The sequence below is a fragment of the Saimiri boliviensis genome, chromosome 2, assembly GCF_048565385.1.
Source record: "Saimiri boliviensis isolate mSaiBol1 chromosome 2, mSaiBol1.pri, whole genome shotgun sequence".
In the NCBI taxonomy this organism is placed as follows: domain Eukaryota; kingdom Metazoa; phylum Chordata; class Mammalia; order Primates; family Cebidae; genus Saimiri; species Saimiri boliviensis.
Genome location: NC_133450.1, coordinates 3,228,707 through 3,513,194, shown reverse-complemented (window position 1 = coordinate 3,513,194; position 284,488 = coordinate 3,228,707). Strand labels below are relative to the sequence as shown.

General features: G+C 46.9%; 6 protein-coding genes, 2 long non-coding RNA genes, 1 other non-coding gene and 4 pseudogenes across 18 annotated transcripts; 7 read left to right on the top strand and 6 right to left on the bottom strand.

The window, feature by feature from the left end:
• Positions 1 to 5,746: 5,746 nt before the first annotated feature.
• Positions 5,747 to 6,927, bottom strand: LOC141583809 (uncharacterized; annotated as a pseudogene).
• A 316-nt stretch (positions 6,928 to 7,243) lies between these two features.
• Positions 7,244 to 10,588, top strand: LOC141582544 (golgin subfamily A member 2-like). Its single transcript, XM_074390820.1, has 8 exons — positions 7,244 to 7,325; positions 7,715 to 7,854; positions 8,181 to 8,258; positions 9,411 to 9,629; positions 9,713 to 9,815; positions 9,895 to 9,998; positions 10,096 to 10,222; positions 10,309 to 10,588. Exons 1-8 carry the CDS (start codon positions 7,253 to 7,255, stop codon positions 10,497 to 10,499), a joined length of 1,035 nt encoding a protein of 344 aa, XP_074246921.1. The 5' UTR covers positions 7,244 to 7,252; the 3' UTR covers positions 10,500 to 10,588.
• Positions 10,589 to 31,285: 20,697 nt separating this feature from the next.
• Positions 31,286 to 48,875, top strand: COMMD4 (COMM domain containing 4). 2 transcript variants are annotated; one of them, XM_003943005.4, is made up of 8 exons: positions 31,286 to 31,403; positions 44,880 to 44,951; positions 45,175 to 45,240; positions 45,466 to 45,505; positions 45,817 to 45,936; positions 46,119 to 46,199; positions 46,553 to 46,729; positions 46,802 to 48,875. In XM_003943005.4, the coding sequence occupies exons 1-8, from the start codon at positions 31,401 to 31,403 to the stop codon at positions 46,840 to 46,842; spliced, it is 600 nt and encodes a 199-aa protein (XP_003943054.1). In that variant the 5' UTR covers positions 31,286 to 31,400; the 3' UTR covers positions 46,843 to 48,875. The 2 variants fall into 2 exon arrangements, with proteins under 2 accessions (XP_003943054.1, XP_074248755.1); XM_074392654.1 differs by lacking the exon at positions 31,286 to 31,403 and adding an exon at positions 31,412 to 31,609.
• Positions 48,876 to 50,897: 2,022 nt separating this feature from the next.
• Positions 50,898 to 60,504, top strand: NEIL1 (nei like DNA glycosylase 1). Of its 5 annotated transcripts, XM_074392650.1 has the most exons (11): positions 50,903 to 52,963; positions 53,367 to 53,503; positions 54,288 to 54,743; positions 57,447 to 57,566; positions 57,658 to 57,721; positions 57,931 to 58,030; positions 59,021 to 59,148; positions 59,506 to 59,533; positions 59,689 to 59,750; positions 59,901 to 60,066; positions 60,211 to 60,504. In XM_074392650.1, exons 3-11 carry the CDS (start codon positions 54,310 to 54,312, stop codon positions 60,279 to 60,281), a joined length of 1,173 nt encoding a protein of 390 aa, XP_074248751.1. In that variant the 5' UTR covers positions 50,903 to 52,963; positions 53,367 to 53,503; positions 54,288 to 54,309; the 3' UTR covers positions 60,282 to 60,504. The 5 variants fall into 5 exon arrangements, with proteins under 5 accessions (XP_074248753.1, XP_074248752.1, XP_074248751.1 ...); XM_003942997.4 differs by having other exon boundaries at positions 50,903 to 53,503; XM_074392653.1 differs by lacking the exons at positions 50,903 to 52,963; positions 53,367 to 53,503 and adding an exon at positions 56,986 to 57,089 and having other exon boundaries at positions 54,560 to 54,743.
• A 513-nt stretch (positions 60,505 to 61,017) lies between these two features.
• On the bottom strand, positions 61,018 to 75,638 carry MAN2C1 (mannosidase alpha class 2C member 1). Of its 2 annotated transcripts, none has more exons than XM_074392649.1 (26): positions 73,295 to 75,638; positions 72,890 to 73,015; positions 72,366 to 72,489; positions 71,412 to 71,482; positions 69,364 to 69,541; positions 68,872 to 69,061; positions 67,481 to 67,587; positions 67,182 to 67,292; positions 66,777 to 66,869; positions 66,527 to 66,643; positions 66,207 to 66,302; positions 65,967 to 66,112; positions 65,485 to 65,608; positions 64,999 to 65,120; positions 64,812 to 64,897; positions 64,527 to 64,682; positions 64,228 to 64,338; positions 63,968 to 64,100; positions 63,614 to 63,718; positions 63,374 to 63,530; positions 63,126 to 63,269; positions 62,015 to 62,124; positions 61,828 to 61,907; positions 61,524 to 61,672; positions 61,334 to 61,443; positions 61,018 to 61,255 (listed from the first exon to the last, which is right to left on the bottom strand). In XM_074392649.1, the coding sequence occupies exons 1-26, from the start codon at positions 73,393 to 73,395 to the stop codon at positions 61,129 to 61,131; spliced, it is 3,174 nt and encodes a 1,057-aa protein (XP_074248750.1). In that variant the 5' UTR covers positions 73,396 to 75,638; the 3' UTR covers positions 61,018 to 61,128. The 2 variants fall into 2 exon arrangements, with proteins under 2 accessions (XP_074248750.1, XP_003943041.2); XM_003942992.4 differs by having other exon boundaries at positions 63,968 to 64,062; positions 64,228 to 64,325.
• A 99-nt stretch (positions 75,639 to 75,737) lies between these two features.
• Positions 75,738 to 165,014, bottom strand: SIN3A (SIN3 transcription regulator family member A). 3 transcript variants are annotated; one of them, XM_074392648.1, is made up of 22 exons: positions 160,591 to 160,870; positions 146,216 to 146,334; positions 137,931 to 138,152; positions 129,102 to 129,278; positions 121,812 to 121,918; positions 120,101 to 120,383; positions 118,826 to 119,077; positions 117,450 to 117,602; positions 117,152 to 117,307; positions 115,043 to 115,132; positions 109,212 to 109,330; positions 108,415 to 108,625; positions 107,709 to 107,825; positions 103,966 to 104,204; positions 102,418 to 102,601; positions 99,392 to 99,965; positions 96,628 to 96,797; positions 90,668 to 90,841; positions 86,706 to 86,798; positions 85,344 to 85,438; positions 80,078 to 80,285; positions 75,738 to 76,813 (listed from the first exon to the last, which is right to left on the bottom strand). In XM_074392648.1, the coding sequence occupies exons 3-22, from the start codon at positions 138,117 to 138,119 to the stop codon at positions 76,583 to 76,585; spliced, it is 3,822 nt and encodes a 1,273-aa protein (XP_074248749.1). In that variant the 5' UTR covers positions 138,120 to 138,152; positions 146,216 to 146,334; positions 160,591 to 160,870; the 3' UTR covers positions 75,738 to 76,582. The 3 variants fall into 3 exon arrangements, with proteins under 3 accessions (XP_074248749.1, XP_010329152.1, XP_003943051.1); XM_010330850.3 differs by lacking the exons at positions 146,216 to 146,334; positions 160,591 to 160,870 and adding an exon at positions 164,972 to 165,014; XM_003943002.4 differs by lacking the exon at positions 146,216 to 146,334.
• On the top strand, positions 94,503 to 95,496 carry LOC104650081 (large ribosomal subunit protein eL13 pseudogene; annotated as a pseudogene).
• On the top strand, positions 161,099 to 177,585 carry LOC104650079 (uncharacterized). 2 transcript variants are annotated; one of them, XR_743801.3, is made up of 3 exons: positions 161,099 to 161,275; positions 163,387 to 163,495; positions 164,597 to 177,585. It is a non-coding gene; the product is annotated as an uncharacterized LOC104650079 (long non-coding RNA). The 2 variants fall into 2 exon arrangements; XR_012516074.1 differs by having other exon boundaries at positions 161,487 to 163,495.
• Positions 177,586 to 177,650: 65 nt separating this feature from the next.
• PTPN9 (protein tyrosine phosphatase non-receptor type 9) lies at positions 177,651 to 276,207 on the bottom strand. The gene is made up of 13 exons (XM_039468926.2): positions 275,457 to 276,207; positions 229,408 to 229,551; positions 226,844 to 226,933; positions 225,997 to 226,121; positions 219,355 to 219,460; positions 210,915 to 211,025; positions 207,838 to 208,166; positions 194,782 to 194,875; positions 191,649 to 191,715; positions 184,906 to 184,984; positions 181,281 to 181,431; positions 180,271 to 180,478; positions 177,651 to 179,502 (listed from the first exon to the last, which is right to left on the bottom strand). The coding sequence occupies exons 1-13, from the start codon at positions 275,517 to 275,519 to the stop codon at positions 179,288 to 179,290; spliced, it is 1,782 nt and encodes a 593-aa protein (XP_039324860.1). The 5' UTR covers positions 275,520 to 276,207; the 3' UTR covers positions 177,651 to 179,287.
• On the top strand, positions 181,374 to 210,920 carry LOC141583463 (uncharacterized). Its single transcript, XR_012516077.1, has 3 exons — positions 181,374 to 181,451; positions 184,244 to 184,359; positions 209,250 to 210,920. It is a non-coding gene; the product is annotated as an uncharacterized LOC141583463 (long non-coding RNA).
• On the bottom strand, positions 184,991 to 191,640 carry LOC101032179 (10 kDa heat shock protein, mitochondrial pseudogene; annotated as a pseudogene).
• Positions 215,777 to 216,147, bottom strand: LOC104650080 (small nuclear ribonucleoprotein F-like; annotated as a pseudogene).
• On the top strand, positions 253,600 to 253,737 carry LOC120364050 (U4 spliceosomal RNA). Its single transcript, XR_005579408.1, has one exon. It is a non-coding gene; the product is annotated as a U4 spliceosomal RNA (small nuclear RNA).
• Positions 276,208 to 284,488: the final 8,281 nt, after the last annotated feature.

Sequence of the window (284,488 nt, the reverse complement as noted above, 5' to 3'; positions counted from 1 at the left end):
CTGAGGCAGAGCCGGGGAACAACTCTGCTGTAGTGCGGATGTTAATGGCAGAGTCAAGAGCAGCCCTTCCGCGAATGGTCAGGTCCAGTGGACACCAAGTGTGGAGGCTGTATCAGTCCGTTTTGCATTGCTCCAGAGGAATACCTGAGACTAGGTCATTTATTTATTTATTTCAAGGGGTTGGCAGGGCCACTAGGCTGAGGGTTGGAGCCCCGTCTCCTAGTCCCAGCCTGGGTCTCCATCACTGGCTAGCCAGCTCTGCTGGCTGGGTTCTCTCTCCACCTGCCTCCTGCAGCCCAGGGGTCAGTCTGAGTGCCAGCCTGGGAAAGGTCCAGGAGCAGATCCTGCCCCCAGCTCATGCCTCCTGTGCACCAAGGCTGCCAAAATGCAGCAGCAGAGCCAGGAGCGCTGGCTTGTCCCTCTATCCCAGTGTCTTGGGAGGCTGAGGTGGAAAGATCACTTGAGACCAGGCTGCACAACATATCCAAGACCCTGTCTCTACAAAAAATAAAATTAGGCATGGTGGCATGCGCCTGTAGTCCCAGCTACTCAGGAGGCTGAGGTGGGAGGACCACATGAACCCAGGAGGTCAAGGCTGCAGTGAGCTGATTGCACCACTGCATTCCAGGCCGGGCAACAGAGCAAGACCCTGTCTCTAAAACAAGAAACGAAGTGCACCCGTGTGTGGAATCCAGCTTCTGGCGTGTGGACCTGACCTTACTTGGTCCCATCAGTGAGTGGGAGGCTGTCTGCCGTCTTCCAAAACATTCCAACTACTACACCTGTGTCTCTCCTGTGTTCACTGGTGGGCTTTGTGAGGGGGCCTGTCACCTACCCCTCTGGCTTCCCTAAGGCCCAGCTCAAACCTTCCCTGCCACTGAGAACCTTTTCCTGAAGAGTCTTTCCCTCACTCGCAGGTCCCCTCCTCTCAGAGCTTTTGCTGGGAGTACAAGAATCAAGTCACTGCTACCAGCTGGGAGGAATTGTCCCTAGGGTTGGGTCTCTGGATGGCATGTGAGGATCTAGACCAGGACCCAGATGCCTGTAACCTGAAGGGCAAGGGCCTCGGCTGCCCGGGCTTCACACTGTGAACTCTGGTTTCCCTGGCTGACTACTTTGACTCCAAAGGTAACAATGCCGACATCCCCCGTGAGACAGAGTGACAGACCGAGACTATCGTAGGGTTGCCTGGCTCAGAGTCACCATACCCAGGTAGAGCTCAGGTCCTGGCCCTGTTCAAGGCTTTCCCAAAGCCCTTCTAGCTCTGGTACCTGGGTGCTTCCTCACCCAGCTGCGGCTCCTCTGCCCCTTCTACCAGGTGATGGAGAACCTGGCCAGCTGTGACCCATAGAAAACTTCACTTTCCTTCTGGTGAGGCATGAGAACCAGCTTAGGGCAGGAGGGAAGATTGGTCTGGAGGCCCTCCCAGCCCTGCCCCTGGCATTTGAAGGATGGTGACTGGGCAGCAGCATGGTTTAGGCTAGACAAGGTGGCCCCTGGGTTTATAGCCTGGCCTCAGGCAGCTGCTGCCATGTCACCTTCTCTTCTGCACGTGCTGACCTGGCATCCCATCTAGTTAAAGGTCTTCAGGCCTCCTGCCCCTGGGCATTTCCCCCACTCCCTGCCCAGGCACAGCTGTCCTTGTCCTGGACTCATCTTCAGAGATTCTTGTCCAGCACACAGCTTTGCTGGACGTCGCAGGCTGGGCCGGGTCCCCTGCCCTGCACTGACATCTCTTTGTGAGTCTCAACTAGACTGAGCTGCAGCTTCAGGGTCAGGACAGCTCTGACTTAATTGATATGACCCAGGACAATCGGGTTTCTTGATGGTGTCATGTCTGCTTAAGTTCTTGGCCTGTATGGTCTCTTTGGGGCACAATGCCCTTCTGTCCCATGCTTAGGTGCCCACATGTGGCCACAGGTGCCTTTCCTTCCACCATCCCTCCTTTAGGCTGATGTCCAGGCACCTGTGGCTCCAGGCAGAAGCGTGAGTGCGGAACCAGGCCTGGGCGGATGTTCCGCAGGTGCTGCAGGAGCTGACAGCCTTGACCACGCAGCCCATGGCCATCCGTTCCCCTTCACTGTGGCTTCCCCTAGTCCACCACCCTTCCAGGGCCAGGCCTGGAACCAAACTGACTTTTGTCTGCCCCTGGTTTCCCTCGTGCCTGCCAGGTTCTTGGCTGAGCATGATGGTCTTGCCCATTTCCTTGATTATCCACAGTAAGGTTTATAGAGCCACTTGGGAACATCACATCCCTCTGCCAGGTTCTCACCGGAGACATGACTGCCTTGGGCCAGGCCTGTTGGGATCCAGATTCAGTGGCTTCAATCTAGGCAATGGGCTGATGGGCAGCTGTCACTTCTTCTCTGCTTGGGGGAGGCAGGAGAGGAAGGCCAGGCAGGAGATCTGCTTGGTGCCCACCTGTGCCTGTCTCACCTGGCTGCAGGTGCATTGGAGGCTGAACCCCTTTCCTGATCTCCTGCAGGTGTTGATTTCAGGTTTCCAGTGGGTGTCAGAGTGCGCTCCAGTGCTCTCCTGGCCCTAGGGAACCCTGGGCTCCATGAGGCCTCGGCCTAGGCAGGATTGTTTCCGACACTGTCATCTCCCCATAAGGTCACCTCTTCAAACATAGGGCTGCATGCTTTGGTACATTTAAAGATTGAAAAGCAAAAGCCGGCACCTCCCCTCTCCCGGAGTGGGTGGCCCCTCCCCTCTCCGAGTGGGCGGGGACAGGAGTTACAGGGGACACTTTCCTTGGGATGCCACAGGTCCCTCCGGAGCTGCCTGGCCACGCCTCCTTTCCCTTTCATCTTTCTCACTGACCAATGGGCTTGGAGCATGCAGGCCACGCCCCCATTCCACATTCTAGTGTGGCCCTGGTTACGCCTCCTCTGGCTCAGTCAACACAGCTGCCTGGTAGGAGAGTGAAGCTGCTCACCAGTGCTCCCTTGAATTGTGTTGATGTGGCCCCAACCCGACCCCCCTCCCCAACCCCCGCTCCCTCCCCAACCCTCCCTCCCTCCCCAACCGCTCCTCCCTGCCCTCCCCACCATGGCGATGTCAGAAGAAATTCGCAAGATGAAATTAGCCTCGGCTAGGAAGAAGGTGACATGCACACAGATGCCCTCTGACGGCAAGACCACTGCCAGAGTCCATAACACTTCTGAGACACGCCAGGCTGGGCGGGCCCCCAACCCCGGTGCCTCTGGGCTCCCCTACCAACGTCTTGTCAGTCAGCCCTCCCCTTCAGCAAGGAGCCCAGCCCCTGCGCTCGCCAGTCACCCCAGGGTGCCTTTGGATGTGTAACCCCTGAGGCTCCCCGCTCCCTACTTGGGCCTCACCTTTTCCTGCCCCAAGCCAGACCTCCCTGGGCTCTGTGGGCTTCTCTCTAAGGACCTGGGTCTCCCAGTCCCCACCCTCATCAGTCATTTCTGGGTGACTTTGGGCTGCTGACTCCTGGGGCTCCTGCTGCAGACTCTGCCCTCCCCTCCTGCTCCCCAGTGCGACCTCCCTGTGCTCTTTGGACTGGCGTCTCCAAGGACCTGGGTCCCAGCCCTGCATCCCCCTCCCCCATCATGGAGCAGTGACCGAGGCATGTCCTTGATGTGGTCCCCTCCCACAGGAGGAGTGGAATGTAGTGATGTCACCGTTCCCCTAGGAACCCTCAGTACTGCTACAAGACCAGCCTTCGATCTTAGGACCCAGTCCACTACGCATTCTCATCCCATTTCTGGCTCCTCTGGTCCCAGCACAAATTTTCAGCTGGAAGGGGAATGGGGACTGTGGGACCTAGGAGCAAGAGGTTTCAGGCTGCCTCACTCCCTTAACATAGACATTGACAGTGTGGAAAGCCTGCACTTCCCCGTGAGCTCTAAACGTTGACAGTGTCTCTGGGTGGCAGTGGGAGAATGGGTTTGGTTTGGTTTTCTCTCAGGCTTCTACTCTCCAGAGAGCCTTTCACGTTTCTTTCTGAGTTCTCCACCTCATCTTCAAGTTCTCCATGGTTCTGGGACCAGACTGCCCTTCAGTCAGTGGCCTCTGGAGTGAGATCTGCTCATCTTCTATGGAACAGATCTTGGGAAATTGAAACTGACAGCTTGAATCTTCCTCATATCATCTCAACCTGGGCTACTTTGAAGGCCACGGGATAAACATGGGACATCTTTCTGAAGCATCAGTTTCCCTTGAGTCTCTTGAGACAGCAAAAACATTAATGTTCTTAGGGTTGACAGTCACATAGGTTTCTAAGAGTATACCAGACTTCTCTCTGAAATGAGACTCGGGTTGTCCTCTTTCTGATAAATTCCCAGATTTAACAGAAAGGCTGCCTTCTGCCATGGGGACACATTGATATAAAAGTGTGAGAGGTGCCGGTGCTCTTCTTAACACTAACAGACGTGTGAGGCCGTATGACTCTAAACCACATGGCGTACAGTTCTCGCCTACTTAATGGTGACTTTTCTACCTCTGCCTGTGGTTTTGGTCTCTGGCAGTTGCTGATTCGTGGCAAAACCCCAGAGCTTGGAGTCAGAGGAATGAGTTTAAGATCTAGTACTGCTTTTTCTTTCTCTTTTCTTTTTTTTTTTAATTTTTTAAAAATTTCGCCATGATATGAATCCCTCCCAGTCACTAAGTGATTGTGACAACACCTTATAGAGTTGTCGGTGGCATTAAATCACATGGTGTGTAACAGTATTTTGTAAAAACTGTAAAGTAGGCTGTGACCGTAGGGGTCTGTAGTTCTCATGAGTATTACTGCTCTTTTTCCCACAGTTAAAAGAATTTCAACAAAGAAACAGCCCTGCTGTTCCAACACGAGTGAGAAGACGAAAGACAAGAAACAACAATTGCCCTGAGACAGCCGCTTCTGATGGTGGCCGGTCACCATGCCATGTGAGTCTTGGCTGGCCAGGCTTCTGGGGAAAAGGGGCCAGAGGGGCAGTAGAGGGTAATTGTTAAGATTGTGGAAGAACTTCTGGGTACTGGTTAGGAATTCTGGGTTTGAATCCTGCCTCTCCATCTGCTAGGGATATGACTTAGGGCAAGTTCCTTGAGCTTTTTGGGCCTCTCTTTTCACATCTGTAAAATAGAGGTGGTGTTGTCTGACTTCCATTAGTGAAGGTGAAATGAGATTCGTTATTGCTGTTGTTTTTTTGTTAATCCCTAGTACATGGCCCGCTGTAAACACCCAGGACACCCAGGAAATGGTCCTTGCTGTTTGGTTTTCCTCATCCCCAATATCAAGGGGAAGCCAGCCCAATGAGCACAGCCATTTGCTGTCAGGCTGTCCCTTTAAGAGTCACTGAAGGGGCCCCAGGGTGGGATGGTGGGAGATAAGAACCATGAGCGGAGCTGGCACAAGGGAGTTATGGGACAAAGGGTCCGAGAGGCAGAACAGAAAATGCTGCCAGCTGATGGGGAGGACAGGAAGTCAGAGGCTTGGACACGGAGGGGACAGAACGTCTCCATGTGCACTCTCGTCTCTTGTAGTCAGCCGCAGGTGGTCACAAGGAGGGCCCTGCGCCATGTGCCTCCATGAAAGATCCAGAGGTAAGAGGCCCTGAGCTGCGGTACAGTGACCCGGCAGGCCAGCCCTCCACCCCCCTCCCACAGTGGCAGCTGGGTGCCCCTCTGCCAGCCGAGACAGCCCCCACACACCCCAACCCTAATGATTGTTCTCTCTGCCTCTCCCCCGATCCTCCTCCAACTCCTCCTCTCTGCATGTGCCTCAGAGCGCGCACCAACCTCAAATAGCCCTGGACTCGAGCTCTGTCACAACCAGTGAACTGAATAACACCGTCAACGTATTGGTAAGAGTCCGGTGGGGTCCCCTGATTCCATGCAGCCAGTCCTGGGCTCCAGTTTCCCCTTGGGGCTGCTGTGGGTGAGTTGAAGGTCACTATGGGGAGCCAGCACTGGATGCAGAGCTCAGAGGCCAAATGCCTGCCCTGCCCTTACCTGGCTGTGGCCTTGGCCAAGTCCTAGGTGGGACTGGGAACGTGGACAGTGAAGGTACAGAAGAGTAGCTTTGGGATGTTACGATTTGTGTAAAAAGAGAAAATGTGTGTGTGTGTGTGTGTGTGTGTGTGTGTGTACATACTATGATAATATACATAAAACATGTCTGCAAGGATTTTTTAAAAACTCAGGAGAGAGCACAGGTGGCTGGGAGATACTTCCCTTCTGTATCTTCTGAGTTTTGGACTATGCGAATGTATCATCCTTTCAAAAAGTGAGCAGAAGATTAATTTCCCCCTTCCTGTCTGTGCCCCCACACCCAGCAGGAAAAAAATTGGACTTAGAGGATCAGATGGACCTGGGTGTTCAAATCCCAGCTCTGTCTAATGATCTTAGGCAACCACCTAACCTCTAATGCTCCGTGTTTTCCATCTACACAGTAGAGGTCATCGTAGTAACTGCCTCACATGGTGGTTGTGAGGTTAAATGGGATTGTTAGCACGCTACCTGGTGACGCACTCAGTAAAGGTTCCAACAGCGGTAGTAATAACAGGAATAACAATAGAATCGATCTGATCTCTCTGGGCCTCTGTGAGCCAGCTGTAAATTTGATCTCTTTGCCTGTCCCTTCCAACTTTACTGAGTTCTTTTAAAATCTAGGCCATTGGCCTTGATCTTTACTGACCAAGTTGTGTATTAAGCTCAGCCCTAGCCCTTTTAAGGGGCACCATGTGGAATAGCCCAGGCTCTCCAGATTGAAGCTTCTCCCTCTCCACCCTCCAGCCCTCGAGCCGCTGTGAAGCAGTCCTTGAGCAGCAGTTACAGCAGTTTCTACAGGAGCGGGAACTGCTCAAAGCACAGGTGGTGGAGGTGAGACTTTACAGAGGGAGGGATGTGGAAGGAAGATGACCCCAGGTGGCCAGGAGCAGGTGAGGACCCGTGACAGCCCTTCCTAACTTCTGGGTCCATTCCTGCAGGTGACGGAGTGTCTTAAGAAAGCTCAGCTAGAAAGAGATGCATACGCTCAACAACTCAAAACAGAGAAGGCGCGGTGGCAACAGCAATTGCTGAAAATGGCAGGAGAAGTGAGAGCTGACCCTTCAGCCCCGCTCCTTAGATAGCTCACTGGATCTTCCTGGGCATCTGTAAAATGAGAATAGTCCAGCCAGGGGTGGTCACGGGACTGGGCTTTGTGGAGCTGGGGGCGGAGAGGGCGATGGTAGCCTGTCCAGCCACCAGCCCCTCTCTCCAGGGCCCTTTCCCCCTGTGCTTTGGGCAGATGGAAATTTTCAAAATGGAGAAAAGCCAGGATGCAATTAAAATCGACGAGCTGAAGAGGAGCCTTGCCCACCTACAAAACCATCTGGGTAAGATGGGGCTGGCATGACCTGGGAGCAGGACTGGCATCAGAGGGCTGTGGGGGTGGCTTAGAGTGCCCCAGGGAGGTGGGTGTCTGGAAGGGCTTTGAGGCAGAGGGAAAGAGGTCTGTGCCAGGAGGCGGCAAGTCTCGTAATGGCCATGAGCCTCAGTGTCCCCATCAGAAAGAGGGAGGGGTTCCCGTCGTCAGCCACCCACGGTGCTCTCGATCTGAAAGTGGCTTGGAAGACTGGCTGCCATTTGGGTGCGAGGAATCATGAGCAGTGAGGGCAGGTCTGGGGAGCCTGAGAGGAGCTGTGCACCCAGAAGAGTTTTTTGTTTTGTTTTGTTTTGTTTTTTTGAGAATCCAGAGGCCCTTATCGTCTGCTTCCTTTCTCAGCTGAACCCCCAATCCTGAAGCCCCCAGCAGGACACTCTGACTTGGAGAAAAACCTAAAAACTGAAACCAAGTACCTGAGAGACGAGTTGCGGGAACAGGAGAGGCTGCAGGAGGCGAAAATGAGGCTCCGGGAGCAGGAGGTGAGGCTGAGAGAACAGGAGGAGAGGCTTCTTGAGCAGGAGGGGCTCCAGGGGCAGGAGGAGGAGCTGGTGTGTTGCCCACCTGGGGAGCCTGCCCTCCTCCCCAGCCCTCCAGGCCTTTATTTTCCCACCTGTAAAATGGGGGAGTATATGAAATGGGGCTCCTAAAGCCACCTGTGAGCCAGAGCCCTGCTCTGATGGCTGTGGGAGAAAGGAGACAATTTTTCTAACCTGCCTCCACCCTTCCCGGTGCCACGGGAGGCAGTCACAAAGTTCTGGGGTCTCCAGCTGCAGTGGGTGGCCACTGATTGCTTCTGTCTGTCCAGAAGAACGAGAACAGGAGCGCACTGCATTTGGAGCAGGAAGGAAAGGAGCTGCAGGAGAAGGTCGATGAACAGGAGACGGTAATCTGCGTCCCATCCGGGAGGCCTGGGAGGCAGGCACCGGCCTCTGGGGAGGGGAGGTGCAAGGCCACAGGCAGCTCCACCCTGGGGGCAGGTGACCCCACACCCTCCAGGGCAGTCCTGTGACCGTTTCTGGCTTCCTACCCTCTGACTTTTAGAGGCGGGTAGCCCTGGGCTCCTCCCAGGTCTGGACATCATCATCCCAGCTCGAGGCATGGAGCCCCCCAGTCATAGGGCAAGAGACAGTGGTGTGAGAGGCTCTTTGTGCTGGGTGCGGTGGCTCACCCCTGTCATCCCAGCACTTTGGGAGGCTGAGGCAGGAGAATCACTTAAGATCAGGAGTTTGAGATCAGCCTGGTCAACATGGCGAAACCTCATCTCTACTAAAATTACAACCACCACCACCACAACAAAGCTGGGCGTGGTGATGCACACCAGTAATCCCAGCTTCTCCGGGGACTGAGGCATGAGCATCGCTTGAGCCCGGGAGCTGGAGGTTGCGGTGAGCTGAGTTTGCACCATGAATCTCCAGCCTGGGCCACAGAGTGACACTCTGTCTCAAAACAAAACAAATCAAATCAAAGCAAAGCAAAACGAAAGCCTCCTTAGATCCAAACTGGATTCCAGCCTTGATTCCACTGGTCACCATTTGACGACTTTGCATCTCTAGTCTCTTTTTCTTTAACTTCCAAAGGAAGTTAACATTTTCCTCGCGTGGGTGCTGACGATTAAATGAGATGATGCGTGGAAAGCATTAGGCACATAGCACACTTGGCAGATGGTGGTTGGCTCCCTCTACTTTTCCACCAGTCTGTGGCCTACAGTTTAAATGGTGGAAGGACGTGAGATTTGAGGCTGGGGAAGGAGGCATGGGGTTCTAGGCAAGGGAGGCAGTCTCTTAGGCTGGAGCCAGGGGCCAGGCGCCTGGGCAGGCCACCTTCCTCTGTGGTCCCTCCCAGACCCCCTTATGCTCTTGGTTTCTCCACCTTCTGATTCCTCTGGACCCTCACCCCTTCCAGGAGCTGGTGGTCAGACACCTTTGTGACTGACAGGTGCACTCTCTGAGGCCCCAAGGGAAGGGGCTGCGCTCCACCTCCCTGTCCCGTCTGTCCTGTGTATGCCCCTACAAGAACGGTCATCTCTTGCCTTCAGGTGCCATTTCTGAACGCTGCTGGAGCCGGTGCCCAGGAGGAGCAGGCACGGCTCTGTGAGCAGCTCCAGCAACAACAGGTGTGCTGCCAGCAGCAGGCTCACCCGGTGGCCTCGGCCCTGAGGGAGCCAGAGTCAGTGGCCGTGGCCACAGGGACTAGGAGCGAGTGTGGGTGTGGGGAGACCCAGCGGGCCCTGCAGGAAGCCATCAACAAGCTGCAGGTGAGTGAGTCCTGGCAGGGGCCATGAAGGGTGGGGTTGGGGCAGGTCGCTGCCGAGATGTGACCCCATTATTTTGGCTCCAGAGAGACTTCATGGCCATCATGAAGGAGAATGAGGACCTCAAGGAGCGGGTGGAAAAACTGGAACTCGGACTGATCCAGCTCTCCGGAGAGAGAGACATGATAAGTGAGCAGGAGGCCAGGGCAGGGCAGGGGAGCTGCAGGGTGGTGGAGGGGCCCCAGCCTCTGAGCCTGTCCTTCCGCAGGAAAGTCCGTCAAACCAAATGACCGTGAGAGGGCAGTGGCCAAGACCCAGCACCAGAAGAAGAAGGATGTTAGCATGCTGTCCCAGGCCGAGGAGGGGATGAAGGTAAGGTGTACAGCCTCTCTGCGGGGGTGAGGGGATGGGGGTGGGCGTGAGCGTGGGTGCCGGCACCGGCATGGAAGCTGAGCACCCCTATCTCCAGGTGGAGCTGCTGGAGCTGCAGGGGCCAGTGATGCCGCTTATGATCGACCACGACGTCCAGCACCCTGCTCATGAGTCCACTCCAGGGGCCACAGCCCCCCAGGGGCTCGGTGCTGCTGACAAGGATGGTGAGCAGAGCCCTCAGGCAGGGTGGGCAGGCAGGAGCAGGGGAGGCTGGCACTGTGCTCAGATCCCCACCTCCCTCTCTCCAAAGAATTTTGTGAGGTGAGCCTGGATGACGACAGCGACAGCCTGGAGCCTGCAGGAGGGAGAGTGCAGCACAACCCCACTGCACAGGAGATGGCACCTGGCTTTGTGAGCTGCGTGACAGCCAGCAACACCGGCCCTTGGGCAGCAGTCCCTCTATGTCACGCTTTCACCGGGCTGCGGCGAAGGAGGAAGTAGACATCACCGTCAGCTAAGAGGTGGCCAAGAAATTTACAAAGGACCGAAGTTATAGGGTTAGTCTTCTACACGTTTACTTTATTTGAATGTTAGGGCCACTCATGATGATTTGTGTTTCTAATTTATAGTTTAAAAAGTTAAAGGAGAGTGGGTCTTCGTGTGTCTTTCACTCTGGCATCCTTTAGCATTTTTCCTTTTTAATTTGATAAAATCATAGATCATTAGCATGCCTATCAAGTTTGCCCTTACGTGGTGGGAGTTCAAACACACAAAGACCCACTATTGGCACAAAACTATTCTCGCTAGTTTGGAATAGGCTGCCATGGTTTTTTAATGTTATTGCAGCATGTATAGTCATTATGGAATTCAGATACAATTTGCTTATGTTCTGCTATGGTATTTGATGGAATCCTGATCACAGTGACCTCTTAATTAGCTCAATATGTGCTTTGCCCTCACGTGCACACTGTTTATTACCCTGTAAGATGCCACTATGAGTACTGAGATTTAGAGCTGTTGAAAGGCCAAGAACTGGAAACAGCCTTTCTTCCATGTTCTGTGCATTGCAAATGGGAGTAATAACATTTTCGGGAGCTTTTAAAATCTCACAGAAGAGGGAAGTGGCCTGCTCTGGCAGGTATGTGCAGAATAGAATATTCCATTCATTCCCATGATGAGAACGAGCGCTGCGCTATGGCAGTTCTTTTAGGGTATTTCTGTGCTGTGGGCTCATGAAGATAGTGCATCATGAGCTGCGGCAGCTGTACTCTTTTTTGGTGACCTAAAAAAGGATGATTTCTGAGGAATAAAAGGCTCCCATCTTTGACTGTGGATGTAAAAAACCTTTCAGAGCTTGGAGCATTTATATCTATAATACATTGTAAAGTCAGAGTTTCTGTTACCTGTTTTGACACATGACTCTAAGTCTCAGTACACAAAAGGGCACTGGTTGGCATTCTTCTTAATGTATTTAGTAAAGATCATAAGAAATCCTTTAAGATAAAGTGTTATATATATATATATATATATATGAATGGAAATTTGTATCTTAGAATGAATAGGCACTAAATATTGATGACTGAACAGTTAACGTTTTAGGACACTTTGTATAGTGCCTTGCGCACAGAAAGAGACCATGGATGAGATTATCCTTTAGCATCATTTCATAGTTTTAAAAATTGCTATTGATTACAGTTCACATAGCAAGTTGCCAATAAAATGTCCATTTTTATAAAACATCTCCAAGAAAAAAGAAATCCTTCAAGAGTTTAAATGTCCAGAAAAAAACAGAAAATTTAAAAAAAAAATTTCTTTTACCTTTAAATGTCCCTAGAACAGGCATACAGGTTCTAGTCAAGAACGAATTAGAGTGCAGGAAAGCCGTGTGACACCTGGCATCCCTCTGTGTTCATGGAGCTTCTTTGAGGCAACAAGACTGATTGACCGTCCAGACTTCTCTGGCTAATACCTGTTCTTCAACCACCTTGGTTACTCTGACATAGGAATCGCCTTCATTTTCTTCAATAAAAAGGACTTTAAACAATAATCACAAACAAAAAATAATAATCACAAACATTATTATAAAGTAATATATGTGAGAGTACTTGGCTGAAACAAAAAGGAGTTTCAGTAGAGAGAACTGAACTGTATTTGAAAATCAAGTTGATGCAACTTAAAATGTTTATAGACTGCATGCCATCTACTGTTTGTGAATGTCAAGGTATTATCAGGAAAAGTGTCTGTACAATCACAGAGTTTTATTTCCTCACCAAGTTCTTTACCAAGAGTGAAATATGTTTTTATACCTTTCGGTTTCATTTAGAGGCATATTTTGTGCAAGATTTATGTTAATGTGCCTCTACATTATGAATGAATTCTTTCAGTCAGACATTGCCTAAGTCACAACTTTGTGATGCTTGGGAAAGAATCAACAGTTGAAACTTCATAAAGTTCTAATGTCTGTGTGCCAAAATACATCCCATTGTTAGGCTGGAGAGAGATATGTATGTGTGCTCCCTGAAGTGGAGATTCCTAGTTACTGACCGTGTCCATGTTTAGCATTTGGCATCCTCATACTTTCATAAATATGACATTAATAGGAGAGCACTAATACGATTTACAGATGGAATAACACATTTCCTGCATTCCCTAAAAGAGTGCAAATATTGGGTCCTGGTGACTTGAACTGACTCTTCCAAATTGTAGAAATTAATCAATGTATTAGATAAATGCAGTTTCAGAATGATCAAGGAAAACTGTTCGACCAAATAATATGGCTGATCGACAGTGGTACGATTTCTAGCCCGGGGGTTTAAAATGGACTTAAAGTTCTGTTTTGTGTTTTATTTCTGAACGTGCCACTTTTGCATTCTTTGAGTTCAGTTTAAAGACAGTTACTCTAAGTCCATTTTCAGCCCTCGGGCTAGAAACCATACCTCTGAAAATGGACTTAGAGTAACTGTCTTTAAACTGAACTCAAAGAATGCAAAAGTGGCACGTTCAGAAATAAAACACAAAACAGAACTTTAAGTCCATTTTAAACCCCCGGGCTAGAAATCGTACCACTGTCGATCAGCCATATTATTTGGTCGAACAGTTTTCCTTGATCATTCTGAAACTGCATTTATCTAATACATTGATAAATTATTTCAAAGGGATTTTGATAGTTCAAATCATTTCACCTTTCCCTAAGAAATATAAATGACTAGCAATGACCTTGACATAGTGTTTAGCATCTGTACCCAATCTGACAAGAATGTGTTCATCAGGTACCTATGGAGTAAATCACATACAGGCGTATTTAAGCTGAATGTCAGTCTGGAAAATACATTTACTATATTAACCGAAATATCACTCTGTGTAGGCATTTTGTCATCTATTTAAGAAAAATCTAACAAGAATGGAAATCATATGACAGTAATTTAAGTCTTTCTTCATTCAGCCAAGTATTTGTTCTCTGCCTCATTCAGTAGAAGGCAGCTTTCAATTTGCTTAGAAGGCAACATCAGAAGGTTAGCATTCATCAAAAACATAGAAATTTTATTTTATTTTCATATTTGTGTATGTTTATTTTAGATAACTAAAACTTCACAGAATTTAACAACAAATAAAGTTTAAAAATTTAATTCTGTACATTAGCTCTGACTATCTCTATTTTATAATCTATAAGGCTCATGCCATAGTTCAGCACCAAAAAGATCCACACAAAACTGTTAAAGCAATCTTCTTATCCATTCTGTGTGATAGTTTTTGTTTGTTGTTGTTTGTAAGGTAAAAGTCCTACTTTCAGACCTTGAAGTGCAATCCCTCTAGTCAGAGTACAAAACTTGGGTTGTACCTTCTTATTTTCATTGAACAGATACAAAAAAAAAAAAAAAAAAAAAAAAAAAAAGGAAAAAAACTGTGTTCCACCATTGATTTAGGCCATCAGTCTATATGTTGAATTTATAACACTGATGCATCAGAAGTAACATAACAATGCCCTGCCCCTATTCTTCCCCTCCCTTTTAAATTCTTAAAAAAGCAACCAGAAAAATGTTTCATTTATTCTTTAAAATAAGGAGCAAAGAAGGATTACAATAACAAATGTCCTCATCCACACCTCCAATAACATCTCACTGTTTAGCATAATCTACCATGAACAGATTCAGGGGCTCATCTAGAGCTATATTCACAGCTTCTGAATGGACCATGTTTGCTATACCAGAGGCCTGCTCAATGGCAGCGTCTCTCTGTTCATTGGTCATTACCAAAAAATAGAGTTTTAAAATGTGGGTTCAACTGAATAAATTTGAATTTCTGTAGGAAGAATCAAAATACCTATTTAAAGACTGCAATATATGATGATCATTTTTAAAGGATTTTATTAATCCTGATAGATTTTCCAGAAATGAATAAAAATCTGTTCTGAAACCAAAGCTGATTTTAAGAAAATTTGAAAACATATATCAGTCCTATCCTATCCATAATATAGCTTCTCCAAAACTTTATCTTAAAGAGTCATTTTCAAAATAACTATTAAAACATGCAACTGCTATCTTAATGTTTTGAAATTACTTAAAACATTTTAAAATATGAATGTCATAGTTTAAAAGACACCAGGGGAAGGAAAAGTAGGGAAAGAAATGCCAATTCCAGCCCAAAGCGTTAGTGGCCAAGTTTTCTAAGAATGACTTTTACCAATGTATGAACTCTTATGAACAGAATGTAAGATGGAAATCCTGAGCCTTTTGTCTAAAGCGGCATTATTGACTGCTGCTGTGACGCTCCTGTAATGTAATAAATTATTCAATTGCTGCAAAGCGCTGTTTTTGCCTTAAAATTTTGTGTGTCTTGACAACTATAGTATTAAAGATATTGAGACTCTGCCAATGCTGGGCACACTTGGCATGAGATACTGTGTTTTTATTTTTACGAAATTGTAATACAGCTATGCAAGTGTGTTTATTAAAAGAACACAAACTAATAAAAGTTATAGGATAAAAAAGTTATGGGATAAAAAATGTGGAAAAGTGGCAAAAAACGTTGTGGATAAAAAGTAAAAAAATTTTATGAAAAGTATAAAATTTATGAAAAGGAAGTTAAGAGATTTTTTAAAAATATCATGGGGAAAAATATAAAAATAAATAAAAGCAGGCCCGTGTCAGCAAGGCCTGGAGAAGGGGGGCTGGAGTCTCCGCCCCCACCATGTCCCTCCCACCCCTTCCCAGTCACGCCTTTATTACTAGCGTAGCAAGACAAGACCCCTGTCTAATGGGGGGAGACAAACAGACCCTTTGCCACCTTGACCAGGGCTGAGTCCTCAAATCTCTGGATGATGATGGTTGTTATTGAAGAGCCAGAGGCTGCTGGAGTTGGTTGGTTTGGAGGAGGCCTCATGACCTCCTTCCTCTCACCAAAGCAACTTTTCCCTCAGGGGGCTCCCATCTTCTTACTCAGAGAGGCAGCTGAGGCAGGACAGTGGCACTAACTGTGGACCAGGTGAGGGCACGGGCTGCTGGGGTGACCCCCCTTCCCCAGTGTACATATTGTATCCGTGTAACGTTTTGTTTATTTTAGGGGTTTGGGGTGCCCTGTGTATCGTACCTGGCAGAGGTTGGAGCTGGCACATGGGGAGGAGGTTTTAATAATCATTTATGGCTGGGAAACTTATTTATTGATAGCAGAGGACAGAGGAAGGAGGCGGGATGGGTCGCGGCTCCCTGGTGATGCAACTCCTGTTTATTTTGCTTTTTATTTTGGAATAAATGGATTTAGCCGCACTGCTCGGCCTGCTGTAGTCCCGCTTCCCTCACTGGGTCCTGGAGTTTGTGCCCCTGAACGAGGAGCCCCAGAGTGTCTGAGCGTGTCCAGCCGGGCTGTTGGGGACCTTCCAGGCCTGTTACCTGTGTGCTGCCTGGTGACACCAGGGGGACTTCCCGGGGACTGCGGTGGCACGTCCGGCCCTGACAGCCAGCAGGCTCAGAAGCCTGATCCAGCGGTGGCCGGGAAGGCAGGTACCGGCACCCAAGGGCGCTGACTCCCGCCCACCCCAGGCGTCTGTCTCCCACCCCCCGCCTCCCTCTCCTGCCTGCGCCTGGTGGCCTGCGCTGTCTGTCCCTCCAGAGCGCCGGCTGCCCCGCGGGCTCCCTCCAGGCTGAGTGCGTGGCCCTCCTGCCCCCTAGTGGCCAGAGCCGGCTGCACGGGACGAGACCAGCTGCGCTCCAGGGGCTTTCCGGGAACAGTGGCCCTTGGAAAGGGTGGGGCCTTTTTACCGCGCCCGATAGCATCGCAGAAACGGCTGGGTCTTTCCCCTCCCCTGAGCTCCACAGAGAACATAGTCCACATAGGACATATCCCTTGTCATCCAGAAATGGGTTTGACTCTCAGCCACGGGACAGCACGACGGGTAGAGACTGTCAGGCCACAGGGCTGCCTGCACGGCAACCCCATGCTTGGCGGTGGTGGGAGGGATGGCGGGGCCTGGGTGACAGGGAGGCTCACTGGAGGTGGCGCACTTTGGAAGGGCAGTGTCAGGGCACAGCTTTCTCTTGTTGGGCCACAATACTCCACAGGGACAGCACAGTGACTGATTCCCAGTGCCAGAGGTGAGGCGGTCGGCCACGTGGAGGTGTGTATATATATATGTGAGTATTTATAGATATTTCTAGAACAGAGCAGGGGCGTGCCACAGAGCGGACGGTCACACCTGGATGTGTCACCTCACCGCTACCACAGACTAAGTCACAGATGAAGGGGGCTGGCTTTGGGGCTGGGGAGTCTCAGAACAGCCGCCCAGGCAGGCTTGGAAAGGGAGGTCTCCGACAGGAGGGGGGGTCTGTGTAGAGGTCAAGGGGGGCCTGGGGCTCTCAGGATGGGATGGACTTCCCTGACCCGATCGGCTGGCAGTTGCAGAGAAAACAGAGAGGAAACGGGAGAGGGAAAGGCGAGGAGAGAGCTGGTGAGGCCAGCGCAGAGCAGGGGGAGCTGCAGCAGCTGGGGGAGGGCTGGGCAGGGGAGGGCGCAGTGCAGGTGCGGCAAGGTTCCTGGAACAGGGGCTGGAGGGGAAAGGGGAGGAAGAAGGAGGAAGGAGCCGGAGCTGCACAGTTAGTGCCGGGGGCTGCGGCGGCCTCCCCACCCGAAACCCGCTGGCCTCTCCCACGGCACACAGGCAGTGCACCCACAGCTCAGACCCACGCTCACCGCCCTCGGGCTGCCCTCCTTTCTGAACACCCTGTCTTCCAACCCACTGGCTCAGGGCCACTGCCAGCCTTGGGGAGCCCCATGCGACAGCCACCAGGCCTGACAAAGAAGGAACATTGCCTGAACCAGGAGGGTGAAGCTAAAAGCTCTGGATGGCTGGAGGGAGCGCCCGAGGCCCCTCTGGGTGGTCAGAAAGCCCAGGACCCTCTGAAGGGAGCCTGGGGGAGGTGGGGAGGGCAGGCAGCCGGATGCCAGTGGCGTTAGACTTATAAGTCTAAGTGGGGACTTTCAGCTTTTTTGGCGGGGACTGCAGGTCGCCTAGGTGAGGCTGGGCTCTTCCTTAGGGGAAAAGCAGAAGAGGGAGAGTCCGTGGTGGGGGAGGCAGGGAGCTCTCCGGGCAGAGCTCAGCCGGGCCAGCAGCCACTGTGGTCCCTTGGCTGAATAGCGGGTAATAGCAACAGGCCAAGCTGCATGAGCCTGCTGGCTGGCCGTAGTGCTTCAGAGGGTCAGAGGGGGCCAGGGACCCTGCCTTCAGTCACATGACAGCATCTATGAGGTACCTGGGAGGGAGTGGAGGGGGCTGGGTGTCCTGCCTGTCCTGTGAGGCGTGTGGTGGGATGACTGTGTGTATGGGACTCTCGAGCTTTTACCTCAGATCACCACTGGATTGCCGACAGACAGAGGTGAGACCCTGACTATCACCCCTGCTCCGCAGTGCATTTGGCTCTCGGCACTCCCAGGCTGGGAGCTGGATGTCCTGGCTGGTGGCATGACTCAGACTGCAGGACAGGCATGGCGGGCCCAGGATGAAGTTCCTAGGCCTCTGGCTGCCTCAGAGTCCAGCCCCACACACAATGTGCTCCAAGCTCCCAGCCCTACACCATAAAGCACCCATGTGTGCCAGCTTGGGCATGGAGCCTATTCCTAGAGCCCCAGGCTCAGCCATAGAGGCCTTGGGCAGTGGCACTGAGTCCCGAGGCTCACAGGGAAGGGAGGTGACAGAGCCAGCGGCAGGAGGACAGAAAGAGAAAAGAGCAAGTCTGTAGCTCCAGAAGGGAGGGGAGCCTGGCTCTGAGGCCCCAGGTGTGCCCCGTGTGGAGCTGGTGCAGCGGGGCGGGCACACCGTTCATGCAGCAGGCGGTGAGGCATGTACCTACCATGGCTGATGCTCCCCAGTGTCACTGATAGTGACTTGGAAAGACAGCATGACACAACATGGCTGCTCACACGCATGGCTGGGGCAGGCCTGAGTGTGGGGGACACACACGCACATGGCCGTGTGTGCACACAGTAACACACATGCCCACGAACAACACGTACACACCTCCTTCCCCACCACCTGCCAGTGTTTAGCACCCTCACTGTCCGGCACGTGCCACACGGGTCTGGGGTGTGCAGCCACTCGGCACACTGAAGCACACACATGGGCAGAGTCACACACAGACGCTCCCGCACACAGAGGCACCAGCTCCCGGCACACTTGTGCCTGGCGGGCTCAGAGGACCACCCGTGCTGCTCATGGAGACAGGACTTGCTCGCTAATGTCCAGCTGTCATTTCTCCACCTAAGAGCCTTCCATGGCTCCCTACTGCCCACAGCACTGAGCCCCAACAAGTCGAACTCTTCAGACTATGAAGGTTCTCCACCCTATACCCACCCTCCCACAGAGCTCTTCCTCATTCTGTCTCTGTTCCCTGCTTTGGCCAGTGGCTGTCCTCGGTGCCCACACTACAGCACTTTACCCAGATACCCTCCAATTCCTCGCCAGGTAAGTCTCAGTCATGCCCAGGACTACAGTGAAGTCAGGCACTCTTGAAGAAGCTCTCCCAGACTGCTCTTTTCCCCAAGGCAGGGCCATGAATTGCCAAATGTCTCCTGGGTGTCAGTGAGACTGGAGTCGGAGCAGGCATCAAACCTTACCTCGTATATGTCACATCTCACTATAGACCTGGGCACCAAATATCCTGAAGAGTCTGACTCACATTGGCAGTTAGCACAGTGCCCCTACGGCTGCATCAGCAGTTAACACAGCATCCCTGTGGCCACCGTCTCCCTTGATCCCCACAACCGCCCCGGGAGAAAGGCAGAACGTCATCATTTGATAGAAGGGATGCTGAGGCTCTGGGAGGGAAAGGGACTTGCCTGGAGGCCCAGGGTAGGCAGCATCTCTGGACTCCCAGTGCAGTGCTCCTGCCCAATACCGTGCTGCTTGCCGCTACCCGTCTACACTGGTCATCGGCAGGTCATAGGGCAAGCCCCAATCCCTGCCTCATTTTGGTTTATGGGCTCTGGACCCCCAGCCCTACCCTCCAGTCATCTGGAGACAGAAACAGATGCTCTTGTTCTTCCTTAGAGAATGTGGCCAGTGGAAACAGGGCACACTGGGAATCGGAGGCAACATCCTTGAAGGAGGGCCACGGGTCAGCAAGGGCAAGCCAAAGGATGCAGTAGAACGCTTTTCCAGAGAAATCTTTGGGAGTGAAGCAGGCTTCAGCCACTCCCATCCCTGCCCCTGCAGCCACCCCTACCACCTGGGTGTAGACCTGGTATGTCAGGGCGGGGCGGGGACCGGGTTGGGGTGGAGGAAAAACTCAGCTTGCCTATGACCCTCAGGCTCCTTCTCCAGCTGCTTCTGTCCTGGCCCAGGCCCGGGAGTCATTCTCACACTCTCCCGCTCCTGTGCACGCCCACACACACATCACACACCTTGATGGTCACACAGTCACAGCCTGGCCTCTGCTTCTGTGGGCCAGTGGCCGGACATGCCCCGGGACGGCTCAAAGGGGTCAGGACTTGGAAGTGGGGACATCAGGGTAGCTGAAGGAAATCCACATACCCAGAGCAGATCGGGGTTCAGACTCTCTGACCTGAGGTAGGCTCCCCAGGGGCTGGGAGGGGAGTCGGACTGAATGGAGGATGGAAGAAAGCAAGAAGAAAGAGGAGGAGGGTAACGTGTGGGCAGCCGCCGAGTGAAAATAGAGGGAATCGCCATCAAGTGCTGGACAGAAGGGGCAGGTGGGACGAGCCCACGGCCCCCTCCGCACAAACGACCCCCTCCGGACTCAGTGCTCCTGGGGGGCAGGCTCCGCCAGCCCTCGGCCACATGTGGATCCAGTACCCACGGTCCCAGTGCCTGGGATGGAGACGGCCAGTTCTGGCGGCCGGGTCCGATGCTCTAGAATCCAGCACCATTTCCCTCCTGGCCATGCCTGTCCACCAGCCTCTCCCACACATTCAGCCCTCACGCACCTGGGGACCCCAGGCAGGGTGCCAGGGCGCCTGTGGAGAGAGGGCCAAAGGGGTCAGGGGAAGCCTCGGCCTGGAGGGTACAGGGGCGCTTCCCCCAAGGCAGACCCAGCAGGCAGAGGCCCAGGAGCAGGGACCCAGGCTGGGCTGGGGACACTGCGAGGGCTTGGCACTGCGTCCTCGGGCTGAACTTGGGAGACCTGCGGGCCAGTCTTTTACTCCCACATTCCACTGAACTAGTTTTTTTGTTTGTTTGTTTTTTTTTTTTTAGGTGGAGTTTCACTCTATTGCCCAGGTAGGAGTGGTACGATCTTGGCTCACTGCAACCTCTGCCTCCCAGGTTCAAGTGATTCTCCTGCCTCAGCCTCACCACTAGCTGGGATTACAGGCACCCATCATGCCTGGCTGTTTTTATTTATTTTATTTATTTATTTATTTATTTATTTATTTATTTATTTTGAGATGGAGTTTCGCTCTTGTTACCCAGGCTGGAGTGCAATGGCGTGATCTCGGCTCACCGCAACCTCCGCCTCCTGGGTTCAGGCAATTCTCCTATACCTCAGCCTCCTGAGTAGCTGGGATTACAGGCACATGCCACCATGCCCAGCTAATTTTTAGTATTTTTAGTAGAGACGGGGTTTCACCATGTTGACCAGGATGGTCTCGATCTCTTGACCTCGTGATCCACCTGCCTCGGCCTCCCAAAGTGCTGGGATTACAGGCTTGAGCCACCGTGCCCGGCCTTGTTTTTATTTTTAGTAGAGATGGGGTTTCATCATGTTGGTCAGGCTGGCCTCAAACTCCTGATCTTGTGATCCACCATCTCTGCTTCCCAAAGTGCTGAAACTACAAGCGTGAGCCATCGCACCTGGCCCACGGAACTATTCTTGTCAAGGTCATCAGTAGCCTCGGTGCTGCTGGACCCTATGGTTATTCTCAGTCCTTCTCTTAGTTAGTCTCTCGGCAGCATTTGACCTGGTTGATCACTCCTTCCTCCTGGATACACTTTCTTCATTTGCACTGGAGAGAATGTACTCTCCTGGTGTCCCTTCTACAGCATGGGTTCATCCTCTTCTCTCCAATTATTCTTTTTTTTTTTGAGGCGGAGTTTCGCTCTTGTTACCCAGGCTGGAGTGCAATGGCGCGATCTCGGCTCACCGCAACCTCCGCCTCCTGGGTTCAGGCAATTCTCCTGCCTCAGCCTCCTGAGTAGCTGGGATTACAGGCACGCGCCACCATGCCCAGCTAATTTTTTGTATTTTTAGTAGAGACGGGGTTTCACCGTGTCGACCAGGATGGTCTCGATCTCTCGACCTTGTGATCCACCCACCTCGGCCTCCCAAAGTGCTGGGATTACAGGCTTGAGCCACCGCGCCCGGCTCCAATTATTCTTAACATCGGAGTGACCACAGTGGAGTGGTCATGTCTTTTGTATCTATAATCACTCCTCTGATGGTCTCATCCAGACAAATAACTTCCAATACCACTCATGCTAGTAATGCCCGATTTTTAAAATCTCCAACCCTTTTAAAAACACTCGTAACTTGGCCGGGTGTGGTAGCTCACGCCTGTAATCCCAGCACTATTGGAGGCCAAGGTGGGCGGATCACAAAGTCAAGAGATGAGAACTGGCCAACATGATGAAACTCTGTCTCTAGTAAAAAAAAATACAAAAATTAGCTGGATGTGGTGGTGCACACCTGTAGTCCCAGCTACTTGAGAAGGTGAGGCAGGAGAATTGCTTGAACTCACGAGGTGGAGGTTGCAATGAGCCGAGATCACACCACCACACTTCAGCCTGGCAACAGAGCAATACTCCATCTCAGTAAGTAAATAAATAAAATAAAAATAAAAAATAAAAATTAGCTGGGCATGGCAGCATGTGCCTGTAGTCCCAGCTACTCAAAGGATCCCTTGGGGCTGGGAGGTTAAGGCTGCAGTGAGCCCCAGTCATTCTGCTGTGCTCCAGCCTGGGCAACAGGGTGAGAGCCTATCCCAGAAACGAAAACAAACAAAAACCAAGTAACAGTCCTTTGCTTAAAACCCCGAAGTATCCCCCTCAACATAAAAGCCAGTCTTTTCAAGGGGCTACAAGCTCTTTAATCTCTCCCTCTCCTCCTTGCCCACTCTGCTCCAGCCGAGACAGCTTTCTGACTCTTCTGACATGCCAGGCACGTTCCCATCTTAAGGCTTTTCCACTGAGTCCCCTTCCTGAAATGTTCTTTCCTGGATATCCACATGTGGCTTAACCCCTGTAAAACAGAACCTTCTCTGTAAGACCACTCTGCCATACACTACTTTAAAATTATTCCCCATCCTCACCCCGAGCTCTGCTTATTTTCTATAACCTGCTCAGTTTTGTTTCAGAACACATCACCGGCTAACATACACACTTTGCTTGTTCTTGATGTTTATGGTCTGGGAAGAAGGAAATTATCCAAGAGTCCTGTTGCAGACACATTGAGTAAGGGCTGATAATGGAAGACAGTGGGGCTGAGGGAAAATGAAGGGTAGGGATGAAGTAGAAACTAGAAGAGTATTGCACATATATAATGAGTTATGAGTTAATATCCAGAATATGCAAAGAATACCTTCAGGCTGACTCTGAGTGCCCTGCCCAGGAGTTATCCCTGCTCCACAAGGAGAAGAAGAAAAAAAAAACTGCAAATCTATTAGATTAGGCTGGGCATGGTGGCTCACACCTATAATCCCAGCACTTTGAGAGGCCGAGGCAGGTGGATTGCCTGAGGTCAGGAGTTTGAGACCAGCCTGACCAACATGGTGAAATCTCATCTCTATTAAAAATACAAAAATTGGCCAGGTGTGGTGGTGTGGGCCTGTAGTCCCTTCTACTGGGAGGCTGAGGCAGGAGAATCACTTCAACCCAGGAGGTGGAGGTTGCAGTGAGCCAAGATCGCACCACTGCTCTCCAGCCTGGGCAACCAAGTGAGACTCCATCTCAAAAAAAAAAAAAAAAAAAAAAAGACCGGACACAGTGGCTCATGCCTGTAATCCCAGCACTTTGGTGGGAGGCTGATGCTGGCGAATTACAAGGTCAGGAGTTCGAGAGCACCCTGGCCAATACGTGAAACCCCTTCTCTACTAAAAATACAAAAATTCGCTGGGCATGGTAGCAGGCACCTGTAATCCCAGCTACTCAGGAGGCTGAGGCAGGAGAATAGCTTGAACCCAGGAGGCAGAGGTTGCAGTGAGCTGAGATTGCTCTGTTGCACTCCAGCCTGGGTGACACAGCAAGACTCCATCTCCAAAAAGAGCAAAAAAGAAAAAAAGAAAAAAAATCATTTAGAGTTTTAAAAGTAAATGATCTGTAATAGTTTTCTGTTTGTTTTAGAGACAGGATCTTGTTCTGTTGTCCAAGCTGGAGTGCAGTGGTGTGATCATGGCTCACCGCAGCTTAAACTCCTGGCCTCAAGGGGTCCTCCTCGCTCTTACCCCCTAGTTCCCACCAGTAGCTGAGACTACGGGTGTTGCCACCATACCTGGCTTCTTTTTTTTTTTTTTTTTTTTTTTGGTAGGGACTGAGTCTCACTATGTTGCCCAGGCTGGTCTTGAACTCCCAGACTCCAGTGATCCTCTCACTTTGGCCTCCCTAAGTGCTGGATTACAGGCATCAGCCACCATGCCCAGCCTGGTGATGTAGTTCATGAGTATTTATTATATTATATTATATTTTATTTTATTTTTATTTTTATTTTTTTGAGACGGAGTTTCGCTCTTGTTACCCAGGCTGGAGTGCAATGGCGCGATCTTGGCTCACCGCAACCTCCGCCTCCTGGGCTCAGGCAATTCTCCTGCCTCAGCCTCCTAAGTAGCTGGGATTACAGGCATGCACCACCATGCCCAGCTAACTTTTTGTATTTTTAGTAGAGACGGGGTTTCACCTTGTTGACCAGGATGGTCTCGATCTCTCGACCTTGTGATCCACCCGCCTCAGCCTCCCAAAGTGCTGGGATTACAGGCGTGAGCCACCGCGCCCGGCCAGAGTATTTATTATATTTTATAATTTACATGCTATGTATATTATTTTCCAGCTATCGAACCATATATATATATATATATATATACACATATGTATGCATGTATGTATGTATGTATCTTTTTTTTTTGAGACAGGGTCTGGCTCTGTTGTGCAAGCTGGAGTGCAGTGGCACGATCATAGCTCACTGCAGCCTATAAATCCTGGATTCAAGTGATCCTCCTCCCTCAGCCTCCCAGGTAGTCAGAACTACAGGAATGCACTACCATGCCTGCCTATTTCTTTAAGATTTTTTTTTTTTTTTTTTTTTTTTTTTTTTTTACAGAGGTGGGATCTCATTTCTTTCTTTCTTTCTTTCTTTTTTTTTTTTTTTTTGAAACGGAATTTCGCTCTTGTTACCCAGGCTGGAGTGCAATGGCGCGATCTCAGCTCACCGCAACCTCCGCCTCCTGGGCTCAGGCAATTCTCCTGCCTCAGCCTCCTGAGTAGCTGGGATTACAGGCACACGCCACCACGCCCAGCTAGTTTTTTGTATTTTTAGTAGAGACGGGGTTTCACCATGTTGACCAGGATGGCCCGCCCGCCTCGGCCTCCCAAAGTGCTGGGATTACAGGCTTGAGCCACCGCGCCCAGCCTCTTTTTTTTTTTTTTTGGCCTAGTCTGGTCTTGAACTCCTGGCCTCAAATGATCCTCCCAATATGACCTCACAATGCACTGGGGTTACAGGCATGAGGCACCATGCAGCCCCTGCAAAATCTAACTGCTCTCCAGGTGCTTCTTTTGGACCTCCTAGCTAGACTGTCATTGGCAAATACTAGTTTATTATTTTCCAGCATTTATGTTAATGGATTTCCCATGTTTTACTTGCCTAGGCTATGGTTTCTCAACAGCAGCACTATTGACGTTTTGGGCTGGAGAATTTTTTGTTATGGGGCTGTCTGTGCCTCACAGGGTATTCAGCAGCATCCCCAGCCTCTGCCTGCCACACGCCAGTAGCACTCCTCAGCTGTGACAGCCAAAATGATCTCAGATATTGCCAAATGTCCCCAGGGAGACAAAGTCACCTCTAGTTGAGAACTGTTGACCTCTGGAACAGTGTTAGATGTCGTGGACCGTCCGGGACGGGTAGGCACGTCTGCCCGGGGTCTCTCGACCTGCAAGAGGGTCCCAATACCTGGAAGAGGGAGTGCGCCTGGAAAATTAATAAAGACAGAGAGAGAGAAAGCGAGGCATCTGGAGGGCTGATAGGCTGTGCCTAAACAGCAAATTTTATTTTTCAAAGGCCAGGAATAAATACACTTTCTTGGCTCTGGTTTACGTCATAGCAAGAAGAATGCAAATGTATGCCCCACTTGGCCTATAAAATAGAGAAGTCAGATATGCAATCAGTGGTTGTAAAAAGTAACAGAATTTCCTGTAATCACAAAGCTTGTTTAACATCCAAACATTATTCCTCCTGGCTGCAGGTATCTCTGGTTTGACCTTGTTTTAGAACTGAGATGTGAAAAGGTTTTCTGGTTTTGCTCATCAGAATATCTTTTAATCGGATTCTCCTTTGTCTACTCCTGACTCAACTTAACTTCCCCATTCAGGAGTCTCTGAGTCAGAAATCAAAGCCATCCCTTATGGTGGCATTTGCTTTGCAAATATCGACAGTTAAACCATTATCTAGGGTACAAGGCAGTCGGGTAAGTAAGGTTTAAGGCTTATTCTTAAAGAGTCATAAAAAGGTTAAAAGCAGGAACCGGTTGCCGGCAGGGGGTCACTTGGTCTAGCAGCACCGCATAGTTTTAGGCCCAAACGATATTGTGGTTGATATTAGAAACTGATCATTCTGCCGGGCGCCGTGGCTCAAGCCTGTAATCCCAGCACTTTGGGAGGCCGAGGTGGGTGGATCACAAGGTCAAGAGATCGAGACCATCCTGGTCAACATGGTGAAACCCCGTCTCTACTAAAAATACAAAAAATTAGCTGGGCATGGTGGCGCGTGCCTGTAATCCCAGCTACTCAGGAGGCTGAGGCAGGAGAATTGCCTGAACCCAGGAGGCGGAGGTTGCGGTGAGCTGAGATCGCGCCATTGCACTCCAGCCTGGGTAACAAGAGCGGAACTCCGTCTCAAAAAAAAAAAAAAGATGGCCGGGCGCGGTGGCTCACGCCTGTAATCTCAGCACTTTGGGAGGCCGAGGCGGGTGGATCATGAGGTCAAGAGATCGAGACCATCCTGGTCAACATGGTGAAACCCTGTCTCTACTAAAAATACAAAAAATTAGCTGGGCGTGGTGGCGCGTGCCTGTAATCCCAGCTACTCAGGAGGCTGAGGCAGGAGAATTGCCTGAACCCAGGAGGCGGAGGTTGCGGTGAGCCGAGATCGCGCCATTGCACTCCAGCCTGGGTAACAAGAGCGAAACTCCGCCTCAAAAAAAAAAAAAAAAAAAAAAAGAAACTGATCATTCATCTTTAAGTTCCTATTTTTCTGGATAGCTCGGCTGCCTCCAGTAGGAAACTGTGTTTGGGATCAAACTCACCGTATAGTGAGACTCAAGCCTTTTGGGGGTCTCACACGGGAATGTTCCCCACAGTTAGATCATGGGGATGATAGCACACACTGCTCCTGACCTCACTGGGAATACCTCTAGTATCAAAGTATAGTGGTACCTGCATACTACGGTCTGGGCTGCTATATTACTATACTGTATTAGTCCATTCTCACGCTGCTCTGAAGAAATACCCACCACTGGGTAATTTATAAAGAAAAGAGGTTTAACTGACTCACAGTTCTGCAGGGCTGGGAAGGCCTCAGGAAACTCACAATTATGGCAGAAAACACCTCTCCATGAAGCAGCAGGAGAGAGAAAGAGAACCAAACAAATAAACGCCCGTTATAAAACCATCAGATCTCGCAAGAACTCACGATCATGAGAACAGCTTGGGAGAAACTGCCCCCAGGATTCAATTACCCCCACACGTGGGGATTATTACAGTTCAAGGTGAGATCTGGGTGGGGATACAGCCAAACCGAATCATATCCTTCACATTGGCATACTGTATCAAAGTATATAATTTTCTTTTTCTTTGAGACAAGAGTCTTGCTCTGGCTGGAGTGCAGTGGCACAATAGTTTACTGTAACCTGTGCCTTCCGAGTTCAAGCAATTCTTGTGCTTCAGCCTCCCAAGTAGCTGGAACTTCAGGTGTGAGCCACCTGAGCCATGCCTGGCTAATTTGGATTTTTTTTTTTTTTTTTTTTTTTGGTAGAGATGGGGTTTCACCATGTTGACCAGGCTGGTGTCAAACTCCTGGCCTCAGGTGGTCTGGCCACTTCAGCCACCAAACCTGAAGTATAATGTTCACAATGTGAAAGGCATGACTTTCATACAAATAATGAAGAAATATGTAAAAGACATTTTCTTTAATTCGTAAGGGAGTCAGCAATCAGTGAAGCTACTTCAAGGAGCCAGTGAACTGACAGTGTCTGTAGTGCTCCAGGAAGGGCATTCTGAAACGCATTCTGACACAGAGACAAAACTTGCTACTATCCTAGGGAGACGGGACACGGTGGCTCACACCTGTAATCCCAGCACTTTGGGATGCTGAGGTGGGCAGATCACCTGAGATCAGAAGTTCAAGACCAGCCTGGCCAACGTGGTGAAATCCTGTCTGTACTAAAAACACAAAAATTAGCCAGGCGTGGTGTCAGGCACCTATAGTCCCAGCTACTCGGGAGGCTGAGGCAGGAGAATTGCTTGAACCTGGGAGGCATAGGCTGCAGTGAGTCGAGATCATGCTACTGCAGTCCAGCCTGGGCAACAGAGCAAGATTCTGTCTCAAAAAAAAAAAAAAAAAAAAAAATCCTATAGAGAAATAAAACTGCCATCTTTGGGAGTTTTCTACTGGACAGAAATCTGTAAGTTAACATATACATATTCTCAAGTGTATTCATAACATATTGTCAAGTATATTTTCCTACATTAGTGGTTTTCAAAGCATGGTCTCAAATTGGAAGCATCAGCGCCACCTGGGAACATAGAAATGTAATGCTCAGACCCCACCTGGGTCCTGCTGAATTAGAAACTCTGGTGTGGGGCCAGGCTTTCCACAAGCCCTGCAGTGACTATCATGCACGTAATGTTTGACAACCACTGCTTTAAATAGTCAAATAATCTGTAAGACAAATATCTATGAAACAATGCTTTAAAAAAAGTACACACCACAAAACTTTTAAATTTTATTTCTGAATTTAAATATTTTGTCTGAGGTTAAATTTGCTGTTTTGTTTTTCAACTTAAGGAAGTTTTCATCTGTTCCTAATTTTCTCTTTTTAAGTAAAAATGGTTTTCCAAATCTATCCATTTCTCTCTCTCTCTCTCTCTCTTTTTTTTTTTTTTTTTTTTTTTTTGAGACAGAGTCTTCCTCTGTCGCCAGGATGGAGTACAGTGGCACAATCTCGGCTCACTGCAACCTCCGCCTCCTGGGTTCAAGTGATTCTTCCACCTCAGCCTCCCGAGTAGCTGGGACTACAGGCTTATGCCAAACGCCCGACTAATTTTTATATTTTTAGTAGAGACAGGGTTTCACCATGTTGGCCAGGATGGTCTTGACCTCTTGACCTCGTGATCCACATGCCTCGGCCTCCCAAAGTGCTGGGATTACAGGCGTGAGCCACTGCACCTGGCCCATTTCTCTCTTCTTTAGCCTACTGATAGGACAAAATGAAAGTTGAGCCATTCTTACGGGTTTTTGTTTGTTTGTTTTGTTTTTTGAGATGAAGTCTCCCTCTGTCACCCATGCTGCAATGCAGTAGTGCGATCTCAGCTGAGTGCAACTTCCACCTCCCAGGTTCAAGCGATTCTGGTGTCTCAGCCTCCTGAGTAGTTGGGATTATAGGCACCTGCCAATATGCCCTGCGAATTTTTTTTTTTTTTTTTAGTAGAGACAAGGTTTTGCCATGTTGGCCAGGCTGGTCTTGAACTTCTGACCTCAGCTGATCTGCCTGCCTGGGCCGCCCAAAGTGCTAGGATTACAGGCGTGAGCTACCGCACCCAGACCCTTTTTTTTTTCTTTTCTTTTTTTTTTTTTGAAATCGTCTCATTATGTCACCCAGGTTGGATGGAGTACAGTGGCGCCATCATGGGTCACTGCAGTCTCCACCTCCCATACTCAAGAGATCCTCTCACCTCAGCCTCTTAGGTAGCTGGGACGACGGGTATGCACCAGCACAGGTGGCTGATGTTTTGTAGACAGGGAGGTCTCCCTGTGTTGCCCAAGCTGGTCTTGGCCTCCCAAAGTGCTATGATTACAGGTCTTATGTTCTTAAAATTTTTCTTTGACATGATATAGTAACTTAACATACTGTTGTTTTCAACAGGCTAGTGTTTTTGATTTGTAAAAGAACGCTTCAGAAATGAGCTCATATTTCTTTGTATTTTATAGAGCAGTTTAATTGTCATGGGCTCTACCTTTTGAAAGCTTGAAAGCCTGAAACAATAAAGCCAGCTGCACCTGGTGCATGGGATAGCCATGGAATTGAGGAGTGAGCGCAAACTGCAGTCAGCCTTCTGGATCCTCGAGTTCTGGATCCTTGGATTTAACCAACTGTGCATCAGAAATATTCGGAAAAAGTAAAACAAACAAAAAATTTCAAAATACTTTATAACAGCTATTTACAAATCGTGTACGTTGTATTAGGCTTTATCGCAATCTGGAGATGATTTAAAGTATACAGAACGATGTGCATATTGTATCAGGGACTTGAGCATCTGTGAATTTTGCTATCTCTGGGGTCCTGGAACCAATATCCTGAGGTTTTTAAGCGACGACAGCACTTAATTTCTTCTTTGGTTATTAGTCTAGTCTCTAATATATTTTTGTTGTCGTTTTGTCTTTTTGTTTTTGCCTCTTCAAGTCAATGTCGGAAACTTAACTTTTTGTAGACTACTCATCTGCTCGGTCACCCGTAAGCAGACTACCACTGCCATCTAAGCAACCGATTTTTTTCCCCCATCCCATGGGCAAACGTTAAGATAAGCATCTATTGATGTTGAAGTTGTAGGGAGTTTTCCTGAGCATGTAAATGATGACAGCCTTTTTTTGCTAGGCACTTAGACGATTCATCAAAATGAAATAAAATACCCACGCACTTGAAGAAGATATCTGGTTATTTCCTAATCTGGGTGCTGCTTATGTGAGATCTACAGCTTATGAAAACGTATAAAGCTTTACATTTATAATATATACAGTTTTCTGTATGTGTATATCTCAAGTTTTTAAAATACGTCTTTTTGCCACAGCCCGCAGCTGTGCATAATGGCATTTGCTTAATAGTGGAAAACAGCCGGGCGCGGTGGCTCACGCCTGTAATCCTAGCACTTTGGGAGGCCGAGGCGGGTGGATCATGAATCAAGAGATCGAGACCATCCTGGTCAACATGGTGAAACGCTGTCTCTGCTAAAAATTAAAAATAAAAATAAAAATTAGCTGGGCATGGTGGCATGTGCCTGTAATCCCAACTACTCAGGAGGCTGAGGCAGGAGAATTGCTTGAACCCAGGAGGCGGAGGTTGCGGTGAGCCGAGATCGCGCCATTGCACTCCAGCCTGGGTAACAAGAGTGAAACTCCGTCTCAAAAAAAAAAAAAAAAAAAAAGTGGTAAACATGTCAATGACCTGGAACCCTAGCTCCCGGGATCCTACCCGCTTAAGTTAAACAAATGAAATAACTTCCGCTGTCTTTCCTAATGCCCTCCCTCGGACCTCTGTTAAACGGCCGGTTGGCGCCGGTGTTTCCCCGGGAAGGGGTCTGGGAGACGGAGGAGACGCCGGCATTTCGCCCTCGCCGCCTCCAGGGGGCGGCGGTCCGCTCCCAGCCGCGCTCGAGCAGGCCCCGCCCACCCAGAGGACGCGACTCCAAGTCACGTGACCGTGGAATCAGCTGACCCGGCGCGAGCGAAAAAAGGAATTCCCGGGCGCAGGCTTCCTGGCGCGATGGTGAGGCACCCGGGTGAAGCGAGGCCGGGGCTGCTGGAGCGGGAATGAGGGGGCGTCGAGGGCTCCGGAAACGGGGCGGGGCGGGGAGGTTGTCTCCACTGGCCTCTACGCAAACAGTGTATGTGGGTGTGGGGACTGCGAGTCTGGGAGAGGAAAGTCCGTGGCCAGCCGGTTCCCAAGACGGGGGCGGGCAGCAGCTGGCGGCTGTGAGTCCCTGTGCCTCCCTGGGGGACGGAAGGGCCCCGCCTCCGGGGCCGGGAACTGGGGCTTGTCTGAAGCTGGAGTCCTCTCAGGTCTTCCGCAGCCCCGGGAGGACCTCCCACGGACGCCCACGTCCCCAGCCCTGCTGTGGGACTCGGACAGGAGTGTGCTTAGAATCGGGCTCACTCTTCCACACTGTCGGGAAGCCGCTCTGCTCCTTCCAGAGCCAGCTAGTAGTTTTTGCGTTGAGACTCCTCCATCCACCCCCCCACCCGTGTGTTCTGAGCGTCGCGTCTATACCATGCAGTGTGCTGCGCATTGGGAGTGTAAGGTTTATTCTCTGCGAGGCCTGTTGCCGAGTTTAAAATGAGGAAACTGAGGCCTGCATGAGAACAATTAGACGCCAGTTATTTCAGCTCCCGGGCGAGGTTCCGTGGTCCCGGGGAAAGAGGCCAGAGAAGTCACACCTGAGGCGTGGGGTTATATGGCGCTCTGATTGGCTGTGGAGAACAGGATGTGGGTGAGAACAGGATGTGGATGTGGCGAGCTGCTCTAGGGAGGCAGGCAGGATTTCCGGTGAGCGGGCTGGGCGGGGCAATACGTTATTGGGCAGGTTTTGGCAGGGCTGCTTTTAAATTTTGGTGGGGTTTTCCAACGGCGGGCTAGGTGCCGAGTGCAGAGTTTAGTGTCGAGTGCAGATCCTGGTACTGAGTGCAGAGGGGATTGCCAATGGCGGGCTAGGTGCCGAGTGCAGAGTTTAGTGTCGAGTGCAGATCCTGGTACTGAGTGCAGAGGGGATTGCCAATGGCGGGCTAGGTGCCGAGTGCAGAGTTTAGTGTCGAGTGCAGATCCTGGTACTGAGTGCAGAGGGGATTGCCAATGGCGGGCTAAGTGCAGAGTTTAGTGTCGAGTGCAGATCCTGGTACTGAGTGCAGAGGGGATTGCCAATGGCGGGCTAGGTGCCGAGTGCAGAGTTTAGTGTTGCGTGCAGAGGTGGGCGTGGCGAAGCTGGACGCTGAGTGCAGATTCTGGTGATGTAATTTCCGGCGCAGCGACGGATGGGCGTGTCTGAGCTCCCAGCGAGGCAACTGGCCTTACATTCCGACCCTTTTGATGATATAGGACGCCGCTTCTTTCTGGCAACTTCCTGCTGAGTAGGGGTGGAGTGAGGTGGAGGGGTCAGTTGGCTGGTGCGATTGGGAGTTGGCTACAGGGGAGAAGTATCATCTGGTTTACGGCCACCCTGGAAATTTCTCTCATGCGGGCCTGTGAAAACTTGAGAAACAAAGGGGCTAGTATTAGAAGACACAACGATAACAGGGGTGACAATGGGAGCTAGCCAGGTGGGCACGGGGGATTGCCAGCAGTTGCGAGACGAGGCTGGTGCGCTCTGCTTTCTGTGGAGGTTCTCTTGGAGGCGATAGAGAGTGTTGACATTTTCTGCCACAAGGCCTGTTTCGTTGATGTAGTAGCAGCACTGCGCCTGGAGAAACAGACAGGTGCCTCCTTTTTCTGCCGTTAGGAAGTCTAGGGCCCCTCAGTTCTGGAGCATCACCTGAGCTAATGACGTGATTTACCGCCGGAGGGCGGCTAAAGAGGCGGCTGGTGCCTCAATAGCCACACGGAGCTTGTCTTCTAGTCGAGCGGCTGAAGTGACGCTGGAGCCCATGGCACCACTCCCTACTCCAGCTGCTGCTAGAGAGGCTGCGAAAGAGAGGCCAACTACTGTTGGGAGGAAGACTGCGCGTTTGTTCCAGTGATTAGGGGACGGTGTGATGAGGGCTAGTGTGACGGGCACACAAGGAAAAGGGAGGGTTGTATCAGTAACTTTGGTTAGGGTTTCATGACACCAAAAGTATCCTCCTGGAGAAGCAAAGGGAAGATTTTGCTTTTACTGTAGCATTGTAGCTGGAGCTCTTGGCTATTCTGTAGCAGGGAAAGCGATTTTGAAAGTGCGCCTTGAACAGCGGGATACCCGTTAAGGTGGTATTAGGCTGCGCTCGCTCTCGCTCTCTTTCTCTCTCTCTCCCCTTCTCTACTTTATCTCCTTGTCTCTCTTTTTCTCTCTCTCCTCTCTCTTTTCTCTCTCTCTCCTTCTCTCTCCTCTCTCTTGTCTCTCTCTCTCTGTACCTGCTTAATCGTTTGTTGCAGATTTGGTGAGAGAAAAGGGCTGCACAAAGTGGTATAACACTTTAGGCCCTATATGTAATGACTGGTGGATTTTAGTAATAATTTTTGGGGCTTGTTCCTGTGGAAGGACGATCTTGTTTAAGAAGATCCACCCTGATTAGACTCGGTTCCTCCCCTTAATACAAGGGCCTTTTTCTCTGATGGCGAGTAAACCGGCGGCTTGGCCGTGGTGAGGAACAGGACGGAACGGGGGCTAGCTTGGTACTGGTCAAGGATTTTACTGCTGCATCTGCCCTTGCATTGCCCCGGGAAACTATCCTGCTGGGCCTGGTGCCCTCGGCAGTGGATGACAGCGACTTCTTTTTTTTTTTTTTTTTTTTTTTTTGAGACGGAGTTTTGCTCTTGTTACCCAGGCTGGAGTGCAATGGCGCGATCTCAGCTCACCGCAACCTCCGCCTCCTGGGTTCAGGCAATTCTCCTGCCTCAGCCTCCTGAGTAGCTGGGATTACAGGCACGTGCCACCATGCCCAGCTAATGTTTTGTATTTTTAGTAGAGACGGGGTTTCACCATGTTGACCAGGATGGTCTCGATCTCTCGACCTCGTGATCCACCCGCCTCGGCCTCCCAAAGTGCTGGGATTACAGGCTTGAGCCACCGCGCCCGGCCCGACAGCGACTTCTTTAGGCAGTGATAGGGCCTGTCGGAGATTAGAGATTTGGGTAGCGTTAGTTATGGGGGACACTTTTGTAGTAAGAAATCCCCGCTCTTTCCAGAGAGCAGAGTGGCAGTGGGTAATAAGAAAAGCATGCTTTGAGTCAGTATAGATATTTGCTCGATTTCCCTGTGCTAACGTGAGAGCTTGGGTTAAGGCAATGAGCTCCGCCTTTTGTGATATGGTTCCAACACGGAGGGACGTGCTTGAGGGTGGCTGAATCTGTAACTACTGCATAGGCTGCTTTTCTCCGCCCCTCAGCTGTCACTATTAAGCTCCCATCTACATAAAAGGTAAGGTCGGGGTAAGGTAGGGGGAGGTCAGACAAGCCCTCTCGAGGTTTAGTAAGTGCCTCTATTAGTTCAGGACAGGAATGGGCTGGGGAGGGGAATGGGATGGAAGGGGAAGCAGGGTAGCCGGGTTGAGTGGAGAAGTGGGATGAAGGCTGACTGTAGGATTTTCAATAAAGAGTAGATGAAATTCCTGTAGGCGAGAGGGTCCTAGGTGAGCGAGAGATTTGTGAGAGAGAAGGTCTGTTAGTCGATGAGGAGAGAACACTGAGATAGGCTGGCCTAAGATAAGTTTTAGGGATTCCTTGGTGAGTTCTGTTGCCACCCCCAGGGCTTGCAGGCAAGGCTGCCATCCCCTGACCGTGGAGTTGAGTTGTTTCGATAAATAGGCTACTGGACGATACATAGGGCCTAGGGGTTGGTTTAGGACTCCAACTGCAATCCCTTGTTTCTCATCAGTAAATAAGTGGAAGGGATGGTTAAGGTTGGGCAGTTGAAGTGGGGGTGCCGTGGACAGAGCAGTTTGTAGGGTTTTGAAAGCTTGTTTTACAACTCCAGGATGAGAGAGGGGTCCCGTGGGTGTGTCCTTAGCCGCCACATACAGAGGTTTGGCTAGAGCGGCAAAGTTAGGTACCCAATGACGGAAGAATCCTACAGATCCTAAGAAGAGAATCTGGTCTGCAGTCTCCGGAGGCTGCAGCGAAAGAAGTGCCTGCTGGCGGTCAATTGTTAGGCTTTTAGTTTTGGGGGTGAGGCGAATGCCTAAGTAGATTACTGAGGTGACTGGCAACAGTGCTTTAGCGGGGGATACTCGGTACCCCCGGGATCCAAGAAAGTTAAGGAGAGTGGCAGTGTGCTGTTGAGATAGAGAAAGGGAGGGCTACAAAGTAATAGGTCATCCACAGACTGGAGAAGGAGCCTGGGCTGGAGGGAGCAGGAGCTGAAGTCAGCTGCTAAGGCTTGTCCGAAAATATGGGGCTGTCTCTAAATCCCTGGGGCAGGACCGTCCAGGTGAGCTACTGTGACAGGTTGGTGTCAGGATCGGTCCAGGTGAAGGCAAAAAGGAAGTAAGACTCTGGGTGAAGGGGAATAGTAAAGAAGGCATCCTTGAGGTCAAGAGCTGTAAAATGAGAGGTAGTGGAGGGAATGTTGGATAATAGGGTGTATGGACTAGGGACCACCGGGTGGAGGGGCACCACCGCCTCGTTGATAAGGCATAGGTCCTGAACTAGGTGGTAGTCGCCGGACGGCTTCTGGACTGGCAAGATAGGAGTATTACAAGGGGAACTGGTGGGGATAAGGAGTCCCTGGGCCAGAAACCAGGTGGTGATAGGCTTTAGGCCCTGGCGGTGGGCTTTTTGAGATGGGAAACTGAGGACGTGAGGAGAAGTGGGTAGAGTTTTTGAGAAGGATTTTAACTGGCGTGTGATGTCTGGCCACGGCGGGCTTGGAGGTGTCCCATACTGAGGGACTGACTTCCTCAGGAGGAATAAGAGATTTAGACGAAGGGTTAAGACAGGGCACGATACCGGTTAGCAGTAGCAGTAGAAGGTGGGCAGAGGATGGGCTTGAATGTGGGTGCCCAGTGAATTGGAGGGTGGCCCCTACAGTCTGGAGAATATCTCGTCCTAAAAGGGGGACTGGGCATGAGGGTATGATTAGAAAGGAGTGGGAGAAGGGATGTCCCTCAAGGACACAGGCTAAGGGACGAATTTGGTTAGGAGAGGAAGGCTTTCCATTAATTCCCATGACTGAAACCTGGGAAGGTATGCTAGGTCCTGAGTAGGAAGGCAATACAGAATAGGTAGCCTCTGCATTCACTAAGAAGGAAGTGGACTTACCCGCTACTTGCAGCGTTACTCCGGGCTCGGCGAGGGTGATGGGGGTCCTTGAGTCCGGGCTCCGTCAGTTCACAAGGCCGAGAAATTCAAGTGAAGGGACCATTTCCTGTGGACTGGCCTGCCCTCCACATAGAGGTGTGTGTGGAGGGGGTGAACCTGCAGCCCGGGACGGGCAGTCAACCTTCCAGTGTCCAGTCTGTTTGCAGCTTGGGCAAGGTCCGGGAGGAGGACGAGGACAGGGGCACTGCTGTGCCCAGTGTCCCTCCTGGCCACATTTAAAACAGGGCCCAGGCGGGACCCTAAAGGAATTTTGGAAGGGTTTTGATGGACCCCCTCCACCGGGTGCTCGGTGGACTGCCGGCCTCAGGGCTGCTGCAGGAGCCTGGGTTTGGAGGCTTACTTTCTGCTGCAGCCGGGCCTGATGGGCGGCCTCAGCTTTTTCCTCTCGGCCATTAAAAACTTTAAGTGCCAGGTTTACCAGGTCCCATATGGGAGTTTGGGGGCCCTCCTCAGCTTTTTTAAGTTTCCTCTTTTTTTTTTTTACAAGAAAAAAACAACCTCATGAAAAAATGGGTGAAGGATATGAACAGTTACCTTTCAAAAGGAGACATTTATGCGGCCAACAAATATGGTGTGTTTCTTTTTTTAAAAAAAAAAGAAAAATAATAAAATACAAAGAATAAAGGAGAGGAAGAAAGGGAGAGAGAACGGGAGTGTTGCTTTATTGCCTGGGCTAGAATGCAGTCTAAAAATGGGTATGCCTATAATTGTGCTTAATAATGGAGACATGAAAAAAATGAGGGAAGAAAATAACAAGCAGCCAACCAATAGTTTATTTAAACCTGTAAGTAGCTATTATGTGATACTGATAAGAGTGTATATTTTGTGTATTTAAAGTGGAGAGTTCTATAAATGTTAATTAAGTTTACTTGTTCCAGATCTGAGTTCAAGTCCTGGATATTGTTAATTTTCTGTCTCATTGATCTGTCTAATATTAATGTTGAAGTCTCCCACTATTATTGTGTGGGAGTCTAAGTCTCTTTATAAAGTCTTATATATCTGGGTATTTTTGTATTGAGTGTGTATATATTTAGGATCTTTAGCTCTTGTTGCATCGATCCTTTTATCATTATGTAGTGTCCTTTGCTTCTTTTGATCTTTGTTGCTTTTAAAGAGTATTTTAGGCCGGGCGCGGTGGCTCAAGCCTGTAATCCCAGCACTTTGGGAGGCCGAGGCGGGTGGATCACGAGGTCGAGAGATCGAGACCAACCATGGTCAACATGGTGAAACCCCGTCTCTACTAAAAATACAAAAAATTAGCTGGGCATGGTGGTGCGTGCCTATAATCCCAGCTACTCAGGAGGCTGAGGCAGGAGAATTGCCTGAACCCAGGAGGCGGAGGTTGCGGTGAGCCGAGATCGCGCCATTGCACTCCAGCCTGGGTAACAAGAGCGAAACTCCGTCTCAAAAAAAAAAAAAAAAAAAAAGTATTTTATCAGAGACAAAAATTGCAACTCCTGCTTTTTATTTATTTATGTTTGCTCTCCATTTGGTTGGTAAGTCTTTCTCCATCCCTTTGTTTTAAGTCTTTGTGTATCCTTGCATTTGAGATGGATCTGGATGCAGCATACCGATGGGTTTTGGCTTTTTATTCAATTTGCCTGTCTTGTGTCTTTGGATTGGGGGATTTAGTCGATTTAAATTTAGAATTAATAATAATATATGTGAGTTTAATACTGCCATTTAATGTTAGCTGGCTGTTTTGCCCATTAGTTGATGTAAATTCTTCATTATGTTGATGCTCTTTACTTTTTGGTATTTTTTAGAAAGGCTGATACTGGTTGTTCCTTTCTATGTGTAGTGGTTCTTTCAGAAGCTCTTGTAAAGCAGGCCTGGTGGTGATAAAATCTGAGTGTTTGCTTGTTCACAAAAAACTTTATTTTTCCTTCACTTATGAAGCTTAGTTTGGCTGGATGTGAAATTCTGCGTTGAAAGTTCTTTTCTTTAAGGATGTTGAATATTGACCCCCACTGTCTTCTGGCTTGTAGGGTTTCTGCTGAGAGATCTGCTGTGGGTCTGATAGGCTTCCCCTTGTGTGTAACCTGACCTTTCTCTCTGGCTGCCCTTAGTATTTTCTCCTTCATTTCAACCCTGGTGAATCTGACAATTATATGCCTTGAGGTTGCTCTTCTTGAGGAATATCTTTATGGTGTTCTCTGTATTACCTGGAGTTGAATATTGTCCTGCCTTCCTAGGTTGGGAAAATTTTCCTGAATAATATCCTGAAGTGTATTTTCCAGCTTGGATTCATTCTCTTCGTCACATTCAGCTACACCTATCAAATGTAGATTAGGTCTTTTCACATAGTCCCATATTTCTTGGAGACTTTGCTCGTTCCTTTTTATCCTTTTTTCTCTAATCTTGTCTTCTCATTTTATTTCATTGAGTTGGTCTTCGACCTCTGATATCCTTTCTTCTGCTTGATCAATTCGGCTGTTAAAACTTGTGCATACTTCATGAAGTTCTCGTGTTTTTCAGCTCCATCAATTCACTTATATTCCTCTCTAAATTGTGTATTCTCGTTAACATTTCATCAAACCTTTTTTCAAAGTTCTTAGTTTCTTTGCATGGGGTTAGAACAAGTTCTTTTAACTCACAGGAGTTTCTTATCATCCACCTTTTAAAGCCTGCTTCTGTTAATAAAACACATTCGGCCGGGCGCGGTGGCTCAAGCCTGTAATCCCAGCACTTTGGGAGGCCGAGGCGGGTGGATCACGAGGTCAAGAGATCGAGACCATCCTGGTCAACATGGTGAAACCCCGTCTCTACTAAAAATACACAAAATTAGCTGGGCATGGTGGTGCGTGCCTGTAATCCCAGCTACTCAGGAGGCTGAGGCAGGAGAATTGCCTGAACCCAGGAGGCGGAGGTTGCGGTGAGCCGAGATCGTGCCATTGCAGTCCAGCCTGGGTAACAAGAGTGAAACTCCATCTCAAAAAAAAAAAAACATTCATTCTCCATCAGGCCTTGTTCCATTACTGATGAGGAACTGTGATCCCCTGTATAGGGAGAGGCGTTCTGATTTTGAGTATTCTCAGCCTTTTTAGGCTGGTTTCTTCCCATCCTTATGGATGTATCCATCTGTGGTCTTTATAATTACCATCTTTGTAATTGGGTTTCTGAGTGGATGTCCAACTTATTGATTCACAGCGCCGGAATGTGAGCAACCCACTGCTCTGGCTAAAACAGCGGCGTTAAGATTGATGGTGCTTTAAGCCTGTAATCCCAGCACTTTGGGAGGCCGAGGCGGGTGGATCATAAGATCAAGAGATCGAGACCATCCTGGTCAACATGGTGAAACCCTGTCTCTACTAAAAATACAAAACATTAGCTGGGCATGGTGGTGCATGCCTGTAATCCCAGCTACTCAGGAGGTTGAGGCAGGAGAATTGCCTGAACCCAGGAGGCAGAGGTTGCAGTGAGCCGAGATGGTGCCATTGCACTCCAGCCTGGGTAACAAGAGTGAAACTCCGTCTCAAAAAAAAAAAAAAAAAAAAGATTCATGGTGCTTTTCTGACTCTGCACCAAGAACTGCCGCTCCTGAGGTGCCAGCAAAACTGCCTCGCCAGCCAGAAGAGTCACCTGGCGACCTGTGGGGCTCCTCCACTGGGAATCTCCTGGTGCATGAGCAACAAGAATTCATCTGAAAGTGTGGTGTCTTCTCGTTCTCTGTGCTTTCACTGGGATCTACAATCCTGAGCTGCTAGCGATCAGCCATCTTGTATCTCTTAAATATGTCGTTTCCTCCTTATATCAGCCGTTGACTGGGAGATGAAGTGGGTGGCTAGGGTTGTAGCCCCCGCTAGGGAGGCCAGAACCAGCCAGGTATGGAGGATCATAGCGTTAGTTACTCGGTTAAGGAAGGCAGCTGGGTTTTCATCAGGACCCTGAGTTATTTCCCTTAACTTGTCATAATTAACTACTTTCTGAGCTGCGCTTTGCATGCCTGCTAAGAGGCACTGTAGCATTTGGTCTTGGTGGTGGTGGCCATCTTGACCGGTTTGATAGTCCCAATCAGGGTCTGCCTTGGTGACCACCGCTGCGCCTACTGGCATTTGATTGTTTATCAGATGTACCTGATCAGCGTGAGCTCAGGCCACTGTAAGAATGTGGTCACGCTCATTGGGAGTAAGAGTGGAGGACAGGATCACATAGGCATCATGCCAGGTTAGGTCGTATGCCTGGGTGAGGTAACGAAATTCTTTGGTATAAGCCGTAGGATTGGTAAAGAATGACCCTAGGTGTTTTTCAATGGCTGATAGATCAGAGAGGGAGAAGGGAATGTGCACTCGGACAACACCTGCTCTGGCTACTTCGGGGAAGTCTCGTCGAGAGTACAGTGTGAGCGGGTGTGAGCACTAACAGGAGAGACTAAGTTGGGATCAGGAAGAGGAGGAGCAGGAGGGGGTTGAGGTTTCGCATAAGGTGGGGGGTCGGTAGGTCGGGCAAATGGAAAGGGTTGGAAAGGGAGGGTCGAGGTTGGAAAGGGAGGAAGAGGAGGGCAGAGGAGCAGCGGGTGACGAGGAAGTTCCCTTGGCCAGTAGGACCTGGGCGGTGGTGCGGGAGGAGCGGCGGGCGGCGCGGGGGCGGAGGTGCCAGAAAGCCTGCAGGTAGGGGACCTCAGACCGTCTAAGGCTGTCGGGACATTGAAGTCGAGTGTGCCCTCTGGAGGCCACTTAGACTGGTTGTCTAGGGAATACTGTGGCCAAGCCATGGTAGAGAGGAAAATCAGCCTCTTCTTTTTAATGGAAAGACCCAGTTTGGGTAGATTTTGGACTAGGCACCCTGATGGTGACTTAGGGTCTGGGCGGGACTTCTGATTGCCCATGGTTCACCTTCTTGTGGGGTTGTTAGGGGTAAGAAAAGAATACGGAAAGGTATTGTACACAACACAGGCACAAGTACTCCTTTCCCGAGGGAGAATACTCCTTTCCTGGGGGAGGGTGGCTAGAGAACTTACAGGCAGCAACGATTATGACAAGAAAAAAAAAGACGGGCTAGATCTATCTGAGACAGAACCACATACAGGATTGACGGACAAAGGGTGGGTGCCCCCCAGATGGGAGACCAGTCTGATGCCTTCCTGGCCACGTCCCTGAAGGGATGTTTCAGGGCGTCTTGACTAAGGTGTACTCGTATAACCCCCCAGGCCTGGTCACCTTCAGTTTCCTGAGGTGAATCACCGTTATGCCTTATGATGTCCCCGTGGAACCGCAGGTTGAGGCTCACAGAAGCCCCGTAGCCGTCAGGCCGTGGGACTACACATAAACTCACTCCCGGGATTAGGAAGAGAAACCGAAAGTATGGTTACTTAATTAATGGGAGCATATGTGCCAAAAGGCTGATTTGAGATAAACGTTTTAGTGCCGTAAGCCAGGGGATTTGGTCCTACTGTTAGGCAGGTCCCGGGTCTGCAAACGGGGCTTCTGAATACCCAAACCTCGGCCACTACTGCGGAGATGTTCAGAAGGCGTCCCCGACTGCACTTTCGAACACTGGAGAATACGAGAAGGTTCAGGAAGGTGGGGATGTCTCCCTCAGAATCCTGACCCTGAGAAACCCCTCACAGAGAGAGGACAAGAGTGTAGGGATGTCTCCTCTACGCTCAGGTCCTCGGGACGAGGCCGGGGCCCCGGGCCCACAGCGAGAAACAAGGAGTCCCTGACGCGGCTGCGATTACGAGCAGGGAGTCCATGAGGCAGGCAGCAGGAGAGGCTGTGGGCAACAGAAGTCTTACCTTGTGGTGGAGCGGTTTCCTGGTCTGGCTTCGGATGAAGGAGTCAGTTTCCCCCAGGAGGGGTCTTACAGCTCCTCCTGGGTTTCGGCACCACTTGCAAGGTTTATTCTCTGTGAAGTCTATTGCGGAGTTTAAAATGAGGAAACTGAGGGCTGCATGAGAACAATTAGACATCAATTTATTCGGCTCCCGGGCGAGGTTCCATGGTCCCAGGGAAAGAGGCCAGAGAAGTCACACCAGGACGTGGATGTGGCAAGCTGCTCTAGGTAGGTAGGCAGGATTCCCAGTGAGCGGGCTGGACGGGGCAATACGCTATTGGGCAGGTTTTGGTGGGGCTTCTTTTAAATTTTGGCAGGGTTTTCCAACAGCTGGCTAGGTGCTGAGTGCAGAGTTTAGTGTTGAGTGCAGAGGTGGGCGTGGCAAAGCTAGATGCTGAGTGCAGATTCTGGTGATGTAATTTCAGGTGTGGAGAGGGATGGGCATGTCCGAGCTCCCTGCAAGGCAACCGGCCTTACAGGGAGGACCTTAGCTGCCAAGGGAAGGGGAATCGAAGGCTTGAATTGGCAGTCGTAGTTAAGGCACCAGGGACAGAGACCTAACTGCACCTTGTGTGTAGGTAGGGTTAAGGGGGCTTCCTGAGGATGACTTCAACCTGAAAGGGGGACGGCAGGAGCTGGCTGGCTGAAGTACAGTTTCTGTACCAGGGGTTGGGAGGCAAGGGTGTGAGGCATGTGTCTTCAGACAGGGGACAGCATGTGCAGAGACTTAGGTGAGAGAGAGCATGGCTCCCCAGGAACGAATGCATGTCAATAGCTGGGAGAGTATCATCTGGAGGTTAGTGAAAGATGAGGCTGGCCAAGTAAAGACCAAATCTTCCTGGCTCTTGGGTCACCACAATCAAGATAATGAACATCGACTGGCCCCCGAAATTTCCTTGTGTGAGGGGCTATTTTAGGAAGTATGATCAAGAAGGGCCAGTCTTCCCAGGTGTGGTGGCTCACACCTGTCATCCCAGCACTTTGGGAGGCTGAGGAGGGTGGATCACCTCAGGTCAGGAGTTTGAGACCAGGATGGCCAATGTGGTGAAACCCTGTCTCTACTAAAAATATAAAATTATAGCCAGGTGTGGTGGCGCATGCCTGTAATCTCAGCTATTTGGGAGGCTGAGTCAGGAGAATCACTTGAACCTGGGAGGTAGAGGTTGCAGTGAACTGAGATAGTGCCATTGCACTCCAGCCTGGGCAAGAGCGAAACTCCATATCAAAAAAAAAAAAAAATTAGCCAGGGGTGGTGGCACATGCTGGTAGTCCCAGTTACTCCGGAGGCTGAGGCAGGAGAATCGCTTGAATCTGGGAGGCGGAAGTTGCCGGAAGCCAAGATTATGCCATTGCTCTCCATCCTGGGCAACAGAGTGAGAGAGACTCTGTCTTCTTCTTTTTTTTTTTTTTTTTTTTTCTTTTTTTCTTTTTTTTTTTTTTTTCTTTTGTACTTTGAGACTCTGTCTTCTTTTCTTTTCTTTTTTTTTTTTTTCTGAATTGGAGTTTCACTCTTGTTGCCCAGACTGGAGTGCAGTGGCTGATCTCAGCTCACTGCAACCTCCATCTCCCAGGTTCAAGCGATTCTCCTGCCTCAGCCCCCTGAGTAGCTGGGATCACAGGCATGCGTCACTATGCCTGGCTAATTTTTAAAAAATTTTTTTCTTTCTTTTGAGACAGAGTCTCGCTTTGTTGCCCAGGCTGGAACGCAGTGGCAGGATCTCGGCTCACTGCAACTCCACTTCCCGGGTTCAAGCAATCCTGCCTCATTCCCTTAGTAGCTGGGATCACAGGCACGCACCACCATACCTGGCTAATCTTTGTATTTTTAGTAGAGACAGGGTTTCGCCATGTTGGCCAGGCCATTCTTGAACTCTTGACCTCGGGTGATCCACCTGCCTTAGTCTCCCAAAGTGCTGGGATTACAGCCATGAGCATGTTTTTTTTTTTTTTTTTTTTTTTTAAAGAAAGGCTTGCCTGATGATGTGTCACTTGAGCAGAGGGTGGGATGAAAAAAGGACAGCAAGCCACTCAGAGTGCAGCAGGCCTGGAGGCAGAGCAAGGCTGGTGTCCCTGAGCAGCAGTAGGGAAGCTGCAGTGGCTGGAGTGGTGTGGGTCTGGGGAAGAGGAGAGAGAGGTCCCTCGTGTCTGTGAGGCCCAGGACTCCGTTTTATCCCCTGCTGTACCCCAAGCACTTAGAGTGAGAGCTAGCACAGAGAAGGCGCTCAAATGATGTTTGCTGAGCAGATAAATGCCTGGAATAGACCTCAGCAGGGTTTGGTGGCAAAGTGGGTCAGGGAGAGAGTTTACTGAACAGCCTGGTGATAGGAGAGAACAAGTGGCCAGAGGGTATTCATCTGTGACAGGGACCAGGGGCCCGTGCTGGGCAGCAGTGTGGGAGATACACACGGATCCTGGCCCCACCTCAGCCCTCCCTCCAGTCTGATGACCTGCCTCCCTCCCTTGCAGAAGTTCCGGTTTTGTGGTGATCTGGACTGTCCTGACTGGGTCCTGGCAGAGATCAGCACGCTGGCCAAGATGGTTGAGTGCACAGGGTCTACTCTGGGTGGAGGAGGGGGTGTTGGGGCTGGGGATTGTGGGTGTAGAGGATGGTGAGGTTTCTCTGGGGTTAGGACCTCAGTGCTCTCAGCCTGTCCTACCATGCTTTGTGATACTGATCACTGGCTGGCCTGCTCTGAGCCAGTCCCTAGGAAGGCGGGGTGAGGTATTGCCAGCCTGGCTGATACAAGGACTTCCCTTCCAGTCCTCTGTGAAGTTGCGGCTGCTCTGCAGCCAGGTACTAAAGGAGCTGCTGGGACAGGGGATTGATGTGAGTATAAGACCCAGCACCCTATTGTCTCATGACCTTATGATCCCCACTGCCCTGAAACTCTTCACTAGGCCAGGGGAGACGGGTGACCCAGCCTCTCAGTCTCTCCGGGCATCTTCCATCCTTCTTTCCAGCCTGTCTGTTCCTTACAATATCAGATAGGTTGGGGGTGAGGGGCTGGTGAGCAGGGGCCTGGCACCCCCTGAAGGTCTCCTTTCCCCATAGTATGAGAAGATTCTGAAGCTCATGGCTGACACCAAGTTTGGTGAGTACCCTGCTAAGTCCACAGGTCCTCAGCAACCTTGGGAACTCGGCATGGTGCCTGGTACAGAGGGGCCCACCCATCTCTCCCAGCAGCGCCCTTAACCTACCTTCCCTAGTGGAAGAGCATGAGGCAGAGAAAGACATTGACAATCCCAACCCGAACCCCCACACTCCTCACCACCAGCTCCTGGTGGGGCAGTAGCAGTGCCTGTGGCTCAGGAGGCCGGGGGGCTTTGAACTGAAGATAATAGGGCAATAGCGGGGTGGCTGGGGCCACAGTGACACCCCCTGGCCCTCCCACGGGTCCCTCAGAGTCAGGCGATGTGAAGGCCACAGTGGCAGTGCTGAGTTTCATCCTCTCCAGTGCGGCCAAGCACAGTGTTGATGGCGAATCCTTGTCCAGTGAACTGCAGCAGCTGGGGCTGCCCAAAGGTACGGGTTGTGGGTGGGCAGCTGGGCAGCCTGTGGGCCAAGGGCTGCTAGAGAGCTGGCCAGGCCCTGTGACCCTGAGGTGGACCCTGCCCTTTCTGGGCCAGGAGCCTGAGACCTGCCTCTGAGCAGCCCCAGCCCAGCTCCCACCTGCTACCTCCAGAGCTCCTCCATTCTACCTGCAGAGCACGCGGCCAGCCTGTGCCGCTGTTACGAGGAGAAGCAAATTCCCTTGCAGAAGCACCTGCGGGTCTGCAGCCTACGCAGTAAGTATGAGGCCAGCCAGGGTGGGCTCCAGGCTCATTCTCGAAGGAGCATGCAGCATGCAAAGTGCTAGCTCCAGGGAGACGACTTAACCAAGGTGACATACCGAGCAGCCGCAGAGCTGGGGCCTGGCCCTGGTTCTCCTGACTCCAGCCGAGGTTTCTTGCCATTGAGGTCTGCTGTACGTGATCCAGACTCCTGACTGTTGGGCACCTGCCCTGTTCTGAACCTGGGTCAGGGAGATGGGAGCTTCTTAGAGGCCACACAGCCTTGCAGGGTTGAGGGCTGAGCCAGCGTGTGGGCTGAGGGCCACTGGCTTTCCTGCCTTTGATCCTGAGCACGCCCCATCTCCCAGCGAATAGGTTGGCAGGTGTGGGCTGGCGGGTAGACTACACCCTGAGCTCCAGCCTGCTGCAGTCCGTGGAGGAGCCTATGGTACACCTGCGGCTGGAAGTGGCAGCTGCCCCAGGTGCGCCAGCCCAGCCTGTTGCCATGTCCCTCTCAGCGGACAAGTTCCAGGTCCTCCTGGCAGGTAAGGCTCAGCCATTCCTGGAGGGTTAAGGGTCCCTCCCAGATCCTGCCTGACTGCCTCTTCCCTCTGCAGAGCTGAAGCAGGCCCAGACCCTGATGAGCTCCCTGGGCTGAGGAGAAGGGAGTTACAGGCCTGTGTGGAGCCGCCTTACCTGTATGGAGTCATGCCCTCTGCACTGCTCTTCAGGAGGCGCCCCGCTTCTAGGAAGCTGGGGCCCTAGCTGGGCTCTGGCCTCCCAGATCCCCAGCTGCCTCACTTCTCTCTTGAGAGCTTGGCTTGGGGCTCGTGAGGACCTTTCCCAGCAATACCTTCCCTTCCCTTGAAAGGCAGCTGTTGGCTGTTTTCATAAGCAGGAAAAATAAACAGAAGCATAAAGGAATGTGTGCAGGGGTTTCTGTTTGGGTTCAGATCAAGGGTTTTTGTCAGAGAAACAAAAGTGACGTACGGGCCTCTTTGGTCCATCACTCATTTTCTTTTGTCAGTTGCTGATTGAGGCAGCCACAGGTGAGGCAGACTGAGCACCAAAATGCATCTGCTTGTCTGTTGAGAGGAAAATCAGGGTTCTGGCTCCCAGATCTTGGATGTTCTTGGCTCTGCTGCCTTTGCCCTCTGGCCCTGTTCTCAGGCTGGCACCACATTGGTGTCCCTAAAGCCAAATACCCCTTGTAGAGAAAGGAGATTGCCCTTCTTTCACTGCCATCTTTTTTTTTTTTTTTTTTTTTTTTTTTTGAGATGGAGTCTCGCCCTGTCGCCAGACTGGAGTGCAGTAGCATGATCTTTGCTCGCTGCAACCTCCGCCTCCCGATTTCAAGCAATTCTGCCTCAGCCTCCCAAGTAGCTGGGACTACAGGCACACAGTACCATGTCTGGCTAATTTTTGTAGTTTTAATAGAGACAGGGTTTGACCATGTTGGCAAGGATGATCTCAATCTCTTGACTTTGTGATCCGCCCACCTTAGCCTACTGCCATTTTTAGGAAGAGAGAGGTGACCATGTCTGAACCACTCATAGGCAAGAGGATCGGTGTTACGGACTGAATGTTCGTGTTCCTCCAGACTTCGTATGCTGAAGCCTCTGTTCACATGCGTGTACCAGGTAAGGGCCATGTGAGCACACAGCGAGAAGATCGTTGTCTACAAGGCCAGGAAGAGGGTTGTCCACGGGAACTGAGTCTGCTGGCACCTTGATCTTGAACTGCCCAGCCTCCAGAACTGCGAGAAAGAAAGCTGTGCTGTAAGCCACCATTCTGCGGTATTGTTACAGCAGCTAGAGAAGACTAAGGCAGATGGGATCCCAGGAGTGGCCCAGGCCAGCCAGGCCTCCTTGTAGAAAAGGCCAATGCCAGGGTTGGCACACAGGGTATAAGAAGGACTTGCCTGTGGTATCTTGTGTAAGGAACCTATCAGAATAATGGTTTGCTCCCCTGGCCAAAGATGGGACAGTTTTGAAAGAGGTAAGTACTGACTCCATTCCTGACTTCTGCTTCTGGGAAAATGAAGTAGGTCTTTTCCCTATTCCTCTCCCTAAGTACAGCTAACAAACCTGGATGTTACATGTAAAACAAACAAAGACTGAGCAATGGAGAACAAGACAGCCTAGCCTGGCTGGGATCTTCAGGACGTGAGACTCCACACAACAGAGAAATTTCTGAAATATGGACCCCACGGCCCAGTCAAGGTGACACAAAACTGATCACCACAGATCTGTAGGATATACAAAAGATTAACACTCATGATTTCAGAGTCCCAGCAGGTAAGAGGGAAGAGAGTAGAATGAAAGAAATATTCAAAGAAATAATAACTAAAGGCCAGGTGCAGTAGTTCATGCCTGTAATCCCAGCACTTTGAGAGGCTGAGGTGGGAAGACTGCTTTAGACTTTGCAGCCAGCCTGAGCCACATAGGGAGACTCGGTCTTTACAAAAAATAAAAATAAAATATTAGCTAGGCATGGTGGTGCGTGCCTGTAGTCTCGGCACTCAGGAGGCTGAGGCAGGAGGACCAATCGAGCCCAGGAGTTTGAGGCTGCAGTGAGCTGTAATCATGTCTCTGCACTCCAGCCTGGGTAACAGAGCTGAGACCATGTCTCAAAAAAAAAAAAAAAAAAAAAGTATATATACACAGTGGAATACTATTCAGCCTTTAAAAAGCAGAAGGTTCTGTCATTTGTGACATGGATGAACCTAGATGACACGATGCTGAGTGAAATAAGCCAGGCACAGAGAGAGAAATACCACATCACCTCACTTACGCCTGGAATTGAAAAAAAAAAAAAGGCCTGGGGCAGTGGCTCATACCTGTAATCTCAGCACTTTGGGAAGCCAAGGTGGGAAGATTAGTTGAGCCCAGGAGTTCAAGACCAGGCTGGTCAACATGGTGAACCTGTCTCTACCAAAAATTTAAAAAATTAGCCAGGTATGGTGGCATATGCCAGTAGTTCCAGCTACTTGGGAGGCTGAGGTGGGAGGGTTGCTTGAGCCAGGGAGGTAAAGGCTGCAGTGAACTATGATAGTGCCATCGTACTCCAACCTGGGTGACAGAATGAGACCCTGTCCCCCTGCAAAAAAGTTGAATTCATAGAAGTCGCTAGTAGAATGGTGGTTAGCAAAGGCTGTAGGAGAAAGGAGTTGGAGACCATTCTTGGCAACATGACAAAACCCCATCTCTACTGAAAACAAAAAATTAGGCATGGTGGCCCCCACGTGTAATCCCAGCTACTGGGAAGTCAAGGCTGCAGTGAGCCGAGATTGCGCCACTGCACTTCAACCTGAGCAACAGAGTAAAACCTGTCTCAACAACAACAACAAAAACCTAAAACTTTATTTTCTTTTGAGACAGGATCTCAAAGCTAATTTTTGTATTCTTAGTAAAGACTGGGTTTTACCATTGTTGGCCAGGCTGGTCTTGAACTCCTGGCCTCAGGTGATTCACCTGCCTCGGCCTCCTGAAGTGCTGGGATTATAAGCGTGAGCCACTGTGCCCGGCCAAAAACCCAAAACTTTATATTCGTTGAATAGCAACTACCCATTTCCTCCTCCTTCCCAGTTCCTGGCAACCACCATTCTACTTGTTGCTTCTATGTGTTTGACTATTTAGATACCTCATAAAAGTGGAACAATGAAGTATTTATCCTTCTGTGACCAACTTATTTAATGCATTGTCTTTGAGGTTACCCATGTTGTTGCATGTGGCAGTATTTCCTTTTTTTTTTTTTTTTTTTTTTGGTTGAGATAGAGTCTTGCTCTGTCGCCCAGACTGGAGGGCAGTGGTACGATCTCAGGTCACTACAACCTATGCCTCCCAGGTTGAAGTGATTCTCCTGCCTCAGCCTCCCTAGTAGCTGGGATTACAGGCACACACCATGAAGCCCAGCTAATTTTTGTATTTTTAGTAGAGACAGAGTTTCACCACATTGGTCAGGACGGTCTTGAACACCTGACCTCATGATCCTCCTGCCTCCCAAAGTGCTGGGATTACAGGTGTGAGCCATGATGCCCAGCCAGTATTTCTTTTTTTAAGGCTGGATAATATTCCATTGTATACCACATTTTGGGGTTAGGGGTGGGCAGGGATGGGGATGAGGTCTCACTCTGTCATCTAGATAGAGTGCAGTGGCATGATCACAGCTCACTGTCACCTCCTACTCCCAGGCTCAGGAGATCCTCCAGCCACAGCCTCTGGAGTAGCTGGAACTACAGATGCATTCCACTATGCTCATTCTTTTTTTATATAGACATGGAGTGTCCCTATGTTGCCCAGGCTGGTCTTGAACTCGTAGGCTCAAGCAATCCTCCCTTGTTGGCCTCCCAAAGTGCTAGATTACATGCATGAGCCACCATGCCTGCCCTGTATAAAATAGGCACATTAAAAACATCTATTTACCTGTTGATGGACATTGAGGTTGTTTCCACATCTTGGGAACAATGCTGCAATGTGCGTTACATCTTGATTGTGGCGGCAGTTACACGACTTATGTATTTGTCAAATATTGCAGTCAGAAAGGGGTAAATTTTACTGTATGTAAATTATACCTTGATTTAAACAAGAGAACAACAAAGAAATTGCTCCATAGATTATTTGGTGGTCACAAGGCATGAAGCATACATTTTCTTTTTTTTTTTTTTCTTTTTTTTTTTTCTTTTTTTTTTTTTTTTTTTTTTTTGAGACGGAGTTTCGCTCTTGTTACCCAGGCTGGAGTGCAATGGCGCCATCTGGGCTCACCGCAACCTCCGCCTCCTGGGTTCAGGCAATTCTCCTGCCTCAGCCTCCTGAGTGGCTGGGATTACAGGCACACGCCACCATGCCCAGCTAATTTTTAGTATTTTTAGTAGAGACGGGGTTTCACCATGTTGACCAGTATGGTCTCGATCTCTTGACCTTGTGATCCACCCGCCTCGGCCTCCCAAAGTGCTGGGATTACAGGCTTGAGCCACCGCGCCCGGCCGAAGCATACATTTTCTAATGCGGAGGTCCAGCTGCCACAGCCCCAGTCTTACCAATTTCAGCCCCCACTAAAGTGGGACAACGGGAAATTGGGTGCCTCCTGATACGAAGCACTTGAAAGTTCGAAGCAGTGGCCAGGCACAGTGGCTCACCTCTGTAATCCCAGCACTTTGGGAGGCCAAGGCAGGTGGATCACCTGAGGTCAGGAGTTGGAGACCAGTCTGGACAACATGGAGAAACCCTGTCTCTACTAAAAATACAAAGATTAGCTGGGAGTGGTGGTGCATGTCTGTCATCCCAGCTACTTGGGAGGCTGAGGTAGGAGAATCGCTTAAACCTAGGAGACAGAGGTTGCAGTGAGCCGAGATTGCACCATTACACTCTGGTCTGAGTGACGGAGCGAGACTCTTATCTCAAAAAACAAAACAAAACAGTATGGAGCAGCACTTAGGAAGTATCCCTGAATTCATATATAATTAGGCCTTTAGATCTAATTCCCAGCATGCAGGATGAACCACAGAGGTTCAATCTGTGACAGTAGCAGTGACGCCCTGAGGATACAGATAAATTCAGAATGTGATGCAGCATCTATGTCAAAGGACAACTGGCCGAGACTCCTCGGAAACGTATCATGAAGACGAAAAAAAAGGTAGGATGAAGTGGGTGGGAGAGGGGAAGGTAGTTCCATCTAGATTTAAAATTACTAAAAAGACATACTCCACTTGAGGTCAGGAGTCCAAGACTGGCCTGACTAATGTGGCAAAACCATCTCTACTAAAAATACAAAAATTAGCTGGCGTGGTGGCACATGCCTGTAATCCCAGCTACTCAGGAGGCTGAGGCAGGAGAATCATTTGAACCCAGGAAGTGGAGGTTGCTTGCAGTGAGCCAAGATTGTGCCACTGCACTCCAGCCTGGGTGACATAGTGAGACAAAAAAGAAGTTACTGTTGACTAATATCTACTATCTTAGGTATTGTCAACTAATACCAAGTTGTTAACTCCATTTATTTTGGCAGAAGTATTTTCAAGTAAATTAGACAAGTCATGACATGTCTAACATGTACTAACGTGCATCTCTAAAAACCAATTTCTTACAAAGCCACATAATTTTTAGTATGCCTAATAAGGAGATGAAGGCAAGCAGGGAAGTGTGAAGGAGGGGAAATTGTGGCGATGGGCCAGGCACACACTTAGAATGAAGTGCAGACTCCACAGAGAGGCCCTCCCGAGGCCCAGCCGGACCTGATTGGGGCCCTGTTTGCTTCTCTGTCTCCACCTCCTGGCACTGCCCACAGTACTCCAGCCACATACGACTTGGAGTTCTTTCAGTGGCCAATGTCTTTCTCCCCTCAGGACCTTTGCACTGGCTGTTCCTTCCACCCGAGTCTCTCTCGTGTTTCCTCCTCTTTGCGGACTGGCACCTCTTGATTTCAGACTCTCCCCATCTACCTCCCCGCCTTTTTTGTTGTTGCTTGGCTGCCCTTCCGACCCGGCAGGCAGTGACGATGTTTGTTTATGAGTTGGGTCTAACTGTGCGTTGGTGCTTAGGGTCTCCAAGGGGTCCCTAGGGCCTGCGCGTACCGCGCACCTGTGCACACCCTGCGCGCAGCTGCAGGCGACTCCGTTCTGGCTCCTCTGCTGCTGTTTCCTGCTGGGGGTGCCGACCCTGTCCCAGGCTAGCAGGGTGACTTCCCCCAACCGCAGACAGGGACGACCGGGGCCTCAGACCTGCTCCCGCATCTGCTGGCGCCGGGCAGTGGGAAGCCAGGTTTCTCCGCCACCTCCCAGCCAGGTAACTGCCCCGAAGCCTGCCCCACAGCCTTCAGCCCCCAAGCTCGGGAAACACCTCCAAGAGCTGCTACCGCCTCCCTGAGGGACTACACTTCCCAGCGTTCCCAGCGCACTCCCGGGCGCCTCCTCTCCTGCCGTTAACCCTTTAGTGGCTGCGGTGGCGGGAGCAGAACTGAGTGCCGTTCCGGGGGTGGGGGCGTGCAGGGTCGAGGTGCGGGGGTGCGCTGTTGGGCAAAGGAGAGGATGGACTTTGGAGGTCCCTGAGGAGAAGAGGAGCCAGGATTAACCGAGGACAGGGTCTCAGCGGGAGCCTGGGGAGGGCGGGCCCTAGAGCGCGGCTCCTCCCCAACACTAGGAATCTGGAGCCTTAGGTTCTCCCTCAAAACAAGCCCTGCGGTCCCCAGGCCCGCGTCGGCGCCCAGGTGCGGAGACAGCGAGGTACAGGCGTTTCCCGTCGCTAAGTGCCCCCTTCCACTCGAGGTACACCTTCGTGTCCCATCTGGAACCGCCCGGCGACAGAGGCAAAGCGGGGAGGGCGAAGGTGAGGAGTGGGTACCCCCACCCCAGGCACCAGGCGCTGCCGCGGGCCCTTAACCTCCCCCGGGCCCGGGGCCCGGGGCCAGAGCTCGGGGAGCCCTTCCTGGTGCCCGCTCTCCTCCTGCGGAGCCGTGGGGGCGGCTCCAGCGCACGGTGGCAGCCCCGCTTTGTCCTGGTCCCTGCACTGGCCCGGGGGTGGCCGTGGGGGTGTCTGGCCCATGGGGCAGGCCCGGGGCTCGCTGCGGCGGAGCCTCGGATCCCGCGGCTCCCCCGCACCAGGCCGGGCTGCTCTCTTTCCCTCTGTCGTGCGCCGACAGATCGGGCGCGTACTTGGTGGGATGGGGGCCCAGGGAGAGGCGGCCACGCGACCCTAAGACCCTAAGACCCTTTCAGAGGGTGGGAGGGCCTGGAGAAAGCGACAGCATGTGCGGAGGGGAGGCTCCCTTAAGTGTCCGGGACAGAGAGACAGTAGGGGCCAAGGCGGAGAGAAGAGCCAGTGAGTGAGGGGAGCCGGGAGGCAGAGGGGCGGGAGCCGCGGCCACGCACGTGTTCGAACTTTCCTCTAAACGCGGTGAAAGCTCACGGAAGGAAGCGGTTAGTGGCCCAGCTCCAGGCCCCTGGGCTTTCCAGGCTCTTGTCCCGGGAGGGGACTGGGGGCGGTGGCCAGGCCCGCACTTCCCCGCCAGCTGCGTGCCCCTCCGACCCTCCGAGTTCTCTAAAAATGGGGCTGACAGCCGCTACCTTACAAGGTCCACCCGGGCTCATCCTGCTGCCTTCCTCCCCGACAGGGCTCCGCCACCCTCGCTCAGGATGCCCGAGGGCCCGGAGGTGCACCTGGCCAGCCAGTTTGTGAACGAGGCCTGCAGGGTGCTGGTGTTCGGAGGCTGCGTGGAGAAGTCCTCCGTCAGCCGCAACCCTGAGGTGCCCTTTGAGAGCAGCGCCTACCGCATCTCGGCTTCTGCCCGCGGCAAGGAGCTGCGCCTGACTCTCAGCCCGCTGCCTGGGGCCCAGCCCCCCCAGGAGCCGCTGGCCCTGGTCTTCCGCTTCGGCATGTCCGGCTCCTTCCAGCTGGTTCCCCGGGAGGAGCTGCCACGCCACGCCCACCTGCGCTTTTACACGGCTCCGCCCGGCCTCCAGCTCGCCCTATGTTTCGTGGACATCCGCCGGTTCGGTCACTGGGATCTTGGAGGCAACTGGCAGCCGGGCCGCGGGCCCTGCGTCTTGCAGGAGTACGAGCAGTTCAGGTAGGGCCAGCACCAGGTGTGATGAGCGTAGTCACGGGCTCCACACCTGGCTCTGTTAGTGCCTTGTTGGCCAACGAAGGCCGAGTGTCTGCCGCTTCTGGGCCTCAGTCCCCTTATCTGCAGATCAAGACAGTGTCCCTGTCCTGGGTCAGCTCCCTGAGCCAGTGGATAAGGAAACAAAACTAACTGGGGACTAGGTGTGGCGGCTCACATCTGTAATCCCAGCACTTTGGGAGGCTAAGGCGGGTGGATCACTTAAGATCAGAAGGTCGAGACCAGCCTGGGCAACATGGTTGAAACCCTGTGTCTACTAAAACACAAAAATTAGCCAGGCATGGCGGCATTTGCCTGTAATCCCAGCTGCTTAGGAGGCTGAGGCAGGAGAATCGCTTGAGCCAGGGAGGTGGAGGTTGCAGTGAGCTGGGATAGCACCTCTGTACTCCAACAACTGTCTCAAAAAAAAAACTGATGGGGGAAGAGAGAGGAAAGCCAAGAGGAGGATGGGTTGGCACTGCCCCGAGGACAGTTGGCCAGTTAGTGTCATAGAAACTGGGGCTCCCACCCTCAATGCCACACTACCTCTTAGGGCTCCCAGGAGGCTGAGAAGGTGGAGGGGCTTTAACGTAAGAGGCTGAGCAGATTGTTTCAAGGGGGTGGGGAGGGGACTGCCTCAGGACGTGTTTCCACCTTGGGTTTGTGGTCTCCCACATCCTGCCTGCCCACTGGTCTGTGTCCTGTGGTCTCCTCTGCGCCTCTTCCCTGCCTGCAGGAGGGTGTCACAGCCCCAGCTGGGATGCAATGCAGGTCACCTCAGATGGCGCAGTGTTGACAGCTGCTTTCCTCTGAAGAGGAAACATGCATGAATCTTTGCTTCGTGACAGACCTTGTTCTAGGGGCTCGGGATACAGCAGTGAACAAGATGAATGTGGTCCCTGCTCCCACAGAACTGACGTTCGGATAGAGTAGGGGAATGAGGAACGGGCAGATGCGTGCCTGAGGAAAACCCAACAGGTGGAGGATGACTCGGGCGAGGGTGGGGGTGTACTGGCAGTGGCCACTCTAGGGAGGTGAGCTGAGGCCTGGCTGATGAGAATGAGCCGGCCCAAGGAAAGCATTCGAACTGGCAAGAGATGCAGAGGCCCCGAGTGGACTTCTCCCTTTCTGGGGGAGGCTGTGCCGTCAGTCGGCCCTTGGGAGGCATGGATGCCTGTGGGATGGTTCGGGGATGTCTCCTACGCCTTAGAAGGCAGCTGACTCCTGGCCTCCCCAGACCCTACGCACATCCCCAGGGAAACGTCAGTCTTTGGTCCTGGATCCCTCCCACCTCTGCCTTCCTGGGGAGTCATGCCACAACTTAACTCTGCCAGCTGGCTCTGATGTTTCTCTCAAACAGTGAGCATTTGCGCTGTTTCCTTAGTGCTTCCGCTGGGGTGTGTGGTGACTGGCTTCCCTCAGGGATCAGGGCACCTCCCAGGCGACCCTTGTACCTTCACCCCAGGACTCTGTGTTCTGGCCAACCCCTCACACCCATCAGTCAGTCTGTCTTGCCATGACCCTTTCTCGCAAAGAAAAAGATACGCACCCTCTTCACGGTGGGGAGGAGACCCACGGCCCTTGGAGGTGGGGCGGGGGCTCTAGGGCCCTCACTGGTACCTCACTTATCTGCTGCACAGAGCCAGAGAACATCCAGCATCCTGAGAAGAGTGGACCCTACCAATGGTGAACCCACATATAGTCTCACCCACCACCAGCCCTCACATGTCTGAGCTCCAGACTGCAGACAGGTGAGGTCCCCTGGACAGTTCTCATGTCCTGAGGAGTCTGCAGTGATAAACACACAACCTCATATACGACCGCGTGTTGCTTTTTTTTTTTTTTTTTTTTTTTTTTTTTTTTTTTTTTGAGACAGGGTCTCGCTCTGTTGCCCAGGCTGGAGTGCAGTGGCGCCATCACAGATTACTGGGTTATTAACCTCCAGGGCTCAGGTGATTCTCCCACCTCAACCTCCTAAGTAGCTGGGACCACCAGGGCACACCACTCAGCCCATGGCTACTTTGTTAAATTTTTGGAAGAGACGTGGCCTTCCCTGTGGCCTAGGCTGGTCCCCTGGACTCCAAGGATCCTCCTGCTTCAGCTTCCCAAAGTGCTGGAATTACAGGTGTGAGCCACCACACCAGCCTCACGTTATTTTTGATCAGTATTTTTCACCTTTCACACTTTATTTTTGTTTTTATTTTTTGAGATGGGAGTCTCACTGTTGCCCAGGCTGGAGTGCAATGGCGCAATCTTGGCTCACTGCAACCTCCGCCTCCCCGGTTCCAGCGATCTCCTGACTCAGCCTCCCAAGTAGGTGGGATTACAGGCAGCTCCCACCATGCCCAGCTAATTTTGTATTTTTAGTTAGAGACAGGGTTTCCCCACGTTGGCCAGGCTGCTCTCCTGACCTCAAGTGATCTGCCAGCCTCGGACTCCCAAAGTGTTGGGATTACAGGCGTGAGCCACCTCACCCAGCCGTCCTTTCACAGTTAATTTTAATCCCATATGTTCCCATTTAACAGATAGGAAAACCGAGGCAGGGAGCAGAGGAAACTCTAGAACTCCCAGCTTCCTTCCCCTTGCACCCAGAAACAGGTTCTCTGAGCCCCTCTCTCCATCCATGGAGGGTGGGGATGAGTCTTATGCACCCAGACTGTGTCCCTCCAGGGAGAATGTGCTACGAAACCTATCGGACAAGGCCTTCGACCGGCCCATCTGCGAGGCCCTCCTGGACCAGAGGTTCTTCAATGGCATTGGCAACTATCTGCGGGCAGAGATCCTGTACCGGTGAGCAAGCAGGCATGGGCATGGGGACGGGTGGGCCAGGTGTGTCCACGTCCCCCACTGTCTAGCATGACTTCCCCCGCCCCCACTCCAGGCTGAAGATCCCGCCCTTTGAGAAGGCCCGCTCGGTCCTGGAGGCCCTGCAGCAGCGAAGGCCGGTGAGCCCGAGGGATGGAGCACGTGTACTGTCACATGCTGGTGTCCACGCGGCCTGCCGAGCGGATGAGTGGGGCCAGGTGTCCCCAGCTTAGCTCAACAACGGGGCTGGGGTGGGTGGTGAACGGCCCAAGGTCCCGCCAAGCTCAGAGGGAAGGTCAGCTGCTTTACATGGCCCCACTGACAGGTCCTGCCCCTGCCCCTTCCTCAGAGCCCGGAGCTGACACTGAGCCAGAAGATCAAGGCCAAGCTGCAGAACCCCGACCTGCTGGAGCTGTGCCACTCAGTGCCCAAGGAAGTGGTCCGGCTGGGTGAGGCCACAGATGGAATGACCTCTGCTGGAGCAAGTCACTGTGTAACCCTGGGGCAGGTGTCCCTCTTTGGGCCCGATTCACTGGCTTGGAAGTTCGTAGCCCTAGCTGTCACTCAGTGGACTAGGCCTCACTTGTCAATAGTGTTTCCTGGCTGGGCGCAGTGGCTCATGCCTGTAATCCCAGCACTTTCGGAGGCTGAGGTGGGTGGGATCATCTGTGGTCAGGAGTTCAAGACCAGCCTGGCCAACATGGTAAAACCCTTTCTCTACTAAAAATGCAAAAACTTAGCCGGGCATAGTGGTGGATGCATGAAATCACAGCTACTTGGGAGGCTGAGGCAGAATTGCTTGTACCCGGGAGGCAGAGGTTGCAGTGAGCTGAGATCGGGCCATTGCACTCCAGCCTGGGCAACAAGAGTGAAAACTCCGTCTGAGAAAAAAAAAAAAAGTGTTTCCTCAACCCATGAGACAGACAGGACAAGGATTCTTTTATATATTCACACACACACGTATTTTTGGTAGAGATAGGATCTCACCATGTTGCCTGGACTGGCCTCAAACTGGGCTCAAGTGATCCTCCCACCTCTGCCCCTAAGTGGCTCAGCCTGCAGGCCCACACCACCACATCAGGCTAATTAAAAAAAAAAAAAAAATTGTAGAGACACAGTCTCCTATGTTGCCCAGGCTGGTATTGAACTCCTGGCCTCAAGGGATCCTCCCACCTCAGCTTCCCAAAGCGTTGGGATTAAAGGTGTGAGTTACTGCACAGGGCCAGGACAAGGATCCTTAACCCGCCTCCAGGACGGGAAGGCTGTGGCTGAGTGGGAAGATGCCAGCTGAGGTCGCATCACCAGAGGAGGGGGGAGTTTGGCCCCTGACTCAGTCCGTCAGCTTGTGTAGCTGAGGTCTGGGCCAGGTCTAACCAGCCTCCCCGCTCCTCCCAACCCAAGTCTGCCCTCTGATCTCTGCCTGTTCCTTTGTCCCACAGGGGGCAAAGGCTACGGGTCAGAGAGCGGGGAGGAGGACTTTGCCGCCTTTCGCGCCTGGCTGCGGTGCTATGGCATGCCGGGCATGAGCTCCCTGCAGGACCGGCATGGCCGCACCATCTGGTTCCAGGTTGGGCCCTGTTCACATGGGCAAAGAGATCCCATGAGGCTGATGGGTGGAAATGAAAGCTGGGGTCACAAGAACTGGGGTGGAGATGCTCGGGGCCTGTCTAGACCCTCTGAGGACCACACTGCTCCCGAGGGTCATGCCCCTCTCCTCCCTTGCGTCCCAGGGTCGCAGCGGGTGAAAGTAGCCTAAGGGCAGGGCAGCTTTGCTGATGTGGACTCTGACATGGGGGAGGCTTCCTAGGGCAGAAGCTACACTGGCCTGGAAGGGTGTGTGTCAGTCCTGCCTCTCCCAGGAATACTGAATACTGCCCCTGCGCCAATGCAGGCCGACTCCTGAGTTATCCCCATCCCACTTTAGGGGGATCCTGGACCCTTGGCACCCAAAGGTAAGCTACTCCTAACGTAATAGGATGGGGGAGCAGAAAGGACGTCTCAGCTGCAAGGGTCACAGCACCTTTCTCCACCCTATCGCCTGCAACCCTGGGAGTCCCCGCCCCGGGGCAGGACAGGACCCTCCAACTCCAACATCAGTGTCCTGCAGGGCGGAAGTCCCGTAAAAAGAAATCCAAGGCCAGGCAGCCGAGTCCTGAGGACAGAGTGGAGGTATGGCTGCCCGCTCCACTGCCGCCTCCCTTGTATCCTGCCCTGGCTTCGCCCCCCAGGCGGCTGCCTTACCCTAAGAGGGTGCAGGGAGTGGCGAGTCCTAACCAACCTCTGCAGAGCCCCTTAGGGACCCGTGCCTCCTCCATCCAGGACCCTCCACCTCCAAGCAAGGCCCCTTCCAGGACACGAAGTGCACAGAGACACCTTCCTGAGAGAACTGTGACCCAGCGGCCTGCGGCGACCAGCTTCCGGCAGGACCCAGCAGCTCCCAAAATCCCCAAGAAGGGGAGGAGGAAGGGACGACAGGCAGCCTCTGGTAGGCTTTCCTCCGCATTCTCGGAAACCAGCTCTACAGGAGAGGATGGGATGGCGGCCTAGGAGCCTGTGAACGAAGCTGGCAGAGAGGCTGTCAGGGCAACCCAGGAGTCTGAGCTGACCATCTCACCTCTTCTTCCCCCAGGCCCGCGCAGACCCCGGAAGGCCAAGGCTGACACCCCATCCTTGGAACTGGAGGGGCCCTCAGCCTCTTAGCAGGAGGGTCTCCGTGTTTGTACCCACCCTTCTTGTTGCCTTGCCCCGTATCTGGGGGTCTGTCTGAATTCTCAGGAGTGGGCAGTATCTGAATTCTCAGAAGGCACAAATGCCCGATGGCTGCTCCCGGCACAACTGTGATGTTTTTAACGGCACCCCACCTTCCACATCCTTCAAGCTCATGTGAAAAATGCTGTATTTTTAATAAACTGATAAATGTGAACTTTTTGGCACCTCTTGGCCTGAGCTGGCCAGGTAGGAAGGCCTGCTGTCTGGGCCTGGGAACAAAAGACCTACCCTCCGCACAAGGCAAACAGCCTGCATGCTGGTCCTCAAGGCTCTGGCTGTCAGAGGACAGCTTGCCTCTGCAGAGACAGCCCCTCAGCCCCTCAGAGGTGGTGTCTGGCCCCAGGCAGCCCGGGAGCCACAGCTCCTCCACTCCAGATTCTCCAGGGTCCAGGGCTGCTCCCCCGTCCTGGCAGGAGCCAGGCAGAACCCGCCATCTGGCAGCTCCCCAGCCCTAGGCCCTCTGCCTGCAGGCACGGGGGAGGAGCTTCTCCACGCATGGTCGCTTCATTGGCTTTTGGTCACTCAGGGTCCCTAATGTCTCTTGTGGGGGCTGCAACCCAGACCCTGCACAAATAGGTACCTTAGGACCTTGCCCCTACCCACCGAAAACATCCCAGCCCAAGCCTGAGGATGGCCCTAAGAGGAGTGGGCAGCGGTTACCAGCAGGTTCCTCATCCAGGAATTTATTCGGCAAGAGACTGATCCCTGTTTTAGGCTGGGAAAGCAGAAATTAGGAGTCCCCAAAGCCTCCCACAAACAAAACCCCAGCCCCAGGGACTCAGTGTGGCGGAGGCTGGAGCACGAGCAACAGGGACAGCACTTGGAAGGGAGAAAAGGTGAGCTTCAGGCGGTTGTCGCGAAGGGGCAAGTGGCCAGCAGGGTCTGGTCGCTCCAAGAGGTCGCAGCTGGAGAACAGGAGGGGCCATGAGGGCTCTGCCAGGGCAGGACCTACCCCCGCCAGCACCCCTCGCAGCGCCACTTACAGGACGGCCTCCTGAACCGGCAGCGACAGGTGCAACCAGCAGTCCACGTGGCTACCGTGGGATTCGTACAACCTCAGGACCAGTGAGCGGCTCTGCGGACTGCTCTCGGCCTGCAAAGGGACGCGGCTGTTGGGCGAGGCTGAGGGGCGCCCAGTCCAGGACCTCGCCCCCCACACATCCCACCCCTTGCCTGCTTGACCGTCTCCAATACGACAGCGGGTGAAGACAGGGAAAAGGCACTCCAGGAGGTGGCGGGAGCTGGGCCCGGGGCCGGCAGAGCCAACAGGGGGAAGCTGAGGCTGTAGGCAGCCTGAATAACGCCAGCATCCTGGAAAGAGCCTGGGATACAACCAGAAAGCGATGCTGGTGGAGCATCGGGGTTTCCCTCCCACATCCCTAGGAGGGCAGGGAGCCAGGCTGCTGGGGTTTGTGTGCAGAGAAGGGCAGAGAGGTGTCTCGGGCTGCAGGGAGGCCCCGCCGTCCCCAGCACTCACCCTTGTGCGGCATCAGCGCGTAGGTGAACTCGTGGCGCCCCATGTCAGCGGTAGCGTCTGGGGCTTTAGGTGCCCGCAAGCTGGGGTGAGGAGGGCGGGCAGGGGTCAGGCTGAAGCCGGTGGAATTTCGGCCGGGAAGACCCATGTCCCCCTGCCAGCTCCCAGGCCTGGTAGGTACCCCACTCACAGGGAGAGGCTGAGGGTGCTGCCTCGCACGGAGGCACCGTACTTGCAGTCGTTGAGCAGGGCCAGCCCGAAGCCGTGCTCTGACAGATCCATCCAGCGGTGGGCCCACACCTGAGGGCAGACCCGACACACGTGCTGGCCCTGTGTCCAGACTCCCAGAGCTCCCGTCACTTGGGGCGCACGCTCTAGAACCACACAACCCAACTCCAGCTCCCACTCTAGGGGGCCCTGGGCATGTCACCCTACCTGCCTAAGCCTCAGTTTCCTTATCTGAGAAACAGGAATAAATAATAGTACTCACTCCACCAAATGATTGTATCAAATGAAATGTTAAGTTTTTTAGGATTTTTTTTTTTTTTTTTTTTTTTTTTTTGAGACAGTCTCAAGTCTGTTGCCCAGGCTGGAGTGCAGTGGTATGATCTCTGCTCACTGCAACCTCTGCCTCCCGGGTTCAAGTGATTCTCCTGCCTCAGCCTCCCAAGTAGCTGGGATAACAGGCATGTGCCACCATACCCGGCTAATTTTTGTGTTTTGTGTTTTGTTTTTGTTTTTTTTGTTTTTGAGACAGAGTTTCGCTCTTGTTACCCAGGCTGGAGTGCAATGGCGCGATCTCGGCTCACCGCAACCTCCGCCTCCTGGGTTCAGGCAATTCTCCTGCCTCAGCCTCCCGAGTAGCTGGGACTACAGGCACGCACCACCATGCCCAGCTAGTTTTTTGTATTTTTAGTAGAGACGGGGTTTCACCATGTTGACCAGGATGGTCTCGATCTCTTGACCTCGTGATCCACCCGCCTCGGCCTCCCAAAGTGCTGGGATTACAGGCTTGAGCCACCGCGCCCAGCCTAATTTTTGTGTTTTTAATAGGGACAGGGTTTCTCCATGTTGGCTAGGCTGGTCTTGAACTCCCGACCTCAGGTGATCTGCCTGCCGTGGCCTCCCTTGGCATTACAGGCATGAGCTACTGCGCCCGGCCAATGTCAAGTGTTTAGTACAATGCACATGTTCGGAAGCAGCAAATGTTGATTATCCTCTTCCTTCTCAGCCCGTACAAAACGACCAGTCTCCCCAGCCAGGGAGGAGTCCAAGGCCACCCCCACCCTGCCACGTCAGACCTCAAATCGAGCCCAGTCCCAAGAGGTGTTGTAGTGGGTGGGCCGCTGCAGGTGCCCGAACTGGATCTCATAGGTGGCCTGGGAACTCCGCACACGAGCCGGGAACTCCACCTTCAGAAACTTGTGGGCCTCATGCCAGTGCACCTTGGAGCGGGATGGAGCGGGGGGAGTAAGGCCCTGGCCTGGGGCTGCCCCCTCCTTACCAAGCATGCTTGGGGAAAACAGCCACCCCCTGACCCCCTTGCTACCTCAGTGTGGAAACGGACATAGGGGCAGCCAACGTCCAGCACGACCTCCTGGCTAAGCCGACTATTGGGGCTGATCTGCAGCAAGAACCAGGCGCTGCCCCGCAGGCCGCCCTCGGTGCCCACTGCCAGGGTCCCCGGCTGGCCCAGCACAGGCTTCCTATGGGAGGAGTGGACACACTGAGCCAGAGCAGCCTGTGTTTCCACCACCTCCACCCTCCCCACGTGCTGCCCGGCCCGTACCGTGTCTCCAGGTGGTAGTCCATGACGTCCCACGCATCCCAGTACAAGGGGACATCATCGAACAGCACGAACTGGTTCCCCGCGGCACCCTCAGCAATGGCCTCCCTGGAAGAACATGGGATTGGTGCCTACAACCATCTGACTTCGTTCCCTCCAGCTGCGTTTGGTGGGGAAGGGTGGAGTGAGCAGTCCCAGCTGACAGGGGACTACCGCCCAGCCTGCCCTGCCCCAGGTGTGGGCTCCAGCCCGGACCCACTGGTGGGTTGCTGTGGGCAGTGCTGTGGCCATGGGAGAGAGGAAGCAGGCTGGGATCTATTTGCCGGGCACTGGGAAAGGGCAGTGAGGAGTTGGCACCTGCCAGAGGCCACCAGGACCAAGGACGTCAGGCGGCCAGTCGGATCCAGCTTCACTCGGATGATGCCATTGTCCAGAGTCACGGAGCCATCAGTCTTTGTGGGAGGAGGCCTTGAGGCTGAGTTTGCAGGGGCTTCCCACGCCAAAGTCCTCCCAGCCCAGCCCCAGCCCCGCCTCACCCCTTGCTCCAGGCAGAGGAAGTCAGGACCCGGGTTGGGTTAGAAAGCACCGCTCCTACCCCCAGGGCAGGCAGGACTCACCTCCTGCACTACGAACACAGGCTGCTGGGGCAGCAGGGGCTGCAGCGAAGTGGGGACGGGAACAGGAGCATAGCCCATGCTGGGCACTGTCACCAGAGCTAGGGGTGAGGCCTGGGCATCAGTGCAGCCTCCCTGACCTTCCAGGAAGCTTGCATAGGCAGGGGTGGGGTGGTGGGGGATGTGCTGCTACTCCCCAATCTGGGGCACCCAGGGCACAGACCCCCAGGGCTATCCCAGGCCTGACCCGTCTGGCCTCCACCCTCCCTGCCGCAGCAGCACCCCTTCCCCCCAGCTCGTACCTAGGCTGTGGGCTCCACCCGGCTTGGGCAGGGCCATTACTTCGGTGCGCGTCCAGGGCAGGGTGTTGGCGATGAGGAGGCCCTCGGGACCTGGCTCCCCGGCACACAGGGCTGCGGCCGCGTTGCTGAGCAGCGTATTGCCATGGGAACGGATGTCTGAGGAGAGGCTGGCTGGTCATGGGTGGGCAACAGGTCTGGAATGGGCCCATGAGTATCCCACAGGCGAGACCCTCCAGGCTCAGCCCTACGGTTGGAGAGAGCGGGCGGGACTATTGTGAACCCAACCTTCATAGTGGCGCAGGGCATCCTCTGCCACCATCTGGATGCAGCTTCCGGTCACCACATCGTGGAACTGGTTCAGAAGCAGGAGCCTGTAGGGGCCAAGGGCAGGGATGGAAAGGGTGGGAGGGGCAGCCACAGAGGTGTCCGCAATGAGCCGTCAGGCGGGCGGCAGGGGCAGACCCGGGCTGACCTCCAGAGGTGCTGCAGCTGGGCTGCTGGGTATAGGAACTGGGCACTGCGGGCCAGGGCCAGGCTGCTGAGCAGCTCCACGTCGTGCAGGATCCGCTCACATTCCCGGTTCCCCTTCTTGATCTGAGTCCGGGATGGGAGGATCAGTCTGGAGCCTGCGTAAGTGTCCCAGGACACCTTCCAAAGCCCTCCCGTGCTCAGCATCCCTGAGGGCTCCCCGGGGCCTCGTGAAGAGGCCTCTGGCGGGTGACCGGCCTCAAATGCTTTCCCTCTTTTCCCTGAAGCCCAAACCCCTCTTGCTTTAGAGGCACTGCCTCCTCCACGCTTTCGTGGCCAACCCAGGTCTTGGACTCCTCTCCTCCAAACTTCCTGGAACGTGACCCTCTTCTCCGAGGCCTGGCCTGGGCTGTGTCCCCCTCTGCCTTCTCTGACCCTCTGCAGATCAAGGCCACACCCTCCCTGCATGGCCCGGCAGCCAGTCCCTGACCTGCGCGTGGGTGGTGTAGGTGCCATTGTGCAGCTCCAGGAAGAGCTCCCCAACCCACGTGCACAGCTGCCCGGAGCCGCTCTCCAGCGCTGAGAAGAGCTTCCTTGGAGAAGACAGCTGCACCCTGAGGAGACCACAAGCCTGGCTGTCCCAGCCCTGGAGACCACATGGCTACCCCTTCTTCCACACCAGAGCAGAAAAAGGATCCAGCCCCTACTACAGACAGGAGCCACTCTAGAAAGCTCCCCGTCCACACAACGCCAGCCCTGGACGCCATAGGAGAGCTGTTCTCGCTGGTGGGCTGGAGCCCTTACCACCTTCAGCTTCCCCCCAACCTCAGGGTGGAAGTTTGGAGGAGCCCATGGTCTAGGATTGGAACAGGACAAGGTCCAGAGGAGGGGTGGGCCCCATGTCTGAGGGAAGGCAGGGCTCCCGGCAAGGGCCCGGGATGGGGCTGAAGGAGAGCCGAGGCCTGGCCTGACCTGGGCAGCCCGTCCGTATTGCTCAGGCGCCTCAGGCGGTCCAGCATGGTCTGAGTAGGGCCGCCACCCCCATCCCCAAAGCCGAAGAGAAAGGCACTGTGGTTGGCCCGCCCCTTGTCCCGGTTGTTGGCCACGGTCTTCAGCACCTGGACAGGTGAGGGCAGGTCGGCGTGGGTCAGCCTGGAACAAGCCCGCCCTCCCCAGCCTGCCCCCGCCCCGGCACACGAGGCGACCCCTCACCTCCTCCACGCTGCCCTGCATCCCATACGAGTCGCCAGGTGGGAAGTGGACCAGGACACGGGAGCCATCCAGCCCCTCCCAGAAAAAGGTATGGTGCTACCGGCAGGGAAACAGAGGCAGGGTGGAGTGGCCAGAGTCAGGGCTGAGGCAGAGGCGGAACCTCCAGACTTCGTCCTGCCCCTACCTGCTGTGTGACCCGCTGTCTGTGGGGGAGGGTTCGGTGGTCTCTTTGGGACCCCTCAAAAAGGGGGAGAGGCAAATGGGCCAGCTGGCACTGAGGCCCACTCTGACCCTGACCCCCCAGGGGCCTGCCTGCTCACCGGGAAGGAGTTCACCAAATTCCAGCTCAATTTCTGGGTGAGAAAACGCCTGATGCCACAGCCACGCATGATCTGGGGGAGCTGTGCTGAGTAGCCGAAGGTGTCCGGCAGCCAGAACTGCAGGGGAGAGGGTCCGGGAGTGCAGGAACCGGGGCTCCCAGCGGCCTCCCCTCGACCTCAGCCCCTCAGCACTCTGCAGCGCAGGCCAGCCCCACCTGCCCACAGCCTGCTGCCGTGGCTCTCGGCCTACCTCGGAGCACATCTTCCCAAATTCCTGCAGAAAGAAGTTCTGGCCCTGCATAAACTGCCTCACCATGGCCTCTCCACTGGGCAGGTTCCCGTCCTGGAGTGAAGGGAGTGGGAGGCAGATGGGGAGCAGCAGGCGCTCAGGCCAGCCCCACCCTGCAGGAGAAGCCCGGGCTGCTCCGACACGGGCGCTCCAGCCGGACCTCAGGAAGTGCCCGTCGTCCTTCAGGCCTGACTGGCCATCTGCCTCGGGCGGCGCCTGGGGTATCCCAGGGACTGATGAGCCAGCCTTGCCCCAGAGGGGAACCGAGTGGCCTGCAGAGTCACCAACAAAGCAGGAGGGCTGGGGCCACCTGAGGGAAGGCCGTCATCACAGGGTTCAAGGCTGAGGGGCTCCCAGTGCACTTACCATCTCCACCCAGGTGCCCCCCACGGGCACAAACTGCCCACGGGAGGCAAACTCCTGGAGGCGGGAGTACAGGCCGGGGTAGTGGCTCTTCACCCACTCCAGCTGCTGCGCCTGTGGGCAGGTTGAGGGGAGCTGGGCCCAGAGTGACGAGGGCCCCACCCAGGGCCAAGCATCTGGGACCCAGTGAGTGGCTGAGGGTGAGGAGCAGCCCTGGCCCCAGGCCCGGGAAGCCCTCAGGGCCTGTGGAGCTCCAGGGAGGGGCACGTGCCTCCCCTGCCCCCTGCAGCTGTCCCTCTGACCTGGGAGCAGGCGAAGATGAACTCAGGGTTCCGCTCCATGAGCTTCAGGGCGGTCACCCAGCTCCGGGCACATTTCCTCACGGTCTCCTTGAAGGGCCAAAGCCAGGCTAGATGGGGACGGGGTGGAGGGCGGAGGGAGCGTCAAGGCCGAGCAGGCCCAGGCTGGGAAGCCAGAGGGTCACCTAGCCCCACTCCCATCCCAGGCCCTTCATCCTGGAGGGCCCCCTGGTGTCCTTCCTGAAAGGTCACTTCACTCCAGCGAGGTGGGAGGAGGGGCTGGGGACAGGAGGCTGGCAGTGCTGTAAGACCAACGATACAGCTCAGGAAATGGAGGCTCCAGGTCCCGGAATAGCCTCAGTCCACTTGGGTTATTAGATACCCCCAAGAGGATCCTATGAGAGGCAGCAGGCACTACCCTGCTCCGGCACACACTTGGCGGAGACCTGGGAACAGGGGCATGGCCCCCAGAATGGAGCCAGCTGGCCTGACAGAGGTGCTATAGGCTCTCCTGACCCCCAGGCCACAGTTCCTTCCTGACCAGCCCCAAACCTCTCACACCCTACATCTCGGCACAGCAGAGAAAGCCCTTGTTCTGTGATCCCAAAACTTCAGCTGCATCAGAATCAATACCTTCAGGAGCTTGTTAAAAACGTGGATTCCCCATCAAACTCAGACACTGCAAGCTTGTCCAGGAAGCCTCTAGAATCCCCGCACCCAGCTGGTGTAAGTACCTCGTCTGTGCTCTCCAGTGCTCCAGACTCCCCACCAACATCACACCGACTCTGCCTGCTGATTCTGTGATCATCCGCCTCTGTAATCCTACCCCCAATATCTAGCACGGGCCCCATGAGGCAACAGACTTTGTTGAAAGAATAAATGAGGCCGGGCATGGTGGCTCATGCCTGTAATCTCAGCCAAGGATGGGAGGCCAAGGCAGGCGGATCACCCGAGGTCCAGAGTTCAAGGCCAGCCTGGCCAACATGGTGAAACCCCATCTCTACTAAAAATACAAAAATTAGCCAGGTGTGGTAACATGCACTTAGAGTCCCAGCTACCCAACGGGGCTGAAGCAAGAAAATCGCTTGAACTCGAGGTGGAGGTTGCAGTGAGCCGAGATCACGCCACTGCACTCCAGCCTGGGTGACAAGAGTGAGACTCCATCACAAAAAAAAAAAAAAAAAAAAAAAAAAAGGAAAGAAAGAAAGAAAAAATGAATCCACAGCAAGCAGAGCCCACAGTCCAGCTTCCTCTGCCCCATTTTACAGATGGGGAATACTGAGGTTCAAGAGGGGCAAGAACTTGCTGAGCATCACACAAGTGCTTCTAGGGCACATCCAGGTCTTCAAGGGCACTCCCGCCTCCCCAGCCAGCCCAACCAGCTGCTGTCCTACCTGTATCAATGTGGCAGTGCCCTGTGGCATGAATGGTGTGCTGGCTTTCACCTCCGCGTTGGCCAAAGAACCTGGAGGCCAGGGCCTGGGCCACCGGGAAGGTCTCGGGCTGGGCAGGGTCACACATGTTCACCATCTGGTTGGCCGTGTACAGGGCCTGGAAGCTGCGCTGGTTGCCCTCCCCGAGGCCCTGCAGGAGGGTCCCGCCCTGAATCCCCTTCTCAAGCATGGCTTCCAGACCATCAGTCCCACTGACCTCCTCAGGGCTCTCGGCAGAGGTCCCCTGACCTCTAACCCTTCTTCCCTGCTGGTCCCCCTGCTCAGCACCATCTTCCCTTCTCCCCTTCAAATAGGAAAACTCTCTCAACCCTCAAGCAGGTGGAAACCCTCTTCCTACTCTGGATTCCCAGAGTCCCACTTACCTGACCCAAGAAACAGCCTTCTTGGAGCAGGGCTCTAGAGGTACCAGAGGGTCCAGGGGGTGTCAATTACCTTGGCTATGCCCAGAAGCAGCTCCAGATCTACCAAGAGATTGTGGACATCCCGGTGGAACACGGCCAGCTCAGCCCGGCTCAGCTGGAACATCTTCTCAGGGTCAGGCGCTGCAATCATGCTTCCCTTCCCGGCCCCCAGGAGCCCATTGCAGGCCACTTCCACATAGAGGGTGAGGCTATAAACATGGGGAGGCAGCCTCAGGCCGAGACCGTGGCACAGGACTCTGGGGGGCACTTGGGGAGGGGGCACCCAGAAGGCATCCCGCTGAGCCCAACCTGTCTGCCTCCAGGATCCACCACCCAGAGGATCCCCCAGTACATTAAGAGTGCATGTGGGAGGGCTGTGCCAGAAACACCAGATGGATCCCATGGCCTGCTGTCAGGGAGGATAAGTAGCAAAGTTTGTAATCATCTAAATGATACTGTTTAGTCTTAGATATTTCCGAAGTTGTCTTTGCAAAGCACTGCCTTGGCCTTGGAAGCCTCTTTGCATATTAAAAGCATGTTTGGATCTCTCAGGCTCGAACTTTCAGACCGAAGATCTAAAACCAGCATGGCCAACATGGGCAGGCCATTCACTGGAGAACAGGCTGGGCTGGGTGCTGCCATACTCAGTCTTCAGAGAGCAAACATGACTTCCTCAGGGAGTGCTTCCTGACCTCACTTCCCCGCTAAGTCTAGAGCAGAGTCCTCAATGGAGCACCCCAGATTTCCTTCCAGAGCCCTCAGCGCTGTCCTATGTGAGTATATCTGTCTCCCTTTGTTGTCAAGGACTATTTTATTCACCCCCATACTTCCAGTATCTGGAAGCATTTGAAATGTTCAATCAATATAAAACACAATCATAATGTCTAAGAAGTCTTTCTTTTGTTTTTTTTGGTTTTTTTTTTGAGACGGAGTTTCGCTCTTGTTACCCAGGCTGGAGTGCAATGGCGCGATCTCGGCTCACCGCAACCTCCGCCTCCTGGGTTCAGGCAATTCTCCTGCCTCAGCCTCCTGAGTAGCTGGGATTACAGGCACGCGCCACCATGCCCAGCTAATTTTTTTTTTTTTTTTTTTTTTGATTTTTAGTAGAGACGGGGTTTCATCATGTTGACCGGGATGGTCTCGATCTTTTGACCTCGTGATCCACCCGCCTTGGCCTCCCAAAGTGCTGGGATTACAGGCTTGAGCCACCGCGCCTGGCCTCTAAGAAGTGTTTTTAATGGTGTCATCCAACGTCCACGTTATGATGTGGAACGTAAGAACTCAGGATACAATAGGAAACAGAATCTGAACGAATAAAAACTATGCCGAAAAGATACACCAAGAACATGAATACTGGGCCAGGTGTGGTGGCTCACACATGTAATTCCAGCACTTTGGGAAGTTGAGGCGGGCAGATTACCTGAGGTCAAGAGTTTGAGACCAGCCTGGCCAACACGGTGAAACCTCGTCTCTAATAAAAATTCAAAAACTAGCTGGGCGTGGTGGCACACACCTGTAATCCCAGCTACTCAGGAGACTGAGGCATGAGAATCGCTTGAACCTGGGAGGCAGAAGTTGCAGTGAGCCAATATTGAACCACTGCACTCCAGCCTCGGTGACAGAGGGAGGCTTCGTTTCTAAAAAGAAGAACATGGATGCTGAGATGTTAGTAATGGCCATCTCTATCCTAGGGAGTGGAGTAACGGTAGCAGTTTGCTTCTGTGTGGTTTCCTGTATTTACCACAAGAAGGCAAACATTATTATTATTTTTGAGACAAGGTCTCACTCTGTCACCCAGGCTGTAGTGCAGTGGTGTGATCATGGTTCACTGTAGCCCTGACCTCCTGGGCTCAGGTGACCCTCCCACCTCAGCCTCCCAGGTAGTGTGGGTCACTGCACCCAGCCCATTATTTTTATGGTTAGGAAAAAATCATGCTTTCTAAAAGCAAGTGATGAGATGTAAGGATGACTGTGCTGGAGCAGAGGGGTACTTCTGAGATCACTCCGGGCCTCAGCTACTCCTCACTCACTGGTACTCCCTCCCTGACAGCACTGGTTAACCAGAGCACAGGGACTCACCTTCGGGGGTCTCCTTCCCCCAGCCGGTCAGTCACGACATAGCTGGTCTTCTCACCCTCTTTGGTTAAACCCTAGTAGGAAGGGGAGTGAAAGAGATAAGGCTTGAAGCCTTTGGACAGCTCAGGTAAAGTGTTCTGGTCCCCACTGGTCCCCAGCTCTGGTTCCTTCCTGTCAAGCAGGGTCAAGATTGGCAGATCAGGGACCCCTGGCAGATGCCCCAACTCCCACGGCAGCTGGCACCATGACCACCAAATAGCCCCTGTTTCCTAGTGGCAAAGCCCATGGTCTTAGGGGAAGGGTACTGAGAAAGGGTTAGGTGGCCTGAGTGTGGTTTCTGGTGGCCTCTGCACCCCTAAATAAATATCTGAAAAGAAACTCTATGAAGCCAGGAGCAGGTTTGCCGCATTCCCTTCTATACCCTAGAGCTTAAGGGTCTGGCCCAGAATGGACACCAGGGGATATTTGCTGAGCCAGTAAAGGGAGGGAGAAAAGGAGAAACAGTCTTGACCCCAGACTGAGAGTCAATCCGATTTGAAATGGAAGCTGTGTGAACCTGAGTGAGTGAACTAACCTCTACACATCTCAGTATCTTAATCTGTAAATGAGTATAAAGACCTACCACATAGGAGTATAAGGACTAAACCTGATGAGGCTGGAGAATGAACAAGACACTTAACATTGGTTATAGCTGGGGAATGGGATGGGTGATGGGGGACGATCCATTACTTTATCTAGAACTGTTTGAAGTGTTTGCCTATAAGTTTGTATTACATATAACAAAGACTAAGGCCCAATTACACAGATGCCAAAATGGCAATTTCCCTAGTCCTGAAACTGTGATTCCACCCTGTGATGCCACTTAGCTGTGGCTTCTCCAGCGTCTACAGGAGAAGGGCTGTGGTCATTTCAGGGCTGAAATATGGCCATACCTGGCCGTACGGTAGGGCTCCTCACCTGGACAGGCTCCCCATCACGCCACACCAGACCTTCTCCATCGCTTTCCCAGCGAAGGTGAACTTCCTGGCCCACCCATGCCTCTGGGATGGTCAGCTCCACCCGGAACCAGCAGGTCCACCATCTGCAAGAGAGCTGTTGCGGTCGGCCTAGAGGTAGAAGCCCTCTCCTGACATCCAACACCTTGGATAAAGCGTTGGCAGGGGCCTCAGGCTCTCCAAGCATCTGCAGCGTCACAAGGTACTCAGCTTTGAGCCACGAGAAAGGAGCAACAAGGTGAGCAGCAAGATAAAGGAAAGAGGCAGAGGTTATCAGAGGTCCGTTAGGGTGCTCAGAAGCGGCTACGCGGGGATGACACCCTCCCCTGAAGGCTGAGGAACCAGGGAGCTGTTCCCAGCAAAGGGTGCTGCTCAGTCCCACGTAGTTGTCTAGGGCAGAGGGCGGACAACGAAGGCGTGGCCAGGAGCTGGGCTGGGACGTGCCTCGGGCCCACCGGCCCCGCCCACCCACTGGGTGTCACCTACGTGGGTCCGAAGCTGTCGCCGACCTGCGCCGGGCGGAAGGCCTGCTGGACTGCCTCCTGGTAGGGAAGTCTCTCCGCTGTCAGGAAGCTTGAAAGGGCGGCCACGGGGCAGCTGGCCCCAAAAAGCCTGCGTGGGACCGACCGGTGGGCGCATGCCGGAGGCCGCTCCGTTTCCGACAGGGGCCAGCTGGCCGGTGGGGCCGCGCTTTCCCTGGATCCTCCACCAGGAGGGCTGCCTGGCCGGACCACGGCACACTCCACGCCCTACCCCTCCTCCCTGGCCCGTCTTGTCTGCAGCGGGCACTTCGTCCCCCGGCCCGGGTGGCTGCAGTTTGGGTTTCCCCCCGGAAATAAAGGCTGAGGCGCACGGATGCGGCCGGCCCGCGGCCGGGACCCGGGACCACACCTGCCGCGGAGGTTACAGTCGGTGAAGTAGAGCGGCGACACGAACTTCTCCACCCGCTCCAGCGTGGCGCGCCAGTGCTTCAGAGCCGGCGCCGCTGCCATCGCCGTCGCCGAGCTCTCGCTCCTCTTTCCGGAAGGCCTCTGGTGCTGCCGTTTCGCTCCACGGCAGGAAGCCTAAGGTTCCGGCGTCCGGAGGGCGCCTTCCAGTCCCGGGCAGCTTTTCGTGGAACACCAGTGATCTCGGAAGCCCGGGTGCCGCCGTCTGAACCTTGAACCGAGTTGGAAGCTATAAACTGCGTTTTCGAGGCTCTCCTATGCCGCCCGAGCTAGTGGGCTGCAGGGCAAATCTCAAAATAAAATGGGAAATCTGATTATTAGAACTCTCAAAGGTGTCGGGACAGAACTGAGGCCCTTCGGCAGCCTCAGAAGCAGCAACCGGGAGACCTCTGCCTCTGGCTGTCGGTTAACACGGAAACTGGTGTTGGCTTCACGTGGAGAGCCAGACTGCCTAGAATGGGTGTTTTCATACCGGACGGAGGTCAGGGTGTTAGCAGGAAGGTAGAGCTTTACGCCCAAGTGACCACGACTTCTAGGATTACATGCTTTACTCAATGTCTATCAGTATACATTGCACATCACCAGAAACTCGGAAACGAGTTTAAGATGTCAAAACAGTCATGGTATTGCTGATCACAACAGAAAAATGTATTTCACCATACAGGACTGTAGAGTCCGGGAAGCCGTAACAGCAGAAACAGACCTCCAGTTTCATTCTCATCCCTAGTACTCTACTGCAGCTTTATTTTTTTTTTTTCCTACGGGGGTTGCCGAGTCTTTGTCTATAAAATCATTAGGAAGAAAAAAAAAATACACAAGATTAGCCCTGATATTTTAATGGAAATACTGACCAAATTTACAACATTTCAAATGCAAATCACACGGAAAGGTGACTTAAGTACAGAATATCAAACGTAATTTAAAATAAAGATAACCTTCTGCTGCATATAATACAGATTGGGTTTAGAGCTTGGAGCTCAGATGTCAGACAGCAGGAGGAATAAAAATGCTGCTTCTGAAAACTCAGGCTGTACTAAGTAAAACTTCCTCTTCTGTTGGCTGCACTGGTGGTTTGGGACTTTCTCTTGAACTGGCCTTGAATTCCTATCCTGACCTGCAGACAGGTGTCACTGCCCCAGCACCCTACACTTTGGCTCACAGTCTCCGCTCCTCAATACAAAAAAGCCTAAAATCAGGTTAGGTCTGGTGGTTCACGCCTGTAATCCCAGACCTTTGGGAGGCTGAGGTGGCAGGATGGCTTGAGGCCAGGAGTTTGAGACCAGCCTGGGCAGCATAGCAAGACCTTGTCTCTACGTAAAGCTAAAAAATTGGCCGGGCATGGTGGCATGCAGCTACTCAAGGGGCTGAGGTGGGAGGATCTGCTTGAGCCTGGGAGGTCAAGCCTGCAGTGAGCTATGATTGTGCCACTGCATTCCAGTATGAGTGATAAAGTAAGACTTTGTCTTTAAACAATAATAAAAGCCTAAAATCAGAGCGGTCTCCCATGCGTTTTGAAAATTCAGGAGCCAAAAAAAAGTGTTTTTCTTTCTGGTGGCGGTGTTGGAGATTTTTAACTAAAAAGCAAACATAAAACACCCGAAACACTGCTGGTTACAACTGAGACTTGCATAATGGTTGCTGAAGAAAAATTGACCAGAGTACTGGGAGGGGCTTAGTTGGTCTTTGTTCACAAAGTCCAGTTTAACCACATAGAAAAATCCTAATCATTCATGTTTAAATGTCTGCTAGTTTAAATTTATGTCATTAAAAAAATAGGTATCCCATTTCAAATTCTCTCCCCCCCAACCCCATTTATAAGGTATACCACATGCTTTATACACTTTTCCAAATACTGGTTTGGTATTTAAGTTGCTCACCCCCATCCATCACCAATGTTAAGAAAAAATATATAGAAATACAAACTACACAGCTTGACAACTTACCCAAATATAAAATATTTTCAGATAGTTGAACAAGGGGAAAAAAATACACTAAAAGACTGAAATATTCTAAGATTTTGGAATATTTTGATTTGGGAATGAGTGCAAGTAACAAGTATTTAAAGCAAATCCTGTTTGTACCCTGGATAAGGAACTGAAGCCAAAATCCCTGCTTCACAATATTCTCTGGTGAGGACAAGGGACATGGGTTGAGAGTTTATTCCTTAAAGTAAGAACCAAGCTTTATTTATTTACAAAAAAAAAAAAAAAAAAAAAAAAAAAAAGTCGGGGGCAAAGGGGAAGACAAGTTTTACACAAAAGTACTACAATGGTAACTCCCTTTGGTAAAAAGTGTAATAAATGTCTTGTACATCTGTTCATAGGTACTAAATCTGAAGCCACATAGTACTATGGTACACAAGAAGCTAGAGCAGTTATGCTAGCACATCAAAGCATATTTCTTTTAATAAAAAATTGACAGTATGTACATTATGTACAAAAAACAAGTTAAAATCGTGTGTGTGCGTGTGTGTGTCACAGAGTGGAGCTGGCGGATGCACTGGGGCAGACTAGTAAAGAGGCAGATACAAAACAGTTCCACGGGAGCTAAAAAGGAAGACGGATCTGAACTTGTTGAGGCTGAGAACCAGAGGAGAGAAAAAGGGAGGCAGCAAGGGACTCGTCAGGAATAAAATCCACAAGATGATCTATCCCAAAGCCAAACTGCAGGTCCCAGATAAAACCTAATGGGTGATCTTAGATGTGCTCAAGTGACCAGAAAAAAAAAAAAAAAAAAAAAAAAAATCCAGTTTTTTTTTTCCTTTTGTGGGGAGGGGAGAGGAGGAGCAGTGACCATCGTAGTTCCAATCCATCGGAGTATTAAATCGTTCCCCAGCTTGTTTTGTAAATGCATCTCCAAGCAGTCAAAGTGTGAACAGCATCCGGTTCCCTCATTGAAAGTTAGGCCACAGGAGACTCCAGTCTTAGCTCTGCTGGTGTGTGCAAGCAAACGGCATGTTCTTGCTTGCATGAACTTCCTTCCCCTCCAAGGCAGGCTATACCAAAAACCCTTTGGGAAAAGTTCCAGCTTCAGCTTTATAAGGTATTCATGTTCCTAAAGTAGCCCACTTGGCGCCAGGCTGCACCAGCCACACACAGGTCACGTGGCCATGTCCCAGAGAGGCCCAGTGAGGCTTGAAAGGCATCTTCCTTGTTTCTTCAGTGTGTGAGTGCATAGGCAGGCCCACACACACACACACACACCCCCCAAGTTATCTGCTCCGGCTTTGCAGTTAAGGGGCTTTGAATACTGTGCCGTATTTAACACGATACTTGTTAATGCTCACAAAATGCAGGGTCTCTGTATCACAGGTGGTGGTACAGGGCACCAGGCCCTCCAGCCCCTCACCCATGAGCCACTTGCTGGTTTCTGCTGCCATTTCACGGGGCACATGCTCCTTGGTCCATTTATCTACCCAGGCCTGGAATCTCTGATGTAGACGCTTGCTTACACGCTCATGGGACTGCAAAACCGAAAAAAAAAAAAAAAAAAAAATTTTTTTGTTTTAATTAAATGAAGCAGAACCAAAAAAGATCCCTTCAAATACAAAGCCCAATTTTCTTCTAAAGGAGCAGAGGAAAGGTGTGGGCTTCAGTCTTAGATATTACTGTTTTTTCTTTTTTTAAAAAAAAGATTCTCAGCCGGGTGTGGTGGCTCACGCCTGTAATCCCAGCACTTTGGGAGGCAGAGGTGGGCAGATCACCTGAAGTCAGGAGTTTAAGACCACCCTGGCCAACATGGTGAAACCTTCTCTCTACCAAAACCACAAAAATTAGCTAGGTGTGGTGGCAGGCACCTGTAATCCCAGTTACTCAGGAGCCTGAGGCAGGAGAATTGCTTGAACCCAGGAGGGCGGAGGTAGCATTAAGTCAAGATCGCACCACTACACTCCAGCCTGGGTGACAAAAGTAAAACTCTGTCTCCAAGGAAAAAAACAATTCTCTGTTTAAAGAAAAGTTAAAGGGGTTAAGAACGTAAAACATAAAGCCAGCTCTTGTTACCCAGGCTGGAGTGCAATGGCGCGATCTCGGCTCACCGCAACCTCCGCCTCCTGGGTTCAGGCAATTCTCCTGCCTCAGCCTCCTGAGTAGCTGGGATTACAGGCACGCGCCACCATGCCCAGCTAAATTTTTTTTTTTTTTGGATTTTTAGTGAAAATCCATAAAGCCAGCAAAGAAATGCGAACACAGTTTTTGGGCTGAGAAAGCTCACTGTTCTCAATTTTAGCATGCATTAGAATAAGCTAGGGAACATGTTAAAAATACACATTTCTGACCAGGCACAGTGATTCATGCCCGTAATCCTAGTACTCTGGGAGGCCAAGGCAGGCAGTTCATTTGAGTTCGAGACCAGCCTGAGCAATATGGCAAAACCCCATCTCCATAAAAATACAAAATTTAACTGGGCATGGTGGCACACACCTGTAGTCCCAGCTACTAGGGAGGATGAAGTAGGAGGATCGCTTGAGCCGGGAAGTGGAGGGTGCAGTCAGCCAAGATCGCACCACTGCACTCCAGCCTGGATGACAGAGCCAAACCCTGTCTCAAAAAAGACAAAAAACAAAAAACCCCCACATTTCCTTGGTTTTACCAATCTGCATTTTAAACCAGCAACCAGCTGATTCTAATGTATCCTGAGTGGGACCCAGTGAGTCGCTGATCTCTTCTATCAACATAGAGATCCACTTCTAAGCCAGACAGTGCAAAGCAAAGGGCTTAAAACCCACTCTCCCTCCACTATGCTACCCTGCCTTGGCAAGCAGAGTCCACGGCAGATCTTCTGTTGGGGGGGGGTTCTGTTCCCACCAATGCACCCAGTAAAAATTTACTGGTGCCCACATGCAAGGATATTAGAAGAGATACAAAGACAAAACTGGTGTTGCCCAGTGTCCCAAATCATTTCAGAGATAGGTAGACGCACAACACACAGTAAAGAAAATTAGCCAGGTGTGGTGGTGCATGTGTGCCAGGTACTTGGGAGACTGAGGCAGGAGAATCCCTTGAACTACTGTGGCAGAGGATGCAGTGAGCTGAGATCACATCACTACACTCCAGCCCAGGCGACAAGAGTGAAACTCTGTCTCAAAAATAAGTAAATAAACAAAACTGCCGGACGCGGTGGCTCACGCCTGTAATCCCAGCACTTTGGGAGGCCGAGGCGGGTGGATCACGAGGTCAAGAGATCGAGACCATCCTGGTCAACATGGTGAAACCCCGTCTCTACTAAAAATACAAAAAAGTTAGCTGGGCATGGTGGCGCGTGCCTGTAATCCCAGCTACTCAGGAGGCTGAGGCAGGAGAATTGCCTGAATCCAGGAGGCGGAGGTTGCGGTGAGCCGAGATCGCGCCATTGCACTCAAGCCTGGGTAACAAGAGCGAAACTCCGTCTCAAAAAAAATAAAAATAAAAAAAAAATAAAAAAAATCTACAATGTAATTCTTGCAATTCCACTACCACCCTGGTAGTCTGGGTGGTCCCCACATCTCATTTGGACCAGGGCACCCTTTTGAGTGGTCTCTGCTCTTCCAACTTAATGCATAGCCACCTCCACTCTCCTCACAGCAGTCCAAGCTATCTTTGTCAAATGTTCCAATGCACCTCAATCAAAATCCAAACCATGGCCTATTAAGACAACGCAACGTGGCCTCTGCCTACCCTCCTAACTTCAGGCAACCTTGGGCCACAGTGGTGTTCGTGATTTCTCAGGCATCCCAAGTCCTTTCCTCCCTCCCAGTCTTGTACTTGCTGTTTTCTTTGTTTAGGAAATACCCGTCCTCAACTCTTCACCAGGCTAATTCCTTGTCATTTATTCAGGCCTCAAGCATCACCAGCTTTGAGAAGACTCCTCCAGTGAAAGCAATGCCTATATGCCAGTTACCCTTGATTACTTCACCTGATTTGTTTCTCTGGTAGTGCATATCATCACATTAACTTATCTGCTCTACTTCATGGCTGCAGGCCCAGGGGCTGGCATAACACCCTGTACATAGCTGTACCAGGAAGGTTTCACAATTGAGACAGAATGTAAAAACAGGTAGGACTCATACAATCAAAAGATAAGATACTACTTGAGATGTAAATACCAGGAGTAACTTGACTAAAAAGGTGCCACCAGGTATTCACCTGCTCTTATGGGCTGAACTGTGTTCTCCCTAAAATTTCTATGTTGGCTGGGGACAGTGACTCATGCCTGTAATCCTAGCACTTTGGGAGGCTGAGTCAGGTGAGACTCTGTCTCAAAATAATAACAACAATCCTATATTCAAGTCCTAGCCCCCAGTATTTCTGAATGTGACCTTATCTGGAGGCAGACACACACACACACACACACACACACACACACACACACACACACACACACGTAGAAACACCATATGAAAATGAAGGCAGGGAGCTACAAGTCCAGAAATGCCAAAGATTGGCAGCAAAGAACCAGAAGTTAAGAGAGGTCTGGAACAGATTCTCCCTCACAGTCCTCAAAAGGAACCAACACTGCTGGCACCTGACTTTGGACGTCTAGTTTCCAGAACTTTTGTCATTTAAGCCACAGAGTCTGTGGTACTTTGTCACAGCATCTTTAGAAAACCAATATACCTACTTCCTCAGTATGTCTCAGCTTTAAGAACAGGTTTCCATAAACGAAGAGAAACAATCAGAAGACACTGGGCTTCCCCTGGTCCTGGCTGGGGTGGGAGATGTACACAGCAATTTCAGTTACTGCTTCTCACCTGATGAGCCCGGAGCAGGGCAGTCCTCCGATACATATAGTCCTCTGACTTGATCACATATACCATCTTGTAGGAATTCAGCTTGAATCTACACTCCAGCTTATCCAGACTATCCACATTCTCCATGGTCTTCTTACTGTTTCCTTCCTTCCCTTCCTTTTCCTGCTGCTCTCGACCACGCTGACACTTCCGGATCCGCCGCAGATTCCTATGGCAGAAAAGCCCTGCACGATGAGAGCTCATCCAGAAGCAGATTCCCATGACTTCCCCCAAGTGAGTTGTATTATATGTTTGCATAGTACTCATTCCAATTTGTTAAAAACATACAAAAATGTTCAATCACAATTTATACATCACTGAAAAAAAAAATTCAACTGCAAAGGTACACAGAATAAAAAGTAGAAATCTTTGTTCATACCCTACTTTAGCAGATGCAGCCAGTTAAGAGTTTTAATTAGAAACTTCTAGGCCTCTGTCTGTAAATTTACACATGTAATTACCAGCTGTAATTCTGCTTTGGGATTTGTTTTTAAGACAAAATGGGATCATACTATGCATTTTGTCCTCAGCTTTTCACTTACTGTCAAGAATAGTGTTTCATTTTATGACATAGTCTCATCCTCTTTAACTGCTGCAGAAGAATGTACCCGAATTTACCATTCCTTAACAGCTTCTTTATTTTTTTTTTTATTTTTTTTTTTTGAGACGGAGTTTCGCTCTTGTTACCCAGGCTGGAGTGCAATGGCGCGATCTCGGCTCACCGCAACCTCCGCCTCCTGGGTTCAGGCAATTCTCCTGCCTCAGCCTCCTGAGTAGCTGGGATTACAGGCACGCGCCACCACGCCCAGCTACTATTTTTGTATTTTTAGTAGAGATGGGGTTTTGCTATGTTGACCAGGATGGTCTCGATCTCTTGACCTCGTGATCCACCCACCTCGGCTTCCCAAAGTGCTGGGATTACAGGCGTGAGCCACCGCGCCCGGCAACAACTTCTTTCAATCGAGATTCCTCATCTGAACCGCATAACAAAAAATTATTTGAATGCCTATTTTTAAAAATTTCCCCAGATGATATCAACTAGTGCCACACTACATACACAACAAATAAGATAATTCACATAATTAGATGCCCTGGGGGTGAGAGGCTTGATAAATCTCTTCAACATCCAGTGAAGAAAGGTTATCAGCTTGACAATTATATAATTTCTCATAACTTGCTATTAAAAACACTGCTTCAGGTTGGCCGCTGTGGCTCATGCCTATAATCCCAGCACTTTGGGAGGTAGGCAGATTGCTTGTGCTCAGGAGTTTGAGACTAGCTTGGGCAACATGGCAAAACCCCTTCTCCACAAAAAAATAAAAAAAATTAGGCAGGTATGGTGACACATGCCTATAGTCTCAGCTACTTGAGACACTAAGGTAGGAGGACCGCTTGAGCCCTGAAGGCAAAGGTTGCAGTGAGCCAGGATCCCGTCCTGTATTCCAGCCTGGGAGACAGAGCCAGACTGTGTCTCAAAAAAATCCCAAAATATTGCTTCAGTGAGTATCTTCGTATATATGTATTTCTGTAGACAGCAATTCTTTGTCCAAGGACCCCAGGGACCAAAAGGGTCCCAAGACCCTTTCAGGAGATCTGTGAGATTAATACTAAAACATTATTTTCCTTTCTTGCTGGGTTGACATCTGCACTGGCAGCATAAAAGTAATGGTGAATAAAAATGCTGGTGGTGCCTGTATTGTTTGGGAACAAATTGTTATCAAATTCCAGTATCAATTTATACATCACTGAGCTTTTCACACAGTTGTCAAACTCCATTTGTTTATTTTGTACCATGAATGAATCCGCCATGATTTTGTAACTTAATGCAATTACGATTCAAGTCTTTGCATTTTACTGACCACAGAATGACGTTAAGTGAAAAAAGCCAGTTTCACTTAAGAATGTTTCCGATGGGCTGGCCATGGTAGCTCACCCCTACAATCCTAGCACTTTGGGAGGTCAAAGAGGGCGGTCACTTGAGGTCAGGAGTTTGAGACCAGCCTGGCCAACATGGGGAGACCTCGTCTGTACTAAAAATACAAAAATTAGCTGGGTGTGGTGGCATGCACCTGTAATCCCAGCTACTTGGAAGGCTGAGGCAGGAGAATGACTTGAACTCAGGAGGTGGAAGTTGCAGTGAGCTGAGATTCGCCACTGCACTCCAGCCTGGGTGAGAGTGAGACTCTGCCTCCCAAAGAAAAAAAAAAAAAGGAATGCTTCTAATGAAGCAGTAACATTTGTTATTAAATCCCACCCCTTGGTTTACATCCTTCTAACATGCCAGTGTGATAAAATGGGAACTACATATAAAGCACCTTTGTGTGCTAAAGTACAATGGTATTCTTAGAGAAAAGCACTTAAGCAATTGCTTGAGTTAAAGTGGATCACCATTTTTACCTGAAAGAACAACTGATTAAATGCAGGCAACTCAGCCAAGTATTTGGGGGGTGTTTTCGCAAATATGAACAAGGGAGCCAGTAACTTCAAGGAAAATAATGTTTTCAACGATAAGACTGGAATTTTCAAGCAACACTATGAATTTTGGTGAACCGGTATCAGCCACCACCCTGAGCTTGACATCTTCCCAGTACTTAAAAAGATGTCTGATGACTTGGAGATAGCGATATTAATCAATGTGATTTTTTTTGGAGACACTGTAAAATATATCAACATTTAGTAGGTCTGTACAACTTAGTGAGCTAATATTTTCCAAATAGCCAACTGCATAAAGTTACAAAATCATAGAGAAAAAAAGGATTCTTTCATGGTACAAAATCAATCAATGGATTTTGACAACTGTATGAAAAGCCCACTTATGTATAAATTGATACTGCAACTAACCACTAAGAAACTATCACTGGTAGTTTTGTTGTCATATGAAAGAATATCCAGTTATCTGAAAGGATCTGAAAATACTTCTCCTTTTTCCAGCTACACGTGAGGCCAGATTTTCTTCACATATTTCAACCAAACAACATAATGTAACAGATTAAATGTAGAAGCAGACATGAGAATCCAGCTGTTCTTCTAGTAAGCCAGACATTAAACAAGTTTATAAAATATAAACGATGCCATTCTATTCTTTAAAAATAGTATTTAAGAAAATACAATGGGCTTAATATTGTTATTTTATTTATTTATTTTGTTTTTCAGACAGTTTCCCTCTGTCGCCCGGTCTGGAGTGCTGTGGCGCAATCTCGGCTCACTGCAACCTCTACCTCCTGGTTTAAGCGATTCTCCTGCCTCATTCTCCCAAGTAGCTGGGACTATAGGCATGCACCACCAGGCCTGGCTAATTTTTTGTGTTTTTAGTAGAGATGGGGTTTCACCGAAGCCAGGATGGTCTCGATCTCCTGACCTCATGATATGCTGCTTTGCCCACCCAAAGTGCTGGGGCTATAGGCATGAGCCCCTGCTCAAGGCCAAATATTGTTATTTTTAAAATGAATTACAGATTTAAAACATTTCGTTGTGTCAGTTTTTGTTTCTATCTTGGTAAATATTACCTGATCCATATAAACAAAAGCTCTTTGGAGTACTCATGCTCTAAAGAGTGTAAGGGGTCTCAAGGCCAATAAAATGAGCCCCTTAGCTGTCAGACAAAATAGGAGAAACTGAAATTCTAGAGGGAAGGTTTTGTACATTTCAACTACCCTGCCATCAGAACGATTTTATCAATTTCTTTTTTCTCACATGACATAAATGTGCCTCCTTCCTCATATCCCGGTGAGAGGTTTATTGTAGTATGTCATTAGCACGGAGCCTGTTTTGTTGAGAGGAACCTGACAAAGCAACTGCTCAAATGATTCAATGAATGGAGAACCTGGCAGGGCCCTTTTTGTTCATACCCTTTTCCCATGTTTTCTTTAGGACTTAAGTCTAATAACACTGGTATGATACTTTCTTGAAAACCTAAGACATAAGGTTTCAATTAAAAACTTTTTTTTTTTTGGGGTGGGCCGGGCGCGGTGGCTCATGCCTGTAATCCCAGCACTTTGGGAGGCCGAGGCAGGTAGATCACGAGGTCAAGAGATCGAGACCATCCTGGCCAACACGGTGAAACCCCGTCTCTACTAAAAATGTAAAAAATAAGCCAGGCGTGGTGGCGCGTGCCTGTAATCCCAGCTACTCGGGAGGCTGAGGCAGGAGAATTGCCTGAACCCGGGAGGCGGAGGTTGCGGTGAGCCGATAATGCGCCATTGCCTGGGATTACAGGCACGTCCCACCACGTCCGGCTAATTTTTTGCATTTTTAGTAGAGACGGGGTTTCACCGTGTTGGCCAGGATGGTCTCGATCTCTTCACCTCGTGATCCACCTGCCTCGGCCCTAAAAACTTTTAAGGATAAAAGCCATTCTACCTATTTTATACTTCTACCTATTTTATACTTCTTTTTTTTTTTTTTTTTTTTTTTTTTTGAGACGGAGTTTCGCTCTTGTTACCCAGGCTGGAGTGCAATGGCGCGATCTCGGCTCACCGCAACCTCCGCCTCCTGGGTTCAGGCAATTCTCCTGCCTCAGCCTCCTGAGTAGCTGAGATTACAGGCACGTGCCACCATGCCCAGCTAATTTTTTTGTATTTTTAGTAGAGACGGGGTTTCACCATGTTGACCAGGATGGTCTCGATCTCTCGACCTCGTGATCCACCCGCCTCGGCCTCCCAAAGTGCTGGGATTACAGGCTTGAGCCACCGCGCCCGGCCTATTTTATACTTCTTAAACTCTTGTTTTCATATACTTGGAGGATCAGTATCATAATCTGCCTATATAGAGAGGGAACATTTTAAAACTTCTGTGCAGAAAAGAGTTAATATAGCAGGCCTAAGACTGTTACTCTTTGAAAAGCATGCATATAAAAGTTGGCCCTTGGCTAGCGGCTAGGATCTTGGATTTGGGTCAATGTTCTACCATTTCCTAACTCATGTAAGCATCTCGATGTACCTAAACTATGTGTACAAACTATATAGCTTATGCTGACAACCTGCTTTCTTTCTGAGAGTTAAACTCTGGTAAGGAGGTTACTGTTGATTCCCTACATCTCTCACCTCCCAGATGCTCTGACACATGCTCCAGGTAAGCCTATGTTGTGACAGCCACATAAACCTTGACTTAGCATCCTTGGCAGATAAAACAAATGAATAAAACATGAAGAACAATAATGTGAAAGTTATTTAACTCTCCATTCCACAACCATATATAAGTACAGACTGAGGTGACAAGGCTCACTCACCTCGGAAGAAATACTGGTTTCTGTGCTAGATGTTCACGAAGCTCAGGCGAGGTAGTATCAGAATTCATGTATCGCTCCACATAGTCTGACCAGCGCTAAGATGGCAAACACAAAATAAGAGATGGAAGGAAATCGCAAAAGCAGCTCCTAACACATCAGGTACTCTAATAAATTCTATGACTACAGTACAAATTTATAAATTTCAAGATTAAAAAAAGTCCCTTTCTATAATGAATGACGTGATTGTTACTAAGTATTGAAACACAGATTAACAATTCTGTTAGCCAGCAATACTGCTAAGTTTCTCTGAGATGCTAAGGTTACCAGAAGTCGTAAACAGGTAGAAGCTGGCTCACTGACAAGTTTCATTTCCCCACAGAGGACTTTGTTAAACAACAAAATTTATATTATAGTGGCAAATGTCTGAAAGTATACCTTACATTACAATCTAGATTTCTGACATCTCATTTTTAAAAAAAGAGATCTGGCTGGGCACAGTGGCTCACGCCTGTAATCCCAGCACTCTGGGAGGCCCAGGCGGGTGGATCACAAGGTCAAGAGATCAAGACCATCCTGGTCAACATGGTGAAACCCTGTCTCTACTAAAAATACAAAACAGCTGGGCATAGTGGCACGTGCCTGTAATCCCAGCTACTCAGGAGGCTGAGACAGGAGAATTGCCTGAACCCAGGAGGTGGAGGTTGTGGTGAGCCGAGATGGCGCCACTGCACTCCAGCCTGGGTAACAAGAGTAAAACTCTGTCTCAAAAAAAAAAAAAAAAAAAAAAAAAGATCTGGCGATAAGCCAACGTTCCCACCAAACAAGTCATCCCACATGTCCCCCCCATCATCATACATATGGCCTGGCTCTCCCATTTACATTATCTGCCAGAACCAACTATGATAATCACATCTGTGTACTCAGAGGTTGAGAACTCTGGGCTTTATTGGTCCAATAAAAAGTAAACATGACCCAAACAATCAAGATTACATGAAAAAGATGGTACCTCATTTGTTGGTTTTTATACTTTAGGAAAAAAACAGGAAAGCTGCCAACCATTTAAGACTTCCTTAGAGGAGACAGCTTTACTAAGCGCAAGATGAGGTTAACGTCTATAACCAGGCAGCCCTTCTCTTCAGCTGAAGACATGGCTGGATTGACTTGTACTTTAAGCATCCAGGTCATCCATGCATCACTTGGTGCAGTGAAGCACTGACTTCTACTTTAAGCATCCACGCATCCAAGGCACCCTTCAACAGGCCTAAGGTGCCTTGGTCTTTTGGCAGACAGAGTCACTGGACAGAATCTCAGGACACGCCAGCTCTGCTTGGCAACTGGGCTCTGTGATGTACTTGCTCATACCTCTGCTTCCACAGGGTCATCCGAATTCTCCTCTTCTGTGTCCAGAAGCTCAATAGTCAGCTGGACCTGCCCTTGGCTTTGAATAAACATAAGCTGCAAATAAAAAACCTAAGCATAAACAAAAGAGCATCTCTACAGCAATAAGTCTTCTCAAGGAACAGGAGGTGCAGAGGCAATAAACTTAGTAAACTTTGCTCCAACTGAAGAAATTAGGAAGTTACTTAATCTTGGGAGGCCAGTGATAAAGGTAAATTTGCACTTACTACAAGTAAAATGAAATATGTTAAAGCAAAAAGTACCATTTCATGTTTCAAACTTCTAGAATTCGCTAAAATAATAATCAATGCCAATAAGAATGTTTCACAAAACAAATATTTTGCTTGTGAGAAAGAAATATGGCACATGTGGCCAGAACCGCAATGTCAATGCTCTGTCCATTGAAAATCCCACTTCTAGGATGTAATACAAAGATGGAAACGAGTTTACAGTGCTTAAAAAATAAGGGGCTGGGCACAGTGGCTCATGCCTGTAATCCCAGCACTTTGGGAGGCAAAGGTGGGTGGATCACCTGAGGTCAAGAGTTGGAGACCACCCTGGCTACCATGGTGAAACTCCATCTCTATTAAAAAAAATACAAAAACTAGCTAGGCATGGTGGTGCATGCCTATAGTCCCAGCTACTCAGGAAGCTGAGGCAGGAGAATCCCTTGAACACGGGAGGCAGAGGCTGGAGTGAGCTGAGCTCGAGCCATCAGACTCCAGCAGGGCAACAAGAGCTAAACTCCATCTCAAAAAAAAAGGTCGGGTACCATGGCTCATGCCTGTAATGCCAGCACTTTGGGAGGCCAAGGCGGGCAGATCATGAGGTCAAGAGTTCAAGACCAGCCTGGTGAAACCAACCTGATGAAACCCCATTTCTACTAAGAATACAAAAATTAGCTGGGTGTGGCGGTGCGTGCCTGTAGTCCCAGCTACTCAGGAAGCTGAGGCAGAAGTGCTTGAACCCAGGAGGCAGAGGGTGCAGTGAGTTGAGATTGTGCCACTGTACTCTACCCTGGCAACAGAGCGTGACTCCATCTCCCAAAAAAAAAAAAAAAAAAAAATCACACACAACAAAAACCAATAATTGCATTAATACTACAATAAATGGCTGGGCTTGGTGGCTCATGCCTGTAATCCTAGTACTTTAGGAGGCCAAGGCGGGTGGATTGCCTGAGCTCAGGAATTCGAGACCAGGCTAAACAACGTGACAAAACCTCGTCTCTATTAAAAATACAGAAAATTAGCGGGGTGTGGTGGTGTGCACCTGTAATCCCAGCTACTCGGGACACTGAGGCAGGAGAATTGCATGAAACTGGGAAGCGGAAGTTGCAATGACCTGAGATCCCGCCACTGCACTCCAATCTGGGCTATAAAGTGCAACAGTGTTTAAAAAAAAAAAAAAAAAAAACGGCTTCATATGCCTTAGAATAAGGAACAACAACAACAACAAAAAGGTATTAAGAAGTGCTGGACCAGGTGTGATGGCTCATGACTGAAATCCCAGCACTTTCAGAAGGCTAGGACAGGTAGATCACTTCATTCCAGTTGAGACCAGCCTGGGGGCAACATGGCAAAACCCTATCTCTACTAAGAATACACAAATTAGCCAGGTGTGGTGGCTAACACCTGTGGTCCTAGCTACTTGGGAGGCTGAAGGGGGAGAACTGCTAGAGCCCGGGAGGCAGAGGGTGCAGTGAGCCATTTTGTCACCACTGCATTCCAGCCTGGGCAACAGAGTGAGACCTTGTCTCAAAAAAAGGACAAAACAAAAAAAAAATGTTGTTATAAATGGCACCAATTTATATGAAGTTTTTGAAATTCTGAGTTCTACTATTTGTGTGGTTAAAAAAATCCATACTTAAAAGCAACACACCAATAGAGGCAAGCAAACCATGTTTTGCACAAAACAATGCTCAATGGTGATGGCACATGGATATCTCCTTTCAGAACCCTGAGATTCTCAGTGCCCGTATCCTAAGGGCTTTCTGCAGACAAGGTAGCTATCAGAATCACATGGAGAAGATCAGAGCCTAAAACTCGAGAACTTTTTATTTCAACCTCCTTCATTTGATACAGGAGAAAACTGAAATTCAGAGTTCTGGTTTCTCAAGGCACACCACCAGTCAAGAAATACACAGAGCCAGAAGCTAGATCTAGCTCAGTGTTTTGTTAAAGTTTTAAAAATTCCAACTTTAAGTTGGAATTTTTAAATTTAATACAGGGTGCGGCGGCTCACACCTGTAACCCCAGCACTTTGGGAGGCTAAGGCGGGCAGATCACCTGAGTTCAAGAGTTTGAGACCAACCTGACCAACATGGAGAAACCTCATCTTTACTAAAAATACAGTAGTAGCTGGACATGGTGGCACACGCCTGTAATCCCAGCTACTCAGGAGGCCGAGGCAGGAGAATTGCTTGAACCTGGGAGGCGGAGGTTGCGATGAGCTGAAATTGCGCCATCACACTCCAGCCTGGGCAACAAAAGTGAAACTCCATCTCAAAAAAAAAAAAAAAATTCCTCTCTGCTAGTAAAGCTATAATCTGACAACATAATATATACACAAATGCACAGTTATTTCCAAAATAGATTTTTTAGGGGGGCAGGCTCTGAATTTTTACAATTTATAATTTATTTTTAAGAATTGCAAAATATTTCTTCAGTATTCATAACAGCATGTCATTAACCAATCCCCATAGTGAGTTGGACATCTCGGTTGTTTCCAACTATTTGCTTTTATAATTATCCAGTATAATGGTGAAAAACTGGAAACAACCTAAATGTCCAACAACACAAGCATTAATTCTCTATAAAGTGAGTATCAAATAGCCATAAAAAAGAGATTAAAGATCCAGAAGTGTTGCTAATTGAGCAAAAATATGTTAAAGACCATTTCAGGTCAAATGCAGTGGCTCACACATGTAATCCCAGCACTTTGGGAGGCTGAGGCAGGCAGATCACTTGAGGCCAAGAGTTTGAGACCAGCCTGGCCAACATGGCAAAACCACATCCCTACTAAAAATACAAAACTTAGCTGGGCATGGTGGTAAATTACTATAATCCCAGCTACTAGGGTGGCTGATGGATGAGAATCACTTGAACACAGGAGGCAGAGGTTGCAATGAGCCAAGACTTCGCCACTGCACTCTAGCCTGGGCAACAGAGTGTGACCCTGTCTTAAAAAAAACCAAAAAACAAAAAAACAAAGTTAAAGAGCATTTATATACTAAAGTATAGAGAAGTTTAGAAATGTCATCAATGATAACTTTAGGATAGAATTCTAAGGTGACTTTTTTTTTCCATTTCATATTTTGGCACAGAGCAGGCTGCGGTGCGGTGATGTGATCAGAGCTCACTACAGCCTCAACCTCCCAGGCTCAAATGATCCTTCCACCTTATTTTACTGAGTAGCTGGGACTACAGGTGCACACTACCATGCCTGGCTAATCTTTGTATTCTTGTATTTTTTGCAGAGACAGGGTTTTGCCATGTTGCCCAAGCTGGTCTCAAGTGATCCGCCCACCTCAGCCTCCCAGAATGCTGGGACTGCAAGTGTCAGCCATGTGTGCCGGGTCCCATGTTTTCTTTGCTGTAATGACCATAATCATGGATTTCATGTACCAACATTTTTCTAACAATAATACTTAAAAAGCATACTCTGAAAAATGTCCAGAGAAAAAGAAGAATACAAAATTGTAAAAATCATGTATAACTTTTCTTTTTTAAGGCAGGAAAGAAACAAAGTAGATTGTCCAGGAAGATAGTTATTTCCATTTTGTATTTCTCTGATGAATTCATTAGGAACTCTAAAAAGTTCCAAGAGTAGAATCACGGGTCAAAGTACTGTGGCTTTAAATTCTGGTTCAGAAAATCCTAACTTACATTGTCACAAGCAAGGTCTCTGACTACATGAGCATCTCTCACCTTAAAGCAATTCTCATCTGACATTAGCTGCTCAGCTTTCCGCTGATACGTTGACTCCAGGAGGCTCCTTGAGTTCTGTGTGTTCAGCTGGCCTCCAGTGGCCCCGTTATTATTTTCTGCCAGGTAAAGGTCAGTCACCTGTACACAGATCTCATCACTCACAATATGCTGCAGCTGGAATCAAACAAAGGCAAGCTGTTAGTGAACACAGAAAACGCTTCTCCATTATACAGTCAACATTCCTTTAACTGATCCAGTCACTCAAAAATTTAAGGTTTTTTTGGCTGGGCACAGTGGCTCATGCTCGTAATCCCAGCTCTTTGGGATGCCAAGGCGGCGGATCAGAAGGTCAAGAGATGGAGACCATCCAGGCCAACATGGTGAAACCCTGTCTCTTTAAAATACAGAAATTGGCCAGCTGTGGTGGCATGTGCCTGCAGTCAGTCCCAGCTACTCAGGAGGCTGAGGCAAGAGAATCATTTGAAACCGGGGGGTAGAGGTTGCAGCGAGCCAAGATCACGCCATTGCACTCCAATCTGCCAAAAGCAAGAGTCAGTCTAAATTAATCTCACCAAAAAAAAAAAAAAAAAAGAGAGAAAGAAAGAAAATTAATCTCAAAAACCACTGTATCATTTTCTTGGAGAATAATCAAGCCAAGATTTTTAACCATATCAGTGGTTCATGGTAAAACTTTCATATCTATTTAAAATAAAAACCAGAGAGCTCAGGTTAATTGTACTATTTATTTGAAATTCTAAGAATCTTTAAATAATTTTCTACAGGTCATATTTTTGTTGCATTTTAAAATCATTTACAATTTGCTTTCACACATATTCTTTCTCATTTGATCCTCACAACTGCCCTGGGAAGCAGGCTGGAGAGTGTGTTGGGGCCTGTTAGGAGACAAATTTACACAATGCATAAAGAAAGATGGCTGGGCACGGTGGCTCACACCTCTAATCCCAGCACTTTGGGAGGCCGAGGTAGGCAGATCACTTGAGGTCAGGAGTTTGAAACCAGCCTGGCCAACATGGCGAAACCCCATCTCTACTAAAAATACACAAATTAGCCGGGTGTGGTGGCAGGTGCCTATAATCCCAGCTACTCCAGAGACTGGGACAAGAGAATAGCTTGAACCTAGGAGGTGGAGGTTGCAGTGAGCTGAGACAGTGGCACTGCAAAGCTCACTGTGAGCTGGGGTGAGGAGGGGAGCCTTGGAGAATGATGAATGTAATATCTGTATCTTTATTCCCAGCTCAACTACAAAGCCTGAAACTCATCAGGTATTTGAGAAATAGCTGCTGAATTATTGCCTAGGGGTGCTCAGCTGAAGAGGCAGGGTTAGGCCTAACAGCCAGGCTTACTGACTCCTAGCCCAATGCTTTTCCAACACAGCACCTATTTTTCTCTGACAGAAAGTATAGTACGTAAGTTGTACGTCATGCTAACTCATGTCAATACAAGCCAATCATGATTAATTATCAGTAGCTTTTGTGACAATCTTAGTAAGCTATCTAATGACTAGAAAGTCGAACCTCAGAGTTCCCATTATTATGTCATATGCTATTTCTATTCTGAAATAAGTATCCTCCCAAATGAAACTCTACCATCCAAACTACAGAAATGAAAAAGATACAAGAAAGCAAAAGATTAATTTAGTCTCTTTTACTTTAAAATGATCATAACCACCAAACCATTCTATTTTTAGAAAAACACACTCTTTCTGAAGTGTTAGGAACCATGGTAACTACTGATGCTTAACTTTAAGTCCTAAATGACCAGTATGTGTATTAGATAACTGGACACAAAGAAAGGTCAGAAGGGTGACTGGGTATGGCAGACAGGGTAGTACTCCAGCAACTGCAATGGATAAACGACAAGAAGTTCAGATAATGGATTCTGATACAACCATTAAAATAATGCTTATGAGTACTTGATAACATGAGGAAATGCTTAACATACAGTTTTTTTACAGAGACAAAAAGGCAAAATAGGAAAAAGATATATGGAAAGCGTGACTTCAACCAGACATGTAGATGCTTCCACTTTATGTTTTTTTTGAGACAGGATCTCACTTTGTCACCCTGGCTGGAGTGCAGTGGTACTGTGATCTCGGCTCACTACAGCCTCAACTTCCTGGGCTCAAGCAATCCTCCCACCTTAGCCTCCTGAGTAGCTGGAATTTCAGAATAAATTCTGAATAGCTGTATTTTCAGAAGACACAGGGTTTTGCCATGTTGCTCAGTCTGGTCTTGAATTCCTGAGCTCAAATGATCTGCCTGCTTTGGCCTCCCAAAGTGCTGGCATTACCAGTGTGAGCCACCGCCTCTACTTTATACTTTCTTGTAGAAATAGACTGTATTACTGATTCCCCACCCACACCCTCTTTTTGGATATCCCACCCCTCCTCGAATCTGTGGAAAGGGCAGCACTACAAATCCAGGGACAACTAGGGAATTCTACCCCCACTACTGGGCAGATAAGATTCTCTATCCTCCTAACTGAAAACGACACAGAGTGTTGGATAGATTTTTTGCAGAGGAGCATCTGTATGGAAAGGTCCAGTAACACTGGGACCAGGGGTAAGTCAAAGCCTCGGAGGCTGGACAAGCCGGGAGCACGTGCCAACGTCCACCTGCAGAGCAAAGCACAAACATGGAGCCGAAGTCCAGAGTGATGGCATATAGAAGAGAAAAACAACCTCCCAGCACAGTCCTTCCATGGTGTGGTCATATTTTGAGTTCTGTACTTAGATGTCTGTGAGAATGCCTACTGTATTCTTCATATAAATCCCTCTTAACCAGACTAGAATAGGTAAGATAAATGTACTGGCTTGACATGGCTGGAGTGCAGTGGCGTGATCACAGCTCACTGCAGTCTCAACTTCTGGGCTCAGGTGATCCTCCCACCTCAGCCTCCCGAGTAGCTGGACTACAGGCATGAGTCGCCATGCCCAGCTAACTTTTGTATTTTCAATACAAACTGGGTTTTGCCATGTTGCCCAGGCTGGTCTCGAACTCCTGGACTAAAGAGATCTGCCCACCTTGGGACGCCCAAAGTGCTGGAATTCAGACATGAGCTACCATGCCCACCCTTGACTTTGAAATATATGTTGTACATCCAGTCAGCGGTGAACTCTGAGGGAACACCAAAGATGATGAGGATGAGAGAAGAGATACCTCCAATTAAAGGAGTTAAGATGAGAAGCTTGAATGTATATTTTAAAAAGTCACTGTAGGCTGGGCACAGTGGCTCATGCCTATAATCACAGCACTTTGGGAGGCTGAAGCAGGTGAACCGCTTGAGCCCATAAGTTTCAGGCCAGCCTGAGCAACATGGTTAAAACTCCATCTCTACAAAAAATACAATAAATTAGTTGGTGTGGTGGTATCTTTGACCCCAGCTACTTGGGAGGCTAAGGTGGAAGGTCAAGGCTGCAGTGAGCTGAGATTATACCACTGTACGCCAGCCTGGGCAACAGAGACCCTGTGTTAAAAAAAAAAAAAAAAAAGTCACCGTTTGGTGTTTTTCTGGATGAAACCTTTGTTTCCATTAAAAAAAGGGGGGGTGCGGTTTGGAGACAGTGTGTATTACTGATTCAAAATCATAACCAGATGCTTAAAGTAATTGTTATCTATTGTTTCAAAAACCAACCTCAGAATTATTAAAAGTTTTATTGGATTTTTTCTTAAGCTATGCTGGTGGTATGAAAGACTTTGTTCCTAGCTGAAGCAGCAACAAACTTAATCAGAAACATAAGCTCAGGGTAACTGGAGTCTGTCTTTTACATACATTTCAGGGAAGTTAACAAATGTTAGTTTGAAACAGTATGACTATGGGTGACTATGTATCCATCTAATGATTTCTGCCAGTTACCAACCAGAACCCTTATGGGAAGGCCTAATAACTTCTACTTACAGGAAACAACGATCTGACAACTTTCCCCCAGATGTTAAGGTTCAGTTACATGAAGGGCTTTTCCTCAATCCTAAGTACATACTGTGGGAGGAGTGCAGAGGCATGCACCATTCAAAAACCAAGGGAAAAGCATGGGTACATTGCAAAGGATTCAATATTTTAGCCCAAGAGAACACTAAGCAACAAGCTTTTTCCTTCTACGGTGGCAGTGTGGACTCTAGAATTAGAATTTGCTTGTTACAAGTTTTCACTTAAATAGTTCACTGCCTTTCCGCTAAGCTCTTCTGTGGAGGATGGCTGTAGGTAGCCACGGTGCCCAGCTGGAACGGCATGATCCTAAAGCACTACTTTCACAAGGAATCGCAGTGGCCCATGGCCACATGGCTCAACTAGCCAGCCCAGAAGATCTGCAGATGCAAAGAAAAGCACATTGCATTGCCCTGTGCCCTGCATCTGGACCCATCTGGCCCATGGTAAGGTGCCCCACAGTGAGGTATCACACCAAGTACAAGCCGGCAGGGGCTTCAGCTTAGAAGAGTTAAGGGTGACCAGCATCCAAAAGATGGTGGAATAAGTCCACCACATCCCTGCAGGCCAATGTTCAGCACCTGAGGGAGTATGACTCCAAGTCCATCCTCTTCCCCAGGAAGCCCTCAGCCCCCAAGAAGGGAGACAGTTCTGCTGAAAAACTCTCATCAGCCACCCAGCTGACAGGACCAATAATGCCCATACAGAATGCCTCCAGGAAGGAGAAAGCCGGAGTCACCCCCAAGAACTTTAAGGTATTTGCCAGTCTTCACATGGCCTATAACAATGCCCACCTCTTCAGCATATGGGCAAACACAGCCAAGGGAGCCACAGAACAGGATGTTGAAAAGGTAGAACGAAGCCCTGTTGGGGACTTGGAATAAATCAGCAGTAAAGCTGGGTCTCCAAAAAAAAGAAAAAAGTACTTAACCAACAATCTCTCTGGGAGTTCAGAACTCAAGTCCAAGAAGTAGAAACCTGACTATCTGTTACAAGCTATTTTTTATATCCTTATTGTAAAGAACAATATATTTACAAGTTCCCAGGGTGCCACAGAAAGGACACACAAAACCAATCACAAACTGGGCACCGTGGTTCAGAGGGAACCAGATGAGTGAGGTGGCAGAGTATTCTAAAAGATGTTATGTGAACCCTTTCTTATAAAAAGAATTTCAAATATTAAACAATGAACTACTTAAGAGTTACCAACACCTTGAACGGATGCAGTGGCTCATGTCTATAATTCCAGCACTTCAGGAGGCCAAGAGAGAAGGACCACTTGAGACCCGGAGTTCAAGACCAGCCTGGGCAACATAGTGACCAATCTTATCTCTATTTGAAAAAAAAAAAACTTACCAGCACCTATGGTACAGGCAATTCTCACACTGTGTGCCTACCCATGGCAGACAAAGGAAGAGATAGACATGTTGGGCAGGAAGCTGGGGTCAGGATCACTGTACTCAACAGGTGGCCAGCAAGAAAAGATACAGCGTAGGTAGGCTCATACACTGCAACTTTGTTAACATGAGAAATCAGGCATCACATTCACCTCCACCACTCCTCTCTTCAGAATCCTATGTTCATAAACACTGTTTTCTGTGTTTTTTTTTTTTTTTTTGAGACAGAGTCTCACTTTGTCACCCAGACTGGAGTGCAGTGGCATGATCTTGGCTCACTGCAACCTCCGCCTCCTGGGTTCAAGTGATTCCCCTGCCTCAGCCTCCTGAGTAGCTGGGACTACAGGTGCCCACCACCACGCCCGGCTAATTTTTGTATTTTTAGTAGAGACAGGGTTTCATCATATTGGCCAGGCTGGTCTTGAACTCCTGACCTTGTGTTCCTCCCAACTCAGCCTTCCAAAGTGCTGGGATTACAGGCGTGAGCCACCGTGCCCAACTGATAAACACTATTACATAAGAAAGTTGCCTTTCCTTTTCCTTGCTTTTTCTTTGCCTGGCCCATCTCTGGGTAAGAACTTCTTCCGCCACTCACCCTAGCCTTCACCATGCCCTCACCTGTCTGACAATGCTCTGGATCAGTTTGTCCATGGTAAAGGCAATGTAGGCATGAATGGTGAACATCTCTCTCAGCGAATCTTCATACTGTGATGAGTCTATGTTGCCATCCAGCAGGCTCCGCACCATGTCCAGGAAAGCTGGGTAATAATCTTCTACATCAACATCCACTGTGGGAGAGATGGGATAGGTGAGGGCTTACCCTGCTAAGAAAAGACTAGGGATCGAGTCCAGGGCAAATCCCACAGCTGGCCCAAGTGGTATTTGAAATTATGAACACTAGGTATTTAAAACGTACTCACTCATTCCAACATAAACAGACATGAATTCTGACAGGTGACTACAGTCACCAGCACTGTCTATCAGAGGGTGACTCTGCAACTTTAACAGTGGCTTCTAATATTCTGACTGACCATGCTAGAAACTTCTTTATGGTACTGCTGGGCTATTTTAGGAGATGAAAATATCCTAGGGAAGCTGGTCCTTCAAAGAGTTGTTGGCTCCCCTGCTGAGCTGAACCTGCTCTCCCAGACTGCACAAGAGAATTCCTCACATGGGTCACTTGCTCATAAAGCTATTTCAATGAAGCATAAAGTACAGATGAGAAAAGGCAGACACAGTCATACTCCAGTACTGGGAAACCTCTTGGGAACAGAAAAATAGGAGTGCAAATTAAATCCTTTATGAATAATGAAGTCATCTGCATTTGTCAAAGTCCTTTTGTTTAAAAATGGATTCGCAACATTGTATTTGACAAATTGCATTAAATCATCTCTACTTGCTGCACATGAATCATTTCAACCACTAGCTACAATAAATCTCATCAGTTGTTATAGACATTTGATAACTAGCAGAGGGCACATGGAATGCTAAAGAGTTCTACTGTTAGCTTACTAAAGACCCATTTATATAAAGTTCAAAAAAAGACAAATCTAATCACTAGTGTTAAGAGTGTCAGAAATCAAAAAAGTGGCAAAAGGATTGATTATCAGAGTACTGGTCATATTTCCTTTCTTTCTTTTTTTTTTTAGATGGGAGTTTTACTCTGTCACCCAGGCTGGAGTGTAGTGGTATGATCTTGGCTCACTGCAACCTCTGTCTCCTGGGTTCAAGTAATTCTCCTGCCTCGCCTCCTGAGTAGCTGGGTTACAGACAGCCACCACCATACCTGGCTAATTTTTGTATTTTTCGTAGAGACAGGGGTTTCACCATGTTGGTCAGGCCGGTCTCGAACTCCTGACCTTGTGATCAGCCCACCTCAGCCTCCCAAAGTGCTGGGATTACAGGCATGAGCCACCGCGCCCAGCCACGTTTCATTTCTTGAACATGGATATGTCTAGTCTGTAAAAACTCACTGAGCTGCACAATTCTGATTTGTATACATATATATGTTGTACTTTTTTTTTTTTTTTTTTGAGGGGTAGAGATGGGGGTCTCACTATTAACCAGGCTGGTCTCAATACTCCTGGCCTCAAGTGATCCTCCCACCTCGGCCTCCCAAAGTGCTGGGATTACAGGTGTGAGCCATTGCACCCGGCCTATACACCGCACTTTAATAAAAAGTTGACTAAAACAACTGGCTTGAGTTTCATCACGGAGTATCACATTGCTCAGGCCCATAGAATAGGTATGGGCTATAGATGCCAAAATATACCACTGCTATGAAAACTGCCTTTATGCCAGAATAAAGCTTTGAGTCTAAACCACATACTTGTTCAAATAAGCTGTAAGTGTGAGGGTTGGCATTATCACACAAAACAATATTATGTAAGCCTCAAACCAGATTAAGTCAGTGGTCAAGCCAGGAATAGGCCATTTTATTTCTAATTTCTACCTGAGTAGGTAGAATCACCACAGTGAGGTCTAAAATTTCTATCTTTCAAGCTAGGACTAGTCCAGATAAAAGCTTTTAGAATTAACTTCCAGTGTCATTAGCTCTTCAACAGATATAACACTAGGGCCATATCTGGGCTTCCTACATCAGCAACACTTAAAAAAAAAATGATACACTCCTCAGGTTGGCGATTTCCTTAAGAGCCCAGAAGAAATGCTTCATGAACAAGCTTTTGGCTCACAGCTCAAGTACCTAATTTATGAAGTAAACTGGAAGCAGGCAGCACAAAATTGCACAAAATTACACAAAGCACGTGACAGCACCCTGAACCCTCACTTACTTCCTTTTCCTCAGTTCTACATCTTCATCCCTGTTCTGTGTGTTCTCCGTGTCTCACATCACCCCTTGAGTTCCAGTCTCCTTTCCATAAACTACTTCTATATATTAGGAAGGAGCCATAAACCCTACTGGTTAAACAGAAGTCCTGCCCAAACAGAGAAAATTCTGTTTTAAGCACTAGGAATTTCTGTTCTGTCATGGATGGAAATGGACTGTGACATTTTAGTCCTTATCTATATATACTTTGAAACAGCTGGTAGTAACCCAGAAATGTGCCATCTGGGAAATTAACTGTGATACCCCCTTCCCTGGTGTGTCCCCAATACCAACCAGTGACCAAATGTCCACGATCTAAGCCCTGGATAGGATAGTTTGCACAAAGCAATGCCACAAAGCAAGTAGCACCTCCATTTTTCAGATCAATAGGTTCAGAGAGTTTAACACAACCAGTAAACTGCAGAGCCACAATTTGAACCCTACACAGACTCTAAGGCCGGTGCTCTATTAATAAAAGAAGCAGTCCCGAGTCCAGGTAGCTCTAAGGTCCTCAACCTCACACATCCTCTGTAAATCAGAGGTCTAAGCACTCACTAGGTTCTTTGAGACGTAGCTGAATGGCAGGGCTGTCACTCTTGTCTCGCTTTATGCCCAGCACTTCCCGTTCCCATTCTCTCTCTCGGTTTTCTTCTTCAATTTGCCGTTCAGCTTGGGAACAGATCCGTAGCAGCCTCAGGCAGAGAATCTGGTGTAGTCGCATAAAAATATACCAGTTGTTATTGACATAGAAGAGGTTGTATACTTCATCCATTCCTCTTAATTTTTGAGCTGCTGTGTTACTAAACAGTAACTTGGACTTAGGGGGACTGCCCCCAACACCATTGTGCTTCTTAGCTGCCCCTGTGGCTTCATCTACATCCATCTCTTCTTCTTCCTCTTCCTCCACATCCGAAAGATCACCTCTCTGGGCAAAGAGCAAATCTGGAATAAAATGATGCATGATTTGCTTTATCTTATACTTGTCCTCCTTCTGAATGCCTGTTTGCCTCTTCACATGATGGATAATCAGAGCAGCAGCATCTTCCAGTATTTGTTTGTCTTCATATGCAAGCGAGAGGTGGGGCCCAACAGGTACACCGGCATTCTCTTCCGTAGCCTGCTCTTGCCTCTGACGGGACAAAGACATGAAAGTATTCTGTGAGATGTCTACAGCAACAACATGCCTAAGAGACCACACCAGCTATACATCCCATTATCCACCATAGTGTCTGTATTTTTCTAATCAAAAGCTTAGGACTTGGGGCTGGAAGCAGTGGCTCAACCTATAATCCCAGCACTTTGGAAGGCCAGGGAGGGTGATCACTTGACATCAGGAGTTTGAGATCAGCCTGGCCAACATAGTGAAGCCACATCTCTACTAAAAATACCAAAATTAGCTGAACATGGTGGCTGGTACCTGTAATCCCAGCTACTCCAGATGCTAACGCAGGAGAATTACTTGAACCCATGAGGCAAAGATTGCAGTGAGCCGAGATGGTACCACTGCACTCCAATTTGGTCAACAGAGTGAGAGTGTCTCAAAACAAAAACAAAACTCAGGACCTGAATTTTTGTCCCTCTTCTAGAAACAAACAGGTAATGACAGAGACGTTGTTTGATGTCAAAATACAGGTACCTTGTATATCCCGATGACTTACACGGAAAGTGGGACAGAATTGGGACCATCATCTTTCTTTTTTTTTTTCACAGGGCTGGAGTGAACCACCCAGGTTGCCACCCAGGCTGGAGTGCAGTGGAGCAATCTTGGCTCACTGTAACTTCCACTTCCCAGGTTCAAGCCATTCTCATCCTTCAGCCTCCTGAGTAGCTGGGATTACAGATGTGTGCCACCACGCCCAACTAATTTTTTTTTTTTTTTGAGACGGAGTTTTGTTCTGTCGCCCAGGCTGGAGTGCAATGGTGCGATCTCCGCTCACCACAACCTCTGCTTCCTGAGTTCAAGCGATTCTCCTGCCTCAGCCTCCTGAGGAGCTGGGATTACAGCCCATGCGCCACCACCATGCCCAGCTAATTTTGTATTTTTTAGTAGAGACAGGGTTTCTCCATGTTGGTCAGGCTGGTCTCAAACTCCTGACCTCAGGTGATCCTCCTGCCTCGGCCTCCCAAAGTGCTGGGATTACAGGTGTGAGCCACCATGCCGGGCCTTATTTTTGTACTTTTAGTAGAGATGAGGTTTCAACATTTCAGTCAAACTGGTTTTGAACTCCTGGCCTCAAGGGATCTGCACAACCCAGCCTCCCAAAGTGAGGGGATCACAGGCATGAGCCACTACACCCAGCAGGACTATCTTTTAAAATTCTGGATTAGTATTTACATAGAGGATACAATATGAGGTCTAGAATTTCCTACACTTCTGGGGTCGGGGTATGAAGGGTGACAAAGTAACATCAGCAAAATATGGATGATTACATTTATTTATTTTATTAATTCATTTTGAGACAGAGTCTCACTTTGTCACTCACACTGGAATACAGTGGCATCATCTCAGCTCACTGCAACCTCCGTCTCCTGAGTTCAAGCATTTTTCCCACCTCACCCTTTCGAGTAGCTGGGACTACAAGCACACACCATCACGCCCGGCTAATTTTTGTATTTTTAGTAGAGATGGGGTTTTGTCATGTTGGTCAGGCTGGTCTCGAACTCCTCACCTCAGGTGATCCACTTGCCTCAGCCTCCCAAAGGGCTGGGATTACAGATAATAGCCCAGTACTGTGCCCAGCCTGATTAAGTTTATATAAGAGCTTATTTTAGCCAGGCACGGTGGCTCAAGCCTGTAATCCCAGCACTTTGGGAGGCTGAGGTGGGTGGATCACGAGGTCAAGAGATCGAGACCATCCTGATCAACATGGTGAAATCCTGTCTCTACTAAAAATACAAAAAATTAGCTGGGCATGGTGGCGCCTGCCTGTAATCCCAGCTACTCAGGAGGCTGAGACAGGGGAATTGCCTGCACCCAGGAGGCGGAGGTTGCGGTGAGCTGAGATGGCGCCATTGCACTCCAGCCTGGGTAACAAGAGCGAAACTCCATCTCAAAAAAAAAAAAAAAAAAAAAAAAGAGCTTATTTTACTATTTTTTAAATTCAGAATCACCCCGCTCCAGGAATTCCCAATTGCACTGGATTTATGTTTCTATCCATCTTAAATTGAGCCCACAGCTCATCTCTGATCCTAGCTCCTAGTACTATTTATAGTCCTGGCAGGCATGCAACAAGGATAACAGAGTTTGGTGGTCAATGACAAGTTCTGAAGCTGTAGTAGGGAGAGATGGGACTGTATGAATACAAGGTATTGAGGGAAACAGGCAGTGGGAGAAGTGGAAAATGGAGGCAGGAGGTATAAGTTGAAACCAGGATAGTAAACTAGGGAACTAGTCAAACAGCTTAGGTGTAAAGTTTAGGTTTAAAATGGTAGAATGAGGAATAGAAAAGGCTATGACAGCTATGAAGCAAGAAACAACAGGTCTTAGAGAGTCTCACCTTCATTTAACAAAGGTAATTTCCAGAAATCAAAGCTGTGCTAAACATAGAGTCCTCCTACAGATGTAGAAAACCCCAGCTCACCTCATCGTAGATACTCTCAATCTCATTGAGTAAGCTCTTAGACCTCAGGACCTTGGTGTCATTCTGTTTAAAGTTGATGCCCTGGTGGTCCAGAGACTTCAAGTAGTATTTCTCATTTTGTTCTCGCCATACTTTGTTAAAGCCTCTCTGAGCTTCTCGCCATTCTTCCTCTTTCATCTTCAACCTAGTGAAGTGGGAAGGGACGGAAACAACACATGGGAATTCAGAGGGTTTAGAACAAAGAAATCTGCCAGGTTTACTTTATTTCAAGAAAAGTTAAAGGTATATTAGGTTTGTCAAAATTATTGGCAACTTGGGATAAATGTTATCAAACCTGTCTTGAACTGTTTCATGAGGAAATTACTCATTTAAGACTTATTTTGGGGAAATGATTTATCTCAAAGTCAAATAATTTCCCTACAACAGTTATTTATCAAACAGCATTCCAAGGAATACCTTTGAGATGTAAGGAAGTATTCCTTGAAAAAAACAGTTCTCTTCTTTTGCCAGCAAAAATAAAGTTAAACATATTTCTTTGCTGCAGGATTTTGCAAAATGTTCACAATGCTAATGAAGACATAGAAGTCCAAGAGCAGAGAACGTGCACAGTAATGTTCCTCTGGATACAGTCTGGAAAGTTCTGACCAGAACTGATTTTATTAACCCGGAAGAGAACAGACTAAGACCAAAAAAACAGCACTAAAACGGAAGAATAACCAACATCTCAAAAGCCAGAGTTAAATGTTACAGGCAAGAAGAAACCATCGATCTGTGCCAGCTCTTGAGGGGAAGATGAAAGACAAATAAAATTTGGGTATTTGTCAACCATGCAGCAAACAAGAATTAATTTTCACCAGATGATACTTAGAGAGAACCAAGCTCACAGCAAAGGATTCAATGTGGTCAAGAATGACATAGGGCTGGGCATACTGTGGCTTGTGCTATAATCCCAGCACTTTGGGGAGGCCAAAGCAGGAGGACTCCTCGAGCCCAGGAGTTAGAGGTCAGCCTGGGAAACATAGCAAGACCTTGTCTGTATTAAAAAAAATTTAACAATTAGCTGGGTATGTGGTGGCACATGCCTGTAGTCCCAGATATTCAGGAGGCCGAGGTAGGAGGATCACCTGAGCCTGAGAAGTTGAGGCTGCAGTGAGCTGTGTTCACACTACTGCATTCCAGCCTGGGTCAAAAAGTGGAGACCCTGTCTCAAAAAAAATAATAAAAAATAAAAAATAAAAAAGATTTTAGGTTAATCCTGAGTGGCAGGAACATGGGTGGTAATTATCTTTTCTTTTCGCTATTTTGAAATATTCCCTCAAACATACACACAGAGCCTTCCACCATGAACCTACAAGATTTGTTCTCTAATGTTGGTCACAAAGAACCCCCAAAAGAAGTTCCGTTCTGCGTGTGAATTCCAACAACCAGGGCTGGGGAGAAAGAGCGGTCTCATGGGAAAATCAGGTTGAAAATGAGAGCCTTATTTAGTGGCACACTGACATAGTAGTAAAGTACACTAAAGCACCAAGGGCACATTTACTCAGGTACCTTTTAAGGACAATTGGGACAGCGATGGAAGGATTCTTTCTCAGACCGTCAATGATGTCAGCTGCTTTATCAGCATATATCCTCTGGAGTGCTTTTCTATGGATGACTTCTGATGTGCCCCCAAGGGTGTTGTCCAAGCGAAATTTGGCTTGTTCCTCAGCAGACAAGCGAGAAAGCTTCTTCTGTATTGCTTCCAGAACCCGGATTGTTGCCAGATTGGTTTCTAAAACTACATCAAGCTGAAGAGGAAGACAAAGGTATGCTTAGGACCCAAATCAGAATAGAATAGAGTAGTGGTTAGATGAATAAGGTAGAGAGTTAAAATCCTTGGATTTGAATCCTGGTTCAGCCTTATTAGCTACATAAGGCTGTTTCTTTATCAGTAAAATAGGGATAACAGCACCTATTACTCTAATAAGCTTGTTTTTGGATTAAATGATATAATCTACATAAAGTATTTAGCACAATACATGGTACATTAAGAACCATAGGATTGAGTCTGTAGTCTATAAAGAGAGAAAAAAAAGAACCATAGGATTAAGTTGGATAAATGGTAGTTATTACCTCCACCACCACCAATGTGTGCCTTGCTCAGGACTACTGATATCGCACCACAGGAACCTAACAGGAGATGACTTTACTGATACTTTTCTCTGAACTTTCCTGAATTGCTAAGATTCGTTATGAACAAACAGTATCAAAACAATCCCAAAACACCTCTGTCTCGAGAGTTTTTTGGTTTAACTTGAAATATTTAAATATATTCAAATACTTGAATATTCAATAGCCTTGTTCCGCATCCAGTAATAATAAAAGCAGTGACTATCATACCCTAAGGAGTTCGCTGTTGCATCTGTGGTTAATCATTTAAATTCTTATTGAACTCCTGGCAACCTTTGATTCTACTTTTTCCCTAGCATAAAATAAGGTTCTTTAAATGAGAAACCGAAAATGAAGTAAATGGGCCAGGTGCGGTGGCTCACGTCTGTAATCCCAGCACTCTGGGAGGCCAAGGTGGGTGGATCACAAGGTAAGGAGATGGAGACCAAACCTGGCCAACACGGTAAAACCCGTCTCAAAATACAAAAATTAGTTGGGCACAGTGGCGCGTGCCTGTAACTCCAGCTACTCCGGAGGCTGAGGCATGAGAATCACTTGAAGCTGGGAGGCAGAGGCTACAGTGAGCTGAGATCACACCACTGCACTCTAGCCTGGTGACAGAGCTAGACTCTGTCTCAAAAAAAAAAAAAAAAAAAAAAAAAAAGAAGTAAATGAGCAGTCTCAAGGACCTACAGCCAAATGTTTGCAGAATTGTTCCCTACGTTTTCTTGTTTTGAGACTCTGGTAGTCATTTTGTCAATAGTTCTGGTCCCTCTTGCTCTCCAAATACAAACAAAAAATTGACTAAATTTCCTGGCTCCCTTAAGAATGAATAGGGCCATGTAACTAGTTCCGGCAAATGATTTGTTATGAGTTGAGTAAAAGTAATGTTTATTACTTCTAGGCTGGAGCATTTAAAGGTGAGAGATCTTTCTGGGCTCTCTTTTCCTTCTAGTAACTGGCAACATTCAACCCCTTGGCCTGGGTCCCCAACTGATTCAGAAACGCCAAATCCCCTGCTAAATACCAATGTACGTGTAGAATGATTAGAACTTAAACACAATGGTTTTGCAAGTCACTCAAATGTGGGAATTGTCTGTACTGAAGCATTACTAACCTACTTATGATTGGTAAAGCATGTTCCTTCAAACTAGCCCATTCCATCAAATCTTAAACACACGCACACCCCACACTTCTTTCATCTTTGCCCTTGTGGTCACAAATGAGAAATGAGGCTGCCTCTCATTTGCAGGCATACCAGTTGAGAGAGGATGGGAACATTCTGTCAAAAATAGATACCAAGCTCTCCTAACTCATCAGCTAACCCTACTAAACAGAAGTAACAAAGAAATGCCTTCTTTAGCTTGATAACACTTCCTATGGAAGTTAACATCTGTCATGATTTAGTTTTCTGCAAATAGCTGTAACTCCTTATAAATGCTGGGGCAAAGATGGCCAACCACCTGCCAGTGGTAAGGCAGCATGTGGCTGTTCATTAAAAACACACCAGAAACAGCTGAAGCAAGTGTGACAAGGGAAAACTGGCAAAGAGCTAAGAGTATTAAAAAAAAACACCAGCAAAATACCTATCCACACAAATAAGCACAGCCAGTCAATTTAATGTAACAGACACACTAAATACGATACATGTCATTTTACCTCTTTAGACAAACTAGACTTCCATTTTTGATAATGATAATGTAAACTAGACATATAAACACACTGGGGATTTTGAGCCTACTTTCAGTAGTTCCCCTCCTGACATAGTGGTATGGGGCCCTCTACTACCTCCACTCTTTCCAATTACTTCAAAATAAAGTCCCTGGGACAGGCACAGGGGCTCATGCTTGTAATCCCAGCTCTTTGGGAGGCCACGGCAGGTGGGTCACTTAACGTCAGGAGTCAAGATCAGCCTGGCATGGTGAAACCCATCTTCACTAAAAATACAATAAATTAGCCGGGAGTAGTGGCATGCACCTGTAGTCCCAGCTACTTGGGAGGCTGAGGCAGCAGAATGGCTGAAACCCGTGAGGCAGAGGTTGCAGTGAGCTGAGATCATGCCACTGCACTCCAGCCTGGGTGACAGAGCAATACTCTGTCTTAAAAAAAAAAAAGTCCCTAATTTAACTATCCTTCAGGCCAGGTATGGTGGCACATATCTGTAATCCCAGCACTTTGGGAGGTCAGGGTGGGATGACCATGTAAGCCCAAGAGTTTGAGACCAGCCTGGGTAATGCAGTAAAACACTGTCTCTATAATAAACAAAAAATTAGCCACTGGGGGATAGGGGACAAGGGGAGGGAGAACATTAGGACAAATACCTAATGCAGGTGCAGCAAACCACCATGGCACATATATACCTATGTAACAAACATGTACATTCTGCACCTGTATCCCAGAACTTAGTTTTTTTTTAAAAAAAAGAAAAAAATTAGCCAGGCATGGTGGCACACGCCTGTAGTCCCAGCCACTCAGTGGCAGGTAGAAGTGGGAGGATCACTTGAGCCTGAAAAGTTGAGGTGGCAATGAACTATGATCGTGCCACTGCATTGCAGCCTGGGCAACAGAATGAGACACTGTCTCAAATTAAAAAAAAAAAAAAAAAAAAAAGCCGGGCGCGGTGGCTCAAGCCTGTAATCCCAGCATTTTGGGAGGCCGACGCGGGTGGATCACAAGGCTGAGAGATCGAGACCATCCTGGTCAACATGGTGAAACCCTGTCTCTACTAAAAATACAAAAAACTAGCTGGGCGTGGTGGCGCGTGCCTGTAATCCCAGCTACTCAGGAGGCTGAGGCAGGAGAATTGCCTGAGCCCAGGAGGCGGAGGTTGCGGTGAGCGGAGATTGCACCATTGCACTCCAGCCTGGGTAACAAGAGCGAAACTCCGTCTCAAAAAAAAAAAAAAAAAAAAAGAAGGAATCAATACCAGAAACATAAAAGAGTATTCCAGTTCTCACAACAGAGCTGGTTTGCTAACCATGTCAAGATACTTGCTAGGGGTAACAATACATATAGATCTTGAATTATGTGAACCTCTGGCTCTTCCATCTTAAAAAGCCAACACCTCAGAGACAGGTATTGAGATAGTCTTTCACTGAGCATCTCCCATTTCCCCAAGCTTCAAATGCCAAAAGAGCTTGTACCTCAAAGCGTTCATCTTCACAACGATAAATATGTTCTTCATATTGAGTCTTCTTGGAACTCACAAAGGTGGAGTCCTCAGACCACGAAGGAAAGGAAACCCAGGTATCATTTAAAACCTTTGGGTAGAAGAAGAGAGACTGAAAAAAAAAGGCCTAAAAAAGCTTTCTGGTGATTAAGCATTCTCAATAAAAAGACAAAACTCTAGGGAAGAAATAGGCAACTAACATTACTTCACAAATTTCACCTTCAGCAAGTTTACAAAAAGGTATTAGTAAAGAAAGGGTTCTGAATGTAAGTGGAAAACATGATACCAGGTGCAGTAGCTCACGCCTGTAATTCCAGTGTTTTGGGAGGATGAAGCAGGAAGATCACTTGAACCCAGGAGGAGTTCAAGACCCCACCTTTACAAAAGTAAAAACTTTTATTTTTATATTTTTAGCTGGGTGTGGAGGCATGTGTCTAAGTCCCAGCTACTTGGGAGAATCATTTGAGCCCAGGAGGCTGAGGCTGCTATAAGCCATGATCACATCACTGCACTCCAGCCTGGGTGACAAAACGAAACCCTGTCTCAAAAAAAATTATTTTTAAAAAGGATGAAAGGGTTCTTAATTTCATCATTCACGTAATTTCTTAATCCTTGGTACTACCACTCCCTTCTGGAGAAAGCTAAGGACCCAGGGGTGATCCCGCTAGGGAAGGCCTTACCTCTTTACAGAGAGGAGTCCGTCCAGTACACTTGGGCTGCTGGTAACTCTTTGGTAGGGCTCGATAGCTGGAGCCCAGTCTTTTACAAGAGGCGTAATCTATCTCCATGGCAATGCCCTCTGTGGCTCGCTCCTTTGGAAAAGTTTCCAGATGTACAGACTCCTTATAGCCCAGAAAGTTTTTAAACCAATTAAACAACTCAGGGAATTTCCTAAAGAATCAAACCAAAAAGTGACAAGCAATCAGAGGCATGATACAGTTATCCTGAGGTATGACCACCACCATCTGGTTTCAGATCAGAAACCTGCTACCAGGGACAAATTCTTTCCTGCCTAAGAAGCACTGCTTCTGAGCATCTGGTTTCCCCTTTTTCTAATAAAATGCTCTCAGATCAGTTAAAAGTGGTGATAAAACAGTTTTACTGAAACCAGGCAAAATAACAAGCCATTCTTTTGATCAAAAATATTGCTTTAATGTTCACATAATTCTTAGGTTGTCAAATACAGAAAAGATTCTGGAACTCTGGGAGAGATTTTCTCAATAAACATCCAACACTGGTCAGAAGATCAGGAGGCCACCAGTCTTGGACATTAGTCAATAAATACTTACTGCCCTCACTATTTTTTCATTTCTAGAATTGGACTAGAAGACTTCTCTCGGGACTCTTTTGACACTAACATGTGAGTCAACTAATCTATCTCAAGTAAATTAACTTTGCCTATTACATACTCTCACAAATCAAATATTACCTGGCCTCCATTAACACAAATCAGAGCTAAGCCTCTCACTTCACTTACCCCAGGAAAGGAGAGACTAGCTGCACAAGCTCAGCGCGAGAAATCACCTCCTGGTTAAAAATAACAAGACAGCGCAGAAAATTTTCATAGGCTTCTGCACTCCGAAGAGCCTTTCGAACCTTATGGAGACAACGGGAAGAAAAACAGTTAAGTGGGGAATTGAAAAGGGCTTTGCTCTGTTGCCCAGGATGGAGAGCAGTAATGGAATCTTGACTCACTGCAGCCTCCCACCCTCAGTCTCCCAAGTAGCTAGGACTACAGGTATGAGTTACCATGTCTAGCTAATTCCTAATTTTTTTATAGAGACGGGGTCACTACATTGCCCAGGCTGCCCTACCATTAGTTTTTTTAATTGGGGAAATTTGTGGCTGGGTGTGGTGGCTCGTGCCTATAATCCCAGCGCTTTGAGAGGCCAAGGTGAGCGAATCACTGGAGGCCAGGACTTGGGAGACCAGCCTGGCTAACATGGCAAAACCCTGTCTCTACTAAAAAATACAAAAATTAGCCAGGCGGTGACACATGCCTGTAATTCCAGCTACTCAGGTGGCTGAGTGAAACATGAGAATCATCGCTTGAACCCAGGAGGCAGAGGCTACAGTGAGCTGAAATAACGACACTGCATTCCAGTCTGGGTAACGGAGCCAAGACTCCTTCTCATAAGTAAATAGGTAAAATAAAAATGGGGAAATTTAAAATTGATATTTGATGACACTAAGGAATCAATGTTAGTTTTTTAAGATGTGACAATAATTATGTTTCCAAAAAAAAAAGGTTTTTTTTTGAGGCTTAGTCCAGCTTTGTCACTCAGGCTAAAGTGCAGTGGTGTAATCTCAACTCACTGCAACCTCTGCCTCCCAGGTTCAAGCGATTCTCCTGCCTCAGCCTCCCAAGTAGCTGGGATTACAGGCGTGGGCTAGTATGCCCAGATAATTTTTGTAGTTTTACTAAAGATGAGGTTTCACCATATTGGCCAGGCTGGTCTCAAACTCCTGACCACAAATGATCTACCTGCCTTGGCCTTCCCAAGTGTTGGGATACAGGTGTGAGCCACTGTACCCGGCCAAAAAAAGGATTCATTTAAAAAAAAACTTACTGGCCGGGCGCGGTGGCTCAAGCCTGTAATCCCAGCACTTTGGGAGGCGAGGCGGGTGGATCACGAGGTCAAGAGATCAAGACCAGCCAGGCGCGGTGGCTCAAGCCTGTAATCCCAGCACTTTGGGAGGCCGAGGCGGGTGGATCACAAGGTCAAGAGATCCAGACCATCCTGGTCAACATGGTGAAACCCCGTCTCTACTAAAAATACAAAAAAAAAAAAAAAAATTAGCTGGGCATGGTGGCGTGTGCCTGTAATCCCAGCTACTCAGGAGGCTGAGGCAGGAGAATTGCCTGAACCCAGGAGGCGGAGGTTGCGGTGAGCCGAGATCGCGCCATTGCACTCCAGCCTGGGTAACAAGAGTGAAACTCTGTCTCAAAAAAAAAAAAAAAAAAAGAGAGATCAAGACCATCCTGGTTAACATGGTGAAACCCCGTCTCTACTAAAGGTGAAAAAATTAGCTGGGCATGGTGGCGCGCGCCTGTAGTCCCAGCTACTCCGGAGGCTGAGGCAGGAGAATTGCTTGAACCCAGGAGGCGGAGGTTGCGGTGAGCCGAGATCGCGCCATTGCACTCCAGCCTGGGTAACAAGAGCGAAACTCTGTCTAAAAAAAAAAAACTTACTAAAATATTTATGGATGAAATAATGTATCTGCGATTTGCCTCCAAATAATCTGGAATGGTGGGAATATATATGAAACAAGCACACTGGCTAGGATTGGGAACTGCTAAAGCTGATGGTCAGTACATAAGGGATCATTTTACTATTCTCTTTATGTATGTCCAAAATTTTCCAGCTGAGCGCAATGGCTCAAGCCTATAATTCCAACACTTTGGGAGGCCGAGGCAGGTGGATCACCTGAGGCTGGGAGTCTGAGAACAGCCTAGCCAACATGAAACCCTGTCTCTACCAAAAAAATGCAAAAAATTAGTTGGGTGCGGTGACAGGTGCCTATGATCCCAGCTACTCGAGAGGCAGGAGAATCGCCTGAACCCAGAAAGCGGAGTTTGCAGTGAGCTGAGATCGCGCCACTGCACTCCAGCCTGGATAACAAAGGCAAAACTGTCTCCAAAAAAAAAAAAAAAGAAAAAAAAAATCCGTATTAACATTTTAAAAAGTGAGATCTTGGAGTATACCTTATTATATGTTTGATTCTCCAGACCATATCAGAGTTACCCAGGCTTTAGTTGACCCTCTCTCTCTCTCTCTTTTTTTGGGGGATGTAGTTTTACTATTGTTGCCCAGGTTGGAATGCAATGGCGAGATCATGGCTCACTATAACCTCTGCCTCCCGGGTTCAAGCGATTCTCTTGCCTCTGCCTCCCAAGTAGCTGGGATTACAGGCACCCACCACAATGCCCAGCTAATTTGTTTTTGTATTTTTAGTAGAGACAGGGTTTCACCATGTTGGCCCGGCTGGTCTTGAACTCCTGACCTCAGGTGATCCACCTGCTCCAGCCTCCCAAAGTGCTGGGATTACAGGCATGGGCCACTGTGCCAGGTCTGTTGCCTCTCTTAAACATGTTTACAGCAAGAATCTTCGCTAAAACTGTTTTAAACTCCGGTAATCTTGGATACTTCTGTCCTTTGATCTGGTCCTTTTTCTTCCTATTTACAATATAGAGCATCTTAATATCAAAAACCTAAATACGATCAATAGCATAGACAAGGTAAAACTAGCCTGGTTAGATTACCAATCTGGAGTTTCAGTTCCAAAGTAAATATTTAGCACTATGATCCTTTGGTGAAGACTGGACTGTCACCAAACCAAGTAGCTTATCAGCAACACCTGCTCCAAACTTCTGTATGTTCTTCATAACTGTTCATCAATAGATACTACATAGAATCTGGACTTTTAAAGCTAAAGATGAAAAGAACATTGTACCTTTTATACTATATACCCTATTTACTTTTAATGTTTATTAGCTTACACAAAAGTAGACAGAAGTATATGAACCTATGTACTTACCCAACCTCAATGATCTATAGTAAACTTTTTTCATCTATACCCATTTCTCCTTATCACTGCATTTTAAAGCAAATTCCAGATATTTCATCTATATATAGTATACATGTTTTTAAAAAGTACTTCTAAGAAAATGCCATTACAGGGCTGGGTGCAGTGGCTCACACCCGTAATCTCAACACTTTGGGAGGCCAAGGCAGGCAGATCACCCAAGGTCAGGAGTTCGAGACCAGCCTGGCCAACATAGTGAAACCGTGTCTTTACTAAAAGTACAAAAATTATTTGGGCGTCGTGGTGGGTGCTTGTAATTCCAGCTACTCAGGAAGCTGAGGCAGGAGAATCGTTTGAACTCTGAAGGTGGAGGTTGCAGTGAGCCAAGACTTGTGCCATTGTACTCCAGCCTCAGCGACAAAGTTAGACTGTCTCAGAAAAACAAACAAACAAACAAACACATTACTCTTAGAAATTAACTTATTTGCGCCAGGCGCGGTGGCTCAAGCCTGTAATCCCAGCACTTTGGGAGGCCGAGGCGGGTGGATCACGAGGTCAAGAGATCGAGACCATCCTGGTCAACATAGTGAAATCCCATCTCTACGAAAAATACAAAAAAATTAGCCGGGCATGGTGGTGCGTGCCTGTAATCCCAGCTACTCGGGAGGTTGAGGCAGGAGAATTGCTTGAACCCAGGAGGTGGAGGTTGCGGTGAGCCGAGATCGAACCATTGCACTCCAGCCTGGGTAAGAAGAGCGAAACTCCGTCTCAAAAAAAAAAAAAAGAAATTAACTTATTTTCAGAAGACTCCTTAAGGCAAGGCATGGTGGCTCATGTCTGTAATCCCAACACTTCAGGAGGCCTAAGATGAGGCTGAAGGAGGAGGATTGCCTGAGCCCAGGAGTTTGAGACTAGCTAGGGCAAAACAGTTAGACCCCGTCTCTTTCTCCCAACAATTAGAAAAGTTAGCTGAGTGTGGTGGTATGTAACTATAGTCCCAGGTACTCAGGAGGGTGAGAAGGATCACTTGAGCCCAGAAGTTTCAGATTGTAGTGAGCTATCAAAGTACCACTAAGCTCCAGCCTGGATGACAGAGGAAGACAATCTCTTAAATAAAAAAGGCCAGGCGTGATGGCTCACACCTGTAATCCCTCCACTTTGGGAGGTTGAGGCAGGCAGATCACCTGAGGTCAGGAGTTCGAGACCAGTCTGGCCAATATAGTGAAACCCCATCTCTCCTAAAAATACAAAATGAGCCAGGTGTGGTGGTGGGTGCCTAGGGTGGTGAGGTGACAAGGCTAAGGCAGGAGAATCACTTGAACCTGGGAGGTGGAGGTTGCAGTGAGCCAAGATCACACCACATCACTCCAGCCTGGGCAACAAGTGCGAGACTCTATCTCAAAAAAAAAAAAAAAAAAATCCTTATTTGCATCTAATACTGAGTCTGTTCCAAGTTAAATTGTCTAATTAATGTCTTAAAAATTGGCTATTAGCTGGGTGTGGTGGCTGACACATGCAATCCCAATACTTCGGGAGGCTGAGGGGTGATCATTTGAGGTCAAGAGTTTGAGACCAGTCGGGCCAACATGGTGAAACCCTGTCTCTATTAAAAACACAAAATTTAGCTGGGTGCTGTGGCATGCGCCTCTAATCCCAGCTATTTGGGAGGCTGAGGCTGGAGAACTGCTTGAGCCCAGGAGCTAGAGGTTGCAGTGAGTCAAGATCGTGCCATTACACTACAAGCTGAGAGTGAAACTCTGTCTCAAAAAAACCCACACAAATAATTAATTAATTAATTAAGATAAATTGGCTTTTAAATGTAGACTCAAAAGTCTGCATGTCACATTTGGATCATATATTTCTTAATTCTTATTAATTTACAATAGTTCTCCTTCCCTACCCTCTTCTTGACATTTATTGTTGTGATCTAGACTTCTAACACTTGTCTAAAAGCACCAACTGCTCAAGCAGACTTTGGAAACGGTTTGCGTCAGAGCAATGGATTCAACAGTCTTACAGGACTGTCCCGCAAAAAGCTCACATAGGCATGGCAGACAGAAAGGGATCACGAGATACCAATCATGGAGAAGTTACACCATCTGCCCTTTTGCAAAACCGCAGAGGCACAAAATAGAGTAAATCACCACAGATCAATCCAGGTTGGTTCCTACCAGGGAGAAGCCACACAGTTGCCAGCTACCCTGATGAAACTTTCCTGCTAATCACCAAGTTGACTCCAAGGTGGAAATCACACTTAGTTTCTGTGGCCAAACTAAAACACCACACAACATCGTTTATGCCAATAATCTCAACTCTGGCTGCTCATTAGAATCACCTGGGTAGCTTTGACAACATGCAAGTAAATCGGAATTCCCCTGAATGCTATATAAGCGCATACTACAAACAACTATGACAGCAATAAGATTATAAGTCATCGTAAGTCCTCAAAAAATTGGTACAGTCACTGCTACTGCCTACTACACAGACCTGGATATCTACAACAGGGAGCTCCAAACATCTTTTGGGAGAAACATAATACATTTTCTATAACTCTGTCTCCTGCTCCAAACTGCTTCATAAAACCAAAGCAAACAATGCTACCATTTCTCTAGCTGTGCTAATAGTGCTAGCAGACTCAAAGGACTCATAACTGGGAAACTATGTTAAAACACAGAAAGTCCTAATCAGTTTGACACCTTTAAAACAAAACCTTCTAGGAGATAAGATGATTTTCTTTTGGCATTAACCGGCAACATCAAATCTAAGTCATTCATTACTCACCTTATCAAAAAATAATGATTCTGTTCCACCACCGTGTTTGCTGGCATCTGCCATAGAAGAATCCTTTAGATTGAGCAGTTTGGGTTTCTTCTGCAAAAGAAGATACAAATATGTGACACTGAAAGAGTGGTTTTCTCTGAATTTTATTTTTGTCTGTGTTCAATGGCTTCATCACTAAAACCATTGATTAATAATTTGAAACAAATGCGAGAACTCTCACCAACTCACTCTATAACCTCAAAGATTTCTACTCATAGTTTCTATTTCAGTTTGCCTGTTATGTTTCTTTCTCCAACAGAGTTTCAAAGATCATTCTACCCCCCACAAATATTCTCTCCAGAAATGATCATGGCATTACTGTGACAAACTTTTGGAATATCCTTTTTTCTAGAGGCCCAAAGTAACTTTGTTTAGAATCTAATGCCGCTGTTTTCCTACCAGTTGAGGGAGAAGAGGCTATCCGTAAAAAGACCCTGGTGCATATGGCCTAAAATTGGCAGAAACCAATCTTTAACAGTGAATAATATTTCAGTTAAAAATTTATTTAAAAAGCGTAATTTTTCTAATAGAAGAAATACGTATCAGCAATATCCACTCAGACTAACTTAATATTGTTCTTTTAAAGGGGACCAACACGCCATGATATAACCCTGTCAGGCAAGAAGTTACTCTTAACATCCACTACTTAACTCGTGATAAGGAAATGTACAAACTTTGTGAAAAGTAGCACATTTATTTACCTTGGCTGTCTTAAGAGTATACTTGCTTACTTGCCACAGCCTCTGCTTACACTGCCTATGGAGAAAGTAGGTGGAGAATTACAAGCCCCCACTAGATTCTTTCCACCTGTAGGTAATCAAGAGTGGGAGGATGTAAATCTAAGCATGGAGTGTATCTACTGAGCTGATTCTTGCTACCCATATAACTAATTCTCTTTACTGAATCGAATAGAAACATTATGCTCAACTTGCTTTCAAAAGAAGAAACCATTACAAACACTAATGAATAGGATACTTCAAAAGTGTTAATAACACCTAATATATCAGATCTTGTAGTCAGTCACTTACTATTTAGTCACCTCTTACTATATCTCTTCCATATTACACACTGCTTTGAAATTCACTGACTAATTCAACATTCAATACATACGACTAGCCTTTTCCCTATCATAGCTGTGTCACATCAAAGAAGGGAGTAGGCAGAGCTTCCTGCAGGCAGACTATCAGTGTTAACTATAACAAAAAACATCATGTAATTGATTACTAGCAGGAGTTTAAGACTTCCCTCTGCTACAGTCCAAAGGTCCTGCCTTGGAGATTGAGATGATACAGATAACATCTGGTAACCCAACAAAGAACGCTGAGCAAGGACAGGCTTCTAGACTAAAGAGATCTCACAAAGCACATGCACTCTACTCAAGAGGACCTCAGAGATCACTCATTTCTGAAATTCTCAAGAATCTTCTTTCTTAACACAAGGCAGCTTTAAGTCCTCACATAAGAAGGGGCCAGGCATGGTAGCCTATGCCTGTAATCCCAGCACTTTGGCAGGCCAAGGCAGGTGAATCACCTGAGGTTAGGAGTTCAAGACCAACCTCGCCAACATGGCGAAACCCTATCTCTGCTAAAAATACAAAAATTAGCTAGGTGTTGCAGCACATGCCTGTAGTCCCAGTTACTTGGGAGGCTGAGGCAGGAGGATCGCTTGAACCCAAGAGGCAGAGTTTGTAGTGAGCTGAGATTGCGCCATTGCACTCCAGCCTGGGCAACAAAGAGCGACTCGATCTCAAAAAAAAAAAAAAAAGAAGGGAAAATAATTTTAAGTCTTGGATTAGTAGCAACCAAAACATTAAAGAACTGACAGCTCACTACAAAAGAGATAGTAAAGAACTCAAAAAAGTACAGTAATCCAAGCAATCAAGGTTATTGTAATACTCTTTTGCAAAGCCAGATGAACTGTGCACTGAGTTCCTGTGACATAATACTAACTTGCTCCAAATATCTAGGATCCAACCGTTAACGCACTTAAGAACACACGACCACCTCTAGAGTACTTGTCCACTAGAATGGCTTGTGAGCATCAAAATGAGCAGCTGCTGCCCATTCTCACCTTAACTGGAGGAGTGGCTCCTGTAGGGTGTCTGCGGATCTGGCAGCCATTCTGGCTAGGCCTCTGCGGCTTGTTGTTCAGTTGAGGCTTCTTGACAGTGCCTCCATGATCATTTCTCACAGAATCAACCTTCTCAGCAGTTGTTTTGCTTAAAAGCTGATTAAGACACATGAAAGAGATTAATGCCCTTATCAAAGCAAATAAATATCACCTAGGAAAAGTCCCTTTCTGAGTGCAGTTTTCCAATTTATCTAAGATGATAATCTTAAATAGTGTAATTCTTCTAAACAAAACATACCACGGAGCTGTTGGCATCTGGTAGGAATTGTCCAAACTCTGACAATAAATCTTCCTGGTTTTTAAAGAGACGAGCCACCTGGGCATACACTTCTTGCTCCGTCAATGCTGGAGTGTAGTTTCCTCCAGCCTCCTTGGCATTTCGCTGCTCTTTCTGAGGAATTGCAAATGAAGAGAGATCATATTAAAGGGCCACTGTTTTGAGTCCCTCATGTGTGCACACTTTCTGGAATCACTGTTATCTACTTAGGCTGCATGTGAGAAGAAAGTCTACATTCTTAGCACCCATTTTGAGCATACTTTCAAGTTGAGAAAAAAGTAGAAGATGGTGGATGACAATTTTTTTCAAAACTAGGGCAGTAAATTTTTGGGGGTCAGCATTTCACTCTTGTTACCCAGGCTGGAGAGAACTTCCTTGGCCTCCCAAAGTGCTGGGATTACAGGTGTGAGCTACCATGCCTGGCCTAGGGCAGTAAATATTAATGCCCAGGGGACCACTACTAACTGACAAAACCTTCAAGAAATTTCTCTTCCTCCTACTGTAGATTAACTAGACTATACAAATCACCATCTAACTCCCAGATAAAACAGGGCTTCGTTTCATGGGGCCGTGACTTTAAAAATCCTGACTGAGGCTGGGCATCATGGCTCACACCTGTAATCCCAGCACTGTGGGAGGCCAAGAAGGGAGGATCACCTGAGCTGAGGAATTGTAGACCAGCCTGGCCAACACGTTGAAATGCCATCTCTACTAAAAGTACAAGAATCATTTGAACCCAGGAGGTGGAGGCTGCTAAGCCAACGTCACATCATTGCACTCCGGCCTAGACTAAAAGAGTGAAAGTCTGTCTCAAAAAAAATTAAAAATCCTGACTGATTGTTGCAGGGCAATCAAGTCAACAAATAAAACTGGCTTTATAGGCTGGGCGTGGTGGCTCACACCTGTAATCCCAACACCTTGGGAGGCCAAAGCAGGCAGATCACAAGGTCAGGAATTCGAGACCAGCCTGGCCAACATAGTGAAACCCCGTCTCGACTAAAAATACAAAAAATTAGCTGGGCATGGTGGCAGATGCCTGTAATCTCAGCTACTAGGGAGGCTGAGGCAGGAGAACTGCTTGATCCTGGGAGGTGGAGGTTGCAGTGAGCCAAGATTGCACCACTGCACTCCCGCCCAGGCGACAGTGCTTGACTCTGCCTCAAAAACAAAACAAAACAAAACAAAAATCTGGCTTTATAAACATGAATGATGGTTTCTAACTGGTTAATTTCCAGTATGAATTAGCAGACATAATAATGGTTACTTAAGTTGTTCTTGGACTAGGTGACCTAAGAGGGTAGCCTGGTTAAGACAGGCTGAACGGGTACTCCTCTTACCTGATATGTGTGCAAAATCTCCAGGAACGCTTTGTAGATGTCTGGTTGCCCCTGGAATCTGTTCTTGATCTTATTAACATAGTTGATAGCATGATTAAACTCCACAGGTTGATTGTTCTGCAAGGATGGGGCTGTTCCCAACGAGATTGTCACTGGTGTGTGAGGCTGGACCGGCGGAGAACGTGGGGATGCATATGGTGGAAGTGGGGGAGTCTGCTGACTGGCTGGAGTATGTGCTTGTAGTTGGGAAGGCTAAAAAGAAAAAAAGTCTTTATTCTCCTCAGGTGCATAGATGAGTTGATACAGGAAAAGTTCAAACTAAAGAGAAACAAGGTGTCAACTTATATCCTTTATTTACTCACTCAGGTTAGGCCATTTTAATCCAACACAAATCACACTGGGCAGAAGTGAGAGTTGTAGAGGGTTCAAAATGCTGACACAAATATCTCAGTCTCACATTTTCTAAAAAAAAAAAACCTTAAAACTGGAGCCATCTCCAATTATAGAGAAGAATTTTTCATATGCAATGTTTAAGCTTAGTAGTTCAACAAGTACAAATAGAAAAAAATCTCATTCTACATAGCCTTTTGATGTCAAAAAAGAGAGACACCTCAACTGTTGCAGTAGTTCCACATAAAAAAGTCTTCTATACCAACTCTGTCCTGTAGAACTGAGATGATGGAAATGTCCTTTATTTGCACTGTCTTACATAGCCACTAGTCACATGTAGTTACTGAGCACTTGAAAGCTAGTGCAACTGAAAAACTGAATTTAATTTAAATTTAAATAGTCTTATGTGGCCAGTGGCTACTGTGTCATATACGGTATGGTTCTAGACAAGAAACACCCCATCTTCATCATCACCATGATTGTTCATTACATCTTCTGCTTAGCTTGATATAATCTGGTAAGTGAAATAACTTTCATAAAATGATAACCACGTGGGCAGTAGCACAATTTGACCATGGTAAGATGGTTTCTGTGTGTGTTGTCAATTACTGTTATACAAAGTCGCTACCTGTTGGGATGTACATGGTTTTATAAGCAGAAACTGTACAGACAAAAACCTTGAAAGTTGTTGTTGTGTTGATTTAAACAGATACCTAAGTGATGTGTCAATGTGAACCATGTCATAGTGAAGTGACTACTGCATTTTCTCTGATTAATCTTTGTAAACTTTTGTCTCAGTATCTGTTTTATATAAAAGGGAAATGTCAAAGGAAAAGGCTTTCTAGGAATGCATTCACACTGATGCGATATTTTCCAAGTGCTCACCTTGCTGACTTTGGCAGGTGGGGGCTGAGGAGCTGGCTGGGCAGGAGCTGGGGCTGACTGGGCTGAAGGCTGGGAAGGATGTTGGGGTGGTGGTTGAGGCTGGGGCTGGATGCCATGGGTGGGAATCTGATGAACCTGGCCAGGAGTTGTCACATTCACCATGTCATTGGTTTGCACCTCAATTTTGTATCCAGGGGGCAAGAAGGTGTTGAATCCCATTATCAGGTCAGGGTGGCCTTTGAATAGCTGGGACACACGACTAATCACTCCTGGAGTGTCGATGCTGGTAAAAAACAAAAAGAAAAGTGATGGACTGCAAGCTTGACAAATACCCTGGTAAGAAAAAAAAAATCTCACTTTTTTTTTTTTTTTGGAAGACAGAGTCTCACTCTGTCGCACAGGCTGGAGTGCAGTGGCATGATCTTGGTTCGCTGCAACCTACACCTCCCAGGTTTAATCAATTCTCCGCCTCAGCCTCCTGGGTAGCTGGGGTTACAGGTATGTATCACCAGGTCCGGCTAATTTTTTTGCATTTTCAGTAGAGACGGGGTTTTCCCCTCTTGGCCAGGCTGGTATTGAACTCCTGACCTCTTGAGCCACCTGCCTCGGTCTCCAAAGTGCTGGGATTACAGGTGTGAGCCACCATGCCCAGGGTTTTTTTTTTTTGTTTTTTTTTTTTTACATGGAATCTCACTCTGTTGTCCAGGCTGGAGTGCAGTGGTACAAACTTGGCTCACTGCAACTTCTGCCTCCTGAGTAGCTGGGATTACAGGCATGTGCCACTATGCCTGGCTAATTTTCGTATTTTTAGCAGACACAGGGTTTCCACATGTTGGCCGGGCTGGTCTCAAACTCCTGACCTCAGGTGATCTGCCCACTTCGGCCTCCCAAAATGCTGGGATTACAGGCGTGAGCCACCTCACCCAGCCAAAATTTCACTTTCTATTAGGTTTTCTCTAAACAGGAAAACAGATAAACAATCTATGCATTATAAAATGAACAAAGAACTCTGAAATTCCAAAGCCATTTTGCTTTAGACTCAAAGATACTTGGCGACATTTTTTTTTTTTTTTTTTTTTTTAAGACAGTCTTATTCTGTTGCCCAGGCTGGAGTGCAGTGTTGCAATCTTGGCTCAATGCAGCCTCCGCCTCCTGCGTTTAAGAAATTCTCCTGCCTCAGCCTCCCAACTAGCTGGGATTACAGGCACCTGCCACCACGCCCAGCTAATTTCTGTATTGGTCAAAATTTTGAACAAAATATACGCTCATGGTAACAATACTACCAAGCAGACATGCAGACAATATATATAAAGCTACAAATCCCACATAAGAGTCAATCTTTGATATACCAGTATACATCATTTCAGCACACATCTACATTGTTCAGATGAGTTACACTCTTGTATCAGTGAAGCATGCCAAAATATAAACCAATTCAAAAGCCAAGTGGCCTAAATCATTACCAGTGCTACTTCCCTGATGGAGACAAAGCACTGGACAAAATTTAGTTAAGAAAAATTTACCAATAGGGACAAAAAAGTCTAGTGGCCATAATTTCCATCAATAAAGGAATGCATAAAATAAAGGCATGATTGGAAAATTCAGCCCCAAAAAGAAGCATCCTTTATCTTCCAGTAAATAAACTATATCCTCTTCCTTCCAAAATCAACATGTCACATACAAAGCTCGAGTACAATCACACATCTTTTACCTCTGCGATTTAAATTCCTTCATGATATCAAGGAAATCGTTGTAGACCTGAGGCTGACTACCAAATTGCAGTTTCACCTGGTCAAGATAGGACAGTGCATCTTCCACCTGAAGCAGGGATAAATATCAAGGTTATAACAAGAAAATAAGCTAACAATTATAAAAAAAAAAAAAACACAAATTATTTATGCCTAAATATGCTAGCACAGTAAATGAAATAAAAACGTCTTAAACATATACTTAAAAGTTAGTATGGATGCCAATTATAAACTCAAGCTTAACATACTCATAAAATCTGTAGCCTTGTTTGGATAATTTTGAACAGAATGATCAGTGCAGAATAACTGACATATCATTGATTCATTACACAAGCATCTACCAAAATACAACATGCATGGCCCAAAGAGGGTACCAAGGATTCAATGACAAATAATCTGTAGCCCCCTCGTCTATAGACATTTGTTCATATCTAGTTGGGAACCATAACACAGTGGGCAACGTGGTAATCACTCAATGCCTGGAGATGACATGGGAAGGACATGTCTTCCCCACCAAAATAAGTGAGGCCTTCCTAGGAGATAATGTGTAAACTGAGACCTAAAGATGAGTATAAGCTAGCAAAAGTGAAGACCAGTGAAGAAAATCAAAGAAAGCAGCATGGGCAAAATCCTAGACAGGATACCATATGAGGTATTTGAAATCTGAAAAGAGTCTGGTTCGGCTGGAGGATCTATAGTGAAGAGTACTGGAAGGAAGAGTAACAAGAGATGAGACAAAAAAAAGTATCTACATTCTGAAAGGACTTGTGAATCTTGTGAAAAAGCAATTTACATTTTTATCATCTGCATTTTTGTGTACTCAATTTGACTTCAGTGTTTTGAGAAAAAAATTGGCAGAGGAGCAGAAAAGATTGAAAGAAGGTAGGAAGACCAGTTATGCTACAGGAATAACTAGACAACTCATGTGGAAACAGTGGCTTGAATTATAGTACTGGCCCAGAACAACAGAGAAGTGCACAGATAAAAAGCTTTTTGGCCAGCAGAAGTAACAGGATTGGGGAACTGAATGAATACCGGAGCTAAGGGAGAGCCAGCATTCAAAAGTGATCCACCACAGAGCAGTGTGAGGAAGAAGGGGTGAGAGTGACTCCCGGACTGATCAAAGCCAGCACACGCTACACCCCGCACCCAGTGCTTACATCCCGCTGCATCAACGCCAAGAGAAAGCCTGAAGGGGATGCTGAAGGAGATGGAGACAAGGTGAAGAATGAACCAGAGAACATCCGCAAGGTTGTCTGCTAAACCTGATCCTTCAAAGCCCTAGCCCAACCCTAAAAAGGCCCCGCACAAAGAGAGAAGAGGTACCCAAAGAGAAAAAAGAAAATGCTGACACTGACAGGGAGGGAAATAACCTTGCAGAAAATGGAGATGCCAAAACAGACCAGGCACAGAAAGCTGAAGGTGCTGGAGAAGCCAAGTGAAATGTGTGCATTTTTGGTAACTGCACTTCTGGTAACTGGAAAGTTTGAACTATAATTATGAAGTGTGTAAATTTTGAAATACCATTGTTTAAATCAAGCTTTATAAAAATGCAGAGTTTTGCTTTTTTTTTTTTTTTTTTTTTTTTGAGATGGAGTTTTGCTCGTTACCCAGGCTGGAGTGCAATGGCGCGATCTCGGCTCACCGCAACCTCCACCTCCTGGGTTCAAACAATTCTCCTGCCTCAGCCTCCTGAGTAGCTGGGACTACAGGCACGTGCCACCATGCCCACCCAGCTAATTTTTTGTATTTTTAGTAGAGACGGGGTTTCACCATGTTGACCAGGATGGTCTCGATCTATGGGCCTCGTGATTCACCCGCCTCGGCCTCCCAAAGTGCTGGGATTACAGGCGTGAGCCACCGCGCCCGGCCTAGGAGTTTTGCTTTTTTTTAAATGCCATGTTGTTAGCACACAGAACATTGCATTGGTGTTTTGGAGGGAAGGATCACAGGTCACTAACAGTGTGTCTTTGAAGCTGGATTGATGTGGGGAAAACATCTTTCCCTTCTAGTTTTGAGAGACTTCCTCTTGGCTTACAGAAGAGATTCCCTAATTTTATTTATTTATTATTTTTGAGAAAGAGTTTTGCTCTTGTTGCCCAGGCTGGAGTGCAGTGGCGTGATGTCAGCTAAATGTAACCTCTGCCTCCCGGGTTCAAGTGACTTTCTTGCCTCAGCCTCCCAAGTAGCTGGGATTACAGGCGCCTGTCATCACACCTAGCTAAGTTTTGTATTTTTCGTAGAGATAGCGTCCCGAAGTCCTGGGATTATAGGTGTGGGCCACCACACCTGGCCTGGATTCCCTGACTTTTGACACACATGGCCACCTTGGCACAAACACCTTGTGGGAGGGAAAACCAAATTCATTTTTATGTCCTGTTCTCCCTTCCCACCTTCAGCATAGACTTAACTCTCTTATGCTCAGATGTCTATTTGGACCTAACCCCCAATAACTGGTTACCAGTGTGTCAGGCAATCAAACTTTCCAGTGATGCCACTGAGATGGCAGCCCTCAAAAGAGCAGTGGTTCCTTTTCCAGACTGTGGATCTTCAGATAAATCCTGCCATTTTCATTTTACTTCCTGAAATCAGGGTCGGCTCATGACAAGTTGTTAAACAAGGTGCTAAATGTGAAATGTCAACTTTCACTCTAAACTTGCCCTGTTCAGAGCATCACATGAAGACTTCATTGAGTTTTATAGTGGATTTTTGTTTTTTTGGTAGCTCATTGTTAAGGATTGTCTGTCCATGTCCTGCCTGAAATACCATGATTGTGTGTGGAAAGTACTTTAATAAAGTTTGACACCCAAAGGAAATGCCCACTAGGTGTTTCCTATATACTCTGAGATGAATAAGGTTTTTTTGGTGGTTTAATTGAAGTCTAAATGTTTCAAATTATACAAAATATCAGGCATAAGAAATCTCAGAAATAAACATTTGATGTGATATAAGCCACTCTTTCTCTTTTGTTTGAGACAGAGTCTCACTTTGTCTCCCAGGCTGGAGTGCAATGGAACAATCTTGACTCACTGCAACTTCTGCCTCCTGGGTTGTTCTCCCATCTCAGCCTCCCGAGTAGCTGGGATTACAGGTGCATGTCACCTCATACGGCTATTTTTTTTGTATTTTTAGTAGAGATGGGGTTTCACCCTGTTGGGCAGGCTAGTCTTGAACTCCTGACCTCAAGTGATCTGCCCGCCTCAGCCTCCCAAAGTGCTGGGATTACAGGTGTAATCCCAGCCAGCACCTTAATTTTAGACTTCCCAGCCCCTGGAACATCTCTAGAACTGTGAGAAATAAACTTTTATTATTTAGAAAGAGATTACTCAGTCTCACTAATGGATTAAGACAAATAGCTCTTTTGAGAGTTCTTCAGACTTCCATTATGGCCTTCCATTATGGCCTTCCATTATGGCCATGGTTAATCAGTGTTTCAGTGTTGCTAGAAATCAGATGGTTTCAATACCCACTTGTTTGATGGTTAGTTTTTCTATACAAATATCATGATAATTTCTGCTGAAATTCAATGGACTGTTTAATTCATATTCTAAACTTACCATACCGTAATGTTTCATTAATAAATGACCAACTTAAGTGAACACAAAATGCATTAAGTTTGCAAAAGGAACCAAGATTTTGGAAGATATTTAAGAATGGCATGCATCTTTAAGAGTTATCAATAAGACATGGTATAAGGTAACCACTGCAGAGAGGGGAAAAGTACAGAAAACAAAAGAAAGCATTTATGTGTGATACATGTATGTCTGAAAGAAAAAGGTACTGAAAGTCACAGCAAACCACTGTTTAAAAATTAGTTATAGGCTGGGCACAGTGGCTCATGCCTGTAATCCAAGGACTTTTGGAGGCCAAGGAGGGTGGATCCCTTGAGGCCAGGAGTTTGAGAGCGGCCTGGCTAACATGGCAAACCCCATCCCTACTAAAAAAAGAAAAATAATAATAATACCAAAATTAGGCAGGCATGGTGGCGCATGCCTGTAATCCCAGCTATTTGGGAGACTGAGGCACAAAAATCACTTGAACCCAGGCTGGGGAGGTTGCACTGAGTTGAGATTGCACCACTGCACTCCAGCCTGGGCAACAGTGTGAGATTCTGTCTCAAAAAAAAAAGTAAAATAAAAATTAGTTATAGAATAAAAAACCCTGCATGACACTCACATAAGTAAGACACCTACATGCAAGAACAGTGAGGAAATTCTCTCATCACCTAAAGCATAGTCCAACTCTTAAATAAACTCTCTATAAATGCATGTATACAGTTCTAGGAAGCACAACTTTATAAAAAAAAATTTTTTTTTGATATTGTCATTCAGAAGCTACCAATTTAAGGAAGAACTTGCGGAGAGCCTTAGACTCTGCTAATCAAGTTTCTTAGCTCACTTCAACAGGAATTTAGTTTTAAGTTAAGGCCCTGAACCTCCTGAAGTCTACAATCTTGTTGGAGAGAAACACACAAGCAACTGTAAAGAGAACTTGCTAAATATGTACCAAATATCACTGTGGCTGACATTCAATAAATAACTAAATATCACCAATCGTGCCTCAAATTGCTCAAATCCCTTCTTGTCACCACCAATCTATGAAAAACAAACAAACAAAGGACAATGTTGAGGCTTGATATAATGTGTAAGCATTCTCACTGAACATTTCCTTTTTTCTTTTTCTTTTTTTGAGACAGAGTTTCACTCTTGTTGCCCAGACTTGAATGCAGTGCTATGATCTTGGCTCACTGCAACCTCTGCCTCCTGGTTTCAAATGATTCTCCTGCCTCAGCCTCCTGAGTAGCTGGGATTACAAACATGTGCCACCACGCCTGGCTCATTTTGTATTTTTAGTAGAGATGTGATTTCACCATGTTGGTCAGGCTGGTCTTGAACTCCCGACCCCTGGTGATCCACCTGCCTTGGCCTCCCAAAGTGCTGGGATTACAGGTGTCAGCCACCATGCCTAGCTTGAATGTTACCTTACTAGAGAATATAAATGATTTATTGAAGTTGATTTAAATGCCTGTAATGCATTTTATGACTGATCCAAAAATGGCAGGCAATGTGGGAATACTTAGTTAAATTATGTGGAGGTACAAGAAGCATTTACCTCTCCACATTAGAAAGGAAATTCAACAAGTTATTTTATGTAGGAATATAGTCAAGACCTTGTGACTAAAAGAACACAGGAAGAAATCCGAACTCTATCCACGACTCACTCTATGACCCCAAATCCAGAACCCTCCCTTGTCTCCTTGACAGTTTCCATAAAACAAATGAAGCATATTCCACATACTTATACCAAAGACTCCTGTGAGGAAGTTAAAAACTGATGTTGTGCTTTGAGAGTTGATTGAAAAAAGCTATAGAAATAAATGTTTTTGTTAGTTTAATACCAAGTTTATAAGCTATTTTGCAACATTAAAGTGTAACCACTCAATATATAGTGTTAATAGAGAATTAAAGCACTTGAAACCAAGTTTAAAAAAATACGTATTTTCAGGAGTTAGTAAAGTGCTACTCCCACAGCAAAAATACGTTTTGGTACACAGCCATCACTTTACAAGAGAGTGAAATTTTTAAAGGAAAATCTTAAAAAATTCCTTATAGACAATATTCCCTATAGACATTTTCCCAAAGACAGAATCCACAGTAAAGCTTCAGGCCTAAAAAATCTGTACTCTCTTTAAAGACCATGCATTAGTCAATAAAGACAATATAGAGAGTACATTTTACAAAATTCCTCTAAATCACTTAGCTTTGCTGTACTTTATAATATTTATGTGGCATTTAATGTCCTTAGGCCAATATTAAACAAGTTCCCAAGAGTCCACACCAATGAGGGCAGGGATCAAGAAGAACTAAATAAGTATCAGGGAAAACAGAAGATAGATCTATTGCTGCATATGGATGTGTCCTTCAAGGGTTTATTGCTCATTCCTGCCTGCAAGCAACTTAAGTAGGCTACTATAACCAAACGAAGATTTAACATCACTTCAGAGTTCCTCCTCCCCATTTATTATTTCCTGAACTCGATTTTATATAAACGTAAAATCAGAAAAATTGAAACCTTAACACTTGCTACAACAATCATACATTTTGAAAAGTAACATTCAAGTGGTCAGAGACACAAGCTTAGCTAAGAACACAAGCTTCACTTCTCCACAGGTGCCTCAAGAATTGCAAAGCACTGGTAACTTACCACACATACTCAGCAGGAAATAAGAAAATACTGGTAATTCATTCACAGTTATATAGTTATCCCCAAACTTTATAAAGATTCCCCACAAAAGGAACATGTGTTTTACTAAGGATGGACCTGATGATGTGAGTCAGTTCAGCTATTCATAAATAGGAATAAAAAGATGAAGGTAATAAAACGTTACAGGCATGAACTGTGCATGCTGGTTCACACCTGTAATCCCAACATTTTAGAAGGCCAAGATAGAAGGATCACTTGAGGCCAGGAGTTTGAGACCAGCCTGGGCAACATAGTGAGACACCATCTCTATAAATTTTTTTTTTAATTAAAAAGAATTTAAAAAGTTTAAACCGTGGCTGGGCACAGCGGCTAACGCCCGTAATCCTACCACTTTGGGAGATCAAGGCGGGTGGATTGCCTGAGTTCAGGAGTTCAAGACCAGCCTGGGGAACACGGTGAAACCCCATCTCTACTAAAAAAAAAAAATACAAAAAATTAGCCAGGCATGGCAGCATGCACCTATAATCCCAACTACTCAGGAAGCTGAGACTGAAGAATGGCTTGAACTTGGAAGGTATGGGTTGCAGTGAGCCAAGATCACGCCATTGCACTCCAGCCTGGGTGACAGAGAGACTCTGTCTCAAAAAAAAAGAAAAGATTCAATAACTGTAAAACATGTTACTGGGCCAATTTACTGTACAAACCTGTAGCCAACTACAAGTGTGCTCAATAAAGAGTTCAAAAGGAAGCAGCCAAAAAATGGATTTTAAGGTTTATTTTGTATGAAAATGGCCCCTCAATCCTGATATCATTTATATGACATGCATTCATACAGTCCACAAACATCTGAGTATATTCTTCTCTGGATCAGGCACTGGTGCCAAGATAGGAAACGTAAGCAAATTTCACAAAGCAAAAACAAGGTAAAACTTGAGATTCAATACCTAGTATCTCAGGTTAAAAGTCATACCACCACAACCGATAAGCTACATCCAATATTTCCTGCTAAAGATAAACTTTTTGACTCAAGAAAAGGAGCCGAATACCACCTTCAGCCTCTGAAACTGCTGCTGTCCCTGCACTGGTGCAACTGGTGGGGCTGGATGAGCATGACTCTGGACCACCTGGCCTCCGTGGGGCTGCACAGCTGTTGGGTGATGATGGCTGCTATGAACTGCTGCTATGGTGGGCCCATGACTGCCGGAGCTCTGTGGCACGGCTGAAACCTGTGGTGAACAAAAAAACAGACAAGAAACTTCAAGGCTTGTACATTCTTCCCCAAATATGTCTAGAGAACTAACACAAATGCACAAAGATAATTAACTGGTAACCCAAATTTCTGCTGGGTGTGACGGCTCACACCTATCTCACCTACATGGGAAGATCACCTGAACTCAGGAGTTCAAGGCTGCAGTGAGCTATGATCATACCATGGCACTCCAGCTTGGACCACAGAGTGAGACTGTGTCTCTAAAAAGAGAAAAGACAGCCTGGGCAACATAGTGAGACAACATCTCCACAAAAAATAAAAAAATTGGCCAGTCGTGGTGACATGCACCTGTGGTCACACCTACTCTAGAGGTAAAGGAGAACTGCTTGAGTCCAGGAGTTCAAGTCTGCAATGAGCTGTGATCACGCCACTGCTCTCTAGCCTGGGTGACAAAGTGAGATCCTATTTCAAAAAAAAAAAAAAGGAAAAGAAAGAAAAAGAAACCCAAACTTTCCACAAAAGGAACTGGTGAAATAATAAATTACAACCCACCCATGTTATATAATACAATTATTTGTAGCTATTAAAAATTGCATAGTTTAGCTGGGCACAGTGGCTCACGCCTATAACCACCACTTTGGGAGGCCAAGGCAGGCAAATCACTTGAGTCCAGGAGCTTAAGACCAGCCTGGCCAACATGAGGAGACCCATCTCTACTAAAAATACCAAAAACATTAGCCGAATGTGGTGACACATATCTGTAATCCCAGCTACGGGGAAGCTGAGGCACGACAATCACTTAAAGCTGGGAGGTGGAACTTGCAGTGAGCTGAGATGGCACCACTGCATTCCAGCCTAGACAAAAAGAGCAAGACTCTGTCTCCAAAAGGAAGGAAGAAAAATTATAGTTTATCTCAAACTATCTGGGGTATAGGTTTTTTCTTAAAATTCCCAATCTATCAAGGACCACAGCTTTTATAAAAATCGAATAAAAATAAATTACTGTGAAAGTGAAATAAAAAATACATAAACTCATAATTTTCTTTTCTTTCTTTCTTTTTTTTTTTTTTTTGAGATGGAGTTTCACTCTTGTTACCCAGGCTGGAGTGCAATGGCGCGATCTCGGCTCACCGCAACCTCCGTCTCTTGGGTTCAGACAATTCTGCCTCAGCCTCCTGAGTAGCTGGGATTACAGGAACGCGCCACCATGCCCAGCAAATTTTTTGTATTTTTAGTAGAGACGGGGTTTCACCATGTTGACGAGGATGGTCTCGATCTCTTGACCTCGTGATCCACCCGCCTCGGCCTCCCAAAGTGCTGGGATTACAGGCTTGAGCCACCGCGCCCGGCCCTTTTTTTTTTTTTTTTTAATTGAGATGGGGTCCTACCCTCTCACCCAGGCTGGAGTGCATGGTACAATTATGGCTGACTGCAGCCTCGACCTCCCCAGGTTCAAATGATCCTCCCACCCCAGCCTTCTGAGCAGCTGGGACTACAGGCACATACCACCATGCCTGGTTAAATGTACTTTTTGTAGAAACAGGGTTTCATCATGTTACCCAGGGTGGTCTCAAACTCTTGGGCATGCAGTTCACCTGCCTTGGTCCCTCACAGTGCCGGGTACAGGCATAAGCCACTGTGTAACTTTCATTACTGGATTTTAAAAATAAAAAGTAATGTCCAATTGCTAGAATTGTTTCCAAACACTCTGAATTTCTATGCTTAAGTAATTAAAGACTAGAAACAAAGGATACAGATTATCATTTGTAAGCCACACTTTCAACAGCAGTGATACAGATGAATATATTTTAACCTGAAAAAAATGTCCATAATCCACAAGTTGAATGTATTCGTGTACTGTATATTGACTTAAACTTTTAAATAATTTTTTTAAGCACATTACACCGGGTGACAGAGCAAGACCCTGTCTCAAATAAATAAATGAATAAATAAAAGCACATTACAAAGCAGTATGATAAAAAGATTTTAAACCCTAGACAACTGATACTTAACAAAATGTTGCATGTAATCTTGTGGCTACAAAATTAAAGATGATTTTTATTTTGTTTCTTTCTATTTTTATAGTGTTTTTAGTAGAGATATGGTTTCACCATGTTGGTCAGGCTGGTCTCGAACTCCTGACCTCAAATGATTCATCTGCTCTGGACTCCAAAGTGCTGGGATTACAAGTGTGAGCCACTACGCCTGGCCTATTTTATTTTGCTTATCTTAGTTTGCTACAAGCGTTATATCTAATATAAAATATTTTTTTATCCAAATTGTTGGTGGTTTGGCCTCAAACAAATGTCTTTTTTTTTTTTTTTTTTTTTTTTTTTTTTTTTGTGAGACGGAGTTTCGCTCTTGTTACCCAGGCTGGAGTGCAATGGTGCGATCTCGGCTCACCGCAACCTCCGCCCCCTGGGTTCAGGCAATTCTCCTGCCTCAGCCTCCTGAGTAGCTGGGATTACAGGCATGCGCCACCATGCCCAGCTAATTTTTTTTTTAGTAGAGATGGGGTTTCACCATGTTGACCAGGATGGTCTCGATCTCTTGACCTTGTGATCCGCCCGCCTTGGCCTCCCAAAGTGCTGGGATTACAGGCTTGAGCCACCGCGCCCGGCCACAAATGTCTTTTCTATTCCTTTATCTCAATTTTTTTCTTAAGTCTGAGGAAATAAAAGCCACACCCACCTTCCTTCTATATCTATTGCAAGAAATGCTACAAAAAATTTCAGAGCTTTTTTTCCCCCCTTTTTCAGACCTGTTGATCACTATGGAAAACAACAATCTGTTCAAATAACAATCTGTCCAAATGCCCAAGTGCCCCATTCCCAAAATAAGGAGACTAAATAACATGAAACTTTCTTTCTCTAAGCAATGTTAAATTTTACACCACAATTTAAGAGAGAATAAAACTGTTTTCAAATCCTTATAACAATTATCCTGAAGGGAGACGAAGAAATGAGGGAGAGGGAGAAACTGAGCGACTATGCATAAATCTACAGAAACAATGCAAGGCATATTAAAAGAAACTATTTAGACAATTCTAAAAGCTCTAATATACCTCAAGATGGGCTATTATTCTGAGTTTCTATATTCCAGCATGTATACAGGGTTTATAGGCTTTTACAAAACTGACTTGGAGTTTTAGATGGTTAGTTTTATACAAGCACATACAGTCTCCACACGGAAAAAATGTAATTATCTCACATGTAGGAAATAGTCATTAACCTGTCTGGATAATTAAAGTAATCACCCAAGGAAAAACAACTTTTTTTCCTTCCAAGTCCTAAAAAATGCCATCTGTTAGTAGTCTTCTGAGCCCTGCCCCAGCCCCACAGGAAGGCATTCGAATGCTTCAAGGGGACCCCTGAGGAAGACTGACACCTAAGGAATGACCATTTCCTACTTCAACTGCATTTCCCTATTTGTATTTTTATACTAAATTACTAGAAATGGAATTGTCAGATCAAAAAGTAACAAAAGAATCTGACACAAACTGCCAAATCACTCTCAAATAAGATTACCTCAGTTTATACTCCCAGTACCAGCCACACCTTTTTAAGGTCACTAACAAGTGAGGTTGAAGGCCTCTCCAGACCAGCTATACGTTTAAGTAATAAAACATCCACTATATGTTAAATAAAAAGAGTAAACAGCAGAACAGTATGTACTGTACGATCCAAATTGTACCCTAAAAAAGTGGAAAGGCCAGCCACAGTGGCTCATGCCTGTAATCCCAGCACTCCGGGAGGCCAAGGCAGGCAGATCACTTGAGTCTAGGAGTTCTAAACCAGCCTGGGCAACATGGTGAAATGCTCTCTCTACAAAATACACAAAAATTAGCCAGGTATGGTGGCGTGGGAGGACTGCTTGAGCCCAGAAGGTGAAGGTTGCAGTGAGCCAGGATCATGCCATGGCATTCCAGCCTGTGCAAGAGTGTGACATTGTCTCAAAAAAAAAAAAAAAAAAAAAAAAAAAGTGAATTTAGATAGCTATATAGGTTGATACAGATAACAAAACTGGATGCCCAAGAAATTCACCAGTGGGAGAAAATCCAAGGGGTAAGAGAGAAAAAGTGACTTTCTATCCTTTCTTTTATTTTTATTTTTATTTTTGAGACGGAGTTTCACTCTTGTTACCCAGGCTGGAGTGCAATGGTGCGATCTCAGCTCACCCCAACCTCCGCCTCCTGGGTTCAGGCAATTCTCCTGCCTCAACCTCCTGAGTAGCTGGGATTATAGGCACTCACCAACATGCCCCGCTAATTTTTTGTATTTTTAGTAGAGACGGGGTTTCACCATGTTGACCAGGATGGTCTTGATCTCTTGACCTCGTGATCCACCCGCCTCGGCCTCCCAAAGTGCTGGGATTACAGGCTTGAGCCACCGCGCCCGGCCTGTCCTTTCTTTTAAAAAAAACACTTAAGTATGGCCAGGTGCAGTGGTTCACATCTGTAATACCAGCACTTTGGGAGGCCAAGGTGGGCAGATCACTTGAAACCAGGAGTTCAAACCCAGCCTGGCCAACATGGCAAAACCCCATCTCTATTAAAAATACAAAAATTAGGCTGGGCACGGTGGCTCACGCCTGTAATCCCAGCACTTTGGGAGGCCGAGGTGGCGGGATCATGAGGTCAGGAGTTCGAGACCAGCCTGACCAACATGGCGAAACCCCGTCTCTACTAAAAATACAAAAAAAAAATTAACCAGGCATGGTGGTGGGCGCCTGTAATCCCAGCTACTCAGGAGGCTGAGGCAGGAGAATCACCTGAACCTGGGAGGCAGAGGTTGCAGTGAGCCATAGAGTGAGATTCCATGTCAAAAAAAAAAAACAAAAATTAGCTGGGCGTAGTGGCATGCACCTGTAATCTCAGCTACTTGAGAGGCTGAGATGCAAGAGTCACTTGAACCTGGGAGGCAGACGTTGTAGTGAGCCAAACTTGTGCCACTGCACTCCAGTCCAGGCAACAGAGCAAGACTCCATCTCAAAAAATAAAGTAAGGCCGGGTGCAGTGGCTCATGCCCATAATTCTAGCACTTTGGAAGGTAGAGGCAGGCAGATTACCTGAGGTCAGGAGTTCGAGACCAGCCTGGTCAGGAGTTTGAGACCAGACTGGCCAGCATGGTGAAACCCTGTCTCTACTAAAAATACAAAAATTAGCTGGGTATGGTGGTGCCTGTAATCCCAGCTACTTGGGAGGCTGAGGCAGGAGAATCGCTTCAACCCAGGAGGTGGAGGCTGCAGTGAGCTGAGATCACACCACTGCATTCCAACCTGGGCAACAGACCAAGATCCTATCTTAAAAAATAAAGTAAAATAAAATAAAATAGGCCAGACACCGTGGCTCACGCCTGTAATCCCAACACTTTGGGAGGCCAAGAGGGGCAGATGACCTGAAGTCAGGAGTTCGAGACCAGCCTGACCAACATGGTGAAACCCCACCTCTATTAAAAATACAAAAAATTAGCCAGGTGTGGCAGCGGGCACCTGTAATCCCAGCTACTTGGGAGGCTGAAGCAGGAGAATCGCTTGAATCTGGGAGGTGGAGGCTGCAGTGAACCGAGATTGTACCACAGCCTGGGAGGTAAGAGCAAAACTCCGTCCCAAAAAAATAAAAATAAAAATGAAATAATTTGGGCCGGGCGCGGTGGCTCAAGCCTGTAATCCCAGCACTTTGGGAGGCCGAGGCGGGTGGATCACGAGGTCGAGAGATCGAGACCATCCTGGTCAACATGGTGAAACCCCGCCTCTACTAAAAAATACAAAAGATTAGCTGGGCATGGTGGCGCTTGCCTGTAATCCCAGCTACTCAGGAAGCTGAGGCAGGAGAATTGCTTGAACCCAGGAGGCGGAGGTTGCGGTGAGCCGAGATCATGCCATTGCACTCCAGCCTGGGTAACAAGAGCGAAACTCTGTCTCAAAAAAAAAAAAAAAAAAAAAAAAAAAAGAAATAATTTTTAAAAACCAAAGTGATATATTACTTTTGTAATAAAAATGGGCAAAACCCAAATTCTTTACTTCTACAAAACAGAGTAAAAGAAGAATGATAGGTGTTGGTCAGGACATAGAGTAACAGAAATATGCAATGCTTGGGGGAATTTAAAGTGGTATACCTTCTAAAAGCAATTTGGCAGTACTCACTAACGATACATATACCCTGTGCCCCAGCAATCCCTTTCATAGGTACTTGAGAAACTCCTCTATGTCCTCAGACCTGCTGACTGGTTTGCAACAGGATAAGGAGTTTGCACCATAATGTAAACCAGCTATGGCTGACCATTGAAAAACATGGGTTTTGTTTTCTTTTTAAAGAGACAGGGTCTTGCACTGTAGTATGAACTATAGTGGCTTGATCATAGCTTACTGCAGCCTTGACTTCTTGGGCTTGAGCAATCCTCTCACCTCAGTCTCCCAGGTAGTTAGGACTACAGATGCACACCACCATGCCGGGCTAGTTTTTTGTTTTTATTTTTCTAATTAATTAATTAATTAATTCTTTCTTTCTTTTTCAGACAAGTTCACACTGTCACCCATGCTGGGGGTGTGGTAGCAAATTCACTGCAGCCTTCCAAGAAGCTAGGCACACAAGTGTGCACCACTATGTCCTGCTAATCTTTGTTTATTTTTAGGAGACAGAGGGTCTTGCTTATGCTGCCCAGGCTGGTCTCTAACTCCTGGGCTCAGAAAATCCTCATGCTTCCAACTTCCCCAAGTGTTGGGATGATGGGTGCGAGCCACCGCACCCAGCAACAACACAAGTTCACTTATACGTGAATTTTCTCCCACCTCTGACACCCGTGAGATGGCCAGACTAATCCTTCATCTTCCTCCTCCCTCCTCCTCAGCCTACTCAACGTGAAGACAAGGATGAAGATCTTTATGATGATCTATTTCCACTTAATGAATAGTAGATATATTTTCTCTTACTTATGATTTTCTTAATATTTTCTTTCCTTTAGATTATTGTAAGAATACAGTATATGACAAATATACAGAAGACATGCTAACCAACCATTTATGTTATCGGTAAAGCTTCTGGTCAACAATAGGCTATTTGTATTTAAATTCTGGGGGAGTCAAAAATTATATAAGGGCTGGATGCAGTAGCTCAGACTTGTAATCTCAGCTCTTTGGGAGGCTGACCGGGGGGGATAACTTGGGGCCAAGATTTAGGACCACCCTGGGCAATACAGCAAGACCTCATCTCTACAAAAATCTTAAAAATTAGCCAGGCATGATGGTGGGCACCTGTAGTCCCAGCTACTAGGGAGGCTGGGGCATGGGAGGACTGCTTGAGCCTAAGAGTTTGAAGCTGCAGTGAGCCATGATCATACCACTGCATTCCACCAGGGGCCACGGAACAAGACCCTATCTCTTAGAGAAAAAAAAAAAGAAAGAAAGAAAGAAAGAAAAAAGTTATACATGTATTTTTGACTGCATGGGGTTGGGGGCGGGGGGTCAGTGCATCAATCCTCACACTATCCAAGAGTCAGCCATATTTCTCTATAATGATGTTTAATTCAGCTGCCTTTTATTTTACTTCTTAAAATTAAAATTACTTTTTGCTGCCCTTCAATGATTTTTAAAAAATAAACAGCAAAACTCTCTTAGTAAGTGTGATGATTTAAATTCTGGCACGAGCTTCTTATTTTGTCATTAATTGCCACCGAGTGCACTAAGAGAACATGAGAATGTTCATGGCGGCACCTCTGTAAAAGCAAAAACCTGAAAATGGCCCAGTAGTCCAACAGTAGAACCGACAAATAAATTGAGTACATGCATCTAATTCATACCAGAGTAAAAATAATGTTATCACAGCTATCTATAAAAATATGGAGTTTAAAAAATAAAGTGCAGCCGGGCGTGGCGGCTCACGCCTGTAATCCCAGCACTTTGGGAGGCCGAGGCGGGTGGATCACGAGGTCAAGAGATCGAGACCATCCTCGTCAACATGGTGAAACCCGTCTCTACTAAAAATACAAAAAAAAAATTAGCTGGGCATGGTGGCGCGTGCCTATAATCCCAGCTACTCAGGAGGCTGAGGCAGGAGAATTGCCGGAACCCAGGAGGCGGAGGTTGCGGTGAGCCGAGATCGCGCCATTGCACTCCAGCCTGGGCAACAAGAGCAAAACTTTGTCTCAAAAAAAAAAAAAAAAAAAAAAAGAAAGTGCAAAGAAGAAAATGTTTCCATTTATATGAAAGTTCAAAAATACCAAAACTAAACAATTATGTTAGAGTTTGTTTTTTTTTTTTTTTTTTTTGAGACGGAGTTTCACCCAGGCTGGAGTGCAATGGCGCGATCTCGGCTCACCGCAACCTCCGCCTTCTGGGTTCTGGCAATTCTCCTGCCTCAGCCTCCTGAGTAGCTGGGACTACAGGCACGCGCCACCATGCCCAGCTAATTTTTTGTATTTTTAGTAGAGACGGGGTTTCACCACATTGACCAGGATGGTCTCGATCTCTCGACCTCGTGATCCACTCGCCTCAGCCTCCCAAAGTGCTGGGATTACAGGCTTGAGCCACCGCGCCCGGCCAAATTTTTTTTTTTAACCTTACACATACTCCACAATTTTTTAATATCTAATTCAGCATTTAAAAATGTTTTCTAATTGTCTAAAATTATTCCTCCCCCCTCATTCTAGTCCCTTGGTTGGCTCCAGCTTACCTGGTAGCTGGGTGTTACAGAGTACTGAATTCCCGTGGCTGACTGCATGGTCTCTGACACTGCTTCATACACAGGAGGGGCGGGGGCAAGCACCCGGTGCTGATGAGGAAAAGCCTCTGTGCTGCCAGGGATCCGACGCTGCTGGGTTGCATACACCGGTGACTCCTGGTCATCCAAACGCCGCTTCATTCTGCGCTCATGCTCAGGGATGCACTATAAAACCTGCAGAAACCAAAAGCAATAGCATGCAAGTCAATTCTCACTCCAGTGTGATGGATGCAACTTAGGGAGTCACCCAAGTTTAGTATAAGCTTGATTCCCAGAACTGATACTCTATTTCATCTTCGTGATGAAGTTTAAGTGCATGTGTGCATAAACACCCCCCAACACATTGTGAACAAGTTATAACTGAAAAAGACAAACATTTACATAACAGTTTTAATTAATTTGGTACTGTGAAGTTGAAAAATAGGCTCCAATTTAAAATATAAACACAACCTTTTTTCCCTTTATTCTCTAATTTTTTCCTCAAATGCTATCATTCCTAATATTTATTATATATCCACATGCTGCAAAAATATTCAAGTGCTTCTTCTTAAATCCTCTCAAGACCTACTATTATAATTGTGGTCTAATTTAAAATTTGTTTTAACAATTAAAATGGTATCATGGAAAGAACACCGTGCCAGGAATAGAAGACAAAAGATTCTAGACTTGCCAATTTAAGAAGCTATGTACATTTCAACAAGTTCCTCATTCTTTGTGAATTTCAGTTTCTCCAACTATAAAATAAGAAAGTTAGAACAGATCACTCCTAAGTTTTCTTCTGGTTCTAGCAGTTATAAGATGAAATTCTCTTAGCTTAATACTACTTCTGTGGGAGGCAATTTCCTTCCTGCAGGACACAAAGAGTCTACGAACATTTGGCCTAGGAATCTACTTGGGTCTTAAGATCTTTTCCACATCAGTATCATCAACACAAGCATAACACACCATCAATGAGAAAGAATGTACCAGCCATCCAACGAAAAAAGGCCCCACCACTTTTCCAGTCCCCAAAAATCTCTTAAATAAGACACCACTGCTGTGGAAAGAAGAAAAAATTACAGTAATAATGGGAGATTTGGCAAGCCACGCCCTCATCTGAAGTAAAGCTCTTTTTGTAAGCTAAAAAAAAAAAAAAATCTTCACCTAATTTATAAGTTTACCCAACATTTCTTTTTTTTTTTTTTGTCTTTTTGTTTTTTTCCTTTTTGTGGAGAACGGGGTCTCGCTATATTGCCCAGGCAGGACTCCAACTCCTGGGCTCAAGCTATCCTCCCACCTCTGCCTCCCTAAGAGCTGGGATTACAGGCGTGAGCCACAGCACCCGGCCTTCAACATTTCTTCTTTATCCCCTGGGAGCACAGAAGCCCTGAAGGGAAAGAAGTCTTTACAAGGACTCTCCATGGCTGTTTCACCTTTTCTTTGTCCTCACTGTAGTCCTCAATCTGCCTGCCACTCTAATCCTCAGCCCTGAAATCCTGTCTCAGGTTTTTCTCACATTTCACACACCTAGGTAGGACCCTGACACAGCAGCACAACTGATGAATTTGCAAACTGGCCACTTTTCTCTTTTTGTAAACTGGAGACACAAATATGCTCTCTCTGTGGCCTGTAACTTCAGACTAAGTCTCTCAGCTTTGTGTGTGATAATCTGTGGAACTTAATCAAATGGAGTTGAAAACATTTCTGACAGTTGCTGAGAAGAAATAATTTAAAATGCCTTAGCTAGTTCTGCTTTCCTAGGTTTTTCTAGTATGAAGTAGCATGTTTGGCTCAGTATTCTAAAATCTTTTAACATATTAAGAGGTTGAGAATATAGATTTATGCATGCTGTTTGATATCTGAAGAGCCACTGATCAACTACGGACACTAAACCTCAGCCTGTTTTGGTATGAGGAACTGGGTCTAATCAACAGATAGAGTAAAATCTCTTTTTGGCTATTTTTTATACACGTTCATGACCGTGGTTTGATGCAGTGGCTCACACCTGTAATCCCAGCACTTTGGGAGGCCAAGGCGGGCAGATCACCTAAGGTCGAGAGTTCGAGACCAGCCTGGCCAACACAGTGAAACCCTGTCTCTAATAAAAATACAAAAATAAAAAAGAAAAGAAAAGAAAAGAAAATACAAAAAATAGCTGGATGTGGTGGTGCACGCCTGTAATCCCAGCTACTTAGGAGACTGTGGCATGAGAATTGCTTGAACCCAGGAGGCAGAGGTTGCAGCGAGTGGAAGTCTCGCCTCTGTACTCCAGCCTGGGTGACTGAGACTCTGTCTCAAAAAAAAAAAAAAAAAAAAAGGAACAAACAATTACAGAAATGTTATGACAGAACATCACTAGATTTAAAAACAAAAAAACTTTATAGGCTGGGCACAGTGGCTCACACCTGTAATCCTAGCACTTTGGGAGGCTGATGCAGTGGATCACCTGAGGTCAGGAGTTCGAGATCAGCCTGGCCAACAAGGTAAAACCCCGTTTCTACTAAAAATACAAAATTAGCCAGGCATGATGGCGCATGCCTGTAATCCCAGTCACTTGGGAGGCTGAGGCAGGAGGATCACTTGAACCTGGGAGGCAGAGGTTGCAGCGAGCCGAGATTGGGCCACTGCACTCCAGGCTGGGCGACAGAGCGAGACTCTGTCTCAAAAAAAAAAAAAAAAAACTTTATAAATAATAAGCCAAAATCAGACGTGAAGAGCACAGTATGACTACAGAAAAAAAACACTAAAGTATCTTTCAAGAAGTGGATTCTATTGGATGGGAGAATGTTTGAGGGCGAAAAATAAAAACAAAAAAAGAACTGGATTTTACTCCAAACTCTGACAGGAAACTTTCTAATTTTGGCCCTATTTTCAAAAAGCCTATAAGAAAAAAGAAGATTGTAGTGAGCTTACCATAGATTAGGTATTACATTACTCTAGTTTATTCTGATATTATACCCTATCTTTTGGCTGTGAAAACATCATTTCTTTTATAAAGTGACTTGATATGGTACTTAACTTCATCCACCTTCAGAGTTTGCTTTCCATACCATCTCTACAACACTGCAGAGGCTGAACTTTCTTTGAACTATACTTTAATCCTTTAACAATTACCACTCATGGTTCTAATTCCTTTTTTATTTTTGAGACGGAGTCTCGCCCTGTCATCCAGGCTGGAGAGCAGTGGTGTGATCTCGTCTCACTGCAACCTTCACCTCTCGGGTACAAGTGATTCCCCTGCCTCAGCCTCCCAAGTAGCTGGGATTCCAGGTGCCCGCCACCGTGCCCAGCTAATTTTTTCTATCTTTAGTAGAGATGGGGTTTCATCATGTTGGCCAGGCTAGTCTTGAACTCCTGACCTTGTGATCCACGTGCCTCGGCCTCCCAAAGTGCCGGGATTACAGGCATAAGCAACTGTGCCCAGCCCCACAGTTCTATTCTTAACTCTCTCTCAAATAAATTGCTTTTCCTCTAATCATACCCCCTTATTTCAGGTCCTCATCATTCTTCACAACAACCCTATAGGTGAGATGTTCTCTAATTTATGAATGAGGAAACTGAAACACAAAGATTAAGTAAACTGCCCCAAGGTTGGCTGCCCAGGTAGCAAAAGGCCAAGCTAGGATATGAACCCAGGAAATGTGTCTCCAGAGCCTGGACTCTGAACTACTTCCCTACCTTAGCTCTCACAGAAGAGAAGAAATTAAGGAAGACTCTCTTTACTTATTTAAGGCACAAAGGCAGGGAGCAAGATCATCTTTCTTTAACCTTTCACACACTTAGCTAACCCATCATTCTTTAGCCTAAACCTACGAAAGCAGGAACGCTTTAGCAATATTCATTCACTAAATCAGCAAAATGTTCAGTGAGCAGAAACGAAGATGGTAGATAATTTCAGCCCTTGCCCTCTAAACGTGTAAGAACTAGTTGGGAAAACATATATAGTCACACTAGTAATAAAAAAATATGTAAAGTAGGCCGGGTGTGGTGTAATCCCAGCACTTTGGGAGCCCAAGGCGGGCAAATCACTTGAAGTCAGGAGTTTGAGACCAGACTGGCCAACGTGGTAAAACCCTGCCTCTACTAAAAATACAAAAATTAGCTAGGTGTAGTGGCGGGCAACTGTAATCCCAGCTACTCGGGAGGCTGAGGCAGGAGAATCGCTTGACCCTGGGAGGCAGAGGTTGCAGTGAGCCAAGATCGTGCCACTTCACTCCAGCCTGGGCAACAGAACAAGACTCAGACTCAAAAAAAAAAGGCCGGGCGTGGTGGCTCACGCCTGTAATCCCAGCACTTTGGGAGGCCAAGGTGGGCGGATCACAAGATCAAGAGATTGAGACCATCATGGCCAACATGGTGAGACCCTGTCTCTACTAAAATACAAAAATTAGCTGGGTGTGGTGGCCCATGCCTGTAGTCCCAGCTACGGAGGAGGCTGAGGCAGGAGAATTGCTTGAACCTGGGAGGTGGAGGTTGCAATGAGCCAAGATTGCGCCACTGCACTCCAGCCTGGTGCCGGGTGACAGAGCGAGACTCTGTCTCAAAAAAAAAAAAAAAAAAAAATGTACTCCAAAGGAATTGGCAGAAAAAACCCACAATGATAGTGTGGGTAAGCATACAGGGAAACACTGATGGAAGAGGTTGTAATTGGTACAGCCATATATAGTTGGCAACTTGTAGATATTTATTAACATTTGTTTATTTGCTTTTTTTCTTTTTTAAGATGGGGTTTCACCATGATGGCCAGGCTGGTCTTATACTCCTGACCTCAGGTGATCCACCCACCTCGGCCTCCCAAAGTGCTAGGATTACAGGCATGAGCCACAGTGCCCGGCCCTATTTATTTTTTTGAGACAAAGTATAGCTCTGTCACCCAGTGGCATAATCTCAGCTCACTACAACCTCTGCCTCTCGGGTTCAAGCAATTCTCCCACCTCAGCCTCCTGAGGAGCTGGGATTACAGGCCTGCGCCATCATGCCCAACTCATTTTTGTATTTTTAGCAGAGATGGGGTTTCACCATGTTGGTCAGGCTGGTCTCAAACTCCTGACCTCAGGTGGTCCACCTGCCTTGGCCTCCCAAAGTGCTGAGATTACAGGCAGGAGCCACTGCACCTGGCCTTATTAAAATTTTTAATGTGCATACCCATTCCACGCATATTATGGAAAACTATGTAAGAATCAGAAATATCAAGGTTCATCCACAAGTACAAGGAATGAACTCTAGAACATACTAGACTTTGGCATACTTAGCTAGCAATTCCACTTTCAGGCCTCTATCCTACACATCTGCCAAGAACACTTATTGCAGCAACATATAAAAATCTAAATGTCTATCAACAGCTAAATAAACCTGATAATCCACATTATGGAAAACTATGTAGGAATAATCAGAAAGATCAAGGTTTATCCATAAGTACAAGTAATGAACTCCAATACATACTAAATGAAAACAGCAAGCTATAGAATACATATAGCATGATCTCATGTATACACACACACACACACACACACACACACACAATGTACTAAAGATCTGTGCATTTCATCGTACATAAAATTTGCATCAAAAGAAAAATATGGCTAGGCACGGCGGCTCACACCTGTAATCCCAACACTTTTGGAAGCTGAGGCTTAAGGATGGCTTGAGCCCAGGAGCTTGAGACCAGCCTGGGCAACAATGGGGTGACCCTGTCTCTACAAAAAAAAAAATGTAGCTGGGAGTGGTGGTGCACACCTATGTACTAGTTACTCCAGGGACTGATGTGGAAGGATCGTTTGATCCCAGGAAGTTGAGGTTGGAAGGCCGCAGTGAGCTGTGATACGTCACTGTACTCCAGCACGGGCAATAGAGCGAGACTCTGTCTGAGAAAAAAAGAAGCAGCATGCTAGCAAGGCACAGTGGCTCACAAAGTGCCTGTAATCCCAGCACTTTGGGAGGCTGATCTCTTGAGCTCAGAAGTTCAAGACCAGCCTGGGCAACACAGCGAGACTCTATCTGCAAAAAACACAAAATCAGCTAGGCATGGTGGCATGCACCTGTACTCCCAGCTACTTAGGAGGCTGAGTGGAAAAATCAGATGAGCCCAGGAGACAGAAGATGAGGTGAGCTGAGATCTTCCCACTAAACTCCAGCCTGGGCGATAGAGTGAAACCCTTTCTCCAAAAAGAAAAGAAAAATGCTACAAACAATACTAAACTCTAGATATGACAAACATGATCAAGTGCTTAGATGAAGTATATGAATGTCTACAATTTATTTTGAAATTAAAAAATTAGATTCATTGATGGAGGGATGGATAGATGGACAGACATATGTTAAACCAAGTAGCAGAAAAATGAAAATGGTAAAATCCAGGTAGTGTGCATATAGGTGTTCATTGTATTTACTAAAAATCAACTTTGTTGTATATTTGGAAATTGTCTTAATAAAGTCTTGGGAAAAAAAATCCACAGGTTCTGAGGGTTAGGAAAAAAAACTTGGGAGGAAAAGCCAACAATACAAACCAGCTCGAGTAGAAAAAAGTAAATACTATAAATTGGGGAAAGGATACAGACATGTACACTTGGGAAGACTTTATAAAGGTAAATATTCAGCTACATCTTGACAATTAGAGATGAATTAGAACATGGGGGTATAGAGCATGAAATTAAAATATTATAGTAAGTTTAGACTTACAGGCAATAGTTATTTACAATTTTTGCCAAGTCATTCATCCCGCAAATAATTACCAAGTACATACCACATGCCTGGCTCTGTGCTGAGTGTTAGAGGTCCAACACTGAACAGAGACTTACTCCCTGACAACAGCCGAGTCTTCCAAATATGACTGCTATCAGCTGATGTCCTCCTCCCAACACTCCTGTCAGATAGGCAGTCCCAGAACCCTCCTGTTTTGTTTTTTTGCAATAGATATCACTATGTCCACCAGGCTGGAGTGCAGCGGTGCCATTACAGCTCACTGCATCCCGACATCCTGATCTCCTCCCACCTCAGCCTCCCGAGTAGCTGGGACACAGGCACATGCCGCTGCATCTGGCTAACTTTTGTATTTGCTGCCCAGGCTGGTCTCAAACTCCTGGCCTCAAATAATCCTCCTGTCTTGGCCTCCCAAGGTGCTGAGATTATAGGCATGAGCCACTGTGCACAGCCAGAACCCTCTTCTTTTCAGGGAAACTGATTCTCAAATGACTTGTTCAAGGTTACATGCCTAGCTAAAGGAACAAGAGGTTGAATTATTTCTCCTTGGAATATATGACCAATCCGAAGTAGAAACACTGGACAGACCATAAAACCACACTTGCAGAGGGATACAGTGTAATTCTAGAATATAAAGTATTTGAAAGCCAAACGATGGAACCACAAAGTCAGCCACTAAAGTATTGTCAAGTCCTGCTTCAGCCGCTATGGTTGATCTCTAACTGTTTCAAATTTGGAGCTTACTGTATTATCAGAACTCTGATCTATGAAGACATTATAAAAAGAAAAAAAAAGCACTTTGATGGATATAAACTATGGGGAGAAGACAAAAGTGAACAAATAATGGCTGCAGAACATTTAAAAGGCACCCGGAGGGCATAGTGGCTTGTGCCTGTAATCCCAGCACTTTGGGTGACTGAGGCGGAAGGATCGAGTGAGGCCAGCAGGTGGAGGCTAGGTGAATGAAGACTGCGCCACAGCTCTCTAGCCTGGGTGACAGAGTGAGAACAGACACACACACACACACACCCTACAAGTCCTAAAAGTCACCTGGCCATGTGTTATAATAAAAGGTGGGGGCTGCACGGTGGCTCACGCCTATAATTCTAGCACTTTGGGAGGCCAAGGCGGGTGGATCACTTGAGGTCAGGAGTTCCAAACCAGTCTGGCCAACATGGAGAAACCCTGTCCCTATTAAAATAAAATTAAATTAAAAAAAAAAATTAGCCTGGTGTGGTGGTGGGTGCCTCTAATCCCAGCTACTCAGGAGGATGAGACACAAGAATCACTTGAACCCAGGGTGCGGAGGTTGCAGTAAGCCGTTATTGTACCACTGCACTCCAGCAGTCTGGGCAACAGAGCAAGACTCCATCTCAAAAAAAAAAAAAAAAAAAGATGGGATGCTGGGTGTGGTGGCTCATATTTGTAATCCTAGCACTTTGGGAGGCCATGGTGGGAGGATTGCTTGAGGCCAGGAGTCTGAGATGAGTCTGGGCAACAAAGTGAGACATCATCTCTACAAAGAAGTTTTAAAATTACCCGGGCACAGTTGTGCTCACCTGTAGTCCTTGCTACTTAGGAGGCTGAGGTGGAAGGATCACTTGAGCCTGGGAGGTTGCGGCTACAGTGAGCTGTGTTTGTGCCACTGCACTCCAGCATGGGTGACGGAATTAACATCCTGTCTCAAAAAAAAAAAAAAGTCTATTCTGGTCAGTTTGTTTAAATGTATACTCTTAGAACAAAAAATAAAATAAATAAATGCATACTCTTTCTCTTTTTCTTATTTTTAAATGCATACTCTTAAAATAATGGAAAGTTTATCTTCCAAAGCAAACTTCTATCAAAGTATTAAGTCAATGTAGCTTCAACCCAGTGTAATTTTGAGTAACAGTCTAATTCAAAATTTGTCCAAAAATCCACCTCTGGATTTAAATCTGCTAAGAAATAGAATCTAGTCCAGAATGAAAGGCATTCTATTCAAATTTCCTATATTGATTAGAATTATTGGTTGGCAAAATTAACAACCAGCTCTTCTCAAAAGACACCCTTAGATCTAATACCCAAGCCTCCTTTGAACTCGGTTTTTACATTCTTCTAATGCAGGTCCTTAACTAGGGGAGATTCTGCCTCCCCAGGGAACATGTAGTAATGATCGAAGACATTTTTGGTTGTCACAACTTGGGAAGATGGGGTGCTACTGACATCTCACATGTAGAGGCAAAGGATGTTGTCAAACATCCTACAATGCACATCACGGTCCCCTCACAACAAATTATTTGGCCCAAAATGTCAACAGTGTAGCAAGGTTGAGAAATCTAATCATAACCTAAATCTAATCATAACCCCAACTGTCATGTAACTTTTGTGAGCTTTGGTGGGATTATCTTATGCTGTGGTGTGACAAGTTATACAAAGGTAGTCCAGGATAGTAATCTTAGAGACGGAGTTTCGCTCTTGTTGCCCAGGCTGGAGTGCAATGGTGCGATCTCGGCTCACTGCAACCTCTGCCTCCCCGGTCAAGCGATTCTCCTGCCTCATCCTCCCAAGTAGATGGGATTACAGGCATGCATCACCACACCTAGCTAATTTTTGTATTTTTAGTAGAGATGGGGTTTCACTATGTTGGCCAGGCTGGTCTCGAACTCCTGAATTCAAGTGGTCCACCTGCCTTGGACTCCCAAAGTTTTGGGATTACAGGTGTCAGCCACCAAGCTCGGCCATCAATGCTTTTTTTTTTTTTTTTTTTTAATGGCATGATATACCTTTAACCCGTATTATACCAATATACATTGGCCATACCCTCTGACTTAAAGATTTTTTGGAATTCCTATCTTTTTTCACACCTGGTCCCCTTCCATCCTTCTCTTGGTTTACTCTTTTAGGTTTGATCTGTATAACTCTGTCTCAAAATTTTAGAGCTGTTCTGATACCATAATGCTCACTAAATCTATAAAAATAAATAGGCCGGGCGCGGTGGCTCAAGCCTGTAATCCCAGCACTTTGGTAGGCGGAGGCGGGTGGATCACGAGGTCAAGAGATCGAGACCATCCTGGTCAACATGGTGAAACCCCGTCTCTACTAAAAATACTAAAAATTAGCTGGGCATGGTGGCGTGTGCCTGTAATCCCAGCTACTCAGGAGGCTGAGGCAGGAGAATTGCCTGAACCCAGGAGGCGGAGGTTGCGGTGAGCCGAGATCGTGCCATTGCACTCCAGCCTGGGCAACAAGAGCGAAACTCCGTCTCAAAAAAAAATAAATAAATAAATGTATCCACTTTGGAGGCCAAGGCTGGCGTATCACCTGAGGTCGGGAGTTCAAGACCAGCCTGAACAACATGGTGAAAGCCTGTCTTAAAAAAATAAATAAATGTATCATTATTACTTACCATTTTAATAAGAATGTAAGTAGCAAAAAAATAAAATAAAACATTTTTGATAGAGTCTCACTCTGTCACCCAGCCTGGAGTACAGTGGTATAATCTCAACTCATTGCAACCTCTGCCTCCAGGTTCAAGCCATTCTCATGCCTCAGCCTCTCAAGTAGCTGGAATTACAGGCACGTACCACTGCAACTGGCTAATTTTTGTATTTCTGTTTATTTTATTTTTTTTAGATGAAGTCTCAGTCTGTCACCCAGGCTGTAGTGTAGTGGCGCGATCGTGGCTCACTGCAACCTCTGCCTCCCGGGTCCAAGCAATTCTCCTGCCTCAACTTCCTGAGTAGCTGGGACCACAGATGTGTGCCACCAGGCCTGGCTAATTTTTTGTATTATTAGTAAAGGCAGGGTTTCACTGTGTTAGCCAGGATGGTCTAAATCTCCTGACCTCACGATCCTCCCACCACAGCATCCCAAGTGCTGGGATTACAGGCATGAGCCACCGTGCCTGGCCTAATTTTTGTATTTTTACAAAATTTACAGATGGGAATTTGCCATGTTGGCCAGGATGGTCTCGAACTCCTGACCTCAAGTGATCTACCTGCCTTGGCCTCCCAAAGCGCTGGGATTACAGGCGTGAGCCACCGTACCCAGCCTTAAGCAGCAAATCTAAACTTTTATTCTGTACTTTCCTGGGTGCTGGGAGATATAAATACTCAAAATGTGCAACATCCTTTAAAATGGAACCAACTACTCATTGAATGTCATGCATGAACCTGGAACACAGCCATTCTAGAAATTTTCTTTCTTTTAAGAAACAGGGTCATCTGGGTGCAGTGGCTCACGCCTGTAATCCCAGAATTTTGGCATACCAAACTGGGCAAATCATGTGAGGTCAGGAGCTCAAGACTAGCCTAGCTAACGTGGTGAAACATCTATTAAAAACACACAAAAGCCGGGCGCGGTGACTCACGCCTGTAATCCCAGCACTTTGAAAGGCCGAGGCGGGTGGATCACGAGGTCAAGAGTTCGAGACCATCCTTGTGAACATAGTGAAACCCCGTCTCTACTAAAAATACAAAAAAATTAGCTGGGCATGGTGGCGTGTGCCTGTAATCCCAGCTACTTAGGAGGCTGAGGCAGGAGAATTGCCTGAACCCAGGAGGCGGAGGTTGTGGTGAGCCGAGATCGCACCACTGCACTCCAGCCTGGGTAACACGAGCGAAACTCTGTCTCAAAACAAACAAACAAACAAAAAAACCAAAACAAAACAAAAACACACAAAAAAATTAGCTGGACAAGGTGGCACACGCCTGTAATCCCAGCCACTCAGAAGGCTGAGGCATGAGAATTGCTTGAACATGGGACCAGAGGTTGCAGTGAGCTGAGATCTCGACACTGCACTCCAGCCTAGGAGCCAGACTCCATCTCAAAAAAAAAACAAAAACGGGGGAGCAGAGACTAGGTAGAAGAAACAAGGTCTTGTTCTATTGCCCAGGCTGGAGTACAGTGGCATGATCACAGTTGATGGCAGCCTGCTGGGCTCAAACAACCCTCCCACCTCAGCTTCCTAAGTAGCTGGGACTACGTGGTGGCTAATTTATTAGAGGCAAGGTCTCCCTACATTGCATAGATCAGTCTTGAATTCCTGGCCACAAGTGATCCTCCTGTCTCAGCCTCCCAAGTAGCTGGTACACACCACTATGCTTGGCTTCTACTCTGTAAATTCTGATTCCGGGTCTCAGGTACAGTTCTAGTAAACTTCTAGCTTATCATCTCCACGCATCATCAAATGCAATACTTTTGAAAACTTAATGCATAATTTTGTTGGAGAGAAGAGTCATCTTTTTTGCTCAAGAATTATAAGCATTCTTATTTTTAGACTAATAAATGCCAATTAGAATGAACAATCCAATTATTTTTTTCATTTTTACACAATTTTTCCTTTTTTTTTTTGAGACAGAGTTTCATTCTTGTTACCCAGGCTGGAGTGCAATGCCGTGATCTCGGCTCACCGCAACCTCCGCCTCCTGGGTTCAGGCAATTCTCCTGCCTCAGCCTCCTGAGTAGCTGGGATTACAGGCACGCACCACCATGCCCAGCTAATTTTTTGTATTTTTAGTAGAGACAGGGTTTCACCATGTTGACCAGGATGGTCTCGATCTCTTGACCTCGTGATCCACCCGCCTCGGCCTCCCAAAGTGCTGGGATTACAGGCTTGAGCCACCGCGCCCGGCCCCAATTTTTCCTTTTAACCACCTTTATACATATACCTAACTTTGGCAACTGTCCACTTACAAACTGCATCAAATAAGTTTTGGTGTATAAATATCCTAAAAGATAAATGAATCAGCTGGGCATGGTGGTGCATGCCTGTAATCCCAGCTACTCAGGAGGCTGAGGTAGGAGAATTGCCTGAACCCAGGAGGCGGAGGTTGCAGTGAGCCAAGATCGTGCCATTGCACTCCAGCCTGGGTAACAAGAGTGAAACCCCGTCTCAAAAAAAAAAAAAAGAAATTTAATTCTTTCAAAATATTTATAAAGCCAGGTGCAGTGGTTCATGCCTGTAATCCCAGCACTTTCAGAGGCCAAGGCAGGTGGATTGCTTGAGATCAGGAGTTTGAGACCAGGCTTCCCAACCTGTTGAAACCCTGTCTCTACTAAAAATACAAAAAATTAGCCATACATGATGGTGGGTGCCTGTGATCTCAGCTACTTGGGAGGCTGAGAAAGCAAAATCACTTGAACCCAGGAGTCAGAAACTGCAGTGAGCCGAGATCGCGCCATCGTACTCCAGCCTGATGACAGAGTGAGCCTCTGTCTCAAAAACAAAACAAAACAAACCCAAAAATTAGCCAGTGGTGGTGGCAGGTGCCTGCAATCCCAGTTACTTGGGAAACTGAGGCAGAAGAATCACTTGAAACCAGGAGGTGGTGGTTGCAGTGATCCAAGATCGCACCACTGCACTCCAGCTTGGGCAACAGAGCGAGACTCCATCTCAAAAAAAAAGAAAAAAACATATTTATAAAAGATAGAGAAAAGTTAAGGCCAGGCACCGTGGCTCATGCCTGTAATCCCAGCACTTAGGGAGGCCGAGACAGGCAGATCACTTGAGGTCCAGAGTTCAAGCCCAGCCTGAACAACATGGAGAAACCCCGTCTCTGCTAAAAATACAAAAAATTAGCCAGGCATGGTGGCGCATGCCTGTAATCCTAGCTACTCTGGATGCTGAGTCAGGAGAATCGCTTGAACCTGTGAGGCAGAGGGTACGATGAGCCGAGATCAAGCCATAGCACTCCAGCCTAGGCAACAAGAGCAAAACTCCACCTCAGAAAAAAAAAAAAAAAAGTAAATAAAATAAAAATTTAAGTATTAATAGCAGGGGAGGGCTGAGCCTATAATCATAGCAGACGGAGGATTACAGAGAGACACTGTAGGTGGGAGGACTGCTTGAGGCCAGGAGTTCAAGTCCAGCCTGAACAAAATGGTGAGACCTTGCTGCTCTCAAAAAAAAAAAAAATTAAAAACAAAAAATAACAAAACATTATAAGTGGGATACAATGGCATATCCCTATGGTTTCAGATACTGCGGAGACTGAAGCGGGTAGATCTCTGGAGCCGAGGAGTTTGAGTCCAAACTGAACTAACATAACAAGACCTTGCCTTTCCAAGAAAAAAAAATTTTTTTTTTTTTTTTGAGAGGGAGTATTGCTCTGTCGCCAGGCTGGAGTGCAGGGGCGCAATCTCAGCTCACCACAACCTCTGCCTCCTGGGTTCAAGTGATTCTTCCACCTCAGCCTTCCAAGCAGCTGGACTACAGGCCTGTGCCACCATGACCAGCTAGTTTTTGTATTTTTAGTAGAGATGGGGTTTCATCATGGCCAGGATGGTCTCGATCTCTTGACATCATGAGCCACCTGCCTCGTCTTCCCAAAGTGCTAGGATTACAGGCATGAGCCAGCGCGCCCGAACCAAAATAATTTTTTTAATTTATTTTTTTAAATTAAAAAGAAGGGCTGGGCATGGTGGCTCACGCCTGTAATCCAAGCACTTTGGAGGTCAAGGTGGGCGGATCACCTGAGGTCGAGAGTTCAAGACCAGCCTGACCAACATGGTGAAACCCTGTCTTAAAAAAAAAAAAAAAGAAAGAAATTTAATATAAAAAAGAATTTTTAGGCCAGGCGCGGTGGCTCAAGCCTGTAATCCCAGCACTTTGAGAGGCCGAGGCGGGTGGATCACGAGGTCGAGAGATCGAGACCATCCTGGTCAACATGGTGAAACCCCGTCTCTACTAAAAGTGCAAAAAATTAGCTGGGCATGGTGGCACGTGCCTGTAATCCCAGCTACTCAGGAGGCTGAGGCAGGAGAATTGCCTGAGCCCAGGAGGCGGAGGTTGCGGTGAGCCGAGATCGCGCCATTGCACTCCAGCCTGGGTAACAAGGGCGAAACTCCGTCTCAAAAAAAAAAAAAAAAGAATTTTTAAAAAAATTAAAAAGGACCCAGAGGCCAGGCACGTTGGCTCACACCTGCAATTCCAGCACTTTGGGAGACCAAGAGGGGCATATCACTTGAGCCCAGAATTGAGACCAGGTCGGGCAACATGATGAAACCCTGTCTCTAAAATAAAATATGAAAATTAGCTGGGCATGCTAGCATGCATCTGTAGCCCCAGCTACTAGGAAGGCTAAGGTAGAAGGCACACTTGATTGAGTCCACGAGGTGGAGGATGAAGTCAGCCATGATTGTGCCACTGCACTTAAGCCTAGGCAGCTAAACACCATGGCTCACGCCAGTAATGCCAGCATTTTGGCACTTTGGGAGGCCGAGGCAGTCAGAACACTTGAGATCAGGAGCTCAAGACCAGCCTGGCCAACACGGTGAAACCCCATCACTACTAAAAATACAAAAATTAGGCCAGGTGCAGTGGTTCATGCTTGCAATCCCAGCACTTTGGGAGGACGAGGTGGGTGGATCACTTGAGGTCAGGAGTTCGAGACCAGCTCAGTCAACATGGTGAAACCCTGTCTCTACAAAAGATACAAAAAAGAGCTGGGTGTGATGATACAGGCCTATAATCCCAGCTATTCAGGAGACTGAATTCCAGCTACTCAGGAGACTGAGGGAGGAGAATCACTTGAACTTGAGAGGTGGAGGCTGCTGTGAACCAATATTGCACCACTGCACTCCAGCCTGTGGGATAGAGCAAAACTCTTTCTCAAAAAAAAAAAAAAAAATTAACTGGGCATGGTGGTACATGCCTGTAGTCCCAGTTGCTTGGGTGGCTGAGGCAGGAGAATCAGTTGAACCTGGGAAGGGGGGGTTGCAGTTGGCTGAAATGGTACCACTGCACTCTAGCCTGGGCAACACAGTGAGATTCCTTGTCTGGGGCAGGGGGGAGGGGGAAGGAAGAAAAAGAGCATTACAAAGAATAGAACTTGAGGGGTTTTTGTTTTGTTTTTTTAAATAAATGGGGTTTCTCCATGTTGGTCAGGCTGGTCTTGAACTCCCAACCACAGGTGATCTGCCCACCTCGGCCTCCTGAAGTGCTGAGATTACAGGTGTGAGCCACTGCACCCAGCCTTGAGATGGAAAGACAGGTGGATGTGTCACTCTCTTCTCACACGGCTTTTATCATGTTAGCTCTTCTGTCCCCCATATAAACAAGGGCATGTAACATCTTTAACCATCTATGTAATCCTCTACTGTGCTCAGCATACTGCTTTGTCTGTCTGTGGTGGAAACCAAATCATTCATTCATGTATAAGTACTCTATTACTTATTGGGCACATACTAGACACCAGGTGTTCTAGGAGCTGGAAAAACAACAGTAAACAAAAATCCCTTCCCTCAAGAAGCTTACATTTTAATGAAAGATGACACAATAGACAAAGTAGAATGTTTAGAATACTAGGCAGTGTCTAAGTATCAAGAACAAAAGGCAGGGAAGAGTTTTTGAAATTGTAGATAAGAATGACCAGAGAATACCTACTGAGAAGGTAACTTTTGAGTACAGGAAATCAGGGAGCTCGTCATATAGAAATTAGTGGAAGAAACCTTCTAGGCAGAGGGGATAGCAAATGTAAAGGCCTCATGTCTTTTTGAGGGCTCACATGTGCTTGACATTTTCCGAAACAGCAAGAAGGCTAGGTAGCAGGAGAAAAATAAAGGAAAGAGAGACTAGTTAGAAATGCAGTCAGAGAGGTACTGGGATAAGGGTGGCATGCAGTGCGTACATCAAGCTTGTTCTTACAGGTGTCTTTTGCCTTTTTCTTTTCTTTCTTTTTATTTTGAGACAGAGTCTCACTCTGTCACCCAGACTAGAGTGCAGTGGTGTGATGTACGATCTTGGCTCACTGCAACCTCTGCCTCCTGGGTTCAGCGATTCTCCTACCTCACTCTTCTGCAGAGCTGGGAATACAGGCGCCCACCACCATGCCCAACCAGTTTTTGTATTTTTAGTACAGACGGGGTTTCACCATGTTGGTCAGGCTGGTCTTGAACTCCTGACCTCGTGATCCACCCACCTCAGCCTGCCAAAGTGCTAGGATTACAGGCATGAGCCACCATGCCTGGACCCTTTTTTGAGACAGGGTCTCATTTTGCCACCAAGGCTGTGTACAGTGGCACAGCCATGGCTCACTGCAGTCTCAAGCTCCTGAGCTCAAGCAATCCTCCTGCCTCAGCCTCCCAACTAAATGGGACTACAGGTGCACACACCAGCACACTTGACTAATTTTTTTTTAAGAGACAGGGGTCTTACCATGTTGCCCAGGCTGGAGTGCAGTGGCTATTCACAGGCGCGATCCCACTGATCAGCATGGGAGTTTTGACCTGCTCAATTTCTGACCTAGGCCAGTTAACCCCTCCTTAGGCAACCTGGTAGTCCCCGCTCCCGGGAGGTCACCATATTGATGCCGAACTTAGCGTGGACACATGATCGGCATGGTGCACTACAGCACAGAACTCCTGGGAGCAATCGATCTTCCCCCGTCAGCCTCCCGAATAGCTGGGGCTACAGGTACGCACCACCATGCCCGGCGCCTGGCTAATTTTTAATTTTTTTTTTTTTTTGAGATGGGAGTCTTGCTCTGTTGCCCAAGCTGGAGTGCAGTGGCATGATCTCAGCTCACTGCAACCTCCACTTCCCCGGCTCAAGTGACTATTCTGCCTCAGCCTCCTGAATAGTTGGGACTACAGGTGTACACCACCATGCCCGGTTAATTTTTGTATTTTTAGCAGAGACGGGGTTTCACATATTGGCCAGGCTGGTCTTGAATTCCTGACCTTGTGATCTGCCCTCCTTGGCCTCAGAAAGTGCTGGGATTACAGGCATGAGCCACCACGTCTGGCCTTTAATTTTATTTTAGAGACAGGGTCTTATTATGATGCCCAAGCTGGTCTCAAACTATACTCCCACTTCAGCTCCCAAAGTGGTAGGATTACAGATACATATCATAGTAAGGTTTAATACTCAGACCGATATGGAAAGCCACTGGATGGTTTTAAGCAGAGAAATGACAAGGTATGACTTAGGTTTCAAAAGAATCACGTGGGTTGCTGTGTTGAGAACAGATTTAAGAGTTGCAGTAACAAAGCAGGTTGAATAGACTCCAAGCTAGAGATGCAAAGGCACTAACTAGGGTAATGAAGATGCAGGTCCTAAGTGGTCTAATTCTGGGTAGTATTTTGAATTTAGAGCAAGATTTGCTGATGGACCACATATGAAAAAGACAGAAAAGAGTCAACAATGCCTCTTAAATATCCAAGAGGAGACACTGAGTGAAGACCTGTGTGGGCCATGAGACATATTAGTCTACAGTAGATGGAGAGATTCCAGTTAGTCATCAGCAGTTTGGATTTTAGAAAGGTAATACGGTATATCCACTGTATCATCTCTCTCTCCCAGCTAGGGCTAGGGTAGTTCCCCATAATCAAGCAGTCACATTTCTGCATCATGTGGGACAGCCCAGTTAGGCTGTGCCCCAAAATTAGTTGTGGAACTAGCCTTACCAAAAAACAAACAAACTCTTGCATTTCAGAACTGCAAATAAAGGATGTGGACCTGCATATCCTCCAACAGCCCACATGTCAGCAAGCCTAACCCTGGAGGACACCAAGAGGACTCATGAAGGGTCCACTGTCATGCTAGGAAATATGGGTAACATACAAGCACACAAGACAGAGATGGGGGTAGGGAAAACAAAAGCAAAGGAGGGGCAAATAAGAAATATATCAGTTAAAAATTGCCACCATGACCAGGCACAGTGGCTCACGACTGTAATTCTAGCACTTCAGGAGATTGAAAGAGGAGGATCTCTTGAGCCCGGGAGTTCAAGACCAGCCTGGGCAACACAGCAGGACTTCATCTCTACAAAAATATAAAAAAAATTAGCCAGGTGTGTGGTGGCACCCACCTGTAGTTCCAGCTACTTGCGAGGCTAAGAGCAGAAAGATCACTTCACTCCAGAAGGTCAACGCTGCAATGCCACTGCACTCCAGCCTGGGCAACAGAGCCAAACTCTGTCTTGAAAGGAAAAAAAAAAAAAAAACACGAAATTCTAACGCATACTACAATATGACGAAAGCCAAGCGCTGTGGCTCACGCCTGTAATCTCATTACTTTGGGAGGCCAAAGCTGGTGGATCACAAGTTCAAGATCCACAAGAGATCGAGACCATCCTGGCCAAGACGGTGAAACCCCAACTCTACTAAAAATACAAAAATTAGCTGAGCGTGGTGGCATGTGCCTGTAGCCCCAGCTACTCGGGAGGCTGAGGCAGGAGAATCACCCGAACCTGGGAATCGGAGGTTGCAGTTAGCCGAGATCGCACCACTGCATTCCAGACTGGTGACAGAGCAAGACTGTCTCAAAAAAAAAAAAAAAAAAAAAGGAAGACATTATGCAGCCCAGTGCAGTAGCTCATGCCCGTAATCCCAGTACTCTGGCAGGCTGAGACAGGTGGATCACTTGAGCCCAGGAGTTTGAGACCAGCCTGGTCAACATGGTGAATTGAAGCCCCATCACTAAAAAATACGAAAATTGGACAGGCACGGTGGGGCTCACCTCTAGTCCCAGCTATTCAGGAGGCTGAGGCAGGAGAATCACTTAAACCTGGGAGGTGGAGGTTGCAGTGAGCTGAGATGGCGCCACTGCACTCTAACCTGGGCAACAGAGAGAGACTCCATCTTAAAAAAAAAAAAAATTACAGCCGGGTGCGGTGGCTCACGCCTGTAATCCCAGCACTTTAGGAGGCCGAGGCAGGTGGATCACGAGGTCAAGAGATCGAGACCATCCTGGTCAACATGGTGAAACCCCATCTCTACTAAAAATACAAAAAATCAGCTGGGCATGGTGGCGTGTGCCTGTAATCCCAGCTACTCAAGAGGCTGAGGCAGGAGAATTGCCTGAACCCAGGAGGCGGAGGTTGCGGTGAGCCGAGATCACGTCATTGCACTCCAGCCTGGGTAACAAGAGTGAAACTCCGTCTCAAAAAAAAAAAAAAAAAAAATATTACAAAAAAGTCTAGCGCTTAACACAGGAACTGTGACACAGTAAGTGCTCAATAAATACAAGCTTTTATTATTCAAGAGGCAAAGAGGATATATTTTGAAAAAGAATATACTATGTATTTTTTTTAAAGGGCTACAGAAAGTAAAGCTTAACAAACTCTTGGCTGGTGGGCCGGGCGTGGTGGCTCAAGCCTGTAATCCCAGCACTTTGGGAGGCCGAGGCGGGTGGATCACAAGGTCAAGAGATCAAGACCATCCTGGTCAACATGGTGAAACCCGGTCTCTACTAAAAATACAAAACATTAGCTGGGCATGGTGGCGCATGCCTGTAATCCCAGCTACTCAGGAGGCTGAGGCAGGAGAATTGCCTGAACCCAGGAGGCGGAGGTTGCGGCGAGCCGAGATTGCGCCATTGCACTCCAGCCTCAGTAACAAGAGCGAAACTCCGTCTCAAAAAAACAAAACAAAACAAAACAAACAAACAAAAAAAACTCTTGGCTGGTGGAATTGCCTAGAAAAGTGAGAAAGCCTTGAAAAGCACTATGCTATATTACTGATTGCCATGGACATAACCTTTTAATTCCATTAAAATGCCCAGGTACTAACATCTGCCATGCACAGCTCTCCAGTGTCTTGTCTGTTCACACGGAAAGTGTAAACAGAATTATGCTTTGCCAGGAATCTTGTCAAATTACTACACGTCTCCTTCCTTAAAAAAAAAAAAAAAATCCTTCTCTGTATGTAAATTATTAAAACCATCTTAATTACAACGTGCCGATCTTTGCAAGCTATTATCCCTGAACAAAACTGTAATATACAAAATTGGTATTTGGAGATTATGAAGCATTTATGGAAACGGTCCTAATACAGAAAAACCAGGTTCTTAGTTGAATCCTTAGACTCTTCTGTGTTCCCCGGTATACAGCACTGCAAATGGTGGGAACTACTATATGCAAACCAAATTTTCCTCAATGGTCAATCATTCTCCACTATCTCTCCCAGTTTATGGCATCGGAAAAAAAAAAAAAAAAAAAAAAACCCTGGATTTTTTTGTCTCCCCACCAATTATACTACAGTCATCATTAACTAAACTAAAATGCTGCTGCTTTTGCAACATCCTCAGCAGAGAAGAAGGTAGGACCTACCCTTTTCACAGATTATATAGCACAGGGCACCACTCGGCCCTATTAACCAAAGCACAAATCTAGAATTGCACTTCAGGTAATTAACCAGAGGCTCATTTAGATATCACTACATAAATAAACATTGGTTCCATGCTTATTTTCTCATGAAAAATGTGAAAAACATTGAAATAATTTCTCTCAATAGGAAAATATAATGTATCATGCCAAAGCCTCATCTAATGTGGTTCTGCGTATCTGAAACGTCCTAAGGTGACTCTCCAATACGGGGTGGAGGGCAATGCTACAAAAGTCACATACAAAAGGCTACCCTGATCCACAACTTCACCCGACTCTGAAAGAAAAAGAACAGGAACACTGTACTACGTAGACTCTAAGCAGAAAGTGGTCTAGATTTATTGAGCACTTTCTACTGATTCTAATAGTATTAAAGAAAACCAGAAAGAAAAGACTTTCACCTGTACTTAGATGGGGTTTCGCCATGTGGGGCAGGCTGGTCTTGAACTCCCGACCTCAAAGTGATCCACCCACCTTATCTTGCCAAAATTCAGTGAGCCACCGCACCCTGCCGGGAAACTAAGTTTATATACCAGAATCATCTGCACAATGGAAGCATTCAAAAATACAAGTGTCAAAGATATTATTTTATTCAAAGTCTGAGTTTTTCTTTAAAAACAAAAACAAAACACAAAACACCTACTTTATAAACAGACCAGTTTTGAGATTAAAATGTAAATCCAAACTTAACTGTTATAAATCAGCCTTGCAAACAGGAGCTTCCACTGCCTTTTCAAGGCTAACTGGGTTTAAAGTCCTAACGCACCGAAACAGACGCCAAGTCTACTACCCACCACCCATTGGCTCAAAGGAAGCCCCGCCCCGCACAGCCACGGTAACTGAACATCAAGGGAACCCCAGGGAAGGTTTTCCCTCTGCCACATTTCTAGTCTCCGACGACTCCCCTTTCCTCCCCTCCCCCACCATCACCACCGCAGAACTAGCGTCCCAGCATCAGCCACGCACGCTCCTACGGGAGGACCTAAAAGCACTTCGCCCCAATAGTTACAACCAAGAGGGGAGTGGGAGTGACCGTGCTCCCACTCTCCAGCCTGCACGGTGCCAGACACGCTGCAAGGAGCAAAGCGGAGAAAACAGCTCCGGAACAGAGCCCTCTTGCCCCAGGCAGAAGGCATGACCGAGCCACTAGAGTAAGTCCTGACACCTCTGCAGCTCCCAGTGGGCGGGGGCCCCTCCCACACCACGGAGACATAGGGCGGGGCAGATCTAGACGCTGAGACTCCCAGCCAGACCCGACAGCGGGCTTTCCCTAGCACCGCCTCACTGCCAAGGAGGCGGAAACCCCGGGCCGGGGGGGACGGCCAAGGGGAGTGGCATCACGGATCAGTACGGCCCCTCAGGCCAACCGGATCCCGAGAAGGCGGAGGAACTCAGACTTCACGCCCCCTCCCTGCCGCGCCCAGAGTCTACACGCGGGAGACCCCCCTACCCGTCCCCGACCCCAGCAGGCCGGAGGGCGCCGCCAACCCGAGGCCCCGCCCACCCCCGGAGCAGAGGAGTGGGTAGTCGGCCGCAAACCGCACTCAGCCCGAGGCCGGCCCCGCCCCTTTCTCCACAATTGCACGCGCGCGCCGACCCCGCCTCTGAGCGGCGGCGGCGGCGCGAGAGCCCGCCCCCCTCCGCGCGCACCGGGACTACGCTCTTCTCCCCCTCCCGCGCGGAGCGCTACCCCGCTCCGCCCCCCACCCCCCTCACACCGCCACACACCTCCCGCCCGTCTGCTCTACGGGAAGCCGAGGAGGTCAGCCCCCCCTAAAAATACACACCCTCGAGTCCAGCGTTACCCGCCACTAGGCTCCCGCCCGACCGCCGGCCCTGCGTGCTCTCACCGCAAAGCTGCTCCGGCCGCTCGTCACTGCGTGTCCCTCTCGGCGTGAGCCGCGAGCTCAGTAGGGAGGCCCGGAGGACAGCGCGGGGCACAGGCCCGCCGAAGCGGACTGGCAGCTACCTCTCCGCTAACGAAGCGGTCACAGGCTCCCGTGCCCAGACTGGGAAGGAGGGAGGGAGGGAGGGAGGGAAACTCCGAGGGGGGAAGGGGAGGGGGGAAGATGGAGAAACCGTCTCCGCCGCCTCTACCGCCGCGGCCGCTTCTCTGTTACCCGGGAAATCCCGCCCACTCCCCCGGCCCGCCCCGCAGAGGGAAGACTCAGCTTCGTTCCAGCACAGGACGCAATACCCGCCCATCAAAGACTCAGCCAATTACGGAGGCCTACCTGCTGACTTCCCGCCCCTTCCCCCTCGACTGGGAGGGGAGGGGGAGCCGCTCACCTTCTCCACGCCCCTATTGGCGGGGAGCTTCCCTAACTCAACCCCGCCTATTGGAGACGGACTGCTGAAGCCCACCCCCGAGCCCCAACACTATTGGAGGAAGCCGGGAAGCTCTTCCCGTCTCATTGGAGGACACCACATATCCCACCCCACAGCGTCTCAGCCACAGGCCTAATAAGTTGGCTCCCGCCTCCGCCGGTCATAGCATTGGAAGGCTACCCCTGGCTCTCCCACCGCCCCAGGAAGGTAAGTAACCGATGTGGGGTAAAATGTCTGTAAGTGAAACAGGCTCCGCCTACCGCACTGCCGGGCCAGGCCCCGCCCCAAGAATGGGATTGGTTATCTTGGCGCTGGTAGGACCCTCCATTGGCCAGGTTGCCCGTCTAGGAAGGAACTAATTCCGCCCTGCGCGAGGAGGCTGAACCTTAGCAGTCCTTTTGTGGAATGTTTACACTAGAGACTGAAGCTCGGAGTTCCAGGGCCTGAGACAGGACGCGGCGCGGAGCTCATCAGTAGAGACCCCACATCCTAGGATTTGAAGAGGAAAGGCAGCCCACCCTGGAGGACTCCCTTACAGAAAAATGAGAGAGTGAGAACTCATCGTCCCCATCTAGTTACAGTTTACAGTCTACATACTGCATCCTCGTAAACACAAATACCCGGGGCAGCTGGCAACTCTTTTCAGCCGAGTCGAGTACGGAATAAGGTCTGGAGACCTAAGCAGAGAAATAACCCCATGGGTGTCCAGCCCACTCCCTAGAGCTGAATATGCAGTCCTAGGAGGGCGGAGATAACCCAAAGAGAGGCGGGCCCTAACAGCCACCGCCCTGGCAAGCCTCCGGAGGGCGGAGCGTGAGGCACAAGTACTCACGATCTCCCCGGTGGATCTGGAGGCATCCTCAGAACTGACAAAGGAGAGGAAAAGACTAAAACAGGCCACGGCATAAATTAACTTTGGGGTCATGTCACACTCAGAGAAATGATAAAACTTCCGTAGTTGGGGACATAAAACGGCTGTTCACCTTCTCCTTGGCCAGGAGTGTTAAGGGCAGTCCCTGTGCCCTCTCTGTATAGGTAACAGTGCCTCGAACACACAGTGAGACAAAGTGCTTTCAATTCCTAGTCTGCTTTTATTTATTCACCAAATAGGGCGTGGGCCTGAGCTGACCTTACTTTGGGGGGACACTGCCAGCGCTAGGAGAGGGGGCGGGATTAGGTTTTTACCGCACTCCGGAGGAGGAAGTCGAATCCTCCTTCCAGAGAGCTGAGACCCCAAGGGACAGGCCCAGTGAACCCACTCCTAGGTCCAACTCTGTCCTCCCTCTGCAATCCAGCGGAAATGGCCAGGAACGAGCTCTGGCAGCAGGTGGGCCTGACTCCAATGATGGCTTCGAGCCACGAAACCACGGCAGAGAATTGTGAAGTTCATGGGGAGTCGACAGGTGGGAGCAGCCTCGCCAGTAGCCAAGCCCTGCCCGGGAACGGAGCTCTAAAAATGAGACCAACGAAGCGACCCCCGGGCCAAACCGCTGGGAAGTTAGGAGGAAGTGGCAGGCACTCCAGCAGAACCGACCCAAGGCTACTTCTAACTTTGCTCCCCTTCCACCACTAGACTGAGTATCACGGGGCAGGCTCACCATGCTATCAAAAACTACTCAGAACCCAAGCCAGCATTAGGCCGCTCACGACGTCCCGAGATCACAGGGTACCACTTGCGCCGCATCTCGCCAAAGGGTCCCAGGCCAGCGCTCTAGGTTGTCAGGAGTCTCAGACACAGCCAACTAAGGACGGCAGCTACCATGCCTAGGGAGGAACAAACGCTTCCAGCGTCTACAGAGCTCTCAGTTTAAACTCAGAGAAGTCAAGGGGCGCGGAAATAGCCAAGCCACAGGGTTAGAACTTTAGTACTTGGCCCCGGCCACGAAGGGCAGATCTCAACCCTGCAGAACCTCCGGAGCTTCGCTACCGAAATCCACTCCTCACTGCAATCCCCTGGCTTCACCCCGAAGGCTACTAGGTCTCGAGCCTCGGTGGAACCTTTGTGTGGCTTCTCGGCTATCCCCGCCCCCCTCGCCATGGGCGCCGAGCCTAGGACTTCCGGGCGGGAGGGCAGTTCGAAGGAGCTAGGCGGGCCTCACACATGTGCCGAGCGCGCTCAGGAGCGAAGGGAGGAGGCGGGGAACAGGGTGGACTTCCCACTCCCAGCTCGCGGAGCCGGAGGAGGCCGGGCTACCCGTTGCACCAATCAGAGGCGGGGGCGGGACCCTGCGCCCCTCGTCAGCGGCAGGAACCCTCCCTCCTCCCGCCGCGGAAAAAAAAATCCTAGCAACTTAAACTCCAGCCCGGCCTCCCGATAGGCGGAGCTCGGGAGAATGTCATCCAATCCACGTCCGAGAAGGAGGAAAAAGGGGGTCTCGCCCAGCCAGTGGAAGACAAGAGAAGGCGGGGCCTCCGGGCGAGCCCGAGGTAGGTGGGAGAGAGGAAACGGGCCCGCCCCTCCGCTCCCCTCCGGGCGGGTTGCACAAGCCGCCGGCGGAGTAGATAGTAAACAGTCTGGGTCGAGGAGTGCCGGCAGGGGCCGCCTGGCGCTCGGTGGACGGGAGCCCCTGCGCCGCCTCTCCCGGCGTTGCCCCGCCCGGCCGGGACGGTTCGCGCCGGCGCCCCGCCTACCCGCTCGCGGCCGCCATCCCGGCTGACAGGCGCGCCCCCCGCGCCCCTCCCGCCCGCTGATGCATTTCCTTTTCCCGATTCCGAGCATGGAGACTGTTTTCCCAGTTTCCGACCTTCACTGCCCCTTTCAGGCCACCCCCTCGTGGGCGCGCACACGCCCGCGCCCCCGCCCCATCCGCGCGGAGCGGCCCGCAGTGGCACCTCGCGGGAAGGGGGGGCCCGGCGGCGGCACGGCCGGGGGAGGGGAAAAGAGCAGCAGTCGCCGCCGCCGCCGCCGCCGCCGCCTTGGGGTGGGCGGGGAAGCAGGCAGCTCCATGTTTGCAAGGGGATCAGCCGGGGCCGCGGGGCGAAGCCGCCGAGTTCCCGGGGGTTTTCCCCACCACCGGCGCGAGCTCCTCGCCGGCTCGCGGCCTGTCGGGTTCTGGCACCGAATGCTGACGCCCGCCACGGCCAGGGAGTTCGGAGCCCCGGCAGCTCGCGGGGCTAGCGGCGAGGCGCAGGGGCTCTTTCCGGTGGCCGCTCCCGCCCCCGGCCGCCCCTCCCGCAAGTCCGGTGTTGCCCCCGCCCCCAGAGTCCATAACAACCGCGGGCCCACTGTGCCCGCGCCTCTCCAGAGCGCGCCCACCGCCCCCTCCGACAAGTTTGCGGGCAGAAACAAAACCCTCGGGGCGGCTGCCGCCCTTGCTCAGCGTGGGTAGCCGGGAAAGCCGCGGGCCCCGGCTCGCTCGCTAACTCCAGCTCTCAAGCAACTCCGGGCGCCGCGAGCTCCATGGGCCCTGCCGACCATGCTCGAGCCGCCGCCCCCTGCCGAGGCTGCAAGCCGCAGCCCGGGCCCGCTTCTAGTCGGCGTGCGGAATCCCCCTTTTCCTTCCTAATGTTTTTCTTTTTTTGAAAAAGGCACAACAGGAGCGGGGGTCTCCTGCCCGCCTCTTCTCCAGTACGCCGCCAAAACCTACCGAAACCGACTGCTCGGTGAGATAAACTAGGCGGCACTGCCGGCGCAGGGACGACCCCAGGCCGGAGCGACCCCCTCCCCACGGCTCCGGCCCGGCTGGAAACACACACACAGGCGAGCGGGCGGCGCCAAGAGCTCTCCTTCCTGGCCTGTCCCTCGCCTACCTCGGCCGCGGGACTCCGAGCCTCCCCTCAGCTCGGTCCCAGGGCCCGCGGGGCCCACACCACGTCGGGCCGGCCAGACCGAGCGGCCGGCGGATTAGCCCCCCAAACCACCGAGATTGGGGGGACCAAATTAAAAGCAGCTGTTCAACATACCTTCCGAGCCAGGCGAGGAGTCCTGAATGGGGGGGAACGCCCCCCACGGGCCATTGGCTCCCCGGAGCTCACGTCAGTCACCCTGGGCCCGCCTCCGCCCTTCGCCCCGCCTCTTCCCCTTCATTGAATGCTCCCTCCTTCCAAAAAATATAAATAAATTTATTAAACTAAAGGCTAGTGAGAGACGCATCCGTGGTAAAGGCCGTTATAGCTTCCGCACCGCCGCTGGAGTTTCTTGAGGTCCTCGGACTGGAAGGAGGCCTTCTGGGACTCGGAGATCCTCAGGGTGGACGCGGAGGATGAGCCAGCGGGGCTACCTGGCCCCGACTTCCTTCACACACACAACACATTTGGACCCAGACAGTAGAGAAGGTACGTGCACCCTAGCCACTGACCGAAGTGGGCAGACTCCTCTGGCTGTGTGACCTAACCGTGTCCGGTCCACTGTGTTAGGTGGACCTAAAAGTGAGTGACGCAGACGGGAAGCCCTGCGTCCGCGGGCAGCAGGCACTTGTCCCTACCGTGGGTGAGGCAGACATTCATACTGCACCTGCTGCTAGGTTCAGCTACAGACTGAGTGACGTGCTTACTCTACCCCTCCAAGGGCTCCAGATTCAGCCGAGGAGAGTCTATGTAAGGCACTAAGACAAGGCAGGAATGTGTATGTAAATAGACATCCATAGGCGCTCAGAGAAGAGAGATTCCTTCTGCTGAAGGAAAATTGGTTTCATGGAAGAGGTCGCATTCAAGTTGGGTCTTAAAGATTTCATCAAGCAGAATTGGAGGGGCAGGTCATTGTCAGCAAAGGACACAAATGGGTAAATGCAAAAAAAGGACCTTCATATGTGGCTATATTCATAAAAAAGGGTTGGGGGTGTGGAGATGGAACCAGTTTACAACTTTTAGTTGGGTAAAATTCTTGGATGTGCACAGCCGAATATGCAGGCAGCACGGTCACAGGCCCACAACTATAGTGTAAGATGTTTGGCACCCTGGCAGAAAGATGGGTTCTGATGGTGGACTGAGAAGTGCTTATAAGCAGCAAGGGGAGGCCCAGAGGCTGTTCTAATACTGATTTTGGAGACGACAGAAGTGCGTCTTGTGGAAGGAATAGCTGGGGGAAGAGAAGGCTTCTTTTCTCTATCCCAGCCACCCAGTCGGAAAGCTTTCCCCACCTTCAGCAGCCTGTAAGTCAAAGCTTTGATTCAGATCTTTCCTTGCATCATTTGCTTTATTTATTATAACTTCCCACCAAAAGGAGTTTCTGGGGGACGCAAGCCACCCAATATGTCTGTGTTCCAGAGAGCTGAGCCTACCTAGACCCAGGGCACACAGTGTGAAAAAAATACCTGTTTGTTGAGGCACTAAGAAAAAGGAAGTTAATGTGGATAAGGTGGGGTGTGCAGAATGTGAAAGACCTTCGAGTTCAGGGGGCAGAATGGGGGCCTGCTGCCTGTTAGGAAATTACTGGGAAATCTGTCCCAACAATTCAGGTGACAGGTAAGGAGGATTGACCAGAACAGTGACAATAGGTGAGAATAATATTGAAGGAGAGCTGTATTTGAGAAAGACTCAAGGGGAGTGGGTGAGTGATTCAGCATGGGTAGGAGAGAAAAAGAGGTAGCATGTGGCCTGCTGTGTGAAAAGATGGTAGAGCTTGAGGCTACTAATTAGGTAATCTGGGTCCTACACTTAGCATGGTTAGTGACTGGTGTTACAGTCTAACGTCTCTTCCTCCCTCTGAGCCTCAATTTCCCTGTGAAATGGGGGTAGAAATTGGAGTAGAAAGGCTCTAAGGACCTCCCTTTGAATCCAGGTGGGGGAAGCTTGCCATTGAGGAAACAGCGGGTGGGAAGAACTATTGATTTTGTAAGGGCAGTAGGTCCTGCCGAGTGGAGTCTGGAGACTAGAATATGGGCAGTAGCTGAGTCAATTGAAATCACTGGGTGAGCCGGGCGCGGTGGCTCAAGCCTGTAATCCCAGCACTTTGGGAGGCCGAGGCGGGTGGATCACGAGGTCGAGAGTTCGAGACCATCCTGCTTGACATGGTAAAACCCCGTCTCTACTAAAAATACAAAAAATCAGCTGGGCATGGTGGCGCGTGCCTGTAATCCCAGCTCCTCAGGAGGCTGAGGCAGGAGAATTGCCTGAACCCAGGAGGCGGAGGTTGCGGTGAGCCGAGATCGCGCCATTGCACTCCAGCCTGGGTAACAAGAGCGAAACTCGGTCTCAAAAAAAAAAAAAAAAAAAATCACTGGGTGAAAGGTATGGAGAGGGAAAGGCCAGGAGACAAGGACTATGAGTTCAGTGGGAGACCCACACTGGCAGAGCCATGGAGGTTGAGATTCTTCCTCCCTAGGGTGAGGACGAAGTTGTCCTTCAGAACAGAGATCCCAGCTGGGCAACATAGCAAGACCCTGTCTCTACAAAATATTTAAAAATTAGTCATGCATGGGCCAAGCACAGGTGGCTCATGCTTGTAATCCCAGCACTTTGGGAGGCTAAGGTGGGCAGATCACCTGAGGTCAGGAGTTCAAGACCAGCCTGGCCAACATGGCGAAACCCCATCTCTACTAAAAATACAAAAAATTAGTGGCCAGGTGCGGTGGCTCACGCCTGTAATCCCAGCACTTTGGGAGGCCGAGGCAGGTGGATCACGAGGTCAAGAAATCGAGACCGGCCGGGCACGGTGGCTCGAGTCTGTAATCCCAGCACTTTGGGAGGCCGAGACGGGTGGATCACAAGGTCAAGAGATCGAGACCATCCTGGTCAACATGGTGAAACCCCGTCTCTACTAAAAATGCAAAAAATTAGCTGGGCATGGTGGTGCGTGCCTGTAATCCCAGCTACTCAGGAGGCTGAGGCAGAATTGCCTGAACCCAGGAGGCGGAGGTTGCGGTGAGCCGAGATCGCGCCATTGCACTCCAGCCTGGGTAATGAGAGCGAAACTCCGTCTCAAAAAAAAAAAAAAAAAAAAAGCTGGGCGTGGTGGTGGCAAGCACCTGTAATCCCAGCTACTCAGGATACTGAGGCAAAAGAATTGCTTGAACCCCGGCAGGGGACGTTGCAGTGAGCCGAGATCGTGCCACTGCACTCCAGCCTGGGCAACAAGCAAAACTCCATCTCAAAAAAGAAAAAAAAAAAATTAGCTGTGCATTGTGGCACATGCCTACAGTCCCAGCTACTTAGGAGGCTGAAGCAGGAGATTCGTTTGAACCCGGGAGTGGAGGTTGCAGTAAGCTTAGATTGCGCCATTTCACTCCAGCCTGGGCAAAAGAGCAAAACTCTTTTATTGAGACTCTGTCTCAAAAAAAAAAAAAAGACAAAAACAAAACACTGAGTGCGGTGCCCCACACCTGTAATCCTAGCACATTAGGAGGCCCAGGTGGTTGGATCACTGGAGGTAAGGAGTTCAAGGCCAGCTTGGCCAACATGGTGAAACCCTGTCTCTACTTAAAATACAAAAATTAGCTGGGCGTGGTTGGCGGGCGCCTATAATCCCAGCTACTTAAGAGGCTAAAGCGGAAGAATCGCTTGAACCTTGGAGGCAGAGATTACAGTGGGCTGAGACTGCACCACTTCACTCTAGCCAGGGCAGAAGAGCAAAACTCTGTCTCAAAAACAAACAAACAAACAAAAAATGATCCCCTGATGTCTCCATCTCCATCTTAAATTCCTGCTCTATTTCTTAATTTCTTTCTTTCTTTTATTTTTTTGAGATGGAGTTTCACTCTTGTTGCCCAGGCTGGAGTGCAATGGCACAATCTCGGCTCACCCCAACCTCCACCTCCGCGTCCTGGGTTCAAGCAATTCTCCTGCCTCAGCCTCCCAAGTAGCTGGGATTACAGGCACGCGCCACCACTACTGGCTGATTTTGTATTTTTAGTAGAGACAGGGTTTCTCCATGTTGGTCAGGCTGGTCTCGAACGCCCATCCTCAGGTGATCTGTCCGCCTTGGCCTCCCAAAGTGCTGGGATTACAGGTGCCCAGCTCTATTTATTAATTTCTTAAGTGGGTCTGCCCTAGCTGAAGGCATAACATAAAGTGAGATGAAGCAGATTGGTGGAGGAGAAAGAACTAGTCTGGAAGTTGAGTCCCCTGGTGCCTTCCCACTTAGTCTCTTCTTATCTATGGATCAGCTTCCTCTCCTATATAAGAGAATAAGGTAGCAAACCTTACCCTGTGATTAGGATCAAATGTGATGATAAAATGTGCTTTATCACCTGGTGAGGTTCTGAGCTTCTGTAGAGGTCAAAGGCCCAAGCATTTGACAGAGATACTAGTCAGCACATAGTGTGCTGTGGATGCAGTTACCTTGCTGACACCGCCCGTGGTTCTGTGTGTGCCACCCTGATGGGGACCTCCTCCTGAGCACTCTGCAGACTGAGTTCCTTGAGGACAGACACTTTGGTTCACCTCTGAGTCCCCAGAGCTCACTGCAGTCAGGCACAGGAGATCCTTTTGTTCAGTGATGGTTTCTAACTCAGTATGTTGGCACCTGGACGGCACGGCCAGTCCCACGTTCTTTGGGAAAGTGAACCCTGGATTTGGGGACATTGCCCCTCCAGCTGTCAGCTGCACTGAGGAGTTGCATCCATGGAAAATGGGTGGCTCTTAATCCATTAAAGACACGTCAGAGTACTTCATACATTTGTGAAATTTATCAAAACTTTAAGTTTAAAAATACTTATAGTGAACATTCTCCCATTACCCTATCAGTGAGGACTAAACTAAGTGGACTTTGTGAACCAGCTGGTATAGGTGATAAATAAATAAATAAATAATAAATTAATTAAATTAAGTTAAGTGGCTTTGGGTAAGGGCCCTCCTAGGAGAAATCACATTGGTAGGTCAGGTTCTGATTCCCAGGAGGCCCCTTATGTGTGAAAAGTCTCATAGATCAGTTTGGGCAATACAGTGAGACCTTGTCTCTACAAAAAATAAAAACAAATTTAGTTGGGCATAGTGGCACATGCCTGTGGTCCCAGCTACTCAAGATGCTGAGTCAGGGGGGTCGACTGAGCCTGGGAGGTCGAGGCTGATGTTAGCTGTAATCGAACCACTGCCCTAGAGCCTAGGAGACAGAGCGAGACCCTGTCTCCCAACAACAAACTCTTGTAGATTTTGTGCGTTAGGGACTATTATCCTTAGCTATAGATGAGCAAACTGAGGCCAACAGCAGTAAATAGCTCAAGTCAAATAGCCAAGGGAAGTGTGGGTCCAAAGTCTGAGCTTTGTCTCCACCCCTGCATGCTGTCTCTGTGCACACTGGCTGGTGACCCAGGTTGGGGCCTGGAGAAAAACAGTCTGACTCCCTTGTTGCTCCACAATCTTCACCTCCCTGACTTAAAGATCAGTTTATCCTCAGACAATTCTACCTGATTTCTGGCCTTTTCCAGAAAATTATCCAGAAAAGCAAGATTTGTCTGGAGCACATACATACGTATACATTCAAGACCTAAACTCTCAATACATCAGCTCAAATCTGTCACACCTTCTTATACCTTCAACCTCACAGGCATCTCACAGACACAAACTCATTCAAAAAAGGATTCATTCAAACTTCCTTGGGGCACTTATGGCAGGTGATAATTGAGAGACACTTAAGGCCTGCACTTCAGTGACTCTGCCAAGGATATTGGTGCCAGCACCCTGTTGACACAACGTCTGCGGGCTCCAACTCTCAGGAATATCCAGGTAAGGGGCATCTGAGGTTGGCTCCCCACCCACAACCCAAGGCATCTTCTAGGTTCAAGGCTGGATGATTTTAGCAAATCATTTATCTTTTCAGTTTTTTTTTGGAGGGGGGAGGGGTGGAGTCTTGCTCTGTCATCCAGGCTGGAGTGCAATGGCACGATCTTGGATGACTGCAACCTCCACCTCTCGGGTTCTAGTGATTCTCCTGCCTCAGCCTCTTGAGTAGCTGGGATTACAGTAGTGTGCCACCACACCCGGTTAATTTTTTTGTATTTTTAGTAGAGACAGGGTTTCACCATGTTGGTCAGGCTCGTCTGGAACTCCTGACCTTGTGATCCTCCCGCCTTGGCTCCTAAAGTGCTGGGATTAGTGAGCCCTTATCTGTAATCTAAGAATCAGAATACCTACTTCAGTGGGAAGATATGAGATTTAAAACTAGGCCTGGTGTGGTGGCTCACACCTATAATCCTAGCACGTTGGGAGGCTGAGGCAGGAGGTCAAGACATCAACATGACATGCACCCATCAACATATCTGGCTAATTTTTGTAATATTAGTAGAGATGAAGGTGTCACCATGTTGGCCAGGTTGGTCTAATCCCTGACCTCAGGTAATCCATTCCCCTTGGCCTCCCAAAGTGCCGGGATTATAGGCATGAGCCACCACATCCAGCATCTCTCAATTTAAAATCCTTATCCACACCAGAGGTGGTGCCTCACGCCTGTAATCCCAACACTTTGAAAGCAGAGGTAGGTGTTGCTTGAGCCCAGGAGTTCAAGACCAGCCTGGACAATGTGTCTGAGGCAGGAGAATCACTTGAACCCCGGAGGCGGAGGCTGCAGTGAACTGAGCTCACGCCACTGCACTCCAGCCTGGCAACATAGTGAGACTCCACCTCAGGGAAAAAAAAAAAAAAAACTTTAAGTATGCCTAGCATTGAGTTAAGAGTTCTCATACCTTTTTTCCCCTCCTTGATCTCATCCTTATCTGCCTCTTCTCCTGGCCATTCAACTGCAAAGTTTGGTTGAGCAATGAGCCCTAGAGCAGGCCTTAGAGGGTCAAATAATCCCATGATGTGAAGAAATTCCATTTCTCTTCCAGCCAGGTTTAGATGGTATATCTTCCGTTATTTCTGATTTCTGGCTGACCTTGGAGGCTTGGAAGTTTTGAGGGAATTTTATGACTGCTACTTACTGCCTTGAAATGTTTCCCCTTGCTGAGCATTAATTTGCCCTTCTGGGTCACTCAGCACGTTCCTCAGTTTACCTGGCTTTATGACTTCAGTGTTTCCTGCTCTATACCAGTTGTTTGGTAGCTTTTGTTTTTTAAGCAACAAGTTCATTTATTACTGCTTTTTAAAAATAGAGTAGCTTTCCATTTGAGAATTATTTTTGTTTATTTATTTAGAGACAGGGTTTTGCCATATTGCCCAAGCTGGTCTCAAATTTCTGGCCTCCCACGTCAGCCTCCCAAAGCACTGGGATTACAGGCATGAGCCACTGCATCCAACCAGCAAGGTCCTTTGTTCAAAGAAAATCTTATTCTGAAGCCTAATGTGTAAGAGATCAAGGTGGGCCTTGTTTTGGTTGAAGTGAGGACAGCCTGAGCACTGCAGTCTCTTCCTTCACGTCTCCCGCATGCAGCCTCCCTGACTGCCACATCATCCCTTTGAAGACTTCTTTTTTTTTTTTTTTTTTTGAGACGGAATTTTGCTCTTGTTACCCAGGCTGGAGTGCAATGGCGCGATCTCGGCTCACCGCAACCTCCACCTCCTGGGTTCAGGCAATTCTCCTGCCTCAGCCTCCTGAGTAGCTGGGATTACAGGCACGCGCCACCATGCCCAGCTAGTTTTTTGTATTTTTAGTAGAGACGGGGTTTCACCATGTTGACTAGGATGGTCTCGATCTCTTGACTTCGTGATCCGCCCGCCTCGGCCTCCCAAAGTGCTGGGATTACAGGCTTGAGCCACCGCGCCCGGCCCTTTTGAAGACTTCTAATGAAGCCACATTTCAGATCTTGTTCATTCGTCCCAGCCACTACCTACCTCTCAGCAGCCTGTGACAAAGCAGCCTGGCTTTGTGCTCGGTTAACTCCGGCTGTTCATCAATATCCTTCAGCAGTTTTTCTTCCTCCACCCGTTACTTACATGTTGGCAGCATCCAAACGTATCTCCTCTCTTGCCTTCCTCTTTCTCACTTCAAGACTCATTGCTTCTGTCTAAACTAAGTCCTAAATTGACATCTCCAGACCAGTATCTGCCCTGAATATCAGACTCCAGACCTCTACTGGATCCTGGCCACAGAAATTTTTTTTTTTAATTCATTTTTTCACAGAAAAAAAATTCATTAAAAGTCAACCCTGAGATGAAATGGCTGACCTTTGCTCAGATGCACATCTGGCCAGTATTGAGGCTTCAAGACAAACTATGCAGCAGCGTAAAGAAGTAGCCAGATTGCTGGGCACGGTGGCTCACACCTGTAATCCCAGCACTTTGGGAGGCCAAGGCAGGTGGATCATGAGGTCAGGAGTTCAAAACCAGCCTGACCAACATGGTGAAACACCATCTCTACTAAAAATACAAAAAATTAGCCGGGGTTGGTGGTGTGTGTGCACCTGTAATCCCAGCTACTCAGGAGGCTGAGGCAGGAGAATCGCTTGAACCTGGGAAGCAGAGGTTGCAGTGAGCCGAGATGGTGCCATTGCACTCCAGCCTGGGTGACAGAGCAAGACTCCGTCTCAAAAAAAAAAAAATAAATAAAAGAGAAGTAGCGAGATTGTAACACTCGGGGAGGGGAGGGGAAACCAACCGTGAACCTGGAGTCTGGGAGTGGCACTGCACCGCCTTGACTGCCTTCGCCTGTGTCTCACTGTCTTGCTTTCCTACTCTAGTCATCATAGTCTCAGCAACCATCAGGAACATATTCCCTTCAATTGCTGAAAGCACTATAGCATCCATCGAACCCCCAGCTAGGATTCTAGTGGAGTTAGCTATGTCCACCACGGACTTAGCCTGAAAAAATACGGGTCTTAGCCTGAAAAAATATGCTGTTACTTCAGCAGGCCACAATTAGCTCAAACAGGAGGAAGGATTTTATGACAGCCAAGGAAGGAGATTTAAACATTAAACAAGTTTCAAAGTGCTAGATTGTTTTTTTTTTTCCCAAGAAAACATCTCCAGGTAAAAGCGCTAGATTTCTATTTGTGGAGAAGACCCCAGTCTTCTCTGTAGTCAATTATGAGCAGTGCAGTCCAAACACTTGATATTCACAAGTGTTGTGTAAAAGTAACTATAGGGTAGATACCTCCTACCCTATAGAGAAAAAGATGGTTCCCAGGCTGATAGGCACTTCCACTCCTGCCCTTGGTAGCTTCACAGTGGTTTGTGGGTAGTAACCAAGGCCAGAGAGAAATCTAAAGCCTGAGTTGGCAGCTCTGGGACCCTTGGTCAGCTCATGCCTGGCCTGAGTCACCCTGTAGATCCCACATTGAGAAACAGGGAAACCTTACAGGCCTATAGGCTGGTCTTGGAGAGGACAGAGACCTGACCCGCTTTTCCTCCAATTGGAAGACCAAGCAGGAAGAGAACTAAGGGAAGCTAGGGAAGTAGCAGCAGCCTGAAAGAAGAGGCTCAGAAAACAAACTAAAACTGGGGAGGCTGGGCATGGTGGCTCGTGCCTGTAACCCTCTCACTTTGGGAGGCCGAGGCAGGAGAATCACTTGAGGCCAGGAGTTCGAGACCAGCCTGGGCAACACAGTGAGATCCTGGCTCTAGAGAGAGAATAAAAAAGCTGGGTTCCTGCTTGAGCCCAGGAGTTGAGACTGCAGTGAGCCATGATCATGCCACTACTCTAACCTAGGCAACAGAGCAAGACTCTGTCTCTGGGAAAAATAAATAGCGGGGACTGCCAGTGGGAGCTGACTCAACCCGAGTAAGGGCGTAATAGCTCCTCTACAGGTGTTTGTACTGCCCAACAAAGAACCGGACCCTTACAGTCAGAGGACCCATGGTAGGATTATCTAGTGTAGCCCCTTCTTTTACACAGGGAAGCTAGGACTTGGGCTGGGTGGAGTGGTGAGACCTCAAAACCACCGAAGAGCTGGGTCACTCTAGAGAAGCTTTTCTACTTGGCCAATGCCTTTTAGCCCACTTCCCTCTAGGTCTCTGATGTATAAGAGTTTTGTATGTGTGTCTGTCTGTCCCAAGAGACAGGAAGCATACATTTCAGGGAAGGAACGAAATTTCCACAGGGCCATGATGCTAGTCCATTCTCCCAAGAACAAGTCCTACTCTGTCATTTACCTGCATACTGTCACATGAAGAAGACTGACATTGGTGGGCCTTCCAGGCTGTGGCTGCTGGGGCACCCTTCACCTCAGGAGTCCCATCCTAGCCAACAGGGATGGGCAAGATGAAGGGAGCAATAGGAAAAAGGACAGGGGAATTATCTCATGTTTTAAAATTTATATACCGGCCGGGCGCGGTGGCTCACGAGGTCGAGTGATCGAGACCAACCTGGTCAACATGGTGAAACCCCGTCTCTACTAAAAATACAAAAAATTAGCTGGGCATGGTGGTGCGTGCCTATAATCCCAGCTACTCAGGAGGCTGAGGCAGGAGAATTGCCTGAACCCAGGAGGCGGAGGTTGCGGTGAGCCGAGATCGCGCCATTGCACTCCAGTCTGGGTAACAAGAGCGAAACTCCGTCTCAAAAAAAAAAAAAAAAATTTATATACCATGGGACTGTTAGAGAAAGGTGAAAAAACCAGCAACCAATTCAGAAGCAGAAGCTTGTTTTAGCTCACACTGCTTTCTTCTTTCTTTTCTTTCTTTTTTGAGACGGAGTCTTGCTCTGTCACCCAGGCTGGAGTGCAGTGGTGCAATCTCAGCTCACTGCAACCTCCGCCTCCCAGGTTCAAGCGATTCTCCTGCCTCAGCCTCCCAAGTACTGGGATTACAGTTGTCCACCACCATACCTGGCTAATTTTTGTATTTTTAATAGAGACGGGGTTTCATCACGTTGGCCAGGCTGGTCTGGAACTCCTGACCTTGTAATCTGCTTGCCTCAGCCTCCCAAGTACTGGGATTACAGTTGTCCACCACCATACCTGGCTAATTTTTGTATTTTTAATAGAGACGGGGTTTCATCACGTTGGCCAGGCTGGTCTGGAACTCCTGACCTTGTAATCTGCTTGCCTCGACCTCCCAAAGTGTTGGGAAGACAGGTGTGAGCCACTGCCCTGGGCCTTCAGTGCTTTCTTCTTTCCTGAACATTGTTTCTTGCTTTTTCACTATGTCTCCTGTATGAGAACCCTGACTTGTCGGACATATTCTGGGTCCCCTGTTTGCCTTCCTTTTCCTTTACCTCCTCCTGTAACACCTAACACAGGTAGGATCGCACTGGTAAAAGCTACAAACAACAGCAGTGGAAGGAGACATATTGGACCCTTTCTCTGAGTTTTACTAAAAATTCAGGAGACATCAATTTGCTGCCTCTACAGAGTCAGAAACATGAACTAAATCTGAGGTTCCCAAACCTGGATCATCCTGTCACTCACTAACCACCTACTGGGTGGGCCCAGGAATTGGCATTTTATGGAGATCACTTGATCATCTCACCAATCTTTCAGATATGCAATGAGGAAGTCATGCATAACCTTAAATTCATAGGGCAGTTGGGTTGCAGCCTCTTCAAATAAATGACAATTTAAAGTTACCTCTGCCAGGACTTTTATCATAAATCCCATTTCTTACATATTCCAGCAAACCCCTAACCTCTCTGATTTCTCAAATTTCCAAGAATCTCTGTTCACTTCTTATGTTTGTTTACTCCCAAGAGAATGGAGGCTCATCTGGAAAAAGAACTAGATTAATCTTCTGCTCTACCCTTGAGCTCCCAATTATGGTAAGAAACTCAAGAAAAATTTATTGGCAGATCAGAAGATGGATCATTAGAGGAAGTCTAGTGTAAGAGCTGAAAGAAGGTACTTTGGAGTCAGATGGATCCTGGCTGTAGCAAATTAATATTCCTGTGTCTCAATTTTTTTCTGTCAATACCTACCTCAAAAGGTTGTTAAGGGTGAATGAGATGATACCTAGAAATTACTCTGAACAGTGCCTAGAATAGAGCATCCAGTAAACTGTCTGCTATGACTATTATTCAGAACACCCCAGTATTTCCCAGCCACAACTGCCCCTTCACCAGCCAACAGGGATGATGTGCGGAGTGGTCTTCCATGGACAAAGCTTCCGGTTCCATTCTTTTGAAGAGAGAAATGCAAATGACTCAAGATCTTCTCAGAAAGACAGTGTACCCATATATATGGAGTTTCCTGGGGAGAATGATGACCACTTTAGTATTCTGCAGACTCAAGGACCCTACATCAGGAGGTCCCAGCTAGGGGTCCCAGCTAGGACAGTCAGTTACCAACCCTGTCACCCTTCCAGTTTACTCCATGAAACATGAGCTCAACAACTACCTGGAATTTAAGAACTATTTATACTCTGAAAGGAGAGCTAAACAAACCTCTGTTCTCCAAAGACAAAGAACTATCTCCATCTTCAACACAGCGAAGAGACCACAGGCTTTGTAAGCAGACTACCTTGAGTTCGTTTTAGAGCAGATCACTGTAACCCTCTGGACCTCACCTTCCTCATCTATATAGAAATGAGAAAGGGGTGCACAGGAGAAGGGAGAGAGGATAAAGTCTCACTGAACTGTTGTGAGGTGTGAATGAGGCACTGGGGGCAAAAGCACCTAGCATAGCACCTAGTACATCTCAAGCATTGAACTGGTGCTGGTCCCTCTGTCCAGAGATAGGGCTATGGACTACAGACAAGGTGAACTCAAAGAGTCAGAACTCAGAGTCTCAGATACTGAAGCCTTGGGTCCCTCCCTGCCTCCCTTATCCCTCCCAGACCAGCTCTTGGACCCCCTCCCTCAAGTTCCCAGTCCCAGGCTGCTAAATTGATGAAGCTAAAAGGGTTTTGATCATGTCGGTATATTTATATGTAAATACAAAACTGTATCACTGTAAGATATTGAATATGAACATTACAATTATTTTCTGAATCTGACTCAGTCCATTGATATTAAATACAAAATGAAATGATTGTAAAAAATAAGAATATACACATTCAAAGAGCTTATTACAATATAAAATTATTGAGGTCTGATCAGCTGCCAACCTCATCTTCTGTGACAGGGGAAGCCTTAGGAGTTCCTGGGATTTTCTTGGGAATGCAGAGTACTGGGGACTCTTAATCATCCCTAGCACATGAGGATGAGTGGGCTGGGAGCAGGCAGGGACAGGTTGGGTAGGTAGGGGACAAACAGTAATTGCAGGGACCACCTCACCCAGCCAGGGGGTAAAGCTTTTTATTGACACAGAACCTACCCAGTTTGATGCCTAGTCTAGCAGGCTAGCGGGCATCTCAGTAGACAGGGCCAAGCTGCATAAAGGAACCATCCAGCAAAAAAAAAAGCCCCAGCTAATCCTTCCAGGGAGGTATTTTCTTAGTAGGTTTTTCTCTCACACTTGGGCTCCTCTCCTTCCTTTTAAGACTTCGTACCGATTGCGTTTGGCTCCGGCTGCTCAGTGAGTTCATCTCTGCCCTCCACCTCCCATCCCTGGGACAGTGAGAGCAAAGAGAGAGTATGGAATCACAGTGGAGGTCTGTTCTCCAAATTGGCCAAGTAAGCAGAGAAAAATCATCAGATAAGGGAAATGCATGCAGAGTTAACCCAGTGTCACCACAAACTAATATTCTTGGCTCTAACAGGTAGCAACTGGAGGGAGATAAGTCATTACTTAAGGATGAGGCCCTGTGGCGGGAACATGGAGGAGATGTGTGTGTGTGTCCTCTTCCACCACTCTGTAGCCTGACAACAGGAGACATGACCACCAACCCAAGTAGTCCAGGATAAATAGGGTCCAAGAAGCAAGGAGTCCTGAACTGCAACACGGAGCCCCAGGAACTTCTACAAAGGAGTATCTGTGTGTGTATATATATTTATAGAATACGATCATATTATCACATACAATATATATTATATACACACATACATATGGACCCATACACTTAAGTGCATACACACACACACGCACACAGAGAATGACAGAAAGGACTGGAATACACGCCCTACTTATAAACGTGCTTGGCACTCAGGACGATCTCTAGAATATGTAACTTGGTCAAGCTCTCTGGGGAGAAAGGCAAATGCTCATCAAACCTCCCCATAAAATCCTAGCAAACGGAAGGAGTGGGAGACAGGAGACCTCCGGAAAGAGAATGGCGGGAGAAAGGGGGAGGGATGTTCCTTCCCCACTTACCTCGGGGACCCCGGAAAAAATCAATAGCCACAATTTGGTTTTAATAAGGCACAGTTTGATAGCAGGTGCTAGGAATTAAGAACACATTGCTGCTGGCCCTTTCTAGTGGCAACTTCACCACATTTATCTAGCCAAAGGGAAAGGCTGCCTTGCGTGCACATGTGCCGGGAGACACGAGAAAGAAGTTGATCCATGGCTTCAGCGTAACTGATGGCAACCTATAGGCTCAGCGGTGTGTCCAGGGTAGTTTAAGGAAGGCTGGCCAGCAGGTAGGAGGTTCGTGGAAGAGTTACTGACCCTCCATGGCCAGAAGGTTTTGGCCAGAGGATACCATGCCCTCCTTCTCTGCGAACTCCAGGATGGCCTTGTAGCAAAAATAGTACTGCTCAGGGGTCTGGATGCTGAAGGCCCTCTGGGTCCTCATGCGTGACACCGTCTGGAACACATTAAGGGTGCCAAGCTCCTCCAGCTGTGCCAGGCAGATGTCCAGTGAGCAGAAGGTACCTGAAGAAGGAAGGAAGTGATCACATCTGGTTTACCTCTCCTCTCTTCTTCCCTCTATCAAATAACCCAGGCAGAATTGAATGAATGAATTCAAAGGCAAACTGCCTCATGGCAGAAGGTAAGGTGACCTTAGGCCTGAAAAGACTTAAGGAGAAGGTCCCTCTTACCTCTCAGGACACACACTGGGGCAACAGAAGTGGAAACGGGAAGGTGACGCAGGGTAACTTCCTGCTTCAATCCCAGACAGACAGACTGACAGCACTCCCACACCTAATTTCCAGAGTCCACAAGTTTCTCAGCGGCTTCACGCAAAGCTATTCCCAACTTTCTCCCAAAGGGACGTTTGAACTAGAAAGGCCCACACTTCCTGCCATGTACATCCCCTTAAGGCAAAAGCTGCTAGCTCGCTCCAGAATGGAGAACACAGCACAGGGTGGGGAGTCCCTCCAGGGAGGGCTGGATGGGAAGGAAGCAGCCCGGCTGAGCTCTCTGGGATACCTGCAGTGACAGTGCTAACAAGGTAACAGGGTGAGTAAGACGGGGTGAATAAAACATCAACCCCTAGAGGATTTGGCTTATGAAATAATAGACTCTGGCCATCGCTTGGTTCACCAAAAGGACATTAAAAGAGGGATTTTTCACAGCAATTCACCACCAAGGAAGCAAGTGACTTCCCTCTCCAATCACAGATGTGGGCTAAGAGCTTTGTTATTCCTCCTCCACCCCGACTGCCTCTGCAGGCACCAAGAGCTGCATTAGGTACATTACCTGTCCTGCCAATGCCTGCACTGCAGTGGACCACAATGGGCGGCTCAGGGCACTGCCCTTTGGAGCGTGCTCCCATGTTGCTCACAGCCAGACTCTGCTGGTTTCTGACCACTCTCAAGAAGTCAATGAGGGAAGCTGCTGAGGAAGGGACACCATAGTCTGGCCAGCTCAAGAACTGGAAGTGGGTCACCTGCCGTTTCTGCCGCTCCTTAGATGAGAAAAGCAAAAGTTAGCAAGGTAATTTCTTTTTTTTTTTTGAGACGGAGTTTCACTCTTGTTACCCAGGCTGGAGTGCAATGGCGTGATCTCGGCTCACCGCAACCTCTGCCTCCTGGGTTCAGGCAATTCTCCTGACTCAGCCTCCTGAGTAGCTGAGATTACAGGCACGCACCACCACGCCCAGCTAGTTTTTTGTATTTTTAGTAGAGACAGGGTTTCACCATGTTGACCAGGATGGTCTCGATCTCTTGACCTCGCAATCCACCCGCCTCGGCCTCCCAAAGTGCTGGGATTACAGGCTTGAGCCACCGCACCCGGCCTTGTTTTTTTTTTGAGACAGGATCTCACTCTGTCACCCAGGCTGGCGTGCAGTGGCACGATCAAACCTACTGCTGCCTTGACCTCACAGGCATGTGCCACCATGCCCAGCTGATTTGTTCTGTGTTTTGTAGAGGCAGGATCTCACTGTGTTGCCTAGGTTGTCCTGAACTCCTGGGCTCAAGTGATCCTTCTGCCTTGGCCACCCAGAGTGCTGGGATTACAGGCATAAGCCATTGCAGCCAGCCCCAGATTTCTTAAATTCTAAGTTTTATTCCTATTTGATGCTCCTATTGTGCTGCAGTAATATGGCTATATTGGCTGTGAGTTAAAATATCCTCATCCTGACCCCAGAAAAACAGAAGCAAATCACAGCCTCCCTGGTATCCTAATTATTCCCTCTGGAAATTTTCTTTACAATAATTATTCTCCCCCTGTTTCAACAAGGTGAGAAAAAAGAAATCTGGATTTACCTCTGTGTTGTGAATTTCTAGCGTTGTTTTCTTATAATGATTCATGTTCTCCACGCCTAGATTGGTCACTGTGAGGAAGCCAAATCGGATCCGAGAGTCTTTTTCTAAAGGCCAGTACTGGCCACACTTTCTCCTGCCGCCTTCCTCAAAGCTGAAGACACACAGAACAAGGTAAGCCATCCATCCTTCCTCTCCACAGCAGTAACCCGCCTTCCGCAAAATCCTGATATACCCCCAGGCAGCAATATTATCTCTTGCATTGCTTCTAACTTACACCATTGATTCTCAGCAGAAAAGAAAGGAAACCTCTTCATTCTTAACAAAAGTACTCACAGCTAAAGTTTCTGCATGTACTCATATAGCAGACAGTTACTGAGCACTTACCACATCATTTGGTCTTTTTCCTAATATGCAATAATACTTCTCACATATGTAGGATAAATACTGGGTGAACAGAGGAAAAAACAGTATAGTAGCTGGGTGCAGTCATGCATGCCTGTAATCCCAGCTACTTGGGAGGCTTAGGCAGGAGAATCACCTAAGACCATGAGCCTGAGCAACAACATAGTGAAACTCCATCTGAAAAAAAAAAAAAAAAGGGCCGGGCGTGGTGACTCAAGCCTGTAATCCCAGCACTTTGGGAGGCTGAGGCGGGTGGATCACGAGGTCAAGAGATCGAGACCATCCTGGTCAACATGGTGAAACCCCGTCTACTAAAAATACGAAAAATTAGCTGGGCATGGTGGCGCGTGCCTGTAATCCCAGCTACTCAGGAGGCTGAGGCAGGAGAATTGCCTGAACCCAGGAGGCGGAGGTTGCGGTGAGCCGAGATCGCGCCATTGCACTCCAGCCTGGGTAACAAGAGCGAAACTCTGTATCAAAAAAAAAAAAAAAAAAAAAAGGAAAAAGAAAAGAAAAAGGGAAAAAAAACAGTAGAGAAAATATGACAGGTCAGAGAGAACTCCCTGGCCTATACCTCAGCCACTGCTTATTGTCTTCCCTGTTGGCTAATAGAGGACTGAGAAAGACACATCTCCTGGAATGTTAGCAGGAGGTTTGTGTAAAAGCCTAAAGTCTCCGTCTGGGCAACATGGAAACCCTGTCTCTACTAAAAATACAAATATTAGCCAGGCATGGTGGTGGGTACCTGTAGTCCCAGCTACTTGGGAGGCTAAGGCAGGAGGATTGCTTGAATCGGGAGGTTGAGACTGCACTGAGCTGAGATGCTGCCACTGCACTCCAGCCTGGATGACAAAGTGAGACTCTGTCTCAAAAAAAAAAGGCTAGGCCAGGCATGGTGGCTCACACACCTGAAATCCCAGCACTTTGGGAGGCTGAGGCTGCTGGATCACCTGAAGTCAAGAGTTCAAGACCAGCTTGGCCAACATGGTAAAACCCTGTCTCTACTAAAAATAAAAAAATTAGCCAGGCATAGTGGTGAGCGCCTGTAATCCCAGCTACTTGGGAGGCTGAGGCCAGAAGAATCGCTTGAACCCAGAAGGCAGAGGTTGCAGTGAGCTGAGATCACAGCACTAACTCCAGCCTGGGTGACTGAGCAAGACTCTGTCTCCCCCCACCCCCCCCCAAAAAAAAGGCCGAAATCTACCTTGCCACCCTCCAGTGGCGCCAAAGTATTCCAAGGTGGTACTTCTCCCACTGCCTCCTCTCCAAATAAGAGGTGGTTGTAACAGTGCTGAGGAAGGGAACTGAACATTCTCATTCGTTTTTTTCCTTTCTCATCTGAAAAAGGTTATTCCTTAAATTTGCCAGATTAGTAGACCAAAATTTCAAAAATATTCCTTTCATTAAAAGCTTCCTGGGTGGACATGGTGATTCAAGCCTGTAATCCCAGCACTTTGGGAGGCCAAGGTGGGCGGATCACAAGGTCAGGAGTTCAAGACCAGCCTGACCAACAATGGTGAAACCCCGTCTCTACTAAAAATACAAAAATTAGCTGGGTGTGGTGGCGTGTGCCTGTAATCCCAGCTACTCAGGAGGCTGAGGCAGAGAATTGCTTGAGCCCGGGAGGGAGAGCTTGCAGTGAGCCGAGTTCATGACATTGCACTCCAGCCTGGGTGACAGGATGACATTCTGTCTCTTTTGTTTATTTGTTTTATTTTTTAATTTTTTTTTTTTTTTTAGAGATGGGGTTTCACCATATTGGCCAGGCTAGTCTTAAAACTCCTGATCTCGTGATCCACCTGCCTCGGCCTCACAGAGTGCTGGGATTACAGGTGTGAGCCACCGCGCCTGGCCCACTCTGTCTCAAAAACACACAAGCTTCCTACCTGACCCATTAGGATTTACCCATTATGTTTTCTGCAGTTCTACTATAGGTGAAAATATGAACGACCAGAAAAAAATGGTCAGAAAGCAACAGGCCGGGCACAATGGCTCATGCCTGTAATCCCAGCACTTTGGGAGGCTGAGGTGGACAGAACACTTGAGGTCCGGAGTTCAAGAATAGCCTGGCCAACATGGTAAAACCCTGTCTCTACTAAAAATACAAAAATTAGCTGGGCATGTGGCACATGCCTGTAATTCCAGCAACTTGGGAGGCCGAGGCAGGAGAACTGCTTGAACCTGAGAGACAGGTGACAGTGAGCCAAGACCGTGCCACTGCACTCCAGCCTCGGTGACAGAGTGAGACTCCACCTCAAAAGAAAAGAAAGTAACAACAAATGGAGAGCAAAGGGGATCTGGTAGTTCAGGAGCCAGGAAGACAGCTCCCCTCTGGAAGCAGGGAACGGATCAAAGAGCTGTCCCACGTTTCCCTGAATTCCTTTAGCGGCTGAGGCCGGGACCTCAAAGTAGGCTGTGACTGGAACGGGGCGGCCGGAGCCGGGTAGTAAAGCTTTGACAAGGCGGTGCGGTCCTCTCCACCACACTGGGTCGGGAATTAGCCAAGAGATCTCAAAATCTTTGCCATGGGTTTCTTAATCCTTTTTTTTTTTTTTTTTAAGACAAGAGTCTTACTCTGTTGCCCAGGCTGGAGTGCAGTAGTGTGATCACAGCAACATCCGCCTCCTCGGTTCAAGCAATGTTCCTGCTTCAGCCTCCTGAGTAGCTAGGACTACAGGTACGTGCCTCTACGCTGGGTAAAGTTTTGTGTTTTTAGCAAAGATGGGGTTTCACTGTGTTAGTCAGGATGGTCTCAATCTCCTGATGTTGTGATTGCCTGCCTTGGCCTTCTAAAGTGCTGGGATTACAGGCGTGAGCCACTGCACCCGGGCTTTTTTTTTTGAGACAGAGTCTCACTCTATTACTCAGGCTGGAGTGCAGTGGCATGATTTCAGCCTCACTGCAACCTCTACCTCCTGGGTTCAAGTGATTCTCCTGCCGCAGCCTCCCGAGCAGCTGGGATTATATATAGGCATGTACCACCATGCCTAGCTAAATTTTTGTATTTTTAATAGAGACAGGGTTTCACTATGCTGGTCCAGGCTGGTCTGGAACTGTTGATCTTGTGATCCACCCGCCTCGGCCTCCCAAAGTGCTGGGACTACAGGTGTGAGCCACCATGCCCAGCTGGCCCCCATTATTTCTAAAAGCTAAACTTCCCTCTTCAATCATGCTTAGGGACAGAGTAGAGGTGAGGACCAACGGAAAAAAGGGATTAACTCACCGGGTGGTCATGACAATCACCAAGACTTTTTGCTCCCATACCATGAGCCAGAAATCACGATACGTATTTTCCAAAGGACCTGGAATAAAAGAAGACAGGAAACATGACTCTGGGAAACCCTGTTTTCCTTTGTAGGCTTCTTCTGTTTTACTCCCCAATGGTAACTCTGAACCACAGCTGTTAGCTCCCTGCTCATCCCTCCACATCCCTGCTATTCAGTGTGGTCTGTGGACCAATCAAACCAGCATCATATGGGAGAGTGTAGGAAACATGAATCTGCACGTTAACAAGATCTCCCAGAGAGTCATAGGTAGGTTTGGGAAGGACTGTTACATACCCTCTCAGAGCCTTAATCATTCAGCCATCACATTCAGGCTGACAGGGTCAAATGTTTTCACCTCACCTAAGCTTCAGTCTTATAATCACAGGTTGCTTACTAAACCATTAGCCTTCTGTTTCCCATCATCTCAGATTCATTATGTCTGCAACTAAGTCTCCTCCTTCAAAATTAGCTTTATTTTGGCCAGGTGCAGTTGTTCATGCCTGTAATCCCAGCACTTTGGGAGGCCAAGACAGGTGGGTTGCCTGAGCTCAGGAGTTTGAGATTAGCCTGGCCAACATGACAACATTTCAGATTAGCCTGGCCAACATTTCCATCTCTGTGAAAAATAAAAAAATCAGCCGGGGTGGTGGCGCCTGCCTGTAGTCCCAGCTAACTGGGAGGCTGAGGCACGAGAATCACTTGACCCTGGGAGGTGGAGGTTGCAGTGAGCTGAGATCGCACCACTGCATTCCAGCCTGGGAAACAGATGAGACTCCATTAAAAAAAAAAAAAAAAAAAAAGTAGCTTTATCTTGCAACTTTCTTATCTCTGTTAACAATACTGGCATTCTTAAATCATATAGTCTTAACAAGTTGAAGTCGACTCTGACTTACCCACTTCCTTCATCTCCTGGAAGCAGTCAGTCACCAAATCCTAGAGATTTTTTTACCTTTTAAATGTTTTTGGGTTTTGTTCTTCTGCCCCTATCTTCTCCCCATCCTGTTCTTCCTGCCCAACTGCACTGACACAAAGACCACATCATTGCCCAGCACGGTGGCTCACACCTGTAATCCCAGCACTTTGGGAGGCAGAGGCAGGTGCATCACCTGAGGTCCAGAGTTTGAGACCAGCCTGACCAACATGGAGAAACCCTATTTCTACTAAAAATACAAAATTAGCTGGGTATGATGGTGCATGCCTATAATCCCAGCTACTTGGAGCCTGAGGCAGGAGAATCACTTGAACCCAGGAGACAGAGGTTATGGTGAGCCGAGATCGCGCCACTGCACTCCAGCTTGGGCAACAAGAGCGAAACTCCGTCTCAAACAAAAACACAACAAAACAAACAAACAAACAACAGAAACAGAGACCACATCATTTTCTAAGTTACTGTAACATACTCTTAGTCTGCTTTTCTGTTTATATATTTTTATTTGGAAATGTTTATATCAGTACAAGAAAACAATTTTGGAGACAGTAAATGTAATCAGTTATCATTAGTTTATTATAAAAGAGAGATATGGAAATTATTTACATGATGAAAGAATTCAGAACTTCAGTGGAATGGGCAGCTTCACATTGATGCCATTTCAATAGTGACTTATTTCAGTCTATGTACTTTCCAAGAATGTCACCATCTCTAAATAGGAAATAATCCTTGTCATCTAGAACTACTTTGGTGCCTCCATATTCTGGGAGAAGAGCTTTATCTCCAACTTTCATGCTAACTGGTTGAATCTCTCCACCCTTTCCTTTAGAACCCAATCCAACAGCGACTACTGTTGCTTGCAATACTTTTCCTTGAGATTTTTCTGGAAGCATAACGCCTCCTTTGGTTACAGTTTCAGCTGCGCTCCTTTCAACCAATACTCGGTCAAAGAGTGGGAGAAACTTTCTAAATGCCTGTCCTGCCATGACTCCCTCAGCCTCAGACTCGTACTCTGCTCTGGCACACCGTGGCAAAGAGAGACCTAGTCTGCTTTTCTGAATAGGCCTTTTCCCCTTCCAGTCTACTCTGGGAACCCCATCAGTTTAATCTTTCTTAAAAATGACTTCATCAGAACATAGATACACCATGCTCACTTTTGCCTCTATTCTTTTGCTCAAGCTGTCTCCCTCACCTCCAATGCTATTCATTTTCTACCTGTTTTCAAGTGCTGTGTCTTCCTTGACATTGTCTCTGACCACCCCATTCCTTGTGAAGCTGCTTCTCTTTTGCTTTTGATGGCACAGCTGGATATATACAGGTTAACCATTCAATTTATATACTCTTAACATCTGTTATTTTACTTTGAGGGAATTAATGATATCTCAGTAAACATGGTCCTAAGGACAAGGGATTACAGGTGTGAGCTACTGCGCTTGTCCAAATTCTCCTTTTATAGTTAGAACTTGCATAGTTCTAAGCACTCAGCAACAACTTTCAAGATACTTGTGGATTACCAACTCCATTTCAATCAAGACAGTAACCAGCCAGGCGCAATAGCTCATACCTGTAATCCCAGCACTTTGGGAGGCCAAGGCAGGCGGATCACTTGAGGTCAGGAGTTTAAGACAAGCCTGGTCAACATGGTAAAATCCCATCTCTACTAAAAATACAAAAATTAGCTGGGTGTGGTGGCGGGCGCGTGTAATCCCAGCTACCCGGGAGCCTGAGTTAGGAGACTCCCTTGAACCCGGAAAGCGGAGGTTGTAGTGAGCCAAGATCTTGCCATTGTACCCAGCCTGGGCAACAGAAAGACTCCGTCTCAAGAAAAAAAAAAGAGGACAGTAACACTCAGGATAATTTCTTAAACTTTCCTGGTGTTTCTCCCCTCTCTGCTTTCAGGAAAGCAGGGCAGCACTAATGGTTAATTTTGGCCTAGACGTCTGCTAGTTCCACTACAACTAATAATTTTTGAGACGGGGTCTCACTCTGTCACCTGCGCTGGGTGAGAGTGGTATCATGGCTCACTGCAGCCAAATTATTGCTCACTCAGCCAAATTATTGCTAAGTCTTTTAGCAAGCACTAAGGTGACACTGAAATGCCCTCTCTGCAGAAATGGATGATGTCAAAAGCATGTGAGGTCTTAGAAATAAGCTAAATATCCAATAAGGGAGGATTAATTAAATGATGGCATATCAGGTGGGGTTCAGTGGCGCACACTTGTAATCTCAGCACTTTGGGAGGATGAGGTAGGCAGATCACTTGATCCTGGGAGTTCAAGACCAACCTGGGCAACATTGTGAAACTGCATCCCTACAAAAAAAATGCAAAACTCAGCCAGGTGTAGTAGCACATGCCTGTAGTCCCAGTTACTCAGGAGACTGAGGTGAGAAGATCACCTGTGCCCGGAGAGGTCGAGGCTGCAGTGAGCCATGATCATGAGTCATGATTGTAGCACTCTGTCACCCAGCCTAGGTGACAGAGTGAGACCCTGTCTCAAAAATAAATAAAAATAAATAATAGCATACCCATAATTTATACAGTGTATGAAGGTAATGTTGTAAGACCTGTATTTTTTGTTATGAAAGACAGATACCATTAAATGAAACAAGAGATATGTATAGAAAGAGCAGAGTTGGTTAATTTTTTTTTTTTGAGAACGAGTCTCACTCTGTCACTCAGGCTGGAGTGTAGTGGCATGATCTCGGCTCACTGCAACCTCTGCCTCCTGGGTTCCAGCAGTTCTGGTGCCTCAGCTTCCTAAGTAGCTGGGATTACAGGCAACCACCATGCCCAGCTAATTTTTGTATTTTTAGTAGAGACGAAAGTTTTACCATGTTAGCCAGGCTGGTCTTAAACTCTTGACCTCAGGTGATTCACCCACCTCAGCCTCCCAAAGTACTGGGATTACAGGCTTGTATACCCAGCCTGGTTAAATATTTTATATGCCTATATTTGCATGTATGCATAGATAAAGGTCTAGGAGGAGATTCTGTAAAATGTTAACATTATCTCTGAGTCATAGGGTTATGAGTGATTTTTATCTTTGTTTTCTTTTTTTTTTTTTTTTTTTTTGAGACGGAGTTTCGCTGTTGTTACCAGGTCTGGAGTGCAATGGCACGATCTCGGCTCACCGCAACCTCCACCTCCTGGGTTCAAGCAATTCTCCTGCCTCAGCCTCCCAAGTAGCTGGGACTACAGGCGTGCACCACCACGCCCGGCTAATTTTTGTATTTTTAGTAGAGACGGGGTTTCACCTTGTTGACCAAGATGGTCTCAATCAATCTCTTGACCTCGTGATCCACCCGCCTCGGCCTCCCAAAGTGCTGGGATTACAGGCGTGAGCCACTGCGCCTGGCTCCATTTGTTTCAATAGTTTGTCTTCAATTCTTTTTCCCTCCCAGCTGAGGATCTAATCACAGATCATTTTTTTTCTCTGAGATGGAGTTTTGCTACTGTTGCCCAGGCTGGAGTACAATGGCGTGATCTCGGCTCACCACAACCTCCATCTCCTGGGTTCAAGTGATTCTCCTGCCTCAGCCTTCCAAGTAGCTGGGACTACAGGCATGTACCACCCTGCCCGGCTAATTTTGTATTTTCATTAGAGACAGGGTTTCTCCATGTTGGTCAGGCTGATCTCAAACTCCCAACCTCAGGTGATTCGCCAGCCTCCTGAAATGTTGGGATTACAGGTGTGAACCACCGTGCCCGGCCTTTTTTTTGTTGTTTGTTTTTTGAGACAGGGTTTTTCTCTGTCACCCAGGTTAGATTGCTGGAGTGCAGTTGTGTAACCACAGCTCATTGCAGGCTTAACCTCACATGCTCAAGCAATCCTTCCACTTTGGCCTCATGAATAGCTGGGACCACAGGCACATGCCACCATGCCTGGCTAATTTTTAAAGATTTTTTTGAAAATAAAAAATTAAAAAAATAAAGATTTTTTTGGAGACAGGGTCTCCTTATGTTGCTCAGGCTGGTCTCAAATTCCTAGGCTCAAGGAATCCTCCCATCTCTGTCTACCAAAGTGCTGGGGCTATAGGTGTCTGTCATGCATCATCCTTTGCCATTGGTTTGCTCTGGTTTTTTTTTTTTTTTTTTTGAGACAGGATCTCACTGTGTCAGCCAGGCTGGAGTGCAGTGGCGCAATCTCAACTTAGAGCAACCTCTGCTTCCTGGGCTCAAATGATACTTCCACCTCAGCCTCCCAAAGTACTAGGGTTATAGGCGTGAACCACTGTGCCCAGCCATGGTTCTCTCTTTTTTTTTTTTTTTTTTTTTTTTTTTGAGATGGAGTTTCGCTCTTGTTACCCAGGCTGCAGTGCAATGGCGCCATCTCGGCTCACCGCAACCTCCGCCTCCTGGGTTCAGGCAATTCTCCTGCCTCAGCCTCCTGAGTAGCTGGGATTACAGGCACGTGCCACCATGCCCAGCTAATTTTTTTGTATTTTTAGTAGAGACGGGGTTTCACCATGTTGACCAGGATGGTCTCGATCTCTTGACCTCGTGATCCACCCGCCTCGGCCTCCCAAAGTGCTGGGATTACAGGCTTCAGCCACCACGCCCGGCCTGGTTCTCTTTAATCTCCCTTTAATCTAGAACAGTTCTCTGCCTTTTTGTGTGTTAATGGCATTAATTTCGGAGAGTTTGAGCTAGTTTTCTCATAGTATGTCCCACAATCTGGATTTCTCTGGTTTGTTTCCCCTGACTACATAAAGATTTTAAAACTGGCAATACACAACACAGATGATATTCATTTCTCAATGCATCATATCAGGAGGCATACATAATGTCCCTTTGTCTTTTATTGATGATACTAAGTTTGATGACTTGATTAAAGAAGTATCCACCAGATCTTGCTCTGCGATGGTCAAAGGGCCTATGCCCATTTGATGGTCTGTTGTCTTTCTGTGTTATCATTTCCCCCTACTCTCTTTGAAAGTGACACAATAGGTTAGGCGCAGTGGCTCACGCCTGTAATCCCAGCACTTTGAGAGGCCAAGGTGGGTGGATCACTTGAGGTCAGTTCAAGACCAGCCTGGCCAACATGGTGAAACCCGGTCTCCACTAAAAATACAAAAATTAGCTGGGCATGGTGGCACATACCTGTAGTCGCACCTACTCGGAAGGCTGAGGCAAGAGAATCACTCAAACCCAGGAGGTGGAGGTGCAGTGAGCCAATATCATGCCACTGCACTCCAGCCTAAGTGATGGAGCAAGACTCCATCTCCAAAAAAGAAAAAACAAAACAAATGAGAAATCCATCTAGAGCTCAGTATTTCACTGTCAGACCCATTAGCACATACTATCTATGTCAGAATACTTGCTGGAGTGCTCTGTGATGGTGCAGGAACCAGCCTAGGCCTGTTAGGACATCAATACTCATTTCCTAGATTGAACTAAATCTCTGAGAAGTCCACTGCTATTCTTGGCCTCTTACTGGACAGGAAGAGCATGAAGAGCTGGCTGATGAGTTCTGATGCCCTACACCTTGCCAAGGCTAAAACTAACCCCAAAACCTGAAGGCAGTAGTGTTATATATTTAAATCTCCAGTTTATCTATCTCTATATGGTGAGTTTCCAGGCACACCTGGTACAGAAACCCCAAACTACTCATCTGCTTTTCTCAACCACCACCAATCTTTATGGAAGGCCAGGATCTAATGGCCAAAACCTCCACTGAAGTTACTATTCCTTTAAAAATTATGCCATCATTTGGCACAAGGAATCTTAAGTATAAGGCACAAAACCAGCATGGGAGGGATGAATCAGCTTACCTTGCGTGCCAATGTAAGCATTCTTCTGCTTGTAGCCATCCATGAAACTGGCATTGATGTAATCTGTCTAATGATAAAAAGGAGACATCACTACAGCCGCACAGAATATACCATTTGGGTCATAAAATTATGTACTCCGTAAGTAAAACCCAAGGTGTAAATATTCTCTTCTTGTTTAGAAGAAAATGAGGAGTGAAATGGCCAGCTGAAAACCTCACTTCAATAAATGTTGCTGGGACAAGTGGTTATCTACATGCAGAAAAATCAAGCTGACTCCTTCCTCACACCATGCACAAAAATTGACTCAAAATGGATGACAGACCAAATGTAAGAGTTAAAACTATCAGCATAAAATATAAGAGTAAATCTTTGTGACCTTGGTTTAGGCAAAGCCTTCACAGATATGACACCAAAGGCATAAGTGACAAAAGAAAAGAGATAAATTGCACTATATTAAAATTAAAATCTTTTGTGCGTCTTGCTCTGTCACTCAGGCCTGGAGTGCAATGGCGCAATCCTGGCTCACTGCAACTCCTCCTCCTCCTGGGTTCAAGTGATTCTCCTGCCTCAGCCTCCTGAGTAACTGGGATTATAGGCACCTGCCACCATGCCCGCCTAATTTTTGTACTTTTAGTAGAGATGGGGTTTCACAATTTTGTTCAGGCTGGTCTCAAACTCCTGACCTTGTGATTAGCCCACCTCGACCTCCCAAAGTGCCTCCACCAGTGCCCCTAAAAAGATGACAGGCGTGAGTACCACGCCCGGCATGAAGAGCAGATGTTAAGGGTTTTCCCACCACACAAGGGAAACATGTGAAGTAATGCATATGTTAACTAGCTTGACTTAGCTACTCTGCAATGCATACGTATTTTAAAATATTACACTGTATACCATAAATATATACAATTTTTATCCATTAAAATTTAAAAATAACTAAATGTCAGGAAACAGAATGAGAAAAATAACCCCAAAGGCAGAAATACCCTGAGAGTATGGAGTCCCCAAAGCTAAGCAAATAATTTTGTTTCACTTTCCCTGTCCCTCAAAGTAAATAATTTAATGTCAAAATAAATAAATAAATAAATAAACAAAATAAAACAAAAAAACCTAAATATTCCATTTGCTGTAAAAATAAAGCCTCCACTAATGTTTCAGTAATGAGAGGGACTACAAATCAGACAATGATCTTCACAGTAACCACAGGATGACAAGAAGAGTCTCCGGCAAACTAAGATTCACTCATTCACAGATAAGTCCCGAGTGTCTGACACATGCCACGCACGGTTCTAGGTTCTGGAGACTGGAAAGTCAACAAAGTGGATGAATACAGATATCTCCTACTCCAGAGCCCCAACTCAACCACTGCGCTCCACTCTTTCAGCACATATACAATGATGATCTCAGCAGTACTGATGAATTTACCCTCCAGCCAGCCAGTCTCAGATCAAATGCTCCTGCAGGAAAATCTCCAGGGGTCCTGGACAGGACTATGAATTAGGTTTACATGCTTGAAACAATAGGGACAAGAGAATTGGAAACCATAATCCTGGGGTCCGAACCCGCATATCATATGTGCCCAAATACAAGGCAATGATTTTCCAAAACTTACCCCTAGATAGAGAAGGGATATAACAAATCCTTATAATGTGTTCATGTTAAAGAGGCACTATTTAAATTACTTTACCTTCAACAACACCTCCGTCAATGCTGCATTGTTTGTTGGTTTGTTTTTTTCCGAGATGGAGTTTTGCTCTTGTTGCCCAGGCTGGAGTGCAATGGCGCAATCTCAGCTCACTGCAACCTCCACCTCCCGGGTTCAAGAGATTATGTTGCCCCAGCCTCCCGAGTAGCTGGGATTATAGGCATGCGCCACCACACCCAGCTAATTTTGTGTTTTTAGTAGAGACAGGGTTGCACCATGTTGGCCAGGCTGGTCTTGAACTACTAACCTCGTAATCCACCTGCCTCAGCCTCCCAAAGTGCTGGGATTACAGGCGTGAGCCACCGCGCCTGGCCATGCTGGGTTTTTTTGATGCTTAGAGAGATCACCTAACAAAACTGGTATTATCAGAAGGGGAAAAAAAGATGATAATAACAATTTAGTAATTGATCTCAAAATTCTAAGGTTGTTGCTATAAACAAGTTATATTAAAAAGGAATTTATGGCCAGGCACATTGGCTCATGCCTGTAATCCCACCGCTTTGGGAGGCCAAGGCGAGAGGCTTGCTTGAGCCCAGGAAGAACTGGCCAACAGAACTGGCCCAGGAGGAACTGGCCAACAGAGACCCTATCTCTACAAAAATTTTAAAAAATCAGCCAGGTGTAATGACATATGCCTATAGTCCCAGCTACTTAGGAGGTAGAGGTGGGAGGATCGCTTGAGCCCAGGAGTTCAAGGGTGCAGTGGGCTATGATCAAGTCACTGCACTCCAGCCTGGGTGACAGAGTGAGACCCTGTCTCTATTTTTTTTTCAAGGATTTTACAAAAGAATAAGTGAATGAATCACATTATAGAGGATGCATAAGATGCAAGATGAATTAAAAAACGTGACAGACGCTAAAGTTAAAGTTGTATGTGAAGTATTTGAATAAAATGTTCACTAAATATCTGTTAATAGATTACATATGAGGTTTTCAATATATAATAAATTTACATATTAAATAATATAGTCATTTGACCATTTCGTCTGTATCCCTAGACATTTATGTATACGTAAGTTGTCCACAATTTCCCCAGATACAGATGGAGAAATCAGAGGTCACTTACAATCAAGGCTGCCTTGTATTGATGCATATATACTCACCAAAGGAATTGGACTCTATGACCATAACTTTACAACTAAGGAGTAAAAGGAGAAATAATTTAACATCTACGAAGCACTCATAATATATCAGACCTTGCACTATCAGCATTCACATAATAATGTCATTTAATTTCCACTCGATACTGTGAGGTGGGCGTTTGAGGACTTGCCTATGGTCATAGACTAGTGTGTAGCAAAATATGAACTGAAACCTAATCTCTCCGGCCTTGGAGTCTACTTTCATGCTACTATAGTATTAGTAAGCTTCACTTTGGAAGAAGCTCAATTTCCCCCAGTGCACCTGGAAAGATGACATTGATCTGTCTACCTGAGTATGGCCACTTCGCTTTGTTAGCTTCACTCTAGTTTGGTCCAGGCAGGGCACATCCCCATAACGATTCTTCTCTAGGTTTCCTGGAGACCTGAAGGAAATGAAACAAACAAGCAAGCAAGAATAAAGAAAAAGTGGGAACAGTATGTACGTACAAAGTCTGATCATGCAAAAGGAGTGTCAGTTACTCCAGGGGTGGAGACATGGAAGCTTTTCAATCTCTGGCCCATAGGGTTTCATATCATTTAACATTTTTTATGGTAAGTACATACTACTTCTAAAAATAAACATATCGCCTTTCAAAAGAGAGAGGGAGGTCAGTCACCGTGGCTCACACCTTTACTCCCAGGACTTGGGGAGGCAGAAGGATTGCTTGAGGCCTGGAGTTTGTAATCAGGAAATGTAATGCGAGCCTATCTCTACAAAGAAGTTAAAAAATTAGCCAGGCCTCATGGCACACACCTGTAGTCCTAGCTACTCGGGAGTCTAAGGTGGGAGGATCACTTCAGCCCAGGGAGTCAGGGCTGTAGTGAGCTATGATGGTACCACTCTACTCAAGCCCAAAGAAACCCTGACTCTGAAAAAAAAGAGAGGCCGGACTTGGTGGCTTATGCCTGTAATCCCAGCACTTTGGGAGACCAATGTGGGTGGATCACCTAAGGTCAGGAGTTCAAGACCAGACTGGCCAAGAATGATAATGCCCCATCTCTACTAAAAATACAAAAATGAGCCAGGTGTGGTGGTACACACCTGTAATCCCAGCTACTCAATAGGCTGAAGCAGGATAATCACTTGAACCTGGGAGGTGGAGGTTGCAGTGAGCCAAAATCGCACCACTGTACTCCAGCCTCAGTGATAAAGACTCCATCTCAAAAAAATGAAATAAAATAAAATAATAAAAAATTTAATTTAATTTAAAAAGAGAGAAAGTGGGGATGGGAGTCCCCACTCCCAATTTCTACCTTGATAGAAATTGGTACTAAGAAGCGGGGTGCTCCTGTAACTAAAAATGTGGAGGCAGATTTGGAATTGGGTAATGGATAGAGCTGATAGAGTTTGGAAGTGCATGCAGAAAAAGCCTACATTGCTATAAGCAGGCATAAAGGGCAAGTCTAGAGAGAAAACTAACATAATGCAAAGAAAAAAATCATTTAAAAAATGATGTAACAAAAAAAATTCCTAGAACTGAATAACAAGCCTTCAGATTAAAAGAATCTATCAAGTAACCAATGCAGTAAGTTTTTTTTTGTTTTTGTTTTTTGTTTTTTGTTTTGAGACGGAGTTTTGCTCTTGTTACCCAGGCTGGAGTGCAATGGCACGATCTCGGCTCACCGCAACCTCCGCCTCCTGGGTTCAAGCAATTCTCCTGCCTCAGCCTCCTGAGTAGCTGGGATTACAGGCACGCGCCACTATGCCCAGCTGATTTTTAGTATTTTTAGTAGAGACGGGGTTTCACCATGTTGACCAGGATGGTCTCGATCTCTTGTCCTTGTGATCCACCCGCCTCGGCCTCCCAAAGTGCTGGGATTACAGGCTTGAACCACCATGCCCGGCTGCAGTAAGTTTTAAAAGAGGATCTACACTAAGGAACATCATTGTGAATTATTATTATTATTATTATTATTTTGAGACGGAGTCTCACTCTGTCCACCAGGCTCAAGTGCAGTGGTGCGATCTTGGCTCATTGCAACCTCCGCCTCCCAGGTTGAAGTGATTCTCCTGCCTCAGCCTACTGAGTAGCTAGGATTATAGGAGCATGCCACCATGCCTGGCTAATATTTATTTATTTACTTATTAATTTTTTGAGATGGAGTTTTGCTCTTGTTGCCCAGGCTGGAGTGCAATGGCGCGATCTCGGCTCACCGCAACCTCCACCTCCTGGGTTCAAGCGATTCTCCTGCCTCAGCATCCTGAGTAGCTGGGATTATAGGCGCGCGCCACCACACCCAGCTAATTTTGTATTTTTAGTAGAGACGGGGTTTCGCCATGTTGGCCAGGCTGGTCTTGAAGTCCTGACCTCAAGTGATCCACCTCCTTGCTCCCAAAGTGCTGGGATTACAGACATGCGCCACCACACATGCCCCAATTTTTATATTTTTAGTAGAGACGGGGTTTTGCCATGTTGTCCAGGCTGGTCTTGAACTCCTAACCTCAGGTGATCTACCCTTCTTGGCCTCCCAAACTGCTGGGGTTACAGGCATGAGCCACCATGCCTGGCCTCTTTCAATTCTTTTAAATGATTTACTGTTTTTCTTTTTTCTTCCCTGGACATTTTGTTTAAGAAATTTAGGCTTGGTGCAGTGGCTCACCCCTGCAATTTCAGCACTTTGGGAGGCCGAGAAGGGGAGATCACCTGAGGTCAGGACTGGGAGACCAGCCTGGCTAACATGGTGAAACCATGTCTCTACTAAAAATACAAAAATTTGCTGGGCATGATGGTGCATACCTGCAGTCCCAGCTAGTCAGGAGGCTGAGGCAGGAGAATCACCTGAACCCGGGAGGTGGAGGTTGCAGTGAGCCGAGATTGTGCCACTGCACTCCAGCCTGGGTGACAGGAGTCATAAATGAATGAATGAATGAATGATTGGAGAAATAATAAGATCAGATAATTCACAGCATCACTAGTAATCGGAATGGCATTGCCTTTAAAAATTCTGAGATAAAATTATTTCCAACCTAGAGTTCTATACTGTAGCAAAACAGAATAAAGGTAAAGAAAGAAGGTGATCTACAATTAGGAAAGAAGATCCAACAAAGGAAACAGGGAAAATTGCAAGATAAAAACTAAGGAGCAAGCCTAGATAATAACCAACCACAGTTTAGACTAGAAAAGGAAAAAAGGTTCTGAAAGTGAGTCTCTGGAAAAAAAAAAATGGAAGCAATTGATTATCTGATACATTCAACCACTTAGAAACTAATGATGACAGTGTAAAATAAATCTGATTAGGCATATAGAAAAATAATGAAGCAAGGTGGCTCATACCCATAATCCCTGCACTTTGGGAGGCGAAGGTGGGCAGATCACTTGCGGTCAGGAGTTTGAAACCAGCCTGGCCCACATGGCAAAACCCTATCTCTACTATAAACACCAAAAAAAAAGTTAGCAAAGCAAGGTGGAGAGTGTCTATAATCCCAGCTACTGAGGAGGCGGCTGAGATATGAGAATCGCTTTAACCCAGGGTGCAGAGCTTGCAGAGAGCCAAGATCGTGACATTGCACTCTAGCCTGGGCAACAGAGGGAGACTCCGTCACAACAAAACAACAACAAAAGAAAAATAATGAGGATAGATACACAGAAAACCAAAGGAAATGAAAAAATCAGGTAATTAACTCCAGAAGAAAAAAAATTGAATTGATATTATTAGGCCAGGTGTAGTGGCTAATGCCAATTCCAGTACTTTGGGAGGCTGAGGCAGGTGGATGGCCTGAGCTCAGGAGTTTCAGACCAGCCTGGGCAACATGGCAAAACCCTGTCTCCACCAAAAATACAAAAAATTAGCCAGGTGGCCAGGTGCAGTGGTCACACCTGTAATACCAGCACTCTGGGAGGCTGAGGCCAAAGGATCACCTGAGGTCAGGAGTTTGAGACCAGCCTGGCCATATGGTGAAACTCTGTCTCTATTAAAAATACAAAAATTAGCCAGGTGTGGTGGCAGGCACCTGTGATCCCAGCCACTTGGGAGGCTGAGACAGGAGAATCGCTTGAACCTGGGAGGTGAAGGTTGCAGTGAGCCAAGATCCCACCACTGCACTCCAGCCTGGGCAACAAAGAGCGAAACTCCGTCTCAAAAAAAAAAAAAAAAAAAAATTAGCCAGGTGTGGTGGAGCGTGCCTGTGGTCCCAGCTACTCTGGAGGCTGAGGTGAGAGAATCGCTTGAGTTTAGGAAGCGGAGGTTGCAGTGAGCTGAGATAGAGCCACGGCACTGCAATCTGGGTGACAGAGTGACACAGCCTGTCTCAAAAAAGGCCAGGTGCAGAAGCTTACACCTGTAATCTTTAGCACTTTGGGAGGCCGAGGCAGGCAAATCACCTGAGGCCAGGATTTTGAGACCAGCCTGGCCAACATGGTGAAATCCTATTTCTACTAAAAATATATTATTTCTTTAAAAAAATGGTTCAGATCTGATTTGGCTCCTTCTGAGTTCTTTTTGTTTCCTAATCTTAAAAAAAAATCTACAAAATGCGCCCATTTTTCCTCAGTTAATGTGAAGTGTGAAAAAGATTGCACTGACATGGCTAAGTTCCTCAGTTATGGATGGACTAAATGGCTAGTATGACACAGGTATCTTAAACTTGATGGAACTTATGTTGAGAAATAACGTTTATATTTTAATCTTTCAAAATAATTGCTAAATATTTGATCATTTCATAGTAGTCCATGTAGCTCTCCAGTAAAAATAATTTACATAGTCCTAAAATGTACAATGACTACTGATTCAATTTAAGAATGTTACATATAATTACTGTATACTGGAAGAGTAGTCAAAAGGAAAGTGGAGACATAGTATAAGAGCTAAATGCCCACCTACAATAAAACTCAGTGAAAAGTATCATAAGTGTGCTTTTTTTTTTTTGAGACAGGGCCTCACTCTAAAGTGCTGAGATTACAGGCGTGAGCCACTGTGCCTGGCATATGATAAGCATTTTAATTTAGAATTAGGGATGAAATACCAGAGAAAACAGCTATAAGAGTTGAAAACATGATTATAGGTAGTGTAACTGGGGGTAAAACAGGATTTGGCTATTTATTTTGTCATCGCTTTTCTTTTTTAGTACTTTTTGGTTTTGAAAAAAATTATTTGTATACATTAACTGAAAGCAAAGAAATTACAAAGGTCACACATATAAAATAATACTCTATATCGTTCATGAGTAAGCAAAATGAACTAGAAAGAAACACCATATTCATACTAGTAGCTGCTTATGATAAGTGGGGAGAGGTACAGAAGAGGATTACAAGGAATTTCAACTTTATAATAAATTATTTCTCTTATATAATAATAAAAAAGGCAGCTGGGCACAGTGGCTCATGCCTAAAATCCCAGTGCTTTGGGAGGCTGAGATGTGAGAATCACTTGAGCCCAAGAATTTGAGACCCGCCTGGGCAACAGAGCAAGACTTCATCTCTACAAAAACTTCAAGAAAATTGGCCAGGTGTGCTAGCCCATGCCTCTAGTCCCAGCTACTAGGGAGGCTAAGGCAAGAAAATCACTTGAGCCCAGGAGGGTTGAGGCTGCCATGAGCTATCATAGTGCCACTGCACCTGCACTCCAACCTGTGTGACAGAGCAAGAACGTGTCTCTCTTAAAAAAAAAAAAAAAAAAAAAAAGGCCAGGTGTGGTGGTTCATGCCTGCAATTCCAAGATTTTAGGAGGCAGAGGCAGGTGGATCACCTGAGATGAGTTTGAGACCAGCCTGCCTAACATGGCAAAACTCTGTTTCTATTAAAAATACAAAGAATTGGCCAGCCACGGTGGCTCATGCCTATAATCCCAGCACTTTGAAAAGCCAAGGCAGGCAGATCACCTGAGGCTGGGACTTTGAGACCAGCCTGACCAACATAGAGAAACCCCATCTCTACTAAAAATACAAAATTAGCTGGGTGTGGTGGCACATGCCTGTAATCCTAGCTACTCAGGAGGCTGAGGCAGGAGAAGTGCTTGAACTCAGGACTGCGGAGGTTGCGGTCAGCCAAGATCGCACCATTGCACTCCAGGCTGGGCAACAAGAACGAAACTCCATCTCAAAAAATAAAATAAAATAAAAATTAGCTGGGCATGGTGGCAGGCACCTGTAATCCCAGCTGCTTGGTAGGCTGAGGCAGGAGAATTGCTTGAACCCAGGAGACAGAGGTTGCAGTGAGTCAAGGTCATTGCACTCCAGCTTGAGCAACAAGAGCGAAACACCCTCTCAAAAAAAAAAAAAAAGATAAAGCAAATATAACAAAATATTAACCATAGTGTTGATTCCATGGTACAAACATATAGTAATTTGCAGTGTCATTCTATGTACCGTTCTCTATCTTAAAAAATTTCAGCCAGGCATAGTGGTTTATGCCTGTAATCCCAGCACATTGGGAGGCTCAGGCTGTTGGATTACCTGAGGTTAGGAGTTCAAGACCAACCTAGCCAATATGGTAAAACCTTGTCTCTACTGAAAAAAAAAAAAAAAAAATTGCCAGGCATGGTGGCAGATGCCTGTAATCCCACCTACTTGAGAGACTGAGGTGGGAGAATCACTTGAACCCAAGAGGTGGAGGTTGCAATGAACCAAGATCACGCCTCAAACCTGGGTGACAGAGCAAGACTGTCTAAAAGAAAAAAAAAAGTTTCTCCCTTCCCATACAAATATGCCTAGTGAATAAACGCAATCCTAAAAGATTACATACAGAATGTATGTATGTAATTTTTCTTTTTTTTTTTTTTTTTGAGACAGAGTTTCACTCTTGTTACCCAGGCTGGAGTGCAATGGCACGATCTCGGCTCACCGCAACCTCCACCTCCTGGGTTCAGGCAATTCTCCTGCCTCAGCGTCCTAAGTAGCTGGGATTACAGGCACGCGCCACCATGCCCAGCTAATTTTTTGTATTTTTAGTAGAGACGGGGTTTCACCATGTTGACCAGGATGGTCTCGATCTCTTGATCTCGTGATCCACCCGCCTCGGCCTCCCAAAGTGCTGGGATTACAGGCTTGAGCCACCGCGCCCGGCCTGTATGTATGTAATTTTTTATAAGTTTTATATAATGTTATTTTATATAACAACAATTTGGAAAAGACAAAATTATTCAGAAATGGAGAACAGATTAGTGGTTGCAGGGGTTAGGAATGGGGAGGTGGTGGGAAGGAGGTGTCTGTTTATTAAAGGGCAACGAAGCCAAGCATGGTGGCTCAAGCTTACAATCCCAGCACTTTGGGAGGCCAAAGTGGGTGGACACAGGTCAGGAGTGTTTGAGACCAGCCTGGCCAACACAGTGAAACCCTGTCTACTAAAAATACAAAAATTAGCTGGGTGTGGTGATGGGTGCCTACAATCGCACTTACTTGGGAAGCTGAGGCAGCAGAATCGCTTGAACCTGGGAGGCAGAGGTTGCAGTGAGCTGAGATTGCCCACTGCACTCTAGCCTGGGTGACAAGAGCAAAACTCAGTTTCAAAAAATGAAAAGAAATTAGCCAGGCATGGTGGTACATGCCTATAGTCCCAGCTACTTGAGAAGGTGAGGCAAGAAAATCACTTGAACCTGGGAGGCAGAGGTTGCAGTGAGCCAAGATCATGCCATTGTACTCCAGCCTGGGTGACAGAACAAGACCCTGTCTCAAAATAAATGAATAAATAAAAATTAAAATATTGAAGGGCAACAAGGGGAGCCTTGTGTTGACAGAGCTCTTTGTATCTTGACTATGGTGACAGATACACAAACCTACATGTGACAAAACCACACAGAAGTAAGTACAAACAAACAAAGTAAAACTGGGGAAGTCTGACTCAGATTGGTGGACTGTATCAATCTTAACACTCTGGCTGTGATATTACAGTACAATTTTGGAAGATGTTACCATGGAATAACTGTAGAAAGGGTGCATGTGATCTGTCTCTATTATTTCTTACAACTACAAGTGAATCTACAATTATAAGAAAAAGTAATAAGAGAAAAGGGTAGGCTGGGCGCGGTGGCTCGAACCTGTAATCCCAGCACTTTGGGAGGCCGAGGCGGGTGGATCACAAGGTCAAGAGATCGAGACCATCCTGGTCAACATGGTGAAACCCCATCTCTACTAAAAATACAAAAAAATCAACTGGGCATGGTGGTGCGTGCCTGTAATCCCAGCTACTCAGGAGGCTGAGGCAGGAGAATTGCCTGAACCCAGGAGGCAGAGGTTGCGGTGAGCCGAGATCGCGCCATTGCACTCCAGCCTGGGTAACAAGAGCGAAACTCCGTCTCAAAAAAAAAAAAAAAAAAAAAAAGAGAAAAGGGTAAGAAAGTCTCTTGGTTCAGGGGAATCCTGGGTAAGAGTGAATGTACATTGATATCCACTTCATATTCCAGAATTCCAAGGGAAACATAGTTTGTTCTGTGTAAGTAGCTCTACTGGGAGTTGGTGTAAGACGGAGGCCTGGGGCTGATGAGGATTCTAGGTTCTAAATAATAAATTGGGGAATCAATCATTCAACAGGCAAGACTAGGAAGTCCTCTCATTGAATGAGGGATCTGTTCTCTGATTGTCAAATGGTAGCCGGTTTGGATAATGACAAGAAGATCTAAACCCACTTATTGAGTGGAGGGGGGAGACTCCATAGTAGAAATGACATCTCAAGGACCTCACAGCAGTTGGTAGCTGCAGAAGCACCAAGAGCAAGGTAAAGAATCCCTAGGATAAGTGTGCATCCTCTTGGATCAGCCTAGCAAGCCTCCCTGCTCCAATGTACTTCCCTCATTCAAGATGCAAGAGAAGCCGGGCACAGTGGCTCATGCCTATAATCTCAGCACTTTGCAAGGCTGAGGCAGGCAGATCACCTAAGGTCAGGAGTCTGGGATCATCCTGGTCAACACAGCAAAACCCCATCTCTACTAAAAATACACAAATTACATGGGTGTGGTAGCACACACCTGCAATTCCATCTACTCAGGAGACTGAGGCACAGAATGGCTTGAACCCGGAAGGCGGAGGTTGCAGTGAGCCAAGATCGCACCATTGCACTCCAGTCTGGGCAATAGAGTAAGACTCTGCCTCAACAACAACAACAACAAAAACTGTAAGGGAATAACTGTTGATACGTTTGGGAAAGAGAGTGGATGTAAACAGGGGGTCTGGTAGCTGGGCGTGGTGGCTCACACCTGTAATTCCAGCACTTTGGAAGGCTGAGGCAGGAGGACCACTTAAGCCCAGAAGTTCGAGACCAGCCTGGACAACATAGAGAGACTCTGTATCTACAAAAAATAAAAAAGGTTAGCCAGGTACGGTGATCTCAGCTACTCAAAAGGCTGAGGCAGAAGGATCAACTGAGCGTCGAGAGGTTGAGGCTGCAGTAAGCCATGATCACACCACTGCACTCCAGTCTGGGCGACAGAGCAAGACCCTGTCTCTAAATAATAATAATAAAAATAATAAAAACAATAAAATGAAATAAAAAATAAATAAAAACAGGGGTCTGGAGCTAGTAGGGAAGAAACAGCTGTATGGGAGAAAATACTTTCCCTTGTTGATACATGATCTGTGTGTCCCCTTTTCCTCCTCTTATTTTCCTTGGCATGCTTGCTCTGATGGACCTCTTCCTCAAGTGCCTCTTCTCTCTTACTTTCCCTATCTCATTATTTTCTCCAACGCATTATTTTCCCTCTTTCCTTTGCTAAAAGACTCTATCCCTGCATGTTATTCAGAGCACATTGACTAAGCTGGACAGGAGTTAAAAGAGAGAAGAGGTACTCACAGAATCCTGGATTCCTAAAACATTTAAGCTACAAAAGTAGGTGAATATCAGAGTCCAACAGTCACATATTACACAGAGGAAAACTGAAGTGCCGAGAAGGGAAATAACTTGTGTCATTCACAGATGGTATTTTTGGTTAAGCTGGAATATAAGGCTGGGACCCACTAGGACAGCTTCCCTAATTTTCTTTTCTTTTCTTTCTTAAGACAAGGTATTACTCTGTCACTCAGTCTGGAGTTCAGTGGCATGATCACAACTCACTGCAGTCTTGACTTCCTGGTATCAAGTGATCCTCCTGCCTTAGCTTCCCAAGCGGCTGGGACTACAGGAGTATGCCACCATGCCTGGCTAATCTTGTTGTTTTTTATTTTTGTAGAGATGGGTTCTTTTTTTTTTTTTTTTTTTTTTTTTTTTTTTGAGACGGAGTTTCGCTCTTGTTACCCAGGCTGGAGTGCAATGGCGCGATCTTGGCTCACCGCAACCTCCGCCTCCTGGGTTCAGGCAATTCTCTTGCCTCAGCCTCCTGAGTAGCTGGGATTATAGGCACGCACCACCATGCCCAGCTAATTTTTTGTATTTTTAGTAGAGACGGGGTTTCACCATGTTGACCAGGTTGGTCTTGATCTCTCGACCTCGTGATCCACCCGCCTCGGCCTCCCAAAGTGCTGGGATTACAGGCTTGAGCCACCGCGCCCGGCGAGATGGGTTCTTGCTATGCTGCTCAGGTTGATCTCAAACTCCTAGGCACAAATAATCCTTCTATACCATGTACTCTCAAAGTGCTGAGATTACAGGCATGAGCCACTGCAGCCACTTATAGTTTCTATAGTTTTCAACAGACATAGCTCACTAGTTGGAGAGAGATTTCTGAGGCAGCCAATTAAAACATGGTTAGAGAAATGAGAGCAACAGTAATCTGACCAGGTGGAGTGGCTGACCCCTGTAATCCCAATACTTTGGGAAGGCGAGGCAGCATGATCACTTGAGTCTGGGAGTTTGAGACCAGCCCAGGCAACATGGCAAAATTCCATCTCTTCAAACAATAAAAAAATTAGCTGGGCATAGTGGCATATGCCTGTAGTGCCAGCTACTCAGGAGGCTGAGGTAAGAGGATTGCTTGAACCTAGGAATTTGAGGAAATAAAAAGAACAGAAGAAAAGAAAAGAAGGCCAGGTGTGGTGGCTCACGCCTGTAATCCCAACACTTTGGGAGGCCAAGGCGGATGGATTATGAGGTCAGGGGTTCGAGACCAGACTGGCCAATATGATGAAAACCCAGCTCTGCTAAAAATAAAAATTAGCCAGGCGTGGTGGTGCATACCTGTAATCCCAGCTACCTGGGAGGCTGAAGCAGGAGAATTGCTTGAACCTTGGAGGTGGAGGTTGTAGTGAGCCGAGACCATGCCACAGCACTCCAGCCTGGCAATAGACCAAGACTCTGTCTCAAAAAAAAAAAAAAAAAAAAGAAGAAGAAGAGGAGGAGGCGAAGAGAAAAGAAGAGGCTGGGTGTGGTGGGTCACGCCTGTAATCCCAGCACTTTGGGAAGCTGAGGTGGGCGGATCACCTGAGGTCAGGAGTTTGAGACCAACCTGGCTGACATGGTGAAACCCCATCTCTACTAAAAATACAAAAATTAGCCAGGTATGGTGGTGCATGCCTGTAATCCCAGCTACTTGAAAGGCTGAGGCAGAGAGAATTGCTTGAACCCAGGAAATGGAGGTTGCAGTGAGCCGAGATCGTGCCATTGCACTCCAGCCTAGGTGACAGAGCAAGACTGTCTTAAAAAAAGAAAGAAAAAAAAAAAAAAAGAAAGAGGGAGGGAGGGAAGCAGGCAGAAAGGAAGGAAGGAAGAATCTATGTCCTGTGGCCAACAATAGTTACCAAGTACTTATGAGCCAGAGTTATGAACTAGCCAGATGGGATTTTTTTTTTTTTTTTTTTTTTTTTTTTTTTGAGACGGAGTTTCGCTCTTGTTACCCAGGCTGGAGTGCAATGGCGCGATCTCGGCTCACCGCAACCTCCGCCTCCTGGGCTCAGGCAATTCTCCTGCCTCAGCCTCCTAAGTAGCTGGGATCACAGGCACGCGCCACCACGCCCAGCTAGTTTTTTTGTATTTTTAGTAGAGATGGGGTTTCACCATGTTGACCAGGATGGTCTCGATCTTTTGACCTCGTGATCCACCCGCCTCGGCCTCGCTACAGGCTTGAGCCACCGCGCCCGGCGATGGGATTTTTTAATTTGTTTTTGAGACAGAATTTTGTTCTTGTTGCCTAGACTAGAGTGCAATGGCACAATCTCAGCTCACTGCAACCTTTGCCTCCCATGTTCAAGCAATTCTCTCTGCCTCAGCCTTTCACGTAGCTAATTTTTTGTATTTTTAGTAGAGACGGGGTTTCATCATATTGGTCAGGCTGGTCTCAAACTCCTGATCTCAGGTGATCCACCAGCCTTCGCCTCCCAAAGTGCTGGGATTACAGGTGTGGGCCACCACACTGGACGTGCCAAATGGTTCTGTGATAGGATTTGGGAAGAGTGAAAATTTTAAGAGGTTAATGTCCTATGAGGCAACTGTACTCTCTTACTGACTATGGATTTTTTTTTTTTTTGCTTTTGAGACAGAGTCTTGCTCTGTTGCCCAGGCTGGAGTACAGTGGTGCAATCTCAGCTCACTGCAGCCTCCACCACCTGGGTTCAAGAAATTCTCCTGCCACAGCCTCCTGAGTAGCTGGGATTACAGGCGCCTACCACCACACCCAGCTAACTTCTATATTTTCAGTAAAGACAGGGTTTCACCATGTTGGTCAGGTTGGTGTCAAACTTCTGACCTCAGGTGATCCTCTCGCCTCAGCTTTCCAAAGTGCTGGGATTACAGGTATGAGTCACTGTGCCCAGCTGACTATGGATTATTTTAAGTGTACCAGATACACCTCCTTAAGAGGTAATGTTATGCCATGTTATGGGGAGAAACTGCCCAAATGAACAGACCAGCATTCGCTCTGAGAACAGGAATAGAGAGTAGCCTATTTTGAGCCTGCCTTTTTATTTATTTATTTTAGATGGAGTTTTGCTCTTGTTACCCAGGCTGGAGTGCAATGGCGCGATCTCAGCTCACTGCAACCTCTGCCTCCTGGGTTCAGGCAATTCTCCTGCCTCAGCCTCCTGAGTAGCTGGGATTACAGGCACGTGCCACCATGCCCAGCTAATTTTTTGTATTTTTTAGTAGAGATGGGGTTTCAACATGTTGACCAGGATGGTCTCGATCTCTGGACCTCGTGATCCACCTGCCTCGGCCTCCCAAAGTGCTGGGATTACAGGCATGAGCCATCATGCCCGGCGAGCCTGCCTTTTTAAAAACACTTCCATTTCAGGAAAATATCCAAAAATATGTCCAACAGGGTTGCCCTGTTGGTACCAAAGATCTCCAGAAATTTCAGAGCATAGGATGATGGTAAGAAACATCAAAGCAGAAAGTACCTCTTTCTGCATGTGAGAAACCAACATTTAGGTGAGAGTGACGCTCCTTAATGAAAGGAGAGGTCTCTGGTAAGCAAGTGAGGGGTGGAAGGAACCAGAGCCCGCCAGAAGCATCTTGGTAACCAACCGCTGGCCCAAACCGTTCCTACTTACATGGAACAGTGGAAAGTGCCAACGGGGTTCTCACGACGAATGTCTTCGTATTCCTCATAGATTCCTTGCTTTTGCCTGGCGTTAACATAGTCCACCAGCTCTTGGATAGTCATAGCATGGGGACCTGGAACATGTACCGAGTCCCAGTCTAAGGCAGGAGGGAGTGAGAACAGGATGATCTCATCGAAGGGATCTGGGTGGCCATTCACCTGGGGTAGGAACTGGAAATTCCAAGTGGCGAGATCAATTTTGACGTACCCACCCAGGTTTTCCGGAAGACACTCCCTGGGCAGGTGCTGTGTGACCTCAGATGTCTTTAATATCTGAATCTGGAAGGTCAGAAAGAACCACGTGAGTATGTCGGGGGAGGAAAAGGCATACAGAGAGTGACAAAGAATAAATGTGTTTCTATGAGGTCTGGAGGATGGGAGGAGATTTTCTTGAAATACAAGGTATACTCGTAAAAGTTGTAAACTGCATTTCATCTGCCTGAGAATTAAGTCCTCTGAATTTGCCAGATAAAAGCATGAACTCCCAGAATATATATAAAATTCACTCCTGGAAATAGGGACATTGTTATACATCTTCTGAAAGGATGATATAGTGAACAAAGGCTTTATACTATTAACAAGGCTTCCCAGCATCTCTGCGTGCTGGTACTCTTTTTTTGGTCACTAAGAATGCATAGGTAGTAGTTATTTTTGTCAACCCCATTTTCAGACAACCAATTCTAAGACCTGTTAGCTTGTGGTTTACTCAGCTTGATATAGGGGTTCACAAAAATAGGATTATCTATGAAAGCAAGCCACCCAGAAGCAGGGTAGCCCAGGAAAAATGTTGGATAGCACTTTTTTTTTTGGAGGCAGGGTCTCAACATTTTCACCCAGGCTGGAGTGTAGTGGCATGATCACAGCTCACTGCAGGCTCAACCTTCTGGGTTCAAATGATCCTCCCACCTTGGTCCCTCAAGAAGTTAGGACTGCCGGGCGCGGTGGCTCACGCCTGTAATCCCAGCACTTTGGGAGGCCGAGGCGGGTGGATCACGAGGTCAAGAGATCGAGACCATCCCGGTCAACATAGTGAAACCCCGTCTCTACTAAAAATACAAAAAATTAGCTGGGCATCGTGGCACGTGCCTGTAATGCCAGCTACTCAGGAGGCTGAGGCAGGAGAATTGCCTGAACCCGGGAGGCGGAGGTTGCGGTGAGCCGAGATCGCGCCATTGCACTCCAGCCTGGGTAACAAGAGCGAAACTCCGTCTCAAAAAAAAAAAAAAAAAAAAAAAGCTGGGACTACAGACACACAGCACCACCAACCCCGGCTAATTTTTTGTAGTAATAGTAAGACTTAATTCTGCTCCCTGCTTGGACATTGCCATGCTGGAACAAACTAGCTTAACTGGTTCTCCTTAGGATCTCTGTGGAATGGGGATGCTGCTCCTCCTAAAATCTCATCTCTTTTGCATCGGCTCTTCTTGGAATGCCTTCTTTTCCTCCTCTGCCTCATCATGGACCAGCAGAGCTCACCTCTTCTGTGAAGTCTTCCCTGACTGCCTCAGGCAATATGCTCATCTGCGTTCTTCCAGAGCCAAAGTCCTCACATGTGTATCTCTGTCTTCCCTATCAAGACCATGAGCTACTTGAAGGTAAAGACTGTCTCACTTAATTTTTAATGATCAGGAACCAGTGCTTGGACTACAAAAAGTACTTAATTTATTTTGAGTTTACATATGCATGTATCATTCCTGTAATTCAAGAGCAAGGACTTGCCTATGGAGTTCTCTCAAAGAGTTACCTTAGAAAAGATCTCTCTGGCTGGCAAGGTGGCTCACACCTGTGATAGCAGCACTTTGGGAGGCCAAGGAGGGTGGATGACCTGAGGTCAGGAGTTTAAGACCAGCCTGGCCAACATGGTGAAACAGCATCTCTACTAAAAAAATATAAGAATTAGCTGGGCATGGTGGTGGGCACCTGTAATTCCAGCTATTTGGGAAGCGGAGGCAGGAGAATCACTTGAACCCTGGAGGTAGAGGCTGTAGTGAGCTGACATTGTGCCATTGCACTCCAGCCTGGGTGACAAGAGTGAAACTCCATCTCAAAAAAAAAAAAGACTTTCCATCCTGTTTGCCAAAAAAAAAAAAAAAAAAAAACCAAAAAAGAAAAAAACAGAAAAGATCTCTCCTACTCTTCATCATTAGGTCTCTAAGTAGCTTCTGCAGAACCGAATGTCTATGCTCTCATATGTCCTGTCTTTCAATGGCTGCAATCAGTAACTAAGACCATAAATCCTTTATCATGGACCACTCAGGAGATTATAGCAGAATTAGTTTTTGGTTTTATTGTAGTGATGGGGTCCCACTATGTTGCCCAGCCTGGTCTCGAACTCCTGGCCTTAAGCTTCCCGCTCAGTCTCCCAAAGTGTTAGGATTATAGGTGTGAGTCACTATACTCAGCCCAGAATTAATTTTGAATGCTTTTGAAATTGGGAAACAACAAGATGTTTTTGAGAAAACAGTGTTTTGAAAAACATGTTTTGAGAAAACATGAAAAACAATGTTTTGAGAAAACAATGCCAGGAATAAATATAGAAAGAGACATAATGAAAAACTCCCCTCCACAACCCTGGTGGTCAAAGGGATTGAATGATGTTTCCAGTTGAACAAATTCAAATGCCAGTTCAGCTAATGCGATTATATTACAAGCTGCTAAGTATTAAAGGGCTATGCAGCACTAGGAAAAATTTTGGAAGTAGGGGCCATCCTAAGTTACCTCCAGGACACATTCCTTCAGTACCATCTTATGCAAGGCGCTACAGAAAGTGAGAGCCAGATAAACTGTGCCTAGTTTCGAACTTCAAGAAGCTTGTAGGACAGTAAGAGCGGCAGTGTGTATGAGCTGTATGAGCCGACTAATGCATCAGGCAGATAATGTGAGTGAATGCACTAACAGAAGCAGAACATGCTCTAGGAGACAAACCAGGAAGATTTTTTGAAGGTCCCATTAATTGGGAGGAATTCACCGGTAGAGATGAGAATGTATCTATTCTCTTCCAAACAAAAAAGGGCGAGCTTGCCTTACCCTCTCCCGGACTTTGTCCTTCAGGAGGAGGCTGATGATGGAATAGGGCACTCGGAACCATATGGGTGCCCCCACAATCAGCACCTTCTTCAAACGAGCTGGAAAGGCTCCCTGTGGAAAAAACACATGAGGATTGGAGGGTAATGGAACCTGCGACTCTTCAAGCCCACAGTTAAGGTTTTCTGCTCTTCTCTCCATTCTTACCCAGCAGGGGGAGTCTACAGCCTAATTCAGGTTTGACCTCAGCAGCTAGAGAAAGTGGTTAAACAAAATAAAGAAATTAGAAGCTGATTTTCCTTTAAAAATAACAATGTTAAGTTCTTGTCTACCATAAGCTTTATGGATCAAAAGCTATTCTGACTTCTCATCTCAACAAAAATCCTACACACATCACACATCAGCATACGTATATGCCTCCTAAAAAAGTTCTGTTATTAAAACCTGAAGGAAAAATGAGATTGTGAATAAACTGAACATTAAACATTTCCTGACCAGGCGTGGTGGCTCATGCCTATAATCCGGGTGCTTTGGGAGGCCAAGGCGGGTGGATCACCTGAGGTCAGGAGTTCGAGATCAGCCTGGCCAACATGGCAAAACCCGGTCTCTACTAAAAATACAAAATTAGCCGGGTGTGGTAGCACGCACCTGTAATCCCAGCTACTAGGGAGGCTGAGGCAGTAGAATCACTTGAACCCAGGAAGCAGAGGTTGCAGTGAGCTGAGATCACACCGGTGCATCCCAGCCTAGGCAATCAGGGAAACTCTGTCTCAAAAGAATAGTAATAGTGGCCGGGCACAGTGGCTCACACCTGGAATCCCAGCACTTTGGTAGGCCAAGACAGGCAGATCACCTGATGTCAGGAGTTTGAGACCAGCCTGACCAACATGGAGAAACCCTGTCTCTACTAAAAATACAATACTTAGCCAGGTATGGTGGCGCATGCCTGTAATCTAGCTACTCAGGAGGCTGAGGCAGGAGAATCACTTGAACCGGGAAGGCAGAGGTTGCAGTGAGCTGAGATCGTGCCATTGCACTCCAGCCTGGGCAACAAGAGCAAAACTCTGCCTCAAAAAATAATAATAATAAATAAAAATTTTAAAAATTTCTCTTTCATAACTTTTCATTCAGTCTGATAATCTGTGTATGTATAATCTTTTTTTATCTATTAGTTCATCTATGTATTTACCAATCAATAAATATAATCTAACACGCACTATGGCAAATGATATCTAAAAAAAAGGAGATAGCCTGATCCACACAAGACATAAAGATGAAAAATCATTCATTCCTAATCCACAGTAGTTAGTTTTTTCGTTTGGTTGGTTGTCCTGTTTTTGTTTTGTTTTGTTTTGTTTTGTTTTAGAGACAGAGTCTTGCTCTGTTACCCAGGCTGGAGTGCAGTGGCACAATCACAGCTCACTGTATCCTGTACCACCCAGGCTCAGATGATCCTCCCACCTCAGGCTCCCAAGTAGCTGAAACTGCACCATTACACTAGACTAATTTTTGTATTTTTAGTAGAGACAGGGTTTCACTATGTTGGCCAGGCTGGTTTCAAACTCCTGACCTCAAGTAATCTGCCTACCTTGGCCTCCCAGAGTGCTGGGATTATAGGGATTGAACCACTGTTCCCGGCTTGAAGTTCTTAATTTTGATATGGTCAAATGTATTAATGTTTTCTAGTTAGTGTGTTTTGTGTCTTAAATCCTTTTCTACTTTAATGTCAGAAAAAGTACTATTTATTTTTTACTGCTGTGCCACTGATTCCACCATGTGCATTAATTTTTCTAAGTTGTTTCTTTTATTGAAATATCCACAACAAAACTGACTTTTTTTTTTTTTTTTGAGATGGGGTTTTGCTCGTTACCCAGGCTGGGGTACAATGGCGTGATCTCGGCTCACCGCAACCTCCGCCTCCTGGGTTGAGGCAATTCTCCTGCCTCAGCCTCCCGAGTAGCTGGAATTACAGGCACGTGCCCCCATGCCCAGCTAATTTTTTTGTATTTTTAGTAGAGACGGGGTTTCACCATGTTGACCAGGATGGTCTCGATCTCTTGACCTCGTGATCCACCCTCCTTGGCCTCCCAAAGTGCTGGGATTACAGGCTTGAGCCACCGCGCCTGGCCCAAAACTGACTTTTTAAATCATTTTTTCCTCCAAGATACAGAGTTCACTATTGTTGCCCAGGCTGGAGTGCGTGGCGCAATCTCGGCTCACTGCAACCTCCACTTCCTGGCTTCAAGTGATTCTCCTGCCTCAGCTTCCCAAGTAGCTGGGATTACAGGCATGTTGCACCATGCCTGGCTAATTTTGTATTTTTAGTAGAGACAGGGTTTCTCCACGTTGGTCAGGCTCATCTCAAATTCCCAACCTCAGGTGATCTGCCTGCCTCAGTCTCCTAAAGTGCTGGGATTACAGGCATGAGCCACCACGCCCCGCCTTAAACCATTTTAAGTGTACCATTATTGGTGTTAAGTATGTTCACGATGTAGCCATCACCACTATTCATTTTCAGCTATTTCATCCTTGCAAACAAAAACTCTGTACCCATTAAACAATGTCTTCCTATTCCCTTCTCCACCTAGTCCCTAGTAACCTCTGTTCTACTTTTTGTCTCTATGAATTTGCTTATTTTAGGTCCTTATGTTAGTGGAATGCTACTATATTTGTCCTTTATTTATTTATTTATTTATTTATTATTATTTTTTTAAGATGGAGTTTCACCCTGTTGGTCAGGCTGATCTTGACCTCAGGTGATCTGCCCACCTTGGCCTCCAAAGTGCTTGGATTACAGGCATGAGCCACCGTGCCCTGCCATATTTGTCCTTTTTTGTCGGGTTTATCCTCCTTAGCATAATGTTTCTAAGGTTAATCCATATTATGGCATGTCTCAGAATTACATTGCTTTCTAAGGCTGAATCATATTTCATCATAAATATACTACATTTTGCTTATCTATTCATCTGCTGATGGTCATTTGGGTTGTTTCCACTTGTCCACATTTGAGGAGCTATTTTCTTTTAAAATGTTAAACTTTTGTTTTTGTCCTTTTGGTTTGTTTGTTTGTTTTGTTTTTTTGAGACAAGGTCTTACTCTGTTGCCCAGGCTGGAGCGCAGTGGCACCATCATGGCTTACTGTAGCCTTGACCTCCTGGGCTCAAGTGATCTTTCCACCTCAGCCTCCCAAGTACCATGTACTACCATGCCTATCTAATTTTGTATTTGGTACAGATAGTTAAATCATGTTGCCCGGGCTGGTTTCAAACTCCTGGGCTCAAGCAATCTGCCTGCCTTGGCCTCCCAGTGTTGGGATTCCAGGCGTGAGCTTCCACGCGTGGCCTATTTTTGTTACTTAAGACTTTAATCTATCTGAAGTTCATTTTTGAACATAGTATGAGATGTAGGAATCTGACATTTTTTTCTATATGGGTAGCTGTTTTGTTTTTGACTTTTACATATTAAAAAGTCCCTCCCTTCCCCAACTTAGACTATTTGTCAGTTTCAACAAAGTCACAATATCCTGTGGAGTAAATATGCCATAAGTAATTTAATTAACCACATAACCATCATTCTGATTATTCAGTTTGTTTTCAGGCCTTAATCATCCTGATATGCTCATTTTACCTTTTCCTTTTAATTTTCTTTTTGAGACAGAGTCTCCCTTGGTCGCCCAAGCTGGAGTGTGGTGGCATGACCTCTGTTCAAGGGTTCAACCAATTCTCATGCCTCAGCCTTCTGAGTAGCTGGGATTACAGACGTGTGCCATCATGCCTAGCTAACGTTTTTGTGTTTTTAGCAGAGACAGGGTTTCACCATGTTGGCCAGGCTGGTCTTGAATTTCTGGCCTCAAGTGATCCACCTGTCTCGGCCTCTCAAAGTACTGGGATTACAGGAATGAGCCACTGAGCCTGGCCTCCTTTTAAATTATTTTAAGAAGCTGTTTCTAAAACTGAGATTATTTGGCTAAAGATTATGAATATTCTTTTTTGTTTTTTTTTAAAGACAAGATCTTATCACCTGGGCTGGAATGTAATCATACAATCATAGCTCACTGCAGCCTCATATCCTGGGCTCAAGTGATCCTCCTGCCTCAGCCTCCTGGGTAGCTAGGACGATAGGCACACACCACCACGAGCTGCTAAATTTTGTACAGACAGGGTCTTGCTATGTGGCCTAGACTGGCCTTGAACTCCTGGCCTTACATAATTCTCCCACCTCAGCATCCCAAAGGGCTAAGATCACAGATGTAAGTCACGGGGTCAGCTTCTTTCCAGTTTTAAACTTTATTTTTAATTATCTAAAATAAATGTGCAGTAAATACTCTTTTTATAAATCTTTGTTTTCCTGATTGTTTCCTTAGCATATAATCTCAGAGATAGAACTCATCAAAGGCTATGTGCATTTTCAAGGATTTATAAGGCCAGATGCCTTCCAAAAGGTGTTACCAACTTACTGAACTGACAGGATATGAGGGTGCTATACAGTCATTTATTTATTAGAAAAATGAACAGAACTTTAAAAATATGTATTTTAAGGCCGGGCGCGGTGGCTCAAGCCTGTAATCCCAGCACTTTGGGAGGCCGAGGCGGGTGGATCACGAGATCAAGAGATCGAGACCATCCTGGTCAACATGGTGAAACCCCGTCTCTACTAAAAATACAAAAAATTAGCTGGGCATGGTGGCGCGTGCCTGTAATCCCAGCTACTCAGGAGGCTGAGGCAGGAGAATTGCCTGAACCCAGGAGGCGGAGGTTGCGGTGAGCCGAGATCGCGCCATTGCACTCCAGCCTGGGTATCAAGAGCGAAACTCCGTCTCAAAAAAAAAAAAAATATATGTATTTTAAAATCCCCCAGAAAAGATGCTATTCTTTCATTTCCCCTTCCTATTTCTCTTCTTCCACACCTCTGAGACAGAGGACAGTATTATACTTTAGTAAAACTTCATCCAGATGTCCAGAAAACACCCCAACTATGTATTCTTCTGTATTTGCAAGCTGCATGTTCATATAGATACATCTGTAGATTTGGTTCACCTACAGATACCAGTTAGCCTCTGTAATCCATTCCCTACTTAAGTTTCACCATCACTGGCTTCTCTTAATCCCTTGAGGAAAGGTTTGGGACTGAGGGGTAAGTCCTTTGTAATTTACACTGGAGAAAGCTGCAGGCTATTCGCCACTGACCAAGCTGCCACCCATCCTGGTGACCGCAGCAGGTACCCCCAGACAGTCATGTCCGAGTTCTTTGCTCTGAAAAAGGAGATGTAATAGCTTCGACTTTCTATTTATCATTTTGTGGAAATAACAGGCGTTTTCCTAGAATGGTCTTTGATTTGGTGGTTAAAAGGACCTTGGACTTTTAGGCTCTGAAATAAATTGTTGCATCTTTGGAGGAAAAGATGAAAGTAGTTTACCACACCAGTGAAGAGGCCTTTGGAGAATTTTGTTCTAGATGCTATTTATTCTCCATAGAGGAGTGCTAGGGATTCCCCAAATCAGTAGAACTAAAGGGTAACTGAAGAGAACAGAGAGTGACATGTCAAATAAAAATCAGTCTTTTGAAGTCGGGCGTGGTGGCTCACACTTGTAATCCTGCACTATGAGAGGCTGAGGTGGGAAGATCACTTGAGGTCAAGAGTTAGAGACGAGCCTAACATGGTGAAACCCCATCTCTACTAAAAATACAAAAATTAGCCGGGTGTGGCGGTGGGCACCTGTAGTTCCAGCTACTTGGGAGGCTGAGACATGAGAACTGCTTGAACCTGGGAGACAGAGGTCGCAGTAAGCCAAGATCATGCCACTGCACTCAGCCTTGGAGACAGAGCGAGACTTGGTTTAAAAAAAAAAAAAAAAAAGACTTATGTTAGTCAAAAGGACTTCATAAAAAGTGAAAAAACAAGCTACAAGTTAAGGCACAGTTTGCTGTGTGCACACATTATGTGTATATGTATGTATACATATCTCTTTATGGATTAGAATCAATAATATATTACAAACTATTAATTCCTAAATGGACAAATCACAAATAGGCATTTCACAGAAGAAAAAATATACAGCTAAAAATATATGAAGAGATACTTAATTTAACTAATAAAAGAAATGCAAGTTATACCACAAGATATCATTTCATATCCATTTAATTGGGGAAAAAAATTAAGAAGTCTGACATTAATAAGTCCTGGAGAGGATGCAGATCAATAGAAATTTTTACACATGGCAAGTGGGTACAACCACTTTGGAAAACAGTTTGGCATTGTCTTATAAGGTTAAATCTTCACAGCCTTTGGGACCCAGCAAGCCACTCCTAGGCTTATACCCTAGAGCATGCATTCTTTTTTTTTTTTTTTTTTTTTTTTTTGAGACGAAGTTTTGCTCTTGTTACCCAGGCTGGAGTGCAATGGCGCGATCTCGGCTCACCGCAACCTCCGCCTCCCGGGTTCAGGCAATTCTCCTGCCTCAGCCTCCTGAGTAGCTGGGATTACAGGCACGCGCCACCATGCCCAGCTAATTTTGTGTATTTTTAGTAGAGACGGGGTTTCACCATGTTGACCAGGATGGTCTCTATCTCTCGACCTCGTGATCCACCCGCCTCAGCCTCCCAAAGTGCTGGGATTACAGGCTTGAGCCACCGCGCCTGGCGCTAGAGCATGCATTCTTAATGGGGGAGATGTCACCTCACCAAAGAAGTCAAATTAGTATGTGAGCAGGGTGAGGTGAACCAAAAAAAAAAAAAAACAAACTTACTCTTTTTATATACAGAGTACATAAAGAGGCCAATCATAGTGGCCAACACCTGTAATCCCAGCACTTTGGGAGGCCAAGGAGGGAGGACTGCTTGAGTCCAGGAGTTCAAGACCAGCCTGGGCAACACAGAGACAGGGTCTCACTATTTTTTTTTTTTTTTTTTTTGAGATGGAGTTTTGCTCTTGTTGCCCAGGCTGGAGTACAGTGGTGCAATCTTGGCTCACCACAACCTCCACCTCCAGTATTCAAGCAATTCTCCTGTCTCAGCCTCCCTAGTAGCTAGGATTACAGGCATGTGCCAACATGCCTGGCTAATTTTGTATTTTTAGTAAAGACAGGGTTTCTCCATGTTACTCAGATTGGTCTCGAACTCCTGACTTCAGGTGATCCACGCGCCTTGGCCTCCCAAAGTGCTGGGATTACAGGCGTGAGCCACAGTGCCCTGCCTGACCCTGTCTCTACTTAAAAAATAAGGCCAGTTGCAGTGGCTCACACCTGTAACCCCAGCACTTTGGGAGGCCAAGGTGGGCAGATCACTTGAGATCAAAAGTTCGAGACCAGCCTGGCTAACATGGTGAAACCCCATCTCTACTAAAAGTAAAAAAATTAGCCAGGTGTGGTGGCAGGAACCTGTAATCCCAGCTAGTCAGAAGGTTGAGACAGGAGAATTGCTTGAAACTGGGAGGTGAAGGCTGCAGTCGGCTGAGACTGCACCACTGCACTCTAGTCAGTTGAGACTGCACCACTGCACTCTAGTCGGCTGAGCCTGCACCACTGCACTCTAGTCGGCTGAGCCTGCACCACTGCACTCTAGTCGGCTGAGACTGCACCACTGCACTCTAGTCGGCTGAGCCTGCACCACTGCACTCTAGTCGGCTGAGACTGCACCACTGCACTCTAGTCGGCTGAGACTGCACCACTGCACTCTAGTCGGCTGAGCCTGCACCACTGCACTCCAGCCTGGACGACAAAGGTGAGACTCTTGTCAAAAAAAATAAAATAAAAAATCAAAATAAATAAAAAATAAATGTTAAAAAGAGTACATAGAGATATACAGTATATCATGGTAATAAAATTTCATTAGAAGAGGAATTATTAGGGAGAAATATTTAAAAGGCTCCTTAATGAGGCAATAATAAAACAAGGTTGAGAAATACTCCCCTAGAGATCCTTTTACACATACGAACCAGAAAACATGTTTAAGAATGTTCATAACAGCACCATTCATAACACAGGTTGGGTATTCCTTAACCAAAATACTTGGGACCAGAAGTGTTTTAGATTTTGAATTTTTTCTAGATTTTGGAATATCTGCATAAACATCATGAGGTATCTTGGGGCTGGGACCCAAGTCTAAGCAAGAAATTTATGTATGTTTCATATGCGCCTTAGACACGTAAGTGTGCCTCAGTCTCCCAAAGTGCTGGGATTACAGGTGTGGGTCATGGCCCCCAGCCCATCCCACTTTTATGACTCAGAATGTTTCTGTGTATTTTTTACCTGAATTCCTCCCACTTAACTTTTAAGACCATTTCTGGTTCTAAGGAGGCAGACAGTAGTCAGCATTTACAGATGACCTTTACGTGGAACATAATGTCTGAAGCTTGCATCATTCTTAAATCTTTTCCCAAAGAATAATAAAAAAAAAATCCCAAGCATTGAAAAGGAAAGTTGAGAGGGCCCTCCCACAGCCTTACCTTCAGCAGGTTTAGGACTTTCTTGCCAAGATCCAGCTCAAAGTTGGCATAATTAGAACCACACATGTCATAGATAAACACCAGTCCATTCCTCTGAGTTTCAAAGCTATAAATCAACCATTAAACAAAAACGTTTATAAGAAGATGGATGAGGCAGGTGGAAAGCCTAATGCCAAAACAAACCCCGAGAGGACGGGACACATCTAGGATCAAAACAATTGCCTGCCTGCACACTGGTCTTACAAAAAGGTCGCTTATCTTTGGTATCTGCTATGTTTATTAATGCAGATTTATCCAGATTTACTAAATGCCACTCTCCTAGGTTGAGAATGCTCTACAGCAACCAAGTTATCAAAATCTGAACTGTTTTCTCCCACCCCTCTAGATCTGCCTACAAAATCCTATAACACATTCCATACTCAACCCCAAAGTTTCCTCTGCCATGAAAGTCTCCCTGATAACTGTAATCAAATATACTACCAATTGCTTTTTCCCTTAAAGCCCCATAAATCCTCCTATGGATTTTTCTGTGGCCTTAACATACTCTGTGTAGCCATGCAATTCTCTCCTAGAGGACAAGAACCTGTTGTTCAACTCATTACCCCCAACAGTCCCTAGCCCAGCCCTTAAAAATAAATGGTCACTGAATTGTAATTCAGTAGACTAGAAGCCCATCTCTAAAACATATTTCAGACCTGTAGAAAACTCTGTAGAACAAAACTGCCTCTAAGCTCAATGATAGTAAATTTGTCTCTTATGATCCAATGGAGGAAGAGAACAAACTCATATACGGCCTTTGAAAAGCATTCTTAAAAAGTAGATTAAGGCTGGGCATGGTGGCTCACGCCTCTAGTCTCAGCACTTTGGGAGGCTAAGGTGGGCAGACAGCTTGAGCCCAGGAATTTGAGACCAGCCTGGGCAACATGACAATACCTCATCCTGTAGTGACCTGTGCCTATAGTCCCAGTTAATTGGGAGGCTAAGGTGGAAGGGTCACTTGAGCCCAGGAGGTGGAGGCTGGAGTGAGATCATGCTACTGCACTCCAGCCTGGAAGACAGTGAGATCTTGTCTTAAAAAAATGTAAGGCCGGGCAAAGTGGCTCATGCCTGTAATCCCAACACTTTGGGAGGCCAAGGTGGGCAGATCACTTGAGCCCAGGAGTTCAAGACCAGCCTGGGTAACATGGCAAGACCCTGACTCTATTAAAAAAGAAAGAAAGGAAGGAAGGAAGGAGGGAGGGAGGGAGGGAGGGAGGGAGGGAAGGAAGGAAGGAAAGAAAAAAGTAGATTAATAGGTATTAAAAGTAAGTCATGGCCTGGGAGGGAGGGACGGAAGGAGGGAGGGACGGAAGGAGGGAGGGAGGGAGGGAGGGAGGGAGGGAGGGAAGGAAGGAAGGAAGGAAGGAAGGAAGGAAGGAAGGAAGGAAGGAAGGAAGGAAAAAAGTAGATTAATAGGTATTAATAGTAAGCCATGGCCAGGCATGGTGGATCATGTGTGTAATCCGAGCACTTCAGGAGGCTGAGGCAGGCTGAGGTCAGGAGTTCCAGACCAGCCTGGCCAACATGGTGAAACCTCATCTCTACTAAAAATATAAAATTAGCTGGGCATGGTGGCAGATGCCTGTAATCCCAACTACTCAGGAGGCTAAGGCTGGAAAACTGCCTGAGCACAGCAGGTGGAGGTTGCAGTGAGCCAAGATTGTGCTACTGCACTCCAGCCTGGAAGTCAGAGCGAGATTCTGTCTCAGAAAAAAAGTAAGCCTATTCCCAGACCAAACTGAGGAACATTTGAAGACACAGAAAGTATTCCTCAGTCCAATTTCCCAGATTTATAAAGATATCTCAAAGATGTACCCTTCCCCCAAGCCAGATCCATACTTACATCTGATTTGCAGACCCAAATGGTCATTAGGAATAAATTATTTGATTGGACTACTCACAGATGACAGCAACAGTTTTCGTATCTATTTAGAATTGAGAAAACTGCCACAAAACACTCCTGGAATCAGGAGTCTCAAAGTTATTGTTTTTTCTTTTTTGTTTTTTTTTGAGATGGAGTTTCACTCTTGTTGCCCAGGCTGGAGTGCAATGGCATGATCTGGGCTCACTGCAACCTCCGTCACCCGGGGTCAGGTGATTCTCCTGCCTCAGCCTCCCCAGTAGCTGGGACTACAGGCATGCACCACCACACTTGGCTAATTTTGTATTTTTAGAAGAGACGGGGTTTCGCCATGTTGGCCAGGCTGGTCTCAAACTCCTGAACGCAGGTGATCCACCCACCTCGGCCTCCCAAAGTGCTGGGATTACAGGCTTGAGCCACCATGCCCAGCCTCAAAGTTATTTTGTATCCTATTTTTGCACCATCACTTCCTGGGAACCTCTATACCTTCATCCCTTTTACAAATTCCAAGGCAGAAGTCCCCACCCATGAGCTAACATTTCAAAAATGTCTAATTCTGAGGTACATGAAAGTTTCTCCAGCGGACTTGGTTTCAACTGGCCCCTAATATGTTACATTAGTGTTAAATCTTGACTCCTTTCCTTATTTATTTTTTAATTTTTAGTAGAGACGGGGTTTCATCATGTTGCCAGGCTGCTATCAGACTCCTGACCTCAAGTGATCGGCCCCCCTCCCCGCCTCAGCCTCCCAAAGTAGTGAGATTACAGGTGTGAGTCCCTGTGCCCGGCCTTGACTCCTTTTTACAACCCCAGAGGACACTATGATTCACAAAGATCCAAGATGCTGTTAAAATGTGTGGCACAGGCAAGGTGTAGTGACTCACACCTGTAATCCCAGCACTTCGGGAGACTGAGACACGAAGACTGCTTGAGGCCCCGCCAAGCTGGCCAGGCTGGACTCGAATTCCTGACCTCAGGTGATCCACCCACCTCAGCCTCCCAAAGTGCTGGGATTACAGGCTGAGCCACCATGCCCGGCCAGAATATATATATTTTAAAGACAGCATTTTACTCTGTCACCCATGCTGGAGTGCAGTGCAGTGGCACAATCATGGCTCACTGCAGCCTTGACCTCCCAGGGCTCAGGTGATCCTCCCAGCTCAGCCTTCCATGAGTGGCTGGGACTACAGGCATGCACTACCATGCCTGGCTAATTTTTAAATTTTTTTGTAAAGATGAGATCTTGCTACGTTGCCCAGGCTGGTCTGGAACTCCTGGACTCAAGCGATCCTCTCGCCTGACATTCCAAAGTGTTGGGATTACAGGCATGAGCCACTGCACCCAGTTTAATATTTACAATGACAGCTGACTGATTGCCTACTGAGTCTGATTCCTGAGGTACACTTTAGAGAAAACGCCAAGAGAAAACACAGTCCCTGACATTTGTTTTTTTGTTTTTTTTTTGAGACGGAGTTTCGCTCTTGTTACCCAGGCTGGAGTGCAATGGCGCGATCTCAGCTCACTGCAACCTCCGCCTCCTGGGTTCAGGCAATTCTCCTGCCTCAGCCTCCTGAGTAGCTGGGATTACAGGCACGTGCCACCATGCCCAGCTAATTTTTTGTGTTTTTAGTAGAGACAGGGTTTCACCATGTTGACCAGGATGGTCTCGATCTCTTGACCTCGTGATCCACCCACCCTGGCCTCCCAAAGTGCTGGGATTACAGGCTTGAGCCACCGCGCCCGGCCTGACATTTGTTTTTTTTAAAAAACTGAGAGGCTAGAGGCAATGGCTCATGCTTGTAATCCCAGCATTTCGGGAGGCCGAGATGGGAGGATCTCTGGATCTCTTAGGCCCAGGAGTTGAAGGCTGCAGTGAGCTACGATCATGCTACTGCACTCCAGCCTAAGTGACAAGCAAGATCTGGTCTCAAAAAAAAAAAAATAAAGAAAGAAATTGAGGGTAGGAGATCCATGAGGGGCTACCAATGAAACAAGACTGGTTACAGATCACTTTGAAGAAGATAGATGATGGATATGTAGACGTTAATGATACCATTCTCGACCTACAGAAATTTGGATATTTTCCATTATATATTTTAAAAAGAAAGTTCCCTGCCCTCAAGGAGCTCACATTCTAGTGGTAGATGAAAAATCTAATAACAGTGTAAGATAAATGGTATAATAAAGCCATGTATAATATAAGTACATAATGGCTGGTATTGATAATGACTCTTATTAAGGTCAGAGTAAACCTAATTTTGTTTATGACAGGTTGGAATGGGAGGGAGCCAGTCATGGAAGCTGGGCCTTGAAGAAAGTGTAAGATTTAATAAAACAAAGGGAGAGGTAAGACCACTGTAGTTCAAAGTAACACAGGAAAACAAGATTTTCTATTCACTGGGGAGAATGTTTTGCTTGGAGAAAACGAGTTCACATTTATTTAGCTTACATGCTCCCTCTGGATAATTAGGAGTCACTGAGGGTTTTTAGGAAATGAATGAATATCATAAAACCTAAGTTTTAACTACATTTAGCTGTGTGGTTGTCTTGTGAGATCCAACACTCACAATGGAAAAAGCAAGATGTGGCCTCCTCCATGCATCCTGACATGCCTACATGAGAGTTCTGACTCTAAGCCTTCCATGGAGGAAGACCAATACTGGATTTTCTGGGAAAGGAGCCTCTCATTTATCCTTCTGAGCTATAGGAGAATTCTTTTTTGTTTGTTTAAAACAGAGTCTTGCTCTGTCATCCAGGGTGGAGTACAGAGGTGCGATCTTGGCTCACTGCAACCTCTGCCTCCCAGGTTCAAGCGATTCTCCTGCTTCAGACACCTGAGAAGCTGGGATTACAGGTGCACACCACCATGCCCAGCTAATTTTTGTATTTTTAGTAGAGACAAGGTTTCCCCATGTTGGTCAGGCTGGTCTCGAATTCCTGATCTTGTGATCCACCCATCTTGGCCTCCCAAAGTGCTGGGATTACAGGCATGAGCCATCACGCCTGGCCACAATTAAAGTTTTTTGCTTTGTTTAGACAGAGTCTGATTCTGTCACCCAGACTGGAGTGCAGTGGCATGATCTCTGCTCACTGCAACTTCCACCTCCCAGGTTTAAACAATTCTCATGCCTCAGCCTCCCCAAGTAGCTGAGACTACAGGCACACGCCACCGCACCTGGCAATTTTTTTGTATTTTTAGTAGAGACAGGGTTTCATCATATTGCCCAGGCTGGTCTCAAACTCCTGAGCTCAGACAATCTGCCCATCTCAGCCTCCCAAAGTGTTAGGTTTATAGGCATGAGTCAATGTGCCCAGCTTCAATATAGCACTTCTAATCCAGAGGCCCAGCCAAAAATGGCGAGAGCAGTAAGAAACTAAATTGCAAGGACCAGGGAAAAAAGAATATCAGAAAGACAGCATGGGAGGATACAAATAACTGCCCAAGAGTGAAGAAACCAGGGTCTTAGAACCAGCTGGGCTAACAGGTGATGACTGTAAAAAACCTCTTGGGACTTGAGTTTCATTGTCCACTGAATTGTAACAATACCATTTACCTAAGCAGGGAGAGAGTGATGACCTAAGCTATGTACCTGTTTTTATTAAGGATGATTTTTGCTTTATACATTTGGACTTTTCCTTGAATGTTTTTGTTGTTGTTGTTTGTTTTGTGTGCAGTTTGTGTGTGTGTGTGTGTGTGTGTGTATGCGTGCATGTGTTTGTGTGCGTGTTTTTGTTTTTTTTTTGAGACAGGTCTCGTTCTGTCATCCAGGCTGAAGTGCAGTGGCATCATCATGGCTCACTAAAGCCTCACCATTCCAGGCTCAAGTGATCCTCCTACCACAGCAACATCGCCTCCCTCCTCCCGCCAATGCTGGGACTAAAGGTGCATGCTACTATGGCCAGCTAATTTTGTGTCTTTTTATCAGGACATCGTTTCACCATGCTGTTCAGGCTGGTCTCAAACTCCTGTCCTCAAGTAATCTGCCCACTTCAGCCTCCTAAAGTGCTGGGATCACAGGTGTGAGCCATCACACCCAGCCCAGCCCTGAATGTTGAGTCCCAAAATCCTTTGAGCTAAATGGCATTATTCCTGTTATGCAGACAAAGAAACAGGCCGTAGAAGGTTCTGATATAAACAAAAAGAAGCAGCACAGGTCATCTCCTCCTCATTCTCTTTCAATAAGTAGTTTCCTATACACTGAAGACTGCTGATAATTGACTTTCTCAGCTTCTGTTTTCCTGACATAGAGCCAAGGTGGTAAAAAGACAGAATACCCACCATTTTGATACTGCCTGTAAACATGCCATGTCCTGAAGGACATGGACTGTTTTTTTTTCTTGTTGCCAGGCTGGAGGTGCGGCCCAATCTTGGCTCACTGAAACCCCTGCCTCCCAGGTTCAAGCGATTTTCCTGCCTCAGCCTTCTGAGTAGCTAGGACTACAGGTACATGCCACCACACCTGGCTAATTTTTGTGTTTTTAGTAGAGATGGGGTTTCACCATGTTGGCCAGGATGGTCTCGAACTCCTGACCTCAAGTGATCCACCTGACTTGGCCTCCCAAAGTGCTGGAATTACAGGCATGAGCCACCATGCCCAGCTGACATGGACTGTTTTCTATCCATAGCATTGCCCAGGGCACATTCTAGGAGAATGGTGAAGGTACTGATGAATTTAATCAAGTCAAAAACTGTCACTTTCCTACCTGCATGTAGACTACCTAAAAAATAATCTCAGTGCTTACCTATCCACAGCTCTGTCTAGCAAGTAAAACAGAGCCTGAAGTACCACATGTTGGACTGACTTGTGGGGATGATGCAACCTGGCAGTAAAGAGGGCAATGGAGGCTCCTGTTGGGTCCCGAACATTCTAAAGCAAATAAAACAAGAAACATTTAAAAATCAAATAGAAAACCACAGCAGTTACTAAGACATACAGTGGATAAGGGTTTGATACGTGAAGAAAACAGATGCTAACAATAATTCCCTGACCTCACCAATTTCTCCCCAGAGGGAAGAATGTTAATATCATCCCTTGCCTGATTCTCTCAGGACTCTCTGGACCTTATTTCTGTGGTAAGAAAAAAAATCACATTCTCTTTGCCCTTCAACTGCAGACAGATCAAAAGATGACTTCCTAGCTAACTTCCCCAGCAGGATGGCCAAAGAAACAAGCAGCAGGAGAGAACCAGGCAACAGGATCATGATTTCCACCCTCTGCCTTAAAAGTGCCATTATATGTTTACTTGAAACGCTGAGGTCTCAGCTAAGTGGAGGGCTTGTGTTAAATATGGATGCATGGGTGTCTGACACATCGCATATCTATCGCAAAGACCATCAATAACCTTAATGGACCAAATGAAGAAACTTTTCTAAGTCTACTGTACAACTGATTTTCCGTAATTCAGTTATTCAATTATCATTAGCAACTCAATAATTGTATAACAAACTGCATGGCTGTTTCACATCTGCTCCTAACTCTGGAGACTCTCTAGATTCAGGATAACGTATGCAGGAACAAAGTCCAAACATGACACCAGTTAAGAAAAGGCAGTAACGAGGCCCTACAAGATTATGTCCCTAAAGACTCACTAAGATGGTGAATTTTCCACTGAGGATCTCGGAACGAAGAGGTTCCTCATGAGGCTTCAGCTTCACAATGCCTTCCTTCCTTCGAGTTTCCTAAAAAGGAAGCACAGCAGAATGTAGTAATATGAAAACACTGCATATCCAGGACAGCTCCAGGTAACCACCAAATCTCAGCAATAAGGTGGTTATCAATGAATGAATCATAAATTTTATAACTAAATAAATTTCGTAACTAATTTCATAACTAATTATTCATTTAGTTGAATTAGAATTCTACTAAAAATACAATCAATTTTTAGTCTCTACTAAAAATATAAAAATTAGCCTGGTATGGTGGTGGGTGACTGTAACTCTAGCTACTCCAGAGGCTGAGGCAGGAAAATCACTTGAACCCAGGAGGTGGAGGTTGCAGTGAGCTGAGACAGTGCCACTGCACTACAGCCTGGGTGACAGAGTGAGACTCTGTATCAAAAAAAAAAAAAAAAAAGAATTCAGCTAAATGAATAATGAAGTAATTGAAGTCAACTAAATGAATTATGAATTTCTTTATAAACTGCTTCCAAGCCAGCCAAACATTTTTAGAGTTCCTGTCCAAAACTACTTTATCAGCCCCTCAGGTAGGGTATTTTTCTCTGAATCAGTAACAATCCTAACCCTGAAAAGAAAAAAAATAAAAAAAAAAAAAAAGAAAAGAAAAAAAGAATCCTAACCCTGAATCCTAACCCTGAAGAATAACCAGTATGTTACATTCAGGTTCAGAATCAAGGTCCTTAAACACGCAGCAGCACTGACATGGTACCAGGACACTAAAATATGAACCTCAAAAATGTCTGGATGCATTCATCCTCACACATCTTCTAGGTTTAGGCCTCTCCTATGTTCAAATAGGAGCCCTCTCTCCACCTGATATAGTCTCCAACAACAGCTACCATGACTTAATTTTCCTCACTGATGGCCAGATTCTTTTCTTCTTCTTCTTCTTCTTTTTTTTTTTAAATACAAGACAGGGTCTCACTATTTTGCCCAGGAAGGTCTCAAACTCCTGGTCTCCTGGCTTGAAGCAGTCCTCCTGCCTCAGCCTCTTGAGTACCTGGGCTTAACAGGTATGCACCACTATGCCCAGCTTGATGGCCAGATTTTTTTTTTTTTTAGCCATAGTCTTACTCTGTCACCCAGGCTGGAGTATAGTGGTGCAATTTCGGCTCACTGCAACCTTCGCCTCCCAGGTTGAAGCAATTCTCCTGCCTCAGCCTCCCAAGTAGTTGGGATTACAGGTGTGTGCCACCATGACAACTAATTTTTGTAGTTTTAGTAGAGATGGGGTTTCACCATGTTGGCCAGGCTGGTCTCAAACTCCTGACCTCAGGTGATCGACTCACCTCAACCTCCCAAAAGTGCTGGGGTTACAGGTATGACCCACTGTGCCCAGCCTTGATGGCCAGATTTTTTACTCATCCCCATTTGCCTCATACCCAGTCCATTGCATTTTGGTTTCCTCCCAACCTAACTGCTACACCAAAAGCTCCTGCTATAGTAACCAGGATCTTAATGTCATTGAATTTGCTGGACATTTCAGTCCTCCTTTCTTTTTTTATTTTATTTTGTATTGAGACTGAGTCTTGCACTGTCGACAAGGGTGGAGTGCAGTGGCATCATCTCGGATCACTGCAACCTCTACCTCCAAGAGATTCTCTGGCCTCAGCCTCCTGAGTAGTTGAGATTACAGGCATGTGCCACAACACCTGGCTAATTTTTGTGTTTTTAGTAGAGATGGGGTTTCGCCATGTTGCCTGGCCTGGTCATGCACTCCTGTGCTGAAGCGATCCACCCGCCCCAGGCTCCCAAAGTACTGGGATTACAGGCGTAAGCCAACACATCCAGCCTCTTCAGTCCTCCTTTTTTTTTTTTCTTTTGAGACGGAGTTTCGCTCTTGTTACCCAGGCTGGAGCGCAATGGCGCGATCTCGGCTCACCGCAACCTCCGCCTCCTGGGTTCAGGCAATTCTCCTGCCTCAGCCTCCTGAGTAGCTGGGATTACAGGCACGCGCCACCATGCCCAGCTAATTTTGTGTATTTTTAGTAGAGACGGGGTTTCACCATGTTGACCAGGATGGTCTCGATCTCTCGACCTCGTGATCTACCCGCCTCGGCCTCCCAAAGTGCTGGGATTACAGGCTTGAGCCACCGCGCCCGGCCCCTGAATGGCCTTTCTAAAAGCCCTAGACAACCTGAAAACCAACAGATTTTCATGTGGCCAGAGGCCAATGAAAAGAGCTAGGATTAAAATTCTAGGAAGGTGGAACCCCTCTCCCGCCACCAGGATGCTGTCAGGCTGCTTCCTCAGTCTCCATCATTAGAAGTGGCATCCTGGTTTATAACCAAAACTTAGGTCCAAAAGTAGTGCTTTCCAGCAGCTGCCTTGCCCAGCTTCAGCTCTCACAGGGGCTTCTGGATATGGATCCATTTTTCATGGGAATGGAGAGGACACTTGAGTGTGTCGAGCATGACAGAGAGAACGGCAACACTTTGCCCAACTGCCACAGGTCTGGTCCACCCCGAGCAACATACTCTGTAGGAGTGGAACAATTCTACGGCACGGAGCACATCAAACTTCCTGGCCATGAGGAACTTGACAGCCACGTTCCAAGACAGCGGGGAGACATTGTACTGAACTGTCCACTTGTTAATCTCTTCGAGAAACTGCTTGGTAGCCTGTTTGACAAAGAAAGAAAGAATAATTAGTAAGAAGGGAACATATTTATGGAGTCAAAAAACAAATAAAAACTATCATCCCTTGCCCAAGCAAGTCTGAACCCAGTTTACTAAAGGGAGCAGGGAAAAACCAAAAAAAAAAAAAAATATATATATATATATATATATATAGTAGAAACAGGTCTGAAACCACAAATAGTTAAAATTTGTATAATGCACTGAGGCCAGAAGCCAGATCCAGGTTCAGAGAACAGGACTTAGCAGAGGTATGCATGAAAATATGAGGCGGGAGAAGAGAGATCCTGAATGAGATGCAAATTGCTGGTCTCAAAGCAAAAGAAAAAAAAAGGGGTTTTGGTTTTGTTTTTTTCTTTTTAAAGAAAAGTAGCCAGGGAGCCAGGCGCAGTGGCTTATGCCTGTAATCCCAGCACTTTGGAAGGCCGAGGCAAAAGCGTCACTTGAGGTCAGGAGTATTTCGAGACCTAACTGACCAACATGGTGAAACTTCATTTCTACTAAAAATACAAAACTAGCCGGACGTGGTGGTGCACACCTGTAATCCCAGCTGCTTGGGAAGCTGAGGCAGGAGAATTGCTTGAACCCGAGAGGCAGAGGTTGCAGTGAGCTGAAATCACACCATTGCACTCCAGCCTGGGCAACAAGAGCGAGACTGTCTCAAACAAACAAACAAACAAACAAACAAAAAAAAAAACACAGCCAGGCCTTCCAAAGGATTATTGCCTGATGCACAGTGTAGTACAGCAGTCTCAGCTGCTGCTTTGGACACAGTCAAAGAATCAGAAAATGGTTTTTGCTTTGGAGAGCAGTAAAACTATTAAGAATTTAACAAATCAAAAGAGTAACTATTCTCTGTGCTAACCCTACTGGACCTCTTCATGTTTTACATGGCATTCTCAAAACTGGATATAAGTATCCAGAGTCAGTAACAGCCCCTCTGGATAGTGGTTTTGGGGAGAAGAGGGAATTTTCGTTTTTACTGTCTGACCCAGGCTGGCAAGATACCTGTTTCGAGAACTGTTCCTTTCAACTAATTCATGTTCTTTTATGCTCTCTCACCCTATTTCTCCTTACATTATAACTAATTTCCTTTTCATTCAAGCTACTTTTCTATTTCTTCATTTTAGAATGATTTAAACTGGGATTTTTTTTTTCTTTTTTTGAGACAGGGTCTCACTCTGTGACCCAGGTGGGAAGGCATTGGCACAATCTTGGCTCACTGCAGCTTCAACCTCCTGGGCTCAAATAATCCTCCTGCCTCAGCCTCTCAAGTAACTGGGACTATAGGCACAGCATGTGACACCACCCCAGATAACTTTTTCCTTTGTTATTTTTAGTAGAGACAAAATCTCACTATGTATGTAGCCCAGGATTGGTTTCAAATTCCAGGACTAAAGCGATCCTCTCATGATGCCTCTCAAAGTGCTGGGATGACAGGCATGAGACACTGTGCTCAGTTTTTTTTTTTGTTTTTTTTTTTTTTTGAGACAAGGTATCACTCTGTCACCCACAGGCTAGAGTGTAGTGGCACAATCACTGCTCATTGCAGCCTCAAACTCCTGGGCTCAAGGGATCCTCCCGCCCGCTTCCACCTTCTTTTTTTTTTTTTTTTTTTTTGAGACGGAGTTTTGCTCTTGTTACCCAGGCTGGAGTGCAATGGCGCCATCTCAGCTCACCGCAACCTCCGCCTCCTGGGTTCAGGCAATTCTCCTGCCTCAGCCTCCTGAGTAGCTGGGATCACAGGCACACGTCACCATGCCCAGCTAATTTTTTGTATTTTTAGTAGAGACGGGGTTTCACCATGTTGGCCAGGATAGTCTCGATCTCTTGACCTCGTGATCCACCCTCCTCGGCCTCCAAAAGTGCTGGGATTACAGGCTTGAGCCACCGCACCCGGCCCGCTTCTACCTTCTGAGTAGCAGTGACTACAGGTACAGGCCAGTACATCTGGGTTATTTTTTTATTTTTTGTAGAAACGAGAACACCCTTTGTTGGCCAGGCTGGTCTTGAACTCCAGGGCTCAAATGATCCTTCCATCTTGGCTTCCCAAAGTGCTAGGATTGCAGGTATGAGCTAAATTGGGATGTTTTTCTTTTCTGACACAGAGTTTTACTCTATTGTCCAGGCTGGAGTGCAGTGGCATGATCTTGGCTCCCTGCAACTTCTGCCTCCTAGGTTCAAATGATTCTTTTGCTTCAGCCTCCCAAGTAGCTGGGACTACAGCTGTACGCTACTGTACTGGTTAATTTTCGTATTTTTAGTAGAGACGGGGTTTCACTATATTGGCTAGTCTGGCCTCAAACTCCTGACCTCACGATTTGTCTGCCCTGGCCTCCCAAAGTGCTGGGTAAGGGGTGAGCCACTGTGCCTGACCAGGATTTATCTTTTTGTGAGCATTCTATGCTACTAAAAGCTTCATGCATGGCTATTCTGTCCCTTCCATTCAGAACCTTTTCTCAGCTGTTTGTCTACAATATGATGAACCTGATGAGAATTCTGAATTTTAACCATACCTCTATTCCCAATCAACCCACAGTTATGATTTATTTATTCATATTTAATAACCACCTATTATTTGTTAAGGTAATACTTGCACTGAGAAGTATACGGGAATACAAAAACAAGATTTGCTTCAAAAGGTGTAAGACCAACTTACCATGTGACCATGGACAAGGTAATTCTGTCTTTGTTAACTTTTCAATTGAAAAAAAAGGGAGGGCCGGGTGCGGTGACTATCCCCCACAATCCCAGAACTTTGGGAGGCCAAGGCAGGTGGATTGTTTAAGAACAGGAGTTCGAGACCAGCCTGGTCAACATGGTGAAGCCCTATCTCTATTAAAAACATAAAAATCAGCCATGCATGGTGGTGCATGTCTATAAGCCTAGCTACTAGGGAGGCTGAGGCAGGAAAATTGCAGTAAGTCAAGATTACGCCACCGCACTCCAGCCTGGGTGACAGAGCAGGACTCTGTCTCAAAAAAAAAAAAGAAAAGAAAGAAAAAGAAAGGGAGGGCTGGGTGTGGTGGCTCATACCAGTAATCCTAACACTTTGGGACACCAAGGCAGGAAGATCACTTGAGGCCAGAAGTTCAAGACCAGCCTGGCCAATATAGTGAGGCCTTGTCTCTATAAAAAATATTAATAAATAAATAAATAAATAAAGAGAAAAAGCATAATAGCAATGACCTACTTCGGAGTCTTGGCAACAAGTCCTACCCTGCAAATACAATCCAAATTGCTACACGCTGTTTAAACAACTGGCAAACTAAAATCCCAGGACAGTCGGCAATACCTCAGAGCACAGCGTCTAATTCATCCCTCAATTTCTAGGAAAGGACAAAAGTACTTTATAAACCCGGGAAAAGTCTAAGTGGCCTGAGGCTGCACCTGAGCTTTAGAGCCCTACAATTAAGGCAACATAGCATACACCACTGGAGAAGGAAAGAACCAGCCAAACCAATCAGGCAAAGTGCATGAAAAGAGCCAAGAAATAAAGGCAATGAAGAAAAGCTTTCAGATCACTTTGGCCTGGAACCAGCTGAAGCCAAGCCAGATAAATGAGTCCCAGAGAAGACAAGAGGGCAAACTTAGAATGCTCCTTCAGAAAATAGTTTGAGTTGCCTCTGTGGAGTGAATGGCCAGCATCAGAATGAGGAAAGACAGAAGGAAAAAGAAGCAAGCACAGAAAGATCCCAGAAATAAAACTCAGCCAGTAAGTAAATTCCCCAAGAGACATGGTACTTGTTTTTTAATTAACGTATTATCTTTTAAATCCAGTTCTCTAGTGGGCCTCTCTGATGTTGCTTATAGAATAAAACACGAGAATAATGGAACATATTTTTCCTGCTACTTAGCTAGTTATACAATTTCTAATAAAAATAATCGACAGATAAATCAATGTATACGTAGAAGGGGAAAATCTAAATGACCGAGAGGTGATATGAACTCATCATATATCCATCTGTTAAGATAACTTTTCATTTTTTGGCCAGACATAGTGGCTCACACCTGTAATCCCAGCAATTTGGGAGGCCAGAGTAGGTAGATCACAAGGTCAGGAGTTTTGAGACCAGCCTGGCCAACACAGTGAAACCCTGTCTGTACTAAAAATACAAAAAATTAACTGGGTGTGGTAGCAGGCACCTGTAATCCCAGCTACTTGGGAGGCTGAGGCAGGAGAACTGCTTGAACCCAGGAGGCGGAGGTTGCAGTGAACCGAGATCATGCCATTGCTCTCCAGCCCAGGCAACGGTAGGAGACTCTGTCTCAAAAAAAAAAAAAAAAAGATAACTTTTCATTTTTCATAAATAAACCATGTCCTAATAAGAGAAAGGCATGCAGATTTCAAACACTTCCTTCAAAGTACATCTTGCCTTCGTTTTTATTAAGCTCAGTTCCTCCAAGGTTCTTAATGTTCTGCAGCCCTTAAGAGCTGTTGCCTTGAGCTGACCTCTGTCCCCCTGCTGGTCAGGATGTTATTCTTGGCTTTAAGCACGGGAACAATTCCTCTTGGTTTGGCCTGACCAGGCCTTACATGTAGAGAGTCCAGTGTACTATAAACAGTGATGTGATATTTACAGATACAAATGCATACACACAGCACCTGCTCTGCTCAGCCTCAGATTCACCCTCCTACATAGCCATCCCTCTGGTGGAAGAGATGAATCTCTAAAAGGAGTCAGAAATAAAGGTCTCATCTTCAACAACCTTCCTTTAGACAGTTAATCAGATTTCTCCCTCCGTTTACACATGGGTTTAACATAACCACTGAGTACAAACTAATTTGTAGCCCTGCTGGTTACCAGAAAAACAAGTCCCAGCAACTTTAATGAGCAACAGATTCTTCAGAAGGGATAACTGAAATTCTCGAAATTAAAACTCAGTGTATTTCCTAGTGAAAGAAAGAATGGGCCAAAAGATGAGTCACAGCTTAGAAAATATTTCAACTCCTGGTCAGTGGTTTGAATCTGTTTACGCTCATGAAACACAAGTTGTTAACACCTGGCAGCTAAGGAAGAGCTGGAGTTCAAACAGCTCTGGTCTTCCTTTGGGATAAGGTCTGAACTGATATATGGAGAAACTAACATTACCACTTACAACGCTCCTTCACCAGCTTTTCAGGTAAGTGTAAGATTTGTTTTGTTTTGTTTTGCTTTTTTTGAGACAGGGTCTTGCTCTGTCATTGAGGATGGAGTGGAGTGGCACGATCATGGCTCGCTGCAGCCTCAACCTCCTGGGCTCAATGGATCCTCCTGCCTCAGCCTCCCAAGTAGCAGAGACTACACGCATGTGTCATCACCATGCCTACCTAACTTTTGCATTTGTTAGAAGACACGGGGTTTCACCATGTAGCCCGGGGTGATCTCAAACTCCTGGGCTCAAGCAATCCACCTGCCTCAGCCTCCCAAAGTCCTGGGATTACAGGTGTGAGCCACTGCACCTGGCCTGAAGGGTAAGATTTGTTCCTGCATAGTCAAAAAGCATATTATAATTACGTACTTCTCCCACAATCGTGTTTAAATAAAGAAAAACAAGACTTGGCTATGGTCATAAAGATAAAGATACTAGAGAACTTGCTATAAAACAGCTGAGAAAGTTGTCAATTAAGCAGGGTATGCTCTGGACACCATTCACTAGTGTTGAAATAATGGTATCAGAGAGAATCAAACCAACAACAGTCTCCATGTTAAATCAAACTCCCAAGAGCAGCTATAATTTTGAGATGAGCTTTGGGCAAGGAACTAGCCACTCAAGAGATCAATTATGTGCTGACACTCTCAGTTCCACAGGTAGTACCTTAAATCCTGTGTTCCAAGACAATCTAGGAGAGAGTGAAGAGCCAGACCTGTAAGCTACACCTGCTCTTAAAATAAACAAAAAAATTCTGTCTCCTGAGATGTCAGTCACCTAACCACAAAGGAGAAAGTTTAGTGTGGTTTTGGGAATTATAAAGAATCAATCCATCCTCTTATTCACTACTGGGTGGTATTTGGACAAGTCATTTAACCTCTCTGAGCCTCAATTACCTCATCTTGAATGAGAAACAGATGGAAGAGCAGGCACTACCATATCCAGCACATGGTAGTCTCTGAATGGATGAATGTTCATTCATTCTCTTTTTTCTTTTCTTTTCTTTTTTTTTTTAAAGACAAGGTTTAACCATGTTGGTCAGGCTGGTCTTGAACTCCTGACCTCAGGTGATCCACCCGCCTTGGCCTCCAAAGCACTTGGATTCCAGGCACGAGCCACTGCGCCCGACCCATTCTCTTGTTTCTTCACTCCAGTCATTTCACACGAAAACTTCTTTCAACAGAGATAGGGTTTCTTAGAATTGTTTGACCTCTGTTGCTTCCCTTTAGCCTGTATCAATACAATCTCTCTAATCCATTTTATACAAAAGCACACATTTAAAATAGAAATATGTGTTCAGGCCAGGCAATGGAGGCATGAGTGTCTGTAATACCAACACTTTGGAAGGCCAAGGTGGGAGAACTGCTTGTGCCCAGGAGTTTAAGACCAGCCTGAATGACATGGAGAGACCTCATCTCTACAAAAAAATTTAAAAATTAGCCATGCATGGTGGCACATCCTTGTGGTCCCAGCTACTCGGGGGCTGAGGGAGAAGGACTGCTTGAGCCTAGGAGATCAAGGCTGCAGAGATCACACTACTGCACTCCAGCCTGGGTGACCGAGTAGATTTTGAGACTTTGTGTGATTTTGAGACTCTATCTCAAAAAAAAAAAAAAAAAAAAGACCAGGTGCAATGGTTCACACTTATAATCCCAGCACTTTGGGAGGCTGAGGTGGGTGGATCACCTGAGGTCAGGAGTTTTAGACCAGCCTGGCCAACAGAGTGAAACCTCGTCTCTACTAAAAATACAAAATTTAGCCAAGCGTGCTGGCTCACGCCTGTAATCCCTGCTACTCGGGAGGCTGATGCGGGAGAATCACTTGAACCCAGCAGGCAGAGGTTGCAGTGAGCTGAGACCACGCCATTGCACTCCAGTGTGGGTGACAAGAGCAGGAAGAAAAAGAAAGAGAGAAAGAGAGAGAGAAAGAAATTCAGCATTCAGCTGAAAACACTCTTTAAAGAACCAATTTCTCCTCATTCAGGGCTCTGTGGCTATAAAGAAAAAGCTGAGGCCGGAAGTATTTAGACTTCAGTTCCCATTTCTAATTCTTTTTGTCCCTACTTTCAGACTACTCTGGTAGCTTCAGAGATGAACACTGCCATTCTAAGCACAAGCTCCCCTTTTAACAGCACAAACTACCTATGGAGAGGTCTCATTACAATAAAGAAACAACTGCGTGCAGAACAAACACCATGAAAAAATGCAGTCAGTCATCCTGCAATGAGGACCTAAATAAGGAAAGTGAGTCACCACAAGACGCAATGTCTGGCTGTTACCAAATTTGAAGATACATTTGTATTTCGGCAAATATACCATTTCCCCATTATTTCAGTGATGGATGCATTAATGAACTACTGTCCTCTCATGCCTGTTTCCTCTCTCTCCTTCACTGTGAATTACTGTCTTTTTATATCTATTGATCCCTTCAGATCGTATCAATGTGCCAAGAGACAGAATCTGAGCAAAGACATACTGGTTTGCTATAAGGCAGCAAGACGTCTGATGAATTTTCAAACTCAAACTACAATTTTTCCATAATCACTTTGCTAATGTACCAAAAAAGGAAACAAATCCATTCCCTTTGAGTTAAAATTTACTGATTTATCTCAAATATTTTCCACTTATCAGGAAAATATCGTCTTTTCTTAAAATGTGACTTTAAAAATGATAATGCTTTCTTTTTTTTTGAGATGGAGTTTCGCTCTTGTTGCCCAGGCTGGAGTGCAATGGCGCATTCTCGGCTCACTGCAACCTCCGCCTCCTGGGTTCAAGCAATTCTCCTGTCTCAGCCTCCCAAGTAGCTGGGATTACAGGCATATGCACCATGTCTGGCTAATTTTTTTTGTATTTTTAGTAGAGACGGGGTTTCACCATGTTGGCCAAGATGGTCTCGATCTCTTGACCTCGTGACCCACCCTCCTCGGCCTCCCAAAGTGCTGGGATTACAGGCGTGAGCCACCGCGTCCGGCCCTATAATGCTTTCTTAAATAGGATCTTACTGCCTTTGGAGAAAAAAGTTTTAAGTACATTTTCTGATTTTATATTATAAAACAATGTAAGCCAGGCGCAGTGGCTCAGGCCTGTAATCCCAGCACTTTGGGAGGCTGAGGTGGGTGGATCACCTGAGGTCAGGAGTTCGAGACCAGCCTGACCAATATGGTGAAACCCCATCTTCAAAAAAATAAACAACAACAACAAAAAATAAAACAATGTAATAACAAAAATGTGCAAAAAAGTAAAAGTCCAGTTATAATCCCATCATCCTATACAGGTGTTTTCATGTTTTTAATGATTTAAAAATTAAAGCCAATGGAAACATACTAATACACAGTTTTGTGAGTATATATCCCCACAACCACCACACACACATACATACATATACAAATTTAAAGAAAAACTTAAGGGAAGGGGAGAAGAAAGGATTAGGCCAGTATATATTGTTTTAGTTCAGAGACCTTCCATGACTAGCAGCAATAGTAACCCCTTCAAGGCAAGAGAATGGTACAGCTCTTTCAGGCATCCAGCTTTATAGTCGGTCAAACATTCACAACAAGTATTTGCTGAGGGCTCATTCTGTGCTAATCAGTATAGCAGTTGTTGAGAAGACACGACATAGATCACTTCTTGGCTTTTTGGCTAAGGTCAAGTGAGAAGACACACAGAGAGACATAAAGACCCTCTTCCAAGCAGTTTACAATCATTTAATCATGGAGACAGACGTATAAATAGGTCTTTACCATATAATATAATAAGTTCAAGACAGATCTATGAACAGAATACTATGGGATTCAAACTCTCTCTGTGGATATAAAAATTTTTTTTAGGAGTGCCTTAAAGGATGAGTAGGAATTTGTCAGGCAGAGAAAATATTCTAGTCAGAGAAAACAAAATGTGTCAAATCAGAGCCATGAAAGAGCAGGGCTTACTGGGGATATCAATCACATAGCTAGTGTGTCCAATGTGTCTGAGGGAGAATGGTGGGAGATTTGTGAACAGGAAGACCGAACCAGACTGGGAAGGCCCTTGTGTGCTGCACTCCAAATTCCAGACATGATCCTATAAACATAAAAGAGTCAATAGAGATCTTTAAGCAAAGGGGTGAGATGATGAGTTTGGTTCCCCTCTCCCACCTCAAAAATGACTATAAGTAGTGGCGAAGTCAGACTGAAAGGAAAAAAACATCTAGCAATAGGGAGGTAAGTTCCCTGAAGACAGGGATCACGTCTATTTCATTCACCTAGTTCCTAGCACTGTATGTGGCACAAAGCACTTACTTAATAAATATCTATGATAAATGAATGAATGAATTATTGAAGTCTCAAGAATATTAACATTTAGAGGGCAGACAAAAGATGAAAAACCAAGGAACTTTAAAATTTTACTTTTAAAAATACTAGTGATTGCAGGCCAGGCACAGTGGCTCATATCTATAATCCTAGCACTTTGGGAGGCCAAGGTGGGCAGATCCCCTGAGGTCAGGAGTTCAAGACCGACCTGACCAACATGGCGAAACCCTCTCTCTCCTAAAAATACAAAAATTAGCCGGGCATGGTGGTGGGCATCTGTAATCTCAACTACTCAGAAGGCTGAGGCAAGAGAACTGCTTGAACCAGGGAGGCAGAGGTTCCAGTGAGCTAAGATCGCACCATTGCACTCCAGCCTGGGCAACAAAGTGAAACTCCATCTTAAAAATACAGAAATACTAGTGACTGCTGAAATTTAAATAAATGGAGATTTAAACACAAGCAAGAGGAGTTGTCAAATAAAGCAATTTTTTAAAAGTTGTCCCTTAAAAAAAAAAAAGGCTGGGCACAGTGGCTAACACCTGTAATCCCAACACTTTGGGAGGCCAAGGTGGGTAGATCACCAGAGGTCAGGTGTTCAAGACCAGCCTGACCAATTGACAAAACTCTGTTTCTACTAAAAAGACAAAAATTAGCCAGGCGTAGTGGTGCCTGCCTGTAATCCCAGCTACTGGGGAGGCTGAGACAGAAGAATCACTTGAACCTAGGAGGCAGAGGTTACAGTGAGCCAAGACTGTACCACTGTACTCCAGCCTGGGCGAGAGAGCCAGACTTCGTCTCAAAAAAGAACCATAAAACTTCACAGAAAAGATAGCTCTCACGTTATAGGCTCTAGGAATGCAAAGACTTGGTTTAACATCAGGAGATCTATCAAAGCAATTTTTATATTAACAGATAATAAAGGAAAAAAGTATATAACCTCAACAGATGCTGAAAATGCCATCACCCATAGGCCCCGCATTTTTTTTTTTTTCTATTAAAGATGAAAAGGCCAGCAGGTCTGCTATTACCACCGCTATGCAACATTGCACAGAAGGACATACCTAACACAAGCCTAAAGATGCATAGCAACCTGATGCATGAAGACAGGAACTTTAGGCCAGGTGCAGTGGCCCACATCCATAATCCCAGCACTTTGGGAGGCTGAGATGGGCGGATTGCTTGAGCTCAGGAGTTTGAGACCAGCCTGAGCAACATGACAAAACTCCATTTCTACAAAAAATACAAAAACTAGCCTGGCATGATGGCACACACCTATAGCCCGAAAAGTGGATCACTTAAGCCCGGAAGGCAGAGGATGCAGTAAGCTGGTATCATACCACTGCACCCCAGCCTGGGTGACACAGCCAGACCCTGTTTCACACACACATAAAACAAAACAAAACAAAACAAAACAAAAGGAATGTTAAAGAAGAGAATAAAATTCAGAAACCATACTGTATATATCTAAGTATTTAGTATATGAAACAAATATGATAATTCATAAGCAAAAAGTATTATAGGAATTTATATATGCATATAAATATTTGTAGGATACCCAAAAAACTGCTAATATTGGTCACCTCTGGGGAGAGAAAATGAATTGGGGCTGGGTGTAATGGCTCACACGGGTAACCCCAACACTTTGGGACGCTGAGGCAGGAGGATCACTTGAGACCAGGAGTTCCAGACCAGCCTAGACAACAAAGCAAGACCCTGTCTCTATAAAAAATAAAATAAAATAAAATAAAAAAGAAAATGAACAGGAAACAGCACAGGAAGATAAACTATAAGCAACCTTTAAAATTTTTTTTTTTTTTTTTTTTTTGAGACGGAGTTTCGCTCTTGTTACCCAGGCTGGAGTGCAATGGCGCCATCTCGGCTCACCGCAACCTCCACCTCCTGGGTTCAGGCAATTCTCCTGCCTCAGCCTCCCGAGTAGCTGGGATTACAGGCACGCCTCACCATGTCCAGCTAATTTTTTGTATTTTTAATAGAGACGGGGTTTCACCATGTTGACCATGATGGTCTCGATCTCTTGACCTTGTGATCCGCCTGCCTCGGCCTCCCAAAGTGCTGGGATTACAGGCTTGAGCCACGGCGCCCGGCACAACCTTTAAAATTTTAAACCATGTCCATGCACGATCTACTCAAAAACTAAATAAAATGTATATATTTAAAAAGATGAGGGCCGAGTGTGGTGGCTCATGCCTATAATCCCAGCATTTTGGGAGGTCAAGGTGGGCAGATCGCCTGAAGTCAGGAGTTCTAGACCAGCCTGGCCAACATGGCAAAACCCTGTCTCTACTAAAATTACAAAAATTACCCAGCCGTAGTGACAGTGCCTATAATCCCAGCTACTCTGGAGGCTGAAGCAGGAGAACTGCTTGAACCTGGGAGGTGGAGGTTGCAATGAGCTGAGATCATACCACTGCACTCCAGCCTGGGTGACAGAACAAGACTCCAACTCAAATAATAATTAATAATAAAATAAGGCCAGGTGTGGTTATCATGCCTGTGATCCCAACACTTCAGGATGCTGATGGGGGAAGATCACTGGAGTCCAAGAGTGTGACACCAGCCTTGGCTGGTGAGACCCTATCTCTACAGAACTTTGAAAAGTAGCCAGACATGGTGGCACACACCTGTAGTACCAGCTACTAGGGAGGCTGAGGCAAGAGAATCCTTTGAGCCCAGGGTGTCACGGTTACACTTTGCTATGATCATGCCACTGCACGATCATAGCAAGAGCTATGCCTGGGCAAGAGCAAAATCCTGTCTCTCTTTTTTCTTTTTTGAGACAGGGTCTCACTGTTACCCAGGCTGGAGTGCAGTGCTGTGATCACAGCTCACTGCAGCCTGGACCTCCTAGGCTCAAGCAATCCTCCCACCTCAGCCTCCCGAGTAGCTAGGACTGCCAAGTGTACATCATCACACCTGGCTAATTTTTAAATTTTTCTGTAGTGATGAGGTTTCCCTATGTTGCCCAGGCTAGTCTCAAACTCCTGTGCTCAAAAGATCCTCCTACCTCAGCTTTCCAATGTGCTAGGATTACAGACATGAGTCATCCCAACCCACCTAGATCATCCTTTTTTTTTTTTTTTTTTTTTTAAATAAAGATAGGCTCTCACTATGTTACCCACACTGGTCTCAAGGAATCCTCCCACCTCAGCCTCCCAAAGTGCTAGGATTACAGGCGTTTGAGTAACTTTACCCAGCAGCAGACTGGATCATTCTTATAGCAGCTGAACAATACAAACAGGAAGGCGACATAAGTAGTGCTTCCAATCAGACCTGATTCACATTTTTCTTTCTTTCTTGTTTTTTTTTTTTTTTTTTTTTTTTGAGACAGAGTTTTGCTCGTTACCCAGGCTGGAGTGCAATGGCACGATCTCGGCTCACTGCAACCTCCGCCTCCTGGGTTCAGGCAATTCTCCTGTCTCAGCCTCCTGAATAGCTGGGATTACAGGCACGCACCACCATGCCCAGCTAATTTTTTGTATTTTTAGTAGAGACGGGGTTTCACCTTGTTGACCAGGATGGTCTCGATCTCCTGACCTTGTGATCCACCCGCCTCAGCCTCCCAAAGTGCTGGGATTACAGGCTTGAGCCACCGTGCCCGGCCTTTTTTTTTTTTTTTTTTTGGAGACAGACTCTCGCTCTGTCATCCAGGCTGGAGTGCAGTGGCGCGATCTCAGCTCACTGCAACCTCTGCCTCCTGGGTTCAAGAGATTCTCCTGCCTCAGCCTCCTGTGTGGCTGGGACTATAGGCACAAGCCATCAAGTCAAGCAAATTTTTGTATTTTTAGTAGAGACAGAGTTTCGTTTCACCATGTTGGCCAGGCTGGTCTCGAACTCCTGAGATCTGCTTGCCTTGGCCCCCCAAAGTGCTGGGATTATAGGCATGAGCCAACATCCCCAGCCACACATTATTTTTTATAAGTATTTACAGTGCATTCAAATTTAGTTGACTCTACTCTCTTTTCTTTCATTGTGCCTATTTATTTGCTCTATCTCTATGAACTGAACTGTTGTAAAAGTCAGTTTCACTTTTGTTTTTTATTTTTGATGCTTTCCTTCAAAAGGGCAGAGAAACTATGGGGATCTTCTATCTTTAAGTTTTTTAATGATACCTTCTACAGGTCTTAGTCATAAAAAAATTCTATACTTCACACTTCCTTTCTTTTTCTTTTTTTTTTTTTTTTGAGACGGAGTTTCGCTCTTGTTACCCAGGCTGGAGTGCAATGGCGCGATCTCGGCTCACCGCAACCTCTGCCTCCTGGGTTCAGGCAATTCTCCTGCCTCAGCCTCCTGAGTAGCTGGGATTACAGGCACGCGCCACCATGCCCAGCTAATTTTTGTATTTTTAGTAGAGACGGGGTTTCACCATGTTGACCAGGATGGTCTCGATCTCTTGACCTCGTGATCCACCCGCCTCGGCTTCCCAAAGTGCTGGGATTACAGGCTTGAGCCACCGCGCCCGGCCCACACTTCCTAATAAATAAAATCTGACATACAATTTAGAAGTTCACACATTCAGGCCGGGCCCGGTGGCTCATGCCTATAATCACAGCGATTTGGGAACCAAGGGAGTTACTTGAGGCAGATTACTTGAAGCCAGAATTTCGAGAAAAGCCTGGCCAACATGGTGAAACTGTGTCTCCACTAAAAATACAAAAGTTAGCCAGGCATAGTGATGTGCACATGTAATCCCAGCTACTTGGGAGGCAGAGGCAGAAGAATCACTTGAACCCAGGAGGCGGTGAGCCCAGATCACACCACTGTACTCCAGCCTGGGCGACAGAGGGAGATTCCATCTCAGGATAAAAAAAATAAAAAAAAAAAAAGAGTTCACACATTTGAATGAGTGAACATTTCTACCTTCAGTGTACCTTCCAATTAAATCATTTCTTCTAAATACCAAGTTCCTTCAGAAAGAAGATAGTAAATGTAATTTGTTTACTAAAGATAAATCATTGGCTGGGCATGGTGGTTCACATCTGTAATCCCAGCACTTTGGGAGGCTGAGGCAGACGGATCATGAGGTCAAGAGATCAAGACCATCCTGGCCAACATGGTGAAACCCCATCTCTAGTGAAAATACCAAAATTAGCTGGGAGTGGTAGTGCACGCCTGTAGTTCTAGCTACTCAGGAGACTAAGGCAGAAGAATCACTTGAACCCTGGATGCGAAGGTTGCAGTAAGCCGAGATTGCGCCACTGCACTCCAACCCAGAGACAGAGTGAGACTCTGTCTCAAAAAAAAAAAAAAAAAAAAAAAAAAAGATAAGTCATTAATAGGACTACTCCCAACAATCTGGATAAACGTATATTGGGAACTCAGAACCAACTGCTTAAAACAACTTCTGGCACAGAATCTTTCACAATGAGTTTACAAAAATTTTCTTACTTTAAAAGATAACCCATACTACCAGGTCTCTTTATTCTGCTATCTATCTGTTGCAAAACAGAACAACTTTCTGGTTCAACCATTAAGGGACTATGTGAACTTCAAACTCAAAGCCCTATAAATCTCATCAGAAAGGGTAAGGCCAAATAACCATGAAGTAAAGCCTGGCCTGCCATGGTGGCTCACGCCTGTAATCCCAGCTGTTTGGGACGCTGAGGCAGGCTGATCACGAGGTCAGGAGTTTGAGAATAGCCTGGCAAAACATGGTGAAACCCCATCTCTACTAAATCTACAACAATTAGCTGGGCATGGTGGCACACGCCTGTAGTCCCAGCTACTCTGGAGGCTGAGGCAGAAGAATCGCTTAAACCTGGGAGGCAGAGGTTGCAGTGAGCCGAGATCGGGCCACTGCACTGCAGCCTGGGGGACAGAGACTCTTTCTCAAAAAAATAAAAATAAAAAATAAAAATCCTAACACTCATCTGCCTTATGAAACCAAATGGGAATGGTTCTGAAACCATGGTACTCTTCCACCTATCACATCAAACATTAAGCAAAAACCCAAAAAGAAAAAAACTAACTGCTAGTAAAGGATTAGTATCACACTGGGAACAGAACAGGAAACCAGGGCTGACCAAGTGAAACTTCCCATCTGAGTCCAAAGCTTTAGGCAACACTGAGGGGCCAGAGTTAACTGAGGGGTTAAACAGGAAAAGCTCCTCAGTGTTAATGACTTCCTACCTGCACAAGCGAACGGCTAAGGTTTATCAGCGCTCCACCAGCCAAGGGTGACAGCCCCAGATCTGGAACAGTCAGTGTCCAATACCTGATGAGCAGAAAATGTTCCATTCCTTTTCAAATGCTATTTCTGTCTCCCTTGGCTCATGGTTCCTTTGCACACATAAGACAGCATTAGTCACTTACTACAGTAAAGAAGTCGATTCAATCCCTTCATTTTTTTAGAGCAAGATTTTGCCCCTCCAGTTCACACAGACCAAAGAGCACGGTCCTGCAAAAAATCACAATGGTAGCAACCGTGCGCGAAGCATTTAAAATATACCAAAGAAGAAACTGTACTATGTCATACTCAACACTGACAAGCTAGGTATTATTAACTGCAAACAGAAATTAAAGGCTCACTGAGGCAAAGCAAACTGTCCAAGGTTACTTAACCAATAAATGGCAGAGCTGATGTTCAGAGGACTGAATCCAAGTCTTTTCAAATCCTTATAGTCTTTCCACTGCACTAAATGGGCTTGGGAAATACAATCCACCCATCATTCACCTTAATATGTAATATATATCATTTTTGTTGATCTCTGCATAAAATTACTCTTGAAGGATACACAAGAAACTGGTAGCATCAGCTGTCTCAGAGGAGAACTAAGCTGGAAGACATGGTGAGAAGATTAATATTTTCCATATTCCTTTCTGTATCTTTTTAAGTTCAAATCATATGACTATATTATCTACTCAAAAAATAAAATGTATTCATTTTATATAGCCTTTAACTAAAATATACAAAACAGGAATTTCTGAATATATTTTTGAAACTATGCCACCAAACAATAAGTTTGTTGGTAATCTTCATTTCCAGGCCAAAAAAAAAAAAATGAGTTAGGGAGCTCCACACAGGGGTAAAGGATGGCAGCTGCTTTTACGAACTGCTAGCCCTAGATGGGGATGCTTCAGTGCCCTGCAGGAGTGTGCCACAGTCACTTGCCTGCTGGAGACATTTGCCAATAGCATACTTACTAAACACAGGCTGGCATCTCCCCTCTCAGGTTTAAAAACCACTTGCCAGAGTTATCAGAGACAATGCAGAATTCCCAGAGACAACAGAGGAAATAATTAAACAAGGAAGTAAACAATTCTAAATTGTCATAGGAGAAAATTTATATTAAGAGGTTGAGAGGCAGAGGAATATAACACAGAAGAGAAACAGAGGAAAAAACAAAATCTGCCAAGTAAACAAGAAGCTTCTGGCCAGGTGTGGGCGCTCACGCCCATAATCCCAACACTTTGCGAGGCCAAGGACGGAGGATCATTTGAGCCCAGTAGTTTGAAACAAGCAAAAAAAAAAAAAAAGAAAAGAAACCAGCCTGGACAACATAAGGATATCCAATCTCCACAAAGTATGAAAATAAATTAGCTGGGCATGGTGGTGTACTGCAGTGGTCCTAGAAGGAGGCTGAAGGGGGAGGATCACTTGAGCCTGGGAGGTCAAGGCTGCAGTAAGCCATGATGATGCCACTGTGTTCCAGTCTGGGTGACAGAGCAGAACCTGTCTCAGAAAGCAAAACAACAAACAAAATACACACACACACACACACACACACACACACACACACACACACACACACACAAAACCAATAAGCTCCTCATCCACCAACGAGAGGAAAGTCATCTAGGTTCCCAGAGGGAGGTAACAGGGGCAGCTGGTCACACTTTCCACAAGAACCTGAAGAAAGCTTGCCAACTGCCACTCATTTTAGCTAATGAGGGGGTGAACCACAAAACCAGAAGAATCCTGCAGTCTTTCTGCGGGGAGGGAGAATCTAAAGAGATTGGTAAACGAAGAGGGTGAGAAGGTCCTTTGGTAACACATTTTTCTCCAAAGAAAGGAGGAGTGTGAATGGCTGTGAGCAAACTGAAGTTGGCTTTCCAGATCACGCTAAAACATTCTTTCCCTTCCTCTACTCCCAAACCTGGCTTATTCCTATTTACCCTTCAGGTCAGCCTAAATCCCACTTCGTCCTATAAATTTTTACTGCTTTCCAGCCAAGCACTGAGCAAATAGTATTACAAAGCTTATGTTATTGTGTATCTGCTCCCACTGAACTATAAGCTTGGGGAGGTGCAGGAGCCAAGGGCATACTCAACTGCATGCCATGCCACAACCGCATACTCAACACAAAGCACAATGACACCATTCTGGTAAGTGTGTCAATGGTGATGGGCTCTTGGCCTGCTAGAAGAGTGCTGTGCACAGAGAGTAGTTAGAACATATTTGAACACTTGCCAATAAGAGTATGAGAACTTAACAACTAAAATATAGAAGAGGGCCGAGCATGGTGGCTCACACTTGTAATCCCAGCACTTGGGGAGGCTGAGATGGGTAGAATGCTTGTTCCCAGGAGTTCAAGACCAGCCTAGGCAACATAGTGAGAACCCATCTCTACCAAAGAGTTAAAATAAAATAAAATAGAGGAGGGCAAAAATGTCCTAAATAAAACTGGGACAGAACATCAGGAAAATAACACAAGAAGAAAAGTAATGGAAGAGGTGAATATTAAATCACTGAAGAAACTGTCTGGAAATTAGATATCTTAATTTTCTGCAAATATCGTAACATCAGACATCTATAATGGAATATACAAAATAAAATAATTTAAAGTAAATTTATGGCTAGGCATAAAGTAAATTTATGGCTGGCTCACATCTGTAATCCCAGCACTTTGGGAGGCTGAGGTAGGCAGGATCACCTGAGGTCAGGAGTTCGAGACCAACCTGGCCAACATGGAGAAACCCCGTCTCTACTAAAAATACAAAAATTATCTGGGTATGGTGGCACACACTTGTGGTCTCAGCTACTCGGCAGGCTGAAGCACGAGAATTGCTTGAGCCCAGGATGGGGAGGATGCAGTGAGTCAAGATCAGACAACTGCACTCCAGCCTGGGTGACAAAGCAAGACTGTCTGAAAAAAATAAGATCTGAGTATGGTAGAACTGTGAACACAGTACACCAATGAATGGGCAAATGTAATTCAAATCTTTATTATTTTTATTATTTATTTTTGTCTTTTTAATTCCAAAGTAAGTAATTCAAACCTTAAGAGGGGAAGTGGACTGACAGCACATCCCAAAATGATATTTCCCTGGAGAAATCCACAAACCACACTAGAAAATGTCTGAATAAGAATAAAAGAGAGTAATGAACATGATACAGCTATTGGGAGACCCCTTCAAACTGCTCAATAACAGAAAATATGGATTGTTTTCTTCACTCGGATCCCAAAATTGTCATGGTGATAATGATTTTATGAAGATAGGGAACTTCAGACAGGGTGTGGTGGCTCACGCCTGTAATCCCAGCACTTTGGGAGGCAGAGGCAGACGGATCACAAGGTCAGGAGATTAAGACGATCCTGGACAACATGGTAAAATCCCATCTATACTAAAATACAAAACATTAGTTGGGTATAGTGGCATGCACCTGTCGTCCTGGCTACTCAGGAGGCTGAGGCAGGGGAACTGCTTGAACCAGGGAGGCGGAGGTTGCAGTGAGCCGAGATCGAGCCACAGCACTCCAGTCTGGCAAGAGCAAGACTCCATCTCAAAAAAAAATTTAAAAAAGAAGAAATAGGAAACTTTGGCAGGGCACAGTGGCTCCTACCTGTAATCCCAACACTTTTGGAGGCCGAGGTGGGTGGATCACGAGGTCAGGAGATGGAGAACATCCTGGCTAACATGGTGAAACCCCGTCTCTACTAAAAATACAAAAAATTAGCCGGGCATGGTGGCATGTGCCTGTAGTCTCAGTTTCTCAGGAGACAGAGACAGAATTGCTTGAACTCAGGAGGCGGAGGTTGCAGGGAGTTGAGATTGTGCGCCTGCACTCCAGCCTCAGTGACACAGCAAGACTCTGTCTCAAAAAAAAAAGAAACAGGAAATTTCATGAACTTTGACATTTAGCGGATATCACATTTACCTTAAAAAGGGTGAGTGGGTGCAGAAAGCCTGATAAATTCTTGCTGACAGTTTCATCCTAAAATGATAAAATGACTACACTGGACTTTATCCAGACCAATGAGAAATACTAGGTGAAAAACTGAAAGGGTTTCAAGAAGAAAGTAACCACATGATCCTTAAAAGTCTGATAGCCAATAACTAAGTGTTGTCAGGAGACAGTTACGAATACGAGTTCTAGATGAAGCACCAGTGATCCTACATTGAAGACCAGTTCTGCCACAGCAGAATTCTGACTCAGGAAAGTAAAAAACACCTGTGCCAGTCCAAGCATGGTGGCTCATGCCTGTAACTCCAGCACTCTGGGGAGGCCAAGGTGGGTAGATTACCTGAGGTCAGGAGTTTGAAATCAGCCTGGCCAAATGGTGACACCCATCTCTACTAAAAATACAAAAAAATTAGCTGGATGTGGTAGCGTGCACCTGTAGTCCCAGCTACTCAGGAGGCTGAAGCAGAATGGCTTAAACCTGGGAGGCAGAGGTTGCAGTGGGCTGAGATGGCACCACTACACTCCAGCCTGGGCAACAGAGCAAGATTCTGTCTCAAAAAAAAAAAAGACAGGGCGCAGTGGCTCATGCTTGTAATCCCAGCACTTTGGGAGCTTGAGGGGGATGGATCATGAGGTCAGGAGTTCAAGACCAATCTGGCCAACATGGTAAAACACCATCTCTACTAAAAATACAAAAATTAGCCAGGCATGGTGGCAGGCAGCTATAATCCCAGCTACTCGGGAGGCTGAGGCAGAATTGCTTGAACCAGCGAGGCAGAGGTTGCAGTAAGCAGAGACTGTGCCACCGCACTCCAGCCTGGGTGACAGAGCAAGACTCTGGCTCAAAAAAAAAAAAAAAAAAAAAAAACTCTTCTGTGCCATTCATTTTCTCATCCAAAAAAGGAAAACAACTTGCCTATGCCTGTCTCATAGGATCAAATAACTGGCTATCCTTGAAAGCATCGTGTAAAGTTTACTACACTGCTTTAAGTAACACCAGACCTTAACAACAGCTAATGTTTACTGGGTATAGAGTTCTCTTTTTTTTGAGACAGAGTCTCGCACTGTTACCCAGGCTGAAGTGTAATGACTCAACCTCGGCCTCCAGAGTTCAAGCAATTCTCCAGTCTCAGCCTCTCAAGTAGCTGGGATTACAGGTGTGCACCACCACACCCGGCTGATTTTTGTATTTTTAGTAGAGACTGGGTTTCCCCATGTTAGCTAGGCTGTTGTCAAACACCTGACCTCAAGTGATCTGCCTGCCTCGGCCTCTCAAAGTGCTAGGATTACAGGCATGAGCCACCACACCTGGCCCCTACTGGGTATAGAGTTCTTTTTTTTTTTTTTTTGAGACTGAGTTTCGCTCTTGTTACCCAGGCTGGAGTGCAATAGCGCGAGGCGATCTCGGCTCACCGCAACCTCCGCCTCCTGGGTTCAAGCAATTCTCCTGCCTCATCCTCCTGAGTAGCTGGGATCACAGGCACGCGCCACCACGCCCAGCTGATTTTTTTGTATTTTTAGTAGAGACGGAGTTTCACCGTGTTGACCAGGATGGTCTCGATCTCTTGACCTCTTGATCCACCCACCTCGGCCTCCCAAAGTGCTGGGATTACAGGCTTGAGCCACCGCGCCCGGCCTATTTTATGCATTTTTAGTGGAGACAGGGTTTCACCATGATGGCCAGGCTGGTCTTGAATTCCTGACCTAAGATGATCCACCTGCCTCAGCCTCCCAAAGTGCTGGGATTACAAGTGTGAGCCACTGTACCTAGCGACTTCATTTAATTCTTATAAACAAAATGGGCATTATTATCTGTAGTTTACAATATTAATAGGAGCAAAAACTAAACAGCACTAGCTGCCAGGCGCTTTTCCAAGAACTTTACATATATTAACTTTTTTTTTTTTTTGAGATGGAGTTTCACCCGTTGCCCAGGCTGGAATGCAATGGAATGCAATGGTGTGATCTTGGCTCACCGCAACCTCTGCCTCCCAGGTTCAAGCGATTCTCTTGCCTCGGCCTCCCAGGTAGCTAGGATTACAGGCATGCACCACCACGCCTGTCTAATTTTGTATTTTTACAAATACAAAGTATTTTTTGTGGGTTTCTCCATGTTGGTCAGGCTGGTCTCGAGCTCCTGACCTCGGGTGATCCACCCGCCCTGGCCTCCCAAAGTGCTGGGATTATAGGCATGAGCCACCACACCCAGCCAACTTATTTAATACTCACAATAATCTTTTATGTCAAGTACTATTATTAACCACATTTTACATATGATGAAACTGAGGCAGAAAAAGGTTAGGCATCTCACCCATAATCGCACAGAAATCTGCAGAATGCAATAATTCCTTGGTATTCGTGGGGAATTTGTTCCAGGACTGCCTTCAGATACCAAATCTGTGATGCCCAACTTTCATATAAAATGGCATAGTATTTGCATACAATCTATGCACATTCTTCCACATACTTTTTTAAGAGACAGGGTCTTGCTTTGTCACCAGGCTAGAGTGTAGTGGCCCAATGGAAGCTCACTGCAGCCTCTAACTCCTGGGCTCAAGCAATCCTCCCACCTCAGCCTCCCAAGTGGGTGGGATTGCAGGCTCGAGACACTGCAATCAGCTCCCATATACTTTATTTATTTGTTTGTTTGTTTGAGATAGAGTCTTGCTCTGTCGTCAGGCTGGAGTGTAGTGGCACCATCTTGGCTCACTGTATCTTCCACTTCCTAGGTACAAGCGGTTCTCCTTCCTCAGCCTCCCAAGTAGCTGTGATTACAGGCATGCACCACCATGCCCTGCTAATTTTTGTATTTTAGTAAAGATAGGGTTTCCTAATGTTGGCCAGGATGGTCTCGATCTCCCGACCTCATGATCTGCCTGCCTCAACTTCTCAAAGTGCTGGGATTACAGGCATGAACCACTATGCCCAGTCTATTTCTTTCTTTCTTTTTTAAAAGATGAGGTTTCACCATGATGGCCAGGCTGGTCTTGAACTCCTGACGTCAGGTGATCCACCCATCTCGGCCTCCCAAAGTGCTAGGATTACAGGCATGAGCCACTGCGCCCCGCCTATTTATTTATTTTTTGAGAGTCTCACTCTGTTGCTAAGGCTGAAGACACTGCAATCAGCTCCCATATACTTTACTTGTTTATTTATTTTTTGAGATGAAGTCTCGGTCTGTTGCCAGGCTGGAGTGCAGTGGCGTTATCTCGGGTCACTGCAATCTCTGCCTCCTGGGTTCAAGCGATTCCCCTGTCTGAGCCTCCCAAGTAGCTGGGATTATAGGCAGGTGTCGCACCCAGATAATTTTTGTATTTTTAGTAGTGACTGGGTTTCACCATGTCGGCCAGGATGTTCTTGATCTCTTGACCTCACAATCCACCGGCCTCGGCCTCCCAAAGTGCTGGGTTTACAGGCGTGAGCTACTGCGCCCGATCTGTATTGCTATTTTTATTAGTTTTTTTCCCTGAATATTTTTTATCTGTATTTGGCTGAATCCATGGATGCGGGATCCAAACATATAGAGGGCCAACCGTACTTCTTAACCACTACTTTCTGTAACCAAGTGTGCTGCCACAAGGGGGCAGATGATAGCCCTACTGGCAAACAATCACACCCAAACACAGCCTTAAAAAACCAGTAGAGGCCGGGCGCGGTGGCTCACGCCTTTAATCCCAGCACTTTGGGACTCCGAGGAGGGTGGATCACGAGGTCAAGAGATCGAGACCATTCTGGTCAACATGGTGAAACCCCGTTTCTACTAAAAATACAAAAATTAGCTGGGCATGGTGGTGCACACCTGTGGTCCAAGCTACTCGGGAGGCTGAAGCAGGAGAATTGCTTGAACCCAGGAGGCGGAGGTTGCGGTGAGCCGAGATCACGCCATTGCACTCCAGCTTGGGTACCAAGAGTGAAACTCCGTCTCAAAAACAAACAAACAAACAAACAAAAACCATTAGAAGTCGGCCAGTGGCTCACACCTACAATCCCAGCACTTTGGGAAGGCTGAGGCAGGCAGATCAGGAGGTCAGGAGATCTAGACCATCCTGGCTAACAAGGTGAAACCCCGTCTCTACTAAAAATATAAAAAATTCAGCTGGGCATGGTGGCTCACACCTGTAATCCCAGCGCTTTAGGAGGCCGAGGCAGGTAGATTGCCTGAGCTCAGGAGTTCACCACCAGCCCAGGTAACACGGTGAAACCCGGTCTCTACTAAAAAAACACAAAAAATTAGCCAGGTGTGGTGGCATGTGCCTGTAGTCCCAGCTACTTGGGAGGCTGAGAAAAGAGAATTGCTTGAATCCGGGAGGCAGAGGTTGCAGTGAGCCAAGACGGTGCCACTGCATTCCAGCCTGGGCAACAGGGCAAGGCTCCATGGCGGGGGTGAAGTGGGACATTAGCAACTAGAAAGGTGGAGTCAATTTTAAAGGACATTAAAAAAAAAAAAAAGATTTATTTTTCTTTTTTTAGCTTTGCGAAATGGCAGTATCATAGCCAATGAGGTTTATCCGAGGTGTGATTGCTAATTGAAAACTTTTCCCAATACCCTGCTGTGACGACTTTCAATATAGTTGGTATTGGTGACTTCTGACAGTCTCTATGGAGACTGAATTAAAAGAAAATTTAATAAATTTTTTAAAAAAGAAAAAGTTTTTGTTTCTTTTCTTTTTTTTTTTTTTTTTTTTTTTGAGACGGAGTTTCACTCTTGTTACCAAGGCTGGAGTGCAATGGTGCGATCTCGGCTCACCGCAACCTCCCCCTCCCGGGTTCAGGCAATTCTCCTGCCTCAGCCTCCCAGGTAGCTGGGATTATAGGCACGCGCCACCATGCCCAGCTAATCTTTTTGCATTTTTAGTAGAGACAGGGTTTCACTATGTTGACCATGATGGTCTCGATCTCTTGACCTTGTGATCCACCTGCCTCAGCCTCCCAAAGTGCTGGGATTACAGGCTTGAGCCACTGCGCCCGGCCTTTTTTCTTTTTTCTTTTTTTTTTTTTTTTTTTACATTCTTTCTTTCTTGTTGAGACAGGCTGTCACTGTATTGCCCAGGCTGCTCTTGAACTAGGCTCAAGCAGTCTTCCTGCCTTGGCCTCCCAAAGTGTTGGGATTACAGACATGAGCGATGATGCCTGGTCAAAAATCAAGATTTTAAAGGAATGGCCTGGAAGGACGGAAACAGGCCAATGTTTACTGAGTGCTTACAGTGTGCTGGGCAAGTACTTCACATCCGTTTTATTCAACATTTCCAACAGGCCCATTTGTAGATATTAAGATTTTAAAAATTTTTTTCAGAGACAAAATCTCACTGTTGCACAGGCTCACCTCAAACTCCTGGGATCAAGGGATCCTCCTGCCTCAAGCCTCCAGAGTAGCTGGTACTACAGGCATGCACCAACCACCCTGCCCAGGGCTATTAAGACATATTAAATATGAGGAAATAAAGGCCAAGGGAAGTTAAAGATTTTACCAAGTCACACTACTTCCCATGGTACAACCGAGATTGCAAAACGAAATCTAACTCTAAAGCCCATGCTCTTTGTTTTTGAAATGCAGTCTCTCTCTGTCACCCACACTGGAGTGCAGGGGCATGATCTCGGCTAACTGCAACCTCTGCCTCCTGCGTGGGTTCAAGCAATTCTCCTGCCTCTGCCTCCTGAGTAGCTGGGACTACAGGCGCGTGTCACCAAGCCCAGCTAATTTTTCTATTCTTAGTAGAAAGGGGGTTTCGCTATGTTGGCCAGGCTGGTCACCCCATGCTCTTTCCATTAATTTACTCAGCATCTGTCTCTGGCCCAGTCCCCTTAATGGCAATGAGCACAATATAAAGGCACAGCATCAGAAACAAGGAGGCTTATCAGACCTCATCTCTAATACAGACGGTCCCCAATTTATGATGGTCTGACATAATTTTTTGAATTTAGCCAGGCATGGTGGCTCATACCTGTAATCTCAGCACTTTGGGAGGCCAAGGTGGGCAGATCACTTGAGGTCATGAGTTTGAGACCAGCCTGACCAACATGGTGAAACTGTCTCTACTAAAACTACAAAAATTAGCTGGGTATGGTGGTGCATGCCTATAGTCCCAGCTACATGGGAAGCTGAGGCAGAATAATTGCTGGAACTTGCCTGGGAGGTGGAGATTGCAATGAGCTCAGATTGTACCACTGCACTCCAGCCTGGGTAACAGAGTAAGACTCCATCTCAAAAAAAAAAATTTTTTTAACTTTACAATGGTGCAAAAGTGATAAGCATTCAGTAGAAACTATACTTTGACACCCCTACAACCATTTTGTTTTTCACTTTCACTATTCAATAAATTACATGAGATACTCAACACTTAATTATAAAATCAGCTTTGTGTTAAATGATCTTGCTTAATTCTAGGCTAATGTAAGTCCTCTGAGCATGTTTAAGGCTCAGAAATGAGCTGAACATCATAGGATAAGCTATGCTCAGTAGGTTAGGTATATTAAATGCATTTTCGACTTACTATATTTTGAACTTACGATGGGTTTATTGGGACATAACCTCAGAGTAAGTCGAAAAGCACCTAGGCTGTCTTCAGTTCTGAGTGCTAAACTTTAAGAGTCACTGGCAAACTAGATATGGGCCCATAAAAGATTTAGACAAGGTCATTGGGTCATGTTGACCATAGAGAAGGAAGGCCTTTAGCTAAGATCAAAACTGGTTGGAACGGGCTAGAATGGTACTCAAAACCAACAGGATTTGCAGTCAGGTAGCCAAAGGTTTGTGTACCAGATTCTGTCACTTACTGTTTAGAATCCAGGCAAGTTACTTAACTTCTCTGGACCTTAATTTTGATATCTATAAAATGGGGGTAATACTAGACGAAATTGTAAGACAGGAGAAAGTAATATTTGTAAAGTTCCTGGGACATAAAGACTCAACAAATGGTAGTGCACATTAAATCTAACAAAATGAAATTTAAGGAAAAGTGCAAGTAAATCAATTTTAGAAGCACCAGATGAAACTTAACAGGAGTACATAAGAATTAGGGATCTTAGTTGACTTGAATCTATGAATCAACAACTTGCTAAGACTGCCAAAAATTATTGTGAATTTGGAGCCCATTACTGAAGCACAGTGTCGAAAGCACGAAGTCCTATCAGACTTCTTCTTGATACTATCTTTAGTCCCGAGTGCTAAACTTTAAGACAGTCACCGGCAAAAAAATCAATCCAGGACAGATGAGAATGGTTAGTAGCTCTGAAAACATAGTAACTAGCCTCTTTCTTCCTGGCTCTGTTCCCTCCACTCCATCCAACCAAAGCTACATGACAACTGCTTCCATCTCTATTCCCCAGTAACACGTTCATGTTCACATATCCCCCCCACAACATATTCACACCCCTCACACTCAATTTTGCCTCAGTCTCAAAGCCCCAAATGAATCTGACAGAAGTGACTTGTTCACTTCTAGTCCACAATTCTAGGATGTGGCATGTCAGACTTGCTGCTAATCTGGCCCTGGCCTGCAGATTAGACTTGATGCTGATCTGCACCAAATCTAACCCCCGAGTTCTTCCGAAGGCTGAGACCCGACCCTGTGCCCTAGGTAACTGAATCAATCCTGAGTCTGAGTCACATACTTAAGAAACCAGGACTCTTCCTGAATGTCTCCTTGACCCACACCTCCATGACTCCCTTTTAAAGGGATGCAGCTGGTCAGGAATGTACAATTAGGCAAGGTCAATCATCTTAGCCATTTCAAACCTGCTAGACCCATCCTTTTTTCTTTTTAAAATTTTTTGAGACATAATCTCGCTCTGTCACCCAGGCTGGAGTACTGCAGAGGCATAATCATGGCTCACTGCAGCCTCAACCTTCCAGGCTCATATGATCCTCCCACCTCAGCCTCCCAGCTAGCTGAGACTACAGGAACATACTATCATGCCCGGCTAATGAAAAAAATTTTTTTGAGATGGAGTTTCGCTCTTGTTGCCCGGGCTGGACTGCAATGGTGCGATCTCAGCTCACTGTAACTTCTACCTCCCAGGTTCAAGCGATTCTCTTGCCCCAACCTCCCAAATAGCTGGGATAAAAGGTATGCAACACCATGCCTGGCTAATTTTGTATTTTTAGTAGAGATGGGGTTTCTCCATGTTGGTCAGGCTGGTCTTGAACACCCAACCTCAGGTGATCTGCCTGCCTCGGCCTCCCAAAGTGCTGGGATTACAGGCGTGAGCCACTGAGCCCCACCTGTAAACATTTTTTGTAGAGGCAGGGTCTCCCTTTGTTGCCCAGGCTGGTCTCGAACTCCTCAACTGATCCTCCCGCCTCACCTCCTAAAGTGCTGGGATTACATGTGTGAGCAACCATGGCCGGCCTAGATTAATACTTTCAAATCCAAAAAGGCCCTCAGATAAACTCAGTAACAAACCTATATATGCTCATAAAATGGTACAAGTTGATCAGCTTATTGTACATAAGAGACTATTTGCAAACCTACAAAGAATGAAGTCTTAAATAGCTGCCTGTAATCTGGATGTCCTCACTGCAGTGCCCAGTTCTAGTTCCAGTTAGAACTGGGCTTGGCTCAGCTGCCCAGCAGAATCCAGGGGGTAAAATCTGGTAACTCCCACGTCCAGATTCTTAGGGCAACTGACACTGGAGTAACATGACTTTCCCTATGGAATGGCCTTGTCAAAATTAGCAGGTTTTCCTGGCTGAATCAGAACAGCCTGTGTCTTGTTTCATTCAATACTCCCTTGGAAGCCAAGCATCTTTCTAGGGAATGCCATCTGCAGTGGACATCAGATGTCTCAATGCCCTCTTTTCAACCATGCAGATATACTGGTTCCATTTCCATATCTCAAGGGGCTCTGCTCTTTCTTCAGATGAGAGAAACCATGAAAAATGCTAGTCTTTTGAGAAGTCTGCCTTGCTGCTCCTCCTCCAGAGAACAGCTCAGTTCTAGTCCAGAACCAAATGATTCCCGGAGCTTTCATCCAGTTCAGACCGGTTAATACCTAGTTCTGAGCCAATCTGTAAATTCAAGACTTCCCTTCCTGAAGTGTACCTGAATGTCTAAATTCACTTCTAGATGGTTCCTTGATCAACAACAGCATCCTACATATTTTCTGAATCACTGGTTGTCCGACGTTGACTATGGATTTAGAGATGTTAAAATACATATTACTGGATCCCACCTCTGGAGTTTCTGATTCAGATGGAGGCGAGGACTTGAAAATGTGAATTTTTATTTTTTTATTTACGCTTCACACTCAAGTAGACCCAGGTGTCTACTGTTCCCTTCTTTGTGGTCCATGTGTACTTAATGTTTAGATCCCACTTATAAGTGATAATGTGTGGCATTTGTTTTTTGTTTTTTGTTTTTTTTTTTTTTGAGATGAAGTCTTGCTTGTTGCCCAGGCTGTAGAACAGTGGTGTGATCTCGGCTCACTGCAACCTCTTCCTCTTGTGTTCAAGCAACTCTCCTGCCTCAGCCTCCCAAGTAGCTGGGATAACAAGTATATGCCACCATGCCCAGCTAATTTTAGTATTTTTTAGTAGAGACAGGGTTTCACCATGTTGGCCAGGCTGGTCTTGCACTCCTGACCTCAAAGGATTCACCCACCTCAGCTTCCCAAAGTACCTGGATTACAAGCACAAGCATTAGCCAGCATGCCTGGCCAGCATTTAGTTTTCTGTTCTTGCATTAGTTTGCTTAGTATAATGGTCTCCAGCTCCATCATCCTTGCTCCAAAACTTATGATCTTTTTTATGGCTGTGTCATATTCCACGGTGTATATATACACCACATTTTCTTTTCTTTTTTTTTTTTGAGATGGAGTTTCACTCTTGTCATCCAGGCTGGAGTGCAATGGCACAACCTCAGCTCACTACAGCCTCCGCCTCCTACGTTCAAGTGATTCTCCTGCCTCAGCCTCCCAAGCAGCTGGAAGTACAGGCACATGACACCACAGCCAGCTAATTTTTGTATTTTTAGTAGAGATGAGGTTTCACCATGTTAGCCAGGCTGGTCTCCAACTCCTGACCTCAGGCGATCCGCCCACCTCAGCCTCCCAAAGTGCTGGAATTATAGGTGTGAGCCACCATGCCCAGCCTATACCACATTTTCTTTAGGCAATCCACTGCTGATGGGCATTGAGGTTGATTCCATCTCTCAGAAAACATATTATGAACCCTCCAATGTATACTAAGAATTCAGAAGCTCGACTCCCTGTCCTCATTGCACATTACAATCCTCCTCCTTGACAGGTACTCTCTAGTTAAGAACTGCTTTCAAAGAACTAGAGGGCAATTCCTCAAGGTTAGAGAGCTCCAACCCTGCTAAACAAGGACGTGGCACATACCAACAGATAATAAATGACTGTTGAATGATTATATTTCTAATTATGATCTACGAATATTTCCTCTCAGTTGACATTAACATGACAAATTGAAACATAATAATCAACACTGTGTGGTGATTAAAAAGGGAACAGAGACACTTCATAGCAACACTTAGAAACATTTGGAGGTACACATGTACTGAAACATTACAATATGTACAATTATAATTATGTGCAAATATATAAATTATGTACAATTATTATGTGTCTTGTCTTTTTTTTTTTTTTTTTTTTGAGATGGAGTCTCACTCTGTTGCCCAGGCTGGAGTGCAGTGGCACGATCTCGGCTTACTGCAACCTCCACCTCCCAGGTTCAAGTGATTATCCTGCCTCTGCCTCCTGAGTAGCTGGCACTACAGGTGTGCGCCACTGTCTCCAGCTAATTTTTGTATATTTAGTAGAGATGGGGTTTTACTATGTTTACCAGGCTGGTCTCAAACTCCTGATTTTGTGATCCATCCACCTTGGCCTCCTAAAGTGCTGCAATTACAGGTGTGAACCACTGCACCCAGCCAGTCTTTTTTGTTTGTTTTTAATAGAGACAGGGTCTCACTCTGTTGCCCAGGCTGGACTGCAGTGGCAAAATTATAGCTTTGTAACCTCAAATTTCTGTGCTCAATGGATCCTCCTGCCTCAGACTCCCAAAGTGTTGGAATTATAGGTTTAAGCTACCATGCCTGACAAAAATAATTTTTAAAAAGAGAAACACTTGAAAAAGAAAAATAAAAATGATACCACATTATCATACCATGGCAAGGCTCAGTAGTGTTCTGTCATATAAAATACCTCCATCTCGAGTGCAGTGGCTCATGGCTGTAATTCTAATCCTTTGGGAGGGCAAGGTGGGAGGATCCCTTGAGGCCAGGAATTCAAGACCAGCCTGGACAACATAACAAGACCCTGTCTCTATTAAAAATAAATAGGCCGGGTGCAGTGGCTCATGCCTGTAATCCCAGCACTTTGGGAGGCCGAGGCAGGTGGATCACGAGGTCAAGAGATCGAGACCATTCTGGCCAACATGGTGAAACCCCATCTCTACCGAAAAAATACAAAAACTAGCTGGGCATGGTGGCACCCACCTGTAGTCCCAGCTCCTTGGGAGGCTAAGGCAGGAGAATTGCTTGAACCCGGGAGGCAGAGGTTGCAGTGAGCTGAGATCACACCACTGCACTCCAACCTGGTGCCTGGCGACAGAGCAAGACTCTGTCTCAAAAAAAAAAAAAAAAAAAAAATACATACATACATACATACATACATAGGCTGGGCACAGTGGCTCACGCCTATAATCCCAGCACTATGAAAGGCCAAGGTGGGCAAATCACGAGGTCAGGAGTTTGAGACCAGACTGGCCAACACGGTGAAACACCACCTCTACTAAATACACAAAAAATTAGCTGGGCGTAGTGGCGGACACCTGTAATCCCAGCTACTCAAGAGGCTGAGGCAGGAGATTCACTTGAACCTGGGAGGTAGAAGTTGCAGTGAGCCAAGATCGCACCACTGCACTCCAGCCCAGGTGAGACAGTAAGACTCCATCTCAAAAAAATTAAAATACAGCCGGGCGCGGTGGCTCAAGCCTGTAATCCCAGCACTTTGGGAGGCTGAGGCGGGTGGATCACGAGGTCGAGAGATCGAGACCATCCTGGTCAACATGGTGAAACCCCGTCTCTACTAAAAATACAAAAAATTAGCTGGGCATGGTGGCACGTGCCTGTAATCCCAGCTACTCAGGAGGCTGAGGCAGGAGAATTGCCTGAACCCAGGAGGCGGAGGTTGCGGTGAGCCGAGATCGCGCCATTGCACTCCAGCCTGGGTAACAAGAGTGAAACTCCGTCTCAAAAAAAAAAAAAAAAAAAAAAAAAAAAAAAAAAAAAAAAAAAAAAAAAAATTAAAATACATACATACATAAAAATAATAATTTTTAAAAAGCTAAATGAAATCCCTCCATCTCTGAAAACCCCTGCAAAGGCTGTGGAAATGGCTCATTTTATCCTCTATGATGGTTATGCTATAAAACAATTGGTTTTAGACTAGAGCTTTTCAGTATGGAGGTCAATCACTGAAATCAGTATTTGGTGACATGTATTTTCTTTTTTTTTTTTTTTTTTTTGAGACGGAGTCTTGCTCTGTCACCCAGACTGGAGCACAGTGGTGAGATATCGGCTCACTGCAACCTCCACCTCCCAGGTTCAAGCAATTCTCCTGCCTCAGCCTCCCAAGTAGCTGGGACTACAACACATGCCACTATATCCAGCTAATTTTTTGTGTTTTTAGTAGAGACGAGGTTTCACCATATTGGCCAGGCTGGTCTCAAACTCCTGCCCTCATGATCTACCCACCTCAGCCTCCCACAGTGCTGGGATTACAGGTGTGAGCCACCACACCCAGCCAATATTTTCAAAAACACTAAATGTGTTGAACAAATACCTATCTTTTTTTTTTTTTTTTTTGAGATGGAGTTTCGCTCTTGTTACCCAGGCTGGAGTGCAATGGCGCGATCTCGGCTCACCGCAACCTCCGCCTCCTGGGCTCAGGCAATTCTCCTGCCTCAGCCTCCTAAGGAGCTGGGATTACAGGCACGCGCCACCACGCCCAGCTAGTTTTTTGTATTTTTAGTAGAGACGGGGTTTCACCATGTTGACCAGGATGGTCTCGATCTCTTGACCTCGTGATCCACCCGCCTCAGCCTCCCAAAGTGCTGGGATTACAGGCTTGAGCCACCGCGCCCGGCTGCCTATCTTTAACTTTAGAGTGAAAACTTCAAACTGTTCCGAACTACAAAATTTTTCAGAGATAAACCATTTTTTCTCAACTCTGGCGCTCTTGACATTTTGACCAGATAATTATTTGCTGTAGGGAGCTGTCCTTTGCATTAGAAGACGTGTAGCAGCATTCCTGGCCTCTACCCACTAGATGCCAGTACCAACTCCCACAGTCATGACAACTAAAGAAGCTTCTAGATATTGGCAAATGTTCTGGGGGGAGGAGCACCCTGATAGGGAACCAGAGATAAACAGTGAAATGATTAATTTTGTTCATAAAGGCTGCTTAAATAAGATATGGAAGATAATACAGACTGTCATTCTTTGCACTCATTTGCAAGTCATTTTTATATCATCAGATGTCCTTTTAATGTTTTATCTGAAAAGCAGCAGCAGAAGCAGACCGCCACCACCAGTGCACCTAAAGGTAATGTGTAACCTAGAGAGAAGAAATAAACCAATGAACCAATAAATGATGCAAAAAGTCTTAACAGTAAAAATGAGCTAAGGTAGCCTGACTACTCTTCTATACACATTACTCATGCATGGTAACTGTTAGAATTCTTAGGCTGTCTTCGAATCTTTTATTTCAATGCTACAAAATCAGACTCCTCATTTTTCTTCCTATGCTTCTTTTTTCTGAGACTAAATCTCCCTCTGTCGCCCAGGCTGGAATGCAGTGGCACAATCTTGGCTCATCACAACCTTCGCCTCCCGGGTTCAAGCAATTCTCCTGCCTCAGCCTCCCGAGCAGCTAGGATTACAGACGTGCGCCACCACACTCTGCTAATTTTTGTATTTTTACTGCACATGGGGTTTTATCATGATGGTCAGGCTGGTCTCGAACTCGTGACCTTGTGATTGCCCACCTTGGCCTCCCAACGTGCTGGGATTACAGGCGTGAGTCACCGTACCTGGGGTTCTTCCTATTCTTATCTGAAAAAGAAAAATGTTTCCTCTATCACAGACAGAAAGAATACTTACCACTATTGATTTAGCATTTTGTAAATACATGGGATTTTTTTTTTTCTTAAAGATTGGGTTTCACCATGATGGCCAGGCTGGTCTTGAACTCCTGACCTCAGGTGATCCACCCACCTCAGCCTCCCAAAGTGCTAGGATTACAGGCATGAGCCACTGCACCCAGCAATACAAGGGATTTTACTTAATTAAGCAGATCTCCAAAAAAACTCCTTAAGGAAATAAAATAAAACAGACTCAGAAATGTTAAGTAAAACACCAAGAGCCACAAAGGAAGCTGAGGGATTCCTGAGCTCTACCAAAGGGTCATCACCATCACATCCCTAAAGGCTTAGGTTTTACTTATAAATCTTTTGGTTTGGCCAGGTGTGGTGGCTCACACCTGTAATCCAAGCACTTTGGAGGCCAAGGAGGGCAGCTCACCTGAGGTCAGGAGTTCAAGACCAGCCTGACCAACACGGTGAAACTCCATCTAAAAAAAAAAAAAAAAGGCCTGTAATCCCAGCACTTTGGGAGGCCGAGACAGGTGGATCACGAGGTTGAGAGATCGAGACCATCCTGGTCAACAAGGTGAAACCCCGTCTCTACTAAAAATACAAAAAATTAGCTGGGCATGGTGGCGTGTGCCTGTAATCCCAGCTACTCAGGAGGCTGAGGCAGGAGAATTGCCTGAACCCAGGAGGCGGAGGTTGCAGTGAGCCGAGATCGCGCCATTGCACTCCAGCCTGGGTAACAAGAGCGAAACTCCGTCTCAAAAAAAAAAAAAAAAAAAAGGGCCAGGCGCGGTGGCTCAAGCCTGTAATCCCAGCACTTTGGGAGGCCGAGGCGGGTGGATCACAAGGTCGAGAGATCGAGACCAATCTGGTCGACATGGTGAAACCCCGTCTCTACTTAAAATACAAAAAATTAGCTGGGCATGGTGGCACGTGCCTGTAATCCCAGCTACTCAGGAGGCTGAGGCAGGAGAATTGCCTGAACCCGGGAGGCGGAGGTTGCGGTGAGCCGAGATCATGCCATTGCACTCCAGCCTGGGTAACAAGAGCGAAACTCCATCTCAAAAAAAAAAAAATCTTTTGGTTTATAAAAAGGCCAGATTTGCAATAATATTAAAAACTGAGATCTCAGCATTTATTAGTATAATCTTAAAATGTGTAAAAAACACATAGCACTTTTCACAAAATGTTATTTTTCATTATAAAAGATACATATGGGGCCAGGCATGGTGGCTTACGCCTGTAATCTCAACACTTGGGGAGGCCAAGGCGAGAAGATCACAAGATCAGGAGATCAAGACCATCCTGGCTAACATGGTGAAACCCTGTCTCTACTAAAAATACAAAAAATTACCCAGGTGTGGTGGCATCTGCCTGTAGTCCCAGCTACTTGGGAGGCTGAGGCAGGAGAATCACTTGAACTTGAGCAGTGGAGGGTGCAGTGAGCAGAGACAGTGACACTGCACTCCAGTCTAGGCAACAGAGCGAGACTCCATCTCAAAAAAAAAAAGAAAAGAAAAAGGAAAAGAAACATATGGGCTGGGTACAGTGCTTCATGCCTATAATCTCAGCACTTTGGGAGGCTGAGTTGGATGGATAGCTTGAGCTCAGGAGCTTCAGACGAGCCTGGGCAACGTAGTGAGGTCCTATCTCTGTGAGAGAAAAAAAAAATTAGCTGGATGTGATGGCACGTGTCTGTGGTCTCAGATACTCAAGAGGCTAAACTGGAGTATCACTTGACCCTGGGAAGTCAAGGCTTCAGTGAGCCATGACTGCCACCACATTCCAGCCTCAGCAACAGAAACATATGATCATTATTGTAGGTAATCTAAATAACCCATGTTTTTTCTTTTTTTTTTTTTTGAGACAGAATCTCACTATGTCTCCTAGGCTGGAGTGCAGTGGCACAATCCTGGCTCACTGCAACCTTCGCCTCCTGGGTTCAAGTGATTCTCCTGTCTCAGCCTCTGGAGTAGCTGGAATTACAGGCATGTGCCACCATGCCTGGCTAATTTTTTTTGAGATGGAGTTTCACTCTTGTTACCCAGGCTGGAGTGCAATGGCGCAATCTCGGCTCACCGCAACCTCCGCCTCCTGGGTTCAGGCAATTCTCCTGCCTCAGCCTCCTGAGTAGCTGGGATTACAGGCATGCACCACCATGCCCAGCTGATTTTTTGTATTTTTAGTAGATACGGGTTTCACCATGTTGACCAGGATGGTCTCGATCTCTTGACCTCGTGATCCACCCGCCTCGGCCTCCCAAAGTGCTGGGATTACAGGCTTGAGCCACTGCACCCAGCCGCCTGGCTAATTTTTTTGTATTTTCAGTAGAGATGGGGTTTTGCCATGATGGCCAGGCTAGTCTCGAACTCCTGACTTCAGGAGATCCGCCGGTCTTGGCCTCCCAAAATGCTGGGATTACAAGCGTGAGCCACCATACCCAGCTTTAAACAGCACATTTTTTAAAAGACTGATTGTAATAATTATTTACATAATGAGTTATATCATATTATCATAAATGATGTCTGTAATAATGATTCACTTCAAAATAAATGCTAAGGTAAAGATTAGCTAGGTGTTTAAGTAATGAAAAAGTAATTAATGGATGAGCATCCCCAGACACTTCAGTCTTTTTGTTTGTTTGTTTGTTTGTTTGTTTTTTTTGAGACGGAGTTTCGCTCTTGTTACCCAGGCTGGAGTGCAATGGCGCGATCTCGGCTCACCGCAACCTCGGCTCACCGCAACCTCCCCTCCTGGGTTCAGGCAATTCTCCTGCCTCAGCCTCCTGAGTAGCTGGGATTATAGGCACGCGCCACCATGCCCAGCTAATTTTTTTTGTATTTTTAGTAGAGACGGGGTTTTACCATGTTGACCAGGTTGGTCTCGATCGCTCGACCTTGTGATCCACCCGCCTCGGCCTCCCAAAGTGCTGGGATTACAGGCTTGAGCCACCGCGCCCGGCCACTTCAGTCTTAAAGTCATAGATGACTTATAACCTGTCCAGACTTTTATTGTAGAAATAAATTCTGGCTTCAGAATAATTCCATAAACCTACCTACCTGCACCAAACAAGTACCAAATGCTTAAGAAGCTCAGTTAGGCTCCTAAGGAGCCTTTTCCAAATCAGGTATGAAAGTGCAAATTCCAAGCCCTCCAGCACTGAAGAGTGCAGGCTAAATTACCTTTTCCAGGAACATTTTCCTTTATTCAAAGGAATAGGAATAGAAAACGATGGTTATTTTTAGTGGCCAGGAAGACCAACCAAGATCTCATGTGGAGGTGTGCATAGGGGGAAAATGTTAAAGTGACTGATTATGAAAAAGAAAGTACTCTCAATTGTCTGATATATCAAGGCAGGATGATAGATAGAAGAAGTGAAATGGCTAATATTGGCCGGGCACAGTGGCTCACGTGGGTAATCCCAACACTTTGGGAAGCTGAGGCAGGCAGATCATGACGTCAGGAGTTCAAGACCAGCCTGGCCAACATGGTGAAACCCTGTCTCTACTAAAAATACAAAAATGTTAGCTGGGTATGATGTCGGGTACCTGTAGTCCCAGCTACTTGGGAGGCTGAGGCAGGAATCACTTGAACCCAGGACGGGGAGGTTGCAGTGAGCCGAGATCACGCCACTGTACTCCAGCCTGGGTGACACAGCAAGACTACTCTGTCACAAAACAAAAACTTACACTAGAGGTTGAGGCTGTATCTGAACAAATAATCAGGGTTAGGTTCTATGACTTCTAATCTTGGCACTGCAATGGACCAGCCTCTGCTATAAAATGGGGCTTGATTATTTTGAAAACAAATTTAAAATATTCCAAAATTACTATGTCTTTTCCAAGACAATAAATGCACGAAAGTCAGAAAGTGAAACTCAAATTTACTCACAATAAGTCTTAACTTTTATCTCTTTAAAACACTTTAGCGCCTGGCCAGGCGAGGTGGCTCGTGCCTGTAATCCTAGCACTTTGGGAGGCTGAGGCAGGTGGATCACCTGAGTCAGGAGGTTGAGAGCAGCCTAGCCAACATGGTGAAACCCCATCTCTACAGAAAATATAAAAATTAGCCGGGCAAGGTGGCGGGCACCTGTTAACCCATCTATTCAGGAGGCTAAGGCTGAAGAATTGATTGAACCCAGGAGGTAGAGGTTGCAGTGAGCAGAGATCGTGCCACTGCACTCCAGCCTGGGCAACAACCACAAAACTCCTTCTAAAAAAAAAAAAAAACAACAGTTTGGCCCCTTTCTAAAAGACGGTCTTTTCAATTCATTCATACGGACTAGGTCAGGTTCCTTAGAGAAAACCTCCAGGCCCCTTAATATTCACAAAACTAAAGTCCAAGACCCTTGATGTGCTCAGAAATTTTTAAGAGTAAAATTCTCACATCCGAATGAGATTTTACCTAATTGCTACTTCCAATATCATATACTACAGGCAATAATGAAAATTTAGTTCTTCAGCTTTACTTCCTTCTCTCTGTAGAAGGCCTCAATTTAACATCATAAATAATTTGGTCCTTGGCATATGGTAACTTCCGGGGGGACAGAGGACTGTGGGAAAAGGGAAGTTCCTGGCCCCAGAAATGAGATGAAAACCCTTATCCTTGGGAAAAATGCCAAAAATCTCTGAAGTCAATGGTAAAACAGTTAAATTTTTAGCTTTAAAAGATTCCATTTTAAAATTATAAATCAGGCTGGGCACAATGGCTCACGCCTGTAATTCCAACATTTTGGGAAGTCAAGGCAGAGCTATGCTTGAGCAAAAAATATTTAAAAATTGGTCGGGTGTGATAACATGTCTGTAGTCCCAGGAACATAAGAGTTTGAGGTAGAAGGATCACCTGAGGCTGGGAGGTCAAGGCTGCAGTGAGCTATGATCATGCCACTGCACTCCAGACTGGGTGAGAGAGTAAGACCCTGTCTCCAAAAAAAAAAAAAAAAAAGCAAAAACCATAGCATACAATTAGCATAGGCTTTTGAAAACTACACTATAAAAATACAAGATAATAATTTTCTGAAATTCATAAGAACCTGTACTAGGTGATGGTCCCCAGGATGGATACGAGTATTTTTTTCCTTTGTAATTGGCTTAAGCTAACGTGATTCTAAAATTTTGCACCACTGAAAAACGATGATGGGCACGGTGGCTCATGCCTGTAATCCCAGCACTTTGGGAGGCCGAGGTGGGTGGATCACCTGAAGTCAGGAGTCCGAGACAAACCTCGCCAACATGGTGAAACCCCATCTCTACTAAAAATATAAAAATTAGGGGCCAGGCGCGGTGGCTCACGCCTGTAATCCCAGCACTTTGGGAGGCCGAGGAGGGTGGATCACGAGGTCAGGAGATCGAGACCATCCTGGTCAACATGGTGAAACCCCGTCTCTACTAAAAATACAAAAAATTAGCTGGGCATGGTGGCGCGTGCCTGTAATCCCAGCTACTCAGGAGGCTGAGGCAGGAGAACTGCCTGAACCCAGGAGGCGGAGGTTGCGGTGAGCCGAGATTGCGCCATTGCACTCCAGCCTGGGTACCAAGAGCGAAACTCCGTCTTAAAAAAAAAAAAAAAAAAAAAAATATATATATATATATATATATATATATAAATTAGCCAGGCCTGGTGTAATCCCAGCCAATTCAGAGGCTAAGGCATTAGAATCACTTGAACCTGGGAGGTGGAGGTTGCAGTGAGCCAAGATGGCACCACTGCACTCCAGCCTGGGCAATAGAGCGAGACTCAGTCTCAAAAAGAAAAAAAAAAAAAACATGAATATCATAATAATGGTTAACTTCACTGACTGCTTATTATATAAACATTGGGCTAAGTTCTCCACATGCATTTCCTATTACTCCTTAAATACTATAAGGTCTAAATAACATAAACTTTCAAATAAGAATTTTCAGAAGAAAAAACATAAAATAAAAATAGAAACAAAACAAAACAAAAACAGAATTTTCAGGCTGGGCATGGTGGCTCGCACCTATAATCCCAACATTTTGGGAGGCCAAGGTGGATTGTTTGAGCCCTAGAGTTCAAGACCAGCCTGGGCAACACAGTGAGACCTTGTCTCTCTTATTTAAAAAATAAAATAATAAAACTATTTTAAAAATAAAAATTTTATTTAGAGGCTTTAAAAATATAAAATTATTTGTTGTAGCCGGGCATGGTGGCTCATGCCTGTAATCCTAGCACTTTGGAGGGCTGAGATGGGTGGATCACCTGAGGTCAGGAGTTCAAGACCAGCCTGGCCATCATGGTGAAACCACATCTTAAAAAAAAAAAAAATTGTTACAGCAACTTTAAACTAAATAATCATAAATTGTTTTAATATGAAAGAAATACTATATGTATAAAACTGTCTTTGGTTTCAAATAAAAATATAAACAAATGGCGGGGTGCCATGGCTCACACCTGTGATCCCAGCACTTTGAGAGGCTGAGGTAAGAGGATCACCTGAGGTCAGGAGTTTGAGACCAGCTTGGCCAACATGGTGAAACCCCATCTCTACTAAAAATACAAAAATAAGCTGAGTGTGGTGGCAGGCACCTGTAATCCCAGCTGCTTAGGAGGCCAAGGTACGAGAATTGCTTGAACCCTGGAGATGGAGGTTGCAGTGAGCTGAGATTGCACCACTGCACTCCAGCCTAGGCAACAAGACCCTTGTCTCCCTTGTCTCAAAAACAAAAAACAAACAAAAAAAACCTTATAATGAGAATGAAGATTAATACTTATATGTAGAAATTGTCCTCCAAACTGCCAGCCCATTAAGAAAGGCTTTTGGCCGGATGCGGTGGCTCAGACCTATAATCCCAGCACTTTGAGAGGCTGAGGCAGGTGGATCACCTGAGGTCAGGAGTTCAAGACCAGCCTGGCCAACACAGTGAAACCCATCTCCACTGAAAATACAAAAAATTAGCCGGGCGTGGCAGCAAGCACCTGTAATCCCAGCTACTTGGGAGGCTGAGCCTGGAGAATCACTTGAACCTGGCAGGTGGAGGTTGTGATGAGCCAAGATCATGCCATTGTACTCCAGCCTGGGCAAGAGTGAGACTCCATCTCAAAAAAAAAAAAAAAAAAAATGGTTTTTAAGGCTGGGTGTGGTGGCTCACACCTGTAATCCCAGCACTTTGGGAGGCCAAGGTGGGTTAATTACTTGAGGTCAGGAGTTGGAGATCAGCCTAGCCAACATGGCGAAACCCCATCTCTACTATAAAGAAAATACAAAAATTAGCTGGGTGTGATGGTGCACGCCTGTAGTCCCAGCTACTCGGGAGGCTGAGGCAGGAGAATCTGGAAAGTGGAGGTTGCAGTGAACTGAGACTTCGTTCCAGTCTGGGTGACAGAGCAAAAACTCTATCTCCAAAAAAAAAAAAAAGAAAGAAAGGCTTTTGCATTTGTATATAAATATATCAAAAAGGGAAAAAGGGAACATATTAGTGACACAAAAAACATCTTTTTTTTTTTTTTTTCTTAACATCTCCTGCAACAACTTTTTTTTTTTTTTTTTTTTTTTTGAGACGGAGTTTCACTCTTGTTACCCAGGCTGGAGTGCAATGGCGCGGTCTCGGCTCACCACAACCTCCGCCTCCTGGGTTCAGGCAATTCTCCTGCCTCAGCCTCCTGAGTAGCTGGGATTACAGGCACGCGCCACCATGCCCAGCTAATTTTTTTTGTATTTTTAGTAGAGACAGGGTTTCACCATGTTGACCAGGATGGTCTCGATCTCCTGACCTCGTGATCCACCCGCCTCGGCCTCCCAAAGTGCTGGGATTACAGGCGTGAGCCACCGCACTCGGCTTTAAACATCTTAGTTTTTACAGTTTGGAGACATAATATTCTTCATATTTGGCTCTAAGAATAGTTAGCCTTCTTGTGCAAGAGAAAAAGAAGATATAAAGAAAATGAAAATTTTTAAAAATGTTACCACACCTTGAAATGGAGAGTTTCCAACTCTGTTTTAAGGAACAAATTTTTTTTCTAAGAGTAATTTCATCATAATTTCTTGCACAGAGTATACAATATCTTTCTGCTGGCAATATATAGGTGAGTAAAGGTTTTCTAAATCTTTTCCTTTGTCTGTACTTTTCAAACTATATTTTAAGAAGCATTACCAAAACCAAACACATATATCAATACCAAAACCCACAAAATATTAGCTGTTTTATACCCACTTAGGCATCCAAGTAAATTGGCTAATGGCTTCTTGGCAAGTAACGTAGCGTAACAGAGGAAACACTGGCAGTGAGGGCAGAAAACCTAGACCTGGGTGGGAATCATGGCGCCATCCCTGGCTAACTACGACCTTGGGCAATTTCCTTCCCTTTTGCAAAGTGAGGGTAGTAATTCCAATTTTGGGAGGGAGGATTAATTTCATGTGAAATGCCCACCACAGAGCCTGACTCAAAACAGGAGTTAAGACAAGATACTGTTATGACTGTTACTCATATAAGCTTCTTAAAGGCAAGAACATCATATATGTCCTTGTAGCCCAATTGTAGGCTTTATAATTATTGAGGAGCTGAAAAAAACAAGAAACATCAAAGTTACAAATGAGGATTTGTATCAGTTCAACACATGCCTAGACAGAAAATGAGACTAAGAAGTAGTCATAACTTTCAAACACTGTATCAACACATGTACAGCATATAAATCAAAGTATATATTGCCATTTGAAGGGGAAAAAATCAAACTGTGCAATGTCCTTATTTTCATAAGCCACTCTGAAGAAGATGATGCTGCCTGTATACAAATCAGTACAGCTACTCTTCATTCATTCTGCATTCCTTAAGTGCCAGTCATTATGTCAGTCATTATGGTAGGAAAGGTACATATGATGGGGAGCAAAAGCAAAAATAGTCCCAGCCCACACAGAGCTTGCTTGCAGTCCTGTAATCACACAAGTGTTAACCTGTGATAAGTGATGTGCAGGACAAGTAAATGGTGCTCTGAGAACCTATTACGTTAGAATCTAACTGACATCAAGGAAACCTGAGAGCTGAAGGATGAAGAGGGAGTTAACAAAGGGAGGCGTTTCCAGATGAAGGAAAGCAGCTTCTGCAAAGATCCTGTAAGCAAGAAGAAAAATGGCAAGAACGCAGGACTATAAGGCCAGTACATCTATGCACAAAAATGTGTAAACCCAGTTTGATCCCCTACTTTAAATAAGGCTCTAAAAGATTTTTTGCTATTTACAGAAATCAGACTGACTCTCAAAAGTACAAGGATTTTCCCATCCTGAAGAAATTTCAAAGAGTCTGCCACAAGCTTTGAAATCAACACCAAATGAATGTTAAAATTGGTTTGCCCAATAGGGCAGCATTATGGAATGCATGTGTCATTTCCCATGAGGACTACTTTGATAAGGCTAACACTTACTTGCTGCTGTTTAAACATTTTTGAAAAACTCTTTTAAGAGCACTCTTGGCCAGGTGCAGTGGCTCACGCCCATGATCCCAGCACTTTATAGGAAGCCAAGGTGGGTGGACCATCTGAGGTCAAGAGTTTGAGGCCAGCCTGGCCGAATTCAATGAGATGAAATCTTGGCTCTACTAAAAATAAAAAAAATTAGGCCGGGCGCGGTGGCTCAAGCCTGTAATCCCAGCACTTTGGGAGGCCGAGGCGGGTGGATCACAAGGTCAAGAGATCGAGACCATCCTGGTCAACATGGTGAAACCCCGTCTCTACTAAAAATACAAAAAATTAGCTGGGCATGGTGGCGCGGGCCTGTAATCCCAGCTATTCGGGGGACTGAGGCAGGAGAATTGCTTGAACCCAGGAGGCGGAGATGGCGGTGAGCCGAGATTGCGCCATTGCACTCCAGCCTGGGTAACAAGAGCGAAACTCCGGCTCAAAAATAAATAAATAAATAAAATTAGCGGGGTATGGTGACGAGCATCTATAATCCCAGCTACTCGAGAGGCTGAGGCAGGAGAATCACTTGAACCCACGAGGCAGAAGTTGCAGTGAGCTGAGATCGCACCACTGCACTCCAGCCTGGGCAACAGAGCAAAAACTGCATCTCAAAAAAAAAAAAAAGATACTCTTGGCCAGGCACAGTGGCTAACGCCTGTAATCCCAACACTTTGGGAGGCGAAAGTGGGTAGATCACGAGGTCAGGATCTCCAAACCAGCCTGACCAACATGGTGAAATCCCATCTCTACTAAAAATACAAAAATTAGCTAGGCGTGGTGACACGTGCCTGTAATCCCAGCTACGCAGGGGGCTGAGACAAGAGAATCACTTGAACCCGGGAGGCAGAGGGCCGAGATCACGCCACTGCACTCCAGCCTGGATGACAGAGCGAGACTCCGTCTTAAAAAAAAAAAAAAAAAAAAAAAGGAGTACTCATGTGATATTGAACTAAAATACGTTAACACCAGGCAGGCATTACCATAATTAGAACTATGCTGCTTTTGTTTATGTTTCAACATTCAGAAATGCTTGTAAAATAGTATTTTGTAGAAACAAAGAGATAAGATTTTAAAAAACACACACACATAATCTCTTGGCTTTAATAAATCTTGTGCTGTTTCCATCCTAGTCCTTGTTCATGCCCATCACATTCGCTTGAGTGTAAAAGAAAAGGTTTTTACTAAACAACATACCTGTATATATGTGTACGCACTATATACAGAGTAAAGCCAACACTATGTCAGTACTATCAATACTTTAATATTTACCTTTCCTTGTAAATATTAAAGTATTGATAGTATTGACATAGTATTGACATTTGAAAACTAAAGTTTTCAAATTTGCAACCGGATGCCATTTGCATAGAATACTGATGGCTTTAAGTCTTAGAAACAGAAATCTGACTGACCCAAGAAAAAGGATGAAAGAAAAAGATTTGTCCCTTTAAAATCAGCCAACACGTCCTATCTTACTACTGAAGTACTTCCCAATTCTGGCAGGATGGGTTCCTTGGCCACCTGCTTGCACTGGGGTCTGACTAGCATTTTATTAACTGCAGTTACCAGGACATTCATTGCCCCTGCTTGTACAAAGGAGAATTCTTTAAAAATTTTTTTGTCTATACTAATTTTATTAGGTGTCGAAACGCGAAGCCGTGGCCCGAGGCCAAATATTAAAAATGTCATCCCCACAAATGAGGAGAAAAGAGAAGGACTTTTAAAAATCAGGTCAACAAGCCCATTAGCCAATAATAGTTTGTTAAACTAGATTGTCTTTGCACTGGAGGCTGTGCTAGCGGATGTGGGCCTCGGAAACAAGGTCTGTAGAGCTTGAAATGGGTTGCCAGCATGGCTCGCTTTTTTCTTTTTTCACGTTTATTTTAATTTTTTTTATTTATAACATGGAATCAGACTATGGCTATATTCGAGCATAGCTATGGCGGGGTATGGGCAGTGCCAAGGAAGAGGCAGAGAAAGCCCGTAGGGACCCAGGCTAAGCCAGCAGACCTTCCCATCTTCCTCAGGAGTGGTCCCCGTCTCCGCAGCTGGCATGTGCGGGAGGGAAAGTCACAAGGCCCCCAAAATGAAACCGCAAACCACTATCTTCTGAGAACGAAAGGTCACAGGCTTTTAAGGAACAATAGGGCTCCGTGTGAGCTTCGGAAAGATGGAGACAGTCAGATGAGACGAGGGTGGCGAAGGGGGGCGAGGCGCTGCGCCCCGCCTGCGATGGCGGCATAGGGAGGTCAAGGCCAGGGACTCGAGCGGCACGAGAAGGGCTGGATCTTCCAGAACCTGCCAAGTGGGCCCGACAAGCCGAAGAGGCGCCTCTGAAACACGAGGGCATCTCTGCATCCCGTCCTCTCCGCCCCTCCGCGAGAAGGGAGATCGTCCCCACAGGAAGCACCCCCCAAAATGGGGCTTCTCCTGCCCTTCAAAAGCCACAAACCCTCACGGAAAACACTGACGAGGGGCTGGAAGGGCCGGGCGCAGGCAGCGGTTCTGCCAACCCCGGAAGGCGGCCCCTGGATCCAAGGAACTTTGCCCCTGGATGGGGGGTGGGGTGCGGAGGGGACTCGGGGGCAGAAGCGGCGGGGGCGGGAGCAGGGTCCCGCGGGTCCCCGGACCAGGGGGCGGCGGCCTGGGGCGCGGTCGCCGGTGGGGGAGGCCCGCGGGCCGGGCACAGGAGCGGGGGCGCGGCGGGCCCGGGGACTGCGCGGGGCCGGGGCTGGGGAGGCGGAGGCCGGCGGAGGCCTCGGGGGCCCGGACACACCCACCGCGGCGGCCTCGGGCCCGCTTACCTGCTCCTCCTCCGGGGTCAGCTCCGGCGCCATGTCGGACCGGGGCGCGGTCGCGGGCTCCATTCCCCCGCCGCCGCCGCCGCCACTGCCGCCGCCGCCCGGCGGACGGGACTCGCTCGTGAGCGCGGGAGCCCGGCGCGCTCGACCTCCGCTTCCGCGTCCGCGCGCCTCAGCAGCCCGGGGCCGGCTCGCGCATGGTGCGGCCGGTGGGGCCCGGCGCCCGCGGCGGCCGCAGACGCCGCTTCAGCTCCCCTGAGAAAAACCTCCCCGAATCGCCTCTGTCTTCCGGGAGGAAATCCTTCTTTATGCTACTCGCTCCTCTCCTCACGCGCCTCCCTATCTCCGCGGGGAGAAAAAGTGCAGGCGAAGCGCTAACCGCCGCCCGGGATCTAAAAGGAACTCGGAAATCAGGAACCTTGAGAGCCGGGAGCGAAGGGTCGGCGGAAGCTTCCCGAAGGCCGCCGGCCCCGTCGGCGTCCGGCTTCCGCGGCCGCGCTCCCGCTCCTCCACGGCGCCGCGGCGCTCGGGGCCGCCCAGCCGGGCCGTCCTCGCGGGCGCTGGCCCTGCGACTCGCGGGCGGCCGCAGCCAGAGGGAGGGAGCGGGGAGGGAGCGAGAGAAACGCGCGCCCCTCCGGGCTCAAGGCCAACGCTGCGGCCGCCCTGCGGCCGCCCGAGCCCCCCGCGGCTCCATTGAGAAACTGAGCGTCTCATTCACAAGCAGGCGGCGAGTGGGGCCCGGCCGAGCTCGGACGCCGTCCGGGAGGGGGAGACAGAGAGGAGCCCGGGCGGGGGAGCGGGGCCGGGCCGGGGAGCGGGGCCGGGCGGGGGAGGGGACCCGGGCTGGACGGAAGGCGACTCGACTGCGGGAGGGACCAGAAGGAAGAGCGTGTTTCGTGAGGCTCAGATCCTCGGAGAGGAGGAGAACACATTCGTTTGCAAATTGCCTGCGGACTGGCACCACTGCTGGGGTGAGCTTGCGCTGCCACCTACGCGTGAGAAACCCACAGTCCTCATCTGTTTGTCGCGTGCAGCCTCAAAGACCCTGGAAAGGCTGCGTGCCAGGGCAGGATGTCAGGTGGAAGGAATCTCATCCTCCTCGCTCACGCTCCCTCCTTGCTCGCTGCATCCTGTCATTCATTTCCAGTGTAGCTAATTTTAATTCCCCACAGAAACGACATCCGACTCCGTACCTCACTCAGGAATGACGCAGCCTTTGCAGACCTTTGATTTTCACTAGGGCAAGTGCAGCAAAGGGTTCAGGATCGGGGAGTCATCTGGGGACGAAAAGGTACATAGGGAAGGCAAGGCTGGATTTGGTATGTGGCATTATTCCAAGCCAAAGATAAATATTCCAAAGGGACCCAAAGAAGTCCACAACTAATTCCAAGGCTGAAGCCCTGGAGCCAGTCCTGAGACCCATGGGCGGGGACTTCAGACAACAGGACGGTGCTGTGAGTTGTGACGCTCCTTTTCTTTTCTTTTTCTTTTTTTTGTAAGGCAGGGTCTCACTTTGTTGCCCAGGCTGGGATGCAGCGGCGTAATCACAGCTCACTGCAGCCTCAAAGTCCTGGGCTCAGGTGATCCTCCTGCCTCAGCCTCCTAAGTGGGACTGCAGGTGCACGACATTGAGCCTGGCTAATTTTTTTTATTATTATTATTATTTGTAGAGATAGGGGTTTTGCTATGTTGCCCAGGCTGGTCTCAAACTCCTGGTGAAACAGCCTTTGAAAAATTATAACTGAGGAAATTACGACCATGAAAGAAATCAGTCCTAACCAACTCTATCTTCCTTCTAATCCTTAAGCTGTCCTTGTTCATTCCTTGGCTTAGGCAGAACTTTAGGAAAGAATTCAGTTAATGGTTTGACTCTGAAACAAAATTGATAACAACCCTTTCCCTAAAAGACTTCCATCTTGCCTGCGGTCCATTCCGCCTTTGCAGAACGAACAAATTAGCTACAAAATTGGAAATTACAATTTAGGAGTCATGCAGCCTCGGGCTCCAAGAGTCTAAATGTCCCCAAATTTCTCCTGAGAATAACATCACTGTTAGAATATTCCTGAGAATATTTACAAAATTCCTGAGAATATTGTAAAACCTAAGATCAGTGCTTGAGATATTTTGCAGACCCTGCACTCTATGGATCAGCTGACACCACCCAGACTGGTAATCTGGGCAAACAGGTCTGCCATTCCACCCACGAACAGAAGACAGCAAGAAAAACTCATTTCAACTCCCTATGATTCCACCTCCAACCTGATGAATCAGCACTCCCCACTCCCTAAGCCCCTACCCACCAAATTATCTTTAAAAACTCTGACTCCCGAATGCACCAGGGAGACTGATTTCAGTAATAATAAAACTCCAGTCTCCTGCACAACCGACTCTACATGAATTACTCTTTTGCCATTGCAATTCCCCTGTCTTGATGTGCAGGCTGTGCAGGCAGCAGGCAAGGTGACCCCATTAGGCTCAAGTGAACTTCCTGCATCAGCCTCCCAAAGTGCTGGGATTACAGGTTCAAGCCACTGTGTCCAGCCTTCTAGGATTTTAAAAGCAATCCCTGACCTCACCTGATTTCTGCATTAATGCAATAGGAACTTCCGGCTGCCCTTGGTGAGAATCAAAGATATCCCTGGTGTTTGAATCTTTATCTCAGCTAGGATATTTTCTCCTTTGCATCAATACAGCTGACTGGAGGTTGACTTCATCACTCCTTACAGGAGTTAGTTTCAGTAGTGCAACCACACACTCCTCTGGAAGACTGTTTGTTTTTGTTTTTTGAGATGAAGTCTTGCTCTGTCTCCCAGGCTGGAATGCAGTGGCATGATCTTGACTCACTGCAAACTCCACCTCCCGGGTTCAAGTGATTCTCATGCCTCAGCCTTCCCAGTAGCTAGGACTACAGGTGTGTGCCACCATGCCTGGCTAATTCTCGTATTTTTAGTAGAGATGGGTTTCACTCTACTAAAGTTGGCCAGGCTGGTCTTGAACTTATGACCTCAGGTGATCTGCCTGCCTCAACCTCCCAGAGTGCTACGCTTACAGGCGTGAGCCACCTGGCCCAGCCTTAACTATGCAAGTTTTTTTAACTATGCAAATTTATACACCAAAAAGCTTGGCCGGTTGCAGTGGTTCAGACCTGTAATCCCAGCACTTTCGGAAGCCGAGGTGGGCTGATCACTTGCCAGGAATTAAAGACCAGCCTGGCCAAGACGGTGAAAACCAGGCTCTATTAAAAATACAATGCTCTGGCCGGGCGCAGTGGCTCAAGCCTGTAATCCCAGCACTTTGGGAGGCTGAGGCGGGTGGATCACGAGGTCAAGAGATCGAGACCATCCTGGTCAACATGGTGAAACCCCGTCTCTACTAATGGTGCAAAAAATTAGCTGAGCATGGTGGCGCGTGCCTGTAATCCCAGCTACTCTGGAGGCTGAGGCAGGAGAATTGCCTGAACCCAGGAGGCGGAGGTTGCGGTGAGCCGAGATCGCGCCATTGCACTCCAGCCTGGGTAACAAGAGCGAAACTCCGTCTCAAAAAAAAAAAAAAAAAAAAATACAATGCTCATGCATGGCTGAAAAAAAAAAATACAAACATTGGCTGGACGTGGTGGCTCATCCTGTAATCCCAGCACTTTCGGAGGTGGGCAGATCACAACGTCAGGAGTTCAAGACCAGCCTGACCAACATGGTGAAACCCCATCTCTATCAAAAATTTAAAAATTAACTGGGCATGGTGGTGCGTGCCTGTAAGCCCAGCTACTCAGGAAACTGAGGCAAGAGAATCACTTGAACCCAGGAGGTAGAGGTTGCAGTGAGCTGAGATCACGCCATTGCACTCCAGCCTGGGCGACAGAGCGAGACTTTGTCTCAAAAAAATACAAAAATTAGCCAGGTGTGGTGGCATATACCTTCATAGACTGAAGCATGAAAATCTCTTGAACCCGAGAGGCGAAGGTTGCAGTGAACCAAGATTGCACCACTGCACTCCAGCTTGGGTGACAGAGCAAGACTGTGCCTCAAAAACAAAAAAAAAAAGGAAAAAAGAAAAGCTTTGGGGCCGGGCGCGGTGGCTCAAGCCTGTAATCCCAGCACTTTGGGAGGCCGAGGCGGGTGGATCACGAGGTCAAGAGATCGAGACCATCCTGGTCAACATGGTGAAACCCTGCCTCTACTAAAAATACAAAAAAATTAGCTGGACATGGTGGCACGTGCCTGTAATCCCAGCTACTCAGGAGGCTGAGGCAGGAGAATTGCCTGAACCCAGGAGGCAGAGGTTGTGGTGAGCGGAGATCGCACCATTGCACTCCAGCCTGGGTAACAAGAGTGAAACTCCGTCTCAAAAAAAAAAAAAAAAAAACAAAGAAAAGCTTTGGAACAATACACAAGAAAGGTAACATTGTCTCCCAAGAGAAAAACTGAGAGTCTGGGGAACAGAAATGAAAGGGAGACTTTTCCCTATATGGTCTTTTGTACATTTTCTTTTCTTTTTTTGTTTTTTGAGATGGAGTCTGGCTCTGTCGCTCAGGCTGGAGTGCAATGGAGCGATCTTGGCTCACTGCAACCTCCACCTACCTGGTTCAAGAGATTCTCCCACCTCAGCTTCCTGAGTAGCTGGGATTACAGGCACCAGCCATCATGCCTGGCTAATTTTTCTATTTTTGTAGGGACATTGTTTCACCATGTTGGCCAGGCTGGTCTTGAACTCCTGACTTAGGTGATTCACCTGCCTCAGTCTCCCAAAGTGCTGGGATTACGGGCGTGAACCACTGAGCCCAGCCTTTCTTTTTATTGGAGTGTAATATACAGAAAAAGTTTAAATATAAGTGTACTGCTTGATGAATTTTTTCTAATTTTATTTTTTCTTGAGACAGGGTCTCACTTTGTTGCCCAGGATAGAGTGCAATGGCACAATCCCGGCTCACTGTAACCTCCACTTCTTGGCTCAAGCCATCCTCTGGCCTCAACCTCCCAAATAGCAGGGACTACAGGTACACGACACCAGGCCTGGCTCATTTTTTAATTTTTTGTAGAAACATGGTTTCACATTGCCCAAGCTGGTCTCAAACTCCTGAGTACAAAGCAATTTGCCCCCCTCAGCCTCCTAAAGTGCTAGGATTACAGACATGACCCTCTGCGCCCAGCCAGATAAATTTTCATAAACTGAACACACTCATGTGTCTGTGCCCAATACACAGATAAATAAATAGAATATACTCTGTGCCGGGCGCAGTGGCTCACGCCTGTAATCCTAGCACTTGGGGAGGCCGAGGTGGGTGGATCACCTGAGGTCAGGAGTTCAAGACCAGCCTGGCCATCATGGTGAAACCCCATCTTTATTTAAAAAATAATAATAATAAAGAAAGAAAGAGGCCGGGCGCGGTGGCTCAGGCCTGTAATCCCAGCACTTTGGGAGGCCGAGGCGGGTGGATCACAAGGTCAAGAGATCGAGACCATCCTGGTCAACATGGTGAAACCCCGTCTCTACTAAAAATACAAAACATTAGCTGGGCATGGTGGCACGTGCCTGTAATCCCAGCTACTCAGGAGGCTGAGGCAGGAGAATTGCCTGAACCCAGGAGGCGGAGGTTGCGGTGAGTCGAGATCACGCCATTGCACTCCAGTGTGAGTAATAGCGAAACTCGGTCTCAAAAAACAAAAAAGAAAGAAAGAAGAAAGAAAAGAAAGAAAAGAAAGAAAGAAAGAAAGAAATAGAATATTCTCAACTTGCCAAAGCCTTGCCTTTTGCCCCCTCCCAGCCAGTTACTACTCTGGTAACCACAATCTTGCCTTTGTTTTTGTTTTAAGAGATAGGGTCTCTCCCTCTGTCACCCAGGCTGGAGTGCAGTGGCGTGATCTCAGCTCACTACAACTTCTGCCTCCTGGGTCCAAGCGATTCTCCTGCCTCAGTCTTCAGGATAGCTAGGATTATAGGCATATACTACCACACCCAGCTAACTTTTGTAATTTTTTTAGTAGAGATGGGGTTTCACCATGTTGGCTAGGCTGGTCTCGAACTCCTGACCTCAGGTGATCCACCCATCTTGGCCTCCCAAAGCACTGGGATTATAGGTGTAAGCCATCACGCCCAGCCCCAAGCTGCTCTTGAATTCCTGGGCTCAAGTGCTCTGCCTGCCTCCCCCTTCCAAAGTGTTGGGCGTGAGCCACTGTGCCAGGCCAAATATGCTTTTTCTCCCTAGGCAAGCAAATGGTTCTAGGACTAAACTGTAATAAGAAATAGCAGCCCCTGAGTAATACAAACCACCGACTGGAGCCAGGAGAGGATGATGTCTCTCAAATCGCTATTTACATTTGTTTTGCCCATTGATCCTCGGGACACCAGGAGTCAATGATTTATGCAAAGTCACACAACTAATTAATTAGTATTGAGCTAGAACTTGGACCCAAGCATTCTAAGTCCTGATGAGGGATTCAATGAGGAGAATTAATAAAGATGTTCAACTGAGTAGGCTGAGAGAGAGAACTCAGCAGTGTTTTCAGACGCACAGCTGTGTGTGTGGGCGTGTGGGTGTGTAAGGGAAAAGAGTTTTCCGGAACTATTATCCATTACTGTCTTAACAGAACAATGTTTGGAAATTTCTGAGCAGAAGCATGAATAAAAAAACAAAGTACAAGGCAGCTGGCTTGCCACTTTGTTCTGAGAGGTAAATCCAGGAGAACCAGAGTAGAGAGGCAGCTTCCTGGCTTGCCTCTAACTGCAGGCTTGAACCAATGAATTCAAGTATGGTACTATCATCCTGTCCAATCAAATTTTTTTGTTGCTATGGTTTTGAGACAGAGTCTAACTCTGTTCACCCAGGCTGGAGTGCAGTGGCATGATCTCTGCTCAATGCAACCTCCGCCTCCTGGATTCAAGTAATTCTCCTGCCTCAACCTCCCGAGTAGCTGGAACTACAGGAGCGTGCCACCACACCCAGCTAGTTTTTGTATTTTTAGTATAAACAGGGTTTTACCACGTTGGCCAGGATGGTCTTGGTCCTTTGATCTTGTGATCCGAGGGCCTCCGCCTCCCAAAGTCCTGGGACTACAGGTGTGAGCCACCATACCTGGCCCCAATCAAATCTTAAAGACTGGGCTGGGCACCATGGCTCATACCTGTAATCCCAGCACTTTGGGAGGCCCAGAAGGTCGGATCACCTGAGGTCAGGCGTTCGAGACCACCCTGACCAACATGGTGAAACCCCTCTCTCTACCAAAAATACAAAAAAATTAGCCGGGTGGGGTCCTGCATGCCTGTAATCTCAGCTACTCCGGAGGCTGAGGCAGGAGAATTGCTTGAACCTGGGAGGCAGAGGTTGCAGTGAGCCAAAATCGAGTGACTGTACTCCAGCCTGCACAACAAGAGTGAGAGAAAAAAATAAAAAATAAAAATCTTGGTCTGGCACGGTGGCTCATGCCTGTAATCCCAGCACTTTGGGAGGCCAAGGCAGGCAGATCATGAGGTCAGGAGTTCGAGACCAGCCTGGCCAACATGGTGAAACCCTGTCTCTACCAAAAATACAAAAATTAGCTGGGCATGGTGGCAGGCACCTGTAATCCTAGCTACCTGGATGCTAAGGCAGGAGAATGAATAGCTTGAAACTGGGAGGCAGAGGTTGCATCAAGCCAACATGGCACCACTGCATACCAGTCTGGATGACAGTGTTACTCCATCTCAAAAAAAAAAAAAGCCAAGCATGGTGGCTCACGCCTATAATTATAGCACTTTGGGAGGCCGAGGTGGGCAGATCACCTGAGGTCAGGAGTTCGAGACCCGCCTGACCAAAATGGAGAAACCCCTATCTCTACTAAAAATACAAAAATTAGCCAGGTGTGGTGGTGCATGCCTGTAATCCCAGCTACTTGGGAAGATGAGGCAGAAGAATTGCTTGAACCTGGGAGGCGGAGGTTGCAGTGAACCATCGGCGGCGGGAGGAAGGGCCAGGTACAGTGGCTTAAGTCTGTAATCCCAGCACTTTGGAAGGCTGAGGCAGGTGGATCACCTGAGGTCAGGAGTTCGAGTTCAGCCTGGTGAAACCTCGTCTTCACTAGAAATACAAAAATTAGCTGGGTGTGGTGGTGGGCACCAGTAGTCCCAGCTAATCGGGAAGCTGAGGCAGAAGTATCACTTGAACCTCCTGGGTGATGGCAGTTTCAGTGAGCCTAGATCACACCATTGCACTCCAGCCTAGCGACAAAGTGAGACTCTTGTCTCCAAAAAAAAAAAAAAAAAAAAAGGAAACATTATGGCCCATCAATAGAAAACTCAGTAAGTAAATTACAGTACATGCATACATTGAAATAAGAAGTTGATATTTATTGTGTCCTTACATTTACTCCAAACACTGTTCTAAATGACTTTCATTCATTTACTTTCACCATAACAGTATGAGAAAGGTGAAACTATAATCCTTACTTTCTAAAAAGCGCCTAAAGTAGATCCATATGTACGGACACAGCCTCCTTGCTTGTTTTTTGTTTTTTGTTTTTTGAGATGGAGTCTCACTCTTTCATGCAGGCTGGAGTTCAGTGGCACGATCTCGGCTCACTGAAACTTCCATTTCCCCGGCTCAGGTGATTTTTGTGCCTCAGTCTTCAGAGTAGCTGAGATTACAGGCAAACACCGCCATGCACAGCTAATTTTCTGTTTTCATTAGAGATGGCATTTCATCCTGTTGGCTGCTCTCAAACTCCTTGACCTCAGTGATCCACCCACCTCAGCCTCCCAAAGTGCTGGGATTATAGGCGTCAACCACCATGCCTGGCCCCTCCTCGCTTTTTTATCTTACTTATTTTTGAGGCAGAGTGTCACTCTGTCACCATGGCTGGAGTGCAATGACGTGATCTCAGCTCACTGAAACTTCTGTCTCCCGGGTTCAAGCAATTCTCCTGCCTCAGCCTCCCTAGTAAACTAGGATTACAGATGGGTGCCACCACGCCTGGTTCATTTTGTATTTTTAGTAGAGGAGTTTTGCCATATTGGCCAGGCTGGTCTCAAACTCCTGACCTCATGTGATCTGCCGACCTCGGCCT

What these genes read in the sequence shown, in the direction of transcription:
- NEIL1 (XM_074392650.1), top strand. Translation starts at nt 54,310, where the DNA reads ATGCCCGAGGGCCCGGAGGTGCACCTGGCCAGCCAGTTTGTGAACGAG. An exon ending in CAAGGAAGTGGTCCGGCTGG is followed by an intron (nt 58,031 to 59,020) that starts GTGAGGCCACAG and finishes TTTGTCCCACAG; the next exon opens with GGGGCAAAGGCTACGGGTCA. An exon ending in GGGACGACAGGCAGCCTCTG is followed by an intron (nt 60,067 to 60,210) that starts GTAGGCTTTCCT and finishes TTCTTCCCCCAG; the next exon opens with GCCCGCGCAGACCCCGGAAG.
- COMMD4 (XM_074392654.1), top strand. Translation starts at nt 31,448, where the DNA reads ATGAGGGGGCGTCGAGGGCTCCGGAAACGGGGCGGGGCGGGGAGGTTG. An exon ending in CATGGCTGACACCAAGTTTG is followed by an intron (nt 45,506 to 45,816) that starts GTGAGTACCCTG and finishes CGGGTCCCTCAG; the next exon opens with AGTCAGGCGATGTGAAGGCC. An exon ending in GCAGCTGGGGCTGCCCAAAG is followed by an intron (nt 45,937 to 46,118) that starts GTACGGGTTGTG and finishes TTCTACCTGCAG; the next exon opens with AGCACGCGGCCAGCCTGTGC.
- SIN3A (XM_010330850.3), bottom strand. Translation starts at nt 138,119, where the DNA reads ATGAAGCGGCGTTTGGATGACCAGGAGTCACCGGTGTATGCAACCCAG. An exon ending in CACCTGCCAAAGTCAGCAAG is followed by an intron (nt 119,078 to 120,100) that starts GTGAGCACTTGG and finishes TTTTCTTTTTAG; the next exon opens with CCTTCCCAACTACAAGCACA. An exon ending in AGATTTTGCACACATATCAG is followed by an intron (nt 117,603 to 118,825) that starts GTAAGAGGAGTA and finishes GCAATTCCTCAG; the next exon opens with AAAGAGCAGCGAAATGCCAA.
- LOC141582544 (XM_074390820.1), top strand. Translation starts at nt 7,253, where the DNA reads ATGGAGAAAAGCCAGGATGCAATTAAAATCGACGAGCTGAAGAGGAGC. An exon ending in TGAGGCTCCGGGAGCAGGAG is followed by an intron (nt 7,855 to 8,180) that starts GTGAGGCTGAGA and finishes CTGTCTGTCCAG; the next exon opens with AAGAACGAGAACAGGAGCGC. An exon ending in AGGCCGAGGAGGGGATGAAG is followed by an intron (nt 9,999 to 10,095) that starts GTAAGGTGTACA and finishes CCCTATCTCCAG; the next exon opens with GTGGAGCTGCTGGAGCTGCA.
- PTPN9 (XM_039468926.2), bottom strand. Translation starts at nt 275,519, where the DNA reads ATGGAGCCCGCGACCGCGCCCCGGTCCGACATGGCGCCGGAGCTGACC. An exon ending in AGGACAAAGTCCGGGAGAGG is followed by an intron (nt 208,167 to 210,914) that starts GTAAGGCAAGCT and finishes CTGACCTTCCAG; the next exon opens with ATTCAGATATTAAAGACATC. An exon ending in GTGATTGTCATGACCACCCG is followed by an intron (nt 181,432 to 184,905) that starts GTGAGTTAATCC and finishes GTGTGTCTTCAG; the next exon opens with CTTTGAGGAAGGCGGCAGGA.
- MAN2C1 (XM_074392649.1), bottom strand. Translation starts at nt 73,395, where the DNA reads ATGGCAGCGGCGCCGGCTCTGAAGCACTGGCGCGCCACGCTGGAGCGG. An exon ending in GGCGACAGCTTCGGACCCAC is followed by an intron (nt 72,490 to 72,889) that starts GTAGGTGACACC and finishes GCTCTCTTGCAG; the next exon opens with ATGGTGGACCTGCTGGTTCC. An exon ending in GTGATGGGGAGCCTGTCCAG is followed by an intron (nt 71,483 to 72,365) that starts GTGAGGAGCCCT and finishes CCTTCCTACTAG; the next exon opens with GGTTTAACCAAAGAGGGTGA.